This window comes from Cyprinus carpio, chromosome B11 (genome assembly GCF_018340385.1).
Source record: "Cyprinus carpio isolate SPL01 chromosome B11, ASM1834038v1, whole genome shotgun sequence".
Classification (NCBI taxonomy): domain Eukaryota; kingdom Metazoa; phylum Chordata; class Actinopteri; order Cypriniformes; family Cyprinidae; genus Cyprinus; species Cyprinus carpio.
In genome coordinates this window covers 10,220,568-10,493,082 of record NC_056607.1, presented here as the reverse complement: position 1 = coordinate 10,493,082, position 272,515 = coordinate 10,220,568, and the positions used below count along the sequence as shown (strand labels likewise).

The window sequence follows — 272,515 nt, the reverse complement described above, 5'->3', positions numbered from 1 at the left end:
GTTTTTAATAGCACAATAACATCTGATTTAAAGTGGAGAACTCAAGTATGTATGTAAACATGTAATTTACCATAGTTTAAAGTGCTGGAAAATCTTGAAAATGCACCTTGAAAGTGCTTGAATTTTACTTTGGAAAAGGTGTAAGAACCCTGCATTCTTTTCATCACATCTGACCCAGTTCCATAAGTTCATGAACATTATGTGTGAAACACTTTTTATTTACAATTTATGATGAACAGAGGCCAGACTCCTGCTGTGGCTGATGGGAATCAGAATTTATGCAGACTAGAGGCTGTTGGTGTCAAAATCTATGAGGCAGCCATGTACTTATTAGAAATCCAGTGTGACACTCACATGGAGAGCTGCTGTAACCCATTATATCTTCTAGATAGACACCATCATGCTGAATTTTGCTCAGTTTCTGTCTCTCTATATTTGATCGTACACCTCCCATAAACGGGACTGTGCTGTAAGCAAGGTCGCAAGGTCATAGCATTTGCTGGCATGTTATTGAAATTTTATGTCTAAGGAAGGATCTGCTCCTACACCAGTATGTAGTTTTGTTCACAGAGACCAATGACCATATGAGTAGATATCAAGATGTGTACATGACATACAACATTCAGTTAAAACTGAAATGAACGGCTTCACAAATTTGTAGCTTATTGGAAAAATCAAATCAATGTTTTGTATTCAGTACAACATAGGCTCTATCGACAACATACATTAGCTGATAATCAATTCAGTTCAATTCAAGTTTATATGTATAGCACTTTTCACGATACAAATCTTTGCAAAGCAGCTTTACAGAAAATTATGTTTCTACAATATACACTGAACAAAATTATAAACGCAACACTTTTGTTTTTGCCCCCATTTTTCATGAGCTGATCTCAAAGATCTAAGACTTTTTCTATGTACACAAAAGGCCTATTTCTCTCAAATATTGTTCACAAATCTGTCTAAATCTGTGTTAGTGAGCACTTCTCCTTTCCAGAGAGAGTGCGTTTATAATTTTGTTCAGTGTATTTAGTTGTAGATTGTCAGTGGTGACTATGTCAAATTGATGTACTTATGGCAGAAATATATGATAAAATTCAGTTAATGACGTAATCAAACATACGATGAACACTATTAACAGCAATGTTTATATGTTGCAATCAAACTTGTAGCAAAATTTGGTAGTTTATATTGTTTCAGTGTTGGCATCATCTGTGGTCCTCTGAGGGGTTGGCATCATCTCTTCACAGGTGTTCGGTCATCTCAGGTCTTTGTAAGGGCTAGATCCAGACAGAAGCTTGATTAGAAACAGAGAAACAAATATAGACATAATTAGCCTAGCTGCTGTTTCAACCAAGCAAAAATGATTTGTTCAACACAAGCTAAGGAGTAATAATGTGGATTTGATCAGATATAACTGCAGTACAAGATTATGAGATGCATTATTTGAATGCTTGGCCAAAGAGATGTGTCTTTAATCTAGATTTAAACAGAGTGTGTGTCTGATCCCCGAACGTTATCAGGAAGGCTATTTCAGAGTTTGGTAATAGTTCCAAAAACAGAAAATAATTTAATCTTGTCCCTTGTTTAAAACAAAGCAAACAACACAGTTACAGTAAGAGCAAACTGTGTATGCTCTTTTGTGACAGCCATGCCACAAGGATACGCTTTCTTTGTATATTTACGCTTTGATTTGAAAGAAAACAGTGCATCCTGTGTTGCGGCTGACACAGAAGAGCATACACTGATGTGGAGTGACACAGAGGAGACAAATTGTTGAATAAAGTCGTTATTTTTGTTTTATTCACGTGCAAAAAGTATTGTCGTTGCTTCATAACATATGGTTGAACCACTGATGGCAGATGGACTATTCTGACGATGTCTTTCATACTTATTGACCTTGACAGTGTATTTTACTTGGCAGTCTATGGGACAGTCACAAGCCTCTCGGTTTTCATCCAAAATATCTTAAATTGTGTTCCGAAGATGAATTAAGCTTTTATGGGTTTGGAACGACATGGGGGTAAGTGATTAATGACAAAATTTAAATTTTGGGCTGGAGTATCCCTTTAATTAACAGCAAATCATCTTGCTAATGTTCATCTGTAAAGCAGCTCAACAGAAGACAATAGTGTCAATTTTCAGCGCAGTTTAGTAACTGTGTCAGTGTTGCAAAGTTCAGTTATGAAGCCTGTTCATTTCCAGTACATATTAGGTACAAATATGCACCTTTTATAAGTAAGTAGACCCTGAGAAAAAGAGACAGTTGTCCTTTTAGGTGGAACAAGCTCTTACTGTATACAGAAGCTTTTGTAAAAGTGTGTATCTCTCTGTCAGCAACATAATGCTTCTATTGATGGAACAAATGCTGACTTCAGCCACCACCTCTCCCAATTACACACAATAACATCAGAAATTACACTCCATTTGAAATATGGCCCAATATTTTAGGCTTGTAAAGCCATTAGCCAGCAGTGCAGAAAGCCATTTTATACTTAGCTACAGTTATCCACACCCATACAGAGACAGAGTGCTTGTTTAAATCAATGATGGAGTCTTCTCACCCATCTAGAGATTGTCAAAGAACTATTAAAAATGAAATGGTGATCATTATTTTTGAGGTATATGGTCTGCTTCTTAGAACTGAATGTTCAATCCAATATTGAGTTCCACACAGTGCTGAGGCTGTCTGATGCTGGAAACTTTAGCTGGCTGTGAGACAGAAAGTTTCTCACGTAAAAGTTTTTATTTGATGAGAGATCTGGAGAGGCACCGAGTGAAAGCAAAGGGCTAGAGAAAGAGAGGGTGAACACAAAAGGTCATTAAAACAACACACATAGAAGCCAGTAACAGAAATGTGAAATTCACAACTGTAATGTATAACTCAGACAACCTTTGGTAATAATTACTCACCAGGGTTTTATGAAAATATACCAAAATAACCCAACACAACACTCACTCTTGACTCCAAGCCTCGACCCCACTCACCACAGCGAGAGCCCAATGCACTTTAGAGGACGTTTTGTTGTTGTTCTGGTATTTGCTTTTGAGAAAACAAATTGTGATATGTAATTTTTCTGACACTGCATAAATTTCATTTATGTTGATAAATTTGCATTTCCAGAAGCCAGCAAGCTTAAGGCTGGAATACACTAAGTAACTTTTAAAATCTGAAGAGATTTTAAAACGTAAGGCAGTATTTTGCACTAGAAATGCTTTAGACAGGATCGCTTGTATCTTGTTCTGTGCCTGGTTATGTGGTGTGATGCTGAAATTATCAGCAAAATAAAGTTTGGAGTCTGTACATTAACTGATTCCAGCTGACAATAATACAAGAAAACACATGCTGGTTTCAGAAATGTTACATAAATAGAAACTAATTAGCAAATTAGTTTGGCTGTTTTTTAGACTTCAAGGTAACTATTGAATTATGAACCTTCATTTTGCTTGTGCATCCAACACAACACAGGAAAATAGTTTTAGTATTGATTTTGTGTGTGTGTGTGTGTGTGTGTAAATATGTTTCTGTATTAATATATATATATATATATATATATATATATATATATATATATATATATATATATATATACTGTATATTACTGTGCCGTATCAAGTCCATTTTTCCAAAAAAATGAAATGGGGTAAAAAGGTATACATTTTGGTCTTAGATTTTATTAAAATGATTAATATGTGATTGTTCTTGGAGAAATTGTTCCTGGAGAAAGTTATCCATTAGCATTCTCATTCATTGCACTAGCAGTTGCTTAGCTGCTTAATCAAGTATTATATAGTGAAATATTTGTTACTTACATGTAGCTTGCAAACATTTCTCAGAATATATGTCATTGAGGTTTTATTGAATCATGCTACACCTTGACTTTTGGATCACATTCATATTGTATAGCTGCCCATGTTGCTTAATCATTGTGGTCACTTCAGTGAACTGACTTAACCTCAAAGGAACTTTGCTACAATTCATGACCATGTCTCTCAAATCTTGCCACGTTTTGATTTTTAAACAGATAAATCTGCATATGACATCCATGGTAGACTCAGATCCATGAAATTTATTTTTGCAATACACTGTCCTCTCTGGATGATCGGAGTGTTTGCTTGTAATTGGATTTTGGATGGAAGCTGTCCTCTAGGCATGAGAAATGTAGGTCGACTACAAGAGTCTCACCCTGTTGAGGAGAGGATTTGAACCGTTCCTGTTTACACCATTGAGATTGGAAGGTTAATCAGAGACAACACTGCAGTTCCTATAAAGATTTTTATGAAAACTGACTGACTATTGCTACTTACATAAACATATCTCTAAACACTTCAGTTGCACCATAACGGCATTGTTATACCCAGAGGATGATTTTTTTTTTTTTTTTTTTTTTTTTACACAGATGCTCAAAGCTTTTAATGGAGTTCTCAGTTACGCGTCATTTAAGTATCAGCTTTGTCTCAGATGATCCTTCTAAAATCCCTTATGTAAAAACAAAAATAGACAAAACTGTTAACATACAGTAATCCTATTGAGCTATAACAGTAAAGCATAACTTGTGTCGTTTGATCTTGAAAGAATCTGAAGAGAAATGTTTGATTTCTGACTTTTGATGACATTTTTTTTCCTTGCCGTTGTCTATGATAAAGTATTTTTTGATTAATTTTTTTTTTCAGTACTGAAAATTGTTTTCTCATGGCTTTAGTTATAGTTAATGATAATAACACTGTTTGAAAGCATGCAAAAATAGTTTTTACTGAATCAGATCTCTTGTTGATTACCAGAAATAGCAGCTGACGTACAATTCACCACAATGTCTATTTTGAGAACTACTAAATCGGTCTGGGTCCATGTTCAGGGACAACAGAAAATTCCAAATGTTCCATATGTGATTTGTACCCGGCAGTGGACAGAAGGAACTGCAGCTGCGCTTTTTAGAGTGTTTCCGTGGAGATGGCACTGAGGATCAGTACAGTAGAAGCATTTCTGATTACGTAAATGTGTCTCACCAAACCAGCCTCCACTCTCTGCTATCACTATGTTTGTTTCTACCCTAGCATGGCCTTATTGTCGTGATCCTGTTGCCTAGGTAACAGATTTTTTGACAATGAGGATGTGTAGGTTGCCAGAGGCAAAGCCAGAATTTCGGTTTATAGATTAACAGGTCTGCGTTTGCTTTACACATGCATTTGTAGCTTTTTCTGACTGACTTTTATTTAAAAATGGAATTATTCACAACTGTTTTACAAACTATCACTCTCTTTCTTAAGCTACCTACATTTTGCTGCCGTAAGAGCATAAAACTGGAGTAGTGTTTGCGAAGCACCTCCAAACCACATCAAATGGCCTTGCTTGTGCTTCTTTGAAGGCTGTAGATGTAGTGAATAATGGATTAGGTTCAGCATGAAGAGAAAAATATGTGTGTATACTTGAACAATCTGAACTCCAGGCAAAAGTGTACCATTTTTTATTTTTTTTGCCTGAAATGTTTATATTATATAAGATTTGTTGGGTCATGAAGCTTACATTTTTTTTTTTTTTTTTTTTTCAGGAAAAGAACAAATACATAAAGGGTAGATAGAGGCACTATAAGGAGGCGTGATGCTCTCGTTGGATTTTTTTGCCTTGTCTGACTGTGTGCTGTTGTGTGTGTGTGTGTGTGTGTGTGTGTGTGTGTGTGTCTGAATGGTGCGGTCAGAGTGATATAATAGGCACTGGCAAACAGTAAGTCTAGTCTGAGCACTTGAGAAAGTGAGAAATCTCTCAGAATTTGATCCAGCAAAGTCCAAACAGGATGATGGATGAATATGCAAAATGCGTACAAGGATACAGGTTTTCTGTGATATTCCAGAAGTACAAGATCAGCAGAAACGTTTTCAGTGAGTTTTTATATAGAATGTTCTGAGATTATTTCTCAACCACAGATTCCAAACTGATTGCAAGTGGTTTGCTATTGGAGGTTGGTATTAAAATAGTACAGCATTATAGCCAAAAACTATAGTTTTATATAAGTAAAATCTAGGCTTTTGTTTTCAGTTATTTATTAACTTAAAGGGTCATGAACTGAGAAACCAAAATTACCTTGATATTTTGACATATAAGAGGTCATTGTACTATAAAAACATCCTGTAAGTTTCAGAACTTAAAACCTTCTTGTTAGTCTAAAAACAGCTTGTATTGAAGCCAATCTGCCAAAACGACAGTTTGTGGATTGTGCCACTCTATGACGTTATAGTTTGGATAAGCACCACCTCCGCAAAAGAAGATCAATGCCTGCTTCTACATCACTGCATGTTTAGCTCCGCCCACTGATTTGCACATGTAGTGTAAATAACGAGAGGCGAATGCAGTTCTATGTAGAAACCAAACGACAAAGATGGCTCAGAAGACAAGACGCTGTGCAGTGCCAAGTTGTGGAAAAACACAGTCTTTGCTTTGCTTTCCTTCTGATCCCAATGTTAGAAAGAGTAGATGTACTTTATTTTTAATTATGTTCCAGACAGCGTCAGTAAGAACTTGGTCCTTTGTTCAGTGTGTTTAACCGTGGATTTGTTTACAAACAATGAAAAATTAAATGTGGGAATTTCAGAAAAATTTAAACTAAAAGACGATGATGCTGTTCTGACTATATTAGATGTACCACAAGTGTGAGTAACTGTTTTTATTATGTGGTCACTATTGCTTTGTCTGTTATTACAGATCGTTTGATATATACTGAGTATTTATGTGTTTTTATGTTTTTATTTATGTGACCTAAATCACAGCAGTGTCCATCCATGAGGAATGTAGGCTGTCAAACATACACAACTATTAGCCAATCATAGCAATGTTTGTGTGTGTGTGTGGGTGAGTGTGAGTGTTAGCCACAATGAGAATATTGTATAGGCTCACCCCTTCATTTATGTGTCTTTATGATCTGCATTGTGTTGGATTTATTGATTTTTATTGGACAAATTTTAAAAAATGCTCTCAATTTTAGTATTTCCCATTAATTTCTTATGGGTGCCCATTTTTGTCCACGAAGGACAAAAATTAAGGGGTTTTAATTTTTTCAACCACTTAAAGGGGTCATATGATGCGATTTAAATTTTTCCTTTCTCTTTGGAGTGTTACAAGTTCTTGGTGCATAAAGAATATCTGTAAAGTTGTAAAGTCTCAAATCCAAAGGGATATTCTTTATAAAAGTTGAGACTCATCCACACCCCCCTGAAATGGCTCGTTCTAACACGCCCCCACATATCTACGTCACTATGTAGGAAAATTTGCATAATGCCGCTCAGATGTTGATGCAAAGAAAGAAGGCGTTATTCTGTCTGTTGCCGCAGCTGCCATGTTGTGGAGTCGCTGTGTGTTTCGTTGAAGTGAAACTTTTTTTTGGCCTTCCAAAAGAGGACATAACTAGAAATCAGTGGTTAAGTTGTATTTCAACACTGTTCCAGAACAGTTCAACCCAAATATTCAGATGTGTGCTGTGCATTTTATGGAGGATGAGGACTGTTTCCTGAACCAGTAGCCTACAATGCGTCTGTAGCACAACGGCTGTTTATATAAAGTTGGGCAGTTCAAACTTTGCCAGGACAGTCTGGCACTTCTGACTCACAGCCTGTAGGTACGGTTTTCATATTTAAATAATTTACCAATGTTTTGAGCAGTGTAGAGTAATGCTTGTTGTTTCTTAGATCACAAATGCAGACATGGTAAAAAGACAGTATAAGTCATTATAATCAGTAATTATGTCCCCCCTGGATGCAACAAATGCCTCCTTTGTAATGGGGTTTATTTGGTTTGCCTCATCTAGTGATGTCCGGATCGCGAATTAATCTTTCTGTTTAACCGGATCTTCTTAGTGAACCGGTCGAACCAGTTCACCAAATCGAACTGAATCGTTTGAAATGGTTTGCATCTCCAGTATGCACTAATCTACAAATTACTTAAGTTATTCGGTTTATAAACATGCCTTACACTCCCTCTGACGTGAAATAAACCAATATCCAGAGTTATTCAGTTACTCCTAACAGTACATTGACTGAACTGCTCAAAGGGAACTGATGATGGGATGTGCACGAGCAGAGCTGGACTGAGTCTTGTGCTGCTGGCCTGGGAGACGGCATAGTATGTTAAGGGGCGTAACATTTCCGTCACACTCTTGAGGCATTCAGCCAATCACAACGCACTGGATAGCTGGCCAATCAGAGCACACCTCGCTTTTCAGACCGATAAGCCTTGTAAAAATCAACGCATTTCAGAAAGCCGGGGCATAGAGGAGAAACCATAATGTACATTATATGGAAAATAATATATATTTTTTTAACCTTAAATGGCATAAACACATTGTATTACACCAAATACACCAAATAATGTTATTTTTAGCAGCATCATATGACCCCTTTAACTTTGTTGAATCGAGTAAATTTTTTTTTTGTGTGTGTTCAGGGGGCAAACTTAGGAAAAGTTGCCAAGTCTCGTACCACTCAGATTAAGAAAACTATTTAAAAAAAAAAAGAGAGATTTTGCCCAAATTTGTCCTGAAGGATGCTTAAGGTTTAAAGTGATTTTTTTAAGGTGCTTTTTTTTAGGACAGCCAATGGTCACTGCTTTCTCTTTATGAAAAGAAGCAGTATTACTTTGAAAGGTCTCCATTTGTGTTGCAGTGGAGCAATAAGTCATATATTTAAATTTGGAACGGCATGAGTAAATGATGAAAGAGTGATTATTGTAGGGTGTACTACCCTTTTAAGTAACCACCAAGCAACTGTGTTTTTCAGAGGCAAGTATGACTATGTGATTAATGTTTTAGAATTTAAAATACCTTTCTTTAAACAACATTATAAACTTTATACAACAATGTTTTAAATCTGTACCTTTTTTGGCATGTAAACTTAATTCTACCTTTCACATCAAAATAATTTATTGTGGCCTAGTATGCATTTTAAGGAATAGTTCATCCAAAAATGAAAATTCTGTCATTATTTACTCACTCTATCATTTCAAATCTGTGTGACTGACTTTCTCATGTGGAACGTAAAAGAAGATATTTTGAGAAATGTCTGTTTTTTTTGTCGTTGTTTTTTGGTTTTTGGTCATACAATGTTGTTTGGTTCCCAATGTTTTTCAGAATATCTTGTTTTGTGTTCCACATTAGAAATAACGTTTAAGTAATACATGTTTGGAAAGAAGTGTTTTTTTAATTTATTTAGTTTTTTTTTTTTTTTTTTTTTGGCATATCCCTTTAAGGACCAGTGTAGAGGTTTCCATCCTTGTGAGGCGACTGAAAATAGCCTGTTTTTCTGAGGAACATCCCTTTGGTTCACTGCCTGTAAGTTTATTTCCATTTAATTGAGTTTGAAATACCATAAGTATATGTCTCCTGCAAGACTGCAAGTTGAAGACTGACCCTGTGTGTTTTCCAGTGAATAATAATCATGGCTGAGGATGTTATGTTATTTGGATCGAATGATAGTGATTATACAGCCAATGCTTCCCAGTAAGGCCTGTGAATTATTAATCCCTCCCCTGGCCCTGTTGAAGAGGGACCCTTCCTTCCCCTATGGTTCACTCAGCAGAGGGGGCGATATAATTGTGGCTTTCTGTCCAGCAGTGCGTTTTAATTAAAGATCACACATCGATCTGCGTCTCCTGTACCTGGGGATCCCCACCCTCTCTTCCTGTTTTGTGAGAGGCCTGCAGAAGAAGAGGTCTTCCTCAAAGGCTGATGGTAGTGCCTTGTTAGAGGTGGAAATGCCCTTGGGTCAGTGGATGTTTTGGAGGACTGTTTGAAGATAATAGTTTGAATTGGCATTGAAAACTGTGTCTTTGAGATCTTTGAGACCATAATACGGAGTAGCGATAAAAAATAGTATTGCACCAAAATAATAATCATTTCACAAATTTCAGTAACTGACTAATTTTTGTCATCACAGTAATAAAATGTAAAAATGTATAAATAAATTGTAAAATGTATTCAAATAGATAATATTTCAAAATAATAATAATAAAATAAATCTGTATCAAATAAATAAAGCCTTTGTAAGCATAAGAGACTTTCAATAACATTTTAAATCAACTTTTGAACAGTAGAGTATATATGGACATGGTCAAAGCATTTATTACACCAAAGCTTGAAGTTTGGTGTTGATTCAACCCTAAAACACAACAAATATATATAATATAAGTGCAAAGTATATTGTTATATAATCAGTTTCATTGGCAAAATGAGTAATCAGAGAAAGATCATCAAAATGACGGGAGAGTGATGATGCACTCTTTCTCAGCTTTCCGATTATCAACACTCCATCCATCACTCCTCCATCCAAACCACTCCTGCTTCCTCGAGCATGGAGGACCCCATACGCATCGGCAGTTGCTGTGCCGATGGATGTGTGATGTAGTTCCCATGGTGATTTGTTGTGGAGATGAATGTGCTGGTCTTTCATCACTGTCATCTTCACAGGTTGTAAGAGCCCCGAACTCTTGAGTTCATGCAGTAGACACTTCATTAAACAGAAATCAGCTTAAGAACTGTGTTGAACTGAAGGGACATTCTTCAGAACACAGCCTATTTTCAGGCAGCTATCGTAAAACTTGTATTGTGAAAGTGTTACTGCTGCTTTCTAGCGCATTGATGTATGATGCTAGATGGTAGCTAAAAAAAAAAAAAAAAAAAAAAAAAAAAACAAACAAACAAACAAAAAAAAAAAACTGAAATTAAATAAAGATTTAACAAACCCTCATGTTATTCCAAACCTGTAAGACTTTCGTTCATCTTCAAAACAAAAATTAAGATATTTTTGATGGAATCTGAGAGCTCTTTGACCCTCCATTGACAGCAAGGACATTACCACGAACAAGGCACAGAAACGTAGCAAGGACATTGGTAAAATACCCCATGTGACATCAAGGGTTCAACTGTAATCTTACGAAACGGGATGCGCTGCGACTTGTTTACGGAGGTAAATTTCCAATTTTGGATGAGCTGCTGTATCCCTTTAACAGCTCACTGAAAGTGGCTGATTATTGGTGAATAACTGATTTAGTAACTCATTGTAAATAAGTGTCTATTCTTCACACAAGTTATCTTATGTCTTTATTACACTTAATGCATTTAACTCATTTTTAGACTTGACAGCGACGGTTCTCATTCGCTTTCATTAAATGGAAAGGAACAGGCAGGATATTCACCTAAAATTTGTGTTCCACAAAGTCATACTTTAAAAATCATCAGTTCTCACCCTCATGTCGTTGACTTACTTTGAAGAATGCTGGGTCCTAACAACATCAGACCACATTGACTTTCATTGTATGGACAAAAAACACAAGAACATTTTTTGAAATATCTTCTTTTGTGTTCCACAGAAGAATGAGAGTCAAACAGGAATGGCATTAGTATAGTAGTGAACAAATTTTGCAATATGTTTACACATTAGGCATTTTTCACTTCTTATATTGCCTTCCAAACAAATGCACAACTCTTCAGTTTCTCAAAATAACAAAGCACGTCTTGACATCTGTTAAATGAGTGTATTTCATTTATTTCTCATTGCTGCATTCTAAACAGCCACACTGATCCTTTCTCCTGTCCTGTGTGAGATGATTTTCACTTCCCCCACTGCTGTATTTTTCCATTGCCTCTCCATAACTATGGCAACCCTGATGAGTCAGATATCTGGGACTATAGTAAAAAAATAAAAACAAACAGATATCAAAAGCTGACTTTTGGCATCATAAAGATATAGACCATCTCTTGCCATTTCATCATCTTAGCATTTTCCCAGTCAATGGACAGTGAGAGAGAAAGAAAAAAGAGAGAGGTTAAAAACGCCGTACAGACGAGCAACCCACGGGTAGACGTCAACGGCATCTCACCACCTACCAGCTGCTTGTAATGCAGACAGTGTGTGTGGGAGAAGAGGGAAGCGTACATGCTTGGAAGTCTGTAGTGTACTATTCCTTCCTCTGTTTCTACACACCACTAATCTATCCAAGTTCATCTACATGTTGCTCTCGGTTGGTCATTACTCAGCATGAAAGAAAAAAGCATGACTCAGGATGGCTGGTCATGCGTGTATGCTGTGATTTAGACGCTGCTCCTCAGCATGGGATGCTGGTGTCTGCAGCAGGCTGGTTAATTAGTAGTGATATGCCAAACGGCATATTTTCAAGATCGTAGTAGTTCTTAGTCTAATTGTTTTTAAAGGGAAAGTTCAGTCAAAAATTACATAAATTGCGACCATAGTTTGCTAACAGTGTGTTTGGTAAGCACACCTCTGAATCAATGCATTTTGCACATTGCACAGGTTTTTGTGTTTATGAACAGCTGGATAGAGTGCAACTCCACATATACAAATTTTCAATAATAAACAGTGAGTTATTGCAGCATTTGGAATTTAAATATAATGCAACACATGCATCTATGTGGTAACTATTGCAGCAGTGTTCTATGTGAGAAAATATGGAAAGATGATTTAATCATATTTTAGCAGACTATGTTTTATATCAGCTCCATGTGCATCTTTAATAGGATAGACTTTTTAAGCACAGGATAGACATATTTTTAGTAAGTTGGGATTTCTTCTTCTTCTTCTTCTTCTTATTATTATTATTATTTAGTTTTGCAAATTATGAATTAGTATTATAGAATCTGATTTTGGAACTTACAAAAAAACGGTTTCTTTTTGTGTATCCATACTTAATGTTATCATTATTGTTTTGTGGTCCTGCTTGGTTTGTTGCTTGGTCAGGGCAGCTTATGACAACTGTATATCACTATGAGATGACTGTAAAGTGGGAAATACTTTTGTGCAACCCAAGCAAAAATCTTTCAAGTTCCTGGAAAATGTAAGCCTTTGCCTTTTCCCCCCTCTCTATTTCAAACATCTTATCTGAATAAAGTGAACCTTATGGTAGCAGGCAGTGCTTTTAAGAGAGTCTTTAGAACAATTTTAGGAACCACATTACCAATATATTGGAGCTAAATTCAGGTACACTGGGACAATTTTTTGAATTGAGATATTATTATTGTTATTATTATTATTATTAATGTTAATCTTTGATTATTTAACCTTTATAGTCTTTATAGGCTCAGCATGTTCCATATATAATGAAAAAATCTTTGTGGTAATCTAATCAAAATTTCATCAGTTCCTTTAATTGCCTGTCACACCTTTTTGTACATTTACAAAAGTGTTTTTAAGTATTGTTTTTTCCAAATTCTTTAATGTCACTGGATGTGATGTATGTGCCCTGTCTTCATCTACGTAAGAAGAAGTTTATTATTGTCATCCCATGAGAAGGCACAGTCTCATAATGAATTATTCATGACACTGCATGACCTTTGACAGGTGCTTCAGGCAGTGATTTGGTACCGTACTGGAGGAAGGGTTGCAGTTGTTCATCTTGATGATGCAAAAATGTGAAGATGTTGCATTGTTTCTGTAGCAGTGGCCATAGAATGACAGGCTTTCGATTGATACAAGACACTTTTGAAATGTGAGTTTCCAGATTCATTAAAAGGTGGACTTGCCATTTTTTTTGAAGCAAGACATGGTCTGACATTGGTGTTCAGAACAAATATACACTACCATTCAGGGACTGTAGATTTCTGAAAAAAAGTGAAATGTTATTACAATTTTTTTTTTAATTCTATTTTAATATATTTTAAAATGTAATTATTCCTGCGATGACTGTGCTGAATTTTCAGCATCATTAAGCCAGTGTTCAGTATCACATGATCCTTCAGAAATCATTCTAATATATTGATTTTCTGCTCAAGAAACATTTCAACGTTTCATATATATACACACACACAAAAGTAGTTTTAGTACATTAGCCCATCTCTGCTTTGTTGAAGAACATCATTTGGAGCAGTGAGGCTGGAGGCCTGCAGGTCTTAACATTTAATGTTTGACGCACATCTGAGGTCCCAGTGGTCGTGGGAGGTGAGGAAATCTAATGATGCTACACCTGAAGGAACTGGCAATATTTCCCCTCGTGATTTACAATCCCAACCAGGCACCCTGAAGACAAGAGGGCAGCATTTGTTCAGACACCAACATCCATAGACCTGATGGAGGTCTACCTCTTCTAACACATTAATTTTTTTTGTTTCTTCTGAGAAGAATCAGTCAAGAATCTCTTTATAGCAAAAGCAGCAATAAAACAAACACAACCATTCTTTTGGTTTTATTTCAGATTTTTCTTATCATTGTGTGATTAAATGGGTCTGCGTCCCTCCTGTAATCCAGCTGCAGTGAATGAGTTATGTCTGCAGGCTAATCATTCGCTCCAGCCTTGTACGTAGCGTGTATGAGTAAAAACCACATTAATCTTGTGTAGTTATGCTCTTACATAACCCCAAGCAGCTTTCCGCATTGTCATAAGGCTTATTATTTTCCTGACAGTATCAGTGGATGAAATTAGATTGTTTCTCACAGTAAAATTGTACAAGGCCTGCAGAATTGAACCTCAGTATCTTGGTAATGTTTTTTTATGCTAAAATACCTGCACTCATTTTTTTTGACTCATGTTGCATCAGTCGTTTTTGATTTACACTGACAGCTCGTGATGTGGAAGCTGCGTCATGCAAAAGCAGATGTTTTAATTAACCAGTTACATTGTAGAAATGTGCTATTCATCACCAACTATTAGTTTATTCTGCAGACAAATTCTCACTTTCCACTGTCTAATGTGTACTGTAATAGTGACATAAAAAATTACATTTAGTAGACATTTTTATACAAAGTGACTTACAAATGACGAATTATATAAGGTATATTATGTAAAAATTATATATATTGTATGAAAATTCTGTCATAATTTATTCACTGTCATGACATCCAGTGTTGTTTTGGATCCTATTGACATAATTACTTTAACGGCATGAATGAAAATGGTTCTTCAAAATATCAGTTCTTTTGTGTTTCAGAAGACATGACATGATGAAAGAATATATCTTTTTGGCAGAACAGTTTTTATAATTATGTAGAGGTATGTATATGTGTTGAGGCCTTATTCATATTAAAACAATTAAATCTAGCATTGGTACCAATCCTACATGCATAAGTATTTTAGAAACACTTTGGGTCATTCACTTTCTTTTTCTTAACTTAGTCGGTTGAATGCAGAGGTTTGGTATCTACAGATGTCTGTAGAACATTAAAATTTCATGGCCTGCCTCTGCATGTTGGTATAGTTTCTCTCTACACTGCCAATTTAAAACATGGTCATGCACTGCAACAGCCCCGCAGAGATTGCTTGAAGTCTGCACCCATGGTAAAATGATGCAAATATAGCTCTACCTGCTTTTTTAATGCTACCTTATTATCTACCCAGGCTGAATCGTGTAAGAAGCATCTTGGCTCTGAATGATTAATGTAATGCATCTACAGTGGCTGTCTCTCGGCTGATCTTACTACATATAATCACCCATTTTAATACCGGCTCTGGTGAGCTGTGACTGTAAGAGTGTTGTCTTGTTTTCCTGTGCAAGGTAAAAGGAATGATTTTCTGTAAAGCAGACATATACCTTTCATTGGCATTGCAGAGGTATTGGAGTGTAAAATTCTTTAGTCAGAAATGGTAGGTCATCCTTCAATGTCACAGAGGTTTTGTAGGTATCCCGTTTGAATTTATGAACATATCAAAGTTTCACATTTGCACACTAACTGCAGTTTAAAAGCAGCTGGGTGGTTAGAGGGAAAACAACAGCGTGTTTGTACTATTCGTTGAGAAAATCATAAATTCAGGTTTTTGAGGCTGTTATGTGATATTCAGTTAAGCAATAGTAATGATACTCAGCTTGGCCGCATTTATTTGATCAGAAACACAGTAAAAACACTCAAATTACGAAATTTATTATGATTTAAAATAACTCTAATTTATTCCTGTGATGGTAAAACTACATTTTCATCATCATTACTCCAGCCTTCTGTGTCACTGGATTTACTCAAAAATTGATTGGATTGTAAAAAGTGGTCTCTATTTAACAGCTTTAAGGAGGAGACTGAAAAACACTAGGGCTTTGTGACATCAACCAAGTATTTCAGGTGGAGCAAGTTATTACATTTTGATGAAAGATTACATACATTCCATGAAAGAAGACATACACGCACAGAGTGTGTAGTAAGAAAGTAAAGATACATTTTGAAACCATGTTGACTGTAATCACAGTGATGAATAGAGCAATTAAAAGTGCACTGGAGATATCTGGGATGCTGCGTTTAAGAAGGAAACTGATGTGAATCTTTCAGAGAAAAGATTTTTAGTAACAGCTGAACGATTTTCTAGCCAAAGCTGCAGTCGACATCTCTGCAAAGTGCAGAATGATAGTGGCAGTGAAAAATAGAGAGAGGACCAGATGATAGATGATGCAGTTCTTAAGTGTGTGAGCTAACTTCTCACCTTTGATCTAAACTGCATTGCATTATGAATGATGTAGCGCTGAGTTTATGGCTGACTTAACCGAACATAACTTCAGACCTGAAACCATGCCAGTGCAAAGCAAATGGTGGCCAGTAAACAGCCTGAAACCTGCATGCTGCAGAACAGTCAAAGACAGTTATTGAATCCAGTAAATACTAACTGCAGAGAAAATTAGTTCAGCACTTTATAACTCAGAAGTGTGATATGAGATACACAGAGTTGTGAGATAAAGAATTTGCATTGACCTTTTTTTTCATTGGCAGAAAAAAAAAAACAATTGCAAGATGTAAATCCCGAATTCAGAGAAGTAAACTCAAAAAATCAGTGAGATTTTGCGAGATGTAAACTCAAAATTGCTGCTTCTGGGTCAGAATTCTGAGGAAAGGTCCCAACTCTGCCTATTTTCTTGAATTCTGAAATTTTGAATTTCTGTTTTAAAAAGTTGCAGTTACCTTTTTTTTATTTATTCCATGACAGAATTGGGCTTCCATACATAAGCCACTAAGCTGATTTTGAAAAATGTAGTTTTGCACTGTTAACTAGCTACAGTAATACTTAGCCCCAATGCTACAGTAGCACTGCTGGTTTATTTAAGATTACAGAGAATACATAACTATGTGTGACAAATTTGGGAATAACACGTTGGCTTTAGTAAGTTTCTACGCTCTTAAATAAAAAAGGTTATTTATTGGCATCTGTGGTTCCATGAAGAACCATTAATATCCATAGAACCTTTTCATTGCACAGAATATATATATAAATTAAAAATAAATGTAAAAAAAAACATCCGACCTGATATTAATCAAGATGCTTAGAGCTCGTAAACCTCTTTTGAACTGAACAAATACAACTCCATTCATGTCCTACATGACTACATGCATCCCTGTCCTGATCTTCTCTTCTGTAACTCTTTTTTGATACGGCTCTTAGAGCTTAGAGCTTGATACATCCATGTTGTTTTCACCTCTCTTGGATAAAGGCAATTGAACCAGGGATTTCTCCAGGGACTTTAAATGGAAAGTGAAATGGAAAGTCCCAGAGTGCCGCTCCCTCTGGTCTCAGGTACTGTTATCAGGCATACATCATTTCCTTTCAAGGCTAAGTGTTTCTGTGCTCCTCCACAGCTTCTCCACAAGTGAGTGTGCTAAAATGCCTGGGAGATTGGCTCACACTCTTTGCTTATATTAGAGCAATTTATCAAAGGATTGCATGGAAAATTTCAAAGCATTGTCCATGCATTTTCATACTTGGGCTAAGTTATTTGGTAACCATTATATTACAAGTAATATTATAGTATTACAAGGCAAAATGTATGAAATTAACAATATATTCATTCTTTCCGCATGAAGAGATTTTGTAGAGGATACAGCAGCACATTTATTGGAGCCTGTATAGTACATTGATTATGGCCTAGTGAGTTAAAACCATTAATTAGTCAGATTTAATTTAACAAACTAGCAAAATAACTATAATTTCCACAAAATACCATCCTATAAAATATTCCATAGCAATACATTAGGGGTCATAATATCATATACGTAGACTTGTGAATGGGGTCTTTTGATCTGGGTCAGTAAGCAATCGCCAGCAACAACCATAAGGGTTGTTATCAAGCAACCTTGTTACAAAAACCACAAACTTATTTAGACTTTGGAGTGACAGACTGTGCTTTAATTAAATTTAAAAGGCTTTTAGATAAAGCTGATGTTTTCCCTGGTGTCAAGAAACTTTTAAGATCTGGTTTTTGGATCAAAGCCACTAATGTCAAGTATTTAGCTCTAAAAGCTGATTTATAGAGCCCCTAAATGTTGCATTTTACAGATAATTATTTACTACCAATAAGAGTCTACTTTAAAAAATTATATGAATTTAACTATCTTATAGCGCTATTTAGTCCTGCCTGCCTCATTTATGCAGAATTTATATCCTTTACCATAATCTCTCCAATGAAACCAAAAACTTTCTTTCAAGACTGTATGAGAGTTTTAATAGAACAATATCAGTCGTTTGACATCAGGCATGGAAATGAATTTGGGAAGTTCAAAGGACTTAACATATCCTCCACAGGCCCAATCTGTAGAATGCATGCATGACATTGAATAAACGAGTTATCAGATGCAATCTGAAGCACTAGCTGCTTCCTATACCTGCGTTTTCCACTAGGAACCCAGCAAATAAATGTGCAGTCAACGGCACAGTCGGCTTAAATGAATTCTCATGCCATTCCTTCTTTAATAAATGTTTCTCGCCGAATGCTCACTAAACTAAAAACATATTCCTCACCTACCCCCTTTCGACTCGGTTGTTGGCATGAAGTTGAATTGGAATCTGAGTGAAAATACAGCACGCTAAACATATTTCTGTGCTTTCATTTCAAAATGTCAGCTTAGTTCTGACTCCGTTAAACTGCTTTGTAAGATGCAGTATGTGGGTGTTGATGCTGCTCAATCCAAGGTGGGACCGCCGTGCTGCTTCCAGATGATAGCATTTAAGGATGTGTCAGGAAGTGCTGAAGCAGCTTGTTCTATCTCTCTGTCACTGGAGTGCCTGCAGCTCTCGGTAATCACCTGATTCTCAAATATTCATAGCTCGTCTTCCACTAGGAGAAATTGGGATCACGGATTTCTTAACTCAGTGGGGAAAAGAGGGGTTGATGGATTTGTTTTATGACTTCATAAAGGAGCTAAGGAGCAAAATGACTGGAGTGTGAGGGGATTGCTTTGCAGTAAGGCCTCTACTCTCCTTCTGTTTTCTATCTCTCCCTCTGTTCACATCTAGGTACAGACTGAATGCTCCTCCTTGGCCTTTTAGGGAAGAAGAATGACAAGGTATTCAAGAATTGGCTTCTTTTCAGTTAATGAGTGTGGATTTGAATTTAATTGACCACATGCAACCGGATGTTCAATAGCAGAAAAACACTTTATGAATAGCAGTTTAAAATAATCAAACATACAGTAATTACAAGACAGGGAAATTTCATTAGCCTAAAACAAAAGCATTAATTTTGAAAATGAATTTGTAATATTTTATTATTAAATATGTACACTTATTTTAATTAAATTTCAAACACTGTTTATTAATATAATTTAGTTTTTCTTTTGGAGCTGGCCCAACTTATGTATGGAAGCTTGTTTCCACCACTTTTTTTCCCCACAATTGCGAGTTTGCATCTTGCAATTCTGACTTTTGTTTTGTTGAAATTATGAGTTATAAAGTCAGAATTGCATGATATAAAGTTGCAATTGTGTGTTATAGATAGTTATTATAGTTATAATGTGTTATAATAGACAGATTTGCAAGATATAAGCTCACAGTTCTGAGAAATAAAATCAGAAAGTCAGTCCTTTTTTACCTCAGAGCTGGACTTTATATTGTTTGTGAATTGTTTATATCTCACAATTTTGACTTTATAACTCACAGCTGCATGTCTAAATCATGCAATTCTGACTTTAAAACTCACAACTGCGAGAAAAAAATTGTGAGATAAAGTTGCAATTATTATTTATTCAGCAGCGGAAACAGGCTTCAGTGTATATTCTGAGAGATATTCTTTTTTCCCCCATTTTATTTCAACTTCCAACTGAAATAACAATTTCACATCGGGTTTGCCACCTCCAAGGGTTGAATTGGAATTTCAAAGACATTCTCAATTAAATTCTGAATGGTGTAGAACCCTTGCCACCTCTGCAGGCTCCCTCTGAGGTTGGCAGTTCTGCCCGCACTGTGCTCTTCCTGATCCTACTGAGGATACAAACCATTGAAAGCACAGACCTCTGGGAGTGCAGAGTATTAATTGGACCTTTTGCTGCCATCCCTACAGCTGTCGTGTTTTCACAAGCTCACACTTCCCTAGATAACAGAGTAGCCACTGATGTAAGAGGAAAGTCTAAAGGGAACAGGAAGAGAAAGAGGGACATATGCAGGAATGTGAAAGGAGGAGTAAATGAACTGCAATAAAGATGGTCATTAGTAGCTGGGCCATATTTATGCTGATTGGGCTGAACTGAAAGCCTGCCGACAGCCATTTTCACCTCCAGCCTTATTGAAAACTGGATGATTACAGTGGTTTTGTAAAGAAAATGTGAGTGCTGGCCTGTGAAAAACTCACTGCCATGATGCTCTTATATTCTGTAATTACAAGGGATGTGCAAGAGTAGTCGATTAAACAGAACTGCTGCTGCTAGTAGACATTGGAAATACTAGCAGACGAGTCAAAATTTAGTCATTTAGTTACATTTTAAAAATAATTATTTAGAAAAGTGTATTTACAAATTCATTTCATCTCAGACCTTGCATGCATGCGTTTTCTTCATGTTACTCGCTGCAGGCTCAGAGAGATGTCCTTCAGGGAAGACATGCAAGGTGAAGGAGTGTATTTACCCATTTAAATAGGGGAAAATTATGAATGAAAGGGAACTGACTTGTTATCTCTGTATAAATATTGTTTATTAGCAAGTGTTTATTACTTTATTAGCTTTGTTTACAAGGTCAACCATGGAACTCGCTGTATTTCTGCTTGTCCAAAAGCAAAACCTGCTGTCAGAGTTAATTTTCATTTTCATTCAGTGCCTCTATATACATTTCTGTATATAGAGGCTGTATATAAAAGTTCATTTTCAAAATGAATGCTTTTTGTTTTATATTGTTATATATTGTTATATTGACTATATTGACTATATTATTATACAGACTATATTGTAATTGTTATATTGACTATTTCATTGAGGAATTTATCATTCACATAGTTTCATTTGTAAATGAAAACACAACACGCTCATTCATCATTTATATGACAATTATGCCAATAAAGTTTTGACTTTATGATTGTATTTATGCCCATGTGTGATGATAAATGAGCATGTTGTGTTTTCATTTACAAATTAAACTACGTGAATGATTAATTCCTCAACGAAACACTATAGTATTTATAATAATGGTCTATTAATTAGCCGAAATAAAATGAAATATATGTTAAATTTAAACTGCATTCCAGCAAAAAATTCCAGTGAGCATAATCAAAGCTTTATTGGGCTGTCAAGCATTTACAGTAGGCTAATATTTACAAAAGTATTTAGAACATTAAGTAAAGAGATTGAAATGAAAGGAAAAGATGAATATAAACCAATATAAAAATATGACCAATAACAGGATAATAATAATAACAACAACAATATACAAATATTACAGGAAAAAGACAATCAGTTAATGGACTTACAAGACTGTAGGAAGGATAAAATATTTTTCTTGTAGGCCTATTTTATATTATGCACTTTATGTAACATTCATTCATGATAAACTTCATTTGAATGCTGACGATCGCATATAATACAGTCCGATAGCCAAGGCCTATGGTTAATATAATAATTTAATAATGAAATATTTTCTATAATAAATGATATAATAATTTCTTAATTCAAAATAAAATATTAATGAATAAATCTCTGATAATCCTGGTTGCTATGGTCACGCAAGTTTGTTTACACATTAAACTCGTGGCCACAAGAAAAATATGTCTTTCTCTCAACATAAGAAGTCGTGGCCACGAGAAATGGATGTCGTTCCCTCAACATAACATCTCAAGGCCATGACATAAGGATGTCGTTACCTCGACAAAATGATCTCATGGCCACAACATAACATCATGTTCCTACAAGTTAATATGACGTTCCCTCAAATTAATATCTCGTGGCCACGACATATTATCACGTTCCCACGAGTTATTATGTCATGGTCAAGATTAAAACTAAGTGAACCGACCATGTCACCTTATGGGCACCGTACTGTTGGGTTGCTGGAATCTTGTCGTGTCACATGCAGTCTATGGTCGCTTGTAGTTAGGACACAGTGTTATGCAGATTTGAGCTGTTTTGTTGAACTCTAGCTTCACAGGGTTCGGAGCTCTTCATCACTCAAGTGCAATGCCATATCGAGAAAACTCATGCATATAAAGCTGTATATGTGACGACAACATTCAAAAGTATCGATTTTCAAATCGTGCAGGATGTTAAAATTGTTTTGAAGTCATAACATAATATTCTGCAAGTAACTGCATGAAAATTTGCATTTATTAATCAAAACTCTGTACCTGTGAGTTTTCTGAGTTTTACTGCCTCTAGTGTTCATTTCAGCTGGAAACTGCAGTGATTCGTACATATTGGTAAGTTTTTTTTTCAGTTTTGCAGAAATGTATATAGAGGCATGTATTTTCAATTAGCCTACGTTTGCTTTTTTTGCAGTCAGTGTGTAGCCTAAATTTTAACCATTTGATATATATATATATATATATATATATATATATATATATATATATATATATATATATATATATATATATATATATATATATATATATATATATATATATATATATATATATAGAGAGAGAGAGAGAGAGAGAGAGAGAGAATATATGCTATATATATATATATATATATATATATATATATATATATATATATATATATAAAGAACAATTTGGACATCTGAAACTATCTGACTATTCAGTTCATAGTTTAAGTACTTCAGCTGGATCACACATACACAAAATATTTCTGACTGCCTTCTGAGAGTTTCTTACTTCTAGATTATTCTACTAGTTAATTACAAAATCTCCATTTAAATGTCAATAAAATTAGTTGAAGCGCACATCTCTAGTCATTACTATGACATTGCTATGCTGTTGCTGGTAGGTATAGAGTGTTATGGGTGGTTCTTAGCAGTCATACTCGGTACTAAATGTTCCTTCTGAATAGTAAAAGACATTGACAAAAAAGTCTTTGTTACCTGTATAATTTGTCATGTGACTTATTAAAATGCTCATTGTATCTGAAAGTAAAATGTGCACAGTTTAAAAGCAGTGCTCTAACAAATCCAGGGGTAGCATAAAAATGAGCAAACATATTGCTAGCATAATCTACTCTGCTCAAAGCCCATTGAAACCTGCGAGACAGAGGCAAATTCTGTAATACAATCTGAATTACTGAATTGCGCTTTGCATGTGGATAAGCAACAAATATAAAAAAGAAATGGTTCTGATAGATCTCTTTGCAGCGTTCTCTCAACAGGCTTAAAGTGGAGCCCCAGGGGAGCTGAAATCTCATTTAGACATCTATCCTTTGGCCTTAAAATCTTTTTCAAATAATGTTAGTTAATGTTAATGTTAATTAGCTGTGAACAATAATGAGCGATCAAATGTCTACAGCGGGGCTGCTTGTATCTAAAATAAGTGTAGTGCTATTCAGAAGCCTTACAGCCTACAATCAGTGAGGAGATTAAAAGTGTTCTTGAGTTTAAACTGAAATCTGTCATCTCATTCATGCGTTGCACTAATGTGGATTGCTTGTTTTCAGAGATCTGGTGCATTAACTGCTGTGCTTTGAATAACGTCATTTTGGGAAAGAGATCTTCATACAGACATAGCACTGCTGTCACTAGAGACTCTAGCTTTTAGGAGAAAAATAAGATCCATAAAGAAGATGGAATATTTTGTTAAAAATGGTAATAATTCTTTAAAATGCATTGTGCTAACAATTGCCATGAGTTTGATTCCTAGGAAATTCATGACAATGTAAAAGTGTATGTAAATTAAAATATCTTGGAAACATTCAGAAAGAACGAAAGATACAAATTCATATCTTTCTAAAGGGGAACCAGATTGTCCAGCTAATAAACAGTGTAATTTTCAGTGTAATGAATGCAGCTGTACTTTTATTAGCTAATCTCATCAGTGCCTCATCCTACGCAATCATATGCACAAAATATATAAAAAAAAGAAAACACACACACACACACACACACAAAAACCTTTACGTCATCTGGCTGATAAATTGGTCTCGTCTGTAACGGAAGGCCAGGTCTGGTACTGAACCCATGACGTTATTCCCCTGGGGCCGAATGGCATCGATGACAAACGCACAGTTTTTCTGGACCCCTGCCTGAGCGACAGAAGGCAGATAAGTGGCTGTTTGGTTATGCAAATGCTGATCTGCTGCCCAAGAAGATGTCACTGGTTTTGACTATACTTCATAATGTAAGAGTGCAAAGAGTGACGTCATGTGATAGTAATTGTGGCCCAAAATGCTCACAGGAATTTTGGTGAGCAATGGTCATCCATTACTTATGCTTTTTAATTTTTTGATGAACAGTCTTTAACTGTTTCATTGTTATATGATTCATAGGTATGAGAAAAAAGGAAGTAACATGAAAGTGAATAAATTATGATAAAGTTATTTTTATTTAGCAAACTAGCCCTGTAACATGTAACATGATGGATGCAAAGACAAACACTGCCCCGTTACTTAATGCTGTTGCTGAATGATGCCTATGATATTTGAGTATGTTCAGGATGCTGAATGTTAGGTTATAGATAGCACTGTTTAGATCTCTGTCAATGTGTCACAGACAGATTCTGTCTTTTTTTCTACCACAAGATGTTTAGATGTTAAATGCCACCCAAACGCTAATGGCAAAGCCCTGACTGAACATCTGCAGTGATTTCTACATGGTTTCACACTTACACCTTCACTTTTACGCAGACTTGTGAACTTATTGTGCATGTTTTACAGAGTGTGTGAATGAATTCAAACATTTACCTAGAAAAAAAAAGAAGAAGAAGAAAAAACGAGCTCTGATTCTCCTAGAAATACTTATCTAACTACTATTTAACTTAGTTTGTTCCTCAAGTGATCTTCCAATGAATAATGGATATCCTGCTTGGCCCTGTGCTGCAGTGATTCACTGAACCCTGTAGGATATTGCTGTTCTTGTCCATGCTGTTTTTGTTGAGATTTGATTTGCTTTTTTAAAGGGTGGTTGTAGGAAAATTATTTCTCGATTTTGACAGTGATGTACCTTGAGACAGACATCTTAAATTAAGTTGTCAAAGTGACATGAAATGTTAATGCTGTGAAGGAAGTCACATATCTGTCTGAGGCATCAGCAGCACTGAATGTAGAACGTAGAATGTAGAATGTAGAATGTAGAATGCAGAACACTTTTTGACTTTGGGGGAAAGTTACTAAAATACAGATACTTGGAAGACCACGTAAAATCAGAGCGGGGTCACTGTGTGCTGAGAGGCACATAGTGCGTAAAAGTCACAGACTCTCTGCTAATTCCAAAAACCGTGTGGCAAAAACTTAATGGAATAGGTTTCCATCGCTGAGCATCTGCATGCAACCCTCACATCAAGTACAACACAAAGATTTGGATGTAGTTGTGTAAAGCATGCCACCACTGGACTCTGGAGCAGTGGAAGCCTCTTCCGTGGAGTGACAAACCATGCTTCTCTGTTTGGCAGTCACATGGGCAGGTCTGGATTTGGTGGATGCCAGGAGAACGTTTTAACTTGCTTGACTGCATTGTGCCAAGGTGAAGGAGGGATAATGGTATCGGGCTGTTTTTCAGGGGTTTGACTAAAAATCTTAATGCTTCAGCATACCAAGGCATTTTTGACAATGCTATGCTTCCAACTTTGTGAGAACAGTTTGGGGAAGGCCCTTTCAAGACATGGTTGGATGAGTCTGGTATGGAAGAACTTGCCTGGCCCCCACAGAGCCCTGACTTAAGCTGTATCCAACATATTTAGGACAAACTGGAACAGAGATAATGACCTTATTGTCCAATATCAGAGTCTGAGCTCACAAATGCTCTACTGGATGAATGGGCAAAAAATTCCCACAGAAACACAATAAAATTTTGTGGAAAGCCTTCTAAGAAGAGTGGAAGCTGTTATAGCTGCAAAGGGAGAACTAACTCCATATTAATGTCTAGAATGCAATATCATTGAAGTTCCTGTTAATGGTCAGGTGTGCCAATACTTTTGTCCATATAATGCATGTATAATATTACTATGTATATATACAATATTACTATATAAATAAATACACATTTAATGTTTCGGATTTTGTATGTGGTTGATCTTGTATGCAATAAATCAAATCTATAGATACCAATTTTTTTCCAGGCTATTCAAGGAATGCGTTTTTTGTTAGAAATTTCTGAGGCTTTATTTAGCTGTCTATATCAGAGTGGGGGTATTCCTGTGGGGTTCATTACGGTGCTGTGATTTTCTAGCAGTTGCAGGGTATCTCTGGAGAGTTGCGTTGGCAGGCTGCGGGTAAAAAAGTGCCTTTTTGCTCACATTTCCCCCACTCTTTTAATGAGGCTAAGATCTCTGACATAAATCTGTCCTTTATAAGTGGCCCTTAATTTTCAGAATGTATCTGTTCGTTACTTTGTATCAGTTTTATTATGATGATTCAGTCAATGCTGGTGTGAGGAGCCATACTCAGCAAATGATCCAACAAGATTAAAAATTAAACCCTACCCAATTAAAATTAAATTCTACTCTAACTGTACCACCTGCAGTCAGAGATGGTGACGCTGTGGATATGTTATATCATTAAGACTTTCAGTAACCGTTCTTCTGTTCTCACCACCGATGGAAAACAGCAACATGTTGGTGAACAGAAAGCATATATTTTTTCCCTGTGTCATTCTACTTTATTACACAGAACTTAATTCCTGAATGTGTTTGTTTTGTTTTCTTGGTATGTATTGTGACGCGTGTCCTGAGCCCTCATCAGCGTCACCCTGGAAACCAACGAGAAACACCTGCACCTACTCAGCACGGGCTGGCCGGCCACAGCTGAGGCTCATCAAGAGACAGCTACAAAAGCCGCCGCGTCACACACACTGGTGAGACATGTCTCCAGAAGACTCCCTGATAACGGATGCTTTCTTCAAGAGAGCAGTGTGTGACTGGCCAGCCCCAGTGTGTGAGCACAGCATGGACACCCAGCACTCAAGAGCATGGAGTACAGATGGTGGATCACCGAGCACCAGCGCACCTCACCTGGACACATTGGCACAAGTGTCACCTTCAATAAATTCACCTTTTATTGAATTCCCCTTGTCGTGTGATTCTTCACTCTGTTACACTGGTGGAGAATGCAGGCATAATTTGGGAAGAATCACCAACAAGCCAACCCCCCAGCATTGAGTTTGCCCTGGTTTACGACCGCCCCTTACCATTGTTGATTTTCCCCCTTTCTTTTTTTTGTTTCTTGCAGGTGGCTGCTCCTCCCCAGCCATGGAGGATTTGTTAAAACATCTCACAGAGGTGAGCATCCGCCAACGACAGATCATGGAACATATGGCCGCCCGCCAGGGAGAATCGGAGCAGGAGATCGCCACGCTTCTGCCGCCGCCCAACGAGTTCCACTGCCAGATCCCCTCGTTCAGGCTACGCAGCTGCTGCCAAAGATGACTGTACACGACGATGCAGAAAATTACTTGCAAATGTTCGAGGCCATCGTGACCCGGGAAGGCTAGCCGCGGGAGGATTGGGCACGCATGCTGGCACCACTCTTGACAGGAGAAGTGCAACGTGCCTTTTTTCCAATGTCACCGGGTTTGAGCGATTCCTATGTTGAGCTGTGGAAAGAGATTCTGGCCTGGATGGGGCTTTCACCCATTTGCGCGGCTCAGTTGTTCCATGACTGGGAATATAAGGCCCGGCTGCCAGCCCGTGCCCAAGCAGCCGAACTCACCCGTCTAGCACATCATTGGCTTCTCGCCGGGGGTCCCACATCTGTCCAGGTGGCGGAGTGAGTAATAATAGATCACCTGCTACGAGCCCTCCCTCGTCCACTTCGGCTGGCAGCAGGCATGTGGAACCCACACACCGTCAGCGATCTTGTGGAGGCCATCGAGTTGGCTGAGGCGGCCCAACACCGCGAGGCTGGGGAGCGAGCACCGCCTTTTCCCCTGAAGGATGAACCATACCCACGGAACCACCCCGCTCGCCAAGTCAGGCATGGCTGGCAGGCTGTATTGTCCACCATGAGCCACCGGCAGGGGCGCCGTGGGTGAAAGTAAAAATTAATGGACGACACTTGCAAGCCCTGCTGGATTCAGGCAGCACCATCAGCCTGGTGCAGCCCACTGTGTTGCCCCCGCGAGTGGAGTCCCGGGCTCCACCATGTCACCATCACGGCCGCCCCAGGCACCTGGCCCATCGAAGTGAGAGTCGTAAGGGACCTCCCTGTCCCTGTGCTGCTCGGGAGAGACTGGCCGGGGTTTGACCAGCTGCTCGCCGCCACCACTCAGCCTGCCAGCCCGGCCGGGAACCGCCGAAACCGGAAGTCGTCCAGAGAGCCTCGGCAGCTCCCTGCCTGCCTAGCCTCAGACACCGCCAGATATGGTGAGTCCCCGTCCCAAAGTACTAACCTTTACTTTGATGTGTTTCAACAGGTGTCGGGAGGGGTGGGGGGTGTTTGCCAAGGAACAATACGGGGACGATTGGTTAAAACATTGCTGGTCACAAGTCAGAGTGATCGAGGGGAAGGAAAACCAGCCGCCACCTCATCCAGTTCCTCACTTCGTCGTCCAAAATGGCCTGCCTTACTGTGTCGCGCAGCGAAGGGGGGAGGGGAAACTACTTGTGCCCCAGTGGCTGGCCACCTGGGGGTGCAAAACACCATCCAGTGGATCCGCGACCATTTCCACTGGCCAGGCCTGGATGCTGACATGAAGCGGTTTTGTCAAGCTTGTCCCACCTGCCAACGGACGTCACAACGGACACCTCCCCCTAGCCCGCTGATTCCTCTGCCTATCATCGAGGTGCCCTTCGAGCGTATAGGGATGGATTTGGTCGGGCCACTGCTGAAGTCTGCCCGGGCCACAAACACATTTTGGTGATAATGGACTATGCCACCCACTACCCGGAGGCTGTTCCCCTTCAAAAGACCACATCCAAAGCCATTGCCCAGGAGCTCTTTCTCCTCTGTAGTCGGGTGGGCATCCCCACGTAGATATTGACCGACCGGGGCACCCCGTTCATGTCCCGGCTAATGGCTGACCTCTGTCTTCTCCTGAAGGTAAAACAGCTTAAGACCACAGTTTACCACCCCCAGACCGATGTGTTAATCGAGCGATTCAATCAGACACTGAAGCAGATGCTCTGTCGTGTGGCCGCAGACGACAAATGTGACTAGGACCAGATATTACCATACATCCTTTTTGCCATCAGAGAAGTCTCCCAAGCCTCTACTGAGCTCTTGTTTGGACGGCAGCCGTGGGACCTGTTAAATATTGCAAAAGAGGCATGGGACAACAGCCGGCCGCCCATCGGTCCACCATCGAACACGTTCGGGAGATGAGGGAACGGATTGACAGGGTCATGCCATTAGTCTGGGAACACCTCACGAAAGCCCAGCAGGCCCAGCACCGCCATTTCAGCTGGGGGATCATGTGATGGTCCTAGTCCCAACAGCTGCCTATAAATTCCTCGCTACTTGGCAAGGGCCGTATACGGTGATGGAACGAGTAGGGCCTGTCACATACCGAGTCCGGCAGCCCGGAAGGAGGAGAGAGGACCAGCTATATCATGTCAACCTCCTAAAGCGATGGGTTGGGACTAGGGCCCAACTGTCCGCTCTGGCCACCACCACACCCGTGGTGGTAGACGTCAATCCCCTTCTGTCAGCTGCCCAGAAAAAGGAGCTCCAACACTTGGTCGGCCAATTCTCCGTGTTCTTCCCCCTCCCTGGGCGGACCCACATGCTCCAACATGACGTCCGCACACCACCAGGAACGATCGTCAGGCAACGGCCCTACCGAGTTCCGGAGGCTCTGCGACACGCCATCGAGGAAGAGATACAGGAGATGTTGAAGTTAGGGCTGACAGAACCATCATGCAGCCCATGGTCCAGCACCATCGTCATGGTCCCAAAGCCTGACAGCACCCTCCGCTTTTGTAATGACTTTCGACGCCTCAACGAAGTCTCCGAGTTTGATGGCTACCCGATGCCGTGGGTGGATGAGCTACTAGATCGCCTGGGGAGAGCCTGGTTCATCTCCACCCTAGACCTCACCAAGGGGTACTGGCAAGTGCCATTGACAGAGGAGGCCAAGCCAAAAACTGCGTTCTCCACCCCCAATGGCCACTGGCAGTACCGGGTTCTCCCCTTCGGCCTCCACGGGGCCCCTGCCACTTTCCAACGAATGATGGATATCCTGTTGAGGCCCCACCAATCCTATGCGGCCGCCTACTTGGATGATGTCATTGTGCACTCGGAGAGCTGGGAGGACCACTTGGAGCGATTGCAGAGGGAGCTAGTGGAGCTATGCCAGGCTGGACTGACCGCCAACCCCCGGAAATGTCATCTGGCCCTCTTTGAGGCTAAGTACTTGGGCTACCAGGTGGGACGTGGCCTTATCAAACCTCAGGAGAAGAAAGTGGCAGCGATCCTCTCGGCGCTGCGGCCCACCTCCAAAACCCAGGTATGAGCCTTTTTGGGGTTGGCGGGGTACTTCATCCCTAACTTCTCCTCCTTAGCAGCTTCCCTGACAGACCTGACCAGGAAGGGGCAGCCGGAGAAAACTCCCTGGGGACCCGCCGAGGACGAAGCATTCCGGCGGGTGAAGTGTGACGCGTGTCCCGAGCCCTCATCAGCATCGCCCTAGAAACCAACGAGAAAAACCTGCACACACTCAGCACGGGCTGAGGCTCATCAAGAGACAGTTACAAAAGCTGCCGCGTCACACACACTGGTGAGACATGTCTCCAGAAGACTCCCTGAGCAGTGTGTGACCGGCCAGCCCCAGCGTGTAAGCACAGCACGGACACCCAGCATTCGAGAGCACAGAGTACAGACGGTGGAGCACTGAGCACCAGCGCACCTCACCTTGACACATTGGCACAAGTGTCACCTTCAATAAATTCACCCTCTGGGGGCCATTAATGAATTCCCCTTGTCGTGTGATTCTTCACCCCATTACAGTATGGATTACTTGGATTGTTACTGACATCTGGTGAAAATTTCAAAACAACAGCGTCTTTAGAAATATATTTACTGTGAAAAATGATGACATGTTCAATACTTATTTTACCCGCTGTGTATATAAAGATAGACAGGTGCATCTAAAAAAAGTGAATATTGTGAAGTTGTTTTTTTTATGTAACATTTCAAAAAGTGAAACTTTCATATACTCTAGATTCATTACACATAAAGTAAAACATTTCAAAAGATTTTTGTTTTAATTTTGATTAGAGTTTACAGCTCATGAAAGTCAAAAATCCAGAATCTCAAATATAAGAATATTTCCTAAGATTAAAAAAATAATAAATAAAGGATTTGCAAAAAAGTTCAAGTTCTTTAAAGTCTGTTCATTTATGCACTCAACATTTGGTCGGGGCTCCTTAAGCACAAATTTCAGTATCAGTGAAGTGTGGCGTGGAAGCGATCAGCCTGTGGCACTATTGAAGCACAGGTTTCTTTAATAGCGGCCTTCAGCTCGTCTGTATTGTTGGATCGACTGTTTCTCATCATTCTCTTGAAAATATCCCATAGATTCCATATGGGGTTCAGGTCAGGCATGTTGGCTGGCCAATCAAGCACAGTAATATCATGGTCAGCAAAACTTTTGGAACTGTGGGCAGATACTAAGTTCTGCTGGAAAAGGAAATCAGCATCTCCATAAAACTTGTCAGCAGATGAAAGTATAAAGTGCTCCAAAATCTCCTGGTAGACGGCTGCATTGACTTGATAGACTAGACTTGATATAACACAATGGACCAACACCAGCAGACGTCACGGCACCTCAAATCATCACTGACTTTGGAAACTTCACACTGGACTTCAAGCAGCTTGGATTCTGTGTCTCTCCAGTCTTCCTCCAGACTACAGACCTTGATTTCAAAATTAAATGCAAAATTTACTTTTATTAGAAAAAAGGACTTTGGACCACTGAACAAGAGTCCAGCTCTTTTTCTACTTAGCCCAGGTAAGATGCTTCTGACGTTGTTTCTGTTTCAGAAGTGGCTTGGTAGCCCTTTTCCTGAAGACGTCTGAGCGTGGTGACTCTTGATGCACTGACTCCAGCTTCAGTCCACTCCTTGTGAAGCTCTCCCAAGTGTTTGAATCGGCTTGGTTTAGCTGTATTCTCAAGCTTCATCCCTGTTGCTTGTTCACCTTTTCCTACCCAATTTCTTCCTTCCAGTCAACTTTGCTTTTAATATGCTTTCATACAGCACTCTGTGAACAGCCACCCCTTTCAGTAATGACCTTCTATGACTTACCCTCTTTGTGGAGGGTATCAATGATCGTCTTCTTTATTATTAGTCTTCATCATTATTGTGGTTTCAAAGAACTAGAGATACCCGGAATTTATACTGTAGGGATGGTAATTTAATGAAACGTAAATATTCTAATATTTTGAGATACTGGATTTTTCTCTATCTATCTATCTATCTATCTATCTATCTATCTATCTATCTATCTATCTATCTATCTATCTATCTATCTATCTATCTATCTATCTATCTATCTATCTATCTATCTATCTCTTCTCATCAAAACATGTGATTTGAGTGTGTGCTGAGTCACTTATCAAAGTTTAGGGGTTTGTTTAGATACAGTATGTGAGCAATAGTAATAGTGATACTAATATTGGCAAGCACTGCTAATAATTATAACATTTATTGAACTTCCACACCAATGTTAGTAATTTCCACTGCAATGCAGGAGAATAAAAGCATGTCTTAATTTTATATGCAGGAGATTTAAACAGCTGAGATGATCCTGAGAACACCTGCAGTATATACAGTGACAGATTTAAATGATTTGTGTGAGGGATTGTGCTACGTGGTGCAAGGTTGTCAGGATTGAACCTTCTGAACTTTATCATTTTTATGACCAAGACAAATAAGCAAATCTGCAGAAATTATATCAGCATCACTGGGAAACTTGAGAAAGCCTGCCCACAGAGAACTTCTGCAAATCTGCTGCAATGTACTGTTTATCTATTCTCACTGGTCTTTACTCTGTATTTTACCATTTCAAAGAAATAAAAGTAGCATGTGCAATTTTGAAATCCGAGCAGATAGCTATCTTTTTGACATGTTGTGTCACTTGTCTGAAAGAATGAAGTGGATTTACTCTTGGTGTTGTATGGTTCTGAGTTTTGAGTTTTTATATTCAGGCTTTGTAAACATAGTGTGCTATGTAACATGAACAGCTTTCAGGCATAGTTTTCACAAGATCATATCAATGTCAGCCATTTTGACTTTGATGTTTTGGTGTTGCTCACTGGAAATCAAACTGTTGACATATTTCAAAGTTACTTTTTGCACATATTGAATACAATTCTAAGAAGCTTGATCCACACTTAGCTGGTCATCTTGTTCTTTTGTGCCGTCTGAAATCTCTAAATAAAAAATAGGCCTTAAACATAATCAATTATAACCTGATTATTACAATTGAATAAATAGGATACCAAACAAGATGGAAATGAAAAGTGATAGCCATTGCTAGAATTGACTGTTTGCTAACAGGAGTACTGTAAGTCAATTTTTATATATTATACACAGGTATATAGGTCATAACTGATATTATAATGCAGATTTCTGTAATTTCATTTTTAATACAATTGCATGTTTTAGAGTAAAACAAATGTATAGATTTTATAGAAATTTACATTCATTTTTCCCACTAAATCAAATCAAAGTTAATACTCACTGATGTTTGTGCTGTTTTCCTAAAATTGTGTCCCTCTTCATAGATAATGGATAGTGTTTTAGGGATTTTTTTATTTTAATTTGTTAGTTAAAATGATAACACAAAAGGTTCGGATGGAAAAAAGCGATATTGAGAAAGTTTAATTTAGTTTATTTTAGTCTTGCTCCTGCTCTCTTTCTCTGCACACACACACACAGACACACACATACAGTAAAGACATGCACAGAAACTGTCCCACAATTTACTTTTTCTGCAATATAGTTGACAGTATATATGACAACATTCTTGAAACAAATAAATGTACAGTTTCACTATTAGAAACGCTACTGCTGGACACTGTTGAGAGACACACAGGCTCCGTTAATTCACATACACTTAATCTCTCTCTAATGACTGCATTAGTTTGCACATCAATGGCTCAAGCCTCCTTTATAAGTTCTAAAAACAACGTTTTGGAATTAGCAACAAAGACATGGGGTGAGATGTGTAAGAAATAATTCCTACACACAAGAGCATTTTAAGGACAAAAACCAGACAAATATCTTGAAATAAAACATCTGAACAATGTCTTGAGGGATAAGCATGGTATAAACGGAATAATTGACTCCGTACTGTTGAATTATTGAAAAATAATGTACACCTGAGGTGTAACAGCCACTCTGTTTCACATTGTAGCCCTATTACCACTTCAGGTTGGCATTATGTTTCAATAATTCAATGGCCCGTTGTCAAATGTTCCTGCATAGAGTCTAACTCAGGTCACATCCATCAGTGAACTGTTGATCTGTACCTCTAAACATCTTTCTGTGGAAAATCTCTCTAATTATAGCCTGTCAGAAAAGAGGCAGAGAATGAGACCTTTAAAAGGTGACTCTGACATAAAGGCTCTTTTCTGACGAGGCCTAATCAGGTATAATCTGAGAAAATGGCTTTGGATGATATTAATGGTCAATCTGTGCTGTTTGTTGCAGGACATAATCATTTTACCCATTTTCCTAACACCTATGAAGGTGAAGTGTGTAATTTTTTTCTGATGTTTAAATGCTTTCTTCTGTCACAGTTTATTATGAAAAGAGAACTGTAAGTAAGTTATTAGAAGGTTGATTTCCTGCATAATGTAAACACTTCAACAAGATTGGTTCAACCAGTGACATGAGTTTGAACTCTATGTTTGTCCAACCAACTGAATACATTTTTTATTCATTTGTGTTTTAGGATGCTAGTGGTGCAAAATAGGCCACTTCAGCTTTAAGATGCAATAAAGACGTTGTTTTGATTCAGTTATTTTCAGGTTAACCGTTTTGTCTTCCTACACAGTGTCCATGTACAAACTACACCTTCTGAAAAGACTGTACAATGAAAGTGTTAAAGGAAAATGTGTGAAGACAATGCATCTCTTGGAATTTAATTATATTTCCAGATCAGATCTCTCAGAGACAAAGAAAATTAAGATTTGCCCACACTAAGGTAAGAGTTTAGCACAATAGACTGACCCAGAAGTCATATGTAGAGGCAGTTCAGATGATAGAGGGAGAATATTTTCTGATATAGGATTTCTAAAATGGGAGGATTGCAAGACATTTGGACTGATTTTAAATGCTTTAGAATGCTCGTAGTCACCTCTCAGCTCTCATTTGTTCTGTTTTGTAGTGCAGCATTCAAAGATAGTAGTTTAAAAGCTTCACTCTAGAGACAATTTAGGGAGGTGTTAAGTTCCTTTCACATGACTTGCGTCAGAGCTTCAACACACATGAGCACAGCAAATAGTGCCACGGAGGGCCAATTTAGCATGTGTTGAGACTGGCTTACTGTAATGCATTTTTTTTTTCTTTAAATGTTATGAAATGCTTTAGATATTGTGTCTTACACAACTCTTAACCTGCAAGCTTTAACTCTAAAGAGAAAAGTGGTTACCTGCAGTAGTTATCTTAAGGAGATATTTTCAACTGATTTAGTTTTGTTGGTGTAACCTATTTAGGTTGATTCGTGATATGTGAGTTGAATGATACTAACATTTAATATTCCAGTAACTTCTTTTACGAATTTTTATTAACAAAATTAACTGAAAACAAAAATGTTACACAGTCAAAAACTGTATTGCTTCCATCTTACACTTTAAGAAAAGTCATTACAAATAAGGCATAATGTACTGTGTTAATATGAAGGAATTTTCCGCATTGATTTTTCACAGGTGGTTTACCCATATTTTACATTACATATTGCATTGTGTTGCGTTTTACTGTAGGGTTCAAGGAAATGTTTGTAAACTCAGTGGATGATGTCCTGGTGGAAAATCACCAGTGCCTTATCCGTTTTTCTAAGGAAGGTCTTAAACTATATAAGAAACAACTTGTGGCTCAGTGATTTTAAATTCTTTTTTACCTTGAATAAAAAACAATAAATTTATATGTTATCACACCATTTTAAGATCAGCATTTTATTTTCAATGTGAGAACGCTGATGCAAATCATGTGAAAGGGCTTTTAGACTTATTTTAGAAAACTGTGGATGCCACGATAAAGCAGTAATTTTCATTTGTGCAGGCTGTATGATTGGAAAGCTTAAATTGTACTTCATTTATTGGCCTGACAGATATTTTTTTAGCTTTATCCAACTGCTTTTCAGCAGGCTCTGGATAATTTCACTCTCTTGCAGTCATAAAGTTATTTGGTAGATTGCTTATGTGTCAAGTTCAGAGGAGGCATCGCAACACGTTGTCACAGTAAACTAAAAAGATGAAACACACAAAGAGTGTGTTTTCTCCCATAATCTTGATCCATAGTGGAGAATGATTCCATGCAGCAATCTCCACATTGTGCGTGTCAGTACAGAGAAATCAGTACATACGTGAAATATAGCTTAGGAGATGCACACATGGGATGGCAGAGCAGCTCCACGAGGCAGCATTTGCAGCTGTGCTTTCAAATAGCATGGACTCACTAATGGCAATTTTTTAAAGCACCTTAACTTCAGCCTATAGTGATTTTAGGTTGATTTCAATATATGTTAAAACTCAAGATGATTGCAACACTAAGTCAACATGCACTTTTAAAAATAAAGTTTCTTTAGGCATACAACATCCATGGAACATTTTCACTGAAAAAAAAACAAAAACAAAAAGTTTAAGAAATTGTTCTTCACAAAGGTTTTTTTGGAAACCCAAAATGCTTCTTCATCATTGTGAAAACCTCTTTTGGAACTCTTTTCAGTTAAAGTCTTTTTTTTTTCTTTATGTGAAACAAGATACTCAAAAAAATGGGATTTGTTTAATGTTGACTTCAAGGACAGAGATTCATTGTTGCCTCAAATTTTGGAAGCATTCTGGAATAAAATGCCTCAAACATGACGGAAACCTCCCCAATATTGCTCTTCCTTTGTAAATAAAAAAAAAATAGGTCAGCATTACAAACCACTTAAGTTTGTGAATAGGAAAAATCATTAATGTGGAAACATTTTTTTTAGAGGGGGCTAAGTTATTATGTTTTGATTAAGGAAGACAAGCCATTTTTTCTTTATACCACACACTCATGAATTATTCATATTAAAATAAAAAGAAAATGAACAGTGTCAGTTTTGATTTCTTGTTGATTTTATGTAGCAATTCAAAGGAGGCATCACAGTGATTAGTAAATCCTTGCTACACACTCAGCTGAGAGATCTGTTATGGTAAGAAGGAGATCCAACCAGATCAACATCAACTTGCAAACCCCAGGGTTCTTTCATAAACCCCATCACAAATCCTGTTTCTTACTTAAGTCTTCTAGTACGAGCCTCTGACATATTGGGTTGCTATATATGATGTGGCCCTAAATAAAAAAAATCATTACTGGTTGTGTTATAAATTGTGAGTGTCAGGGGACATCTTATGTGGATTTGTAGAACAGTGGGTCACAACTCAGTCTAGGTCTTCAGAATTTATGAATGCTCAGCACAGCATACTGTAAATGCTCATTCTGATGCCATAATGCATCATTTGAGTTGACTTTACTGCAACACGTCCTTTAAAAAGCATTCCACGATTGTATCACTATGTAAATGTGTTTTAAAAAATTTGGTGAATGCGCTTTGATCTTTCAGTAAATTTCATAGATGAGTACAACCATCTCAGAATATTTTGAAGATGTAAAGCATCACTTTTTTTTGTCTAACCCATACCCCCCCCCCCCCTCCATTTCAGCAGTCATGAAATCCATGCTGTGCATATTTGCCTGTGATAATCTGTAACCATAGTAACACAGGCTTGTGTAATGTGGTGATGTTAACAGTGCATGAGCACTACCCTATATTCAAAAACAGCGAGTGTAGCCTTAGTATAGTTTTGTATTTTTAACATGGGGGAGAGACAAGGAATAAAACAATAAGATAAACAAAGCTTCTGGCCTTTTGAGTTTTAAATGTAGTTTTTGACTGGCAATTTTCATATATCATATACCAATAAAAAGGAGGACCACCTTAGTGGAGGTAATACTGGTGGTATGGATAGATACTTAAATATAGATAAGCACCTAAAACATAATGCTTTTAATGTTTGAACAGCTCTAAAGACAATATTTTCAAATCCATCAAGGTGTAAATATTAAATTAATGGAATTAAATGGGTTGTTTTGTTGTTTTAACATTAAAAGCATAGTTCACCCAAAAAAGGAAAATTTGCTGAAAATGTCATCCAGGTCATCCGAGATGTAGATGAGTTTGTTTCTTCATCAGAACAGATTTGGAAAAATTTAGCATTACATCACTTGCTCACCAATGGATCCCCTACAGTGAATGGGTGCCGTCAGAATGTTTATTACAAACACACTTTGCACAAAACACTAATCGATGGGCTGGAGTCGTGTGGATTATTGTGATGTTTTTATCAGCTGCTTGGACTCTCATTCTGACAGCACTCATTCACTGCAGATCCATTGGTGAGCAAGTCATGTAATGCAAAATTTGACTAAATCTGTTCTGATGAAGAAACATCCAACCAAGAACTTCCATCCAAATTTCCATCTTGATTGACATGAGTAAACTGTCAAAGAATTTTCATTCCTGGGTGAACTATTCCTTTTAATTAGATTAATTAAATGTGATGATCATCGTGATGAAAATTCTGGCAAATTCTGTGTCAACCAATCATCAGTGGATTTATTTTTATTTGTATTCATAAAATGTTTTTACATTTTACATGCTGTCAGTATGTTTAGAAATGTTAAGAAATGTTTTAAACAGTTATAGACCAATAATTCTGGTCTGTTTCACTGGTCCGTTTTGATTATCAAAGTCATTTCTGTTTTGTGCTGAAAAAACAATTGTGTAGAATCAATTTTGACTAGTTTCTAGTAAATTTCACAAACAATTACAAAGAAAAGGCAAAGTATACCTACTAAAATAGTATTTTCTTGTATTTATCTAATAAATAATATTTGCTTTAATTTGCATCTTCTAAAAATCTTTTTTCTTTTTCTTTTTTTTTTTACAGTGATATGAACCTGATGGTGGGTGCTTGCTTGAGTTTAACAGTACTGTAACACTAAAATGTGTCAAATGAATAAGAGGATGTGCAGATTAGTGTGGTCTCTGGTGGATTTTGGTGTGAGCTCTGACAGTTTTAGAGGCTGGTGGCAGAGGACGTCCCCTGCAGAATGGCAATTTATGCAAGCTGTTTATTTGTCACCACTACTTGGTTCTTGAAGTGTTGCTGCCTGCTATCATGGGGAAGGCTCTCAAAATACAATACATTTGAAAGATAAGAGCTCCTCCAAAATGTCCATACCACTTCTGGATAGTACAAACATTCAGATTTATTTCAAGAGATCCTCTTCTGTTCATGCCTTACAATAGCTCAGCTTTTAGTACATAATCAGCACTCAAAATAAGTCTTCTTTAGTCATAAGAGACTAGTTTTTGTATTTTATTTTTTTTTATGGCGTAGATAAGAATCAATCATACAAGGATTCATTCAAGATGGCCTTCACATGCTGGAATCATATTTCTTGGTTTCATCATATTTTCTATGTGAGATGAATTCTGGTGAACACGAGTATCCATTCAAGCAGATATGCTACACTTACGCTTCAACTAATTCTTTTAGACATTAAGACCCTTGGGGCAAACTGTTATCGCAAGTAAGAACGTAGCTTCTGCTCAGTTGTTTCAGTGAGGATGAAGAGGTGTGAAATGGTCTTTGTAAGATAGTCATTCAAAATGTATCCTTCTAAACAATTCAAACACAATTCTACAAAACTTCCAGTAAAATAAGAGAAAATTAGGAGAACAGTTTCTTTCAATCATAAAGTGACTCTATAGTACACCTTTTTGGGTATATATTATTTTAATAATTATATGAGAATCTTCATCCAATAATGACTGGCTAAATAGGGTAAACATCATGTAAAGATTAACAGCCATCATCAGGGAATTACATGCATTCATTCATAAAGAAACCAGTCAGACAAGCAATTTGTGTGCTTAAAAGACTGTCTTTGCATGCAGTTACTTTGTAAATTTGTTTCAGTTTGAAAGTGCCAGACCTTAATCACACTTTGACTTTCTCCTTATGATGATGTGTAAAAGTCTTTCCTGTGATGCATGATCAGCTGTTGACAGTGAATTCCTGTTTTCCCCAAATTAGACACTTGTATAGACCAGTTTTACGATTAGACTGTTTTATTGTACTTCACCCTTCTTTTCTTTGACTTTGCAATCAATGTACTTAACCAGCCATGTATTCATCATTAGTTGAATGAACATTTATGGAGAAATGTTAATCAATATTAATTATTCCTTAGTTATTTTAATGGTGCATTGGACAGATAATGTTAATGATAACCATTATTATTTTGCTCTTATTATTTAGTGAGATTGAGAGATCATCATGTGTATTGATAATGGAATAAAACAGTTTGGTGTTTTCTATTTACTATTCCTCAATATCCCTTAATCATAATTTCTCTTTATAATGATGCACAAGCTGATCATCTTCCAGGCTGCCTTTCATATGCTGCAAATATAATATTTTCCTACACAAACTATTCATTTTTATCCATTTGAACATTGAAAATATAGAAAGGATTGTTTTTCTTTCATCTTATCTCATAAAGTGACTATAAACATTTTCTCTCTTTCTCTTTTTGCCCACTTTTGGAAAAGTGTGATTTGCCTCATTAACTAATGAAAAGAAACGAGTATCGTTCTTTACATATATTTTTTATAATTATGAGCAGCAACAGAACAAGTTAAAATAACACGTTGTGTTCTTAATATTTGCTCTTATGACATTAGATGGCCACACCCCTACAAACGCCTGTCACATTAGCGCGCATTACTTCTCTCACGCGCGCAGCTCTCACCCTCTCTCTTTCTCTCTCGCTCGCGCGCTCATCTCCATCATCCTCTCGCTACTGAGAAAAAACCCGCCAGCGCGAAACAGATGGGAAGGCACCCGCGGAATTTGCGACCGTTACCGAGCAGAGAATAGCCGTCAAACTTAACGGACAGCGAAAAGAAGTTCAGTTTGTCCAGAAGACTTCTGGACTGAGAACTCGAGGACATTTCACGTCTGCTTACGACTGGAAAAGTAAGTTTTGCCTTAATGACACCGTGTTGAACAGAACTTAAGTCTGCGGAGTGGATTAGTACGCAAAATCCGTCGAAGAAAAGCTTTTTGTAGGCTATATTCGACAAATAATAACTTTGAAAAGCAGATCGATGCTGACCGTTACTCAGTACTGGTTTGGTCACACTTTACATGAGTGCTGAATGAATGTTGCAGCAGTGCAGTGTGATTACATAAGTACTGAATAATATCAAAATAGATTTAAAATAGACACTAAACTTAAGAAATCTGTTAATCTTTATTTATATATTTATTAGATGTGACGCGCTGCATGAAAGACGCACTGCTGCTGAAGGCTTTATAATGTGATGCGTCTAAACCTGTTTTTATACAAAATGGTATTCTTGTAATCTTTAACATGAAAAAAAATCTATATGATAATTAATATAGTATAACCTATTTATATTAAATAACAATGGTAGTGAAAAAAAAGTCATGTAATATAACATCTTTTAGTAGCTTAATCTGAGGTTCTGTAGCCTGTTCGACGTTTTGATGTGATTAATATACACGAAGTTGCTCATTATAACAGTCTTACAAATTATGCAAAATAGTAATTGGTAAACGATGAGCTACTTGTTGAAAGGATAGCCATCATTAGGGAATGATAGACACATGCATTCATTCATAATAAAGACACTAGCCCCAAACAATCTGCGCTTAAGAGCTTGTTTTATTTTCGTTTGTTTTGAGAGGGAAGACGTTAAACCCATTTCATCTTTATGAAGATGAATTTGTAGCTTTTAACAAACAAATACATAAAGCAATATTGTGTTCATGCAAATATATTTTATAGTGTTAGACCCATTTTTACTTAACCAGCTCACCACAGTTTATTCAGTAGTTTCCTGAATGAATGAATGATAAACATAAATGGTCCGTTATTCGTCAATGACAATTATTCAGTCTTTTAATGATGACTTTATTTAGTTCCCACATAATGTAAACATTAGCCATTATTATGTTATTTCTATTATTAATTAGAGTATTTTTGAGATTGTTATGCTAATAGAAAACAGGATAAAATAGTATTTGCATATTCATTTTTTGTTATTGTCATTCTCACTTTGCATAATGTGATATGCAAGAGTCTATTAGCGTCATATAATCATTGTTTATATTAGCCATTCACCAGAAGTCCTCAGGTGCTCCTTTGGGATGTACCATCAGTCTTTTCTGCTTATTAATTAAACAAGTTAGGACTGGGTTATAACTTGCTTTCTTGAAGTTTGTAGTACTTAAATTAAAGGGTCACTCCACCCCAAAATGAAAATTTTGTCATTGCAGTGGTTCAACCGTAATGTTATGACGCGTCGAGAATACAATTCGTCTCCTCTGTGTCTCTCCGCATCACCGTAGCCCCATTTTGGAGAATATCCGCTGGACGCAAGCAGCATACGCTCTTCTGTGTCAGCTGCGCTGCACGGATGCACTGTTTTCATTCAAATGAAAGCGTAAATACACATAGAAAACGTATCCTTGTGTCGCGGCTGACACAGAATAGTATACGCAGTTTGCGTTCAGTGGATATTCTCCAAAATGGCGCTACGGTGATGCGGAGAGACAGAGGAGATAAATTTTTGAGTTAAGTTGTTCTTTTTGTTTTCTTCGCGTACAAAAAGTATTCTCTTCACTTCATAACATTACAGTTGAACCCCTGATGGCAGATGGACTATTCTGACAATGTCTTTCATACTTTTCTGGACCTTGACAGTGTAATTTACTTGGCAGTCAATGGGACAGTCACAAGCCTGCCAGTTTTCTTTCAAAATATCTTAAATTGTGTCCCGAAGACGAACAAAGCTTTTACGGGTTTGGAACGACATGGGGTAAGTGATTAATGACAAAATTTTCATTTTGGGGTGGAATAACCCTTTAAGTGCTTCTTGTGGGCTGTGCAGATATTGTTGCTGTCCGTGGTGCTGAAACATGGCTGGCATCATAAAAGCAGCATTCTTATAATATAGTACTACTCCAGTGATAAACACCAGAGTTCCTTCATACTGTTGGACCATGAGCTGAGAACTGAAGTCCATAATGTGAACAACTGTCCATACTGCCTCTGGATAGTTGCACCAACGTTTTGCAGGCATCCTCTTGTGTCCATGCATAACATGATCTGTTCTGCTGGCAGCACATATCAAGCTAATCAGAAATTACATTGTTAGTTTCAGGAGAGTAAGCATGATTATAATAAAAAAGAGACTCATACATGGTTGGTTTAGCTCTTAAGAGCATATGGGGCATATCTTTGTGTCTCAGGTGGTCTTTTGCAAGCAGATGTGGAAAATTCTTGTCCCCTTTCAGGGCCCGACATTAACGTTTGTCCACTTGTCCGGGACAAGTGAATGTTTTGAATGGGCAAGTGAAAGAGAAATTTACTTGCCCAATCGGACAAGTAACTTGAAAATGTCAATACCCAAAACACTAATAACTGCCTTTATTTGTGATATTGCCTTTGTTATAGGGGTGTGTGATATATATAGTTTGCGATAATATCGTAATTGTTGTTTTAACAATGTGTGATTTGTCATTATCGAGTATATTGCAAAAAAACAAAAAACAAAACAAAAACAACAACAAAAAAAACACACACACCTACAGAGTGCACACATACATTTGGCCTACATAAAGAAGTTTAGTAGGTTAGATTAGTGCATGTGTGTGTTCTTTCACTGCATGATTCAGTATTTAAACACATGAAGAATGATCAGAAAATTCAAGATATGGGGCAGAAAATGTATATATTTATACAGTTTCATATAACATTAGTTAAATGTCACACAAAGATCGAGAGCCGTTTTTTTTTTTTTGCTCCAAAAATCTGCATGATTACGAATGTGATTTAATACAACAGTTCAATGAACAAGAAGTTAATATTAAGAGACTTATGTTTTAGACACCATATTGCCTGTTTTTTGTTCTATTTTGCCAACAGAAATAATTCCAAACACAGCCACAGCACTATTTTGCGTCTCTGAGCAACATGACTGTGTTTCGTTCCTGAATGAATCAACCGTTTAAATGATTTGGTTCAATCGCAGTGACTCACTTATTAACAGTGACTTGATGCCACCTACTGGCGGTTTTAATTTAACATTTAAAGTATTATATTTAAACAATTTTCAGTTCATTCGACGTTTTATTTATGAAAGCTGGCATTGCATTTCTTGCTTACCAAAGGATCAAATGGGTGCCACCAGAATGAGAAAACAAACAGCTGATAAAAACCACAATAATCCTCATGTAATCCACATGACTCCAGTCCATCAAATAATGAAGTGAATGTACTGTAATGTAATAGATCTTAAAATATATTTTGCACAAACCGTTTCTCTATTCACAATATTGCTTTCACCAGTAAAAAAAATAATCTTGTGTGAATCAGGAGATAAATATGCACAGATCAAACACCTTTCATTAACAATTTTAAACAAAAATGTTCATGGATTTTGATGTGAGTGGACAACAGGGAATGGACTTTTTCACTGGAGGAAATGTTATCATGGATTATGGAACTTTTTTTTTTTTATTAGCCAGAAGCGATGGTTTAAAGTTAAAATGCCTCAATGATGGATCTGTTTCATACAAACATGCAGCTTTACACTTCACAAGATGTTGGTGTACTGGAGTGGAAATTTGTAGTAGATTTTCATTTTTTATTTCTTTAAATCCACTGGTCATCATGAAGTGAGGTCCCATATCTTTTTCTTGCAGATTCCTGCCTTTTTATGAGGTTTTCTACTAGAAAAAAAGTCTTCCACTATTATTTTCCCCAGAAGAGATGGATTATAACTTTTAACATATGATATAAATATTATCACAGTTTTGAAGGAAATTGAACTGTAATTTGAATTATGGAACTGTAAATGCTGGGAAGTCATAAAATCAGTATTTAAAGATTTAGTATGACTAGCGTGTTGTGAACACTGCCTTCAAGTAAATTAAATGCTGCCATTTTTATTAATAGGAATGATATTGATATTGAACAAGTGAGTAGGATCAGGAAATTCTGCAAGATTCACCTCACCTGCTATGCCACAGCTTCTGAGTGAGTTTTGTGGTCTGACTGACTGTATTCCAGTAAGTAGATCTAGACAAATGTTGTAATAAAGTGGACAGCAACCATCAACTAGACCAATGAATGTTTGCAGGGATTAGTGCTGGGAATCATTTATTTATTGTTTATGTTGCACAAGAAGGTTCTTCAGTTATGATTGTACCTAAAAATGACTCCATTCAGTTGGAAACTTGGCTGATTCATTGAAATGCTGATGCTTTATAAAAAGCAGTAACACTCAAAAACTTTGCTTAATGAATCAGGTCTCTGAATAAGGTCTGAGATTAGCTGCGTTTACATGGACCCTACTAATTTGATCGTAATAGGCATCCATCATTCCAATTCATTCCGATGGAAGCAAAAAATGTCCATGTAAACCTATTGCTTTTTCATCTCTAAGGAATTCAAATGTAGAATACCATGCATATTCTCCATTGCTTTATTTTTAACACTACAAATGCAGCACAGAACTTGCATCTGTATTACCACAAAAAGGTTCCTTTATACATGCTGTCTTTTGCTGTTCAGAGAAATGTACATATAAAATTCAAATGCAGAAATAATACTTTGAAATTATGAGCATAGAAATAAACTATAATTGACAATTAAATACCGACAATGAAAATTGCAAAAGGCTGCTCTGTTGCTGCATTACTACAGGGCTGTTCACACAGAATGTGTTCTGCTGTCCACCTGCAATATTTTTGAATAATAAAAAACATTTAAACATGCTATATGGATGTCTTGTGCCATAAGCAGCATTTTCAGGTTAAAAGAAGTTTGGATTGTCATTGTTCTGTTCAATTCTGCTACACAGCGCCTAACTGTTTAGGACTTGAACTCTGAATGGTGTTGAGAACAGTGTTGTGAACAGCTTCTGAGGTGGGCCAGAGCTGGCGTACTTTAGTACAGCTTTTATGTAGCATTGATCCTTTACATAAAATATTAAAAGTCACTAAGAAGCCTTAAAATGAACTTTATATTTAACCGTAAATTTTAATGCTGTAGTCAAATCAGAAAAAAAGAAAAGACAGTCTTGATGCCATCAGCTTCAAACTGTCACTTAGGATCCTATCATATACCCGGCACAATGCAACGCTAGGTACAACGCAAGTGTTTTGCAAGTTTCAGCTAGGGCTGGGTGATATACCTAACGATATAATCATGCGCATCTAGTCAGTAAATCTGGTTCTGTGATTACCGCTAAATCGCCATCACCTGCAGACAGAGCCGTAGATCACTGACAAGCTACGCAATATCGCGTTCATTATCCCAGATGAATCGCCTTCGATAATGAAATCAGGGAACCAGATTTACTGACTAGATGCGCATGATCATATCGTTAGATATATCGCCCAGCCCTAGTTTCAGCCTGACACAGTTATCATTTTCACGTCCAACACCACGTTTAAATAGCAAATGCACTTGTGCCCATCTGTTCACCCATGGGCGTGCTGGTCTGAAAACAAGGTGTGTTCAGGTGCATTGTTCGCTAGCGCAACTGACTTTTAAAAGGAATGGAAGATGGGACTGTGATTGGTTTATTGCACGTTACACTCAAAACACACCCATGACTCATTAAGAGAATAGGTACAACCCTTTTGGACCATGTGCCTGGTGTGCTGACCATTTTTTCTACTAGCAAACTAGCAAAAGTGGATTGGGACATGCCCTGAGTGCACCTGTGCCATGTGCTTCAGACCTTGCACTTAGATGATTAAAATAGAGCTCTTAATCTATGAGTTCATACAATAAAACCAATATTTGTTTTAGCATCTTCTGTCAGGAACCATCGTGCTCATTTGTATATTTCTTTGTAGGTCATTAGTGATGGAGATCTCAGTCAATAAGTAACTGACCCCCTATGTTTGCATTCCTTTGACCTTTCCTTAGTGATAACAACAAGGGTGTGCCTCTCTCTCTTTGTGTATCTAAGAGTATATTGATCTGGTGAAGGTACTAAAAAAGTCACATAAGCTGAAAATGCCACACCATCAGCAAAACTGGAGGAAGCAGCCATATTTTGTCTCATTAAATGATTGTGTTTAAAGTAATTTGTGTTGGCCAGGAGTATGTTAGCTTTAGCACAATCCAGAGATCCTTACCTAACTGGTATTTAGTGAATTTCTTCTTCACAGTAAGCAGTGATTGATCAGCATAATATGTTAATGGTGTTGGGAATAAAGTGGTGTTGTGGTTAAAGCTACACTGACTCGCATGCATAAAACTCAATGAAACAAAGTGCACCATCCTTGGTTGTGTGGCGACTAATAGAGCTTAGATGCTTCCGTTTTCTTGATCTTTATGATGTAAGGAGCCATCATCACTGGCAGCTCTGTGTCTCTTGGGGAGAAATTGTAAAAGGTCAGAGATTTTACTTTAGCATAGTCATTGTGACAAATTATTCTACATTATAGATTTTATTAAGAGAATGATCTTGTTCAGCTCTGCACCACCTACCAGGAGATTTAAGATTTAAGATTTAAGATTTGATACTACTGAAAATGTCCCAGCTGGAACATGTTTTTTAGGCTGCAGGCTTTTTGCTGCTTCTGGGGGCAGAATGATGTGTCCAAAAATGGCCCATCACCACAAGTGTGTCAATCATCTTTTGGCAAACCATTCCTTTATCCAATAGTAAAAAGAACAAAAAAGACATCTAGGTGCTCAGTTACATTGACTGAAGGGAATGGGTTCTTTTATTTTCATGTAAAACATAGCATACAATGATGCCAAGACTTTCTCAGAGACAAAAGAATAGTAAAATGTAGCTGAAGCTCAGCTCTCTACTGAAAGGGTTACTTGTGGCATGAGGCAACTTCAAAGCTCCACTCCAGCTGATAGCGCCCATAAATAGCAAATTTGAAGGGGAATTTTAAATCAAAAATTGATTAATATTTCACCTCCGCATTGATTCATGCTGCCACTGAAGACATTTTCATCTCTCTGAATCGTTGAGGAATTATGATGACTTTATTCCCATGATCCATTACATCATCTGAGCATCACATCTTTTCTCACATGCTTTTTAAACTTTTTTATTGTGCAGTGTAACATTTAATTATCTTAACACATCCATCATTTTCAATTTAAGTCAGAGAACTACAGCGAAAGAAATGCATAATAAGACAAGTTATAATGGCTATGTTTTTGATATGCAAACAGTTATTTTTATAAAACAGAAAGTCTGTTTAATCCACTTATATTTTGGATGCTCCCCTCATGCCATCTCAAGGGCACACTTTTTTTTAATTCTGCAGTATTTTTGACAATAGATTTATACTGCACTCAAGGTGTCTTGCATGCTCTTTCTCGGTTTCTACCCCATTAGAAATATTCTTTGATTGACAGCGAGCAACACATTAAAATGTCCATGTAAGTTATTGCCTGTCCTCATTCGGTTTTTGTTAAGTTGGCTGTCAACAAATGTGGTGATTTAATTATATTTGCAGAGGAACACCATGTAACAGCACTGGATGATCCACTGGAGAGTGTCACACTTTCAGGTGAAGGACGGGGTAAAATCTATTTTCATTAAAATTGCCAGGACTTGAGTATTTGGCCTGTGTTTGCATGGATGTCTATGTAGAGATCAATAAAGAGCAATCTCCTCGAGCTCTGACAGGTAGCGTATTTGTACACGGTTGATGGAGTTACAGCCCACCCTTGTGTGTAAAAGCTGAATGTATTGCCTGATATTCACTCTTCGAACTATTTAAGAAGGCCCTCTGCTCTTGACAAGTCAAAGGCAATTTCATGTTCCTCTTCAGTAAAAATGCACCAGAAAATGATTGTGCCACATCTGTGTGAATATGTAGCATGCATAAGATAAGTGCAAAATATTAATAGATATGAAAAAGCCTCCTTTTCAAAACCACAAGGTTGTCTAAACAGACTGCCCAAAAAGACTGTTTGTAGGCTGATATGCAATAGTTGCTTTTAATTATATTTAATAAAATTAAATTTCAAAGCATGCAATCGTGGAGGAAACACTATGTTGAGGGATCTTTAGATGAATGTCTCTCTGTAGCAAGCTGTCACAACACTAGAGGATACACAATCGTAACTTCCAAAACAGCAGTTTATTGACCACCACAGCTAAACAGATGAAACTAACCCCAGGTAGGCTGGTTAACTTGAGATTGTCAGGAGGATTATCTGCCTTGAGAGCTCTTGGGGGGCCGGTTGAGCAGGAGATCTCCACGGTGGAGCAGAAGACAACCACAGCCGAGCAGATAAAACTAACACCAGGCAGACTGGTCCGAAAGATAGGCTGGCTTGAGAACATCTGGATGAGTGGCTGGCTAGAGAACATTTGGCAGGGCCGCATGAGAGACAGGCGTCCGGAGTCCCGGCTGAAGGATGGGCATCTGGTGTACTGGCTGAGAAACGGGTGTTTGATGAGGGGAATTTTATCGGCCTCTATGGCCGTATCGAGGGAACATAGATTGGCCTCCATTGCCATGCTTGAGTATACAGGAAGTTCGGGGACAACCTTTGTGGCTACATCAGGGCAAACAGAAAACTTGGGAACAACCTCCTTGGTCGCATCTAGACAGACAAACAAGCATGCATGAGAAGCACACAGAGGTACACATGAGAGACGCGCTGAATGAAAACACATTCACTCTCTGACAGCAGATGGCGCTAATCTGCAGAAAATGCAGCCCTTACCCTGGAAACGCCATAAATAAAGCAGCTGCTATTTTCTAAAACCTATTTAAATAATTTTAAATAGCCATTCAGGTTTGTGTATTCACTATGGTATTCATCACAGAGCCAAATACTTAAATATTTAGACTTAATAGGCTATTTATTTTCAAACTTTTTTTTTTCTACATTTTAATCTGGACTACAACATTCCCTAGATATTGTTTGAAAGTGTTTTGATTCTTTATTGTTCATTCAAACTTTACATTAGGGCTTCATTAGTTAACATAAACTGCCAATGAAAAATTCTTCTGAATATTCATTAATCTTAAGTATTCAAATATTTAATAACACATTGTTAAAATCGAAAGTTGCAACTGTGTTGTTTAATGAGCTAACATGAACTAAGACTTGTATTTTTTAACAAAGATTAATAACTTCTGTAGCAAATGTAGCTATTGCTCATTGTGAATGTTAATGCATTAACTAAGATTAACTAACTTATTGTACAGTGGTACCTATTGGTCTTTATAGTTCTTTTGCACTTTAATCTTTGTAAAACTTTTAACTTTTAACTATATATTTTTCTGTTGCTTTATTGTATTTAAATGTTCAGTTATTTTTGTTATAAGAAAAGGGTTATTTAACCTGTTATACTGTATTATGACCACTTTTTTAAAACTAAATTTCATCACTGTGATTATACTGTACACCGTGATAAAAGCATTATCAATTAATCGCAACAGGAAAATTTCATACCAGCATATCCCTAATCACTGCAGATGAACTAAGTTCAGCAAGCCGACGCGTAAACTGCTGCAGATGAAACTAAAATTTAGAAGCAGATGCTCAACACACAATTATCTTCATTAAAGGGGTCATATGATGCGATTTCAATTTTTCCATTCTCTTTGGAGTGTTACAAGCTTTTGGTGCGTGAAGAAGATATGTAAAGTTGCAAAGACTAAAGTCTCAAACCCAAAGAGATATTCTTCATCAAAGTTAAGACTCTGCCACGCCCCCCTAAAACAGCTCATTCAAACACACCCCCATATGTCTGCGTCACTATGTGGAAATATTTCCAATATTTCCGCTCAAATGTTCATGCAAAGAAAGAAGGTGTGGTTTCAGTAACACAGTTAGTGTTGAAGCAGCCATGTCAGGGAGATGCTGTGTGTATATAGGCGAAAGCAAAAGTACTTTATTTGGCCTTCCGAAAGTAGATGCATTTAGGAATCTTTAAGATTACTTACAACAGAACAGCAACACATTTTAGGGACGACCGTTTCGTGAACCTAGTAGAGGAGGTAATTCAGAATTTGCTGTGACAATCTGGCGCTTCTGAATCAGCTACTGTAAGTATGTTTTGGTATAAGTTTAAGTATTTGCTATTGACTGTTCAAATGCAGAGTTTTGCGCATCATGTATGTGTGTGTGTGTGTGAGTGAGAGAGAGAGAGAGAGAGAGACAGACCGGGTCACACAGTGGAGTCAGCTGTCTTAACCATCCGTGGCTTGTGTACTGCAAACACATACAAGCTTCATCACTGTGTCTGTCACGGGACTGATGGTAAAACTAAGGACATTATTAACGGTCTTTACATTTTTTTTGAAAGATGAAACTCGCGATTATGGAAAAGAGGCGTTACATTTCTGATGAGTGCTTGCAGTGTTTGGCCAATCACAATGCACTGGGTCAGTTGGCCAATCAGAGCAGACTGTGCTTGTCAGAAGGAGGGACTTTGTAGAAAACGATGCGTTTGAGAGAGGCGGGGCATAGAGGACCTACAATAATGTACAGTAATCAAAAAATAATGTGTTTTTTGAACATTAAAGCATGTCAACATGTTCTGTTACACCAAATACACAAAATAATGATCTTAAAAAAAGCACCATATGACCCCTTTAAAAGATAATTCTGTGCTGATGCTGCACTCTTTCCTGTTGCAGTCTTTGATTTAAACATTACTCAAGGTCTACACACTAGAGTACAGACCTTGAGTAACTTTGATATAAGAAATAGGTCTTTGCACCTACAAAAGCTGGGAGAGTGCGGTGAGTGTTGAGATTGAAGTCTTTGATCTTGAAATGAGCTGATAATAAATAAAATGCATGAACTTATTTGTTGCTTTCGTTGACATGAATAAATTTAAATATAGCGCGGGAATTGAAGATCGTATTTATTTATATTAGTTTTGCATTGACACATTTATGTGGCCAAATGTAAATGTAAACATTTTAACAAATCAGATAGATATCCGATCTGCGAAAATGCATAAAGTGACAAGGTATAAACAGGCCCTAATTGTGAGTGTGAAGTGGAGGCGGCACGGCAGTGTTTTTCCTAGAGTGGCAGTTGAACTTATGCTGGCCCTGGAGCCGACACTGGAGTTGACTCAGAGGCTGGAGCAGAGTGATGAAAGGTTGAGCGGCTATTTGATGGAGTACCAAGGCTGGGATGGGCTTCTGAGCTGACTTCTGGGCTGGAGCAAAATCTGATAGGGCATTGACAAGAACAGAATGTAAGACTGGAGCAGACATATGGACTGGCAGGGAACTAAGTGACTTATTCAAAAAATGCTGACTTAGAATTGCTGGTCTTGATATCCTGCCTTGCAGACAAACCTGATGGAAAAATCCTCCACCTCACTGATTTCCTCAACTGTAAGGGAAGAGCCACAAATCCACAACACCTAGTCTAAATATTGTCTCTGGGTGAGGGTAGGATTGTCTGGTGGTATCAGTTGTGCTAGGTGATGATCTAATCCAATCCAAAACAAGTGAATGAGAGATTGGTCATTCCAGGTTACCAAATGACAATACTGGATAAATTCCTCAACACACATCTCCATACTGAATCCATTTTGATTGATGGAGCACAGTATATCTTCTACAGATTCTGTCTCAGCAGATCGGCTATCTATACTTGAAGTAAAAATATATCTTGTTAAGTGGTCTGGTCTTCTGTCATGACAGTAGAGGATACACAATGGTAACTTCCAAAGCAGTGGTTTATTGACTGCAGCAGGTGAGTAGTATAATTCACAGAATTGCTAATAACTTAAATAAAAGTCCTTTTCTCATGCAGGTGTTGGCTGGAACAACAGGTAACAATGAAGACAGAAGATTACTTGAAGACAACAATCCACAGGTAAGTATTCAGGTAAGTTCACACAGTTTAGTGCACAATGAGACCAGGCAATGAGGGTATAAGGTGAGTGCCTATATGTGTGTATAGATGAGGTGATGATCAACGGCAGGTGTGATGATGGCTGACTAAGTGCAGGTGGGAACCAAGAGAGATGCTGGGAGATGTAAGTGGTGACTGGACTGTTGACTGGAGATTGGCTATTATTATTTATCAATTCTGTATTTTTATACCAGCTGATTAGTTCAGAGAGGGATGAGACAAATTATGTAGTGAGAAGGAGCCGTTTCATTGATTTACAGAGATGTAGTCGACTTTGTCAGGCAGAACATATTCAACAGATGAATTGAGTGTGCGTGGGATATGTCGTCAAATACTTCCAAGCGTATTTGAAAGCTCTAATTCAGAAGGCTTTCATTCACGTGGTTCGCTGTGCTTCCATTTACCCACACAAAGACCTCATCTCCATGTTCCCATCCATGTAAATGTTCTATTTTAACTGCCTGATCTTAGATAAAAAGCGAGACATTTCCTTTTTTTTCTCCTAATTCTGAGCGATGAGTGTTAGAACAGGCGGCTTCTAAATTTAGCCTTGTATAACATCATGCTCCCAAACCATGTGTGTTTTCTTTTTTTCGCTCACTGATTTACTGGAACTGTAGAGGGAAATGCCATTGAGGGACTTTGTAACCAAGGCAACAAACAATAGCGGTGCAGAATGGTCAGATTAGTGTGTGAGGAGTGAAGGGCTTAATCTTGAGATTTTTTTCTGTATTTTACTTGGGTTTGATCCATGTTGTGAAATGATTGCCATACCTCACCTGCAGTGGAGCTATTTTACAACAAAACATCTTTCTGTAGCTGTAAACACAAAACTGAAATACAAGAATGACACTGCCTTGAACCAACACATTAGGGCTGTTCACACTGGGTTTTCTTTTTTTGTGAACATGCAGAAGATGGAAATCTTTGATTGTTGTGATGCTTCACACTGTTTGAAAGATGTGTTTAAGTGTCCATGGACCATTGTTTTCTACACTGGATTTTCTGACATTACTGAATCTACAGCACCAGAGAAAAAGTACTCTGAGCTTGTAGTCTGAAAAAACAAAAACAAAAAAAAAAAAAATGGTATGTCTTTCAAATTAAGTTGTCCTCTAAAGGAAAAGTAGTCAAACAGATTCACAAACTCACAAGTTATCAGTCTTTATCAGTGTGATGATTCCCAGACTGATTAAACTCAGTGATTAAACTCAGAAACAGTCATAACTCACTGAATTTGACTCACCAAAATGCAGGTCATCATTGTTTTCAACGTTTTCTTAAAGGGGTCATATGATGCAAGTTCAAGTTTCCCTTTCTCTTTGGAGTGTTACAAGCTGTTTGTGCATAGATAAGATCCCTCAAGTTGCAAAGACTAACATCTCAAACCCAAAGAGATATTCTTTATAAAAGTTAAGACTCATCCACGCCTTCCTTAAACACCTCGCTTAAACACACCACCACATGTCTACGTCACTGTGTGGGAAGATTTGCATAACACCGCCCAAATGTTCACACAAAGAAAGAAGGCGTAACTTTGATTCTCGCTGTAGTATTGTTGCTGCCACCGCCACAGCATCCATGTCGTGTAGATGCCGTGTTTCACTGTGAAAGCTAAACTACTTTGTTTGGCTTTCCAAAAGAGAAATCAGTGGTTAGGTTGTATTTACAACACTGTTCCAGAACAGTTCAACTCAAATATTCAGATATGTGCAGCCATTTTATGGAGGAATGTTTCCTGAACCTGGGAAGGCTGTGCACAAAGGCTGTTTCTATAAAGTGGGACAATTCCAACTTTGCAAGGACAGTCTGGGCTTCTGACTCACAGCCTGTAAGTAGGTTTTCATATTTAAAGAATTTGCCACTGACGATTTAAACGCGAGTTTTGAGCAGTGTAGAATAGCGTTTGTTGTTTCTCTGAATACAAATGCAGACATGGTTTTATGTTTACCCTGCACAATACACAACGCAACAAAGAAAGTATAAGTCATTATAATCCGTAATTATGTCCCCACTGGATGCAACAAATGCCTCGTTTGTAATGGGTTTTATTGGTTTTGTCTTGTCGCACCGGGACACAGCATCACAATATGGTGAGGGGCATAACATTTTTGTCATGCGCTTGAGGTATTCGGCCAATCACAATGCACTGGATAGCTGGCCAATTAATGGACACCTCGCTTTTCAGAATGATGAGCTTTGTAAAAATCAACGTGTTTCAGAAAGGTGGGGCATAAAGGAGCAATAGTAATGTACAGTATGTGAAAAAATATGTTTTTTTAACCTTAACCCACATAAACACATTGCATTACACCAAACACACAAAGTAATGTTCTTTTAAGCAACGTCATATGACCTCTTTAAGATTTCTTAAATTTCTAAAGAAATTTTGTGTGAACTTAAGGTTCAATATCAGTCTGACTGGTGGTTCTTATGACAATGTGTAGTTAAAGAAACTCATTTGCAACAGAGTTTTATTTTAATAGAATGTGTCCTGTGTGACTAGCTCTTTAGGCTGTTAATAATGTGTAGTAGATAATTAGGTATGTTGTAACCAAAAGAAAATGTTACTGCTTTGAGGTTGTTTTTTCAAAGCTCGAGAGATTTAATGAAGTTTTATGAAATTTATGTTTCATTTAGCTATCAACATCAAATGATACAGCTGTTGACATGCAACTAAACAGCAATGTTTAAGCTCAAATAAATTTTTTTTGTTTTGTTTTTTTGTCTTTGGTATAATTTGTGTGACACTGTTGAGATCTCTTTTGAGAGACATGAGATTCCTGTGGTCTTTTTTTCTGGTGATAAATGAGAAGGCAAAAGTCTCAATTTGATATCTATTTATTCCTATTCCTGATTTAGAGAAACAACTGCAATATTAAAAGGGTGTCATTTGTGACTTTCTTTCCTCTTGGAAATGTTTGCGATGTGTTCTGGACGGGGTGTTTGGATAAGTGTTGGACAGGTTTGGCAGACTTCTTGCAGTGTGAGTCTAATAAGCTAACCAACCATTTCAAAGGAGGCTTTTTTCAATAGCAACAGCAAAAGCAAAAAATAAATGCTGTCAGATTGCACACAGTGAGCTGCGTCAGATGGAGTGCAGTCAAACAAATGAACACACACACACACACACACACACACAATCTCTGCTGGTATTAGCGTGACACGATTAATGGGGGCGTTAGTCCTCTATTAACCAAGCTGTTTCTCACCTTCATCACTCAGCACTCCTCATCCTCCCACTTTGCTGACCTCTGTCATCCATTCAGTGACTCATCTCTCTCTCTCTCTCTCTCTGCAGAGCTGTTCTCTCCAATCACACTATGTACTGACATAAAAACACTGACTAGTCACTGTACAGTTCAGACCAACACTACAGCAATGCACCTCCATTTATATTTAGGCCGCGGGAAAGAAAAAAGCTCTTACATGCAATTGACTGGGAGAGATAATCGAGCGAGGAGGGCTCTTTCACCCATGTGGGTGTGAGGATGCTGGAATTCATCCTTTGTAAAGCCTGGTGGGGCTGTTTTGAGCAGTGAAACGGCTTTCAGCTCTATTAACATATGCGGCAGAGGGCATTTTTGTTGGCTCACAATGCTGGTCTGAAAGCTTAGAAGAGCAGCAGTTGTTCTTTCGTCTTTCACTCTGGCTATGACTGCCTTAAACTGTCTTGCTATTAAATACGGCACCTTATAATGCAATAAAGTGGACAGAAGCTTCAGTGCATGCGCATTTTCACATTACACAATGTCTTAGTTAGGGGAAAAGCATACAAAATGTAATGTATGTGAATCCAATTCATGAGTTTTTGTCCTAACTAGACACAAGGAGTGGCAGGACATTTTGCAGATTGCTTTTGATTTCTTTGGCATTTTCCTGGGTAGCAGTGAAATCTCATTGCGTCATGTCGTGCATCAGTTTAAATTCAGTTTAAACTGAGAAATTGCTTGCCATTGGAAACTCTGGGTCAGGACACAGTGTGTGTATCTATCTATCTATCTATATATATATATATATATATATATATATATATATATATATATATATATATGTGTGTGTGTGTGTGTGTGTGTGTGTGTGTGTGTGTGTGTGTGTGTGTATATATATATATATATATATATATACAGAGTGCAAGTTCAACTATTTGTAACTGTTTTTTAATAATGTTACATATGTTTTTTCACCACTTTACATTACATTTGCATCTTCACTGCTGTTCTGGACATTTTATAATAAATATTGTAACCCATTCTTTTATGTTATATAAATATAAGTTAATTGTATGACTTTGATTTTGCAGAATAGCAGTATTTGTTTATGGTAATAAAAATTACAGTTTCATTTTCATGTGTTGCTTAATTTGTTTCCTCTGAAGGCTTGATTGAATAGGTGTGAGTGAGAGAGAGAGAGAGAGAGAGAGAGAGAGAGAGAGAGAGAGAGAGAGAGAGAGAGAGAGGAAGGCCCTGCTGTTCTCGGGTAAGAGCTGGCAGTCACCCTTATGTGCGTCCAGGACAGATTTTTGCAGACAGGATGTGTGAGACATGCTTCAGTTCCCAGAGCACTTTGTATGTACGCGTGAGTGTGCATCCATTTAAACACACCAAATCAGAGCAGTACACTTCTTTTGTTTGTGTGTCAGGGTTATCATTGTTATATAAATAAAATTTAAACTATAAAAAAAAAAAAACATTTTCATTACTTGAAATAAATTGAACATGAACTGAAATCACATACAAGATTTAAAACAGTAACACTTTAGAACTGAGAACACATTCACTTTTAACTAGGGCTGTGCGATATTGAATCTAAATGCGATATGCAATACCTTGTTAAATAATGCAATGTTTGATATGCGATACGATATTGACTTAAGTATGTAAAATCAATTAAGATTATATTTTTAAATATTTAAAAATTTAAATTATATAACCAGTTGTTTCACATTCTTTTTTGGAAAAGAAAGCAGCACTACAGCTTCTGAAAGTGACAAGAAGTGTTTTAGCAATGACATAAAAAGTAATGTCACAAATCTGAAAATGCAATTTTAACATCAATGTGAACAAACAATTAAAAACAAATGCCACTTATTTTGTGTAAATGTAACATTGCTTTCTGTTTATTATTTAAAGTACACTTTAAGTAGGCCTACTTCTTCATATACCACATCAAAAACTATAGCCTAAGAAAGTTCAAACATGATTAAAGTCAAGAGAACATTCAGTTAAAAAAATAAAATAAATAATAATAATAATAATAAAGAAAAGAAAAATGAACAAATACACAAATTAGGAGCATTGATAAAATAAACAGTAGGTACAGAAATGTAATAATTAAGTATAAAATAACACTGCATAATATTTGCTGTATAAATTAAATTTATATTATTCTTTGTTAAAGCTGTGTTTTGTTGTTTGATTAACATTAGTAACATGTTCAGCAGCAGATATTTATAGGCTGTTGTCCCTTTAAGACCGACTGCACAGATACAGTATAATGATACACATCCGATTTCTTTCTCAGCTGTTCATACATTTAAAACATAACTGATTGTCGAGATGGTTATTTTGACAATTCTGTGTGTATGTGTCTGTTCAAACATATGAAGATGTGAAAGACGAACCAACTCTGTGTTCGTGGGGTCGGAAAAGTGTCTCTGTGTGCATGCGCTTTGCACATGTGCGGCGGCTGTGAGCACAGAAAATGGAAGAGATCACACGCTGTCCGAGATGCGGCTTGTCCTCAGGTGTGAGTCAGACAGCAAGACGAGATGGCAAAGAGTTGTTTTCTGCAACTTATTGCACTTAATAACTCTTTTTTTAACATCACGCAATTTTCTGCTAAATGCGTCCACCTAAAACTTTGACCTTTTGCAATGTTTTGATTTAAGTAGCCTATTATTAAAATGATTCAGATATCGCATGCCGTTGCGATATGCATATTGCGATATTTATATTTCGATAATTTCAATATATCTTGCAGCCCTACTTTTAACTAAACGTTTTCCCTCAATAAACTCCCAATTTGCTGCTTATTCATAGTAAGTAATGTAGTCATTGTAGTAGATATGTTTAGGTATGGGTTAGAAAACTGGAAATAAAATTTAAAAAAAAAAACTTATTTGAAATATCATTAACATTAACTGAAATTATATAATATATAAAAATTTTAACTTGCCAATATAAATTACTAAAATAACTATAACTAATTAATCTACTAGACTTATAAAAATTACAACACAAAAAAATGAAAATGAAAACTATAAAAATAAAAAAGTTATGTTTGTGCAATCTGTTGCACATTTTAACATATTTGACTATACCGACACACATATTCATCTATAGTTATTTCTGCTACCACAAAAGTTCTCATCTGTACATCAAAGCAATTTTATTGTCTATTTGCTTATGTTAACATCACTTTAAGCTCTGTTATATCTGGAGGTGAAAAAGATTTTAGCAACAGCATGTCTAGATGGCAGCGAAGACTAACAAAATTATTGGCTTGCCAGTACAAAGTGATAACACCACGGAAATAATCAGACCACGAGAATACATTAAGGCCCAAGTAACTCTTGCAAATTTCAGTCTTTGGCTCTCTTTCCGAGTCATAATGTGTTTGTGGGTTGCTTCCAATCTAATTACAGCGTGTTCCAGCACTCTGTGATGTTCAAAGATGAACACTCAGAGGCATGGACAGAGCGAGACTCAAGTCCAAAGCTGATGGATGCAGAAATTAGTCATATTAAGACACTAAATAGCTTGAGAAGGGAACTCAGAAGATGAACATATAAACCAATAAAACATGTTTTGTACTGAAAGTCATTCTATAGCCTCATAGGGTTCAAAATGACATCTGTTGCGAGCATGCGGTTATGTCTATAAAATAAACATGCTAATATGCCTCAGTTGGCAGTATTTGTTGCAATTTCTGCATGCCTGTCTGCAGCGGGTAACTTGGAGATATTTGCAGATTATTTAATAATCTAATTTTCCATACTATGCCATATGTAGATGATTTGTATTGTCCATTGCTCAGTATTCTCTGTTTTATTGGCAAATAATATTTTTGCTATTTTTTGCCCCGTAGTCTCTCCTCGCCTTTTTTCTCAGCAAAGCTCACATAATTTTTTCCTCCATTATGTAAGTCACAGTGTTTCTGACAAATTTAGCTTGAAATGACATCTTGCTTTGTAAATCAAAGACATTTTCTCAAATTATTTGGTGATTTTTGGAGTCTTATTTTTTAGATGAGTGTAAGAGACATTACGTTTATAACCTTAATTTTCTGTTCATAAGACCAAGTGTCACATAATGCGTTGCCTCAGAGATTAGTATTCTATATATTTATGAACAACAATATTTTTTTCTACACCTAAAAAGCTTGAATGAATCCTTTTATGCTTGCCAGGCATAATTTGCCTTAGACTGGAACTTTCTCTTTTTCAAAAATTTAATTTACTGCATTTTATTAGATTACTTAATTCATTTACTTTGCTGTTTTAGAAGTAAACTTTTTATATAATATATTTTTGCTATCTAGCAAAGATTAACTTTTTTTCTTTTAAAACTGGTTTGCTCTGAGACAAAATGTGTTTTTAAACAAAATGAAATATACATTACAGTTCTTGATTATGTCAGCAAATTTTGCAGTCTTCAAAGTGCTCAGACAATGTTTTGTAGAAGTTAGGCCTAGAGATATAAATATTAAATACTGTGGGGCCATTTTTGTCTGTTCAAGCTTAAAATCTGTCAGTTAAACTGCTTACTAATGAGTTCTACTTTGCAAAACTAACATATCTTGTTTCCTGTTTGATTAAACATCAAAGACCCATGCAGCATCTACCAAGCACAAGAAATCTGTGAGCAGATCCTGTAAAGTAATATTTCCATTTAGAATTCTTAGTCCTGGAACACGCTCTGCATTAAGATGGTGATAGCTTTCCCTTGTGACTGGACTCCAAAGACCTAAACAGCATCGGCCATGCACAGCAATTGCATTATGACTGTCTTCATCGATACATAATACTGATGCTAAGTAAGTCTTAATGAGCATTTCATCTCAACCCACTGCACTCTTCTGAGAAGAGATGGATTTCCACAACATGAAGAGAAATAGGAATGAAAGCTACAAGGCAGCGCTTTCAAGATTAAAATAGGGGAAAATAGCAGATGGCTCCTTCATCTCTTTTTGAAAGTAAAAGTCAACAAACTGTTAATTAAGAGCACTGTCAGTTATTATATGAGCTGACTTTTATGAGTGGAGGGCTGTAAATGTGGCATGGATTGCAAAATCTTACTCTGCAAATTTTCTAATTTGTAAACCAAAAAGTGCATCCCATTATACCGTAATGGCAATACCTCAATCATCAAAGCAGTAAAACCTCAACTAGTGCAGCAACTTTATGCTGTGGCATAGAGATCGACCAATATGGGTTTTTCTATAGCCGATGCCGATGTTTAGAGGTCAGGGTCAGCCGATGGCCGATATGTGCTGCCGATTTTTAGGGCCGATATCTTGAAGTTTTCCCCTTCATTTGTATGCTAAAATGTCACACTAATAATAAGTGGATGCACAACATTTCTAAACTTATCATCATTTATTGAGCACTGACCAAAGTTAAGTGCTCAAGTTAACCAAACAAATCAATAAACTGTATATATATATATATATATATTAATAAAAGTTAATCATTTACATAAAAGTTTTAGAGCATTTATCAAGCAGAACTTTTCAAGTTTGTTGGAACTTAAATATACATTTAAATAAAATAAATACAATTTTAGAAATAAAAATCAATTAAACTGAAAAATATGAAAAAATAAATATATAAAAAATAAATAATAGTAGTGCTGCAAACACATTAGCAACCAGCAACATTTGTGTTTGGTATAAATGACACAGAACATCTAAAGTGCATTCTAATTTCAAACTTACATCGCAGTCTGTTCATTATTAAAATAAAGTACAGTCAACCAAACATATAAAAGGTTACACTGGTAAGTTTAAATAGACCGTAGTATACCGGTCCACTCTGCTGTTATGCCAAGGACATTTTTGCTCATGTGAAGAGGATGATCTTTTCCGTCTAGTTTACATTAAAAAAAATATTTATATATATTATAGTTTAACATTCAGATTTATTGCAAATATGGAAACATTTGTATATGTGAAGAACGAGACGTGAGCAATAACTTCCAAATACATCTAGCCAAACCCGCGCTCGCTCATCCTCGTCTGCACGCATGCATGCACTATCACGATCTAATGCACTGTAAATGCCGGATTTTTTTAAAACAAATAGGCCTACCGGAATGCAAAAATTCAAAATCGAACATTTTGCAGAACAGGATCAAATAAAGTACTGGTCATAATACTCGCATAAAATATTTAATGTGAAAAAAGTGGTTCACTGACTGCGCAGCACAGCCACATGCGCCACAGTTACGTTTGGGATTTTATTTTTAATACTATAGTGTCATTTGAAAACATTGCAATTGCGTTTTAAAATACAACAACGAGCACCACGAAACCATTTATAGAGGCGCATTCAGCGGTCTCCTTGACGGGAAACAGTCAACTAAGTAAAATGATCTCAAACGTACGGCGCGCTCTCTTCATTTTATCAAATGATCATAATCACATCTATTCATTTTACATTCCTGCTACTAGCATTTTATTCAGACTAAAACCCCTTTAATTCAGGTGAGAAAGTTTTTTTTTCTGAGTGGCTTTTGCACATAATAATAATACTGCTGCAGACGCATTTTGCAGCATTAAGGTTATTAATTGATCGTTAATTTAAATGACGATCGATCGTGGAAATGATCAAATATTGACATCCCTAAATGCAAATGAGTTGGATAGAAACCTGGCTATCGTCTGCATCAAACCATGCTTCCGAACAAATGTCATTCACCGTTCTGGACTGCTCCAGGACAACTGTCTCTCCGAGCACGGTGCTGTCTGTGAGCGGGGCGGAGTAACGTTAGCCCCCAATCACGCTGCAGTGTTTGTGAGAGCTGCCACCTTCTCCACCCCATTTACAAAGTGAAATTCTCTGACTACCTTTATCTCCCAGGACTGTTGTTGAATCTTCCAAAAGTTTTGGCTTGGGGTCCTTCACATGCGGCAGCAGCACTTTCCACCACACCAATAACACGGGGCTGCCCGCCGACGTGCCTGAATTTAAATCGGTGCTACTAAACACGGATATCGGCCGATGCCGATATATTAAAAAATGACAAATATATATCGGTCGACCTCTACTGTGCCATATTTTCACCAATGCTGTCAAAAGTCTGAATTTCTTGTCATAAAAATACCCTTTACCAGTAAATCACTTCAATACATAGTGTCTTTTCATTGACAGGAAGTTATTGCGAAGATCTCATAATAGCAAGCGGGCACCATCCATTATATTTTATTAGCCATCCATGACTCTAAATGGGAAATAATACATATGAGTAGATGCAACTAATATAAACAGTTTCTTCTTCACACAATAGTCTATTTGCTCCCACAGTCCTTTAGTACACTCTCCATTGTGCAGTCTATCAAACTGATGCCTTCAAGCTGTGAAAAAGGACTATTACTCCCCAGGCACTGTGGATTTGCCTTTTTGTGTGGTTTGAAACTTTATCTATCTCGTTTTGTAGTGCAGAATGCATTAGTGTTAAAACAGTGATTGCTGGGAGTTGTTTTTTGTCACCTCTATGGCGTCAACATCTGTTAGCACCATGAAGAGCTGACATTGAAGAGGAGCCTTTTAGCTCAAATATTGCTCCCTGGGTCTTACTGTCTTTTTATTTCCAGAGGAGTAAAACAAATCAGGGTTTATTGTACTAAAAAGATGATGACTACACATGTGGATAATATAAGAACAGATGAGTCTAATATAGTCAATGTAAGGTAAAGGCATTATGTATTCCAACCTGGAGCAATAAATAAACTCTGCAGAGGTGCCTTTGCTGAGAGCATATAAGATAACAAGCAATATTGCTTTCATTCACTATGTAGTCTTTGGACACTTGTTGTAAGAACATTTCTTAATGAAAATGATATTTCTGTAATGATCCGTTTCAGTCAAAAAGGCCCTTGATGCTTGATAGGCTGAGAAGTATTCTTGTTGCATATTGAGCGGGGCAAATGAGAGTGCAGTTACCCCTGAATAATGTAGAATATCCATTGATTAGTCATTTTATTGATTTCCTTTTATAATGGCACAAATGGGGACTTTAATTCCAAGTGGAAACTCAGCAGGAAATGAACACAATTAATCGTATTATACGCTATTAAACTAAACATCTTAGCTGGTTACAGAAGTGGAGTGAATAGAATGGCACAGAATGTGAGAAGATATTCCAGAACAGAATAAAACTGAAGTGAACTTCTGTGCATTTGTTCATGTAGTTGTAATGCAGATGGCACAGTCTTTGCCAGCTGACACTAAGACACGTCTGCTATATTTAGAATGTGAGAGACAGACTGTACAACTACAATATAGGGGACGGCAATGGGGGAAAGAAGCACTGTGTACTGTAGTGCTCCCAACAGGCCTGCATGCACCTGTCATAAATAAACATATTTTTAGGAGCATGGCAGGACAGCTGCATGCAGGACATGATCTAGAAAATGAGTACTTCTTTAGTGCATTAGGTAATTCTAGCAATAATATACATTCTAAGGGTTTATCGTGAAAATGATACATTCTAGTGATCAGATGAATTCGAAAACACACTCACACTCCATCCAGTTGCATGCCAAGCCCACTAGAATTTGTAGCCTGTAATTTGTCTCTTCTCTCCTGACTACTGCAGTCAGCATTCCGAACGGACCTTCAATTACAGTGCGGCCTGCATTCATACTGACTTTCATTATTATTATCTGCCGTGTGAGCTTAAAATATTTCTCGTAAAGTCAATTTTATGCAAGCCAATTAAAACGTGTGTAGCTGAAGCAGCATACGAGGCGTAGACATCTAATGAGATTAGAGAGTGCACATGGTTGTTTGGGGGGGATTGGGGAGGGGTGCGTGCTCATAAACTCTTCGTTCTGTAATAAAGAGACATATTTATGGCAGCGATTTTGGAAAGTGTCCTCTAGAGTCACTGAAAATGTGCACACGTCACTCCTCGCTGTCTTGAAGATTCATTTGGCCATCCTGCAGTGGAATTGCCATCGATGTTATGCGTAGAAAAAGATTTGAGTAAATGCATAACTCTGTCAAATGAGAGTGTAAAGTCTGACAGAAGTTGATGATGCATCGATGCACGTAAAAATGATCCCTTGCTAGTTTCATTGCTGTTCAGTGTATTTATTATTTCAGTGGTGGTGAGAGAGCAGTCTGCTGTTGTCATGGAAATACTGGAAAGTGTGTTAGGATTTTGGGCTTGTCATCACCCTGTTTATGCTTGTTGCCAGATCTTCTGGTAAGCATAAATGAATCTGTCTGATGTTGTTTCAGAATATACATGCAGTGTGTTTAAAATTCTAAATCAGTCACATGGTCACTTCACACACAATTTGTGCTGCTTTAGACCTTCACAACTCTTTCTTAGTTGTGAATAAAAAAAGATTGTGAACTGCTTGTAATTATCAGGATGTCTTACATACAGTAATAATAAAAATAATCATGGAATCATGATTAGGAATGATTTTCACAACCTCAGTTTATCAGAGAGTAAAGTAGTCTGTGCCACATGATCCTTATGTAATTCCATACTGATTTACTGCTCAAACAATGTTAAAAACAAGTATTATGCTCAATATTTTTGTGAAAACTGTGATTGAAAAATGAAAGTATTAATATTGTATTAATTTCTTTGGGAAAAAAAAGAAAAAAAGTAGTGTTTATTAGCAGTAGGGATTTTTAGGCTGCACAGAGGAGCTCTGCATGCTGATTTTAATATGGATATGCATGTACAGTATATGCATTTACACAATTCCCTGTACTCTCAGCCATATGTACTGGAGCTGCATTTATAATTGGTTTTTATCATTTATAATGTACCTCAGCTGCCCTGTAGTAAGTCTGCATCAATAACTCTCGCTGGTACAGCTGCTGTGACTTCAAAAAAGAAAGCACTGAGCTTCAATCAGAGGTTGCTGCAATCTGCTGTCCCCATGCATTACAGCATACAGTGGAACAGTCTCTAACCCTGAATGTTATAATTGGAGAAAGTCCTGTCAGAGCTTAGAGCTTTTAGATCTTAGGACACCTTATGTTCTTTAGCAAGTCAAAGGAGAAAACCCAATTTAGTGAACAAATTGGTGTATTGAGGACTCTCTATGTAGCGATGACAGTGATGATTAGATTCTTTCTGTAGTCGACTCACAATAAAAGTAGGGCAAAACTGCTGCTGCTATACCATAGCATTCTATGGTCTTCTCAATCATCCACAGAACAAGATTAATGCAGAAAGAAAGTTTTTTCTTTGTCTGATAAAAAGCTGCAACGGCAGAGTGTAAAACCCTGCCAACCACAAAGGTGTTGTATATGCTCTATGAGGAATGAATTGCATTTTTCATTCTTAACCAAAATGATCAATAATAATGGAGTAAACCACTGCAAAACAGACTGCCAGAGGACAGAGAAAGACAGAGAGAAGAAGAAAAAGCCATGTGGAGGACAAGAATAACAATGAGGAATCGGAGGAGCCTTGGTTCAACAAGTCACAGGGAATAACTCAGAGGAGCAGGCGTTCTGGAGCTGGAAAGAACTGTCAGAGAGTGGCGCTAGACAGAAATAATTGATAGAGCATTCATCTTTTTCACACTGCTCATTATCTTGTGTTGTTTCTCCATTGGTCCAACAACGCGATGAGGCTTGGAGCATTTTGTAGAAGCAGCGACTCTATTTGTGCCTGGCCTCATAAAAACACTCCAAACAGCCCAAGCAGGATAAAGTGAAGCCCAAATGACTGTGGATGGACAGCAGATGCTTCTTTATCAGTCCTCACATTTTTAGTCACATTTGAAAGTAAGAAAAGCGCCAGGGGGAGCTTTCTAGAGATGAGATCTGAGAGTCACGTTGACTGAAGACTAAAACAGAGGACAACTAAGCTGGATAAAGTCTTCAGCGACATGTCTGTTGTCTTCAAGGGCCATCTAGAGGCCTGGCACAAACACTATGCATTCTTCAGTTAATCCCACCCAGTCTAAACAGGCCATATTTGCACCCAAGAAATTATTTATTTTATTTATTTATAGTATGTTGTCTATTAATGTCAAATACTTTCATTTAATCAGAGCAGTTGTGGCTGTGACCTTAAAAACAAACTATTTTAGCTTATTACAATGCATTTTAAGATAGATTAGAAATCTGTAGAAAATGTGAGTGGAGCAAAAGCACTCCATTATGTGAGGGTGGTTGCCAGATTTTTTTTTCTGGCCCCAAAAAAGCCTACTCTCAAATCTCTATGCCAGGGATTCCCAAATGTTTTTTCAGCCAAAACATTAGACGTAAAATGTTTACTTGAAGTACCCCCTGAGATTTTAAGTTATTATTTCAATAATTTAACAACACATTTGGATGTTCATGGTTCTCTGATGTTGGTTAATGATCACATGACATTTAAAGTATACATGGCAAGTAAACAGATAAAATATATGATTTTTTTTTCTGCAAAGTAAAATACTGCAAGTATTGAGGGTTTTTATTTTATTATTAATTTAACTCTAAATCTAAATATAACGATATAACTACTAATGTAAATTATAACTATCATGTAAAATATAAATAATATTTGATGAATTTTATACCTAATAATTATTTTACTTACACAGCGATTTCAAGTTACAGTACTAATATTTATGTCTTTGATTCTTCACTTTAAAACATACAAGTAATCAAGCTCCAATTATGGCAGTATACTGGTGAAATGCTGGAAACTTCTATCCACAGATCCACAGAAATGTTGGAAATAATGTGAATGTGTAGATAAAGATTTTTATCATCCATAAGCGTAAAGCATAGTCTGATTGCTTTACAAAATAATAGCACAACAGTTTTTATCTGCATGACTTTAGATATTATTCATATCTGTAATGTGTGCATAATAAATTAAACCAAATAAATTTGAATACTTAGTGTTTTACACAGATCCTCAGTTCTAATTATAAGTGATCTGCTTATAATTGGCCAGTTGCTGTGTGAGATTATACAGCTCTCTGTTGTTACATTACATCATTGTGATCACTATTTTATGCTATTTTAAGCTTAAATCATATCACTGTTTTGCGGTTTGTGGTGTTGAGAGTATTTTCAAATTAAGTGTTTTTTTAACTATTTGATATTAACAGAACATTCTAAAACACTTTTTTTTTTTGAGACAATGAACTTATATCTGGCAGCTACAGGTCACTAAAGTGTCAGCAGAGGCATTAAACTCACAGCTAGGAAAGAAAACAGGAATATTATGCAATATATCAGATGTTAGTAGATTACAAGAAACATTTTAAAGATCTAGGGGATTTTTGCCCAAATTCCCAGTTAATTTCGACCCAGCACAGTGAGCACTATGATGTCAAAGCGTCTCTGGATCAGATGTCTAAACCCACCTGCTGTAAGCCAATCTGTGGGCCATCAGAAGCTCAGTGATGTCAGTCTCTGCCTATCTGTGGCCTAAACTGATGTCATGTATTTACAAACTATAGGCAGATGGGACTGATGGAGGGAGGCACAGATTTTGCCAGCTCTGAAAAACTGGAGAAGATGGTGTAATTATGAGAGTGAAGTTTCAGCTGGTCGGGTAGCACAATAGGATACGTGAGATGCTCAGTTATTAGCTGCAAACCACACTTCCTGAGAGACGTAGATGCTGATGTCTGAATAATGAATACTATTGTCTTTTCTTTCTGTCTGTTGTCATTTTGTCAAGTCTCCCGACTCACTGTCTCCCTGATGTGCGTAGCAAGACTATCTCTCTTATTTCTCTCTCTCCTCCCTTCTCTTATTCCCTACATGAGATTATTATCGCTCTCTTTCTCCTAGTATCTATTTTTTTGTGTGTGAGTGTGTGTTTCTCTACGGTCTGCAGAAAGGTTGAAACAGAGTCTAATGTACCAGCCACTGAGTTTAATTAGCATTCACAGTGCCCTTGGGAAAGCAAAGGAACATTCATTTCTTTTTTTCTTAGAAGTTTCCTATTTCGAATTAAGTTCTGGATCGCCTGATTTCTTTCAAGAGGCAGTAATGAGGAGCTAGAGATGATGTTGCAGAATGCAGTTCTACCCCACTGTATTCTCCTCCTGATCACTCTCTCTGTCGCTCATGCAGTCCATTTGTCTTACTTCCTCTTGCTCTCTTCACATCTCCAAAAACCTCATGAGTTTTCAGCCAATTAAGTTCTTTGCTTGTTGCACAGAGGAACGCTTCATGAGAAGAGAGGAATGCTCTGTGGATCCTGATGCATTTGAAGAAGAACTGGTCTTGCAATTATACAAACTGTGTTATGAATTACTTTACTGTAATTGCATCATTGGAGAGATGAAACCAAGGCAGCAATTTGAATACAAATTGTTTTTTGTTTTGGATACATCACCTTTTAAATGTGCAATATAGCATTTATTATATACCGTTTTACATCACTTTTTATACATTAGCATTGAGTAGACCTGCAAGATGCTTTAAAGAAATATGAAAACTCTTAAACCCAGGAGGATTAGCTTGAGGGTATAAAGATAAATGAGAAAAACTACTCCATAAATTAGTCATCTAAACGTGCAGTATTTATTTTCATTGACCATAAACACTGAAGTTGGAACTTCAACCTTAAGTACAGGAAAATCTACATTACCCTCCACTAATATTGGCACTCTTGGTAAAAAAAAAAAAAAAAAAAAAAAAAAAAAATGAGCAAACGGGGCTGTGAAAATAAATCTGCATTATTTATTTTTGATATTTCATTCAAAAAATTCACAAAATTCTAACCTTTCATTGAAGTAAAACTGAAAGTTGGGGGGGAATTCACATTATGAAATACATGTTTTCTCCAATGCATGTTGGCCACAATTATTGGCACCCTAGATGTTTTTACAAGTAAAATATCTCTGAAGTATATTCCCATTTATATTCCCATTTTTTAGCACACCAGGGTGACCAGGGGTATTAAATTGTCCAGCCATGACTTCCTGTTCCACAGGATTATAAATATGAGGAACACAAAGGCAAAATTCGCTTATTTGTCCATCACAAAGACTAAAACCAAAGAATATAGATCTGATGTGCAGAACCAGAGCTTCACAAAATAGAAATTGGCTGTAAGAAAAGAGCTAAAGCATTGAAAATCCTCATTTCCACCATCAGGGCAATAATTAAGAAGTTCCAGTCAACTAAAGATGTTGCTAATCTTCCTGGAAAAGGACGTGTGTCTCTATCATCTTAATGCACAGTGAGGAGGAGAGTTTGAGCAGCCAAAGACTATTCAAGGATCACAGCTGGAGAATTGCAGAGATTAGTCGAGTCTTGGGGTCAGAAAGCGTGTTGTTCAGAAGTGTTTCAAGAGAAATTCTTGTTGCTCATCCAAAAACAAACTCCAGCATATTCAGTTGTCAGACACGACTGGATCTTCAAATGGGACTGGTTTCTATGGTCAGATGGACTATAAAAAGAGCTTTTTGGCAGCAAACCTACCAGATGGGTTAGGTGCAAACAACTACAAAAACTATAATGTTTTTTTTTTTTTTTTTTTTTTTTTTTTTTTAATGTTGTGGCCCTGTTTTTCTGCCAGAGGTCCTGGACATCTTGTTCAGATACATGGCATCATGGATTTTAGCAAATACAAGCAGATAAAAAATCTAAACCTGACTGGCTCTGTTAGAAATCTTATAAAGGGCTGCGGTTGGATCTTCTATCAGGACAGTGTTCCAAAACAAACATCAAAATCAACACAAAAATGGGTCACTAAGTACAAAATGAAGTTTTTGCCATGGTCGCCCCAGTTTCCTGAACTGAACCCTATAAAAATATGAGTGGGGGGAATTGAAGAGGAGAAGCACCAACAAGAATCTGGAGAGATTCTGTATGTGATTCTCTTATCAGGTGTTCTCCAAACGCATCAAGGATTGTAAGAGAAAACTCAGTGCTGTTATCTTGGGGAAAGGACATTGCAATAATTGTGGATTATTGTGACGTTTTATCAGCTGTTTGGACTCTCACTTTGACGGTGCCCATTCACTACAGAGGATCCATCTCTGAGCAAGTGATGTAATGCTACATTTCTCAAAATCTTTTGCAATTAAGAAACAAAACTCATCTGCATCTTGGATGTCCTAAAGGGAGAGTTAATGTTAAGTACATTTTAAATTCAGATTATTGATTACCTTATCTGCGTTGTGCCATAGACCTGGAGGCCAGATTCCTAGATGATAATGCTTTATATACGTTCTGTGCTTATGCCAAATGGCCCATTATGCTGTGTTAGTAATATCAATGCATATGGATGCAGAGAGAGTGTGCTATGAATGCACAGCTTTACAAGGGGAATTTTACATTGCCAAACTGGAAAATTTCTAACAGTCAGCAAATAAAATAAAGTGAATCTACATATGATCAATATTAACATGTTAACAATTATTAATGCATTTATGCAATTGTCTTGAATTATTTATGCTATATTATATTGCATTGAATTTATTGTGCCATTTATACATTTCTTTTGTTTGGAAATTATGATGAAAGGCACTTTTTATGGATCATTGACACAAATGGCTGAACCCAGTTATTATTTAAATAGCTTTCATCATATAACAGCAATTTCATCAGAATTTCTCCTTTTGAGTTCCATGCATGATGGTAATTTGTACAGGTTTGGAACTGCATGAAAGAGTGAAGGATGACAGTTTTTTTTTTTTTTGGGGGGGGGTAAACTATGCCTTTAAGGAGCTCAAAGCAATTTACACAGCAAACAGAAGTGTAATTAATCACAGAGCAGAAAGCTTCATCACTTACATAACAAATTTCTTTCCATTATATGTAGGTTTACAAAAATGAACAAAGAGGGAAGGAACAAGATAAAGAGGAGCACAGCGAGAGAGGAGAAATGAGGAACAAGCAAAATGACAGAGGGAGAGAAATTAAGGGCACGATCTGTGCGTTTTAGAAACCAGGATGTACAGTAAATCAGAGTGTGTCCCTGTTCTGCTTGTCCATGTGCTCATTATGTCTTTTTTCCTTTTTTTGTGCTACGGTATATACTCTGTAGACCCTGTAGTGCTCACACATTACCGTAGTCTTATGATGAAATTAATTAAGTCAGCTGTACAAGTCGTTTCTTAGTGTGGGGCAATGTGTATTCTAGCCTAGTCTCAAATTGCACACCCACGACTACCCATAATCCATTCACTGACCATCTGATATATTACTGCATATTGTACACAAATCTAGCAAGAGCTGGCTAGAATTGCCTGGTTAAATCTCATTGGCTGGCATTACGCAACTTCCAAGAGTATGAGCACACAGGTTCTTGTTCTGTCCAGAAACATAGTCATAATTGATCCAAACAGCTGCTGACTACCATCACAATGAAATCCATTCACCGTTTTAGCTTAAGCCAGTGTTAATCTAATGAAATCAAGGGACATTTCTAGTCAGCAAATGTCCTAAATTGATTTATTCCTGATTTCATCTGCACATACACTAGTTTTTTGATAAAAAAAAAAAAAAGAAATATCTTCCAATTAAACTGCCTATAAACTTTCAGCAAAAAAAAAAAAAAAAAAAAGTGAGAGTCTGGTGTCTAATTTAATTTACCCTGCCTGGAAGAAGGAAAGCACAGTGATTTAGGCTGTAAGTGTTGTAAAAAGTGCACAAAGGCTTTTAATTTGTCTTTATCACCCCATTTCCTTTGCCCATAATCATTCATCTGCTCCTTTTTCCTGTCTGATTCACAGCAGCAGTGTTTTCAGGTAGGATAATATTTTTTTTCTCTCTTAACAGCTAACCCTAACAGTTAACTAAAAAAAGTAATCTGAAATACAATACAATGAATGTATATATATATATATATATATATATATATATATATATATATATATACACACACACACATACATTACTTTTCAGCTAGTTGCCTTCTCAACATTTTTCATTTAATTTACTTTGATTTGATAAACTAAATAACTAGAACTGAAATAAAGATAATAAAAACTTTTTACATGACGTTTAAATGACCAACCCCCCCAAAAAAAAAAACAACTAAGAACTGACTAAAACTTTAAAATTAAGATACAAAAATAAAAAATTAAGTATTCTAGAAAGCACCCAGAACACAGTAAAAAAAAAAATTAAATTAAATAATTACATAAAAAAAATCCACTCAACAACTCAAATTTTTCTAGTGACATGTTACAGCTAAATATTTTAGTTGGCATAGTTGAATTTCTGTGAATTGAATTTTATCAATTGTGGCAACAGTTTGTAAACATTGGCTCAATCAGAAATAACATGTTAAGCCACTAGAAAAATTTCGTTTACCATGTTGTTGGTACAATTACATGTTTTAAATTTCCCATTATTTCTCACTGTCTGAAAAAAGAAAGAAAATTAAAAAATTAAAAACAGAAATACGTTAAACATTGACTATACATTGACAAACAGTATTATGCTTTATTGTTTATTTCATGTTATGTAAATATATCCAGCTTTAAACTGCTTAAAGTTTCTGACACAAAAAAAAAGAAAAAGAAAAAAATGGATGAATAATGAATGAATAAGCCTCAAAAGAAGCAGACACTACCTGTGGTCTAAGCAACACTGTATTCAGTGGTTACATTGTGCATATATTGCATCAAATTCATATTTCAGAAATCAGTCTAACAGTGTTTTACACATATATGACATGAGCAAAATAAGCCTATAGGCTAAAAGCAAATAATTATAGGGTAACTGGGAAAACAAGATCATGAAACCAATGAATGCTTGAACTCACAATTCTGCATAATGCCACATAACTTTATAACGTGTCCTAACACAAAACCTTTAAATACTTTCAGTGCTTAACACTAGTGGATCACATTACAGTTTTTGATCCACGGATTGGATAATTTTTCGGATCAGCAAGAAAAGAAAAATATTTTAATTTAACTTGCTTTCCATTTATTACTTAAAGCGAAGTACTTCTTTGATACCATAGCAAATACTACTAGATTAACTAAGAAAGTTTAAACATGATTAAAGAGACAAGAGAACAGACAATAAAAATAAGAACAAATACACACATTACAAGCATAGATAGATACAACAGAATGTGTTACAAATAAAATAAGGTTGGTAGTATTCAAATGTAATAATTAGGGAAAATAACACTGCAGAGTGTTTACTGTATAAGTTAAATATAGATTTTTATTTGTTTGATGATCATTAATGATAGCAGCAGTATTTATAGGCCGCTGTCCCTTTAAAGGGATACTCCACCCCAAAATTAAAATTTTGTCATTAATCACTTACACCCATGACGTTCCAAACCGTAAAAGCTCTGTTCGTCTGCGGAACACAATTCAGTCTCAAGCCTCCAGGTTTTCATCCAAAATATCCTAAATTGTGTTCCGAAGACGAACGGAGCATTTACGGGTTTGGAACGACATGGGGGTAAGTGATTAATGACAAAATTTTCATTTTGGGGTGGAGTATCCCTTTAAGACCTGATGCATGGATCTGATATAATGATACACATCACATCCGATTTCTTTCTCAGCTGTTTTCATTCACTTGAGACATAACTGACTGCGTTTACCTGAATGATTGTAGAGATAGGTATTTTGTCATAATTTTATGTGTATGTGTCTGTTCAGAGGATTCAGAAGAGGATTCAGTTCGGTGTTCGCGCCATCTGAAATGCGTGTGTGTGCTTTACCCCTTCTTATTTGTTAATTGAGCCATTATGTTTTTGTCCATTTCCTCAATTTTTCAAAATGAAAAATTTTTACAGTGTAGGAAGCCAGTTAAAATCACTTAGAAAACCAAAGCAACCACCTAAAACACCCTAGCATTGTAATGCCAAGTTTTGCATGTGTAGCACCGTAAATTGCATAAAATATTGTTTTACTGGTAATAAGATTGGTAGAGAGACAAATCCCTTAGCAGTGCTCAACGTTTGGGGCCACCAAATATGTTTTGTTTGTGAATGTCAAAGAGGGGTTTTCATGCACAGTTGTTATTTCCCTTCGGAATTAAACATGTCACGGAATGTGATATTACTGCTAGTCAGGATGCATATTAATCCAGAATGACTGGTGTAGGTGAACAATACATATTCACACAATGTGCAATGATTTTTGACTGCGGACAACTGGATTTAAATTGATCTGTAACCTCTCTCAATATTTCTGTTTCTCTCAAGGGCAGGGTGGGCAATGCCATTCGGCTGTTTAAAACCTGGCGAGAAGAAGGACTACAACAGTCCAACAGAAATCACAGACAAATATGATCTGGGCCAGATTGTTAAATCGTGAGTAAAATGAGTTTTTTGCAATCCGTTTCCTTTATTTTTGCATGCAAGTTGCAGAAGTTGTTCTCGAAGGTACTTTTTTTTTAAGGGACAATATGCAGTCAGCCAGCAATTATCACAAAATATATCCAGAATGGCTCTTGTATCACCCCAAAGGGGTTCATTTCGTGATGATAATCAACTGACTGTGCATTATCCCTCTAATTATACTGCTACTTACCAAATAAATATATAAATAGATATGAAAAATAATTTGAGTTCATTTGATTATGTGAGTCTGTGTAGTGTTATGGGAGACTAGTACACTGTAGGAAAGTTAGAGAAAATGTGACTGATTAATTAGAGTATTCTAGTTGTGTGTGAAGACTTAATACAGTAATTCACAGAAAGTTCATTTTTGTGTGTACTATTCCTTAATTTTACTCTAAATTCTTATGTAATTAGTGCAATAACATCACTTTCTTCTCAAGGGAGGAGTTCTGTGAGATCTTCAGGGCAAAGGATAAGAACACCCTGAAAATGTACACCTGCAAAAAATTCCTGAAGAAAGATGGAAGAAAGGTGCGGAAGGCTGCCAAAAACGAGATTCTCATTCTAAAGATGTGAGTTACATATAGTTTTCGTTTTCAAAACCCTTAACAATCATTTTATAGAATGGGACTTCCGTCTGCTGTCCTCAGATCTGCTCTTTTGATTTCATTTGGTTTAAGGAGAATCATATTTATTTATTTTATGAATAATGCTTCTTAAAGCTCTATTAAATACTGTTGTTCCTCTAAGATGATTTGTGTACTGCAGAAGCTCGAGTTAGTTTGTTGTCACATTCTTGACTCCAAAAAAGTGATTTTTCCTTTCTTAAATCAATTGGAGTGATGAATGCTAGACAAATTGTGATAGATGCAATTTATTAATAATTTATTTTCACTGCATAAGGTCTGAAACTTGCCCAATGCAAATATGTGAGTGCAGACATCTAGCTGTATTACATTAGTTTGATTTGAATAGCATATTTAGTTTAACTGCACTGAAATTTTAGGTTTTGTAAGAGCATTAAAAATCAAATGTTTCAGTTTCAAAACAACAACAACAACAAAAACATGTAAAAAAAAAAAAAAAAAAAAAACAACAACATTTAGTAAAAAGTGAAACAACAGTGAGTTTTAACAAAAAGCTTCTTGGCTTTTGAAGCTTTGTGTACCCTATGCTAATTATTGACATTTTCAGTCATCTCAAATGTGTGGAAAGTACATGAAACAACTAATGATGCAACACATTTTGTTAAATATACCAAACATGTCAAAGCCTTAAGATATTAGATATAAATGCTTTGCACAGTGTAAGATTATATATGATTATTCTGCGTCTAAAAGGCTGATCTTCTGAGTCGCTGATGTCACTTTGATCCTGCAGTGCTGCGTTTGCGTCCCGCTCACAAATCACAACAGCTCATGAATAACACATAAAAGAAATGCCACTTTTAGAATGAGCTGTTTTTTTATGGGCTCACCTTTAGTTCCCCTCTCTATTGCTGGCATAAGAGCACATTAGAGTCTTCAAAGCATAATCAGTGTATTAATTTCTTAATTTAAAAGTTGGCTGACATAACCACCTTTACAAAATTCTGAAACACTTCTTTATAGTGTCTGTGTTACATAATTAATTAAATTATACTATTATATGTGCTGGAATTAAAATGTAATATGCTTTAAGGGAAGTTTCTTGCAAACTTTGTTACATCTGCTATTCAGTTAATCGCACTTTATTTAAATAAGGCTTTTTCATATTACATATTGTTAAAAAGTTACTTTAAGAATAATGTGTTACAAACACTCCAGTGATTAGCCAATGGCAGCAGTGGCAAGAAAAAAACAGATTTAGTAGATGAAGAAGAAACCATGGGAAGCTGCATCCTCAGGCTGGAATATACTTGAAAGCAATTACATAAAGCATATATTCATAAAATTAATAATTACATAAAGCATATAGTGTTCCTGTAGCTCAAGTGGTAGAGCATTGCGTTAACAAGCGCAAGGTTGGGGGTTTGATTCCCTGGGAACACATGATAGGTAAAAATTGATAGCCTGAATGCACTGTAAGTCGCTTTGGATAAAAGTGTCTGCTAAATGCATAAATTTAATATATACATAAATGTTGATTTGAACTGATGTGATTCAGCCACAGAGAATTAATGATAATACTGACATTTGTTGTTTAATTAAATATGATTATAGAGGAATCCATGTGAAATGCAAATAGTAGGGATGCAGGCATGTGTGTCTGGCGTTGGTTGACTCTGCAGTGGCAGATGGGGCATGAGTGTGGGGTTGATGGCAGGCCGGGATATATCTGGGCACAGAGCTACATGTGTATCAACCTCCTGTGTGCCACAAACTGTCTCCTAACTGACTGTCCATTTCTCCTCCCCAGGGTGAAACACCCCAACATCCTCCAGCTGGTCGATGTCTATGAGACTCGGAAAGAATACTACCTGTTCCTTGAGCTGTAAGTCCTAAAATCCATTTCAGAGTTTTTTTTTTTTTTTTTTTAGGACTGTAATGATTTATGTGCTTGGTACAAATACCAGTGGATTAATATTACTAAATATTTTACTTAACTATTTAAAAAGTTATATATTAATGCAAACTATTAATTATAAGTCAGAAGGCATGTGGTCTTAAGTATTTTCAAATTAAATAAACATCCCCTCAAAAAAAAAAGAATTAAAATTACAAATAAGAAGCGATGGGACAAAGAATTTCTGAAGTTATTTAGTATGCAACTTTAAAAGAATTATTAACCATGTAAAGATTGACATGAAATAATCCCATTTTTAAAAATGTGTTTTTTAAACTTTAGACAAAATATAAAAAAAACTATCTTAAAAAATCTGCATGTGTTTTTGCATGGAGTATCATATTTGAAACTCAAGGAGGAAAAACAAATTTTTTCAGAGGAAACTAAGCAAAAAAAAAATATGCAATTTGGAGCAGATGCTGACCAAAAAGTAAGATGAAATTCTTATAGCTTGTAATGTAACCCACTGAGATCTTTATTAGTGATGTTTCATTCATGAACGATACGTTCAATTTGAACTAATCTTTAATATGACTCGGGAATGGCGAGTCGTCTCAGTGAGGGATTTGTTCACTTCTTGTTGACCGTGCATGTGCAACATCCTATTGATTCTACAAGAAACAAAAATGATTAGTTCACCTCTGAGTTCATTTGTTCATCCCGTGACAGCCCCATAGGTGTTATGCAGTCTGTAGAGAAATGATTAGTTCACTTCTCAAGTCTTCTGGTCTAAGTCATTTGTTCTTTTGTCATGTGACATGATAACAGTATTGGATACAGAAATGAGTTAATAATTCCCTACCTTCCTTACAAACATATGTACAGTTATGTGATGCGTTTCTTGTCTCAAATTGTAGCTTTTTTATTTCTCACAATTTATACATTTGTGAATTTTTCTCATGATGGTTAACATAATGTAAATCATGTTGATACTGACTTCAAGAGGCTGAAGCTGCTGCTACTGTTGCCTGAGACATAACAGAAATAAACCCTGCGCTCAGACTGTCCTAGCACGATTATACCGCCTCGTCCTTTTCACATTCCTACCTGTCTGTTTGGATTTGCATTCATTATTTTAATGCCTCGTCCCTGCTGTACGCTGTATGTGTGGCATGGATTGGATGATTTGCGTCTGCTACACCTGCGTGATCAAGTAAAGCTGTTGAAGGTTCCAACATTTAAAGCAGGGTGTGAATAATTCATAATTGCACAGAAAAAGCAGCTCAGCATGTTGTGTTTTTTTGCAGAGCCACAGGTCGGGAGGTATTTGACTGGATTTTGGATCAAGGCTATTATTCTGAGAGGGACACCAGCAATGTTATCAGACAGGTGATGGAGGCAGTTGCTTACCTGCACAGCCTGAAGATTGTTCATAGGAACCTGAAGGTACACCACACATCGCCCTCTGGTGGTCATCTAGTTCATAATTAATTAACCTTATTATCCAGAAACTTCCACACAAGACACAATTCTGTTTAGGTTTTCGAATCTAAATTTTAGGACCGCACTTTTTTTTTGTGTAATGATATCAGATCTGTTTGTTTATTGTTGTTAAAAATAATCCAAATTAATAACTGTTTTTTTTTTATCTCCAATCTCAAAAATCCTTTTTTTTTTTTTTGCATGAATGATATACTTTCTTAGTAAATTCTTCAGTAAATTTTCTTGTTTAGCATCAAACATTCAGAAAAGTTGTTTGCTTCTCAAGTAAAATAGTTTTAAGTTAAATTTAGTTCATTTTTATTTGCTTATTGGCAAATTGTGCTTTATTGATTTAAGCATAAATCTACTAAAATTTACTGAGGTTTATGTCTAAAATACAGAAAGGAAATAATTTGCCAATGGTGAAAGAAAAAGATTTTACTGGAAAACAAGGGGAAAAATACTTAAAAGTATCAAGATCATGTATCAGGACTTTTAGCTGTTAAAATAGTCAAACACGTGGGGCCTCATTTATAAAATGCTGCATAAAAACTATCCTAAATTTGATTTTATGATCATTTCTCAAATATGTGCACATGTGATTCATAGAATGAACATACGCACAGAAAATGCACATCCGCCTCTCTTTCAGATGTGAAATCTATGAATCACAAATGATCTTGAACTTGCACGCAAAAGAATGGTTTTAGCTCTCTGTTAACGATTCCTAATTAATGTCATTAACATATAAAAGATCACCGGTCATCATCCAAATCCTTTAATTTAGAACAGTGAGCTGCTAGAACAGCTTACATTTTTAAAAACCTGCAGTACTCCGACAAGAAAAAGTGTGTATGTCTGCTCGGACCCTGACGTGACGCTAAGCACTTTTTCACGTCAAAGGCATTTTTTACAAATATGAGCGTTGGCATGGATTTAAACGCACACACACTCAAAGATCAAATCTTAGGGAAGCATCAAAATTTTGGTGAGAATGATTCTGATTTTATTACATTAGATGTAAACAACAACTGATAATGGATAATCATCAGTAACAAGGTCGCACCAGAAGAGGCTCACATACTGTAGCCTCTCTGTATGTGAAACAATCTAATGGAGAAATCAAAATATATGAACGCAACTGCACACAGAAGAAACATAAAAATGTAACTTAGTTTTTATGTTTGTAACATATAGCCTAATTAAACAACACAACCAAGAGAGTGAAGTTTTCTCTGAAAACTTGCAAATTTGACAATGATTTTCTAAAAGAATCAAACGAGTAGATAATATGCATTTTAGTACAATATTCTCAATGTTGACTGTTTTTGCTCGATTTGGTTAATGACAATAGTTCCAAACAAAGGTCACAGTAGAACAGTCGCACATCTCTGAGCAACACAGCGGTGTTTTGTTACTGAATGGTTACCGAATGATTCAGCATTTTTGAATTACTCATTTGAGTCAATGATTCAGTGGTCCATACATAAAGACAGACACTTGCTTCATTCTTGAATGAATCAGTTGTCTGAACGAATTGTTTGAATGAATGTCTCAATGACTCACTCATTAACACTGCTGCCACCTACTGGCAGTTTTCTTTCATATTTAAAAGTAGGCTACAGTAGCTTATCTATGCATTTTTTCCAACATTTTGTATTTGTATATTTAAAAAAAAAAAAAAAAAAATACCTAGAAAAAATGTAAATACATTTTAGTATGCAGTAACTTAACCCTCAAAGACCGAGACAGCTGCACACATCTAAAGATAACTGTTGTTTTTTAATGTTTAATAACTTTTGAACTGCTAATCATATATGAATGCTTTAAAGAGTGATGTAAAGCATATCCTATTTCTCTCATTTGGATATTCAGAGGCACCGTAGTGTACGTGATTACGTCATCACATTTTGACAACATTGATTCGGCAGAAGAAACCAATGCATTTCATTCCTCTGAGCCAAACAGAAACGATCGTTGACGCTAAGTACCACCCCCGTGCCCAGATTGGTTCAAACTGTCCCATATTCATGCGTGCATGAATACAAACACAAAATAACACATTTGCATTGAAAACTCTCTGGAAAAACACAGAAAAACACGACAGAGTACATTGACATAAAACAAATCAAAACCAAGGATGAAACAGTGGTACATATCTGATAAAGCACTGGAATTTATGTCTTCGGGTTGCTAGGCGATGTCCCAGTAAAATCAATTCTGATGCAGATTACAGCCAGCGGATCGATCATTTATATTATGTATATTATGTATATTAAGAAAATAATTCTTATATAGTTCATAAAGATAGTTTGCATTATTTTTTCTGTTGCACTCTGAATATTTCTCACTCATTTTGTGTGTAGTTTGTGAATAGTTTGTATTGTTGCAGAAGACAATCTTTGCAATTGTTTGTATTACATGCTGCACAGTTTGTGTTTATTGTTCATACTCAGATTGAAAATATATTTCTCTGAAGAAAAAACAAAAATTTTTGTTTTGATTTGTTATTATATAACACTCTTTCCATTTTCTTTACTCCTTAAATGGTTTTGGACACATCTCTATTGTTAGTAAACGAAATAGGCCTGTTTTTCACTTAAAAGCGCTGATAACAATATTGTAATAAATGGCTATAACTTGCTTGGGGAATGTTATATGTAAACAACATTTTATTTGGAAGTGTAAAACACCTAGATACAACTTTCTAAAGAAAAATATCCAAACGTAAGGAGTTTCTGTTTGAGTACACAGTATAAAACACCCAATTGTTGCTTGTGTTTTTCTTAAAATTCTGTATTTTCTTTCATTCTTAAAGAAAACAAAAGAAAAAAAAATACCCAAAAAAAAAACTATTCCATTAATTTAATTAACAAAAAAAAAAAAAAAAAAACTAATTTCCCAACAACAAAATTGTGGCCAGTGAAAATGCTGAGTGGTTAGTAAACCACTAGCCACAGTGGCTGGTGAGCAAAAAAGGTAATGTCAAGCCCTGCTAATAATGTATTGTTCAGTAAATAGTGTTCCTAAATTTTGCTCTAGAATGTTACTTGTTTTACATCAGCTGTCTTGACACACAAACATAGTCTGTTTGGAGAAAAGGAATTTCACAAAGCATCATGTCATCTTGTCATTCTCATCCCCTCTAGCTTGAGAATCTGGTGTACTACAACAGACTGAAACATTCGAAAATAGTCATCAGTGACTTCCATCTGGCAAAACTGGAGAATGGACTCATCAAGGAGCCCTGTGGAACCCCAGAGTATCTGGGTAAGAAGCTCTTCAAAACAGGCAAAACCTCTTTAAACACTCATGGGGCCAGTTGCAACAGATGGTCTTTATTGATGAACAACATTTTTTTTTCTGTTTACACGGGCATGCATTTGTTAAAATAAGAATAGCAAAATATGGTAATCAGCGTCATTGTTTTTTTGTTTTTTTTTTTAATGCAGTGTCCTTGGTCTTTTTTTTTTTTTTCTTTTTTCAACCAGCCCCAGAGGTTGTTGGGAGACAGAGATATGGCCGAGCTGTGGACTGCTGGGCCCTTGGTGTGATCATGTACATACTGTGAGTGTATTCTCCCATAAATCAAAACCAGGAGCTCATAATACCTTCATTTACAGACAGCATTTAACTTGTCTTCCACAACCAGACTTTTGATTATCAGCTGAAGTGTGGTCCACATTGTACCTTATTCTGGCCAAAAACCACCCACGCTGACTAGAATGTGCTCTGAGGAGTAAATGCGCAACCGATGATACCTTATTAATAGATCAGAGTCATCTAATTCACACAGCGTTTCTGCAGGCTCCACAAAATCTGTACAATTATAAAAAATGCCAATATTATGCTAATTTTATGTGCAAAATGCATGTCAGGGAGCTGTGTGGGCATGAGAGTACCATTACCCAGATCCTTCTCAAGCTTTGTAATGATTTCCCTCATCTCATACACAGGCTCTCCGGAAATCCTCCATTCTATGATGAGACAGATGATGATGACTATGAAAACCATGACAAGAACCTCTTCCGGAAGATTCTTGCCGGAGACTATGAGTTTGACTCACCATACTGGGATGAAATTTCAGACTCCGGTACTGTTAGTGAAGAATACTGATAAAATCTCACACGCTTAGTAGATCACAAACTTGTCTTATGTAAACCTTGATTTTAAAGACATGATGTGACGGTTTAGTTGTGTTTGCATCTGCCATTTTTTCAATCCGCAGCTAAAAACTTAGTGTCACGTCTTATGGAGGTGGACCAGGATCAGAGACTGACTGCACAAGAAGCCATCAACCATGAATGGTACTTATAGTATTAATATACATGACAATAACTGGTAACACTTTATCTTAAGGTGTCTGTTACACAGGTTACATGTACTTACTATTATAATAACAATTAATTTTGCATAATTACGTGCAAGTAACCCTAAACCAAACCTACCCTAATCATATATTAAGTACATGTAGTTAATTAATATTACTAAGTACTTAAATTATATAATTACACCGTAACAATGACACCTTAAAATAAAGTGTAACCCAATTACTCAATATATTGGCATTCCTAACTAGTGAGAGAAAAATATGTGAATGAAATACACCACTGTTCAAAAGTTTGGGTAACATACAATTTTTGATTATTTTTCAAAGTAGTCTCTTACTATATGCTTACCATGCTGCATTAATTTAATTACTGTCAAAACAGTAATATTGTGTAGTATATTACAATTTAAAATAAATGTGTTCTGTTTTAATAGATTTTCAAATGTTTAATTTCCTGTGATACAAAGCTGAATTCAGCATCATTACTGATGATCCTTCAGAAATCATTCTAATATGCAGATTTGCTGCCCAAGATTATTATCAGCATTATGCTTAATATTTTTTTTCACGATTCTTTGATGACTATAAAGTTTTTGTAACAATGTAATTGTCACTTGACCAACTTAATGCCTGAATCATTACTGAACATAAGTGTTTCTTTAAAAAAAGAAAACATTTTTGACCCCAAACCTTTGAACATTACTGTATCTAAAAGCAAGTGTTCAGTCCATATAATATGTTTTTTGTACCATTAAAGGATATCTGGAAATGCTGCATCAGACAAGAACATCAAGGAAAACGTGTGTGCACAAATCGAGAAGAACTTTGCTAAAGCTAAGTGGAAGGTAATTTCTAGATGAAGTTCACACTTTTGTGTTGAGGAGTTGAGTTTGGCCAAATTAAATTTGGATTACTACCTTCCTGTAGAAAGCGGTACGGGTCACGACCATGATGAAGCGTCTCAGGGCACCAGAGCATCAGACGGCAACACCAGCAGCAGCACCTGATGCGCCCAACCCTGCAGCAGGGGCTCAGGAAAATGCTCAAGCTCCATCTGAGGCCTCCACAGCCCCATCGAGTACCGCTGAAAGCAACTCGACGAGCACAGAAGCCCCTGCCGTGGAAGCAGCGGCACCAGCTGAGTCTGTTCTTCACACCCCAGCTCCGGAACAGCCCGATCCTACACCGCGGTGCAACGGAGAGGCTTTAGCCCCCCTGCCATCAGACACAGGGGAGGAACAGAGCGGTTAATCTTGCTACCTCTCTCCCACCTGCATTTAGATCCCACACATTTGTACATAAGCAGCAAGCATGCTAATACTGATCCCGCAGCACATAGCATTAATCTCAACACGCTCTATCATGAGCCGACTTCTAAAAAATTTCCCAGCAAGCATCTGTTTTCTATTGAATCACAAAGCTGTGTGACGTGTATCGAAGGCTCTGGCCACTTTAACTTTGCGCAAAAGAAGAAAAAAGCTATTTTCTGCTTACATTAAGCCAAGATTGGAATCTTTCGCACTGATCTGCATACATGTTTTAGGATAGATGATTAAAGCAGGCCTCATTTTATAAAAGTACTTTTTTATTTTATTGCATTGCGGTTTGTTAACATCCATCTTGAGCAGGAGCACCGATACACAGCTTCGTGTGCGATGTATAGTTTCTGTAAATAGCTTACTAACCTCTGTAGATTAGACGTAGCCAAGAACAGCATGCTTTTTCAAATCTGCTGTTTATGACACCAGATAACTGCTACATTCAGCTTTAGCTTTACATGGACATTTCATGTCTTGATCGAACACGCGCTCATGAAATGTTGTCATCAGTTTAAGAGGATTTATATGAAAAATACTTCGGCAGCAACTAAGGTGGCTAAATGCATTTCATAATGGCATTTTAATGGTTGAGACATGTGGCCCAATAAATGGAGCAGAGTAGGTAAACATAAGAAATACCTCAAATCTGCTTGGTAGCTAGCCACATGAGCAGTGGAAAATAATGTTCTTATAATGTATTATACTCATTTACATACATTGTACATGTATTGAGTAATAATATACTTGTCCATTTTAAAAGTACATATAGCCACACACAGTGATCTTTGTTTTCAATAGAATTTCATCTGAGGCATAGATGAACATTACCACTACTTTGAGACCCTTCAATATATTAATCCTTACATTTATCTTTTCATTGCATCTCCCTTTACTAATCTATAATGAATTTAAATATATTCCGATATATTTAATTTATTAGACTCAAACATAAATTTATAAAACATAAATCATATATTTATCTTTTTTAAATTCCAAATATGTAATAAGGATCATATATTGACTTATTCCTTGTCAAGTAAGTCACTTTTATTTATTTAGAGCTTAATACGATACAGATTGTTTCAAAGCATTCTATTACTTAATCTTTTAAGAAACGCATGTTCAGATTACAAAAAAAAAAAAAAAAAATTAAATAAAAAAAATATAATTGACTAATCCATGTGCTGCAGGGATGAATTTTTGCACTTCAGGATTTATGAGTAAAATCGAATATTTTAAGATTTTATTTCAGTTAAGAATTTAAGATTTTCTGTCTCTTAAAAGGCAATTGCTAACAAGTGGCTAAACCACCATCAAGCTAAACAGGAAAATGTATTTATACTCTAATTTTTCTAGACTATTCTGACTCAAATTTGCCAACTCAAAGATGGAGACAGAGAAAAGTTGTGTGACCGTGGTTTTTATTCTGGTGATTGTATTTAGGTTTTAAAATTCATAAATGTTTTGTTCAGGATTATCTTGAACAAAATGTGTAAGAATCATAAACTTACTGGTCACAAAGCTTATTTCTGCAATAACTAAAATCCTATTGGCTGTTCATCAAGGGAATCAGGGTGATGCTAACTTGGGTTACAAAAATACATCCTCCCTGCAGCGCTCTACATTGGTTTGATATATTCCTGCCTAAAGCAAATAGTCTTAAACGTTAATGATCCTAATTAAGTCTAGCCCCATTAACCAAACCCTAACCTTAACGATTTAAGATTTTAGCCGATAGCTTTTTTTTTGTCTTTACTTATTTTATAGAAAGGTCTGCTGTCAGCAACAGACACCTCATCTTTCACACAGATCTTTCTCATTAAATGTTCACGCTTCACTAATGTGTGGAGTTTACTGTCTGTTACTCATGATGACAGTACTGATTCATTTCTTAGTTGATGCGTTCTACAGTACATCATTATGTGCTGTGATGATTTTTACATGAATAGGTTGATGTTTTGTTTTCAGCATACAAACATTTCAGTTTTAGCACAGAGAAATGGCAGGTGATGTAGGATTAAAAGAACTTAACGAAAGCAAAATGAAACGGTCGACCTCTTAATATGAGCAATAGTCTACAACTGCGATACTGTGATGCTACTCTCAATGTCAGTGTCCATGTGAACACTCAAGTTCTGATTGGCGTGTCCTCCGTTGAAGTTGACAACGAAGGGTGAGAAGCTCAGGATTACACAGGACAGATGACGAAAGTTCACCTATTGTACAATTATTTCATACAGGTGAACAAAAACTAAAGTTTCCCCTCCAGTGGCCAACGATTTGTAATTGTTGTTCAGTGATGACATGCTGTAAATTTCTAAACATCACAGGAGTCAGTGGAGGTTAGACTGAGGAAGGCCTTGATATGCCATTATGCTGTCAATGGTCTATTGATTTGAAGGTGATGCACATCATGGGCTGGCACAGGTTTCTACAGAAGTCAGCTTTGATATACTTTGGATCTCACACTTGTCACTGTCATTTTGTATCTTTCACTTCTTTTATCTTCTAAAATATTTCCTTTCTAAAATCTGTCCCATACCTTTATTTGTTCTATCTACTCAGAGACTTTGAGATGTTGTTTTTTGTCTTTGATTTTGTATAAAAATACTGAAAGCTCACACCGTTAAGACCTAAAATAAAAAGAGTGGTAAGTAATGTTTCATGTGGGTCTTGAAGAGTAAAAAAAAGATTTTTATAGCATCCATGTATACTGAAACCGCAGCTAGATACTGTGTTAAACAATTCAAAGCAATTTTTTTTTACAGTGCTTCACTATTGCCTTTGGTGTTCGATGTCTGTTGATTTCCTCATTCTCTCTGATGTTCTTCTCAGTGTGGTTGACTGTGAACCTGTGAATACACTGAGGACTGGCCTCTCTTCACTTTAACCTCTGTACTCTTCAACTGACTTTCATGCTTTCAAAATAAACACATCCTGAATGATCATCTATTAGTAGTCATATTTTTATATGCTGCATGTTACATGCTCCATGGAGCCAACAACTACTCTTACTTTTAATGTGAGACATTGAGAATTACATATGTTGTCAAAAATCTGAAAGAAGACCATATCTTATTTTAAAAAGTAGACCTTTACATTAACAATCTTGGAATAGCATCTGCACAGGGGTCTTAGAGTAGTTATTTTGCATGGAGGAATGTTGTGTCAGACTCATCCTTAACTGAAGTTATTTGCTGACACTGTTCTTCTCAACATCAATGTCTATTAATATTTGCCATGTCTGTATATGAGGATATGATATATTAGAGGGGAAAAAAGTGAAAGGAAGTGAAGAAATACTGGTGACTTGGATTTTGTAAATGGCATTGGGAGAATGAGAATGTGAAGTTACAGTGAATGGCAGAATATTAATTAATTCCATATATTACATTCACCAGTGCAAGTCTGGGCCTTATATATATATATGAACTATTTTATATACTGAAAAAAAAAACATTAAAATAAAAACAACTATATTAATAAGTACATGGTAACTAAATAGGTAAAATGTTTTTTGAAGTAAAAATGAGCCCTATTTTCCATTTAACAAAATATTATCTGGCACTGTATACTTCTTAATAAGGTATAACAGTTAATGAGTTAATGCAACAGTTAAAAGATTGATAGATAGATATGTGTAGATAGATAGATAGATATAGGCACATTGGCCTACATGGTCATACTGTTTATGTACTTGTTATTAAAAAAAAAACAATAATAATAAAAACTTTTTGACACTATTCAGAGGATGGACATAATGAACAGAACCAAGCAAAAATACATACACAAAAGAAAAAGGAAAAAAAGGTAAAAACACATAAGGCTGAAGTTTGAGAGTTTGCCACTGGTATGGACAAAATAATAAAATCCATATGCATATTCAAGTGCCTTGAGAGTATTGGTTATACACAACAGGTTTTTAAGGAACAGACACAAATTTAAGTTGCCATTTATCACCCACTTCACAATCACTCAGTTCTCACTCAAAATGTTAATAAATAATGAGTTTTAGATTAATATTCTCTCTGCTTTTATTCTAAAAATACACACTTGACAAAAAAAAATACATAGAACCCTATAATAGCAGAGGCCAACTCCTTTGCAGTGCATCAGAAAGCAAACATCCTAGAGGCTTAGTAAAGCTTGCCCTCTGCTGGTTCACATAATTTAGTACATCACATATAATTACATAATTTAGCAAATATTCAAAGATTATCAACCAGCCAATAAGGAAATGGCTTCTCTCTCTTCTGGTAATAAGACGTGAGAACATTGTACTGTGTCCTCTGCCCAATGCATCACTTAACCTCAAAGTCTGAGAATGAATCCACGTTTATCATCAGAATCTAAACCACTTTAAAGGATATTTCTAATGACATCAGAGTGAGTCTGTACTGGCCTACTAAAGTCCTGTCCAGACCACAGACTTTACAAATGTGACGTCCTGTACTTGATTTACCCTACATTCTGAATGTTATAATGGCACTGCCAGGAAACGCTTCCTCTGAGTCGCTGATCTCACAACCTGATAATACCAGCAAACATCTCTCCTAATGTCCTTAAAGACTGATCAGGTTACTTAAAAAGTGTTATTCCATGCTTTCATTTCTTTCCAGAGTGCTACACTTCTAAAAACATCTGCTTGGGCAAAACAAAATCGATAAACGTTATTCTGAAGCTTTCATGTCAGACTGATAAAGAGGTTTTGAAACAGTGAACAAAAGACTTTGTAAGCATGAATAGAGGCCTTTCCATAATAATAACAGCCTATGATGGCATGTTGAAAGGATGGCACCCCTTCGCCCTCTGAGATGGGTCGGGAGATAAGCATGTGGGTTTCTGAGCCATTCTATCCTCAGTGTGTTCAGCTATTCACTCCGATAATCATCCATCACCTCGGTGGGTGAGAACAGCCAGTCACTGCGACGACTGTGCCCACCACTGGCACTGAGACACCAGACAGGGAATGATGGGAGCTATCAGATAAGACAGAGACAGAGGTTTCTCTGTTATGGGACACAAATGGGACAAAAGAGGCTAGTGATGATGAGATCCTCTTTTGCCTGTATGCGATGCCCGTGATGATGCCTGCTGTGCCCGGAGAACAACAACAATGCAGTGACAGGCAGAAGTGCTGTATGTCCTCTCTGGGAATGATGTTTAGTAACTGCAGGCACAAGTAAAGCCACTGAGAAAACTACACCAATGCACTGACATTTCAAAACACAAATTTTAACAGTTAAAGGGATAGTTCACCCAAAAATGAAAATTCTGTCATTAATTCTCTCATGTTTTTCCATCTTGGGAACACAAATTAAGATACTTTTGATGAAATCCGAGAGCTTTCTGACTCCCCATAGAGAGCAATGTAACTGAAATGTTCCCAGACCCAGAAAGATAGTAAGGACATTGTTAAAATAGTCCATGTGACATCAGTGGTTCAATGTTACAAATCTACAAGAATATTTTTTGTGCGCAAAGAAAACTTTATTCAACAGTTCTTCTCTTCTGTGTCACTGTCCACCACCATTATCAAGAGTACCACGTCGTGGGCCAACAGAGGTCAAAAACAAAGTTTTATGGACAGATAAGACTAAATGTCCTTGCACACAAAATTTTTCATATTCATCATCCTTTTCTATCAAAATGTTTGCTACTGGATGCAAATGCAGAAAATTGAAACTGATCTGTTTTTTTTATTATTATTATTAATTTTATTTATGATGGACGGAAGTTTCTGAGGCAGTGTGTAAATGTGATTGACACAACGTGAGGTCGTATTAATTTTTTAACGTGCAGAAATTTTGGACTCAAATTGATGGGAAAGCAAAAGTGTGGAGGCAAAAAGGAACAGCATATGATCCATAGCTTACAAAATCATCTGTAAAGCATGGTGGAGGTGGTGTCATGGCATGGGCATGCATGCTCTCTCATCTTTATTGATGACTTAACAAATGATGGTGACAGCAGAATGTTCAATTTTGCAATCAGAATCAGAATAGCATACTTTCATACTTATCTGCGCTATTTCTCTTCAGAAGTTATTAGCATTCACTGATAAAATGCACTCGTTTTAACTAGTGTTGCGAATATATTTTAATAATTTCAAACAAGCATTCATCAACGCAGACGTCTATTGTAGTTGCTGTCTCATTGGACTCTTTTTTTAAATGTAAAATATTGGGGCAGTGTCCTAACCTTGTAGACAAACCAATTGCTGCATAAAAAAAAAAAAAAAACCAAGGCAGCGCAAGTGCGAGCTGAGCATGCATGTGCGCGCAGTAGTTAGAAAAATACTCTGCTGATGATGGCATTAGCGCCAGTAGACCAAAGTATTGGGGTATTTGTTTTTTAATTACATAAAAAGAGAAATTAATAGGCTATGCAATTTTTTTTCTCAACACTTTATCACATTGTATATTTATTACTATTATTATTAGCTATACAACAATTGACAAGTGAAACATACACTACTCAATGAACGAGGCTAAATATACAAAGCAAATTCTTAAAGAAAATCCTTAAAGGTACATTCTCTGAAAACAAGTCCTAATATCTTATGCAGTGTTATTTCTCATATGAATTTATCTTGTTTCAGGGATTTTTAGATATTTTACTGGAAACAAAATATACTTGGTAGGAACAGGCAACCATAAACTGCTGGTCTTTCTGCCCTAAGAACATGAGAGACTTACTCCAGGGCAATTGTTCCAGTAATATACTGATTGCATGGATAAAATTATCTTATTAATGCACTTAATAAATGATGATTTAATGATAAGCGTATAAACATGAAAAATGGAACAGTAAGCATTTATGCAAAAATTATAATCACATCAGCAAAAAAAAAAAAAAAAAAAAAAAAAAAAAAAAGTATAGCCAATAAGAACACTAAGTGTCAATGACGATCTACAAGCTTCAGTTTGTGTAAACCCATAAGAAACACTGCAGAAATCTCACATTGCACTAGCTGTGAGGATGCTTGTATAAATTAACAGATGAGGTTATAGTAAGGTATAATATCATAACAGGGACATGCAGACATTTTGAGGGGCAGGGGCTCCAGTGGAAAAAATGGCACCTCTCATATTTATAAAAAAAAACAAAAAAAAAAAAAATTCTAAACAAAACAAAAGTATATTAGGGGTGTGCAATATTGACAAAAATATATATCTCAATATTTTCTGGGATTTTATCAATATTTTGCTGAGTGTGTTATTGTGTTGATATCTTAAGGGCTAGCCTACCGTGGACAGCTGACTCCTAAAGTTTTTGATATTCTTCATATTCTGTGTGGTGATCAGTTCACAGCAGTGACAGAAATGAATCTTTTCCAATAAGTTTAAATAGATTTTTACCATTTATGGGCATTTTTACCTTTACAACGGCATTTTTTCTAAAAGTGTGCATCATCTTTTCAGTCAAATTTAATCAGTCAATTAGAATAATAAGTCATTTGGGCAGTTACCAAGCAAATTAAATCAGTATTGACAAAATTAATCTGCAATAAAAAATAAAAACACAGAAGCTGCATTAGAAGGGGCATTTACATGCATTTACATACTGTTTTGATATTTTACACAAAAAACTTTGAATACTGATATTTAAAATTATTAAAAAAAATGAAAAGATACTTTAAATGTAAAATCAAAACTGTCAGTAGATGGCAGCAAGTCACTGTTAATAAGTGAGTCATTGCGATTGAACCCAACCATTTAAATGGTTGATTCATTCAGGAACAAAACAGTGTCATGTTGCTCAGAGACTCAAATTGGAATTATATTTGTTGGCCAAATAGAGCAAAAACAGTCATTATTGTGTCTAAAATGTAAGTGTCTTAATATTAAATTCTTGTTTATTGAACTGCTGTATAAAATCAATATCACATTTGTAATTTTATTGCTTTTTGGTGCAAAATAAACCATCAGTCTTCACGTGATACTGATAAACAATACGAAATGTTATAAATCTATACATTTCTGCCCCTTATCTTGAATTTTGTAATCATCCTAAATGCATTTTAAAGCTGCAGTCTGTAACTTTTTGGTTAAAAATGATCCAAAATCAATATTTGAGCAATTACATAATGAGCCAGTGTTCAAAACTATTGCCTTACTTTTACCCGATTCACAACGGTTAGCTTATAATAATGTTTTCTAATTTGAGTGGTGCGGGTTTTCGTGGGAAATTCGAGCGTGCTGCTATGTTATTATGTCATGTCTGTGAATATAAAGAAGTTGTCCTGGCTACTAGGCTATGGCATGTGAGGATCCTGAAATACACGTAAAGTTTATAGCCTTTTCTCATAGCAGCTACAATAATTAAATGTATCATTTTGATGGCGAATTGTAATCCAGAAAGGATTATGTGTTTATGAAACACATGTGAATGAAATTAAATTATATTCCAGTTTTAAATGTGCTTCTGATTACAGATAGCCTAGGATTACACAATGCTGATGTTATTAACAGTAATAATTTGAGAATAAATTATAACAATAATAATAATTTGCAAGGTTTGAGGTGATATGAGCTAACCGATCTTTAGATTGACACCATTGGTAGCGTGATTTATTGTAATGCTTTTTTTCCTCACTTGATCAGAACAAACATGGCAGACTTGTTACTTACTTGTTCAGATGACAATATCTGGTGAAAATTCTTGTTTGAGTCATATATTCCAAGGCATAGGCTAGAATCTGTGATTGCGAAGTACAGTAAATATCCACACCGGTGCAGTGACTGACTGCCACACATACTCCTCAAAACATTAAATGCCGGCGCACAACCCACACAAGGAAGATAATTCTGCAGAGAGCTGCAAGTGCAGGTTTTCAAACAGAGATGGCGACAAAGAGGCAAACTTTACGGACTGCAGCTTTAATAAACTGAATCATGCAGTGAAAGAACGCACACTACTGGTCTAACCTACTAACTTACATGGTAACTCTCTCATAAGTCATGAATGTTAGCAAGACAACTATAATTGCCTTTTGGAAAATTAGCTGTAAATTCGAGGCACAGATAGCTTAGTCCAGTGGTTCCTTCCCAACCCTGGTCCTGGAGGCACCCCAACACTGCACATTTTGCATGTGTCCTTTCTCTGACACACCAATTCCAGGTCTTGGGAGTCTCTACTGATGAGCTGATGACCTGAATCAGGTGTGTTTGATGCCTCCAGGACCAGGGTTGTTCATCACCACACTCACCTCCACACCAAGACAAACACAACTGGAAAGGGAGGGAGGGCTTCACTTCTTCGGCTCTCTGCCTGTCAGTGGTGTGCATGTGCCAATCAATGTGTGCTGTGCTGCAGAGACGCCGAGGAGAGAATGTCTCAACATTTATATTTCTAACCTTAAATTTTTATACATTAAATCATTTGTTTGACAAAAAAAAAACACACAAAAAAAAAACACACACACGCACATATACACTGTACATACCAGTATATTGATTTATATATATATATATATATATATATATATATATATATATATATATATATATATATATATATAAACACTCCCTAGAAAAAGGGCAGATGCTCAAGCCCTCTTTGATGTCCATGTGTGCACGTGCCTGATATCATATATCACTGTTACAGCGCAATCTGGACCTTGTCAGTTCCTGGTCATTACATATATGCCTAACATTTTTTTTTTTTTTTTGCATTGAAGAAAAAAAGTCATACAGGTTTGAAATGACCTAAGGGTTAGTAAATAACAGAGTTTTATTTATTTATTTATTTGGCTAAAGTTGCTTGATAAATCTGAATTTCAATAGAAATACCACCAGTGTCAGCATGCAAAAGCTATGATAGTGCTTTATGAAAGCTTTGCTTTCTCAAACATAACAGTAAATCCATCCTCAGTCCTGTCAGCCCAGGATTCTTCCACCCAAAAAAAAAAAAAAAAATGCTGACATCAAAGTATCAGCTGATGAAGACAAAAATGAACAGCAGAATTACTATAAAATATAAAGCTTTAATTTATTAGTTAGCAACGGCAAGAGGGGAAAGAAAATCATTTACACAATTATCACAGTAACATCACCTGTGCATTTAGTCTCAAACTGATGACAAAATAAAAACAAACATTTCTAAAGACACATCTTAAAAATACCAAAAATTGTACAACTATTTTCTCTCACTGTAAGACACTGCTTCATAGTGGATTTGGGACCATGTGGTGCTTTTGTAGGAACAGAAATAATACCATCAACTGTTGAGGAAACAGTTAGTCAACGTTTTAAGGTGAATAGTTGCCCTCTGTTTTGCCTGTATAAGCTGCGCAGAAAAAGACCATCAGCCTTCTGTCCAACACCGACCTGACCATAAAAATATATGAACAGAAAGAACTGTAACATAGCTATCTTTAATTTCGTAATTACAATACCACTACATAAATCATGCACACAATGAAAAGCCAGCTTCCCAAGACCTCGAGTAGTTTAAAACTGTGATAAAATGCTCTATACAGTGTGAACACATTTTGAAAATGAATGTAAGTTTTATCATATATCAGGATGTGTCTTTTATAATATTGTAGCCTTCACCAGTTTATTTAAATTCATATTTAGGCTATGTGCCATAATTTGCTGAATCTCACAAAACAGTACCAAATCATATTTCACCCCAAAATGAAAAGGAATATAATTATATATAATTGTTTCTTAAAAACAAATCCCATGTCACCAGATTTGCATTGCGACATTTCCCTCTTCAAATATAATTATCATTAAAAAAATTGAATTCTCACCATAATGAGAAAATTAGTTTTAGAATATTAAAACATAGGGGGGGAATTTGCTTATATGAAAATAATGATTTAAAAGAATGGCTTAATTTATTTTTTTTAATGGGTGAAATATGACCTGGATGTGCATTCATGACATTATCATGGTGCGAGTTGGTTTGTGCTTTTAGTCTTTTCAAAAGTGGCATAAAAAAAAAACAATAAAAGCTTACTAAGAGCTCTCAGCAGCTGTTTTAAATTAGTCAAAACAGTCACAAAAAAATTGTGCCATGAAACTTGATTACCTTACAAACATTTGTGCAATGAAACAGATGCGTTGTGCATACAGAGTGACATTAGGAAGACAATATGAGCTGGTGTATCATTGTAACCAATGAGGGACCAGAATGCACTTAGGGGTGGGACTAGTGGTGAGGTGCATTATGATGTCAGCGTCTCCTGGCCCGCCTTTTCCGAATGTCTTTCCGTGTGAAGAGTCCAAGGGGGAAGAATCATCCCCGTTCGCTCTTTCCATACCCATCTCAAGTTCATCATAGAAAGTTCATAGTCTATGAGTTTATGTCAATATATACGAGTCGTCAATGCCCGGAAGATGGAAATTGGAGATTTGTTTTGTTTGTAGTTGTGACAATAAAAATAATATAACAATAATATTTGCCCGTTAGGTACTTATACACAAAGAGCATTCATTTTTCTATTTAAGTACAAAGAAATCCACAGAATGGTACTATATACAACCTACAATAAATACTGTGTATGATATCATCTTTATGTGTTAAAAGGGAATTCCGTTTGTTGCTTGCAAAGTTCGGTTTCATTTGATGGAAGTTTTTCAAATTTTTTATTTTTTTTTTACAGGTTTTCCTCTTTTAGAAGTCTTTCCTATAAGGCCGGTGGGTGGAAAGCCCCTCATGTCTCTTCCTCGTCCCCATGATGTCTGCGATTCCGTGGTTTCTTCTGTTCCTTCAGCTCTTTGAGGTCTTTGGCCTTTGTCAGCGGGTCTCCATATTGCCAATAGTCCTGGCAGTACTGGTTTATGAGGCCCATCTCAGGCTGACTGAGGATGGTCAGAAGGTCTTTATATTGTCCGCCGCTTGGGGTCCAGGGGCTGGATTGGAGTGAAGATGTCACCGGGCGGCCCGATTCCACCAGGATGTTGTTGACGGCCTGGTTGGTCAAGACCACCAGCTGAAGTTTCACCAAGGTGTGCTTAAAGTTCTTCTCTGTGGCTGTGCAGACGTAGATGCCAGAGTCGGAGGACTGGAGGGAACGTAGTAGCAAGCCTTGATCTGTCTTCAACACGCGCTCGTCGGAACGGACCTGAAGAAACACACACAAAAACAGCCATGAGTTATAAAGCAACAAACTTTGGAGGTGTCATTCGGACTGCTTATTGATCTATTACTGTTGCATATAGAAATTATGTTTGACCGATACCAATAAGCAATACTTATTTTTATGATATTGCTAATAACTAGATGCATTTTCCATGCAGGTTTACAGATAATGTATATATATATATATATATATATATATATATATATATATATATATATATATATATATATATATATATATATATTTATATATATATATATATATATATATATATATATATATATATATATATATATATATATATATATATATATATATATATAATGTAATTACACTATATTACAAACATATTTGTAAATTATATCAATTATAAATTGAATTATAGAATTATAAATATAAAATGTTAATTAATTAAAAAATTAAAATCCACTTTTTCACATGATCTTTTTCATACTATCATCATTCATATTATTGGCATCCAGTATGTCTAAAAAGGATGATACTGAATCTATACCATTTGCATATACAGTATATGTAAATGTGTGTCCTCACCTCTCTCCTTCTGTCGCTGTTGTCTCGGTGGAGGTGCCATTTGATAGCGGCATGGGGCGATCTGGCCTGGCACTCCAAAAACGTGCTGCTGCCCTCCACCCCGTACTGCACCGTCTCTAGAGTGTTCTTATTGGCTGGACAACAATAACAACATGTCATTTCTCATTGACATCAGCACAGCATTGAAGAGCTGGGCATGAACTATTAGAGCAGAGCCAATAGAATGTGAGAGTGGTGTAAATAAACTCAACACTACAACAGTTCAGATCAGAGCAGAATGGTGTTTTCTGTTAACAGCTCATTGAGGTTGTATAAAGAAAGCACAACTGTACTTTACATATACACTTAATTTATATATAAAATTTTACAAAGTAAATGAAAATGTATAAAACTGAATTCATGAACTGATGATGCTGATAAATGTGTCATGCCATGAAAACAACTGTTAGCTGTGACTTGCCAATGATTTATCAATGAATTAGTTGTGCATTAGACAGACACATTTATATTAGAATAAAAAACAGGCAGAACTAAATCTTTTTATTGATATTATACATAATAAATGTATATATTTACAAATATTAATTGTAGTAAAGTCAGACTAGTAGCTTACTGTTGGAATTGTATCCTCTGCACTGCCGAATGGGATTCCCGTATTTCACATCCTGTCGCCGACTGCGTCTGAAAGTAAGCCAATATGACAAAATAAGAAATTTATTTACTAACTGACTACACATACATTTCAACACACTAAAGATATGACGGTCAGCCAGGATGAACGCTGGCAGTCTGAACCAGAGGAAAGTTCAGATCAATCTGTCTCTCTGGAATTTCAGCTTTCTGCAATTTTAGGGAAAGTCCCATCCTGTTTCACAATAAGAATACTCGCCCTTCACTAAATAAGATCCATACGGACACCTGTTTTTTCTCAAACACTTTGGGATAACTTAAAATGTATGTGTTTAGCAGACGCTTTTAAATCAAAACTGTAGTTTCCCCTGAAACTGCCCAATATGACTAATGCATCTGACAGCATGAAAGCAAAACATCTTCAGTTGCAACATCTAATGAACAAAATTTCCAGAAATTAGGAGGCTGTGACTGTAAGTGAGGATCGAATCCTCATGAAGGCACATGACTGGAATATGATCTTTGATGCGTAAGAGTTTTGGAATTATTTTTGTTTGGTGAGGTTTTGGGTCTTATTAAAGTGTATTTCATTATTTCCTATCAATGTTAATAAAAAGAGCCAAAGAAAGAAATAGGCCAGATTACTGAGAAATTACGGAGAATAGAGATACAGATTCAAATCTGTGTCTAATGGACTAACAACAGTGGCATTTTAAAAACAAATGTTTTCACTATGTTACTGTACATACCTAAATGTGATGTATATGAAGATGCTGACTAACACTGTGTGTAAATGTCATTTGGTTTGAAGTGCTTTGGCATATTAACCTCTTCTGTGAGGCTGAGTACCGAGAGCAGGAATTGCCGTCCCAAGCACAATAAGGGTCCCGGGCCAAACAGCAGTCTGCACAGGCCTCGCCATAGACGTCACACCTGTGCAGGGCCAAATGAGTCACCCCAACCGGAGACGCCACATATAGTTGTTGCTGCAACAAAACATATTGTTATGCAGAGTGACAGTCTTCTTTTCTGCCTTTAGATATATAATTTGATCCTAAAACATCAAGGTACATAATTTTCTATTTTCCAATCTCTTTGGAAAGAAGAAAACCACACGTGACTGTGCAGGCCTGTGTAGGTTTTGAACTGCAAATTTAAGCCTGTTATGATAATGGAGCATTTAGACACTTGACATTTCTGTTTTTAGGATCAGCTGTTATAAATCAGCTTTTCTGGGAGGACTAGGGTTTAAATTACAGCCTAGTAATGATGTCATGCCACATCTGCCAACAATCCCAATCATGATGAAATAAATAAAACACAAATGAAATTTAACATTTTATCTCCATGCATCTGTAAAATTGTTATCCCCATATGAAAGCGGCTTATAGATTACAGAGATGGATAACAGCTGCACGTCTAGCTTAAGTGGGTTTATTGTTGTCCTCTTCATGGGTTTGGGTATTTCCAGCCCGATCTAACGGCAATTCATTAATATTTTTCGAGGTGGCTAATTCGTACGAATTTGTACGACCTCACTCGTACAAATTCATATGATTTGTGTCAAAAATTCAAATTGCCGTGAGATAGCTTTCACTGTGTGTGTGAACCATGTTATCAGGTTTAGTGTACAGCAAATTCTTACCCGTTTTGAAGAAATCTTCATAGTTGTGATAGGAGTAGGGACCTGAGAGTGAAAGATTTTGCATGACTTAATTAAAAAGTGTGCAAAGGTTTGGTGCCAGTAAGATTTGTTTTGAAAAATAAATTATGACTTTAATTTAGCAAAGATGCATTGAATTTATTGAAAGTAACAGTAAAGACTGTTATATAAATAAAATATACTTTCTATTTTCTATTAATGAAAATGACATTTTCCACAAAAATATTAAACTGTTTTCAACACTGATAATAGTAATAAAAAATGTTCTGTGAGCAGCAAATCGGCACATTAGAATGATTTCTGAAGGATCATGTGACACTGAAGACTGAAATAAAGATGCTGAAAATTTAGCTTTACCATCTCAAGAATAAATTACATTTTAAAATGTATTAAAATAGAAAACTGCTATTGTAAATAGTAATAATATTTAACAATATTGCTGTTTTTACTGTATTTTTTATTAAATAAATGCAGCCTTGATGAGCTTAAGCGATCAATCAGGATCAAGTATTCCAAAGAACTGTGTAATACTAATAAGTTAGTGTACAGGAGAACCAGGGCGCAGATCTCACCTGAAATACCTCCACTTCCTCTAGCACCAGTTCCTCTGTCTGCAGGTCATCTCTGGGCAGGACAATCACCTTCTGCACTGAACCTCTGTCTGTAGGCCAAAAGAAAGACAGTCAGATTAAACTGCCTCTTTCTAAGTGCACTTCCATCTTACAACAAGTCCTAAAACATTCAAACCACCATGATATTCCTCTGACAACTTTGTATCTATTCCATTTTCCAAGCTTTTTGTCTTTGCATCTTATGCCCTGATAAAATCATGATTATTATCTTTCACTGAGTACAGAAACACTCGAGGTACTCTTTCTTTCCATCCCATCTACCGTGTAGACCCTTCACATTTTCCACACATCATCCCTTCCTAGAAAAATCCCTCTTTTGTCTTTTGTTTTCACTGCTTTTCACGGCACACTCATCTTTCAGCTCGGCTGTACCCCGTCAGGCTCCGTCTCTACTTCAAAGCGGAGGTATTTCAGTGGCTGTGTCCTAGCGAAACGCTTGTTTGATTTAAGCGTGCCATTGCATTCCTCCGTGCACGTCACCGGAGATTTATTGCAACCGGAGCAATACATCTAACCTGAGCTTTGAATGCAGGCGAGCGACGGCAGCTGAAAGCCAGGGATGCTCCTGTGAGAGCTTGTAGGTGCAATGGGCCGCGCAGAGTTGATTTAAAAGCCCATTAGACTCTCAGACTCACAAAGCAAGAAAAGCAGACATAAAGAGATAACCTACAGCATGACGAGACCAAAGAATGATGTCATTCTGACTCTTTAAGGTTAAAAGAAAGTTTGAAAGGAGTTGAGAGTTAGGCGGATCAGCTGTTGTAGGCTGATGGATTCTTATAAAGTGACCCTGCAGCTTAAAGGTGCTGCATTCACAGCTTTTATATCAAGAACAGAAAAATGGAAACACAAAACCTTTTTTCTGTGCGTTTAACATCCATCTAAGTAGAGTCAGATGCTTTCACCTCCTCTGATAAATGTACAGTGCACTGAGGGAATGAAACTGACTTTTTTTATTTCCCTTTATCTTGCAGCAGTTTCAGTGTCTTGACAAAGGTTTAAAGAAAAGGCAAGATGACAGTTACTGAACCTACCACCCCCCCACCCCCATTTTTCGGTCCCACTTTATATTAGGTGGCCTCAACTGTAAATACATAATAAAATAAGTACAATGTACTTATCGTTCATATTGTATTGCAAAACACTATTGCTGCTATTGAGGTGGGATACGGGTAAGGTTAGGGACAGGTTTGGTGTTATGGATAGGTTTAAGGGTGGTTAAGGTGTAATGGATGGTTCAATATTGAAACTATAAAAATAATTACAGAAATTAATTACAGATGTAATTACATGCTGTTTTTTTTTTAAATACAAGTACAATGCAAAAACATGTATGTAAACACAATAAATGCATTGTATCATATTGATTATTCTAAATGTGAGTACATAGTAGTTAAGGCCACCTAATGTAAAGTATGGCCTGTTTTTCATTTTAGTACAATAAATAAATAAATAAATAAATAAATAAAAGGCATTAGAAAGCAACACCACTATATCGTATGGGGAAATTTAATGCTGTTAAACATTTTAAAATTATACTAGTTATCACCTTAACTCTGGTAGCCCTAAAAATACTAAAGCTAAAATGAAAAATAACAATAAAGGAAGAGAGAGCACATTACTCCTGTTCTCACTTCCTTGCATTGGTTACCAGTTAAATACAGAGTCGATTTTAAGATTTTGCTGCTTGTTTATGAAGCTCTGCATGGGCAAGCACTTCAGTACATTGCTGATCTCCTTAAAACATATTCTGTGTCAAGATCTCTCTGCTCTTGTAACCAGTTGCTTCTTTCTGTTTCCCTGTCCCGTTTAAAGATTAAGGGTGACCGAGCTTTTGCAGTTGCGGCACCTAAACAGTGGAATGCACTTCCAGTTGAAGTGAGATCCTCTCCCATGCTGGACACTTTTAAATCTAGATTGAAGACTTGGAATTGACGATTGAATTTATTCTCTTTAGTCTATGTTGTTGCCTGAGAATATTGGGGTTCTAAAGTTGTTTATGGTTTATCTTGCATGCTTTTATTTGAATCTTATGAGTTTTTTTATTTATTTGTTTTTGCTTTTGATATTGTTTAATTATTTGTAGAAATTGTACAGCACTTTGGTACAACGCTTGTTGTTTTTAAATGTGCTTTATAAATAAATGTGAAATTGAACTTGAAATAAATATAACCATATATTTTTAAATACAGTAACATTTTATTAAATTAAAATGAAAACTCAACTAAACTGAAAAAAAAAAAAAAAACTGTATTTTTTTTTTTTTTTTTTTGCATATAACATGATAAGCTGATATGAAAAATGTGTAAAAATCAGGCTATTTTCCAAACTCACCGGTACCCAGGAAGAGCACTTCATAGTTGCCATCAGCTGCAGTCACCTGGTCCACAGTGATAGTGGTGAACTCATAGTCCACGTTGGTCCTGACCACCAGGGGGCGCCTGTGCACCGGATACACAGCATTGTACATGGTGGGATGGTTCCGCATGAAGTTGATGACCTCGTCAGGGTAGTCTTTCGTTGACTTCATGTTAGGGGTGAAAGTCCCACCAGGACACTAGCAAAAATGAGTAAAGGGGACCAACCTTAGCCAATGAGATCTCTGAACTCTCCTAAAATAAAGCCTAACTTCCAAATGGGTAGATCTAAAGGCTAAATCCCACTTATAATTTGTACTTTCAGCTTGATTTGAAGCTCGGTAAAGTTCAACCTTGTTTTTTTTAACCTTCAACAGTGGGTTTAGATTAATATTTCTATATCAGTATGCCAAAAATTCATCTTATTATTGGTAGTATGGTTCATAAGAGGGTGAAACTCACTGTTCCTGGACGAGGGTAGGGGATTTTTCCAGTGTAGGCCACCCACTGATAATTGGGTCCTTCTTTGTGGGCAAAAGGTCCATTGAACACCATCCGAATGTCTGCCATGGAGTAGACGCAGACCGCTGAGCCTTTAAATACAGAGCTGGGGGAAAAATATGACAGTTTTTGTTATAAAGCTCATATATAGAACTATTAATACATAAAGTATTTAAAAGTGTACATGGAAAAAAGCAGATGCAAATGCAGTGGACAACTGCCCATGCTAAACAAGACTACCAGTGTTTAGTACAGCTTCCAGCTGGAGCAAGACCTTGTCTAGTATATTCAAACTCACCCAGACACGGAGAAGACCCCATAGATGACGGGATTTTTAGTGTCCTGCGTGGGCTGTATGTACACATCCCCTAAAAGACACAAACACAGAGGAGCATTGCAGTGAAAAAGCTAGAGAACACTTTGCTAATATTTGCAGTGCATAAATCAAGAGCATTTAATGAATCTTGGGCCAAACTTCCTGTGACTCAGAGTTTCTCACTGCATTTCACTCACCATCTCTCTTCTTTTTTTTTTTTTTATAAAACACACACATTGCTTTTAACATTTAGAAAATAGAGATAGCAGTTAGGTAAATAAGATACTGGACAGTAAATAATGTGAAGGAGACCGTTTTCAGAGAAAAGACATTGCATGTTATCACTATTATGAAACTTGCTGAGCTGGCTTGCATAAACACTTATGTGTGCATATGAGTGTTTGTGTGTGTAAGGGAATAAGGGAGTCTGTTTAAGGACCGCTGAAGTGCTCCTCAGGGAGAACTCATAGGATAATAAGAATGAGGATAGCAAAGCATATGGTTCCTATTGCCTCACACACACATCCTGCCAACCATTAAATCTGAGTATAGCTATATGTATAGTGCCGGTGAAGCATCATGTGTATATGGATCAAAGACATGGGCTTATAAGACAACCGAAAATTCATTCATAACTCATTCATAGTGATAGAAACGTATGATCTTATGAATTTAAAATGCAGAAGACAATTGTGGAGTAGTTAATGCACATGTTCCAGACACAACGAGGAGTTCATGTTGAAGATGCAGGTTCAAATTCAGTCTGAAACATGTCCCATCCCCTTATTTTTCTTATGCTTTCAACTATTAACACTTTAAGGACTCTCTTTTGCCCGTGCCAATGCATTTGGCAACCTGAGGCAAATTTCCTCTACCTTTCTCCTTCGAAACAGGAGAACTGCAGTTAATGGCATATATGTAAGGATCTTCAACAAGGATGAACACACTTTTAAAATGACACAGCATTTTTCATTTGACCATTTGCGATGAATTAGCCAAATTCTTAACATCTTCCAACTGTTCGAATTCCCGTAAATGCAAAGCCAGAGACAGTCACATGAGCACAGCAGATGTACAAAATCTACACAATTATTCTCAATAATACTGAACAAAAAAGTTTCATTAAAAACATAAAACAGCATTTATTAATGATGCTGTAAATTTAGCTTTGCATCACAGGAATAAATTACATTTTAAAATATATTAAAGTAGAAAACAGTTATTTTAAATTGCAATAATATTTCACAATAATACATTTTTTACTGTATCATTCTATCAAATAAATGACTTCTTATTGACCCCAAACTTTGAAATCGTGGTGTATATATGAGATCTAATTTCCAAAGAATGTAAATGTGTAATTCCTTTCCTTTGAAAGCCACATTTCTAGCATTTGTAAAACTGCAATTTTTCCATCTCAATAATATACAAATTATGACCTATGCCCTCAATGTCAAATGCAGAAACATAAATTCATGCATTCTTGACCTCAAGGTTAGATTATTGTAATGCTTTATTGGGTGGTTGTTCTGCACGCTTAATAAACAAACTAAAGCTGATCCAAAATGCGGCAGCTAGAGTTCTTACTAGAACCAGGAAGTATGACCATATTAGCCCGGTTCTGTCAACTCTGCACTGGCTCCCTATTAAACATCATATAGATTTTAAAATCTAGTTATAAAGCCCTGAATGGTTTAGCACCTCAGTATTTGAACAAGCTCTTATTGCAATATACTCCTCCACATCCACAGCATTCTCAAAACTCTGGCAATTTGATAATACATAGAATTTCAAAATCAACTGCGGGTGGCAGATCCTTTTCCTATTTAGCGCCACAACTCTGGAGTAACCTGCCTAACATTGTTCAGGAGGCAGACACACCCTGTCAGTTTAAATCTAGATTAAAGACCCATCTCTTTAACCTGGCTTACACATAACACACTAACATTTCTAATTTTCAAATCCGTTAACGGATTTTTAGGCTGCATTAATTAGGAAAACCGGAACTACTGTCATTTTGCATTATTGACACACTATTTTCTTATTTAATACTGTAAAGTGCTTTGACAAAATCTGTATTGTTAAAAGTGCTATATAAATAAAGGTGACTTGACTAGACTTGACTAATTATGATCACTCTGAATACTACTGACACAGTGTACTTAAACTCCATCTGTATTATAATAAAAGCTTAATCCTGTTCATTACTAGACCGCCACAACTCACAATGAACTACAGCTTTATTGCCTTATTAAAAATGCCTGGATATCCCTCCTTTAAAACACACACCTATATCCTCACCTCTCCATAAGCCTGTGTAAACATTCTCCCCACTAAAAAGAGCCAAACGTGTTTATAAGTGTTGAGCGACTGTACTCGGGAGCCCAAAACTGCTCTTTTAATATGAGCAACAGCAATAAATTCCAGCATGATCATAGTCCACCGTTTCCCTACATCACTGGGGCCTATTAGTCTGGAAATGACTGTAAGTGCGAGAGAGACCCTAAGTAGACCCGGCATTCCTGTCGGTCCACCTGATCCGTCCACAGGGCATGGCCTTCTCTCTGGACGTCATCCGAACTACCTTCAAGTCTCTCCACAGCTCATGGCACATCTCCCACACCTTCAGCCTTCTGAAAAGAGCCTTTTGTTCAAAAAAAGAGGGTGGATTTTTGTACCACGGCTTCGAATAAGCCATTTTCCATCTCAGCATATGGATGTGGGGGGGAATCTTGTGCCATATGGCAGGGAGGGCGAGGTCATCACCTGGCCCGGTGTAAATGCAGACCTGGAGGCCCCCGTTAGGGGATCCAGGATGTTGTGGGTGGACGGAGGGTTTGCATGTGGTTTTGTAGTAGGGTGTGGGCGACATTGGACAGGGCCACTGAAACCTGACTAACGAGGAGAGGATCTTTCTCGTTCACACACAGCTAAAGTGATCCTTGACTGGCCTCCGGCCAAAGCAAACCACTTTAAGAGCCGAGATGGGGCCTTTCAGCTGAAGTATTTATCTGTTGTAGATGAACAGAGTGAGACAGAAATGGAGACTTACTGAGCTCGTCGAAATGCGTTTCAATTCCATCAGCTCCTGGGACCGAGCAGATAAGACGGGCTTTCAAGAAGGTGCTCCACTTGTTGACCAAGCAGCAGTGACCGCCATCATCATTCTGTAAACACACACACGTTGAGACCCATCGGTTTGAGTCGAAATCAAAGAGAGGCAGAATAGCTGCATTTCATTCATGGCAAGCCCCTTCGCAGCGGGAGAGAGAGGAACAAACAGTCAGGAAAAGTTAGCTGTGAGAAGACAAGATTGCAAATAGTGGCTTGTCTAATTCACAAAACACACCCATCTGGTCTGATGGCCGGCCAAATTTCAGGGAGAGCTGATTTATCATCTGATTTCAATTACAACCTACTCGTTTGGAAGTATGAAGGGAAGTTTCACCCTTTACCTTTAAGGGTGAATTTACCTGTAAAGGGATACAGTAGTTCACCCAAAATGAAAATGCCTTATCATTTACTCATCCTTAAATTTGTTTTAACCCTGTATAAGTTTATTTCTTCTGTTGAACAAACAAGAAGAAAAAAAAAAAAAAAAAGGAAAAAAAAAAATTTGTTGGTCCCCATTGACTTCCATAGTATTATTTCCATACTATGGAAATCAATGGGGACCATCAACTGTTTGGTTATCTATATTCTTCAAAATGTTGTCTTATGTGTTCAACAGAAAAAAGAAACTCATACAAGTTTGGAATAACCTGACAGTGAGTAAATGATGGTAGAATTTTCATTTTTGGGTAAACTATCCCTTTAAGGCAAGTTGAAGGTTTACATAACGTTTTCTTACAATGATTTGTAATTATAATTTTTTTTTTCAGGCATTCATATTCTTAAGTTTTGTCTTTAAGAAATGTTTTTGGGAATAGAATAATTTTTAAGTTACAAAATAATAAGAAAAAAGCAGTCAGGAAGAATGATATTCTTAAGAATGTTTTGTGAATCCGGCCCTGAATCAGTCCTATTTGTGAACGAATCATTCAGACTGGTTTTGTGGGATCAACTAATTCACAGAAAAGATCAAAAGAACAATTAATTCACAAACTGGATTCGAACTTGACATTCCCAGTCCTCACTAACATTAATTCAAAATCACCCTTTGTGGTCCCCAGAAGAAAGCAAGTCATACTTTTTGGGGAATGACATGAGTAAATGAAGAAATTTCCATTTTTGGGTGAACTACCTCTTTAACAGATGCAGCTAAATGAGTTATATACAACAAACTGTATACATGATATGAATGATCATACCCCGGGCTCTCACTGCGTGTTTCATCTTTGATCGCATGAGTCATTGTTATTAATAGAAGCTAAAGATCTTTGTGAGAGAGGGTGGATGGTGACCAGATGGGTTCAGATGTGAGATGCAGAATGGCTGGTTCTCCGGAGGGTGATCCATAAAGTCCTGAGCACAAGGGTGTGTTTGCATGATAGGTCACCACATGACCCTGACTCATAAACAAAGACATGGGGGGGCTGCACGACAGAGACCACGCACTCATATAAACACACCCGTAAACACAAAACAGAAAGCGGATAAACACAAAAACCCAGCCACCCACACAAACACACATGCAATGTCATATACCACCATGTGGTTCCACATATGAAACAGCTCAATGAACACATGCATGTTACAAAAAATACACAAGCACAAACCCATTCACAAAGACACACAAAACATTTGCACTGTATATATGCTAACATTCAAAAGATTTTTTTATTCTGTGAGAATGCACTGAATCCATCAAAAGTGACAGTAAAAATTATGTTATATAATGTTATAATATCTGTTTTGACTTTTCTACTCATCAAAGAAACCCTGAAAAAATGTATCATGGCTTTCACAAAAATATTAAGCATCACAATATTCAGTACTGATAATGGCTGCTGAAAATTCAGCTTTGCCATCACATGAATAAATTACATTTGAATATATATTTAAATAGAAACCAATGACTTTACATTGCAATAATATTGGACAATGTATTTACTTTTTTTTACTGTATTTTTCTGAAAAAATATTACTGACTCCAAACTTTTGAATGGTGGTTCCTGCCATCGACTATGGTTGTTTTATTAAGCTATTTACAATTACCTTAATCCTAGCCAAGATATTGAGTTAAAATGACTGCTTCAAATGATTTATTATGTAGCTCATTTACAGTCATATGGACTATATTATGATGCTTTTTTGCCATTTTTGGAAACTTGACATTGTAAAACAAATTTGAAAACATCTTTAAAACATAAACTAGCCATTATCCAAACTCTGTACATACTGCATTTTAGCTTAAAAAAATAAATAAAATAAAATAAAAAATAAAAGTTATTTGATACATTTATGTGGGATTTGTATGGTTTAATGTTTGTAAGGAACTTTTCAGAATTTATCCCTCCAAGTACAGCTAAACACGAACACACCCACAAGCTTACATTAAGCCCAAGAAGATGCACCACAAACCCCTGAGTTTACCCCTGTGGCTCAAGCCTGCCGTTCCATGTTTGTTTTCATTGCCCTGCTCAATTTGCAGTTGTGGTCTGGCGCTATTTTCATTGAGAAATTGTGGTTAAGCTTCGCATTCGGGACAAATCGCTGTGGTGCTAGTGAATAAGACATCTTTTCCACTGCATGCTCTGGTGAAGAAACTGTGTCATACGCAGAAAGGCTGACCTGACAGGTCAAAAGGTCACAGGTTCAGGGGTCACATGGATAGAGAGATGTATTGTAAGCAGGGAGGTCAAATATGTGTGGATTTCAGCACGTCAGCGGCAAGCAAACAGTAATGGCACAGTCAAGTATCTACAATCCATGGCTCGCTCGCTTTCGGCTGTAGCTGGAATCCCTTTCAGAAATGCTGAACAGTACGGAATGTCTCAAACTTTGGCTCATATTTATCACATCATATTTTAGGTCAGAGATTTTAGCTCACCAGGCAGATTCGGCCGATGCGTGACTGTGATTTGGGGCTCTGGCCCATCCCAGAAGACTTCTCACGGAAGAAAAAGTAGAGTTTGTCATCGTTTTTTTCGTTGCTGTCAGGGATAAGGTGCACATGGACAAATGAGGGGTCTAAAAAAAAAGAGGGAGAGAAATTTCATTTTGCACAAATAAAAATCTATCAGCCTGAGGAATTACCTGAAATAATTAGGACTATTTAAGTGATCTGCATAAAGGTGAAAATGGAAAATTAAAAATGGAGAAAAAAAGAAACAAAATCCCATATGCATAGAACTGAAATGAGATACACTGCCCATCTTTTTGATCATTACGGCAAAGTGTCACCTAATTTACCTGAATTCTAAAATAATATAAATATATAAAACCTAAACTAAACAAAAAATTAATTAAATAAATTAAATTAAATTAATCACTCATATTCACTTGTTTACCATTTAGCCATCTTGAGTTGTATTGGTCAGTGCGCATGACTGCATTTTTCCCCAAAGTTCGGAAAATAGCAGAGTCTGTTCCCATGAAATCAATATACACCCCTGCATACAGTTCTCCATCTAAGAGTAACAGAAAAAGAAAGATACAAAGAGAAAGTCAGAATACAAGTATCTGTGAATGTGAAAGAAATAAACATTTAATATATAAGCTTTTATTTTTCAAAATGAATCATCAGCCACACCCATGATGATGGATTATTGCCAGGAGATTAATAAAGGCACAGAAAAAGAACATTTAACTGATCAAATGTTCAACTTCCAGTGAAATTACAGAGACGATCAGTCAAGAGAATCATTTGTTTTTTGTAAGTATATATAATTTTTTTACTTATTTACATAATCTGATGAATCATTTTTGATTAAAAATTCATATTATTATTTTCAACAATAATACGTTAATTATGTATATGTTAAGAATTTGACACTAACACTGCACAACGATATAAAGCTTGGCTTGGTGGCAACTGCCAACTTACATTACACACTGCACAAGATTGATGCCCACTGGGTCTCATATGCACTGGTCATTATGCATGTGCATGTGAGGGGTTATTATTGCCTCTGGAGGAATTTGGTCCCTGTTAAGTAGTGTGGAGGTCAAGTGTGTGTGTGTGTGTGTGTGTGTGAGTTTGCAGAACCCAGTTGCAGGCCATTTGAGCAGGTGTCTCAGCGTGTAGTTGGCAGAGGCCACGGCTGTTAAGGAGGGGCCGCAGAACCATGGCCAGGTGGAGCACTGTCATGAGCAGCTCTCATGATTAATTCCCTCTCGGAGGAATCCAGGACACAGGGCCTGCCCGTTTTTGCCCACACTTGCTTCTGTGTAAAGCGGGAGATACGAGTACAATCGGAGGGGTTTGTGGAGGTAACATGCTGGATGTAGAATGAGTTTGTTGACAGTCTATTTGCTCTGCCCGGCAGCATTTTTTCCGATGGCATATCAAAACTGTTGATTCTTAGGGGAAGTCTATGTGCCAACCTGTCAGAACGCCTTGTAAATTCAACCAAACAACTCTAACATATGAGGTGGTAGTTAAATACAACCAGACAGGCAAGCACTAAAGTGTTCTTTCGAATAGCATGCCAAATTGTTTGCAAAAGCTTCCTTGTCATGTTTGTTTGTGGCTTTTAAGGCTTTTAAGGTCACACTTTGTATAAGTCTGTGATAAATTGTTTTACTGGCTTAGCTAAGTGGTTTTGCTAGTTGTGGGCTTTGCTAAGCTATGCTGATTAGATGGTTCAGCCGGTTGTTTTCCTAGTCAAGGGTTTTGCTGAATTACCTGCTGTGTAAGCCCTGCTAAATTGGAGCTTGTGTTGTTCTTTGGACTCGGCTGATGACGTGCTAGTTTGGGGATTGTTTAGTCAGGAAAAAGCTACAACAGATTTACAACAAATTAGTCACAAAATACTGTAGATTTATAAATCCTAACAAATGTATGGTTTTAAAATGGTCTAGAGGTAACATTCTTTGACATACAAATACACAGACCCAAATGCTTTGCTAACGTGTTGTTTTTCAGGTTGCTAGCTAAACACATTTTAAAGAATAAGACTGTTTACACTTCTGCAAATCTAAGAATGCAACACATACTTGCAATGATGAGTAAAATCAAGCTTATGTAGCCAGCGGAACCTACATGTGTTCCTGTTTAGGGCTGCATAATTTTGGGGGAAAAAGAATGAATTGGGAAAACAGAATGACTAATAATAGCAATAATAATAATGATAATGATAATCATTATTAAATGTTAACAGAATAGTAAATATTGCTATTTTAATACTGTAAAATATTAAATAAAAATGTAATTTTAAGAATTTCATTTTACAGTATATAGCCATAAAACTACAATATTAATATTTATGGCTGTCTGAATTTTTTCATTTTCAAGTGTTAAACCATCAAGCTTTTATTTTGGCAGAGTTGACAGTTTCTCTATGAAAATGGAACATAGTTAACCTCTAAATGTAAAAAAGACTTTTTTGCCTCAAACACTATTCTGAAACAACCCATTACCAATGATCTATAAACCGTTGTGTTTGCTAGTGCATGACTACTCGCAGTGAGAAGCATCATTAGAAAGCTTGTTAGAAAACTCTGTGCGCTTGGTAGGTTCGCATCTTTCAATATAAAAGGCTTTTATTGGCGCCTGAGTTCTTCATTATAAGTTACTCAGAAATCATGGTTTGGACTTTTCCAATACACACAACCAATAATGCAGTGATTTCTCCATTTAAGTCAAGAAATTTACCATCTCCTGAGAAAATGCCAAGTTGTTTCTAAGGCGTGCAGGAAAAGCCAGTCGCTTTTTTGGGCAATAGCTGTGCAATAAGTCTTCTGTGCAATAAGTTGCTTTGAGTAGACACTAAAGAGAATGCTCATAAGGATAAAAAGCTGTTTTTTAGTTGTAATAGACTGCACAATATGGCTGTTCACCGAAGTAGAAAATATGTTTTCACAGTTTTGAATGGAATCGCTGAAAGGACTTACTAATCAAAGCAGAGACGCTGTTCAGTTTTGGATCATATGGGCACTTTCCCTTCCCAGAATCCTCCTTGCCGGGCTCCAGATGGAAGACGTATTCCTGAAAGGGAAATTGAAAGCAAAGATTAGCTCTCTCTGTCTTACATTTAATAATTCTGTAGAAACGCTTTGCATATGTCCTCAAATCCCTATAAAACATGACACAGATTTAGTTAACAAGGTTAGGCGTGTGACGGCAAAGACTATGATGCACAGGTGGAAAGAGAAAAGCAATAGCGCAAAATTAAATAATCTTAAAGACAGATCTCTGAATACAATGTGCAGATAGAAAGTTTCACCATCCTAACTTTTCTGGTCGTCCGTAGCCTGCTAACACCTGTCTAATCCTGCATCGTGAGTGTAGCGGAATGGCTTACTGACACCGGCCCATCCCAGAATCCCTCAGGCTTGATGTAGAAACACTGACTGACAGGTATTTGGATATGCGATTTAGGAACTGCCACGAGCATGTGCTGACATGCCCCGAAGACTCGCCATGAACCAGATCCATAGCTTTGTATCCCCAAATTTTCCTTTACAGTCACAGGAGGAGACGGAAGAGTGCAGGAGATTTCTAATCTTATCTATCAACATTCATTTAAAGGAGAGCGGAACATATTCAGAGTCAAAGTGTTTAGAGTTGTCCAGCATTAACAGATTCCCTTTTACACATTAATAAAATCAACAATGACCCTGGGAATTGCCTTAAATTAGAAACGTACAATTTGCAACAGACACTGTATATTATTCTGTTTGACACATTTGATATGGAGCACTGGGTGGAAATTATAGTGTGCTACAAAAACTGCTCATTTTGTGAGATTTTTTTTTTTTTTTAAGTTGAAGTTTTCAAGTTTGGGCTTGCCATTAATTCATGCCAAATTTTGTTGTACTTGTTTATGTTGTTTATTTTTCTTCCCCCTCACTATGATGTTGTATTTATACATATAAAAATGAATGTATTAAATAAATCTAAATTAATAAATATGAATTTGTATGAATCATTTTCATTAGTAAGGGAATTGATTAGATTTGTTTCCTTTTTTTACAACAGACATTTTATTAATTTATTTTTATTAAATAAATTGATTTTTGTGAATGCTGATTCCAAACCATCAGTTCTTATCCTGCTGGGTCTATCTTTTGCTCTGTGAATAATCCGATCCTCCTGTCCAACCTCTCATCACTGGGCATCACAGGGATTCCACTTCGCTGGTTTGAATCCTGTCTTGCAGGTAGGTCTTTCAGGGTGGCCTAGGGAGGGGAGCTATCCAAAACATCAACTAGTCCCTAGGGGTTCCTCAGGGATCAGTTCTTGGTCCCCTCCTCTTCTCCATTTACACTACATCACTTGAACCCATCATACAGGCACATGGTCTCTCCTACTATTGCTATACTGATAACACAAAGCTCTTTCATTTCAACCAGATGATCCAACGGTAGCTGCACGGATCTCAGGCTGCCTGGCAGACATCTCGGCATGGCTGAAACAACATCACCTACAGCTCAACCTGGCAAAGACTAAGCTTCTTACCTTCCCTGCCCCTCCAACTCTATAGCATGATTTCACCATCATGCTAGGTTAATCAACAATTATCCCATCACGTTCGGTCAAAAATCTTGGTGTAATCTTTGATGACCACTCTTACGAATCTACATCACCTCCAGAAGTCTACAAGTGAGATCTATAAGTGAGCAACACCTCGTGGTACCATCACAGAAAGGCACAAAAACCTTGAAAAACAAGTTCCTGGCTGCTGGAATGGTCTTACCATCACCATCCAGAGTGCTGAATCCCTGACAATTACCAAGAAACATCTTAAAACTAATCACCATCACCTCGGTGTGACGCGGGACAAGACACGTCTCCTAACAGTCAACTAACAGGGAAAAAATGAATAAAAAAAACAACTTTGCTTTCTCTTTTCTTAATCCCCCTGTCTATCTTGTACTAATCTGAACAATGCCTGTAACTTCGTATTACGACCACTTCCTGTGTTTATTTGCCTCTTTATGATGAATCGCGTGTTGCATTCCTCAATTGTATGTTGCTTTGAATAAAAGCATCAGCTAAATGAATAAATGTAAATGTAAAATATATATATATATATATATATATATATATATATATATATATATAAAGTAAATAAATCTATATTGTAATTTTAACTAGCAAGATGTTTTAGAATTGGTGCCCCATGAACTGAAATCTAACAATAAAACACACTTAAACTGGGTTTAAGTGATGCTAATAAACCATAGTCTCACATTTTAACTTAAAAAGGCCCATTTCTGCAGTGGTAGTGCGGTTAGGTCATTTAGTCAACAAAAGTGTAGTGTGAGACTTAAGTCTTTACATTCTGGTGCTTAAACCTACAGTATTGTACTTGGAGGGAGCTGAGGTCATGAGAAGGTTAAGCGCTTCTTCCTATGATGTGAAATGTAGGACGGCTGAAGTATTTGAGTAATGTTTAGCTGTGTAGGTCTATTATTTCCTCTGCTTCTTTGTGTTTGGTAGAGCCGACTTGTGTTTGCTCTGGATCAGCTGCCTGAAAGTTTAGCATTGAGGGCATGAACGTTGAGGTGGGTGATCAAAATAAAACCAAGATAGTTATGTATTGCAAGTTAGTTATTTAAACTGCAATAGTACCAAAAAAAAAATACCTTTTTCAGATAATGTAATGTTCCATTTCAAAATCTTGCTAATTAACAATTAACTAAGCTCAGAAGGTAGTTTTGCAGGTTGAACTACAAAGAGAGAAACATTCAACAAGCTAAGACATTACAGAAGAACAGAACTTAAAAATAGATCAGCCAACAGAGGTTAACCATGAAGACATAATAAAACTAAAAGAAAGTTAAAGGATTAGTTCACTTTCAAATTAAAATTTCCTGATAATTTATTCACCCCCATGTCGTCCAAGATGTTTATGTTTTTCTTTCTTCAGTCAAAAAGAAATTCAGATTTTTGATGAAAACATTCCAGCATGTAGTAGACGCCATGGACTCCAAACAGTTGAAGGTCAAAATTACAGTTTCAATGCAGCTTCAAAAGGCTATAAATATATATGTATATGCTTTATAAACACTTTTCTCTCACGACTGTCAAAACCGGAAGCCGCTCCGGTGGATGATGTAGCAAGTCGGGTTTGCGTAATTAGTGACGAGCGCAGAGAGAGAACAAAACAAAACGCTGTTCACGAATTAGAACCACAAAATGAGGATTTATTAAGGAAAATGTCGGAGGATTTCGATATAAGCCAAGAGGAGACTGGTTTTCCTTGTTTCCTTTTCTCCTATATTTCCCAGAGGCGCATGCGCGACCCATACGTGCTACGTCATGTTTTGACAGTCAGCAGAAGTGAGAGAAAAGTGTTTATAAAGCATATACATTTTTTTTATTAAATGACCAATTATTTCGCTAGGTAAGACCCTTATTCATCATCTGGTATCGTTTATAGCCATTTGAAGCTGCACTGAAACTGTAATTTTGATCTTCAACGTTTGGAGTCCACTGAAGTTCACTAAATGGAGAAAAATCCTGAAATGTTTTCATCAAAAACCTTAATTTCTTTTCAACTGAAGAAGGAAATACATAAACATGTTGGATGACATGGGGGTGAGTAAATTATCAGGAAATTTTAATTTGAAAGTGAATTAATCCTTTAAGACTTTAACACACAAAAAACATGACGTGAGACACAGAACAAAACTTTAAGAGAAAACATGTTAGAAAGACAAGACAAAGAACATCCAGACATCAGCCACAGATGAGTTGGAGCAAGAAAGACACAGAGGAACGAAGAGCATGCAGGTTATGCATCTTTAGACACAAGGAGAGCCAACAGGCTCACTGCAGATGTCCAGATCCGTGTCCCACCTGTAGTCCTGTCTCATCAAACACTGTTTCAGGTTCAGCTGCACGACTAGCTCTTCCTCTGGTCTGGGGCATCTGGAGATGCATAGCGGTCTAAAACAGAACATAGTCACATGATCCATGATGTTACTCACTTACCAAGCACAGTTGCCCCTTTCAAAAAATAAGCACAGGTTCAGCTAGGCACTGAGGTGACCTTTAACACTCAGAGAAAACAATATTTATTACATATACGTGTATGTATGTGTATCTATGAATGCTTTTGCAAGTGAAATAGCAGCTCTGTTCCAAAACCTAATAAGCTTAAAAAAAAAAGAAGGAAAGAAAAATTAAAAGCATCACTGCAAGTATCCATCACAGTAAAAAAAAAAAAATCCCAGATTGCACTGCACAGAGCTTAATGCATGATGGAAAAAATACATACATAAACACACACAAAAACATTTTATATATATATTATACACATTTCACCTGTGTGTGCAATCATTTCACGACAATTTTTAGCTTGTTTTTAATGTTTTGATAATTTTAACATTTATGTGAAATATTTAATACTTTAACATCTATATTTAATACTGTTTATATTTAATACATTTACACACATTTAAATTAGTACAGTATATAAAAATAAATAAAAAATTATATCTAAAATACAAATATAAATAAGTTATATTTATACATCTTATTAATATGACAATTGCTTAGATTTGTCTCCTTGTATTCTACCATTCTATCGTTTATATTTAATACTTTTATTATAATATACTTTTATTATAAATGAAGTATTTTACACAGTATTTATGTGGATATTTTTTTATTTAATGCTTTCTTATTGTATTGTCTTTGTTCATTATCACTTCAGTAAGAATGTTACTTTGGTAGTAAAGGAAGTTGACTCCTGCAACATAAACCAGCAGGTGGTTTAAGTTGGTCTAGCTGGTCTCCAAATCTCTAAAACCCCTCTAAAACTGGCAAAACAGACCTGGTTTACTGCACTGTTTTTTATAGCATGGACATCAAATTGCTCACTAGGTTGCATGTGTGTGTTAGTGTGTGAAAGATATCAGGCTCTACAGATATCTTGAAGTGTAAAGCAAAACTCGTCTGGGATTGTGGTGTCATGTGTTCATACAGATGCTTATCGTAGCAGAAGCTGTCGGGTGGTTTGACCATGATGAGTTGCACAGCCGGCTCTCGGAAAAACCTCAAAAATCAACATTGAGAGTCAGCACGTCTGCTGCGGCCACATGTGTTTCTTTCAACATACTGTCTTGGGTAGAGTCTGAATGCAAAGACTGAGCTAGCACGCCAAAGACCTGCTGCAGTCGGCCACATCTGGATGTCTTTGGATTAATGTGCGTCTGCATGTGTTAGACGTGATGTGTGTCGTGCTCATTGGGACAGACTTTGAGATGTTTGCCTGACTGGAGGACTTTGTGGATGCAGTCTGTGACCCAGGTTTCCTGTCTAGAAAGAGCTGGGTGTTAAGGGGTATGATATCCCCTCTCAGCTCTTACAGAAACATTCACACAGGGAGGGCATAAAAAGGATTTGTGCCAGTCCTGGGAAATGTTGAGGAAATTCATTATTATGGTGAGCTACAGACCACCAGCCCCATACTGAGATGCTATAATGGGAGCTCCCATAGCATAAAACCCTACATAATACAGATCTGAGACTTGAAACTAGAAAAATATAGGAATAATTCTGTAATTATTAACTCACTCCCATGTTATTCTAAACCCATATGACAGCATTTAATGCTGCCCCCCCCACCATAACATAACATAACATAACATAACATAACATAACATAACATAACATAACATAACATAACATAACATAACATAACATAACACAATATAATAATAACCATTATTATTATTATTATTATTATTATTATTATTATTATTATTACTACATTAATATAAAAACTGTATTATATTTTAAGCATATAAATAAGTATTATTTTAAGTATTATTAAGTATAAGATTTTTTATATAAATATTTTCTATTTTTACTATAAATTAATTGGTTAAATTTTTAGTTTGTTGCATTTTGAAAATGCTGCCTTGGAAACTTGCTGAAATAAAATAAGGTTTATTATTATTATTATTATTATTATTTTTTTTTTCAGTTATTATTTATTTTATTTCAAGTTACAAAAATGGATTTAACCTGAAAATGGTTTATGGTTTTAGCTGTAGTTAGCTAAAGGTTTTGAAATACAAAGTTTCATTAACAATGACAGAAAAATGACATTTTAATTTCAGGTTGAAATATTCCATTAAGAAATGCAAAAAAAAAAAAAAAAAAAAATGTAGAATTAGCTTAGGTGTGATTTTATAAGTGTGTGTGTGTGTGTGCTTATAAAAAAAAAATAAAAAAAAATATTGTATTCCCAACTTCTATTAATTCCACATTAAACATCCCTGGGCCGTCATTAGAGAACAGTGAGATGAAAGTGCTAGCTGCACAAGCGGGGGTCCTAAAAAGGCAAAGAGGGTCCACAGTGTGATGCCTGGCTAGAGTGAAGAAACTCAAGCTCTTCAATTAAAGAGTAAGACTAAACAGGAGAGAGAGTTATAGCGCGCTGGGGAAGGCAGCTGTAAAGGGGGGACGCCAGCCAACACCTGGAGGGTTTTTAACGGGGGAGGAGGTGACACAGGGGGACGGTGAGTGAGGGATCACACTTGATGAACTGTAAGAGTCGGTAATGAATAGAGTTGGTAATGGATAGATTTGATGAGAAATCTGGAAAATTAATATCTATAAATACAGTAAGAACACCTGTGCCTCACAGGTATCCAGGTGTACCCGCTATGTTTAAGATACACCTCTCATGCCCTGTTACCCCACTCTTACCATAGGCTTGCGTCCTCTGTTGACATAAGTGCACACTGGGTTGTAGGCGCCCGTCCCGCACACATACAAGTGTGTCCTGTTCCACGGCTCGATCAGACGGATGAAATTACCGCACTCGCCCTGAGAGAGGAAACAATCACAGTAATTATTTTCACACATGTACAGTATGTGACAGACTGATCAAAAAAGCCCTTAGACCAGACATAAAAAAAAAATGTAAAATTGTGTGAAACATTTCAGCTTTTTAAATAATTTCAAACTTAAACTTTGTTGCTCCACTTTCACTGTAGCTGACCTCAAAGAGAAAGTGCCAGTAGGCAATGACAGTTTATGATAATACTCATCATGACGCAGTTGCTCTATTAATTTTGTTTTGATACACAGACCCTTTAAAAATTCGGGGTTGGTAAGATTTAAAAAAAAAAAAAAAAATTGCAAGAAGTCACTTATGCTCACCAAGGCTACATTTATTTGGTCAAAACTACAGTAAAAATATTGTGAATTATTATTACAATAAAACATATATTATATTTTATATATTAAAATGCAATGTATTAATTTATTTAGCAGCCATTACTCTGCACGTCACATGATCCTTCAGAAATCATTCTAATATGCTGCTCAAGAAACATTTCTTATTATTATCATTGTTGAAAACAGCCGTGCTGCTTAATATTTTTGTGGAAATTGTGAAACATTTTTCTCAGGATTTCTTTGATGAATAGAAAAGTATCAAAGAACAACATTTATTTGAAATGGAAATTGTTTGTAACATTATAAATGTATTTATTGTCACTTTTGATCATTTTAATGCATCCTTGTTGAATATAAGTATCAGTATCTTGTCCCAAAATTTTGGATTCATCAACAAACATGCATTCATAGACTATCCCAATTAAAAATGTATAACTTCCTGTTTTAATAGGAAATCACAAGAAAATAAGCATCCAATTATTTCCTAAGTTTTTAAACTCTGTACTGGCATGTATTTCAGCAATTTTACATTCAATAGTTCAAAAGAGTCAAATCAGAAATGTACCCATAAAAAACTACATGAGGATTCATTTCACAGCAAGTGCATTCAACATTATTAATAATTCATGAGCTGTGGTTAAAACCCATCACATCCCACAACCAAACTGACACTAAGTAACCATACCAGAGCACAACAAAATAACCCAAATGAAATGCACCCCACAGATGTGCAGAAAATCAGGTGATGCACAGTTTCTTTACCAGACCACTAAACCGCATGTCTGATTTCATACTGTATGTCCGCAAATCTAGGAATTTGACCGGTTCGAGTTCATCTCATCCTGGATCTAGCATCTGTTTTTCTTCTCTGAATATCTATGAGTGCATATGTTTTTGTGTGTGGTTTCTGACCAGGAAGGTTGAGGTTTGTAACACATACATCTGGCCTCAGCACTACTCCTAAACCTGAATATCTCACTTTCACTTCATTTATATCAGCATATATTTTTTTTGTTGAGCTTGAGGGCTGTAGACCTGTCCCTGACCAAACAACTTTATACATGCTGTGTATTTTTAATGACATTTACAGTTTAAAATCCAAACCACAAACAGATGTCACATACTGTAGATGTACTGTAGTGTTTCATAAGTGAGTGCTGGCTGGAGTTATCGAGATGAGTTGAGATGTCTAAAAGATTTCTTGTGAGCAAATGTTAACTGTAAACTGAAAAATGGGATGTGTATATTGTTATAACACTGTCTGAAATAATTATTGGAGGAATTAGATAACATTTAGCTCCAGTTTTCTAATTTGATGCGCTGACCGATTTTCAGGAATGCTGTTTTCAGGTTTTCATGGCCTTCCAGATCATAGTATGTGAGCGGAGTAGAAGCAAAGACGGCACTCACGTTTGTGTCTTTGCCACTTAAAACACACTCCGTCTTCCTCTGTGGGGAAACAGGCCAGTGTATCTGAAAGAGAACGTATGAGAGAGAAAGGTCAATCCCATTTGTCACAACAATGACACACTATCTCAGAAACGATCCCCTTTAACTCAACAACCTTTCACTGTAATGAGCAGAACTAGCCAGGGAATGTTCACCCTGAATTTTTATAAGGCCCCAGGGTTCCCAATATATCCAGGCTTTAGTTTTATAGAATTTAATAGGCAGTTTCCTGCATTGCTGTGAGCTAATCAGTAAAAGTAACAGATAGAGGAATACAGTAATTTAGGTTATGGCTTGTGCATGTCCAGGAACTGAACCCAAAACAGAGTGAACATCTTTCTTTAAATTAAAAATAAAATAAAAAGCAAAAACAGTAATATATATATATATATATATATATATATATATATATATATATATATATATATATATATATATATATATATATATATATATATATATATATCATAAAAATATACAAAATTTAATAAATAAATAAAACAAATATTTTTATAAATGATAAATTCATAAACCATAAACAATTTAAAAAACAAAACAAAATAACTAAATCTATGCACCTATCTATCCATCTATGTTGGTGGGAGGCAGATGCAGTGATTTGTGTTGGTTCTTACTATGAGGGGTTCTCGGTTGATGTCGTGGAGGTCCAGGGACAGTATGTAGTCTTTGCTGCCCACATACATGCGGTCGTGATCCTCATCCATGCGCAGGATGCGATAGTCTGATGTATTCAACAGGAAAGAGAAGTGATGGGCTGTACCTGTAGACCTCAGATCTGCAGAATGAGAGAGAAAATTCAGGTCAATCAGTGAAAACAGACAAGATAGTTATTGCTACGACACTGTTTGTTTTAGAAAGATTTACACAGAGAGAAGTAGCGCTCCACTCCCAGTTTCATTCCATTTCCATAATTGCTTAAATACATATCATAAAAACATGGCAACTTGACAATAACAAAATAGTTTTGGCCACAGTTCACAACAAAGAATACTCAATCTATTTCACCTTAATGAGGTAATAGACCATTTGTTATTACAGGCACAAAACATGGCAACCGAATCTGTAATTATGTCTTCTTCAGATTTTCCAATCTTATCTTAGAGACACACAAACATAGTGAGATCTGAGAAGGAGAGAGAGAGAGAAAAATACAAGAAGAAAAAGAATCAATAAATTAAACAAAAGATATATATATATACTGGGATTGCTACTACAGAAGCCCTGCCTTCCATTTAAAGAATATGTAAGAAATTATATAGAAAATATACTATATTAAAATTTTTGTGTAAATATGATCAAATTCATGGAGGGCGTAAAACAGTTAACAGACAGCCGTTAACCTGGTGTTAAACACAGGTCACAGAGGACAAAGAACACACACGTCTCTTCAGTGTGTCTGTCAATCAACAAGTCCGGAATCACCCAGTAGAGATAACGATTAAAAATAAATTCTAATTTTAGTAATTTATCAAAACAAATCCAATGAAGAATTACCGGTTTATCTGCCTGACACAGGCCCTGAATTCACAAGCACAATACTCTCTGATTAATCACATTACCATTGCTCTGTTTGCTTAGTTTGATTTAATATATCCACGAGCAAAGGTTGTGTTTTGAGGTCAGGGCTTTGATTGACAGCTGTCACAATGGTGTGTGTGTTTGTGTGTGTGAGCCTCCGTCTGTGAGATTATTTGTGTTTCAGCTCAAGGCGGAACAATGAATCCATCATGTAAGCTATGTGTGGATAGACATGAACAGAAATAAAGAAAGAGAGCAAGAAAGAGAGAAGATAAAAAATAAAGTGTGAAAGAAAGTAAAAATTAAAAAAGGAACAAGAAAAGAGTGAAAGAAAAAGTCTGAGCCTAATATCAAGCAAAACAGAATTAAAAGAAAGAATGAAAAACAAAGAAATCAAAAGAGCAAGAAAAAAAGAATAATAATAAAAAAGAGAAAGAGTGAAAAAGAGAAAGCAAGAAAAGCAGATTCAACATAGTAGTTCCAGCTCCTTTCAGCACGTCTGTCAGCATCTCCTAAACATCTGTTTGTTTTAGCAGCCCTTCTGACTGACCATCTGCTGGCTCAGACCTCACTCACACCAGTGTGTGTTTCCACTTAAGACACAGGTGAAGCTTTCACACACGAGACCATGAGCTCAGTCTCACACTACATCATCATGATGCTGGGATGGGAGTGGTGGATTAGCAAAGCAGTAGCACACTTCTTCTCAAACAAACGGAGCGACATTAAATGTTAATACCTATATGGAAGGTTAGGGGTCTGTTCAAATCTTTGCCCATACAAGCAGCTTTAATAAATCAGAAGCAAGACAGCACAGCTATTTTGTCCACCACATAACACTTCGACAGGATATTCACCACGTGTATTCAATGATTTTTGTCGAGCCATGAAGCAAATCTAGTTGCTGGAGCCCTCAAAGAAAACACTAGTGTTTAAAGTCTGGAATGTTCTACTGGGAGGGGAAATGTACATTTACTATTATAGGAATTCAAATATGCATTGTGTCTGTAAATGCACAAAGCTCGCTTCTGCTCTAAGGCTTGGCAATTGGTCGGACCTGACGAAACCAGAGTAAATACCAAGCGGAGACTGTGCATGCCAAAAACTAAATGCTACTTTTATCTCGCTTTTCTCTTGTTCTCTACCTTGACTTTAAAACCCCAAACTCTCTCATTCCATCCCTTTCTCTCTTGCAAGACAGAGGGCCACCTGTGGAAACAAGACCAACTGTCTAAAGATCCCTGTACTCCAATACCAACAGCTCAACGTCTATCTTGGATCCATCCGGACACATGAGCCAACAGCTTCCTTTAGACAATATCAGGCAAGAGTCTACCTAGAGGCAATAAAAGACAGAGCCAAGATGCAATGCTAACAATATGATACTCTGACAATTGGACCATTTACATAGTTTACACAAATACAGTGTTGAAAAAAAGTGCATCTGTAATGAGATTATTTTTTGTATTAATAGTTTTCAAATCTAAATGAGATATATTTCTATTTAACAATTCCTTTAACTTCAATGACCATCTTGGGTGTTTATTAGACAGCATACCAGGAAGACCCTATGAAATCAGCTTTTGGTTTTGGACATAGCCTACAGTAGGTTTTGGAAATGAGCTACTACCATAGTGTCTGATTTGGATTAAGATGAAGACAGGTCAGACAGACTAATAAAACAGTTGTGGTGCTGAAATATTGCAAAAATAACCACAAAACTGGTCTTAATTGGATCTACAAGGCCAACGTCTACCAAAACCACAGCATTCTTTGATAGATCAGTTTTCAACCTTTAGGTGAAAGACCTGTGAAAATCCAGTCAAGTGGAGCCAGATAAGCCCTTGAGGAACAGCATTACCTTGCGTAGTCTAAGTTGGTGACTACTGGGGGGTCTGTTTTACACACACACACTGGAGACTTGAGAATGGCCCCTCTCTGCTTCGCCTCTGTAGCATGAAATGGCTTGCTGGAGGAAAACTAGAACTTGGTGTTGCTAACGAGTAAGTAACCTGACCCGTACTTGCACTTTTTAGCCTTTTTTACAATTCCCACTCTCACGGATACATGCCCACTCTCTTCTTCACATGAGCAGTGTAGCAGGAAGAGACAGAGGGATATCCTTTCCCAAATACTGCTGTTATGTTCTGCCCCTTCTGTTCTTCTACCTTCTCACATGCTCGGAGTTTCTCCAATCAACTGAAAACCTTCTCACTTCCTTCACGCCATATGCTCTGGTAAACCCTAAGGTAGGTAATGCGACCTGGTGGGAGTTTTGATGTGGGTATGTGAGATCAGCTCTAATCCATGCTTGCTATACATGATGGTACTGAGATTTGCAGCACTGACCTCTTTCTTCCTGACTGGCTTTTCCAGTTGTTGGCCAAAAACAATTGCAGAGCATGCATGCTGGCTCAACTCTGATCCAAAACCCACAAAGATACATGTTCCCATAGCATTACAATCATAAGCTGCTGGATAAAGTCACTTCCCATAGCGTTAGTTGCAGTTGGTATGATTCAGTCAGCGGCCCCTATGCAGTGGTTACTGTATTGAACAAAGGGCTACCAATACTATCCCGCCAGTACATCTGGATTAGTAAGTGTGCTTGACATTAAAAAGTGAAAAACTACATAAAATATTGTTGTAACAACGGCTAAACTTCATTCTCCATCAAAGAAAACTGCTTTTCTAACACACTTTCCACAGCTGAGAGACATCCAGAGTTCACATATTCAAAGATTAAAATCTTTTTTTGTATTAGAAAGACAAAACAGCTGGTGAATAACATTAGCTTGTAAATGATTCATTTCTTTATATGTTGGTCAGCTGTTCACTTTGTACCGTTAAGTATGCTTGATTTTGGCTGCAAGAGCAGATATTACGAAAGGTCTCATCGTTTTTTGTTGACGCCGGGGAACACTTATCTTTGAAATAAACTTTACACAAAATGTCTTCATGTATTATTCGTAACATTTTTTCCATAAGAGTATTTGGGAATTCTCTCGTCCTACATAAACCAACATTGCGTAGTTTGAATGTTTTGATATACGCCTATTTACACATACACAGCATCATTTACTCCAGAATATGATCTGTATTTGGAGACACAAATGGCAAAAGTAAAAATTAATTTTGATTTCATTTTAATTTTCCTTCATGTCAAAAATTTTATTTTAAAGTGGAAACATTTGTTCTAATAATAATTATCATTCAACAACATCACTATTCCGGAGTCCAGATTGCTAGTACTGCTATTGTCTTTATACAGCAAGAACTGACAATCCATCCTGTGGCAGATTTCTCCAGTTTCAAATTTGGTTAAATAAAAGAGCTGCTGCCAAACGCAAGTTCCTGTGTGAAATCCAGTCTGGCCTTGAAGAGAGGAGGAAGAGAGAGATGAGGGTGGTTTGGGATTAGCATGACACCATGTATGCAGGCGGTCCGCGGACAAAGCCAGAACCTACATCATTGCTCTTCACAGCGAAAGTATATGCCATATGACTGTGTACTGCTCACTCGCTCGCACGCACAAGCAGAAGTGACATACTCTAGACTCATGAAGTGATAATTACAGTTTAAGAGGTGCAGGTGACACACAGAAAGCACTTCCATATAAATAGCAGTTTCCACCTATACACATCTTCCAGGACATGATACCCCTAACTGAACTATAACCAACCTTAAAGTCTGTATAAAAATGATTAAAGTGGTATTTGGGTGAGATTGCCCTATGCAAGTGTAAAAATACCAGAAATGTAGCCAAGACTAAAAGCTATATTAGTAAAAGATGAATCAAGAAGTCTGGCAATAATGTCACTGTTTTTTTTTTTATAAGACTGGCTCGTACATTGAGTAGACAGCTGTGTTTAAGAGTCTTGCTAAGCAGCCATTAAAATTCACAAGTTTTAACACATTTAATTTTTTTTAATAATGTCTTTGCTTTGCCCAAAATGTCACTTTGCACTGAAATTTATGGTGTGAACTTGTGCTTTCTTTGCTACAGCTTGACAACCACCAAACACCTGCTATTTATACTGTATGTCTACTTAAATCGTGTAACATGAGCCTGATTAGTAAATTATGAGCATAAAAGAAGGGAGATGAAGGTCAAATAAAGGAATATTTGAGAAAGGCAATATAGTAAGGCTATTTAAAGTTAAGGGTAGCAGTTCCCAACTTCCCACCAAAAAGAAAATCTACCAGGAAAAAGGGAAAAAAAAAGTTGGTAAAGCATTTTTACTCAGAAATTGCTAGTACAGAAATGGCAATTAACACATTCAATTAAATGTGACATTCTGACGTTAAATTACTGAAACAGTATTTTCTGATAAAATATACTCTAAGAATTAAAAAAATAATAATAATAAAAAAAATTAAAACAATAATAACAACAACAATTTGTAATCATTCTCACCCTTACATCTTTCCAAACCTGTATACAGTAAGTTTATTTCTTCTGCCGAACACAAAACAAATAATTTTTTGTATGCTGATAACCAAACAGTTTTAGTTCCTATTTTGTTCAGGGAACCAAAACTCTCTGCTTATTAATATTTGCATTCCACAGAAGAAAGAAAGTCAGTCGTACAGATTTGGAATGATATGAGTAATTAACTGATGGGTGAATTTCCTTTTTTTTTCCCATCAGGCCATTCCTTTAAGGCCTTTAAAGTTTGTATACTACAGTATATCATTATGTGACCCTCATCGATGCCTGTCCATGTAGAACAGCTTGCCTTGTGTCTGCGTGTGGTACAGTTGGCAGAGCAGCACACACACTCTCATACACACACACACACACACACACACACAGATGGCAGCAGTCCAACCCACTGCATGCCGCAGTGCACTTGTGTTATTGTTCTGACAACTCACACATGCTGATTTCCTGTAAGACACAGATAAGAGCTCACAGAGAGCAGAGAGACAGAAAGCTGTATTTATCCCTAATATATTCCAGCCGGATGTTGCACCTGATTCATATATAAAATTCTGGAAGCCTGGCTGTATATGAGGTAAGGGGCGTCTTTATCAGCTCCAAGTACAGTTTCATTAATCCTGACACTATGACTCATGCCGTTAAAAGGCACCATCTTTTTGTGTCATAAATTAATAAACACTTGTTTCTCAGCCTCTCTCTCTCTCTCTCTCTCTCTCTCTCTCTCTCTCTCTCTCTCTCACACACACACACACACACACATACACAGACAGAGTTTTTCTTGGCCTCCAGGATCAAAAGATGATACAACGGTGAAGGAATGCTTCTAAAACTACTGGAAAGTAGGTCTAGCATACTCTTGTTGTTTAGATTGGACCTGTTTTAATCGCAGCTGAGAGCAACAGAAAGGCCATTATAGAACACAACAAGTGTGGAGTGGAATAAAACAGAACTGTTTAAAGAAAGAATGTGATAAAGTTGCTGAAAGTTCTAGTTTAAACAGATTTCTCCCTATATATTCTGGCACAAAGAATTAAATATTTGTAAAAAAGAAAAGGATAAGACAAGGATAGGTTGCTTAAAATGCATTAAAAAAATAAAAATATGTCCTTTTTACTTTTTTTAATAAAATAAAATAAAATTCAGCCACAGTCATAAGGTTATATGGCCAAATAGCCATGCACCCCAGTTTACATCTGCGTGACCTTATAAATCTGCAGCATTTAGGAGGTGTGCAATTCTTTTGCACTTTAAAATGCACATATGTTTTGAGGTGTTTTCAGGTATACTCTGTTTCTTCGCTGGTGATTTCATCTGTAATGAGCACATCTAATAAACTACATCTGCTAATGTCTTTCGACCCACAGACTGAACCCACAGCTGTTGTATGCGTCACATCAGATCTGTTTCAGGATCATTTAAAAATGTTTGCGCTCATCAACATGCATCACCACCTCCGACCCAAACTCCCATCATGCAGCCTGCATTTTTCTATTCTCAAAGATATAATTTTAACCCTGTGATTGTGGGCATCCGTGTGTGTACAAGACTGAGCAACAAACAATAAAAACAATTTAAACGTTTTAAAAGATCAGAAATATAGTCTTTGCAAATATGCAAATGCGTAAATAAATATATTTAAAAATAAACTATTTTTAGCTAGTTTCCAAGGCAACATTTCTAATTTTCATTCAGTTTAAATAAATAAATTTAGTTTAGTTGATTTAATCCAAAATAACAAAAACTTAAATAAAAAATAGACATGAAAAAAATTTCAAAAAACAGTTAAATTACTAAAACTTTAAATAAAAAATTAAAAAAAAAAAATATATATATATATATTAACGAATTATAATAGTTTCTAAATTACACTAAAAAAACATTGATAATACCGGTTTAATTCCGTAAACATCTTTAACCAACTTTTCTTCAAAATGTTGCAGATTATTTGACCTGAACGAGAAAACTGGGTATGGAGAATAATTTATGAAGCGGTCTAAAACCTACTATACCACCCCTTGTGGCAATAGCAAGAACAAAACTCATAATACAAAACATAACAAATACATAACACAAAAACACATGAAATTGAGCTGGCATGGCTAGAAGAATTTGTAAATAGCCATATCAAAAACATAAGCATAATAACCCAAATTTGAACCACTTCCTCCTCCTGTTTGATATTAAAGATGAAGTGAAAGACAGGTGAAATCAATGAAAGTGTCACTTGTGTTTAAAACCACACATCTGATGGAAAATCCATTTCCTACAAGAAAAGCCTGAATGTCAATAAACCAAAGGTAGTTTCAGTGCACAGTATCTGTTATGAAGCCTGAATTGTGAAGGAGAGAGACAGCTTGCTTTGAATTAGACACATCTGTGAAAACATAGCTCTCTATCACCACAGACATGTTTTATTAACAAGCGTTCTCTCAACAGCGATCAATCCGGGTCGTCTGCCTCTCACACGCGTTGCCCTCATGTGCCCTGACCTCAGGAGGGTGGGACGCCTCGGCTGTCCAGGGATCAAGTGTATGTTAGAAAGAGACCTTTTCCTGATTGACACAATATTGCCCAAAATAGACTGAACGGATCACGGGATATTTGAAATGTGGACGACGTACAGTATGATATTGTCTGAGAAGGCTGAATCAGAAAGAAACTGAACAGCTGTTGAACTCTCCTGTCTTTCTCAATCTTAAAGAAATACTCATTCCCGCCAATGTAAATACATCAGGCTCACAGCGCCAGGGCTTAAGTCGTGAGGCGGCAGAAGCAAAGACTGCTTGAGTTCCAGATTAATCCAGGATTAGCCCCGGGGTCAGAGTCACTGACCTCGACCTGAGCAGAATCAGGAAGCAGGGATTGCAGAAACAAAGTGGCATTACTGAAAGGAATCCCAATGAGGATTCCAAACGAAAAATGAAAACGAAAAAGGAAAAGTACACTATATTGTTCAAAGCCAGTAAGATTTAGAGGTCAGCAAGGGTCAGTAAGATTTTTTATCTTTTTAAAGAATACATGAATTCAGCAAGGTTGCATTAAATTGATAAAAAAATGACATTTAATGTATAATGTTAAAAAACATTTCTTTAAAATACGTGCAGGTCTGCTGAAATTTCATCAAAGAATCCTGAAAAAATAACGACATTACAAATATTAAAATATGCAAAAAAAAAAAAAAAAAAATTATAAATATTTTTTGAACAGCATCAGCATATTAGTATAATTTCTGAAGGATCATGTGACACTGAAGACTGGAGTAATGATGCTAAAAAATCAGCTTTACCATCACAGGAATAAAATTACATTTTAAAATATATTCAAATAGATATGTATTTTTGATAAAAAAAAAAAAAAAACATTATTATGCATTATTTCAAATTCAGCAGCTGTTTTAAATTGGTGCCTAATAATTAAGCAAATAATACTCTTAACTGATGACAATTTGAGATTCAGGCTGCAAATGGACTTACTCTGAAACAAATCATGATGAACATAGTAGTTTTATTGCCTTTTTTGGTCTTCTGAGACTACAGGCCACCCTTATTTCGTTTACACACTGCCAAAACCCATATATGCTTTCATCGTATCAGTAAGATGATGTTTGACTTGGCCTGGACCAGAAGGAAGTTCAAATTCAGCAAAAATGTTCCACTTCACTGACGCTTGTTATTATTAAAGAACAGCATTTTGAAGACGGCGCTGGAAGGGTTGAGCCCAATGAGCTCTCAAAACAAAAACGTGAGGAAAGGGTTTGATTTCATTTGACGTACTTTTTCCATTCAGGTGTCCAACGTGACATACTAATATAATTTTGAATGTGACATAAGAGTCCAGGGAAGTTTTGCACATATGAGAATAACAGATGTCTGGATCATAGTCCCGTACTAAAACAGCCTCCCAAAAAGGCCGCCAGAAGCAGAATTGCTATATCATCCTTGAAACGAAAACAATGCCCTCCTTAAATAAACACAAGCACTAAAAATGACCTGGGGAAATGGGAACGGAGGAGAAGCGCTTCGTCAGCAACACAGACGGATTTTCAAAGCACTGAACAACTGAGACTAGCAGGTTTTCCCCAAGAGTTCCTGTCTGTATCCTGTGACATGTCGACGGCTAATTTACAGTCACGGACATCCAGGAAGGTGATCTCTGGTGACCCTGGAGGTGATGGGAAATGGTCTACGTACACCCTGGTGAGAGCGTCAGAAAGCAGGGCTATCACAACAACGGTTTGGCAAAGGTGGCAGTGGAATTGTTCCTACGTTTCTTCTGAGGCAGACGGAAAGGAATGCCAAATGTGACACAAGCCATTGTGAATGATCTCTATCCTTCGGTTTACCGCCTGCTGTGGGGTCTCTATAGCGCTGCCTCAGTGACTGTCACTCCAACCTATGGAACCTGAAGAGTCTGTATGACTGTCGCTTTTGTAAATGGAAAAGATTACATATAGAAGTGAGTCTTTTCACCCTGTGTATCCTATAAGACCTATAAGAGCCAATGCATGAGAGAAAGCCAGCATTGGTGTTAAATTTGGCAGACGCTTTGGATGTGATCTAGGCTGCATATGTTCCATTTCCCAGGCCAGACAGGAAGGAAGCGGGATTAGGATTGAGTCAACACGTTCATCTATTTCGCCCAGTAGCTCTTCCTCTCCGTTTACGCAAGCACTCATCTGAGAGGGAGGCGATTAGCTGCAGACAAACAGCATCAAGGTTTGGTGCACCACACGTTCACCCGGCACCCCACAGGCATTCTCCCGTGGGAATAAAATGGCAGATGGTTAACCCTTTCAGGACAGGTTCTGTCACCACGGGAGGAACCTTATTCTGAGGAAGAGTGGGATGCACAGGTGTCACAGAGGTGTCCCTGCTGATGAGCCTTGTAAAATGACCAGCTCAAATACTCTAAGAATTGCCTGTGTTAACTTGCTTCAAGAAAGTGCAAGACTGATGCAAGATCTGTCTAATGAGGGTGGGAAAAATTATATGAACGTATGCTATAGGTCTCTTTTACAGTCATACTTTTATACTTACATGTAGTTCACCTAAAAATGAACATTTTTTAATCACCCTCATGTCCTTAATGTTTATTTTTCACAACAAAAATAACATACAATATTTCTTTCAGTACAATAAAAAGTGAATAGATGTGGCCATCTAAAAAAGAATTCTCTACATTCAGTCATTTCTATAAAATAAAAATAAAATGAATTAACAAATGAATTAAAGAACATCATAAAGCAAAAAAGTCTTGTAAAATAAAATGAGAAAAAAAAACAATTAAAATAAAAAAATAAAGTAAAAAACAAAATGATGATAAAACAAACAAATTAATTAAAATGAATGAATGAATGAATGAATAAATATATAAAAATAAATTAATAAATAAAATAGATTTAAATAAAACAAATAAATTAATTCAAATAATTCAAAATTAATTACAACAAAACAAAACAAAAAATAACAAGTGAATGCAAACAAGGCAATGCTTCATTTATCTGTTTGGGAAATATAGGAGTGATGTGTCATTTTACCAAGTAACACACATGAACTGAGTTCGAGCTGCCTGGGAAAGATCTGTTACCCTGAATGCACTGCATTTGCATACTCTCATTCACATTCCATTTTAATAACTTAGTTCCTTCAGTTTCATGTCTTTAACAGTCATTCTTATAACTAAATGTAATGCACTTATGGCTAATTTACAAACGTTTATAGATTCTGACACCTTGCCAGGATTCTGTCCACTTTGAAAAGTGAACTGGACTGGAGAAACTGGAAGGAAGGAAGCAGGGCAAGATAAAGCAGATAGTAAGTAAAGGAGACTGAGATCTGGTGTTAAAGGGTTTCACTGAGCTGATTTAGTGACTCCCTGTTTGCTGGTAATCGGTCAAGAGAGAGCGAGAGCAACATGACCGTGACATTGGCAAAAAATTTAAAAAAATAAAAAATGCCAAGATACATCCCAGAACTGAGTGCAAACAGCAAAAAGTGCATGAATTCTGAACATAAAACATATTTCCAAACAGAAAAGGGTTCAAGTGGTTGTCACTCTCACTCAAGAGAAGACGGCTGAAACCCTTCCAACTCCAAAACCCAATTATAATCAGCAAGCCTGTATTAAACACTCTTTTTGAGGGAGAGCAGAGCAGAGCCTGAAAGAAACGACGAAAAGAGAACCATTTAAATTACAGGTATGGAAAAATTCAGCCCTATGAATAGTTTACAGTACTGCAGGCGAATGAGGTAACCATGCAATCAGACCTGGCTTGGAAGGTAACTGTCAGATGATTTACAACCCAAATCTTGCCAATTTCAGGACACAATGTTGAACAAATACTTCTTCGCATAAGAAATGATGTGTTGCTATAGGGTCCACCCTCAGGAAGAGAGCTTGCTGGCTCATCTAGAGTTTGAAGATTAGTAGGAAAGAGAGTGCATGACATCTTGAAACGTTCTTCTGGTTACCATCATTTCATAATGTACACCATGTAGGGTGGAATGAGTAATGAGCAATTTAACGTTTATAAACTAAAATAAAACAATATTTGAAACTCATAAAAAGTCGTTGAGTGAACATAATGTCAGTTAACAGCTGTACAGTGTATCGATCCAGCTGATACATTCACAAGAACATGAACACTCATTTGTCTTTGTTTAAATAACAGCCAAACTGCATTTGCAGAAAGTCATTACAGAGCACTACAATTCACTTTCCTGTTGTTTTAAATCCAGCTGGGTGGCTGAAGAGTCATTCCAGGTTTTTAAAAGCCGGTTTGATCAATGATGATGATGACCAATGATGGAACAAGTCCATGACATTTTTTGATTTATCGATACAATTCCCCAGAGCTTAAACTGGACTTGTTGAACTTGTTTTATGTTCTCACCCAGAAACTCTTTGATATTGATTTACCACGGTGCTAGTGCTACACCATAAATTAAGGGGCCTATGTTTTTGTTGTTGTTGTTGATCAATATAAGACCTTAAGCAGTAGGTAGGTACTGCAAGTCTATTAGTGCACCACAACCAGCTGTGGTGGAAGTTAGGAAACGTTTCACAACGCAGCATACTTTTTCAGCTAAAAAATACCCACATGAATTTCAATGCTGGTTTATGCTGGTCCAGCATGTGGACCATTGCCAAAAATGTTAGTTAACCACCACAGTCTTTCTGGTTAATCTGGTTAACCAAGGTTAATACCGTGGGAACAAAGGTTTGTCCTAACAGACAGAGTCTTTTGATAAATTCCTGCAACGACACACTCCATGCGCGTCTCTCGTTGTGCTTTAGATACACAAAGCATCCCGATTAGCTTCCAGCAGGAGGGAGGTCATAGGGTTATCATAGCAATGCATTCATACATCCAGTAGAAAGGGAGGGTCACAGGCTGTCCAACCTTGTCCAGTGATAGCACACCCACACTTAAACCTCATCATCTTGCACCACTGTCTGCTGGAGATAAACAGGCTCCATCTTCTTACTTAAGCTCCAGATAACACTGCATCAGCCAGAATGCACTGTGCTGCTATCAATACAAGTGCCAAACAAAGCCAGAGAAAAATGAGAGGACTACAATGAGACCATGATGTTTAAATTGTATTATGATGCCCTTGGTGGCCCCCCCAACCTGACCAAATTCATCTCTGACACAGTTTGCTGTTGGCATAATGGACTCTCGCATGAGCTGTCTGATACAAAAGAGGATTTGCCAGTTGCTATTGATTTTCTAAAGAGAAATGCAATGCAAAAAGCAATACTCTTGATTTCCACAGCCCAGTAAACATGAGTGGATTGCCGTTCTTTGCTGAGGATTGCATTTTAACAGCAACACAAACATAGCCACTTTCAGTATATTAATATTTGAAAATGTGACATTTGAATCAGAAATATTGAAGCTGAAATGCATTAAAAAAATGCATAAACCACACACACATACACACAAAATGAAATGCATAAAACATACATGCTCTTATTTGTGAGGTAGCATTTTTGTAATCATATGAGAGCAATATAATCCTTAAACTAAAACCTAAAGACATGTTGCTTGGACTAAAAATCATTCAGGCATAAAACCTGATCTCTGCATGTACGCCTCTCACATATTTTTATATCTAGGTTTTCCAGGAAAGTTTGGATAGGTAAAGTACATGCTCCAAATACACTAAAAATCCAAGGCCCACACTATGTTTTTTATGAGGATTCCAGGCCTTCTCATGAAGTTTAACCACAATTGCAGCAGCTCGTTGGATGAACCTCACAAAATATGTCCAGGTTGTTTAAAATAATGTCACAATGCAAAAGTTTTACAAAAAATGTAAAAGACCACTAAGCACATGAAATTACACAGAGGAAATTTTTATGAAAAATCTGATTTTAAAATATTAAAACTGATCAAAATAAATAAATAAATACTACCATTATATGTATTTATTTATTTATGCACTTACGGTAATAATAATTAATTTAATTATAAATGAAAAGAAATGCAGTGAAATGCAGAGAAAAAAATGAAGCAATGTCATAGTGAAAATGACATAGTTTCTTATGTCTGGAGAATGAAATTTGACCTAAAAATGTTCTTGATCAGTTCATGCACACGCCCATCCCATACAAGAAAAAAAACTTTATTCTACACTAGATTTCAGTGTCTTACATGATAGTCTTTTTTACGCTTCAGTGAGATCTGGATATCTAACAAGCCCCATTCCTCCCACAGAAGTGCACTTACAGGTCTGTTCTCAGGAGAGGGAAGCTGAAAAGAGAGAGCTCTCATCCATCATCAGAGGTTTTCCCGGATTAACCAGGCCTCATAACTTCCCAGTGCCGAACAGTGGTGTAAACCTTCCCTCCCTGCCTTTTATCATTCGAATCCCAACCATCCATTCTCCGTATCAGTCATTAGGAGTAGCCTTGGGTTGACCTCACACTTCTAATTAATAACAAAAGAATAAGTCAACACCACCTTCTTAAAGTGCATGCACAGACAAGCAGTTTCATGCAGATCTAATCTATTACTCAAGGTGCAAAGGGAATAGAATGCTAGTTACTGTATGAAAAACAGGACAGAAAGAAACATGTAGGAGGACAGGGTGTCCGCATAAAAAAAATACAGTTCCCTGGACTCATTACAGTAACACAAAACTGGAAGCTCACAATACAAGCTCAAATGAACATGACAGCAATTCAGCATTCATTTTTAAAGATTACCTCTGCAGTATAAAGATTATTATTAGTATATAGCCAATAAATAGGCTATGCACCTCTATTCAGAATTGTGTGATTGGTAAGATGTTTTATTGACTGTTTCAAAAGTTTCTTACGCTCACAATGGCTGCATTTATTTGATCAAAATCACAGCAACCATATTGAGTAATATTATTACAATTTTAAATAGCTCCTTTTTTACTTAATAGCCTATATTTTAAAATGTAATTTATTCCTGCAAATTTTCAGCATGATTATTTCAGTCTTCAGTGTTACATGATAATTCAGAAATCAATTTAATATGCTGGTTTGCTGCTCAATAAAATGTGAACTTTTCACATTCGCTTGTCACTTTTGATTAAAAGAAATACATTTTATCAGCAAAATTACCATAAATATCACCCTAATATTAGCCAAATCAGACCAAAAAATTTTATAAATTATATTCTTTAATTTAATAAAGTTCCTCCAGTCCCACTATTTATTTATTTATTTATTTAAACTCATTATTTAAACTAACTTTTTTCAAAAAAAATTTTAAACTAACTTCTAATCAACTGAATTCAACCTTCCGCCTCCAGGGACATCCAAGCACAGTTGGGGCTGTCAGATATCCGGCCCAGAATATCTCCCCCAACTCATAAACTTCCAGCCCCTGAGGCTCAGGTCTCACACATTTGGGATGAAAGATAAACAGTGAGGGGAAAGAGTGACAGTCCAATAAATTAACACCCATCTAAGAAGCTCGTTTATCTTTACCATCTCTCCCCTACCAGCCATCTCAACCCTCACAAAGCCTTCAACCTGTCAGAGCTCATTCCAGTTATGTATGATTGACAGATGAAACACCCAATCACACTTGACTGGCAGGCAGGATATCCTAAACCATGACCTTATGGTTGACCTCTCACCTCTAGCAGTCAGGTTGCTAGACAGCCGTAAGATGAAGACATGAGATACTGCTGTATTTCCCCCCACACAAATTCTGAGTTAGCGTCTTGGTTAACAGATTAACATGTGAATTTTTCCACCAAGCTAGCCATCTCCAGGGTCTTAGCTTCATCCTTTAAGCAGCAAAGACTTAAGCCAACTTTACACCAAGGTGATCGTCTTAAAAGGAAACCATCATCAACAAGTCATTATGTGGTATAATAAAAACAATGAATCAGAGGCTTTGTAATAAAAGCGAACAATGCTATATAATGAAGTACCTATGGCTAAGAATCTCCAAAGCCCATTGAGTTCCAGTGGAGGGGAAAATAAGCGTTGTTCCTAAATCTTGGAGGCAAAGATCTCTCTATCTGGGTCTCTGGTCACGGTTGAGCAAGATCAAGTGAAGAAGAACCTCCCTTTTTCTCACACTCCTTTGTGGCTCCAAGTTTTTGCGAATTAAGCATAAAATAAGCGTAACCGGCTCCATTGAGAATCCCCCTTGTCCAGCGAATGAGATTAATGAAATTCCCACATAGTGCCAAAGCGAACAAATACCTAGCGTCACTGAGTAAGCCATTAATATGGCTTGTTATTGTTGGCTTCATTTTTGCCACAAAACAGCAAAACCCTCAAAAAAAGCTCATAAATATCCATCACAACAGTAATATTGAGAGGCCACATCAAGGTAATTTCTCTGATTACTGTCAAACTGATTACTGTTAGACTAAAATTGAGTACGTTTTTAATAATGGCCATCTATGCAACTGAAAACTAACCAAATTTGACTTGAAATTAGAAAGTTGTGGAATAATGTTTTGTGTGCAAAACCCCAAATCTCCCAAGTAATTTTCTATCGCAAGATCAGCAAAGCTACCTGCAGCGTTGGCATATAAACTGTCTTACTCTTTTAATGTAACTTCTTGGTTACATCCAAAATTTGAATACGTTTCTAATAATGGGCATCTACTGCAACTGAAAGCTAACCAAATTTGACTTGAAATTCACAGTCTGTGGAGTAACTTTTTGTGCATAAAACCCCAAATATCCTAAGTAATTTCCTATTGCAATATCAGTAAATCTACCTTCAGCCTTGGCATGTAGCTTAATCTATCTTACTCTTTTCATGTTAACATCTTGGCTACATCCTTCAGTCAAGATAGCAGAGCTCAAAGTGGAAGCCTCTCTTTATCTGGGTAATATGCTAATCTGATTTGGGAAAGAGCCAATGATGTTTTCCTACTTGTTTGTTGTGTTTCGCTAGACTTTTCTTCTGCAGCTTATCAAGAGATAACAGCAAGCTAAAACAGAGTAAAAGAAAGAGACTGCCGAGGAGCCACCCCATGATTTTCAGCAGAAAACATTTTAATTGCTTTAGCAATTAAGCAAGACGCGTCAAAAACCGAGCATGCCTAAAAATTCCCACAGCAAGACGTTAATCTGCCTCCTCGGGCAAAACTGTTCCTCAATGGAGCGAGCAGACAGCGAGAGGAGGTTGTGTTTAGCTTTCTAAGAGAGAAGAGAGATGCAAGAAATTAAGAGAAATTAGGAGATAACAGAGAAGTTTTGTGTTCATTTTCATCAAAAAGACAAAAACATGTATAAATATGTTTAATCCCACTGTGTTTGTATATTCAAGCATAAGAATTTAAGACCATAATGTTTAATTGAATCTATTCGGACAATCAAGAAAACAAAAACAAAAAAAAAACAGGATTACGTACAGAGTTTATAAAGGTTATTCAGCTACTCAATAAGAGCTCACATATGCAAACTGTAATGTTTCTGCATATAAATGTACAGTATAAACTAGAAAAGAATTACCTAAAAGGAAGACATCCATCAAATAACTAATGAAGATAACCCAGTTGCTGTCGTGCACTGGTGCTCTTTGCATGTGTCCTAAGTCTGAGAATGAACACACACACACACATACACGATCTAGGTGGTACATTAGAGTGAGGGGAATGGTATCAGTCTCCAGCATCTTGTTCGGCAGATTACAGCACAAAGCATTTCATTAAAGGGATTAAGTAGTAATTCAATCCTCCATGGATTCACAGCAAGCCCAGGCTTATGGATCGTAAAAAGAGCCTTTTGGTTGAAGATCCCTGAAGCGTGTTTTCCTTTAGCCTTCATACAGTATGAAACACATAGGCCTATGTAAGACAATTTGGACATATTACCTTTACTTAATAAATGCCCATGTCTTAATATGCTTAATTAGTCTGAAAATTCAATAACTTTCTCAGACTTTTCTTTCCAGTTTAATGTTACTTAGGCTTCAATGGCTTCCGTAACTGATTAACATAAAACAGCATTTAATAGCCATTTTACTTCAATCAAAATATTTCAAAGGGAAATGCAAGTTCAATTGATTTTATTGATTTGATCCGGAATTGATAAGATCACAAAAAGCTCATCACCAGGGAAGAGAGAAATAATTAGCAATAGCAGCCAAAAAGAAGCCTAATTTCAGTCATTTTTTGCTTAAAAAAAAAATCAATAATGATAACAATAATATTCAGAGTTTAGTACAATCAAATGCTCTGTAGGATGAGATGCAATTAAAACCTAATAGCTACTAAGAAGTAATTTTAAAAAAAATTACAATGTTTCATTCTGAAATATCAAAGCAATCCATTGTACTTTGCATTATGTTAAGATAACACTCACATCCTTCAGATTATGTGAGACACTGTCTCACTTAATATCTATATCCTTTTCATTCGTAATGGCTTCTTCTCATGAGCCACTCCACCGCACTACATCTTATTTTCATCTGTTATATTTGCAGTGAAAATGAAGCTCATCTATTCAGAGACTTCACACTGGCTATGTGAGAAAACGGTCTTGTTCAAACCAAAATAATAAATGTGTGAACTCTAAATCAAGTTGGACTCCACCTGGGAACAGATCTCTCACAGAAATGAACTCTAGTCCAAAACCAACCGTCCATTTCTGCATAGAGCCGAGCCATTATAAGCACAACTGGAAATAATACAATCACCTACAGAGAGACGTAGCGAGAGAAACAAATTGAAGTCTATGTTGAGAACTGTATGAGCCTGAGATGACAAGTTTTAAACACATCATATTTTCCAGCAGTTTCCGTGACCGCCGATTTGACAGTCATTCGTGATGTGATGACCATTAATAGTACTGGACTTGCGTGCCCTCTAAACCATGGCTTGTCAAAACTAAGAAGCGAATCATAGAAGAGGTCATCCATCTAGCTGCACTTGAAGTTTCCAGCAATTAATTCTGTCACATAGAGTAAAGAGCGGTGAAGACCTTGGCTACAGTGGAGCAGCCACAAGATCAGTGCATTTTCCCGCATACTAATGAAATGCCATAAATCAAAACAGATGAAGGCTGTTAAAGTCAACTCACTGTTCTTTTACATCATTGGCTGATGCCAGAACTGTAACTTGTTTGTTTTTTCCAAACCTGAACTGGGACCACTTTGGCAATGCAAGCTGGCACAAAACCTTGAGAGGGAGTGACGCTGGTCTGTCACCGCTGGTCAAATGTGTCCTGATACAGAGCAGCTTTGGGCTTCAGGTAAGAGATTTAGAGAGAATACGCTGGTGGAAATTTGGCTGGAGGGCATGTTGTACTTTGATTAACATAATCATAGTGACACCACGACTTGATCAAGCAAAACATGTCCAACCTCCACCATAATCGCTTTGACCAGTATTTAAAACAGATACTCAAACTTTTCAACTAAATTATAACTAAATAATTGTTTCTTATAAATCAGCTCTGGCAACGACATGCGCTATTTGGTGGGTGTCTCGCTACCATTACGCCACTCTGGAAAAAGACAGATAGACCAAAGTAACTTATCAAAATGAAATTGAAAAATAATGGCATAAATAATAATAGCAATGACAATAATACTACTACTACTAATACTAATAATACAAAATAAATTTTCAATAATTGTACTATTACTTATTTATACATTAATTTACTGTTTGTTCATTTTTCATGTATTATTTATACACATTATTATTAATATTATTGTGGTTATTATTATTATTACTGAATAAAATTTAATATTATTATTACTGTACCATAACTGATACTATTGGTACTTTATGAACTTTGGCCTTAACAGATAAAGGGATGTAAACACAAACACACATGAGAGTAAATCTTGCTTGGCCTTTTAAAGAGATCCTCTGACATTTATTTTCCCCGGAGTGTCATTAGAACCTGCTGAATCCCTGCTCATCATTGTTATCTCTACACTGCTAATTTGTTCCAATCAATTAATGTTGCTCAATTCTGCGTCACTGGGACGAGCGCTGCTCTTTTTGCCTCATGGTGCATGATGAACATTATGAACACCACAGTATTGAATTATCACTAACACTGCATTTTAACAAGATGCAACATGATAAAGCTTCAAGCAACAAATCTTCTATGTCAAACTTTTTATTACTTGATGCTTGGAGTTCATCATATTAAACCAAGTTACATTATTTTTATTGGGTGAGTTGGTTTGCGATGGTTGTAAAAACACATTTCAGTGAGTCACAAATATGATGCAATATGAAAATAACTTTCCAAAAAATGGTTTCTGAAAGCACTGGGATTTTTAAATAGTCCACCATCATCGCCGCAGCTGTTCTACTAGCTAATTGATGGAGTTATTAGTCATTTCTTACAGAAAATAAACCAGGAGAAGTGGGTGATGACAATCATAATCCCGTGGCAGTGGTCACACGCTTATGCGTTCACACAAATGCAATCCCTCCGAGTCAGGATATGTTCTTGATGGCAGCGAGAGTAAAAATGATGGCTTCCACACACATCTGGAGCGCAGCCTGATTATACACTTGCTTCACGACACCCAAGAGTCACCAGCACACATTTACTCAATAGCCAAAACATAGACTGTTACTCAACGCTCATATTAACATGTGTGAGCATGGAAGATAAATCCTAAACATGTCCAAACAGGACCAGCGAGGCAGTAAGATCGCTGAGGCATCAACCTTAGGTTCTGGGGGGCGGGGGGGAATCTGATTCCTACTGTATCCCCATCCTGGACAACCACACAAACACCATAACAAATTCAACTCCGCTCTCCTTCCGTGCACACCATCTCCTTTGCGATCTCTTTCTACTCTTGTCTTTGTGTGTGCAAGACTACTGCTGTCTTTTCCTCACTTGTACTCATCCCACGTTTGTGTTTTCCAGAGAAAGGAAATGCAAATGTGCCGTTTCCCCACTTCTCTGGGAAACGCCACAGGGCGCCTGGATAGAGAAATTAAACAAAGTCCCCGTGATGCATGGCGGCAAAGTGGCAATAAAGTATTCATTAACAACCATTCAGACGGTAGAGGCAACAAGTGGTCAAGTTAAGAAGTTAAACAGGGACTTTATGCAGTAAAACCTCCCCTGGGCTTATATATTTACAAAACAAAAGAGCTCTTTTGACGGGTCTCGCAGAGCAGTGCACCTTGCTCGGAGGGAAACGGGCTCGAGTGAATGGGACTCGGGATAAAGTGCAATTACCTACTGAGTGGCGTCGCTTTGATGTCAGAGGAGTGGGTAAACACAAACACAACCAGAGGAAAGGCCTATCATGTTGCATTTTGAGGGACTCTGGTCTCAGCCAATAGCAACACACTTTATGTTCTAAAGGAGTTCCCACGTTTGGAGGTGAAATGACAAAGACGTCAAAACAATGAAGAAAGAGAAAGCTGGAAATCTTTCTCTACTTTTGGTTATATATACATCTGGAGTGGAAGCAACCATTTTCATAATTAAAATCAATACAAAGGCAATACACTGACAAAGTCTAGCCATTTATATTAAATTAAATTATTATTAAATATATAATTTATTTAGATTTAATTTATGTAAATAAAATAAAATAAAATAAAATAAAATAAAATAAAATAAAATAAAATAAAATAAAATAAAATAAAATAAAATAAAATAAAATAATCTCTAGATATTGGGCACTCAAAAAATCCACATTATTTGACTACTAATAAAAACTGATTTGTAAAATGACTTTTGATATTACCCAAATATTTCTCATAGATCTTGATGCTAGTTCAATGTTCTATGTTGTCTTGATTCAAAATGCCTTAGAAACAACCTTAATCAGCATTTGACTTCCATAATGTGACATACAGTATAAAACACTATGTTTAGTGAGAAATAATATAACTAAATTTAAATGAATATGATTATTTATTGTTTTTTTTAAAAAATACTTAAAAAAAGAAATCAACTACAAATAAATCAAAATACAGTGACCCATACTCAGAAAAATGTCAAAAAAAAAAAAAAAACAAAAAAAAGTGACGTGACATTCAGCCAAGTATGGTGACCCATACTCAGAATTAGTGCTATGCATTTAAACCATCCGCAGTGCACACACACAGAGAAGTGAACACAACACACACACTGTGAACACACACACCCGGAGCAGTGGGCAGCCATTTTATGCTGCGGCGCCCGGGGAGCAGTTGGGGGTTCGATGCCTTGCTCAAGGGCACCTAAGTCGTCTAGGAAATTTAAAAAATACTTAAGATCAGGGATCATTTACTAGGAAATTACAAGACATAAGACCTATTCAGAGGTTATGGGCACTGAATGCTATTCAGATTTTTTTGATCAATTAATTTCAAATCATTAATGTCAAAGTTTATTTTTAACATAAATTCAGCTGCCCTCCTATATTTCTATAAGATTATAAGTTAGATGCTAATGTGTGTGTATATGTGTGTGAGTGTGTGTGAAGTGTGTTGCTCTGTGGCACAGTGTGCAAGGCACTCATTGATGGAAAATAAAAGGTCCAGTGCCAGTCACAAGCCCACCCCCAGATCTCCCAGAATGTGAATGAACTGCTGTGAATGGAACGATGAACCCACACAAATGCCCTCTCACCACTCACGCCCGCCCGCCTGCTCGCCCTTCTTATGGATGAATGTGGGGGCGAGACGAAACAACAAAAACATCAACAACAAAAAACAAGGGATGTGTGAAGCTCCACCCCTTTTTCATTCCATCTCTCTGCACTCCTTGGACTGCAATACGCCCTCAACTCCTGGCCAATTCCACGATCCACAGGGATCTTAAAAACGTTGATCTTCTTACAAAGGCATGCCTCCACCCATTTCTCACCCGGAAGAGGGGTGGATCGTGGGTGGAGGGTCAGCGGTGGAGAGGGAGGGCCTGGCATGGCTTCAATGAGAGCAGATGAGAGCTCATCTTCTTCCATGACAATTGCCACCCACTCGAAAAGCATGCAGTGTCGGGTGACTGAAGAACGCGAATCAGCATCTCAATGAAGGCATCAAAGGCTCCTGATGCAGGGGCGGACTCTGAGATCAACACTTCACAAATTTTGTGTCCTCTTCATTATTGGTTGAAATGGTGGAGGACTGATAAAGGATAAGATTAAAGAAAGCAGGAGGGTTAGAAAACATCCTTTTTTTTTTGGAAAATGTGAGCAAAAATCACAAGTTTTAAGAGTTGGACAGTGACATTTATTAAATTACCTGCTTTCTATAGAACTGATTAAATTTTACTATTGGTTTGACCAAATTATTTCACTTACAGGATCACTGAAGACCATTCTAGTTCCCATTGACTCACTACTTTAAGAATAACTTGCAACCAGTTTCTTCATTTTATATGGTTCAATCCAGTGAGAGATGAGAATGACTTAATTTTAGAAGTGAATCCAGATCATCTCTAGAATCTAAATCTTAATCTGAAAGTATTTGAGATTGGCAGATCTAGTGAATGACTGACAGTGTGCTGATTAATGACGCCAAGCTCATTAAACAGAGCACGCTCTTGACCCCATCCCACAGAGGGGTCAGAGCTTCTCCAAAACTTCACAGGAGGATGTTCTGGGAAAATTTACCAAACTCTGAATGATACTGAACAGTAGACACTATAACAGCACATGCTGTGCCTTGCAATATGCATAAAAATCCATCTGTACACTAAAATGACTTGTAAACCACATTAATTAATAAAAATATTTAAAAGTTCTCTACAACTTATATTGTCAAGGTCTAATCATTATAAACACAGTGGTGTTGTTTACATTGGTTAATCACAATTTAACACTTTATTCTGGCCAATGAGAGCACAGTTGTCTAACTCACTGACATTGGTCAAATGCTGGCTAAGACTGGATATGAGAGACAATCCCTCAGTCAAGATCTAATTAAGGCTTGCTAAAATCACCTCTCACCTCCCACAGTGCAGTCTCATCTTATTTTCCACTCACCATGCAACAAACATGTGTCAGTAATAATCACACACTCTTAATCCCACTAGACCATCATTCTATCTGACACTTTAATCTGAGAATGGTAGCATTAGATCTAAATATACCCCATTTAAATCTATGGCTGAATTCAGAGCCACAGGCACTGAACATAAAGACAAGCCTGAGTCAGTTTTCTAGGTCATTGAGTTCACACTTCCAATATATGTTTTCTGTATCTCCTATTTGAAAACATCCATAGTTGAATCTACAAAACATCTCAGGTCATTTTTTCACCCGAAAATCAAGCCATATATGTATATAATACAAATACACATATAGTAAACACATTAAAATATTTAGGTCGAGAAAAAAAAATAAAAAACAACTGCATTTTAATATATTTATAGTAAATTCAATAAAATCAATAAATTTTCATAATTTTTCAGATAAATGCAGTACAATAAATACTACGATTACCTATAAATAACTGAAATAAATATAACTATTTTTCTCATTGCAGTATGGAGAACTGGGGTGCTTAATTGTATTTGCAAAACCTTAATTCTTAATTTTAAAGATTTGGTTTCTTTTTGACAGATGTTATGAAACACACAGATATTCCCAGGGTAATATCATGATTACAATGAATAAAATAATCCACTCAGTTACTAGGATAATAAAACATGAATGTGATTTCCTGTGTCACTCTCCAGTGTGGCAAATACAACAGATGGAATGAAATAAAGAAGTGTGGAGTGGCATCTCTGAGTGTTCCTGCTGAGGAAAGATCCCAGTTTTAATCACAGCTGAGCTCTGACAGACGGCGAAACCCAAAACCCCCAGGAGCGCACAGGTGAGAGTCCAGAAGGGAGGCCATGGTAAACCTAACATCACTCTTCCTGTGAGAGCTAAAAGTGTGCACTGCTGCCGCCCCACGAATTCAGAGTATTCGGCCTCACTAAGATTCCCCCGTGTCAACGCATCAGACGAGAGAAGGGAATGGGGAAACAGAAAAAGAAAGTAACGAACATAAGGAGAGAACCAAGACAGAATGCGAGAGAAAAATACATACAGTAAGAGCTAATGTACAGTCAGATGGTCATTATCGCCAAATAAACAAGACTTGTAGTTGTATCATGCTGGGATAATGACCAGTTGACTGTAATCCTTTTTATTTCATGGCTACTAACCAAATAAACAAAACTGACTGAAATATCAAATACTAATCAAATATGAAATATTGGTTTAAGTTTAAAGTATTTTATAATTTAAGAACAAAACAAGACATTTAAACTAGCATAGCTTTGTAGGAATCTGGTTGCCTGGGACAATTTAAAAAATGTTTTACGTCAGAATGCCATGACTGACCAATCAAAATCAAGTACTGCAAAGAGCCGTGTTTGATAGTGAACATATAGTCATCTAACATTTCTGACCTCTCAAATGAATAAACACTTCATCAAGTGATAATCCACATGGAGTTGTCCATGTGTGTGTATCTACAAAAGACACTTCATCTTCACCAGGTGTCCATATAAACATCGATCTCCAGCATCTGCAGACAGACCAGCAGTAAATCCTGTGGAACACACAAACAGACCCACACACAATCCATGTCCCAAAATGAGAAATGAGGGCCACCCATGTGACTTCTGATATGCAGATGCACATTTAAACCTCCAGTGTTGGACACATCTGACTGGATGACGTGACTAGAAACATCTATCTCTCACAGTAATAGCTCACTAACCTTTGGTCCCTTTGTGCTTTTCCCTCACGTGCTTTGGATTACCCTCTGTTACACTTTTTAAATAGAATGGAAACAGATTGTGGCCAGATTTTTTTCCAAGTTATTGGAGTTGCTTTCACAGGCTGTTTGGTTTGAAGTCGCTCGTGCTTGAATCATAAAAGAAAAGTCCATCCAAAATGAAAATTCTATTATCATTTACTCACCCCATGATATTCTAAACCCATATGAATTATAGAACTATATAAATGTTATTATTGTTTTTATGCCTTTGGCTGAGAGGTTCATCATACCACAGCACTCAGAAGCTTCTCCCTCTATCCACACACTCATGCTGAACCTGCTGACCTGAAACTGGTGCGAAAGGGCGCGATAATCCGCTGACCTCACTCTAGGCGCACGCAGTGCATGCTCTGGTTTATGAGGGTTTTTTTTTTTAGGTCCAGCTGCTGCTTATGTCCTGATGAGATGCAAACAGGCTGCATTACAATGCAGCTGCACGGATTAGAGCAGAGGTTTGTGGGAATGCTGAGCACAAAAGACATCATCATATCACTTCAGATTACTGAACAATGCTGGCCTGTGATACACAGATACACTGATAAGGCAGTTGAATGTGGGTTAATGGTGTCAAACGACCACTTTTTTTTGTCATTTTCACAGTTTTAGAGTGGTTCTGTGCAGAATCTAATCTGTGTATGAAGCAGCTCAAAGCAATTGTTTAGGTTAATTTACAGCAGATAGTAGGTTTGAGTAGGGCTGAGCGTTATATTGTATGTATATATAGCGTTATACTATATATATATATATATATATATATATATATATATATATATATATATATATTATATATATATATATATTTATGACAGTAAAGTACTTTAAAGCCATTTTTGCTACTGATCTTAATGCACATATGCACAAATTGCAAGACAAGGGTGAATTAACACACTTTTTAGGAAACTTACCATCCTTAAAATTAAGTGCATGAACAACAAAGCAATTATATATCAGCCAGACAGTTCTGAAGCAAAATCAGCCATCTGACAAAAAAAATCATTGATTAGATAAACTTGAAGTGCTCGAGCCCTTTGCGTGATTGGAAGGACTCTTCCAGCAAGTCCACACAACTTACCCAAAGCAGCTATTTCAATACAGGTGACCTGGCCCATTTTGTGCATGGAGGGCAGGAACACCCTCACAGGGTTAACGGTCTCACAGTCTCGAATGCCAAAGAGCCCTCAAAGTGAATTGGAGCCTCCAGTGTCGCAAGAGAGTGTTTTCCTGAAATCCGAACAGCCCTGAGGAAATGACTTAGATGGAAAGAAAGAAAAAGGAGCTAGAGAATAAGAAAGAGGGACTCTTCCAAATGGCTCTTTTCCCCTTATCATCCATCTGTCTATTCATCCTTATCAGATCTCCTCTTGAGATCCTCATGTGGTCGCAATGCCAGGTTTGAATGATCATTACCCACTCTAACACAATACATCCAGTGTTCCTCCTATAAAAGCGGATACTTAAGAGGCCTGGAGAACAAATCACTCTCGACTGACTTCATTTTAAATGACCTGATTTTACATGACAGCACAGAACTGTTTATAGAGACTGAATGACATCAGAGACATTATAAGAGGGAGATCATGGTCCACTCAAACAAAAATGAAATGAAGTATCATCTTTTAATTAAAAGAAAACAGAAAAATACTCTAGAATCTGCATGTGCATTAGCTGGAAAAAGACCTAAAACATAATTTTATGTAGGCTACTTAGATATACAGTATGGGTCTACTGCCAACCCATTACCATTTCCACTTGCTCATAACCTGTACATTTGCGGTTGTGCTCTCATCGCATAAGTGCTGGCAGACACATGCGTAATGGCCCTAGCACATTAATTATAGTGTATTATGACTGTATTTGTTATTGCTCTATTGGGTGTAATAGTCAATGAGACGTATAATGTTCACAACCACTCTGGCCAAAACCGACACCTTAAAACCAACAGTAGTTATTTTACAAAATTTAAAATGATATCTGTGGGCAACTATGAATGCCACAAGTTTGGCACATAGAGGTTAACCACATAAGTAAAAATAAGCTGAGACTGGTGTGAGGCTCCCTGGTTTTATCCACTTTCCAAGGTTCGATTCACTTAAAAATGGTTACTTCTCAAACTAACTTCTAAATGTGTCACCTTGCATGTACTGTATAAAGTATGGGTATTTTGTGAATATAGTAAACTATGCCACTCACAGACGAAAATTCTGCTGAATATTTTAGAACAATTTGCTTCATGACAAAGTGAAATTCAAGGACCAAGTCATACATCTAATATCAGATTCGATATCAAGTACAAATAAACCAGGTTTTCAAAACAAAGCAATCTAAAGTATACATTCTTTCAAAAGTATTGGTACCTTTGTCACAATATCAAGCAACTCCATTAAATGTAAAGGTTCTCAGATCAGTGTAGAAAAAATATCCTCTATTCAAATAAAACAGGACGCAAAAACAATGATCAAATGACTCTCCTGTATCTGTAAATAGGTAGCTCCACGTCTAATTTGCTTAAAATTGGCTGCTTTAAAATGAATCAGTATGATGCATAGCATAAGCAGATCCAAGGAGGGTCACAATAATATTCCCCTGAGCCAAACCGGAACAGGCAGCATATTTTACGTTCATGTCATTAAAATCTTTGAAGTCAACTTTGAGCTTGCATCACAACAGCAACAAGCTCAAGGCCTATGAATTCTCCTCCAAGCACAAAAACTTTCAGGTGCGTCATCCGTTTACACTTATCCAAAGCCATGTTAACTTACTCTAATCAGTGCAGGACACTTTTAGAAAAGCAGCAATCCTGACATCAGTTCAGCATGAGGGGGACAAGTTAAGCCAACTCTAGTCTAAATACCCAGTGGGGTGTGTGTGTCCGTATGTGTGTGTGTAGTCAAAGGGGGTCAGAACCCCCTGGAGGGAGGCTGGCGACACAGACTCCTACGGCTCTAAATCAATTGTGCATGCTGGGTCACCTTTCAACGGTGGGGACGAGTGGTAGAATTAAAATCACACATTCAAACAGCATTGATTTGCATTAAATGAGCTGTGATTGTGATCGATAACCCCCTGTTGGCTCAAATGCATACAATATGACATCTGGGTGCAGTCAAAGGTTTGATTGATCATCAGTGAATCAGTGTCATTCCCTTTACCAAGACAATCCATTTCTACACCAGACCAAACAAGATTGGGTTTCTACTAAAACTGATATGGAAAAGGTACCACATCTGCCACTGGTTTAAAAACCACTCACCGTTGGCATCATGGGAGATTTTCCCGGAGGGAAACGACCTTGATGAAGTTCATCACAAAAGGGAAGGAAGTTGCAAAGCTCAAAGAACAATCAAGATGTTTTTGATTTACTCTCCAAGTGGGGTGGAACTGCTTTACTAGAAAAGTGAGCTGCTTTTGTGCGAGTGGGGGTCGCAACTCCTGACCTTGAAGGTGGGTTGACAGAGAAAATCGATTTGAGGCATCTAAGACAGTCGTACGTTTTAGTTTTATGAGCCTCAACTTGTTCAATTTGGCTTGGTATACTTCTTTCATGGAGTTCCTGATAATAATAGCACTGTAAAAGAGAAAACTGATAACATATCTAAGAGTGGTTTACGTATTGACACAGCTAACTTAAACACAGAAGGGTTGGTTTTTAGATCTTCAAAGCTTTGAGAACTAGGCTATTCAAGGAAAGTTTTAGAGAAACGCTTCAGTGATCATATAACGCACATGGACCGAACTCAAATAAGAATGGAGGTTTATAAGTCTTAAAATGGGTGTGGGTTTGACAATAATTAGCAAATTCCTGTGCGTGCTGTGAGGCGTTTTGGGCCTGAAAACAGTAGGCCTGCAGTTTGGTGTGGACGGCAGGTGCTGTCTTATGATGAGGTTTGCAGTCACTCTCCAAAACCAATTAAAAGCGCTAAATGGGAGTTTGGCTCGAGAGCTCTGCAACTGCAGAATCCAAATACTGCTGCGCCCTGCTTGACAGGGCAAGCCAGTAAGCAACCATTCAGCTTTTTTCCTAGAAGAACAAACAAAATGGCAAATTCATGACCTTTTCAACCATAACCACATTACATCCTGCTGGTCCCAATATATTAAACGAACAATTTGACATCATGGAGCTAATCAAAGAATGTGGGTAATGTAAAGGGATGGGGTTCTAGCACTGCACCGCTTCATGATGTAAAGCGATTCCCAAGAAAGCAATATTTGAAATCCTTCAAAAACAACTGGATCTACAAACACACTCAGTGGAGTGTTAAATCCATCTTGATTAAAGCAGAAAAAAGCCTTGAATAATGAACTGTGCCGCCCGGCTTTTATAATTAAGTCTACCAGTGCATTCTGGTCTGGCGTTTGGCAAACAGGGGAATTGCTTGGTCCCTTCTCTCAAACAGCTAATCGCAGGATGGATCTCCGGCTGTGTAGACCTGGGGGATATTGATGAGCGTAGCGGATCTTGACAATTTAACTTTATGCTTTTTAAACCTCCAGGTGCAGCCTGGCCAATTGAACTCTTAAAAATATATTTTTTAATGGTGGTTTTTACAGCACATTAGGTTCAGCAAGAACCATTTTTCATTGTATAAGCTTCACTCTATGGACCATTTGGTTAAAAAGTAAAAGGATTCCAAAAAGGTGGTTACTGCAGCGATGCCATAGAAGAACCATTTTAGACTCAATGAACAGTTCTTTAAAGAACCCTTTTTCACTGTAAAGAACCTTTTGCAGAATGAAAAGCTTTCATGGATGTTAAAGGTTCATCATGGAACTAAAGATGCTAGTAAAAAAAAATTATTTTTAAGAGTGTACATTACTTGTTCTTCAGATCAGAATGGAACTGATTGGCTCAATCTTGTTCTTTCATTTAATGAGACTGTAAATTCCTTTGTATGAATAAGCATGAATCTGTGAGAGCGTTCAAGCCCTGTGCTAAAACAGTAGACTCATCTGCCATTATTTCATCACTTACATCTCACATCTCCTGTTTTGCATCTGCTATCAATTATTTCAGAAATGTGCTTAAAAACACACTACTGAAATAATTGAAAAGGCATGTTTGGTTTTCTGTAAATTTCTCTGAACTGTGTTTAAGTTTTGAAACGATTGTTTCTTCAACTCTTGTTTGTGTTTTTAATTACTCCACACCGAATGAAAGTGGACGCAGCTGGATGAGACAAATCTAAGAAGTTTGATGGGAAAGCCATTAGAAACGCACGGACGGTTTTCACTCATTCGGCGTGTGGTTAGACCGGAGAATACGTCTACGCAGTGAATTTCCTGTCGAACCTAGAACATTTATCCACTCATCAAATTCAGTCATGAAAACCAGAAGGTAGCACGTGAGAAAAGTATATTCCAGAAAGTTCACACGGTTCCCCAAAACCACAGGCCACACAAATGGAAAGAAAACCAGGAGCACATCAAGAGAAAGCCAATCAGAAATGTTCTCTTACCTTTGAAGGACAAGAAGACCCGAGGTGCATTCTGAGGTTCGCTGTCCGAACCCAGTATCAGGACTGACAGAGCCAGGAGAACCTGGGCAGACCATCGACTGTCCAACAGCATGGTGCATCCGTTGAAGTCAGAAAGACACAACTGCAGAGGTCACTGGGAAGAAAAAACACATATTGTAAATAATATGGTCACTTACTGCTTTCCAAAGTTAAAAAGTTTGTTTCTTTGGGTTACTCATTACGGGGTGAATTTGACATTTGGCACACTTATGCATGCCGTATTTCAGTGCAAAAACTGTAAGCACTACGTTGTATCCAAATTAAGTTACTCTCATTTTTCAAAACATAAACACGCCTCCTTTCTATGTGAATTAGGTCCATTATTGTTTGCGGCTTATTCACAAAACTCACTGCTTCTCACCTTAAGCTACAATGGCACACTATTTTTAAAGAAATATTTGTGTACATTTTTTTATTGCAATACCATCAAATGAAGACCAATAGATTGAGAAGGAAAATATTCAATGAAAAGGGAAAATTCATATGAATTCCAGATACTTTAAGGTTACAAATGTTTTACCTCTGGGCTCCCTGCTTTAATAAGGGAAGCTAAGGGGCCCTCCGCAGTAAACATTTCACCAAAAAAATATGGGTTTGGTTACATTTGTTTGAAACATACAGCAAAAAGATATTCCCCATGAGAGTATGTTGACAAACCCCACTGCTGCACATAGTCCATCTCTTTCAGATGGACAGGAACAAGGCTGCCACCCATAGAGGGGCTGCACTCATGTTGATCAGTGGTGGCGTGACACATAATCCTAAAAACGTGAATCGGTGCAGATATATCTCAACCAATTATACCGTTCCTAAGGCCACATGATCACAGCTGTATGGACAATATATTTTCATTTTATTTTCAAGGAGGAGCAAACATCTCAAAAAACAGACAAGTAGTGCTAGTGGAAGACGATCAGTCCAAAAAAATGCTGCCTGGTCGCAGAGCGTTTATGAGTGGAAGCAGCTGTTTAAACCTCAGCTATTTGCAGGCAATTTGTTAACTGTCCGGCTGTTTATCTAAATTCTCTGCCTCTTTACCTCACACAAGCCAGTGAAATTAAACAACAGTTATATGAACACAAGTGTACACAGACACAGTCCGAGGCAAGCAATTATGGATACAGTACAGTCTAACAAAAACACTGAAAGAATGGATCAATACATAATCCCCAAAATTTAGTTTTTTAGGGCATTTTTTATGAGACAGTCAAAATATTATGTGAAAAATTATGGGATAGCAAGAAACATTCAGGCTGTTGCATTCAAATCTAATTATTTTATTAATGTTTAAAACTTTACTCCCACTTAAGGGGAACTTTATCAACTTTTAAAGACTTTTAACTGTAATAAAATAATTCCTCAGCTACTACATTAACACATATTAACTGTTAGTGAATAAATTCCAAAATGATGAAATTAAAATAATAGCTTCACATTAAATTAAGCAAATGAATAAAACAAAATGAATAGAATGTGCTCTTCAGTGACTCATAACTCAACAAAATCGAATTTGGCTTGTAAATTTACTGGAAGTGCAAGTTGTCAACATTCATAAAGTCTTCTAACTGATCAACAGGTTGACTGGTCTCACTTATTTTTTATGCAGTTCTTTCTACAAGTTCTTATCCTATTTGGCACTACAGTATCAATCTGTACAGCCCATATCTACATGTGTTGTGTTTGTTTATTGTTAGTTTGTGAAATTGTTGCTTGTAAAGATATGCACTGTGGCCCCTGGAGACATTGTATATTGTTTCTTTTTCCTGCCACCCAGCAGAGCAATGAAAATAAATTACTTTGACTCTCTTAACTGCCTATTGTGCTGTTATATATACAGGAGTGCTCGGATAGCTCAGTGTATGGTTAACTTGTGACAGAAAAACCACTGGGAAACAGCAAGAAAGGAGTTGTGGGAAGTAAAGCAGCTAGGTCTCGCAGTGGAGAGTAGAAATAAGTTATAATACAAATAATTATAAGGTTATTTAGTGTGCATACTGGAATATTATGAGCTGTTGTGGGTAATGCAAGTTAAGAGAATAAGTTAGGATTAATCTAATCAACAATAACATGAAATGTTAAGCAGTTTTTGAGTCCTGTGGTGTGACTTTACTGCTATACTTATTCCATACATGCAGTGTTTTGGACCATATTACACTCAAGTACTATGTGGAATATCTGTACTTTTAAAAATCACTTTGACATTATTTAACCACTAACTTGTGAAGGCAAAAAATACGCTTTTCATCATACCTATATGCACATTTTAAACTAAAATTGTGATATGTTGCCAAAAACCCATATACAGCCAACAACAATTACACCCATAAATTACATTTTAAAAATGGAGAGAAAAATATTTCTGCCAACACTGAATGTTATATAGGGAAATAATTATAATAGGAGCTTGAAGGATCCATTGCACAGCCAACTGAGTTGGAAAAAAAATGGCATTTAAAAATCTTTCAAATATTAACGTTTTTTGGCTTATAACAACAATATTAATAATACAATGAGTATTAAAATAATACTAAAATAGTGTTAATAAATTGAAAGGCGTGCAATTCAGTGTTTACCTTCTTACTCTAACTGTCCAGAAGGAACTTTGAGCTCAACTCAAAGAGTGAATCCAGTAAATGTCTGTGAGTTCTGGTTTATGTTCGTATGCCCAGGTCCCGCAGGTATAGTGAGGTACAGTCTTTATCTCTCTGAACACCTGAGCGCGGTGCACTGCTTCTCCTCTATTAAAGTGTTCATCTGATACAGGTTTTGTAAAATCCCGTTTGATATCGAGCTAAGAAGCCTTAAAGAAGCGTAAAGCCACCTGACAACTCCGTGAACTGCTTCAGCGCCCTGGCTGTCCGTCTGAATATCTCCAAACACGAGCGCACTTCTGCCCGCCCTCCTTCGATCGTCTCAAATGCTGTCCAAACAGCTTGGCAGGTGGATGCATTGTCCCTCATTTGCATACGACACGCCCATTGGGTGGGGAGTTTACCTTGGAGCTCCGCCCCCTTCAGTACGAGCTGCTGTGATCATCTTCAACGCAGTGTAGTGTATGCCAAGCGGACCTCTGGGGAACACTGTGAATGCGATTACCTTCATGTTTCATTAGGTGGAGTAAACTCAGTAAAAATTCATTAGAGCTTACATATGTGCAATTACTGTGAGGAACGCAATATTTGTGCAGTTTTTTTTTTTTGTAACAATATAGTGTAATTGTGTAGGCTAGGTGTAGCTTATATATCTAGTTCATAACCCACTTAGATGAGAAAAAATGTGGTATTTTGCATATTTGCTGTTGAATAACACAATAAAACCACACTAGTAAACATTTAAACAAGAGTTAACTAAAGGCTGAATTGTGTCCTAAAGACAGGAATATATTTGTAATATAATAATAAGCCTGGGGCAAGTTATCATCGTTTGTGTGTGTGTGTGCGCATGTGTACATGTCTGTATTATTTAGATATTTATTTTATCACAATATTTTCTGGCCATGTTTCATTTATTTATTGTTTCATTTTGTTTGTTTTCACCTTTTCTTCAAAATGTTGTGAAAAATATTAGGCCATTTGATTTGTTTGTATTTATTTATTTATTTATTTATTGTTTGTTTGTTTGTGAAAATTTATCCTATAACTTACCCAAAAATATCTTCTTCTTTTTTTTTCTTGGCAAATAGTGGTGGAAATATTCAATAGCCTTTTGAAGTCAAGACATTAAGGTATGTGTCAATACAGAACTTTCAAAAATAAAACCCAGAGAAATAGCCTATTCTCCGGCATAAAGAATGTAACAGCTAGCAGCCAGTCTCTCTCTATATAAATATATTTATTGTAATACATTGTGTTTCTATTCAACTATCTATAGATATGTACATTTTATTTGTTTACAGGTCAGAACATGAGAGCATTGTGCAATTGAGATTTTTAACTCCAGCAATATCCCTTCAAGGACTGCAACTGAACTTTGAAAAGTCCAATTTTGTTGACACTGGAATAATCGCATCCAGTTCTGCTGCTTTTTTCAAACATATATTTGCTTTGAAACGCAAAATAAGCAATGCAATTACAGTTAGAGAGCCTCAGGTTTAATTTATCCACGACCGTTTGCACACCACACACACATTCAGGTCCCTTCAGCTCAGCCTGTAAGCAGAAACACATTCTTGTATTAGGGAGTAAATGCTTCGCGTGTTAATACATGACAGAGGATTTTAGATAAAAGGCATACCGATGCTTGAAAAAGTACCTGCGCACGATTTACAGACAATATTAGCATGCAACTTGTTTTCTTTCTCATAGTCTTTTAAAGACAGGAATGAGTTTCAATCTCCTTGATGCAGTGACATAACTTAACGACATTCATCTGTTCAAAATAACTGTGTGTGTGTGTGTGTGTGTGTGTGTGTGTGTGTGTGTGTGTGTGTGTCTCCCTCAGTTAAGGTGATAGCAACATGGTGCCACTATATAGCATTCAGACTGCTTGATATAGAGAGTGCTGAACCCACGTGGAATGCTTGGGAAAACCTCTGGGAGAAATCAGGATATGTATCTTTTCTATCCTTTTTTCTTCTGCTTAAGCATGCAATTACAATTTAAAATAACTTTTCTATTTGAATATATTTAAAATGTCCTTTTTAACAGTCATTACTTTTCAGTGTCACATGACCCTTCACTCTAATAGGCTGCTTGAAAACATTTCTTATTATTATCAATGTTGAAAACAGTTGGGCTGCTTAATATTTTTGTGGAAGCTATGATATATTTTCACTGGATTCGTTGATTAATATAAGTTCAAAAGAAAACAATTTTTTTGTTACAAAAAAATAGAAAATATATACATACAGACATACACTACCAGGCAAAGTTTTTGAATGGTACGATTTCTAAAGTTTTTTAAAGAATTCTGTTCTGCTCACCAAGCCTGCATTTATTTGATCCAAAATACATTTTACTATTTAAAATAACTGCTTTCTATTTGAATATATTTTAAAATGTTATTTATTCCTGAGATCAAAGCTATATATTAGTGTAACATTTTCTACATATAAGATGGCTACAAACTCAACAGACAAGTAGTACATTTTCCATAGTTCTGCAAACTCTTTAAATAGAACCACTTCCTTCTTGCTCAGCAGAATCTATAGGATGGTCAGAAAAAAAGTGGGACATCAACATGATTGAAGTGTTCTGTAGCAGTCAGTTTACAGACATCTTTGTCTCTCACATCATGAAGTTATTTGAAAACCTTCGACTAATGAAAAGTCATTCGCTATTGTCAAAAAAGATTGAAAAAGTTAATTCCAGGCTCCGCGTTGCTGCACTTCTGTCACTCACATTCTTTATTAGCCTCCTATTTAATCTACATTCGCCGCAAAATTCCCATTATAGTCACAATGCAGCCTGACGGTGAGACTGGGCTCGGGCTGAAGAGGTTGAATGGACAGAATCGGAGAATGAAGGGGAATCTGTCCTTTTCAGCACCACCGAAGCATTCACCCCTCCCTCCTGTCTCGCGCCGACCTGCAATAAAACTGTTTTCAAAGACGACTTGGCAGAGGTCAAATGGAAGATGTCTGTAAATGAAAGCAGCCTGACTTTGTCTCCCTCCAGGCGAACTCTGACAACTTCGACAACTTATCTTTTCAGCGTGGGGTAGAGAGGGGCTTCTGGAGGAGGCAGGTCTTCACAACTGTCTCAGAAGCCTTCACCCTTTCCTTTATGTGAAGATAAAAGGCATTTCAGATGTCAAGACTGGATGTGGAGTCTGAGTGAGCCCGTGAACTTGTTTCTACCATGCTATTGTCTTTTATCCGTTTTGCTGTATTGACATCAAATCTGCCCTCGAGGGGTCGACCCCTAATTCGGCTGCAGAAATATTAGTTGAAAGTTTCAGTGGGATGTCATGACGAGCTCACAGAAATAATAGGCCTGCGTTCCTGTGGTGCAGTAAAGCCCTGAGGCTTCAGGTGTTATTGTACCTGTGTGTATCTGTGAACTGTGAGTGATAATGAAGGGTGCAGGCACTTTAGTCACAAGTGTTCACACTGTGATTACCTCAGGGGTCAATAACCCGACACCTTTCCCACAGCGGACATGTGTGTAGGAAACTGTGGGCCCTTTAGCTCTGTGCTTTTGTGTTAATAGGATATCTATGTAAGTGTAGCTGAAAAATGTCCCCATAGGACATCTGGCAAAACCTTGATTTTGTGGATGTTTTTTAAACTAAACATTCGTTCATTAATACTGTAAATAATTATTCTACATTTACTTTACAATATTCTAAATTTAAAAATGAATTAATAATTATTTTAAATTAGGAATTATTTAAAAGAATTAGCTTTATTAAATATTTTTAAGAAATATTCAAAAAGTATTCTAAAATAACCAAGAAAATAGTCCATATGACTCATGATACAATATCATTTAAAAGTTTGGGGTCGGTAAGATATATATTTTTGAAAAAGAAAAATCTCTTAAGAGGCTGTATCGCTTCAGAAGATTTATAAAAGACTAAAAAATAGCACAGAAGTTGTATGGACACCTTTTGTGGTGAGTTTTGTTAACACTTTAGTTTAGAGATCAATTCTCACTATTGACTAGTTGTTTATTAGAATCCCTATTATTAACATATTGGCTGTTTATTAGTACTTATAAAGCACATATTCTGCATGACCATATTCTACATCTCTAATCCTACCCAATACCTAAACTTAACAACTACCTTACTGAAAAAAATTAAAAGGCAAATTAGGAGTTTATTGAGGCTAAATTCATAGTTAGTGGTTTGTCATTAGCTGACATTGGACCTTAAAATAAAGTGTGACCTGAGTTTTTTGTTATATTTGGTGCTCAGCTCAAAGATCCTCAGCTGACTGCTGGCACTGAAACATTTATACGGAAATCTTTGAAGAAACGTACCTTTGGGGCAAACAGCCTCATTTTCTCCTCTCACTCTGAAGACGTCCTCCAGTGCTCTTTCAAAAACAGACAAAAGATCACTATTTCTGTCCAGCCTGATACAACCTCATGCCCCCTTCACCAACGTACTGTAAAAAGCAGTGTTTGTTCCTTGCACCATTTGGTCTGGCCCGTCTCGTCTCTAATGGTCCTGATTAGACTCCTGTACTGGTTTCCCTCAGGTGCATGGAGATTTGGAAACCATCCTGTGCTCTTTCTCAATTTGTGGAGGTTAAAGTGTCTCAGTACCTAAGAGGTTCTGTTGAATAGGCCTCTATTTGTACCCAATCAAAGAAGACGTGTCACATCAGCCATCTGAATCACTCAGGAGGCATTAGCGCTATTAGCGTTTGGAAATAAACACCGCTCTCAGGGGTTTTCTCTAGGGAATCTAAAAGCTTCAGATTTCAAAGGTTTGCAAACTTGAAAATGAACATACAAAGACTGTTCAAAATTAGCCTGATTATTTTACATCTTCAACATTTTCATAATCTTTTTTCCATATCTTAGTTCTAATTCTGCATTCTGTTTGCTACCTTAATTCAAATTCAATTTAAACCCAGGAATTTAAAAGCTTTTTCCAACTCAATTCTGAATGCCACAGCACCCTGTGGGAACTGGGGGTTTGAGCCTCAAAATTCTGTATGGAGCAGAATCAAAGCAAACTACAGTGTAAGTATTCTTCAGTGATGGACACACACTCTAGAACTTTTCCATACGTACAGCACACACACAACACACCCTCAAACATAACGACAGATTAAATGGTTGAATTAATGAGAGAACATGTAGTAATCTCACAGCCTCAATAGGTACCTTATGCTGTGACAAGATATGACATAAAAAAAAGCTTCCTGACAAGCCAGCGGTAGAGCTGATGTCCCGTCTCTCTCATTAGCATATATATGAGAAAAGTTCTCTCCTCTGCCTCTCACCTTGAGCATTCACAGGTCTTCATCTCCGCTCAAACACTCTGCTCCAAATAACTCAAAGCAGAGTTTATACACCTTTCCCAAAGTTCAGATTTTTCTTGTCTCATTTTCTTTCTGCAGCTGTGAAAACAGGTTTTATATGAGAGTCGTGGACAGTCAAACTCTTTGTCAACTTTCAAAATAAGAAGTGAAGTTTTATTGAGGCCGTTCTGCTTTGGCAGAATGAAATATTATGAGTCACCATCACCGAAGTCCTTTATACAGGGCAAGGACATAAAATGTGTTGGACCTTCAAGAAAGAGGAGAAAGAATGTTTCAGCTGTTTGTCATTTGTATATAATGTACTTAAAGGGTTAGTTCACCCAAAAATTACAATTCTGTCATTAATTACTCACCCTCATGTCGTTCCAAACCCTTAAGACCTCTGTTCATCTTCAGAACACAAATAAAGATATTTTAGATGAAATCCGAGAGCTCTCTGACCCTCTCATAGACAGCAAGAGTCCTTACACGATCAAGGTCCAGAAACGTACCAAGGACATCGGTAAAATAATCCATGTGACTTCAGTGGTTCAATCGTAATTTTACGAAGGTACGAGAATACTTTTTGTGTGTGAAAGAAAACAAAAATAATGACTTTATTCAACAATTTGTCTCCTCCGCGTCACCCTAGCGCCATTTTGGAGCGTATCCACTGAACGTAAACAACGTATGTAAACAGTGGATGCGCTCCCAAATGGCGCCAGGGTCATGAATAGTTGAATAAAGTCATTATTATTGTTTTCTTTTTCACATTTTGCATTAAAACTCTCTGTCGGATTTTTCTCTAAAACGTTGACCTGGTGTCCTCAGGTTTTCATTCAGAGTATCCTATAAGTATCTCTTTTCACCAAAATCAGTCAAAATTACTAACAATTCAGCACACTAATACATATATTTTAATCAAGGACACAAAGAATCATGTGAGGATCAACCAGGTTTTGGCCGCCAGCCCAAAAGATTAAACACAATACCATCTGTATTTAATAACTGAAGAATACATTTTAAGAGCTTGTACTTTGACTGACAATTGTACCAAATAATTGGAAACCGAAGAAGGGTCTCCCTCTCCCTTTCCTTCACTAGTTTCCTTACACTTTTTACCCATTATATTTGGAAGGAAGAGGTTGAATCCGCTGTCCAAAGACCAGCACAAACAGACCACGCTCTCGAGAGCGCTGGAATAGAGCCATCTCCGAGTGTGTGTGTGCCATTTCGCTCACTCACAGATTCAAATGTAAAACTACACTTTCATCCTCCACCACACAGAATCAATGTTTAAAAATACCTTTATTAAATACACCTTAACTGAATAAAACCACAAACCAGAGCTCTCTGCTGCATTGCTAATTCAACAGTTCTCTGTAATGTTTTTGAGACCAGTCCAGACCTCATCCTGGCTTGTTCTGTGGGAACAAACACACTTGGGCTGGGGTGAGTTGGGGGGTGCGAAAAAACCAAACCCATCCGACCAAGTTCAAACACTGATTTAATTCAGTGCAAATGGAACAACCTTGACAAACAGAGGCAAATGCATGCGTAAATCATAGGAAGGTTATGTTATGATTCATTTATGCGTCAGGGTTTGGGTTCGGTCCAAGGGAGGTACAGGTTTGGTTTGCGGGCACATGCTCTGCCCACAGGACTAAAAAAAATATTCTGTCGTCTCACTGTTGACCATAAAAATGACTGTTTAAAGTGCAAAAGAATGATGAAGTGAGTGAAGGGCAGAAGTATAATGAAATGCTAGTAATTTTGACCAATAGGGGTGAATGGAGATGCTGATGGGATGGTCTGAATGAAAACCAGAGGGAACTGGGTGAAGGTTTAAAAAGTGAAAAATCAGCCACATATATATCAGTAAAACCTGTTTTTAAAGCAAAAAACATCTTTATAATATATTATTTATAAAAATATTTATAAAATTGATTGGGTGAGTGATGTTCATAACTAAATATTAATATTAATACATCTCTCTCTCTCTCTCTCTCTCTCTCTCTCTCTTTCATCATTTTATCAGGATGTCAAGATTGAATGCATAAGTTTGAATGTATAAATGTTATACAACTTTGTTAAGTAACCATGAATGCAACTCAATGTAAAACAAACTGAGCATTTTTGTAAATTTGGCCCAGGATACACAAAGTAATTCCTATCAAAACACTTTCAGGCTTCAGTTCAAGTGTTTAAATCATTTAAGCCATCTGGGAAAGGGTGCCCAGGTTTAGCTTGTTTTTCTGAACTGGAGAGGCCAAAATGACTCAAGTTCAGCATTCTCTGCACATCGCTATGGAAAGTTAGCTATTTTATTTATTATTTTATATGAATAATTCGTTTTACTGTATTTTTGGTCAAATAAATGCAGCCTTGGTGAGCATGAGATATATATATATATATTTTTAATTGGTCGTCGGTGTATATATTTATAAATTAATATATAAATATTATAGAACTTAATGCTGGATCAGTCCTCCTGAAGTAACCTGAGGTCATGCTTAAAGCCACGACAGATGAATGAACACTTGAGGGGTTTGAACTTAAAACAATGAAATCCTTTAATCATCAAAATCTTTAATGAGCAGGCTACACTCATTAAAGAAAATTCAGAAAATGTAGATTTAAGGTGACAAGGCTATGCTGGATGAATTCATGGAAAGAGTGAGGTAAGTAGCTGTGTACATACTATTTTCTTTATGACTGTTGCCATTATAAGCATCATTAAACACTCCTCCCAAACTCCCATTAGGAGAATGATTCGTCTCCGTTTTTAATCAAAGTTGTGACAATCTCACCAGAGAGATCTTAAAATGGGTGGAGGATGCTGTATCGTGCGGTGACATGTTAAACAATGTACTTCATCTCTAGTATCTCCATCTTCTAAAGAGTAAACAAACAGAGATAAACCAAAACTGAAATGTTATGCCATGAGGGTCAAGTCAAATCATACTTGATTCTGATAAAGCTTCCAATTATAGAGTCAGCAGTCATCGTATAGGCAAGAATAAAATTATATGAAACTAATTATATAAAATAAAATGAATTATTTAAAAAATAATAAAATAAAATAAAAGCCCACATTATACTCAAAGAGGAAGAGGAATACTGTATATTGTGCAGCAACCTTGGTGGGCACAGCATGTGCCTACTTCCTAAGGATACAGCGTGTGTGGCAAGACCCGATTGCGAGGAAAGGCTCATGCTATTACAGAGTTTATGCTTTTTTATAGTTCATCTCAGTGGCATTTCAGCTGTTGGCCTTCCTCCCTTCCTGCTACCAGAACACCAACATCAAAGGCAAAGCGACATGTTCTTGTATGTGTATGCCAGTGCTAATGCTAACGCAAGTAATAAAACCATGCCAATCTCAATTAAGAATAATGAATGGCACTTTTTCAATGCTCCAAAACACCCAGCATAACTGCCATTGTAAAAATCATATAAATACTTCATCATGAAGAACCACAAACAATGAAGAAGGCAGACAACATTGCATGTGTTTATAGAACACAAAAAGATGTTTCTATAGAAAACTTAGACTGATGGACGGCATAAACAGCTTGTTAAACTGCATAGTTAAGCATGCACAATTAGAAGAGTCTGAACGAAGAAATGAAAACAATGATATCAGTGTTTGAGGTTTCGAAATGGTCTTATCTGCGCTTGATCGAGTACAAAACAGCTCTTTTTGTGAATTTGTGAAGGCCATCTAAACGCTATGACATCATGCTTGTTCACACTAAAAAAATGCTGGGTTATTTTTTAACCCTAATGCTAAGTTTAGCCTGGTGGGTCATTTTATTGGGTATTTTTTAATAGTTTTACCAATGTGCTGGGTTATTTTTTTTAACCCAAATGCTGGGTTCAGCTTGTTGGGTCATTTTATTGGGTTATTTTTAATATTTTATAGCAGCCCTTCACCGGCTCAGATTTTGGCGACACACCAGCACACAAATTAGCACTATTTCAGTAAAAAGCGATTACAGAGAATGGTTGAAATGCTACTTTTAAATGTTACATTTTTATGTTTAAAATGCTTGTTTTAAATGTGTTTAAATGTATGTAATATTGTAAACTATGCTGTATTCACCCCCAAAAAAATCAGTTTGTCTTGTAGTTTGTCCATGTGTTCTTGCTTAATAATAAATGTTCAGCTTTTGATTTTTGCTGTTGCTTTTAGTAATTCTGTGTATGATTTTTAATTTCCAATAAAACGAACCAGCATGTTGGGTAAAAACATTTAACCCAACCTGCTCAGTCAAAATAACCCAGCATGAGTTCTGTCCAAAATTTACCCAGCGCTGGGTTTCCAAATAACCCAAGTTGGGTTGTTTTTAACCCAGCATTTTTTAGAGTGTGTCAATGCAAAAATGAGGATAATTAGAAAATGGACAAAATGGAAATGATACAAGCAAGGCAATTGTCTTAAACCTGGATTTGATGTTGATGTGAGAGAATAGATTTGAGTGGATCTCTGTTGTTTTTTTTCTTTCTTATGACACCACCTTCCACACCCAGAACAATGGTGGAACACCCTGGAATACAAAGACTTGGACTATGCTGAGAAGAAAAACCCAAACTCCTGCAAACAATAAAATCTCCATAACAGAGCTGTTTCACATAAAACACTACTTAAGCATTAAGGCAAGCCACAGCGGAGGAAAAAAGAAAAAAAAACACAAAACAGAGAAGCACAGCATCATGCATAATGTTAAATGCCATCATTACTGTCTTGGATTGCAGTCCTCAAAGCAATCTTCAAACCTCAAAAAGCCACCAGTATGTTTCATTTATGCATTTGGCAGCTACTTTTATTCTAATCTAGGTTCACTGGCAAAACTTGCCTTACTCTACACTTTTGCACAACTCACTGCAATTTGCAGCTGAAATGAACACCAGTGCAGCAAACCCCTTCAACTTTCATTCCATTTTACACAAATAATGATTAAAGGGGCAGATTATTTATTAATAAAGACTTATTTTCGCACAGTCTCTTGCAAAAATTTTTTTTTTTTTTTTTAAGTTACACAATAGTTACTTTCCCTGGTAATTAGTTACTTTTATAATGATTTAACTCGGGTACTAACTCAGTTACTTTTTGTGAGAAGTACATTAATTAGTAACTATAACTACTGTAATTACTTTTTTAAAGTAACATGCCCAACACTGCTCATTTCACTTTAAAAGTGTTGCAAAACGTGCAAGAAGCAACAGAATATCAATTCCCTCAATCAACTTATACAACCTCTGGCTCAAATCATTTTGAAATTGGAAATCTTTATTTAAAGACATTACTGAGATCATATATGTGGATGAAGAGCATTGTGGGAGAATTCAGACCTACAGTACAAGGGCTCATATAGGTCTGCAAGAAAATAACCTTCAGATTCATCTCATAAATGTGACAGAATTGCCTTACCCAGCTATGAATGTTAGTCATAAATATCATTGTTACTTTTAATGATATTTAATGAAGCTGTCAGCAATACTGGGGTTTATACGTATCTGATGCTTTAGCCAAAGAATGGAGAAAGAAACCAACCTACATTATTCCTTCACTTTAATGAGATGCCAATGTCCCTGGCAAGTCAGTTCACTCAGCAGCCATCTTGGCAATGTCCCCAGGCAGCTATTTTCTAGTCATATAAGTACAGCTCCTATCTACTTGAATGAAAAAAGACTGAAATATCCAAGACTGTTGTCTATGATTACATTTTAACAACATGTTAAACCACAAATATAATCCGACAACTGGCATCCTGAAATTTGCTTCTTTAGCTCAAATCAGGAACCAGTAGGGCTCTTTTATCTAAAAAGCAGCTAATTCCTACAGCTGCCATATTGAGCACTGCAAGTCCACCTTATAGTGTCTGTACTAAAGTACTGGAATATTGATAAAGTAATAATAAAAGTATATACATTTAAGTATAGGGAAAATCATTACAATACAATAAAAGAAATACAAAAAAAAAAAAATTTCTTTTCTTTTTTTATTTTTTTAAACAGAGCAATAGATAAGCAACCAAATAAATAAGACTGATATATACTACTATCCGACAGTTTGGGGTCAGTAAGATTTTTTCCCAAAAAATATCAAGCAACGCAACTTTTTTTCTACATTGATAATAATCAGAAATGATTCTTGAGCGGCAAATGAGCATATAATGATTTCTGAAGGATCGTGTAGAAAACTGTGCTAAAAATTCAGCTTTACTATCACAGGAGAATGAATTACGTTTTAGAATGCTTTCAAAGAGAAAACAATTATTTTGAAATTGGTGAAATTGGCAAACTAATGCAGCCTTGGTGAGCATAAGGGACTTCTTTCATAAATGTAAAAAAAAAAAAAAAACTTCACCAACTTCAAGAATTTGAATGGTTGTGGGCTTTTTTACTAATTTAATCAAATTATGATCATTAAATTATATTATGTTCAACAATACAATGATGTATTTACAAAAAAATAAAAAAAAAAAAATAATAAAATAGTTTTATTTCTGAAATAAAAATGTATTTTAATACTTTATACTTTATAAGTATTTTCACCTTCATATTAATCTTGCTTACATCATTAAATGTTATTATACACAGTTCACTTCAGTACAGTTTTAAACAAAAAAGAAAAATAAAAGTTTTTTTTTAATTTATCTAATGTTTTTTTTACATGGTACTCTGCCTTCCGCTCATTGTGATGATTGTAGTTCATTGTTTTGAACTTAACAAAAGCTAAATGAAGGTGCATTATGGCGGCAGCTCTTTGGTCTAGTCTGAATGGAAACCTCAGGGCTCTGGCAGTCAGGAGCCAGGAGGATTAGGCATGTTGGAAATGCTTTTGTTACCAAGGCACTGCGGCTGTTGACTTAGGTGCTTCTGCCTGGTTGCCTCGGGTTGGTTGCATCAGATCAGTAAATGTCAGCGACAGCTCCGTTATTGTTGGCACTAATATGGTTGATGGCGCTAATAGATGATGAATGCATGTTGACGCACATCGGCATTGTAATGAGAGTGTGCAGCACTTTTTTTTTGTCTCCAAATTAACTGTACTTTCCATCCCTCTCCGCCCACAGGACGTAAACAGGGGTCCCTAAGTTGGCAGGTGGGATGTGATGATGTCAAAATGTGCTTTCACACATACATTTATTTCATGGTTCCAATACTCAGAGCAACTTGGAAACACCATTCAAGCAGGAAACATGAACTATTATAAAGTGGCTTCCTGAAACCACCCGCTTCCTCTAAAAGTGCCTGGTCAGATCCACATTCACGCAACTTCCCTGCTTTGTCACTTCCTATGATGTTGGGCTGCACCCCATGCTGGTAATGACATAATATAATTTCACACCCATTTTGCAAGCTATTATATAGATCTTGGGAATTATTCATAAAACAAATGTACAATTTGTTCTTAAATGCAATGGAATGGTGCCTTTTCCACTTGGAAAAATTGAAAAATAAAATAAGTGTAATCAACATTTAAATATCCATGAAATAAAGATACCTTAAAATGACAAGAAATTGTATTGTGCCATCTCAGGCTATGTAATTTAATTATTTTTTTACTATTTTTCTACCTCGTGTTTTGGTATTTTTGTCAACCCTGTTACCGACACAAGCGTTGCTAGATACTATAGTTTAAATAGAACTATGTGAAAGTTTCCACATATATGGATACATATACAGTTTTATGAAATTGATGACAGAAGCAGGATTGACAGAGTAACAGGGATGACAGGACACACATTCTTCAGCATGCTGCACATATTTATTAACATTATGTAAAGTTTTACCATTTTAAATTGCATTATATTGTTTTGCACTTACTTAGTTGTATGACAATAGTAAGTAGTCAGCTTTTCAGTTAAACTCAGTTCATTGTTGATTTAGCACATTACATCTCTAAGAGATCTAATGTCTTAAGGGTATTGTAATTAGATAATAAATCCATCTGTTTGTCTGTGTCCCCTCACAGAACTTAAAATATACTGATCTGGTTCAATTATTAGGCAAGGAAGATAATCAGATCTTGGTCTTTCTGTGATCATTTGAAACCAGACCCAGATCTTGATGCTTAAATTCGGTTTTTACTTTCTTGAACATCGCAAGATTGGGATGAGGGTCTGCAGTTACCTTGCTGCTCTTGTTTGTAATTGAATTTACATGGATGCATTACTGACAATGAGGTATGGAAAAAAGATCTTTTACTGAGACTGATCATCCTTTCCTGGTCATTGACAACAACAACATGTCAAGACCTGTTACTCTAAAAAAGTAACAGGCTGAATTTACATGGATGCATTATTGGCAATGAGTTATGGAAAAAAAGATATTTTACTGAGACTGATCATCCTTTCCTGGTCATTGACAACAACAACATGTCAAGACCTGTTACTCTAAAAAAGTAACAGGTTGACAGTAACAAGTTTGATGATTTCAAAATTTTTTACTAATTGCTAGCTAATAGTCCAGTTCACAAAAGTACATGTTGTAAACTTTGAAAGGGTGTTACTTGTAGACATTGATTATATTAAATGTAATAAATAATTGTTTAAATTTACATTTTAAAAATGGTAAGAGTATTGACACTGCATGATGTCCCCCACTCAGTCAAGCCTCATAAATCATAACAAATAGAACACTATAGAGGAGTGAGCGAATCCTGGTTGAAAGATGATGTAACCTCATAGAAGTGATGTCACCTGAACATACATTATTTTAGGGTTTTTTGATGAGGGTAACAGGGATGACATGAAATCAAGGAACACCAATAAAATGATTTATATTTTATAGAAAAAAATGTATACTTATATAAAAAAAAAAAACATTGCTTAACAATGAGACTGTATAGAACAATATGCAAATGTGATTTTTATTTAATGTTGCCTTCATTTTGCAAATTAAAAGTCCTGCTGAAAAAAACCTAGTGAGGGACAGGCCAAAAACCTTACCCTTATCAGCATAAATGCTATTTAAATTATTTCAAATAATATTTAATTGACATTTTTAATATAAAATTGATTAAAGAATACACAGTATTTTTATGTTTTTAAATCTCAAATTTAGTTGTTATTATATTGATTCTGTTTGCTTATTTCTTAGGGACGCAAAAGGCACCAATTTCGTGGAATGACCCATGATCTAAACTTTGCTGAAAAAAAGCTTTGATCATTAAACAACTAAACATTTAAATATCATCTTATAAAGTCATTATTGGGAGATATAGAGTGATAACAGTCTGTTATACTGTTATTAAGATCTCATTGATTGGCATTATCAGGCTTACTCTTTGACCTTAAAAATATCAGTAACTGATTCAAATTGCACATTTTCCTCAGTTTGGGCCTCTAAGTACTGGAGTTTTTCCTCTTTGAGTATGAATGCCATACTCTACTACTGTATATTAAGCTATATGAGCCATGAAAGCCTGATGTATTAATAAACTTGCTTCAGGGTTTAAAGGGATAATGATAATTATGCATATGTCTATAAATAAGGGTCCAGGTCTCCAAATCAGAAACTCCTCAGCCTCTTCAAAAATATTCAAGAGAAAAAAAGAAAAGAAAAGAAAAAAAGAAAAGAAAAATGTTTTTCCAACATCAAGGTGAAAACTGCCAAAATTTAATTACCTCAAAACCAGCTCGGGGCAGGAAGGATATCTGAAAACACAGGAAAGTTGTTGAAGTAAGACAGAGTTTTAGTCAGAATATTTAAAGAGAATGATTGCAAGTTCTGCCAGAGTGCTGGAGGGAGTGGAAAGGTGCATGTCTGGGCCCTTCAGTGTTTTAGTATCTGAGTATAAAAATATGTGCATTGTTAAATCTGTTTCTATAAAAAGTGGCCTAAATACAGTATTATTGATGTCATGTGAGTGGCGTTTGGCTAACAGGGCACATATCTGCACAGAGAGACAGTTAAAGCAGCAGAGACAGAATTAGAAAGCACTGTGGATGTTTTTAATTTTCACTTTTCCCTCACAGACATACTATCCACTGGTGCTGCTGCCAGAAAATTAGCCAGCATGATTCCCCTCAAAACCCAAGACACACAAACCTCAGTGTATTGCCTTCAGGATGTTAAGAACCAGGTCAAGACTTGCTCACACTAATCAGCCATCACTTTTCTTGGGCACTGTTTAGGTGTTAGATCATGGTACTGGCAACAGCTTGTCAAAGCCAGTGAGAAGCAAATATGAAGCCACATAAAAAAAAATAAAAAAATAAAAACATAAGAGTGGAGTTTCTAAAGCCAGTGATCCCCTGCTCCAACTTTATTATTTTGTACCTTTATCGATATAACAAATACCAAAAAAAAAAAATTGCTAAATGTTGTCTGTCAGATACTAAACATTTGGCAGAGGTTTTTGCACTGTGATTTATGATTTAAAATGTATGTGAACCTACTCTTTAGTTTGCTCACAAGCTGCTAAATCTGAATAGGTATGATTCACTGTAAAGGCAATGCATTGTTTCTCATTTTTAATGTTTTTTCAAAGAAGTCCTTTATGCTCACCAGCTGTTTTAGAAAATGCATTCTGGGGGTAGCAAACATTTATAAAAATATAAAAAACTATCAAACAAAATCTGAAAACAATTAGTTCACATGATCAAAGACACAATAACTAAAGAATTATTGGAATGTTAGAAGAAAATACCACATCATTGAAAATGGGGGAAATAAATAGGTGCTGATCATTTTTGGCCCACATGGCTGTGTTTGAGGTTAAAACTTCCTTCAATAAAATATGTTTTGAACTAATTATAGCCTAAACCATTCCAGACACTTCCTTTCCAACCAATTAATGGCTATGAAAACCAGTAATGTAAGAGCTTTAATGCAACAAAAGATAATACCATCTCAAGAGTATTTTTTGGACAAAAATGTACATGTAAAGTGAAAGAAAAACAGATATCAAAATCCACCAACATATTTGTTTAGGACTGTTTTCATTATAAAGGGTGCTTGATCTGTGCATATTTCTCTCCTGATTTCTCTCCTGATCTCTCGCTAAAAGCGATATTATGAAATATTGTGGTTTGAAGTTTTTAATAACCATCTTAATTATGACAAACATGCAGCTTTTCACTTCACAAGGTGCTAACTGATGGACTGGAGTTACTTGTAGATTATTGTGATGTTTTTATCAGCCATTTGGACAGCACCCATTCACTACAGAAGATCCAATGGTGAGCAAGTGATGTAATGCTAAATTTCCCCAAATCTGTTCTCATGAAGAAGCAAACTCATCTCAGATGTCCTGAGGCTGACTAAATTTTCAGCAAATTATAATTTTTGCTTGAACTATTACTTTAAAAAATATATATATACACATTTGTTTCTGTTATTTCTTGAGAATTGCATGTCTCATCATTTGTTATGCTTCTTAAGTCAATTTAACTGGTTTTAATCAAAAAAACTCATGGATAAAATTCCCTGCTGTGACATCAAAGCATTGTGAAGTGGTAAGTGCCCTTCTGACTATGAGTGAAGACAAACAGATCTGTTTTGCTGGTGTTAAACAAAGAGCCAGCAGATAGTATCTTAGCAGACAAGATGTCATGCATAGAGGATGAGGGTGATTCCCTGTCGTGGTCTGGGAGGTATTTGGGAGTATTCGCGTGAGTGTGTGTATTCGCGTGAGTGCTGAGGGTCGTTTCCGTCACTAATGCTCATGTCGTGCATACCTCGCTCCTGTCCCCAAAAGATCATGATATAATTCACACGCCAAGCACCAGCCTGTCCCACCCAGCTCTTTTGTGTGTCCTACAGTATAATCTCCATCCCAATGATCTGCTCCTTAAAATGTTCTGCCCAATAACCCAAACCTGGATCTTGTCACGATAATACCTACCTACTTTGAGGCATATGGGTGTCTGCAAAGGCCTAGTGGCTTATCACAGCCACTGTTTGCCTGCAAGGAACTTTTGGGAAATGCAATTCACCTGGTCTCCACCCTTGGCTTACAACCTCACTCTCTCCAATTTGTAATAATTGGCCACTTCCTTTTAACTTGTGCTTATCTCATTGTATTGTTAGAAGAATACTGATTGTATCCCCCAATTGTCAGTGTTTGTCATTAAGAGCTTGACGACCTAGGGCTGTGTTATAGAAGAGATTTATACTGTTGGTGTTTCCAGTATTTTCATTGCCCTGAAGGGAAACAACAAAGAGCTTCTTTCATCTTGACTTGCTGGAAGGAAGGCTGCCCACCTCAGTTTGTTTACTGACACATACATGCGGGAAGTGATTTCCTGTAGCTTTACCTTTAATAACCAGTTTAATACACTGTCTACAATGTGAAAGAGTGTTACTAAGTTTCTCAACTTAGTAAATTCACTCTTTCACACTGTAGACAGCAGGTGTATTAAACATATGAGAGTAAGTAAATAGTAAGTACATTTTAATTACTTACTACTGTATTTACTATTGAGCTTTTTTTCAGTTGAACACAAAAGAAGATATTTTGAAGAATTTGGGTAACAGTTGCTGGTCCCTGTTGACTGTCATAGTATTTTTCCATACTATAAAATGAGTGGGGACCAACAACTCAAGTCATTCTGAAGTACTGAATTCAGCATGTTATATAAGCCTATGGGTAATTCTGCGTAAAATCAACCACATTTCAGAAATGTCCCCAGCTCAAATTTTTGATTTTGTTTTATTTTTTCTGAAGAAAGATAAACATGTATAGTGATGAAAACCAAAATGTACCAATTGCCCACATTTGGTTTTTAAACACTGAAAATGTGTGCAATTCAACAATTTACTCTTGGAGCCATATTAAGATCCCATTATTTCTGGAACTGAACCATACAGGGCATTAAAAATGAAGATGCCAAAAGAAAAGATTGTTAAGACCCAAAATCTAAAAAAGCATTAAGATAATAGTTCTTGAGTTAAAGGGACAAAGGAATGACAAAGGAATTATTGAATAAATTCGTTATTTTTGTTTTCTTTGCTTACAAAAGTGTTCCCGTCGCGTCATATAACCCAGATTGCACATCTGATGGCAGATGGAGTATTCTGACGACGACTTTCATACCTTTTATGGACCTTGACACTGTTATTTACTTGGCAGTCTATGGGACAGTCTCAAGCCTCCAGGATTTCATCCAAAATATCTTAAATTGTGTTCCGAAGACGAACGGAGCATTTACGGGTTTGGAACGACATGGGGGTAAGTGATTAATGACAAAATGGGATGGAGTATTCCTTTAAGGCCTGTTCACACCAAGGACGATAACTTTAAAGATAACGATAAAGATATAGTTCTAAAAATCGTTCTCAGTTTTAAAGAATAGCAGAGTCCACACCACAGCTATAACGATAAAGGCACAGAGAAACGATATCATTGGAATCACTTTGAAATTTTTTTTTTTTTTTTTTTTTTTTTTTTACAGCTGATGAATGATAAAAACATGACACCCAATCAGAATCCATCCTCCTGTCATGAACTCAAGAATTTAAAGCGGCAGACGAGTGCACACTTATAATAAACAGACAAAATCATTTGCTGGTGTGGATGCTAATAAAAAGTTCTGGCATGAAACTCTAGATTGCACAATCCAATAGATCTAACTCAATATGACATAAGACTTCATTATCACATGGCACAGCTGATTGATTCTTTCCTGTATCGGTAGCCAATGAGCTCACTGCTCAACATTCAAATACTTGGCTAGTGTTTGCTGTAGCAGTAGCAGCGCACTTCAGAAACCCTCCACCTTCCCCAGCTCCGCCTGTATATATCTGCTACGGGGTGGTCATGCATGCTGTGGGGGTTATTCATATGTGTTATATGTGTAGCAGCAGTATTTCTTGTTGTGGGTTTAGTGGCAGTAGCAAGCCTCGGTATTTGCTCTACGCAGCAGTAGAATCGTAGCAGATCTATTCCACCAAGACCAAATACATTACTATTGTGATGTATATTACCATGCCAATCCCTCCGAGAGTTGTCATGACAGAAATATAGTTACCTTTATAGTTATCTTTATAGTTATGGTTCTTGGTGTGAACTGGGCTTTACAGGTATACAAACTTGGAGAGAAAAAAACATGCTTTTTCCCATTTTTGATTGGTCACCATTAGCATATAATGCAACAAAGTCAAAAAATTTTAGTAATAGACATACCAGTCTCTGTGTAAAAATAACATAACAATGCTGGCATCTTTCTGAAGTCAAAAAAGCGCATTTTTAAAGCATCCTAAGAGCTCTCTGACACTCCCATAGACAGCAAGGATACTTACACGATCAATGTCCAGAAATGTAGAAATGACATCGGTAAAATAATCCATGTGACATCAGTGGTTCAACTGTAATTTTACGAAACTACAAGAATACTTTTTGTGTGCAAAGAAAACTTAAATAACGACTTTATTCAACAATTTGTCTCCTCCACATCAACCTGGCACCATTTTGGAGAGTATCCACTGAACATAAACAACATATACTGTTCTTTTTTAGCTGCGTCACATGGATACGTTATCTACATTGTTTACGGTTTGATCAGAACGTAAACAACGTATCTGCGTGACGCAGCTGAGACAGAATAGCATACATTGTTATCTTTACGATGTCCTTGCTACGTTTCTGGACCTTGAATGCATTTGTGTTCCGAAGATAAACATAAATTTAAATAAAATACATAAATAAAATACATTTTTGGGTGAACTATCCCTTTAATAAAAAAAATAAAAAAATTGAGCCAGGGTCCTCTGGTTGAATTGAGATGAATTGATCCACACACACACACACACACACACACACACACACACACACACACACACACACACACACACACACACACACACACAATTAATTGTACAAGATTCTATGAACTATGAGCCATACTCCAAAACCAGGACTTTTTGAATGCTCTGTTTTCATTTAAACTTTCATGGTGACTTTTTCATATTTCATATTCTGGAAAGAATATGTTTTATTGTTGCCACATGTTGAAAACGTAATTATTCCATCAGAAAAATCACAAAGCCCTGTGGTCACTGTAAATCACGGGGAGGGATTTTAAAATTGCTTTAACACATTTTGATTGCCTTTTTAATGTAGAAACATCAAAGAATTCAAGGCAAACTGTATGTCAACTCTGAAAATGCATATCTTGAAGTTTGGAAGGTGCAGCTTGTTCCTGCCTGCGGAGAAACCCTGTCAAGATTATTACACTTGTGTTTGTGCAACGCACAGAACTGTCCATGTCAAGGTCAGGGTGGCCTGTCTAATCAAGCCATGTTTCAGTTAACGATCAGTGCCAAGCTGTCAGTGCTTGAGATGGCATAGGGGTTGAGATGGCATGGTGCCCTAAAGCAGGAGTGCGGCTTTCTTGAAAACATGTTTGTACGGGTTCATTCTAAGGTCCTCAACCCGATGGCACTCTCTGTCTATCAATAACAGTGTGAGTTTCTCATAATAGGATGACACACAATCTTGCACATGTACTAAACACAGAGAGATCCAGGATTCAGACAGAATCACAGATACAGTAGGTAGAGCTTTCTAAAATAACCCTGGAACCCTTTCTTTTACTTCAACTCTCCATTTACCCACTTACAAAACAAATCAATAAACTTTATCCACGAACATTTTAGCAAAAGTAAATTAGTATTCTGTTTACTGCCATTTATTAGTTTAGTTTTTTTTTACATTTAGTCATAATTGAATGTTGAATGCTGTAATTATGTCTATATGAACCCAGCAGTTAGAACAGCTTGTTCCATCCTAACTTTGGTATTACAAGGAAATAATTTCATTGAGCTCTTCATTGCTAGTGGAGCACATTACATTTTAATTACATGTCAAAGACCTTTAAGCTGTTAGTCTGAAATACGTCTTGAAGGAATAGTTCAGAGAAAAAAATGCATTTCACTGAAATTGTACTCACTCTCAGGCCATCCAAGATGTAGATTTCTTTATCAGAACAGATTTGGAGAACTTTAAGCATTGTAAACAATACTTGATCTGTGGATATTTCTCTTCTGATTCAACTTTTTCACTGGAGGAAGCAAAATTATAGAAAGATGAATTGTATTTTAGCTGGAAGCAATGGTTTGAAGCTAAAATGCTATGATGGATTTGTTTCATACCAACACACAGCTTTTCACGTCACAAGATGATGGAGTATTGTGGTGTTGTTGATTATTTGTGGATTATTGTGATGTTTTTATCAGCATTTTCTGACGGCACCCATTCACTCCAGATCCATCGGTGAGCAAGTGATACAATTCTAAATTTTTCCAAATCTGTCCCAATGAAGAAAAAATTCATCTACATCTTGGATGGTCTGGGGGTGAGTACATTTTCAGCCTTTTTTTTTATTTTTTTGAGAGAGAACTATTCCTTTAAAATCTCAATGCATGGGAAGATTGTCACTGATAACTGATTATGTTACAAGAAAGAAAGAAAGAAAGCCCCCCTTTTTGTCTGTTAAAAGATGACATGCCATAGCAATAAGAATACACATAAACATACACTGAATGAATTTAAGAAGAGTTTCCTGCTGTTATGTGCTGTTGTTATTTACATGAGAAACATCCACAGGAGCCCGAGGCATTCACAGAGAATCATTTGAGGCAGATGTCCTGTGATCAGTCCTCGCTTAACAAAGCCTTTAATTGGCATTTGTCCCACTCACATGAAGACCTGTTAATGTTTCTCTTGGCGTGACACAACTTTGGTTGCTTTGAATGTGTCATTGCCTGAGGCAGCCACCAAACTAAAGTCTGACCCACTGACCTGATAACAGGGAACAACAATAGTAGTTTTCTATCTGTTTCTGTTTCTTTAATACAAGATGCATTTCTCATGTAAATCTTCATTAGAAGGTACAGCAGGCAGAAAGTAATGAACCTTACTGTAAAGTGTTACCTAAAAAAAGATTAATTACTAACTAAAATAAATAAAATAAAATAAATAATATACTTAAATAAATTATATCCATTATTTAAAAAGTCAATATTTAATCATGTTTAAGAAAAGACTCTGTTAATGTGTTCAAAAATAAAATGCTTGCTGATGCCATTTAGTTTATTTATTTGCTTCAGATGCAAACTTGTACAACTTATTAAAATGCCTGTTTGGCATAAGTTGAAAATCAGAAAGAATATTTTTGGAGATGGATTTGGAAAACTCTTTGGAGTTTTTTCCAGACCTGTGTGGAGTACCAAGGCATAATGCATAAATTGAAAAAGCAAGACTCTTCTTCCTTTCTGACTTTTGCTTTCTATCTTTGCCGTCTGTCTTTCCCTCAAGAGGATTCCAGCAAAAGGAATAGTTGATAAAACAGGGAAAAAAAGAGAGAGAAGGCGACTGCTGCTTGTCTTGAAATCCTGCCAAGTAATGAATTAGTAATGGAGAAGTCTTGTTGGTTGGCTTTGAGTATGTTTGTGCGTGCAGGTATGTGAATTTTTCTTTCTCTTCCAGCAGGTGCATACTGTAAGCCATATTTATTATAGAATAGGCTGCCAAATATTCCTTTCTACAGTTAATATTCAATGCCTGAAGGAATATAAGATCATTTCAGTGAACTGAACACAAGAATCAAATCCCATAAAATCGCCACAAGATTATTTTAAAAGACGTCTCTTATGCTTGTAGGCTGCATTTATTTGATCTAAAACACTTAGTAATATTGTGAAATACTAACCATTTTCTATTTGGATATATTTTAAAATGTTATTTATTCCTGTTATGCAAAGCCAATTTTTTAAGCATTACTCCAGTCTTCAATGTCACATGGTCCTTAAGAAATGAGTCTAATATGTTAATTTGCTGTTTAAGAGACATATCTAATTATATTCAATATTGAAAACAGTTATCCTCTCAGTTAACCTCAGTGAAGACTTCCAAATTGCTCTGGACATAAGAATCAAACCCCAGTCAGACACCAGAAGCACTGTCTGTCTGTGTAAATGGACTTGGGCCAAGCAAGACACATTCGTCCTTTGAGAGCTGTATTTGTGGCCTGATAGGGTTTCAAACGGGAGTATTTACACCACTTGCTTAGTTTGTAGCGGCCACTCATACTAGACAGCTGTACGCAACACTCATCTGCCAAATCCAGTTGAAATGACCATGAACAAAAGTTCATAGATATCTGCTGACACTCAGTATTTTCAGTGCCAATGACTAGCTAAAAGAGGGCCTGAGCATTCAAATGGCAATGTGAGGCATAGTCATGCATAGACACGATTCATCACATCTGTCAAATTGGGTCGCGTAGTGTCCCGAAGGACCTTGGGTTGTCTGCATTCAGGCCAGGCTGGTAACCTGAAGCCCAAAGTGTATTATAGATCACTACTTTAAATACCTCTCTCTTTACCCAGAACCCAGAGGAGCATCAGGTGATAGCTAATGAACTATTAAATGCACATTAGCATAGGCAGCATTCTTAACTGAGGGTACCCGCAGTACATTCAAGCTCTATCAATGCAGACAACCCTGGGTACATATAGGAAAATATAAATATAAATATAGGAAGCTCTGCAGTCTGCAAAAAGTAATATTAAGACAATTTTAAATAACTGTTTTCTATTTAAATATATTTTAAAATGTATTTATTTCTGTGACACAAAGCAAAATTTTTAGCATTATTACTCCAGTCTATTACTTCAGATGAGCCAATGGCAGTCAAAGAATCACGAGTTGACATCTTTAGGTTTCAGCGCCATAGAGAAACATCTGAAGATCCGAAGCTTTCATCGGTTTAATGGTGTTTATGCTACAAAAATGGAAAAACGATGTGTCTGTAGTACTTGTAACACTGATTCCAGGTACCCTGAAAGGATGGGCAATATAATTTATTTTATTATATTTCCTAACCCCCCCGCCCCCAAAAAAAAGCATTCAACCCCAATCCCAATGAAGACAAAAAGTTCATTTTCTGGTTGTCATACTCTCATTAAGTTACAATTTTCATATGCTCAAGCAGAACGTTAATGTCATTTTGCATTTCAGCAAGGTATCTCTGGCTAAAACCAGCTAACATTAAAGTTAGTGAGTCCATGCTATTACAAATCTAAATAGCGAACTGTTCTCACATAATGTACAGTGTAGGTCAAAAACACATAAACGAAGATCTACATTTCAGTACCTCTCCATATTAAACGGGTTAAATGTACAATAATTTAATCGTACTCTGCGGTATATGAACGGTGTTGATCCGAGTTACCCACCATATTTATTTTAAAATCTTTTATATATCCCTCCATGGAATATTTAATTCCCACTTGAATGGTGGCCCTTCTGTGTCCAAAATTTTGCGAAAACATTGTGGGACAAAGTTTTCACACTGACAGCTCCATTGGCCAACAACATGTTTATTAGATCCTGTACCCACTAAATTACTGAAAGAGTTGTTACCTGTAGCAGAAAAACCGCTTCTCAATATTATTAACTCGTCGTTATCTTTAGGTCACATCCCAAAAACCATTCAAGCTGGCGGTTATTAAGCCTCTTATTAAGAAAACCACAACTAGATCCTAGTGAACTGGCAAATTACAGACCCATTTCAAATCTTCCATTTATGTCTAAAATTTTTGAAAAAGTTGTGTCTGCTCAATTGTGTTCCTACCTGCAAAAAAATGATCTCTATGAAGAATTTCAGTCGGGTTTCAGGCCCCATCATAGCACAGAAACTGCACTTGTTAAAATTACAAATGACTTGCTTCTTGCTTCAGATCAAGGCTGCATCTCATTACTACTTTTACTTGATCTTAGTGCTGCGTTCGACACCATAGATCACAACATACTCATAGATAGATTACAAAACTATACAGGTATCCAAGGGCAGGCTTTAAGATGGTTTAGATCCTACCTGTCCGATCGCTACCACTTTGTTTATTTAAATGGGGGGGTCATCTCAATTATCACCAGTAAAATATGGAGTGCCACAAGGATCTGTCCTAGGTCCTCTGCTATTTTCAATATACATGTTGCCCCTTGGTAATATCATTAGAAAATACGGGATTAGTTTCCACTGTTATGCTGATGATACTCATCTATATATCTCAACAAGACCAGGTGAAACTTCAAAATTATCTAAGCTAACAGAGTGTGTTAAAAAATGTAAAAAGATTGGATGACCAATAATTTTCTCCTATTAAATTCAGATAAGACAGAGATATTACCTATTGGACCAGAAAACATTACACAGAATCTCGTAGATTACAATTTGCAATTAGACGGATGTACTGTTACTTCCTCTACTGTCAAAAAATCTGGGTGTTATATTAGACAGTAACTTGTCTTTTGAAAATCATATTTCCCATGTTACAAAAACAGCATTCTTCCATCTTAGAAACATTGCCAAGCTACGAAACATGTTACCTGTTTCTGATGCAGAAAAGCTAGTTTCATGCATTCATGACCTCTAGACTGGACTATTGTAATGGACTGCTAGGTGGTTGTCCTGCATCCTCAATAAACAAGCTACAGGTAGTCCAAAATGCAGCAGCTAGACTCCTTACCAGGTCAAGAAAATATGATCATATTACCCCAATACTACAGTCTCTGCACTGGCTACCTATTACGTCCCGTATCAGTTACAAAATATTATTACTTACTTATAAGGCCCTTAATGATTTAGCTCCTGCGTACCTAACTAGCCTTATACCACGCTACAACCCATCACGCTCCTAAGGTCACAAAACACTGGACTTTTGATAGTACCTAGGATAGCAAAGTCCACTAAAGGAGGTAGAGCTTTTTTCGCATTTGGCTCCCAAACTCTGGAATAGCCTTCCTGATAATGTTCGGGGCTCAGACACACTCTCTCCGTTTAAATCTAGATTAAAAACACACCTCTTTGGCCAAGCATTCAAATAATGCATCTCATAATTTTGGACTGCAGTTATATCTGATCAAATGTGCATTATTATTCTTTAACTTGGGTTAAACTAATTAATTTTACTTGGCTGGAACAGCAGCTACGCTAATTATGTCTCTATTTGTTTCTCTGCTTTGCCACGGGATTTACATCCCGTGGTAACTAGGATTTACACAAGCTCCAGTCTGGATCCAGAACACCTGAGAAGAGATGATGCCAACCCCTCAGAGGACCTCAGATGATGCTAACCCAGAGACAACATACAGAACTACCACATTTTTGCTATAAGTTTGATTGCATAATTGCTGTTAATAGTGTTAATCGTCTGTTTGTTTACGTCTTTTATTGATTTTTCTGAACATTTCTGCCATATGCACATGAACTGACAGTCACCACTGATGAGCTACTACTAAATATTGTAGAAACTTAATTTTCTGTAAAGTTGCTTTGCAATGATTTGTATCGTAAAAAGCGCTATACAAATAAACTTGAATTGAATTGAATTGAATTTGTTTGTCCGAGGGAGCAACAGTAACTAATGGAGGCGGGACTTACCGATAGGTCAATTTCACTGGCAGAACAGTATGCGATTCCAAACATACCCAATGTCTGGTGAAGAAGGAGTGTACTCCATCTCTCTTCCTGATTTTTGGCCCTTTCAGTTTCCACAAAATGAGACAAGAACTTTAAACAAGAGAGAACAAGTTCACGTTTAAGGCGTCCAAACTGTGACAGGTAAAAACAGCCCTTGACACCTCAGTGTTGGAACTGAACGAGCACAGCATTGACTTTTCCAAACTTCAAAGGCCCTTAATGGCTTTTAATGCACAGCCTCTTCCGCTAAAGAGCGTGCTATTTTTTCCCTCATAACCATCATTTTTCACAACTTGTCATCCCGCTCCCCCTCATGTGCTCTGTTGAGACGTCTAAATACTACTGGAGTGTGTGTGTGTGTGTGTGTGCACTTGTACATGTGTATCAGCGGCTGACGTGGACTTCTACAACACAAACACCCACAGACACGTTTGAAGAGGTGAAGTCACTGCATTTATGCTCATATAGTATGTTCAACATACAGTTTAGAATAAGTACTTGTTATTTTACATTTATAGTACATTTACGGTATAGTATAAAACAGGAATCAAGTTCAAAAACAAAAATAATGAAAAAAATCTTACCTAAAGTTGTTGTCACATGTTAATTTTCCAATTTATACACAGATTATGTCATTAAAAGTAAGTCTGGATGTCCCTTTTCCTAAATGTTTGATTTGCTTACTTGTCACGTTTGGTGCTAAACACGTGTTGACCTCTAGACTAGCTGCTAACAACATGCTATAGCATGGGGCACTTTCAGGACACACACCCTGCGTGCTTTCCCATGCCCTGGTCCCACGCTAAGCATGACAGACACACTGCTCTGTCTATGAGTGGCTTACTTCATTCTGAGGACAGCTGTGGACAGCAGCCCACTCCGTCACACATGACGTTACATTGAGAGCATTAGCTCCACAGCTAACAACTGGAAACAAACCATCAGGCCCATGGAAGCAGATTTACACTTTCACCTGTTTAACAATCATTTTCACATGTTAATCAGTCAATCAAGACTACTGACTGCTTCTGGAACAGTTTTGTGATGAATAGTTCATTTGCATCAAGTAAATATGGATCAAAATGCGCCATATCGAAATCAATGATGCCAGACCCTTTTGGATCTCAGAACGACAATAAAATAAAATAAAATAAAATAAAAAAATAAAATAAAATAAAATAATATAAAATGACAAAATAAAATGACATAAAATAAAATGACATAAAATAACATAAAATAAAATAAAATAAAATAAAATAAAATAAAATAAAATAAAATAAAATAAAATAATATTTTTCAATATAAAATTATATATATATTTACTTGAGGCTTTTTGGCTTATATAGACTGATACAGTGAAAATTACTAAAAGAAATAATATTTGTTATCAATAACTACATGAATTATTATTATTTAATATTATTATTTTAGTACCATTTGTATACTATTATAGTATGCATTAAAATTTGGTTTACTTTTGTATTTGTTTTTGCTTTTATTAAATATTTATATTTAGTTTTAATTGCAATGTTCCACAAAATAAAAAAAAAAATATGTTGGATTTTATTTTAGTTCGTTGCCAAGGCCACAGTTCTAAATTTTATATACTTGTTTTTTTACCCTTTTTATCTAATAATTTTATTTTATTTCAGATTTTTAATAGTTTAAAATAACAATACTATACAACATGCACTAAATAAATCAAATTAATTGCAATGAATCGAGAATGTTTGCTATATTTTTAATCATAATATATGTGATGTGTCAGATGGAAGATTTTGCCTCCCATCTCAATGTTTTCTCATCATCTCGTACTATTAGAACAATAAATATTATATGTACAACATATTGCGTTAAGTTTTCTATTGCATTGCTTTTTAAATAAGCATTTGCACTTATTCAACACTTAAATGGACAGCAAACAAAATATGAGTTAAATTGGAATTTTTAACATCATCAAACAGCAATAAATGCTTCCATTTGCACCTGAGTTTGCTCATCTCGCTGTGACATGCTGTATTGAGCCCCTCCTCCCTAACATCTTACATAATCTTTCTGAGCTACCTTTATCTAAAGCCCTAAATTGGGTCTCATTCTATTACTCAAGCTCAACTTGTTTCGGTGAAAAGCGTACCGATGGGATGGTGTTTATGTGTTTAGTCTTTGAAGCTCCATCAAACCCTGATCTCCAAACCCCCTCAGACCAAACAAGTCAAGCAGACCTTATTAGCCGAGCGTCAGACTGGCTATGGTCATGGCGTCAAACCACCAGAGAGGATATGACCTCTGACCCCAGCTTGTGCTTTTAATTAATGAAAGCCACTTAACAATGGCCTTGAGCTGTCTACACAAGCAGTGGCTGTATTTTACTCTCACAAGTCCAATCCATCACTCTCCCACCTGGTAGTAAATTATTAAGGACTAATGTCCAATGCATAGATCGATTACGATAATGTAAGCTTTTTAGTAACCGATAGCCTCTAATACACTATTCTCAAGTCTAAAGTCATTTAGTTAAGTAACTTACACATTCACTGACCCCAAAAAGAGAGGAGGGTGTTGACAGCCTGCGAGTAATGCCTGTGAGGGGTCACGTGTGTAAAAGCAATCATTTTTGACATAATGCCCTCACTAAACCGATTTATAACGGAGAGGGCAAATATTTCTGAGACACATACACTCTTCCCTCTGGCTTCTTTCAGACCAGCTCCCTGTAATTACACAACTTCCACTCAATGACAATCCAGCCCCTCACACTTTAAAGTCCCAGACCCTTCACATATCCACACGGTGGCTTCCAGTCAAAGCGGAGGTCCAGCTGGTGAGAACACAAACATGTAAATCCTGCTAAAAAAAGAGAGGCTGAATTTCTCAGAGTGCCTCATTTGTGGGAATTTGATCAGAGCTTTTAACTTTTAAACATAAGCTGCATTGTAAACTTCACCTAAAGCGCCTGTAAATGATTTTATTCACAAACAGAGCATACGATTTGCATTCTTGAAGTAAAATTCCCATCAAATTTTTATCCACAGAGTAATATATTTTAAATATTTTTATATAAAGCTGACCTACTATTTGTTCCAAAGTTATTCATCATTATTATTATGGTTTACTTCAATTTTAAATCATATTCCAGGTGCAAAACTATATTACCCATGAATCCCGATGAGAAAGATCCACTAAACAAGAAATCATGGCAAACAAATCTAGACAAAAAAGCCCAAAGAAGCCTGTTTAAAAGTTTAAGGTAAGTACAATTTCTTAATGTTTATGAAAGAAGTCTCTTATACTCACCAAGGCAGCATTTATTTGATTAAAAATATAGAATTTTTAAATATTATTACAATTAAAAAAACTGTTGAATATATTTAAAAATGTAATTTATTTCTTCTGATAAAAAAAGATGAATGTTAAGCATCATTACTCCAGTCTTCAGTGTCACATGATCCTTCAAAAATCATTCTAATATGACGATCTAGGTGCTCAAGAAACATTTCTTATTAATATTTACATACTTTATGTAAATCTTGATACATGTTTTTTTTACATGATTCTTTGAATAGAAAGTTCAAAAAGAACAGAATATATTTGAGCTAGGACTATTGTATGATATTGTGAATGTCTTTACTGTCAGTTTTATTAATTTAGTGTGTCCTTGTGCAATACAGGTACGATTTTTTTAAGTAAAAAAATAAATAAATAAAAAAAAAATTCATACTTATTTACCCCAAAATTTTGTACTAGTTTTGCCTCAAAAATGTCATAATCTTGTGATTAATCTTGGAGTTGTTGATTTAGTTTATGCCTTTGATGCCTTTGTTTAATAATTTAAAAATTCCTATGGAGAAAATTAATGGGTATAAAAAATAAAAAATAAAAACAGAATCAAAGCCACTGAAAAAATGGGCGGTCACTGCTGTCAGGGATTGTTTGTGTGATTGACACACACTATGAGACAATCAGATAATATTCTCATTTCCTGTAGTATCTGCAATCACAAAGAGACTCTGAATGGAATAAATGGAAAATCAATTAAATAGATTATTAAAATAATTAGGATTAAAAAAAACATACATCCTTTCCATACAGCCTGTGGAAAACTAAGAAAAGTTTTGTGAAATATTGCATATTCTCATAGTCTGTGTGAGCTGGGATCTTTAAGTGGTGCATTCGAGTGCAGGCTCTGGTGAAGGGGTTTTAACAGGTAACAGATGTGTTCTGGCTCGGTTTCCTCCAGTACCGTGTGTTTATTTGACTGTGTGCATGGTGTGTCAGAACCCCTGGGTCTCCGGCAAACTCCCAGTCCTAATAAATTTTCATTCATTAAAGTTACACTGACATTACCCCAAATAGTCAGACTAGCTTGTACTTCCATTAGTATACAGTATTTAGAAATGTGCAGCATACACATTTACACATACACAGACACACACATCTCACAATACTGTGCAGTACTCCACATTGGCTGCTATAAAACCTGACTTGCAATAACATTTAAGGTAGAAAGAAATTAGGAGAGGTCACACCATAAAACCACTCCCAAAAATTACCCTTTATACCATAAAAAAATGATCATAACAATACCTTATTCTCTGAAAATCATGAGCTAGAGAACAGAACACATAATTGAAGGTGTAATCATTTCAATACACCAATGCTCAGTATATTGTTACATATGTAAATATGATTCTCAACACAGAAATAATAGATACTGTCTATATAAATAGCTAGATCTTGTCCAGATCTTTGCTGGGAAGGATATTTAAGTATTGGAGCTTTGATTGAATACACCTGATCTATGAAAACTCTCAGAATTAAAGCTCCAAAATGAGGTTTTTACAGCAATGCCATATAAGAACCATTTTGGGTTCCTCAAAGAACCTTTTATTGAAAAGTACAAGGAAAGCTTTATCAGATCAGATCATGCTTACCTTATCAAATACTGTATGAGGAATACAAATAGCAAAAAACACAAAAAAATCCCCATGTTACAATCCCACTTAAGATATGTTCAGTTCATATAACAAGGGCAAAATAAGTGTGAAGGGAGAACTGTTATTGCCAAAGCTCTAAGTGGATATTAGAGAAGATGAATCAAAGAGAGAGATTGAGTTTTTGACCATACAAGAATCCTAGAAATTCCTTTAAAGAACTTAAATCCTGCACAGAGACATTGTTTTCTTTTGAGTATTGCAACAGTATATTGCTTTATATCACCATTCTGAGAATTGAAAAATATTAGAGTTTGCCCTAGAAAACTGTTTATCACAGCAATAAATTAAAGAGAGAGACAAAAGGGGAAAGGCAATATTTAGGGAACCTTTCCTTGTAGAAAATACACTAAAGCTAAAATGTTTCCTATAGCAGTAAGGGCAGAGAACATGCTACTTCCAGTGGGGTTAATTTGAGCTTTGGATATCAAACCTGGCACAAAAAGTCAGAATATGCACAATTACTAATGGGATTTGAGAGCTAGGTTTGAAAACTAACCAGAGGATTTCCAGTCAATTGTGGCTGAAAGGGATAGTTCACCCAAAAATAAAACATTTGTCATTAATTAATCAGCCTCACGTCGTTCCAAACCCGTACAACTTTTATTTCTTCTTCGGAACACAAATTAAGAGTTTTTTGATGAAATCTGAGAGCTTGACTGACACAGAAGAGCAAAATTTGTTGAATAAAGTGGATATATTAGTTTATTTTTTGTTTTGTGCACAAAAATCCTTATCGTAGTTTCATAACATTATGGTTGAACCACTGATGTCACATGGACTACTTTAACAATGTCCTTACTACCTTTCTGGGCCTTGAACACGGTTGCATTGCTGTCTGTGCGAGGTCAGAAAGCTCTCGGATTCAAAAATATCTTAATTTTTAAGGATTTGAAACAAGCAATTAATTAATGAATTTTTGTTTTTGGGTGAACTATCCCTTTAAATTATGGTCTGTTTCTCAAATGAGGCACTAAGTATACCATGCATGTGTCATATGGACTAATTTTGTGATATATTTAAGCCAATTTTTATCCTTGTTGGACCTTGAAAGCCACTGGCAACTATGTGCTTGAATGCTAAGAACATAATTCAAAACATCTCCTTTGGCTTTCTACAGTAGAAATAAAGTCATAAAGTTGAGTAAATGATGACAGGATTTTCATTGTGTTTAATTCCATGTGGTGTGTGACATATTACCCAAATGTTCCTAAACACAGTTAAAGAGTTAGTTTCAGTTTGTTGAAAGTTTCACTGTCTCTGGGCGTGTGTGTTATTCAGAAGACAGGAACACCATCCCAGTGTCTCGGTTCATTGCTGCTGCTACAAATATATTTTGATTCCACCAAAAATATCTCCCTCCTCTTGCTATTTAAAACAGAGAGGCTTCCAAAACTCTCAGAAACATTTAAGAGGGGGTTTTGAAAGTGTCTTCCCTCCACCTGTGCCTGGCTTCCACCAAAACAAAGAATCATATAAAGATGTATTTATTATGCATTAGACCAAACATTTGTAAACACAAAAACTCCCATATCAGAATTAATGTGCAAACGCTCAATGGTGCATTGGCAGGAGAGTTGGAACAACAATTTACAAAGAGAGATAAGGAGCGAAAGAGGGCCTGGCAAAATGAAATAATGGCACAGGAATGAGTGAGAAGAAGAAACAATGCATTGTAGAGAATAGATCAGTATTTGTTTCTTCCATTACTGCAAAGGCCAATTCCCTATTTCAAGATTAACTAATTGTTTTACTGGAGTAATTTGATATGGCTGGTAAAATAGTGCATTGCAATTAACCTTACCCTTTAAATCTGTCCAATAGAGGAACATTAGTGCTTATACGGCCCAAGCGAATGAAAACCAGCTGGAAGGAAACAGGCTCACAGTCCAACAACAAAGCTTGAATCTGATTAGGATACAAGGACGAATGACAGAATTAAGCCTGAGGCATATAAATGAACGCTCAGCTCTTTTGGAAAGCATGACGCTTCATCTGAGTAGAGAGGAGGAAGGCACATTGTTTGATTTAGTGGAGCTCCTGTCCGAAACAGCGGCCAACAAAGACTCAGCTAAACTCCTCTAAGAGTCGTTTTGAATGGGAGCCAGGTCGGGATGAGGGTTTTGTGGAGCAGAAAAATTAAACAAGGGTGGCATGAAAGGTTTGGAGATGAATGCATGGAACAGGAGAACTGAGATTTATTATGAGGCTAAACCGCAAAGACAGGATGATCCTCTATTCAGTGTGGTGAAGATATTTAGATCCATAGAGATGAACATATACTCACACATGTATGCATACTTACACTAACGGAAAAAAAATAAAATTAAATAAAAAAAAAACAGTTTTCAATGTTGATAATAATAAAAACTGTCTCTTGAGAGGCATTCTAAATCAGTAAATTAGAATGATTTCTAAAGGATCATGTGACACTGAAGACTGGAGTAATGGTGCTGAAAATTCAACGTTGCCATTACAAGAATAAAATACATTTTAAAAATATATTCAAATAGAATATATAAATTGATATATGAATTCTATTTGGTGTATTATTAATAAGCATAAATGGACTTCGGCGTGCGTATGATATGCAATGGGTAGGATTAGAGGTGTGGGGTAGATTATATATATGCAAAATGCGTATCATATGCACGCCAACAAAGTGTGTATCATATGCATGAAGAACTGTGCATTATATGCACGTCAGAGTCCGTTTCTGCGTATAAATAGCACTCAAAATAAAATAAAAAAATTGTGCTATTGATACTTGCTATTTTGATCAAATGAATCCAACATCAGAAACTTCTTTCAAAAACACTAGATTACATAAATTGTTAAAGATCACATAAAATGAAAAGCAAACAGATTTGATTGAATCAAATCAAGCATAGAACTAATCACAACGGGGACATTTGCACAGCATGTGATGCTATTACAACATGCTGACAACAAAATCTATCAGACTGAAAAATATTTGGATTAGTATCTTTTCAGATTCACCAGATTGTTTTTTTGAAAACTCAGGCCCCAGTTTCATAATAAAATGCATGACAAAAATACAGAGATAGCTATCAATCAGGAGGTGACTTACCTGTGCAGCTGCAGCTACTAAAGATGAAAGTCTGTGATATGAACATTGTATGTTCTGCAGAGAGTAAGTCCTTTACCTCACAACCTTGGTCATGCTAAACAAGAAAATTTAACTAAATTCTACCACTTTGTACACTGTAATAACAATGATTTTTGAATGAAGAATACTGAAATATTTGTAACAAAAAATACTATAGTCATCCTGCTACTTCAAAATTCCATGTTTAATATTTAATGTTATTTGTCATTTCCTTGTAATTATTTAGTAGCAATTTCTGAGTTCATATGGTTTTAGTGTTTTCCAGTGTCAAACCTCACTCATCTCTACTCATGTTTTTGTGTCTAGGAATTATGAAAACCAACGGCATCCAATATGGTACCACTTGGTTTAACAGCCATTAGTTAATAGTTAGCTGTCACTCACTCCTCACAGATCTCCCACGAAGCTAAAACACCCCCTTCGGAGTTCCGTGATCAACGGGGGATATGCTCATTCCCTGTGCTTTTCCCTCCACGCTCCTGATCACCAACCAAAACAACAGGCCTCTGCGGTGGATCTATGCACGAATATTTTGGAACGCTCTGTATATGATATGCAGAGTCCCAGATGGCTTGTGGTTGTGCAACTGCTTTTGGTTTGCGTGTACTTATGTGTTTTTATAAGCATGCATGTGTATTATGGGGTTATTGAGCAAGGGTCCTTGGGGTGGGTTTTAGAACCCAAATACAATAGCGGGAAAATAAATCTGAGCCATTTAAGGAAACTGCTTCGTTTCAGCAGCACGACTCTATCCAAAATCACAAATACGATAAGCTTTAATTAATGCCCAGTAAGTGACCCCTCTGATTATGTGGTTGTTTAATATAGGCTTATCTTGTTTTAGCTGTAATGTAGATAGGTGGGATTATTCAGTCGCTGATAAAAATGACAGTCATGTGAAGGGTCTCTGATGTAGTGCCATTGCATGTCAGTCACTGCTCAATACAAATTCATTTGTAGTGGGTTAGAATTTAAGATCAAGCCGTCTGTTGCATCATCTTGTGTGGCCGAAACCAAAGCCAAGACATCCAACCATCAAGCCAAGACATCTGGCAAGAAGTCGTTTTCACTTTTAATATTAGACTCATAACAATGGGAACAGCTGTACGTCAGAAGTCTCTGTGGATCTGTGCCTTTTTCCTTTCTTCACATAAATACGGTGATCCTTTAATTAGGGATACTTTTTAGTACTTGATATCTTGAAAAAGAAACTTTTTTCCAATTTTCTTTATAAACCAAATGGAAATGTTTTGTAGGGAAGAAACTCATTCGAACCATCAGCAAAGTGGCCTGATCATTCTTCATATTTTGGCTAAACTAAAAAATCCAGGAGTTCTTTAGAAATGAACCATATAAATAAATTAATAAATAATTAAACAAATAGCAGTTTTGAGTCTAAAGGGCTAAAAGTTACCTGAATTTAAAAATAGCCAATATACATAACAAAACTCATAAATATATCAAGATAACCTTAAGCACTATACCTGCAGTGGTTAAATTAAAGTCATCCCGATTTAAATTGATATTGCATGGAGATCTGAGATTATTTCCAATTTATGTCAACTCAATCTTTCTTCCTTTAATCTGAATGCATTTAATTTTATTTTGCTTTCTATGAAAACCATCTGCATCTGGCTCATAATATTACAGCACTGTCTGGTAGTCATAGACAATGACAGCCTGGAACTAGTTGTACAGCAATGTTATTAAAACATGCCATAACAGTTTTCATCATCACCTATACAGATCATAAAACAGAACAAAACACTCAAAGCTTTAATAAGGGATTCACAGGAAATTATCTGAAAAAGTAAAGAAATAATCTTAGTCACCAAGGTGTACACATTTGATCTTTTTGACCCAATACAGATTAAGCTTGATTGACCAGGAATGATTTCTATTCCTTATTAAGTGAAACATTTGCCAAATGAGTTCATATTGCTAAAAAGCGTTTCCTCTTGGAATCATCAAAGTTCCACAGAATTCCTCAGAATTGGAACACCTGCGATTCAAGTTCATATCCACCAGACTATGATTAAATATATATTTGACAGTTTGATAATTTGTGTTCAGCTCTCTTTAAAACTATTAGCATGGTACAGTATATGCAGAAAAAAAGATGAACAAGGAATCTGGGCTTGCTTATGAATGTTCTTGCCAGTCGTGTTAAATTAAATTAATATTTTAGACAATACTTTAGTATAGGGACCAATTCTTACTATTACCTAGTTGCTTATTAAAATATTGCCTCTTTATTAGTGCTTATAAAGGACATTTAATACCTTATTCTGCATGACCATATTCTACATCTCTTATCCTACCAAATACTTAAACTTAACAACTAACTATTAATAAGCAGCAAATTAGGTGTTTATTAAGACAAAAGTCGTAGTTAATATTTTGTTAATAGCAAGAACTGGACCTTAAAATAAAGTTTGACCATATTTTATATATTAATAATAAATACATGACACAAGCAGTTTTGGATCTGAGATGAAGTGATTTTGACCCCCTAAACATTGAAAAGGTGATCTACAAACTTTCATTACAGATTTTGAGTCCAAGAACAGTCACTTTTGGAATGGATTCAGGCTTTCAAACTGTTCCATTTAACATCTAAAGGTATATTGGATCCACTGCAGCCAATTAGACTGCATGGTTGGAACAAACTGCACACAAACAATTAGCAAAGCTGTAGACTATACGTTGTGTGTGTGTTTGTGTGCGTTTCTCAGCAGGTCTATAGGGGCCCGTGAGAGTACTTAACCTTACGTTATGTTTAGGTCTCTGCTTCGCGTGTGTGAGCGGTTCTCTCCAGGGTCATGCGTGTTTACGGATTGGCCGTTTTCCTAATTACCAGCATGTCTGAGGTATTGTCTCCCCCCTCCCTTGAGATGAATCGCATTAGTCAGCGATATCCCTCAACCCTAATTTATCTTAATCTCACCCTTAATTTCTCCCTTTGGGCTCTACCCGCTTTTTCTTTTGTGCACCTTATCTTGCCATCTTCAAAACCAAAGAAAATCCGCAAAGAAACAATGTGTCGGGAAAGGAGTGCAGGTTACCATTTGTCTTCGCTTCGCTTTCTCTCAGGCACGGTACTCCGCTGTCTCTTGTTTTCGCATGAGAAAGCAAAAGCCTTCTGGGAAGAGCCTTTGTAGTGGTTAAGAGGAGTATAGGGGTATTTGAGTAAGATGGGATGATTGCTCGTCGGCTGTGTCTACGGATGTCATGCAACTTTGGTTCGGTGCTTAAGACAAGAAAGTATGAACAAAAAGTGGTCAAGAAGGTATTATCAATATTATTACTGTTCATATGTCAAATCAGCCTTATGATTTTACTTGGCAGATGATTTAAAAAAGAAAATAAATAAATAAATAAATAATCTATTTACATATAAACTACTGTAGTTACATCTATTTAACAATATGCCCCATTTTACAAACAAATGATTATTATGGGTCAGTTCTTTTTAGTGAATCAAAAACATACAGAGCATCTCCCTGCGTCTCAATGTTCATACTATCCATCCTAAATAGTATGTAGAATGAGTGTGTACTAAAGCATAGTATGTTGAAAAGAGTATGACCATCCAAGTCCCTGGATGGTCTACTATTTCAGGTAAATTTTTGAAGTGTGGATCAATGCACACTCTAATGGCTAAAATTGCCCACAATCCATTGCGCTTTGGCGAAGGATTCAGTCCAGAACTACAAACACGAATACAATGTGTTAGAAAAACTACAAACGTGGCGGATGCACGATCGACGGTTAGGTAGAGAGGTTTACAAAAAGGGGTTTGAGTTACTAATAATCAACATTTAACCTGGTAAAAAAATATTTATTTATTGTTATCTGTGTTATACTTCATCTGCAACAGCAATGTGAACTTTTATAAACATCCATTTGGTTGTTAACTTTTAAATGCATCATTATGCAGAAAATATATGAACAGAGTTCAACTTCTCCACATGAAAAGACCCGCAGCTGACAGATCAACGAGCTACTTATTTTCTCTCCAGTACCGTAGGAAGTTAAATTAAATGAAATGTGGAGGATGTTGACTGTGACAAGATGATTGACAGGCCAGTTTACAGTGACAGGGTGTGTGTAACATGCGACAGAGCGGTCCTTTAAAGACGCAATTGTGTGACATGAAAGAATGTCCCAAAGCTTGCCTACTCTTCTACTACACACTTAAAAGTGTGTAATTTTTCTTCACCAAAAGAGTACATACTTTAAGGGCATAGTATAAGTAGGCACACTGAGACGCAGCACAAATATTTTTTTGATTCACATACTAATGATTCTTATGAACTGGTTCTTTTTGTGAATCAAATACATAGAGAACATCTAGTGTATTTTGATTCACAAACAAAATATTCTTATAAGTCATTTCTTTTTCGTGAATCAAAAGCATACAGTGCATCTATAATTGTTTGATTCACATACAAATGATTCTTATGAACTGGTTATTTTCTCTAAATCAAATACACAGAGAATATCTAGTGCATTTTGATTCACAAACAAATGACGTAAGTTGCATAGTTCTTTTAGTGAATCAAAAGCAACTAGTATAGCCAAATTTACAAAACAAATGACTCCTATGAGATGGTTCTGTTAATGAGTATAGTTCCAAAAGTGAGTTTAGCGACTTGAATTAGTCTAAGTACAAATAATGGCATTTGCAAATTACTTACATATCTAATCAAAATGTATATTATAAATGAAATATCCCCAAAAAATAACTGCATTCTAATAAAATGTAATTGAAATATAGGTGAATTGAGAGCTTTTATCAAATAAAATAAAATCGAAATGTCTTTTTTTTATCTCTATGAACATGTCTTGTTTGTGTTTGACATTGTAAAGCTAATCGATGTAAGTTATGGTCACTGGTCCATGTGAATTAGCTCCAGAGAGTCTGGCGTGTGTCAAACCCTGATTAGTGTGGATTCCAGCCCACCTGATTCAGGTACAGAACAAGTAGATTAATGGTCATTTAGCTAAAGACCTTCACCTTATCAGCAGTGTGGGAAAGTGAGGAGAGACGGATAGGATCCTCCTACAGATTTCAACAAGTTCTGTGTTTAACAGTCTAGAGATTTATCTGAATGAAAGCAGACACACTTACTTTACACTTAATACAAACTGCCATTTTTGGAACAAATACAGTGTTGGAAATGTATTTAGTTAACTCAAATATAACCATTCTGTCATAATTTACTCACTCTCATGTCATTCAATGTCGTTGTATATCTGAATTTTTATTTTTTTTTTTTTTTTTTTTTTTAAAGAAGTCTCTGATGCTCACGAAGGCTGCATTCATTTGATTCATCAAACAGTAAAATTGTGAAAACATTCCTACTCCAGTCTTCAGTGTCACATGATCCTTCAGAAGTCGTTTTAGTTTAATTTGCTGATTATTTTAAATTGGAATAATATTTCACAATATTACTGTTTTTACTGTGTATTTGAACAAATAAATGTAGCATTGGTGGACTTCTTTTAAAAACACTAAATAAATCCTAATTATTAAAATAAATGACTCGTAGTATATTTAAAAAAAAAATAAATGTCTCAGTGTTTGTCCACCATATAAAATTCAACAGGATTCAATGTTATTTCTGACACAAATGACTTTCACTGTATGCTCAAAAACAGTTGCATAGAAATACAGAAATGCATGCAGACTTGGAACAACATGAACTAAATAAATGATTGTAGGCTTGTCATTTTGGGCTGAATTACCCCTTTACATTACACATAAAATGTCTGAGTGTCAATACATTCCCAAAAATAAATTATGCAACGATATAATGCTCAAAATGATGACTAAAAAAGCTAAGTAAAACTGATGTGTATTCATTAAATGCATACACAGCCTTCCCATAACAAAGCAGCACATGATATGTGAGGCACCACACATACCAAGACAAATCCTAGAAATGCTACACATGCCTAACTGATACAAAGGCTTAAATGGCCCATTTTTGAACATAAACAGGATTGCCCTCCGCTCTCGGCTCATCATTACTGCACATATGAGGTCATCTATGTTTAGATTCACTGCATGTATGAGCCTATCCCACTGAAGCAACACAAAGAAATCATATCACACAATAGGGCACTGTCAAACCTCACCCTATCTAATCACTTGGCCCTCTGCTTGAAGCAACAACACTTATAGGACGCTGGTCTATTTAGGGGATAGCACTCGGGGTCCCACCATTGCTCTTTTGTACAATGGCAGGCAGAGAAGATAACCCTGACCTGATAAATCTGTGAAGTGATTGAATCCAGAGAAAAACCCATGTCTGAATAGATGTTGTTCCTAGAGGGAGGGATGGAATATGCGGCCAGTTTCCCATTATTATTGAAGCTGTCCAGAAAACAACACCATTAAGCATTTGTCTGTGGTTAATTAATGTTTTAAACGGCATACGGATAATCTTTTATCAGTGTCCGGCCAATCTTTCACCAAGACACAATTCTTAACTTAAACTGCTCCACAGAATTTAAACATCAATGGAAATATCTGGCAGTTTTATGAGGTAATGCTCTCGCAATAGTAAAATCCCTTTCATACCAATTTGAACTGTCATGCTGGTAAATGTAGCTGTGTTCTCGCCCCCTACTCAATGTCAGACCCGCTGAAGCAGAGCGTCATGATGAAGTCGGCGAAGACCCAAGTTTGGTTTCCAGTTTAAATGACGTTATAAAGAAACAACGCAACGTGCCAGAAAAAGATCAGTGACCAGCTTTGGAAAAATGGGATACTTAGATCAGATTCTGATTTTAATCGTCCAGTGTTGTAATGCCATCTGGCTCTGGGACCAGGATGTAACAGAGATTCAGAAAGATCAGAGGTCACCCTGCAGCCTTTCAATCTCTATGACCGTGCAGTTAAGAAGAAAGAAAACAGCGTACTCTGTCTCTTCTTCATAATCAAATCAGTCTGTTTTGGTGCAACATGTGTATTGGTTTGTTAAGCTATATTTTGTGGTCAAAATTTGTCCCAGAAGCAGAAAATATGTGTTTGTGGATATCTTTAAAAGGTAAAAATAATTCACAAAAATAAAGTTTTACATTTTTTTATTATTATTATTATTATAATGAAAAAGCATTTTTTTTCTGTATTACTGTTCATAATGGTGAAACAAGTAATACTTCTCTATTTCTACTTTTCTAAGTCAATGTTATTTGCCATGTAAAACCCATTTTTATTTCACATTTATGACATTTACAGGTTAAATCAGATCTGATTGTATGTAATGAGAATAGATTGGATTGTGAGAAGTGGTTGTTACACACTAGAATGAACTGAATCATAGTTCAAGCTAAAGCTACTGTTACTGGCTATTGTTTATAATTATCTAACAATATTTCTGGCCTACAACTGTTTCTAACTAATTTTGAAACATTGACAATAAGCACAAGTCTAATTTTCAGTTGACTGTGAAAATAAATAAATAAATAGATTTTAGCATTTCCTAAACAATAACATTATTTTTATTATTGTTGTTGTTTTTGTTGTTATTATTATTATTAGATTTTAGCATTTCCAAAAGTTAAATTTCTAGCAATCCAAATATAGCCTAATGCTTTTCAGCTGACGAAGAGAAAATAAAATGCTAAAATGCTTTACATAAAAACTAACAATACAACGCCATTTATTTTAGATAAGTAAAGCAATATTGTAAAATCTTGCTTTTAAAAGTAACAATACTGTTGGATTGTAATTATCATTATACAAAACCAAAAGAAGTCTATACATAAAAATGCAATCTCATGTTAATTTGTACAGTTAATTTGTATAATCGGCTTATGTGCCATAAATGGTTATGTTTAATGATGGTGTTAAGGGTGGATTTTCATGCTTTTTCTAAACATTATATCATGCATATTTATACGAAATCACCACCATGTAAACAAGTTATGTTTGCCAGTGAGATTGGCTTGGTACACACTCATTTAAATATAGCTACAGTAGGTAAATGTTTGTGTGTGTTGGACGAATAGTGATTTTGAATAGGTGTCTGGCATAAGGTTCCTGCAGTGGTGGGATGCCCACGAGGACATGGATAAGGGTGGATCCTCGTCGGCTTGCTTATATTCAAGGCATGCCCAGAATGCCATGCTGGGAGCGTGGTATAGGATCTCCTTTCTGGTTCACCCATCTGACCCCAGCCTGTCATTGCCCTAGAATCACGAGCTTCAGCATTTTGACACTGTAATAGAGGAATCAGAGGACACCCAGAATGTAAGAGAAAGAGAGAGAATGACAGAAATAGAGTGAGAGGTCAACAGAATACAACTGTGCTCATGTCACTGGATTGAGTGCGCGAGTGTCCGTATGTGTGTGTGTGTTGGATAAGCGGCGTTCTGTCTGTAACAGGATAGAGTTGCACTACAACTTGTTGTGTGATGCTAAATAAATGCTGGCATGTGTGCCCAGAAACATGACGCTTTGGCTGAAAAGGGTCAGTCACAAGTCTCTCTGCATTAATGACAACCCGTGGATCTCAAACAACCTTCATATTCTTCAACTGTCCCATTAACAACATTACGTGACAGAGCAAAGCTCTGCTAACAAGGACATCAGTGAGATAATAAAGGTGTTTAAACTCTCTCACTTCTCTATGGCTCTGCTCCAAATCCTAGTGAGCTGCCATGCTATCGACAGTCTACATGATCAGCACTTAAAGCAGCATCTGCACTGAAAATATACCTTGCATGTGACTGAACTGAAACACTCTTCATGGGCAACAACTCCCTCAAAAGGTAAGTGCTTTTTTTATTTTTATTTTTTTGTCATAATAACGATTTGTAATTTTTATAACAGATGTAACTACCCTAGTAAAAAAAGTAATATATTTAAAATACATTTATTTCATACTAAGTATAGTTATCTATTAACAAATCCATTAACACATTTACTGATATATCGCTTGAGACTAGCTAACATAAAAATTATAATTAAACTTTATTTGGAGTACTACTTGTGCACAATGCACATTTCTTTATATTAAGCCTAACATTTGTTTTAATGTCAGTACTGATGAAGACTGTATGCTTTTTGAATAATATCGGTCTTTAAATGTAAGATATTTAAAGTGCACCTGAAGTATAATTGCAATTATTTCACTTTATCACAGTTGAGTCTAATTAAAGTACAATTGCAGGGGAATTTTTATTAAGTACATAAATATGTAAAAGTATTTGTAGAATAAATATGCCAAGATATATTTTAGTATTTCTTTTTCACTAAATTCACTAGTCTGTGCCTGTGATACCCTAGTCCAAAAAGAAGAAAAAAAAATGATATACTGTACTTACATTTTTATTTTAAACAACTCTTTGAATATATTTTAAAATGTCATTTATTCCTCCGATGGCAAAGCTGAATTTTCATCATTACTCCAGTCTTCGGTGTCACATGATTTTTCAGAAATCAATTTAATATGCTGATTTGCTGATCTAGAAACATTTCTTATTATTATCAGTGGTGAAAACTGAGAATTTAAGGATACTTTAATTAATAGAAAGTTCAAAAGAACAGAATATGTGTGTGTGTGTGTGTGTGTGTGTGTGTGTGTGTGTGTGTGTGTAGTGTGTAGTGTGTGTGTGTGTGTTGCTACTGTTATATATATATATATATATATATATATATATATATATATATATATATATATTAAAATTACATATTTCATATTTAAACATATTTTCAGAACTGTATAATATGTACATATAATTTAATGATATTACAATTTCATAATATTTGGCCATTCATTATAGATTACTGTGCCATTATTCAGCCAGATACATATTATCCAAATCCATTTCCCCATTCAGGCAGCTCTGTTATTCCAAATGGATATATCGACCCACCATTGGCCCATTAGCCCAGTAACACAAGGTCACAGAGATGCGCAATCATCCATGTGTTTTCTGCTCTAGCTTTGCCAGATCTCCCTCGTGTCATTAGGCCAAGTTCATTAGCTCCTGTGTTGTCTGTGATCAATAGCTCCTCTGTACTGAATCCCCCATGCCGTTCTGCAGGCGCTGTTATTGACTAGAACAAAGTGAATATATTATACAAACACAACTATGATCAATGAGCCGCAGGAGGATACAAGCACTTTCAGAGCAGATCAAACCCTCCGCTGGACTTAATTAGTGAGAAATTTCGATAAGCTCTCGGAATGACATCCAGCACTGATAAGAAACATCGCTGAAGCTCTGTGATGATGGACAAATTCATTAAATTCATTCACTACTACACAAGAGCTTGTCTCGAATGAGTCAATATCAAAGACAGATCAAACACTGGATTGACTGTGGCCAATTAAATATACATGATGAATAAGTGGTGGAAACATAAATGCTAAATTAAAGTATAGTAATATAAGACTATGTCATATCAAAAAGGCAGATGAAGGTGATGATGGAGATGAAGACAACTACAACAATGAAAGCAACGATTAAGAAGATAAAGACAATGAAAAAGAAGACAACAAAGAACATGATAACAAAGAAGTAGATGTTGATGGAGAACAATGATAAGCATATCATAAGTTTTAAAGGCTTTTATTGGCAAAAAAAATATGAGTAAATATTTACAGTGTTGACCCTTGTTTTTCATAACCTCTGCAATTTTCATAACCTCTGCTCTGGCCTGCTGGATAATAGGTTCTGGGCCAAATCCTGACTGATGGCGATCCATTCTTGCCTTATTAGTTCTTGGAGTTGATCACAATTTGTGAGCTTCTGCTTGTCCACTCGCCTTCTGAGGACTGACCACAGGTTCTCTATGGGATTGAGATCCGGGGAGTTGCTTGCCCGTGGATCCAAAATTTCAATGTAATGATCTTCCAGCCACTTCTTTATCACTCTTGCTTTGTGACATGGTGCTCCATCATGCTGGAAAATGCACAGATCATCACCAAATTGCTCATTGATCGTTGGAAGAAATCGCTCTTGCAGGACGTTTTGATACCATTCTTTATTCATGGTAGTATTTTTGGGCAGAATTATGAGAGAGCCCACTCCCCTGGTTGAAAAGCAACCCCACACATGGATGGTCTCAGGATGCTTCACTGTTGGCACAACACAGGACTCATGGTAGCGTTCACCTTTTCTTCTCTGAACAATTGATTTTCCAGATGTCCCAAACAGTCGGAAGGGAGATTCATCAGAGAAAATATCTTTGCATCCTTGTACTTCCTGCAGAATTTCAGTCTGTCCTTGATGTTTTTTTGGAGAGAAGTGGCTTCTTTGCTGCCCTTCTTGGGTGAACGTGATTTCACCAAGTACAACATGTTCCTGGATCAACATCTATATTTTTGGTCAGTTATGTTGATCCAGGATCAACAAAAGATGTTGATCCAGGAACATGTCTTACTTGGCAAAATCACGGCGACCCCTTCTTGACACCAGGCTGTTGTTCAAAAGTCTTGGCCTCACTGTGATGCAGATGCTCTCACACCAACCTGCTGCCATTCCTGAGCAAGCTCTGCCCTGCTGGTGACATGATTCTGTAGCTGACTCCTCAGGAGAAGACAGTCCTGGCACTTGCTGGAAACTCTGGGACGTCCTGAAGACGTCTTCACTGCAGTCGAACCTCTCTCCTTGAAGTTCTTGATGATCCGGTAAATGGTTCTTTCAAGTGCAATATTCTTTGTAGAAATTTCCTTGCAGGTGAGGCAATTTTGATGCACTTTGATGATGGCTGCACGTGTTTCTTTGGGAGTAACATTGCTAACAAGAACACAATGATTGGAAGCGCTTCTTCCCTCCTTTTAAAGTGAAAGTGAAAGTGACGTGACATGCAGCCAAGTATGGTGAACCATACTCAGAATTCATGCTCTGCATTTAACCCATACAAAGTGCACAAACAAAGCAGTGAACACACACACCATGAACACACACCCGGAGCAGTGGGCAGCCATTTATGCTGAGGCACCCGGGGAGCGGTTGGGGGTTCATTGCCTTGCTCAAGGGCACCTCAGTCATGGTATTGCCAGGCCGAGACTCGAACCCACAACCTTAGGGTTAGGAGTCAAACTCTCTAACCACTAGGCCACGACTTCCCCTTTATAGCAATCAGTCTGCTATTACAGTCTAATTAGTATGATAGTGATTAACATGACTAGTACTTATTCACACTTTCACATGTGTTGCTGATATGATTAGTCAATTAATGTTAGCTGGTCATTTTGTGTCAGGATCAAAAAACAGTGAAATTACTTTTTTTGTGAAAAGTACATTTTTTGGCCAATGAAGCTTTTAACAGTTATTTAAAATGCATCTGATCACTCAACAATGTGCAGCCTTCACAACTACAACAGAACAGAACATTTCCCTCCATATGTTCTGCGACACCTCTGAAAAAGCGTATGGGGCAGTGGTATATTTCGCAGTTTAATCCGACAGTGACATTCACATTTCCTTCATAATGGCCAGATCGACGGTTGCTCCAAAGAGGAATTAGTCTACGCTTCGTCTGGAGCTTTGTGCCACCTTAGCTGGAGCTCAGCTAGCCAAACTGGTGAGGAATGAGTTGACTTTCTCCATCAGTCAGACAGTCCTATGGACAGACTCCTTGACTGTGCTGGAGTGGATTCAGTCAGACGCCTGTCGATATAAGGTGTTTGATTCTGCATCCAGTAAACCTATGACTAGTAGAGAGGCAGAAGCTGTCCTGCTAAGATCATGCCAATTCCAGAGCTTTCCCAAAGAAGTTGCTGGCCTCAATGCACAGAAACCAGTTCCTGCACACAGCCGATTAGTCAGTCTTGCTCCAGAATGGGATCCACTGATCAACATGACAAGAGTTGGAGGCTGATTAAGGAGGATAGCAAACTCAGACCCAGAACAAATCGACCCCATTGTGCTGGACCCAAGACACACAGTAATGAAGCTCCTTATCAAAGAATTTGATGAGCGTCTGTTACGCTCAGGAGCAGAAACAGTCTACGCTGAAATATGGAGACCATCATGTCATTGATGGTAAAGCTTACATCAGACCAGTTGCCTGCCTGACAGAGTTTAGAAGGTAATACCAAAGACATTTCGAGAATTCCCTCCATTACCCATTTGCTGCTCAAATGTGGGGGCGGTTGTTGTGAATTCTTCCCCTTTAAGTTTAAAACTTGCGATCTGCGTGATGTTTCAGTGATGAATTGTGCAATTAATGTAGTGCAGTGTTCACAGCGTGTACGGTCTTAGCGTAACTGCCTATTCACTAAGTTACTTCAGCGCGGTAGTCACATTGCGTGCTCTCACTCAGGTGCAGCGTTTATGTGCAAGAGAAAGTGTGTGACAAAGTAAGTTACTTCGATGTATATTGTTAATTACCTAGATTGTTACAGTGTACCACAATTGTGTTAACTTTGACAGTGTTTATGGTGTTATTGAGGTTTAGCGAGCTTTCTGAATGTAATTTGATCCTGTTTAAAAAGCAGCTTAGCCTCGCTGTGTGCATTGTTCATGTTTACAACTTTATTACATTTAAGTGTAACATTTTCAGGGTGATAATACCTTTCAACGATTATTATTACTACTGTATGTATTAATGATACAGTCTCATTTCTATATATAACTTATATTTAATTGTTTTTGTAATCTTCATTGCACTATGCAGATTGTTATTCTCACAGAGATATTGCTGATATATTTCTCAATTTATATTCCATGTATTAGTGCACTTTACAAATATATATATTAATATTGTAATAAATTGTAACACTTTAAATTGTAATATATAATTTATAAAATTATAAATGTATAAATTATAATGCAGTCGTGGTGAGCATAAGACAATTTATTACAAAATAAAAATTAAAAAATTAAAAAACTTCAACTTCAAACTATAGAATTACTATTACTGGCAAAGGGTATTAAAAATTAACCGATAATGCGGACTAAAACCAATACTTATATGATTGTTTCATTGAGTTTCATTGAATCACATTAGGTCTTATAAATCTGAGAACTTTTGACCATAGACAGCAAGGGAATGACCACGGTCAAGGCACAGTAACGTAGTAAGAACATTGTTAAAATATCAGTGGTTCAACCGTGATTTTATGAATGATTTCTTCTCTTCTGCATCAGTCCATGCGTGTTTTGCACGAGAGTAACGGAAGAGAAGAAATTGTTGATATTTTTGTTTTCTCTGTGCACTAAAACTATTCTCATAGTTTCGTAACATTACAGTTGAACCACTGACGTCACATGGACTATTTTAACAATGTCCTTACTACCTTTCTGTGTCTTTAACGTTGCATTGCTCAGTTGCAAAAACTCATAGATTTTACATAAAATATTTTAATTTGTGTTTTGAAGATGGACAAAGGTCTTACGGGTTTGAAAAAACATGTGGGTGAGTAATTAATGGCAGAATTTAATTTTTAGGTGAACTATCCCTTAAGTTTTTAAGTTGCACCATCCAAAGAAATTTTGCACGCTCTAAGTCTAGTATGACCGCAGCTTAATACTGCAGTCTGTTCCAGTATCACAGAGGAAACACTGTCTTAATAGATTTTGTGGTTGTAATCATACTTGGTGGAAGGATGAGAAATATGTATTCTGGCCTAAACAACCAAAACCACCTGCTACCATACTGTGAAGTTTGGCCTGCTTCTAAATCACTTCATAAACACATGCATTAGATACAGAACAATGCAGAAACGAGGTGGTCTCTCATAAGAAGCTGTCACTGGCATGTAAGCAAGTGTGTATGTGTGTGTTTCTTTCCAGGGCCACACATCAAACACAGCTGTACAGTCACAGCAGATGATCCTGAGACTGCAACTGTTCCTGCATCTGTCTGCACCTCTGCTATGTGTGTGTGTGTGTGTGTGTGTGTGTGTGTGTGTGTGTGTGTGTGTGTGTGTGTGTGTGTGTGTGTGTGTGTGTGTGTGTGTGTGTGTGTGTGTGTGTGTGTGTGTGTGTGTGTGTGTGTGCGAGCAATTCTCAAAAGTCAACATAGAAACAACTAACTTACATATATCAATTCACAAACACTAAACACATGTAAATCCTTGTAATAACTTACTGTTGTCTGTGTGTTATGCCTACTTTAATCATGACACAATTGTGTTCTTCACGTTGAGCTCAGCTTTTCCATGTCTCTGAAAAGATAGATAGATAGATAGATAGATAGATAGATAGATAGATAGATAGATAGATAGATAGATAGATAGATAGATAGATAGATAGATAGATAGATAGATAGATAGATAGATAGATAGATAGATAGATAGATAGATAGATGATATTTCATGACCTGGTAACATTTAAATACAATATTACCCTACTTTTATGCTAAACAGTTAAAAATCTTATATACTTTCCCATCATCAGTGAAGTATGAACTTTTAGCATACATAAGACAGAATGGAAAATTAGCATGTGCAAACTTTTAGCCAACATGGCTTTAAAAAAAGGTACAATTACAACTAAGAAAAAAAAGAAAAACAAAGGGAACAAAAGAAAAAGTGAGTATAGAGTCTGGAAAATATGTATCCATCATTGCTGAGGGAATTTCATGGTCTTAACAGATCCACTCCCAAACGCTTTGAGAACTTATTTAGCGTAACAGTGACTCTGCTAATCACACAGAGAGAATCCATCATGCTAAAGATGACATTTTACAAAGAAACGCCTCATACAAGTTTAGAATGACATGTTAAAGTATCAGAGGAAGAACCAGTGAAATATGGGAACAATTAATTTTTCCTATCACGTGCTGCTTCAAGCTGTCTATTCCAGCCAAACCAAATCATTATATAGGAAAACTGTGGTTTTAAATTAGCCTTTTATGACTGGAGAAAATAGAGAGATTTTCAGTAGCACTGAGTCAGAGGATACATAATCCCTTTCTCCCCACCATTGAAAAATCACAGAACCCACATGATTGCTAACAAAATATTTGGTTAACTCGAGGAGAAGAGCTTTGTAATGGAATGGAGAGATAGGCTCTTGTTTTCAATCATATCCTTAATTAAGGCTTTGTTTCTCCCTTGACAGCTGTAATTATTGATGGTTTCCATAGCAATGAACTTGTGAGACAATGCGGGGCAACATTTATCATACTTAAGCTATCATGCTAATTGTTCATCTTTGTGTTAGCTTAAACCCAGTTGACATTAACCGAATGAAATAATGCATGACTTTAATTCTGTTCTCCTAGAGACTGACCAGGCCTGGTTATAGTACAATTGTTTCCATTTTAGGCTTTTTTCCATCAATGCTACCTAGCCAAAACCAGTTTAAGTTTGATTCTTGGTGGCTACTGTACCTCAGGCAAGTTTATTTATTTAAGCAAGGATGGTAAAGTTTTCTGGAGATGTGTTATGGTTAGATCATAGTATGACTGGAGTAACATGTAAATGAGACCTTAACCATGGTATTGCCACATTATACTTGTTTTGCAAGGGAAAGTTTGCAAAAAACATATCCTTACAGAGTAATTAGCATTGAGGGACTGAACTAGTCCCAAACTGGTCATTATCTTCTTAAACCATCATAAGCCTGGGCTCATGTCTTGGACTGCCACCAAGGTCACACCAGGTCAGCAAACTATATGAGTATACTTAACTGTATAATATTTGAGAACAAGGTAGGTCCTATAAAATCAGTTTTATTTTTTTCCCAAATTATTATTATTATTTATATATTTTTTTATTTGTTACGGGATTCAATTCCTTTTTAACTTTTTTGGATTCTGGTTTAAATGCAAGTAAATAGAAAGCATGTCTAATTAATTTAAATTGTTAAACTTGCACATTGTAAAAAAAAAAATGTATTTAAAAAAATTAGGGCCATTTTATTTTTTCAGAATTTTCCTATATTTTCTGATTTAATTTTTCTGGATTGCATTTTACTGGTTTAGTTCAATTTTAAACCATTGAAAACCATGGCATTCATTCACACAGAGATACACAGAACATACAGACTTCATATTCAAATAGCAGCCTTTTTGGAATTTAATATTCACAAACACTAGTCCATATCACAATATAATTAACTGTATAGTTCCACATGTTAATTACACATCCAAAAATAATTTTACACTCCCAAATTCTGTGACAGTCCATATTAAACATTAAATTCGATTTTTATTACTTGAGAGTACAGGATTCCATCTACGTTTTATGTATCGGTGAAATCACAGTGCACTAACAAGTTTGAGAGATATTATAACCAAGCCAGGTTTGAATGGGGCCCACTTTAATGACCAAATCAACTCAGGTTACAAATGAGAAGGGGCCTCCTGGGCCCCAGTGCTCGCCACCTCATGCTCTCCTCAACAATGCACTGTTAAAAACCCCACCGTGGCCTGACGACCACTCTTCTTTCCCACGGTGAAGAGTGCCTGGCCCCGTGCCCCCGTCCCCACCATATAAAACAGCCAAGCTTGAGAGGAGGCCAGCTCTGAAGAAAGATGAGGCGCCATGCCACAAAGTATATCATAAATTATGGGCTCCCCAACACACACACAAAGTTACAAACTATAGGAAGTGTGCCCTCTTGTCACTGTCATGTGACTGCCATGCTTTTACAGGCTGTGGTTGAATTCTTGTCATAATTAATGGCTCAGTTAAGGGTGGGAACATTTTGTCTTAATTAGGAGACAGGAGAGCGTTGTTGCTGGTTTATTAAACTTATTAATGGTGATATATAGCTGTGTCTAAGCTCAGATGGATTATTAGGGTGCCTACACCCTAGAGTTTGTGCTGTGTCAGAGAACACTGCGAATTCATTGATTTCATTAGGGATGGTGTGCTGCAAAGATATAAAGAGAAAACACAAGAGTTTGCAAATCTGATACTCTGCCCATTCTCTAAAAACCAATCATCAATCAAAGGTAAATGTAGATTTAAAAATATGGAAAAGTATAATATATAAAATAAGCATCCTTAATAGAATAGAATAGAATAGAATAGAATAGAATAGAATAGAATAGAAAATTATAAATGGAATAATTCATTTAAAAATTATATTACTAAGAAATTCTTGCATTTATTATATTTACTGTTGTATAGTCACACGGATATAACATATCAGACTATCAAATTGAACTGACGCAACAAATAATTGTTTATTAGCCGTGCAATGTATAGTCATTGTTAGCATGCACTGGTGTGTATCGTATATGCCCTTTTGTGAGAGTACTGAGGAAATGCATTACTCAACTGTCGGCCAACACAAACTTTAGCTTTATAGCAAGCTGGGACTTATACTGTGCCCTTCGTCTATAAAAACCACACAAGCATGGCAAATGTTTTCAGAAAACCGAATCAGGTTACACACCTCCAATTTAATGTTGTCTGTCTTTAACCAATTACATATGTTTAAATGCCCATGCAGTTTCACACACAAAAAAAATCTAAATACACTAATTTTGACTGTAATTGAAGACCATTAGTGATACTACAACAACAAATGACTTCAGATAAAGCTGAATCTTGCCAAATGTTTTCAACCACAAATGCAATTCAATAGCCTTCTAATTACTCAACTTACTGTTTCAGCAAATTCTCTCTTTATGAGTTAAACAAATTAGTGCTGGGTTATTTTGCTTCGTGAACAATATAGATGTAAATTTGGCTTTTTTAAAACTAGTTAAAGCTGAATCATAGAACAACTCAGAAGGTACAGATGTTATAGATGAAGGGTAGTAGGTTCAAAGATGACTTGTTTAACCTGCCTTAACTAAACTCTCCTGTTCTAGTGGTTGTTTACTTATAACTAAAGGTTGATTTGCTTGATTTTGTATGTATATTTCTCATTCCTGCAGCCTGTATATCCTACAGCAATCTTGGTTCTGTCAATGTTGACTCAGTGAATGTGGGAAATCAGTCAATAGTGTGGTACACTGGGAATTTTCAGTGTCAAGCATCAGGAAAACGTCTCATTGACAGACGCCAGCTCTCTGTGCTAAACCACATCACTCGACATCATTGCAAATGATTGTTGCTTTGTCAGCGGCCATAGCTTGGACTTTTTTCAGCAGGTTAAGCGATCTTTAAACCAAACCTGCTTGCAGAATGTCAGAGGTAAAAGGGTGGAGGTCTTCGAAAGGGTTGTGCCCCTTTCCCTTGCTTATTTCCTGTCTCCTGTTCTTTCTTGGCCTTTCATGCCTCCTACGTTAACTCCCTTTGCAGGCTGACAGGGAACAGGTCTCATTTGAGACCAATACCATTGACATAGAATGGCATTGATCCATCATCATCCTTTCACTCATACTCTATCCTCACATTCTGTTCTTCCTGTTTCCATCTGCCTGTCTCTCCCATCATGGTGACTTGGAGACCTACAGATGAATGGAGATTATGTTTGAGCCATCAGAACCATAGCTTTGTACAAATGGACTGTCAAGGTCATGAGAGCTCCAATGCTTACTGCAGGCGTGAATAAAAGAGATAAATCAGAGGCTCAATTAATATACAAGAAAATATTTTAGATTTTTGAATAGAAACATACTTTATACACTTAAGCTAACATAGAGCTTAAGTTACCTTCACATGTCTGTGTGGTTTAATGCATGTTTTAGCAATCTTAAGCTTCAAACTCTTGTCCAACCATGCTAGTAATCGACTTCAATTAGAAAACTGGTCATAGAAAAAGAGTTTATGCTAATATTTGTGATAACGACACTTGCAGTAACACTAAGAATGCAACACTTTCTTTTAGGAATTGTGGTCTGACATATCATGTTGTTATAGGGAGATAGTTCACCCAAAAATGAAAATTCTGTCATTAATTAATCACCCTTCAGAACACAAATTAAGATTTTTTTTATGAAATCAGAGAGCTTTCTGACCCCACAGATACACAACTGACATGTTAAAGGCCCAGAAAGGTTGTAAGGACATCGTTAAAATAGTCCATGTTACATCATGAACGACTGATGGCACATGGACTATTTTAACAATGTCTTTACTACTGTACCTTTCTGGGCCTTGAACGTGTCAGTTGCTTTGCTGTCTATGCAGGGGCAGAAAGCCCTCAGGTTTCATCATAAATATCTTAATTTGTGTTACAAAGATGAACAAAGGTCTTGCGGGTTTAGAACAACATGGGGGAGTAATTAATGACAGAAATTTTTTTGAGGGGGGGGGGTTGAACTATCCCTTTAAAGGGGTCATATGATGCTGCTAAAAAGAATATTATTTGGTGTATTTGGTGTAATGAAATGTGTTTATGTGGTTTAAGTTTAAAAAACACATTATTTTCCACATACTGTACATTATTGTTTCTCCTCTATGCCCTGCCTATGAAACGTGTCGATTTTCACAAGGCTCATCTCTCTGAAGAGCGAGGTGTGCTGTGATTGGCCAGCTATCCAGCGCGTTGTGATTGGCCGAGTGCCTCAAGGGTGAGATGGAAATGTTACGCCTCTTAAGATATTGTGATGCCATGTCCGGCCGGAACGACGAGATCAAAACATAAAACCCATTATAAACGTGATATAAACATGATTTCTAGTCGTGTTTTCTTTTGGAAGGCAAAAACAAAGTAGTTTCGCTTTCTCAACGAAACAGCGTCACACACCGTGGCCTTGAGTGAGCAGAGGCCGGAGGCCTAGAGTGAGCCGTGGTCTAGAGTGAGCCGCAGCTTGCTTGAGTGAGCAGAGGCGGGCGGCTTGAGAACAGTGCATCAGGCGGATTCTACAAAGGAGCGTACCTTGGTCTTGCAGCAACCCCATGTGACGGCCCCGGGCTGGATGCCACTTTGTCCATGGCGAAAGCCGATTCGGCAATCCACAGTGCAAAGTTGATGTATTGCCTCAGTGACCAGCACGGATCAGCCCCAGGCATGACGAAGTGGATATCGTCCTCTTTTGGAAGGCCAAACGAAGTAGTTTCGCTTTCACAGTGAAACACACAGCGTCTATACGACATGGCGGTGGCAACAACAATACTACAATGAGAATAAAAGGTACGCCTTATTTCTTTGTGTGAACATCTGGGCGGCGTTATGTAAATCTTCCCACATAGTGATCTAGAGATGTGGGGGCGTGTTAGAACGAGCCGTTTCAGGGGAGCGTGGACGAGTCTCAACTTTTATAAAGAATATCTCTTTGGATTTGAGACTTTTGTCTTTGCAACTTCACAGATCTTCTTTATTCACCAAGAGCTTGTAACACTCCAAAGAGAAAGGAAAATTTTAAATCACATCATATGACCCCTTTAACTACAATTCAAATCTACACTAAAACTATTAAAAGTTGTTTTCAGTAACTGAACTAATTAGCATTTGGGGAAGCAATCCACAAAACTGTTTAAGCATACAGTACCTTGTTTCGAGTTATCCAACACAAGAACCTTTAGTATTGCTCTCATTTAAATAATTCTACAATTTCCTCTTTCTTTCTTTTTTTTTCAGTATCTTTACTCTTCAGTTGGAATCTACTTCCTGTGACAAGAGCTGGATTTGGTTGATTTTTATCATGGAAGACCAAGGATGTTGTGTCAACTTTTATACAAAGACACACTCTTTTCCACCCTCATTTTCTCCCCCTTTACTCCCTATCCTCCTATGTGTTTCTCTTTTGTAGCTCTTGTTCTCTGTCTCCTGTTCTCTCACTGGACACTTAGTGGAAAGATAGGATGCAGAATGTGAAAGCAGGTATTTGTTAGGGGGTCAAGGGGATGGGTTGACCGGGTGTTGAGACAGGTGGGTCTGGTGTAGGGAATCATTTGACCCATGGGAAAAAAGTAAACACATTGAGATTGATGTTAATTCAATATTCACTTATTTCATCATATTAATTCCATAGTAGTCTCAGCTTTATAAGCTGTATAGTCAAAGTCATGTATAATCTAAGTCCAGCTCTGAAAAAAAGTTGATGAATGCACTCTCCTTGTAAACTGTTAACTAAAAAAAAAAAGATAAAGACACTATTAAATACAAACAAACTGATACATAAGCAAATGCACCTCACAAGAATAAAAAAAAGTCAGATAACGAAGAGAACAAACTGTTTGTTGGAAAATTCTACACATAATGGGGGTGGGGGGGTTGAGAGACAGAAACTGTGACAATCAGCCCAGCTTCATTTCTCCTCTTCCCACAGGACACTAGTCACTCAGTCAAGCAGAAAACAAGCTCATCATCTGATGAAGACTGATAAAGAGATCATCACTCTGTCCACCTGCTCTCATCCCACAAATAGAGGTCCATCAGTTCTGATGCTGTCTCAGTCCGGTCTTTAACATTTAAAATCTTTCAAATGTATCATCTTTAGAATCATCAAACATTTTTAATATTAATATTTAGAATCTTTAGCATTAGACTCAAAAATTTAGTATTTAGAAATTTTAGGATTAGAATCTTTCAAAATTTTTTTTACAATCTAAAGCATCCATAATATTTCAAATCTTTAGCATTATATATTTTTTTAATCTTAATATTTTTTTGATTTTTAGCATTTAGCAAATCTATAACATTCACACAATTTTAGAACCTTCAGCATTAGAATATTTACATTTAAAATATTTGGCACTGGAATCTTTTGAACATTTAATATTTCAAATCTAAAGCGTTTATAATGTAATCTTTAGAATCTGAAACATTAAAATCCTTTTTAACCTAAACATTTAGAATATATAGCATTCATAATCTTTAGAAGCTTTAGCATTAATATCTACATTTGGAACATTTGGCATTAGAATTGTTTGAAAGTTTAATATTTTGAATCTATAGCATTTATAAACGATCCCATCTTTAGCATTAGAATCTGTTGAATCTTTAACTTTTCAAATATATAGCATTCAGAATCTTTAACATTAGAATCTATAGCATTCATAAATGTAGTATTATCTTAACATAATCTTAACATTTAGAATATTTAGCACTGGAATCTTTTGAATCTTTAACATACAGAGTCTATAGCATTCAGAAATTGTTTTATATAATAATCTTTATAATTGAAAACTTATTCAGAACTTAGAATCTTTGGCAGTATACAGAAAGCATGCACCATGTCTTCCTTTAATTAGTCTTCACCACCCGCAGAAAACCTTCAGATGCTCATTTCATCCAAAGCCCCTGACTCTTCAGGTCAGCTTTGTACCGTCTATAGTCCGCACCAACAGGCGCTCCACTGCAAGAATCTCTCCGGCATTACAGTCTAGTCAGGCTCCCACTGTTTCCTTAGCCTCCAAAGGCCAAACCCTGAAACAAACTCCCAGAAAACAACAACCTCTGCTCTCTTTAAATTCATGACACATGCTTGCATGGGCCCGTGATGAAAGGATGTAGCATCTATAGATCTCCTCTCTCTGTAGTTTGGCTGTGATTTTTTTTTATTTTTATTTCTTTCTTTTGATAGCAGGACAGAAAGAAAATCTGAAAAGGCGAGTTTCTCTTAGGGGTGTGCAAGAGATCAGAGGTGTGCTCTTAAGAGTCGAAAACCCTGAAGTGCATTCATGCTGCAAGAGACATCCGACTTTTCTACAGAATGAGGATCTTGGGTAATAAGATCAAAACACTTTGTCCAGTGTGATGTGGAGAGTTTGAGAGGTTAGCTATCTGGTTGCCCAAAATAAAGTGACTGACAAAATTTTCAAGCAGCACAGAACCTCTTCTTCTCACTTTCTTTAAATCTTTATTCATCAGTGAAGCATCTTCACTTATGTCACTGAGACATGGCTTTCTTCTAAAGCCTAGTGCACTGCCCTTCAGCTACACTCAGATGGAACCTCCTTTACTACATTTAAATAATGTACATAGGTAAAACTCTGTTCAGTACCATATGATTGTTAATTAGATGGACCCCAGATGGCTACTAAATAGTATCTTTAAAATATTTAATATTAAGACTCTTTAGCATATTTTTTAACATTCAGAGATTGTCCTAAAGATTCTAAATATTATAAATGCTAAAGAGTTTAAAGATTCTGAACACAAAAGATTCTCTGTTAATGATTCTAAATAATTATGACAGTATGTTAAAGATTCATATACACATATAAATGCAGAAGATTATAAATGCTAAACATTCTAAATGTGAAATGTCTTTGGAATTTTAACTTATAATCTTTAGCATTCAAATATTTATAATTTCTATTATTCAAGGCCCGGTTCCCCAAAACGTTCTTATTGCTAAGTAGTTCTTAACCTATTCCTTAACCTCTCTCTTAACGTTATGGCACGATTCCCGACACGTTCCTACGCTAAGTATATCTTCTGTAAGTCACACTTTCGTAAGGTTGGTCTGGACCATTCGTAAGCTCTCTCTTAGTGTTGTTTGAGCTCAAGACGCTAGTTGTCGCCACTGTGCAGCAGTCTTTAGAAATCAGCGCAGCACAGTGCAAGTCAAATGGTATGTTGACAATGTTGTGGCTCAACAATAATTTTATGTTATGGACATTTTAAGACTAATAATAAAATATGTTCGCAATGGATACAGGCCTATTTATGAAGTTGACTTTATTTGGTATCAGAACTTATGTGGTGGTAATTAGCCTAGGCTATTTCGTAATGTCATTAAAGCGTTTAAATTGGCAATCACTTTTAATAACTCAAATCTGGCAAAAAATTTGGCTCTAAATGGCTAAGATCTATAAATGGGTAAGCATGGTGGTGTCCAGTAAGCGACCAACTATGGCAGCGATCCAATGTGTCCTTGTATTGAATCAAAGACGGCGCCGGCCACAGAGCCTTTTAGTCAATGTCAATTTTTTTATTCAGCAAAACTTCAAGTTCCTCTGACGAGAAGCTTGGTGCCCTTTTTTTTACATTGCTTTCCCACCATATTCTGTATCTAACTCTCTCTCTCTGTTTATTGTAGATAGGTTGCTTTTTTATTGAAAACATTAACCAATGGCAATCAATACCGCATTAAACAGAAGTAACTGCAGCTGCTTGCCAATCAATTCTGATAGTAAAGTACCTTACCATTAATATAAAAGTGTATTACATAATTTTTAGAAGTCGATAAACCCATGTCAAGAAGCGGCACAAGTGGCACAACGGGATAAGGAAGGTGGATGATTAGCGAGGGATACCTGGTTCGTCTACCCGTCACAACATATTGTGTGAACATATTACTGAAAATTTGATAATTTAAATATTAGTCTATATTTTACGGATAACTTAAACTTTGTTAAAATAAATGTTACTGGAATAATTTGAGGAATGTTTCATTTGCATAGAACGTGTTGTCTTTCTTAACGCTGTAATGCACCTTCGCGTGAAGTGGAAAATCGATTCCTGAGCAATCGATGCCAACTAATTCAGCACCTTCACTTGGGACAGCGCCTTTGTAACTTCGAACATAAGAGGCAGTGTGTTAAGAAGCTTCCTAAGGGACACTTCGGGGAACACACTTAGGAACATAAACAACTTTGGTAAGATATATCTTTCGAGTCTTCTTAGCGCGTTAAGAGTGAGCGTTATCAGGGAAGCAGGCCCAGAATCTTTAATATAAGCCTTGTTCAGACTGTCAGTCCAAATCCTATTTTGAATCTTAAACATTCGGAATCATCTGAATCTTTAGCATTCAGAATCTTAGGATTCTGTAAAATTCAGATTCTTTAGAATCCTAAGCTTTCAGAATCTTATAGAATCTTTGAAATAAAATCTTTAGCATTCAGAATCTTTAGAATCTTTAACATAAGCCTTGTTCAGATTGTCCGATTTTTGTGCATATAGAATCATTTGGAATTATCTAAATATTTAGCATTCAGAATCTTTAACACAGAATCTTAAACATTTGGAATCATCTGAATCTTTAGCATTCCAAATCTTTAGAATCTATAAAATTCAGTTTTTTTAGAATCCTTAGCATTCAGAATCTTTACAATCTTTAACAAAATCTTTAGAAACCTTGACATTCCTATTTGATCACGTTGCAGTGCATTGCGGGATTGCTTTGTCCTTGAATGATACACACAATGCTGTTTTTGATCATAACGAGGGTAATCTTATTAGACAGCATAACTTTGCCACCAGTGTTTGGGAATAGCATTTATGGGGAACATGACTATTGTCCAACAAGGCTGTCTAGATAGGCAACTCACTAGGGGTTGGAACAAAGCCTGTATATTTGAGGCTAAACTCAAACTGAAGGAACTGCCCCACAGCTGCCCCTCAGAGGTACTTAAAACATGACCACAAGCACAACCACAGCCAGCCTGCTAGTACAAGGCACTATACTCAAAACCAAGCAAGACAAGCGGACATGGAAAACAGTGACGTGAGGTATCTGGCGCCAACCACAAGTCTTAATTCAGAAGATGATGTTGCTTCATTTGGCAGAAGTAGAGAAGGAATGAGAGAACGAGAAAATTGAGAAATTATTGCTTAAGATTACTGGCAGATGAAGATCCTCAAATACTTGGAAAGAAAGTGTCCTGCAGTCTAAATTTATACACAAAGTGTGTTCATCAAAAGCCCTGACTCCATCTGTTGACCTCGGTCAGTGTGAAGGAATGCTCAGAGCATTTAATAAGGGGTATTTGCTGTAGAGGATCTTCTTTCAGCATTTCCCAGCTACAGTATACATGGAGACACAAGGAAAGGTGTTTGAGGCATCCACCCTTGAGTACACACACGTGCCGGGCCACACCAGTCCTGCACTGCTGCATCTGGAACCCACATGTGAAGTAGGGCGTGTCAGACACAACCACAGAAACCCGTTTCTGAGCACTCTGGGAAAGTTTAGGTTAAACACGTCTGTGGTGCTTGACACATAACACATGCCTTGTGGAGTTATGATTATCTGGGAGGAGTCATTAGGATTAAATGTACTATTTTAAAAATCACTTGGGAAAAGACTAGAATGATAGACCTGTCATATAAGCACTAGTTCTTCGAATTTAGGGCCAGATTTACTAACAGCTTGCGCCAGCGCAAACCATCTTTTGCTGTTACTGTCAGGATTTACTAAAGACGCGCAGTGAAGAATAAGCACTTAAAAGGCATGGACACTGTTATTTTTGTGCCTGACTTTATTGAATATGCATTTGTAGGAGTTTCCCTTTCACATGCAAAATTTATGGAAGGAGAGTATTAAAATGAATCATGCAATGCAATTTACTAACGTTAAATTACTGGTATTTGCGCCATTATTTAACGCTAAAAAAGCATGTCTTAAAGCAGGCGATAATTTGTGCTGCTCTTGGTAGATTGCGCTGGTCATTATGGAAATTAGATTTTGCTTCTGTGTTCTTTAATTTGCATGTTGTCAGTAAATCACACACAGAAATTTCCATACCCATTGGCGGTGTTTTGGAATTGTGCTCTAATGCTAATTTGCCCTGTTTAGTAAATCTGGCCTCTAAAAATAATCTCTAAAAAGACTTTTTTTGATTCAAGTCAACATAAATTGGCATTCAAAATCCATGAAAAAGTATATTCAATGAGAAAAAAAAAATTTATTTTATCCAACAGGATAAAATTCAATTGTAAAAAGTGTCTGTTTCAAATCAGAATGAATGATGCAGTCAAATTTGCAGTGGATTGTGGAAAACGGCCCCAACTCCATTTCTGTCCTTGTGTTTTTTCTTTTTTCTCAGGAAAGAAGCAGGAGACAACAAAACTTTGCAATCATTATAAAAATAATCTCAGTATTGCATTGGTTTCTAGGAAATCTTTACTTTTATTCAACAATTATGCATTAAACTGCTAAAAAGACTGAAAAAAAGAGATTTATTTTATTTTAAATGAATGCTGTCCCCTTAATACAGTAAAAGCCTCGTCTGTTTTGGAAGGTGCGCACGCAGTCAGTGGAGGCTCGCGGAGCGGATCAGGGCGAAAGTATAAATCCTGCTTAATGATCTCTTTGTGACCTTCTAAAGAATTTCATGAGTGGTTCACACACCAAACATCTTTCATATACAGTACGTCTGGCTGAGCACATGACCCCTGAGAGGAAGCTCACAGTGATAGATGACCTGTGTGAATTGTGTGGTGACACCACCCAAAAAACTGATAATGGCCTTACTTCTCCAACAAGCTGTAAAGGCTTAAACGCCTCGCAACAGTATTTTACTATGACATAAGTCCCTTTGTGTGCGAGCCACAGTGAGGTAACCAGATCATTTCACAGCACCTTCGGGATGCAGCTGCTCCTGCCAACCCTGGAATTACAATTCTCTCTTTTTTTTCTGTCGTTCTCTCTTCTTTGTCTAAGGATGTCCCGCAGCATCAGAGATTTCTGACATGTTCCTGGAACATTTGGGTTTTTCTAATCAGCGATGAACATGTGAATGAACCACCTTGGCAAACAGTTGAGAGGAGATTAAATTAAATTTATATTTTTAGTGCTGTCAAATTATTTATCGCAATTAATCACATCCAAAATAAAAGTTTTTGTTTACATAATATATGTGTGTGTGTACTGTGTATATTTATTATGTATATATAAATGCACACACATACAGTATATATTTAGAAAATTATTTGCATGTATATATTTATGTAAACAACTTATATTTTATGTAAATATTTTTAATATATAAACAACATTTTTCTTAAATATATACATGCATGTGTGTGTATTTATATATACATAACAAATATAAACAGTATATTATGTAAGCAAAAACTTTTATTTTATTTGGTACAAGCTCATTCTATAAAGAAAAGTGCAGTACTGTAAATGTGAATAATGTGAATTATCATTCCCTTTAGATATGACAAATTTATACTATGAACTTTACAGATTTAATCACAGACACACAGTTTACCATCGACTTTGATTGCAAAAAGTCTTGACAGCTGATATGGTATCTTGACTATTTTTCTCAGGAAACAACAAAAATCTTAATTTGCTCTCTATTAAATCTTACTATCTCATTGGTTTCTGAGTCAGTATGTTTTGTGTTTTTTTCTTTTAAATTAATACTTTTATGCAGCAGTAAGTATGCATTAAACTGATCAAAAAGTGACAGTTAAGACTTCTACTTTGCTATAAAAAAAAAATAAAAAAAAGATTTCTATTTCAAATAAATGCTGTTCTTTTGAACTTTTTATTCATAAAATAATCCTGAGAAATCATGGTTTCCACAGAAAATATGAAGCTGCACAATGTTTCTTATTCAGCATAATGGAAACATTTTGAATCAAATCTTTAATCAAGCTGAAAATTTAGCTTTACCATCAAAGGAATAATTTACATTTTTTAAATTATTAAAAGAGATAACAGTTTTAAATTGTAATATTATTTCATATATTATTTATTATTTGTGTTTGAAAAATGCTGCCTTGGGGAGAAAAACTTTTCAAAACATTAAAAAAAACTTACTAACACTAAACTTTTGTACAGTAATGTATAGTCGATATACTGTATGTTCTGAGCTGCTTTTAAGTTAAGAGGACTTGTATAAGTCCTTGTATAATAAATACTTATATACATTTAGTCTGCGAACAGTGAGTACTTTCAACAAAAAGGACCTCTAAATAGGCGGAGACAAATGCACAGAAATCTGGAGAATTTTGCAGGAGGTCTGTAGTATGACAGAAGACTTTTAGATTACTGTCAGAGGGACACATGGAACAACTTACCACTGACCTCAGCAGCCAAAACCTGTGAGCACACGCACAGTAAACACTGGAAGCTAACTGACACATTTGGAGGTAAAATCTTTAACAAATCAACAGAATATAGAGCATTTTGTTTCTACAGGACATTTCCAGACATCTCTGATATTATATGTGAGCTGTACTGTCACCGAGGACAGTATATTTACAGTAGCGCTCAAATTTACCGCCTCTCTCACATTTTTCTGTGCATGTGTCAGCACAACCATGGGATCTCTTTACAAGCTCAATTGACTCATGTCTGGCACAAATTGTTCAGAAAAGGAGATATCTGATACTTTTGCTTTTCCCAAGTCTTAATAAAGGAAAATTGCAGTACTCTTGAAGGAAAAGGTCCTTTAAAGTCTTTACTTTAAAAACACCAATTTAAAGATTGTCATGTCATATCAAATATTACACAGATGTAGGTTTGTGGTCTTAGAGTAAGACTGGAAGTGGAATCCTTGTAAAAAGGGAGGCCAGTTGTACACAAGTCATGAAACCTGAACTCTTGAGGTGAGTCACGACTGGCCGAAGTTCTACTGCACTTGACCCTTCAAAGACTGTAAGACACACTGAACAAACAGTGGGAAGACACAGAGCTTTATTATTTACAGTCTCTTACACACACACATATACGCAGTTTAAACAATATTCAATACTGAAAAATAGCCAAAAATCGAGTCGTTTCGTTATTATAAAAATAATATCTGAAGCAAATTTGATTGGTTTTTGCCACCACAATGCTAGGGTGTTCAAAGAGTATTTAGCATGTGGCTTTGTGGTTGTTAAGGTGTTCTAAATGGTTGCTAAGGGTCATTTGAACACAATATTTACTATTGAAAAATGGTCAAAAGCTAATTAGTTAAAATTATAAATAAAATAAAATAAAATAAAATAAAATCTGAGAAATATTTTTGGGGTGTTGCTAAGGTGTTCTTATAAACTCACCCTAAAGTTATATACAGTATAGGGCCCTATGAAATCCATTTATTTTTTTCCCAAATTCCATTTTATTTTATTTTTCCAAAATAATTTTTTTCTGTTTTCAATTTTCTAGACTCTGTTTTAATGGTTAAATTAAATTAATCAAAAGTGTTTTTCATTATTTTTCTGGATATCTAATTAATTGATTGTATCAAAATAATAATAATAATAATAATAATAATAATAATAATAATAATAATAATAATAATAATAATAATAATAATAATAATAATAATAAATCTGAAGTACTGTGTTGTGTATTTACATCTCTGCACTAAATACATTCTGGTAAATAATTTTTCTGGTAAATATTCCCATAAATATTTTATTTTATTTTATTATTATTTATTTTATTTTTTTTGCTTTAATAATAATTTTATTAGTGGTAGTAATACAGTCGTCACATTAAATAATATATTTCTGTCACAGTTTCTTCAAATTAAACCAAACTTTTTTTTTCTTTTTTTTTTTTTTTTGACAGGTTGCTGTGAGGACCTTGTAGTTTCAGTGTATGATATATGAGAATAGGTTTTCTCAAAAGAACGGTGAAATACTCTGAAGTGACTCTGTGTAGTAAATGAATGCAATTACATAAAAAGTAACTGTAATTAAATTACAGAATTTTTTTTAAGTAAACCCTTACTTTACTTTTTCAAGGGAAAAGAAATTAAATTGCAGTAATTAATTACCCAGTACATTTCACCCAATGCTGGTGTCTATGATACTTCAATCTAAGTTTATGGGATTTTTCACAGTTTTTATTATCCACCAGTTCACTGAATATTATAACTCTGATCACTTTAAAAGATCACTTAGAGATGTAATAGCACATCTCTCTTTTAAAAGACACAATTTGAAGTAGGATGATGTTAGGGTTTGTTCAAACCACCAGCACTAAGTATGAGCAGTTGTGATAGTTCTCTATAGAATGCTTCCATATGGTGCTTGCATACTTATCATACTAACATACACATAATGTGGGTGGGCTTTCAAAACCCCTGGAGATTTTTAGATGTGTGAACGTGAATACGATGTGGTGAGAACATGAATTTGTGCCTAACGCATAAAGAGAGAGAACGGAAGACAGAAAGAGTCAGTCACTGACACGGTCAGGATATGAACATCAATGAGTAAAAGCCGATCATGTTACAGAGTTTGATTTATGAACAGGCAGCTGCAGTAAAGTATGAGACCACAGACAAAGAGTAATGTACACACAGACGCTAAACAGTAACACTACTCACAAACTAATTATCTGATGTGTTCTGTTCTGTATCTGTATCTTTACACTGTAAATCAACGCAGGCCGGCATGTGACTCAAAACACAGGGATGTCTGAGGCTGGAAATAGACTCATCTTTGGTTTTAAAGGGATCTAATGTGTCTCATACAAACATAGATTGCAATGAATACGGTATGTCCTGTGTCTGGAGTTCAAAGAACTTCATTATTAACCATGACTCCTTTCTTGCATACTTCACTACATCATCTAATTTGTAGATGAATAGATGTTTACTAAATCATCTTACATGCACTCAACCACATCACATCCTGTTGGCAAAATTCTGTGGGTGGAAGGAAACATCAAGGTGATGGGAATATGTTTTTCAAGGGAAAATTACACCAATAAATAAATAAATACTGCATGCGCACATTAAGTAATTAATAAATAAATTTAATAAATGTAAAATTAACTTAATAAAGAAATGTTATATACAAACACACACACACACACACACACACACTTATAATGGCTTTGAATAAAAGAAAATAATATAAAATAATAATTATAATTATATATATATATATATATATATATATATATATATATATATATATATATATTAGTATGTGTGAATACAGTGTATATTTATTATCTATATATAAAAACAAACAAATACAATCTTGTTTACATAATATATTAAATAAAACAGTGTATATTTATTATGTATATATAAATACAAACACATGCATGTATATATTTAAGAAAAATATGTTATGCTTATATATTAAATATATTTATGTATAATATAAAATATAAGAATATAAATACATAAATGTACACGTAAATAATTTCAAAATATATACTGTATGTGTGTGTTTTATATATACATAAAAATACACAGGACACATACATATATAATGTAAACAAAAACTTTTATTTTGGATGCGATTAATCGTTTGACAGCACTAATACACACACACACACACACACACAAACACTGAAAGACACGCAAATGCATACAACCTACATAAGGCAAGCTGATAAACTACATAAGCTAATGTTTCAAAGGGAATAAACACAATTCTCTGCATCTCATGTGTACATGCAGTATCTGCAAGCTTTTAATGTGAGAGGTACAGAGCTCTGTAAATCTTTCCATCATGTGTATCTGTATCAGTCCACTGGCTCCATTCCAACTGGACTGAGAACAGCGAGCTCTAGTCCTGGCAAAATCTCTTTTGTCTGAAACTACTTAACTAGATTTACTAAGCTGCTCATTGCGAGCTGTTTTACAAGAGCTAAATAAAGTCAAAGAAGCGTGTCGTGAGATATGTAATGTGTTACAGTGACTGATCATGTCACTATAAAGGCCTGTGCAAAAATGCACTAAAGACTTTGATTAATCTACACATAAACCCCAGTCTCATGTTCACAAGATCCTTCTAATGACACACATCACACATTCCACAACCCATACAAACGGCAAAGGGTAAGCAACTGCACTACTTAACATTATAAATACCCCCCTCGGCCCCCAGGGGGGCACTTACTCTCACTTCTGCTCGGCTCTGGTTTCACACAACACCACTGAGAGCTCCACAGTTCTGGGTCTATTGTTGCCTGAGCTTCCCCGATGCCTGCGTCTCAAACAGGCCTCAATGGACTTCCTCATCCATCTGTGACGGCCTTAACTGAAAGCCAGGCTGGCGTTGTGAGTGTAGGCAGTGCTGGGAGACTGGTGTTGACCTCTGGGTAATTTACGGCAAGCAGTGATGGGAGAATGTGTGGCTGTTTGCTGCTAACCGCAGACGAAACCAGAAGGGTTTTGTGGGAATATAAAGCATGCTGGACATCACAGTGGCAAAATCATTCATAAAATATTACTATCTCTGTAACTGATACAAGAAAAGTCAGCGAGTGACAACGCATATAGTTATAGTGAATAGTGATAATTTTGACATTTTTAAGTACATCTCAAAAAAATGTTGAGTAAATCTTAAAATTTCAAAAGAATTACAATTATAAAAATGGTAGTTGAACTGCATCTATCTATCTATCTATCTATCTATCTATCTATCTATCTATCTATCTATCTACATTTACATTTAGCCATTTAGCAGACGCTTTCTATCTATCTATCTATCTATCTATCTATCTATCTATCTATCTATCTATCTATCTATCTACAGTATCTATCTATCTATCTATCTATCTATCTATCTATCTATCTACAGTATCTATCTATCTATCTATCTATCTATCTATCTATCTATCTATCTATCTATCTATCTACAGTATCTATCTATCTATCTATTTATCTATCTATCTAAGTAATATGTGTCTTGTTTTAAAGGTATTTAGGTCATTTTACTGTATAAAAACTGAATAGAAGTCATTTTGCAGTTGAAAAAAGTAAGATAAAAACAATAAAAAGGTAAAAGAAAAAATTCTGTGCAATTAATAATGGATGAATATTCTTGTATCCCAAGATACTAGTCTACAATTTAAAATTATCTCAACACAAACTAAAAACAATTATCATAAACTTTTTCAAAGTCAAAATGATCAGAGCTTTGATATTCACATTCATTTTATAGTCTATACTGTACTCTTGTATATATGAACAAATAATTTTTCCATCATTTTTCATCATTTTCTTCTCAGGACAAATAGAAAAACATCCCAGATTGAGTTGATGCTTTATTGAGTCTCTTAAGCTATTTAAGAGCAACCTGAGTGCTACAATTTTTATGTGCCGTTTTGTTTAAATTATGAAACTGTTAGCTTAGCAATTGTTAATGTCAAACTCTATGAAGATCAGTTCAGGGCTTGAAAACTGAAAAAAAAAAAGTCAATCGGTTCACTCCGAGCAGAATCAATATTTTAACGTTTCTGTTCCTGCGTTCCTCTGATAATATTACCGTTCCGAAACCGGTTTGGGTGGAAGAAATACCTGTTAATAATGTTTTTTTTTTAAAAAAACAATTTTCTTTGCCTATAATTTGCCTAATAATAATAATAAAGCATTTTCAGCGTTTTCTTTACTCAAAAAGGAAAGGACAAAAGAGAGGTCTGGTAACGTTAGCCAATAACCCGCTGCGCTTAGTCACAGCCAATAGGCCTACAGCATCATCTTTTCTAGATTTTGGTCAAATGAAGGCTACTAAACAAAACAAAAAAAAGACATTAAAGTATTTTTAAAATAAAAAAAACACTTGTATAAGATTGCGTTTTGACAGTGAAAAAAAAAACATAAGTTGCGGCTCACGTCACATTTTATTAGCCCTTTCCGAAAAAATGAAGGCTAAAATGCCTGTAGGCTAAAGCAAATTTTTACAAACATTATAAAAACAGTTATTAGTTTCTCTCCAAAACAAAACAAATCCTCTAAAGTATAGGCTATAAAAATGTCAATCCAAAAACAAATTAATTTAAGGTGAGCTGATGCCCCTCTCATTCGGCACAAATCCAAATGTTTCCATATTCCTGACGTAGGCTATCTGGACGCAAAAATATTATTTATTATATAGTGTTTGTACTTTAATCGACATAAAACATCATCCTTCACATCGGCTAAATCAGCACAGTGAGAAGCGGTCACGCTGAATGCAACAAATTTTGTACAATGGAGCAGTGTAACTTTTTTATTTGTTTCTTTAACTGTATTTTATTTTGCTAATGAACATGCTTCAATATATCAAAATTATGTTATGTGTGTACGTAAGGCGTCGGCGCGATGGTCATACCAACACTGGTTGGTTATACAGAAGCAAGACATTCAAAGCTGTTACTATAATTAAAACTGTAAAGTTTTTGCAAAATAAAGAAAACTACTCTCTGCTGTTTCGTTTTCCTTTCCGAAAACTTTGGAACGTGTCACAATGAACTGTAATTTTGTGTCTGATCTGTTGAATTCATCTTACACTATCCTCAGATAAACTCTAAGGGCGGTGATGATGAGTTCACAGCTGAGCGGACATTTCACTCGTTGGCTTCAGCGTCACATTTGTAAAGGCCGTACTACTGGAATTCGTGATTGGTTTACAGCAAATTTCAAATATTAAATGGAACAATAAAATAACATTGTTAACCGGTTAATGGCCATTTCAAATTTCGATTCTGTTCGGAACTATAAAATTTGATTTAGTTTCTGTTTCTGGTTCTGTTCCTGTCAAAATTTTGTTTGTTTTTTTCCGGTTTTCATTTTCGTTCCTTGAACTGGTTCAGAGCCCTGGATCAGTTGTGAGTTGCTGAACAAAGAGTACTCCACTTTATGAGGTTCCACATCGTCATTTCACCTTTTGTCTTCATGAGTCCCTGTAGAGCTTATTTTGGAGAACCGCTAATTCAAGGGACTGGGGGACAGCTGAGAATAACTGCTGTTCTAACACTATTATCACAGTGCAGACAGAAGCTGCTCCACCACAGAAACACCTCCCTCTCTCCTCATTGTGCTTTAAGTGCCGGGGAGTCTTGGCACCTGTCTGACAGCGATGAAAGACAAATGAAAGAGAGAAACTACAAATAAAGGACAAACTCAGGGAGGTCAAAGCTGGATAGAGAACTTCTGCAACACTGGCTTTGCTAATGATGCTTCAGTTAACTGCATTTACGTCACTCTGTACATATGAAAGACACACAGTGAGTTAGAAAGTATAGACGCATATGGCTGTAAAAAATATAAAAATGGGAGCAACCCAGCACTAAATATGACATTTGGCTTTATGTGCTTTAAGTTCACTTTAAGTAGAAGTTTTTGTTTAAAGTCTAAAAATGTTAAAAATAATAGTTCAAGTGTTGAATGGCTTGTCAATGGTTAAATATTACTAATATTAATATTATTAAATATACAGTCTTTATGTTGTTTCCACATTAATTGTGAAATTAAAATATAAAAGTATATTTAAAAACTTTAATGTTAGGTGGGATTAATTATGATTAAACGTGATTAATTTCAGGAAAAAAAATGTGTAATTAATGATTTTTTTTTTTAAATCGAATGACAGCACAAATATATATATGTGTATATATATATATATATATATATATATATATATATATATATATATATATATATATATACACACACACACACACCTATATATATATATATATATATATATACTGTACATACATATATAAAGCATTTATAATAATTTATAACACATTGAATTATATATATACATATATATAGACAAATTTAATAATATAAAAAAGTTGTTCAGTAATAATTAATAATAATAACAACAATGTTTAATAATAAATTGCCTAATTATACGGCAAAATAACTGCTTATTGTGATTTTAGAATATTAGTATTACATTTAATTATTTAATTATTTGTTATTATTTATTATATTATGGGTGTCTTTTTTGTATTACTGCTTCCTCTGTTTTATTAAATGTTTTTACATTTTCTGGAAAGAAAGAAACCAAGAAAGAAAGAAAGGAAGAAAGCAAGAAAGAAAGAAAGAAGAGTGTATCCTTTCGCCAATGTTATGAGATTTAAAAATTTTCTTATAACTGATAAACCAGAGTATACATCACAAGAAAATCTAGGTTTCTACTAAGCTCAAAAAGGCAGCTTCTACACGTTGCTTGATTTAGCCCCTCTATCCACCATATAGGCAGGCATAAACAGACCTGATATTTTCATAACCCAGCGTCCGTGAGGTAAGGGGCTATAAGCAACAGACACTAACATAGAGATACAAGTTCTCGACAGCTGCCGCCGATGTGACATCTTTCCTGGACCTTAATCTTGTAACAGCAGGACGGTTCCCAAAATAGAGCCAGCAGCCTTCCAACACCAGCTTTCAAAAAGATGAAGAGCGCCAACTCGTGAATGTTCAAGGCTTTTTGTTTATATTAAGCAAATCCTGAGCTGGCAGCTCCAGTGTTGTAATTGTAGTTCTACGTCATTTGCTTTTAGCGCCAGATGGTCAGTCAAGGTATTAGACTGTCCACACGATCAATCAGATGACCAGCGGTCACTATATAAATGGTGTGTGGTAATGCCAGACTTTTTTTTAACAAAGCAACAAATTCTTTGCTGACTGAATATCAACCTTTGTCATCACATCAATTAGTCATTAAGACAGCAAATTGCTATAAATTTTCCTTGTACACAGTCAAAAGCAAAGTAACAAAAGCACTTATCGTTTGTTCAAATCCCTTTTTAAAAAGTTTTAAACTTTGGTGTGTTTGCCCTATATAGACTTGAATGATGCCTCAAATTATCCGGCAAATTTACTAAGCCATCACATTTACCGTTACAGACAATGAAATCCCAGTGAATGAGGGACTTGAGCCAAATTTGTAGAGACTTAAAAATGGGCTCTTTTTGACTTGGACCAGCAAGAAGTGCTATAGAAAAAAAGTGCTAAATATTACAAAGGCGGTGTGTCCGTAGCTGTAAGAATCGAACGCAGGGATGATGCCCATCCACAGCAGAAACAGGTGCTCATGCCAGTATTCTGCTGGGGCACCGCGGCTCTGCCAGTCTGCCCAGCGGGCAAGGTGCAAACACATTTACCACTCCCCTGGGCAACATTAGCCCTGCTAGAGGGAGACATGTCAAAGCCTGTGGTGACAGTTAACCTTGGCAGAGACAGGGCATTCTGCCAGCCGGCACACAGCAGAGCTGCAGACAGACACAAGAGGACTTAATGAGGTCTGTCTCAAAGCCAGCAGGGGAACAGAGTCAGGTGTCTGCCATACTGGAAACACACTGCATTTACTAGACTCCAAAATGCAAAATAATACATCCATGGCATCAGGAATATCACCCAGGTAAGATAGAAACTATTACTGAAGTTCATAAGTGAATGCATTATGTATTGTATTTATTCAAACTACATAATGCATAAATCTCACAGCACAACTGACAGACAATGTGAACGCAACAGTTAATACCCAATTTAAGTGGCTAAAATTGTGAGAGACTAAAACTTTTTAATTTTTTTTTTTTTTAGTATTATTTATATACTATTTCTAGCATTTTTAAAATATTTTAAATTAGCTATTATTTGGGTTGGCAAAGTATCTTTTAGTGTTATTTTAGGGTTTTTTTTTTACACTTTTGTAGTATTTTTTAGCCTAATACTTCAAATTAGCATTTATTTTTATATTTTTCATTTTATTTTAATTTCAGTTTAAGTAATTTTGTTATGTGTTTTTATAATTTATATTAGCTTGTGCTTTTTTAACTATTTAGCCTTAATTAATTTTTATGTGTTCAGTTTATTTTCCAGGCATTTCTTTTTTTTTTTTTTTTTTTTTTACCTTTTTTTTTACTAATAAACCATTAACTATGACTTTCACCTCAATAAACTCCTAATTCACTGCTTCTTAATAGTTAGTAGGGTAGTTGTTAAGTTTAAGCATTGGGTAGAATTAGGGATGCAGAATATGGTCATGCTGAATATGTGCTTCATAAGTACTAATAAACAGCCAATATGTTAATAATAGGCATGCTAATAAGCAACTAGTTAATAGTTAATAATAGTTCTCACGAACTGGTCCCTATACTGAAGTGTTACCAGTTTTTCATCATATTTTTATTTTTTCTTTTATTTCAGCTTTATTTCATTTAACAAATAACATTATTTAACAATACCAAAACTGGTATTCCCATTCGTTTACTCACTAAGCTTTGCAAAATGTTAAAAAAATTCATGAAAAATACAAAGGTACTTAATAGGGACTTTCGCACTAGGAACATTTTAGATTTCCTAGAACTACTGGCGGAAGTTCCCGCTTTTTGGTGTGTTCATACTGCAGGTACTAGGGACGTATTTCGTTTTAGAAACTCTAGTTATAGTTATAAGGAATGCTGTTATACAGCGATAACAGCATTTACCTGTTGTCTGCAGCGTTTTGTTCTTTTCTCAGCCTTGATGATATGTAACACAGCAAGCTGTCATAGGAGATTAAGTCGGATTTTCAAACTCTTTTAATCGCGTAAATTGTGCGTTTACATTCCATCTCTGTTGTCACCCAAAACACAACAAAACACAACAAAAAGAGCTCCAATAAAGGCGTTCTTCATTCACTAGTTGTTGACATTTGTAAATGACTGTGTACGTCGCTGTAGGCTGCTTCAGAGTTCCTGCTGCCGGTGCGAATGTGAAAACGGCCCAAGGGATAAAGGAGTTCTCAAGGAACCACCATGCCGGCTAGTTCCCAGAACTAAGTTCCTAGAACTACGTGGTGCGAAAGCCCCTAATGTCACACATGCTGTACTTGGTCATTCTATTAAGCATTATTAAGGTTGTAGCTGAACTGGCAGCAATATTACAAATACAAATAGTGACTTTAGGTCATCGCACCACTTTCAATGTTTTATGTAAGTTGGTGTCAGATTGCTGCAGTCACTGCTAATAGCTAATAGTTAAAAAGGTTATTTCCTGCTAATAGTTAAACGCCGGCTCCTGCATCAGCAGCACCACATGCATGCATCGTGGTACTCTCATGAACAGGCTTTGAAGCCTAACACAGAAGAGAAGAAATTGTTGAATAAAGTGGTTATTTTTGGTTTCTTAGTGCACAAAAAGTCTTCCCATAGCTTCATAAAATTTCGGTTGAACAACTAATGTCACATGGACTATTTTAATGATGTCCTTACTACCTTTCTGGGCCTTGAACGTGGTAGTTGTATTGCTGTCTATGTCTACAGGTTTGGATCGACATGAAGGTGAGTAATTAATGACAGAAATTTCATTTTTGGGTGAACTATCTCTTTAAGTTGAAACCTTGTGAAGCATATAATCACTTAACATCTAATCTCATTGTTGGTCTGTTTTGAAAACTTTGTGTTCTTGTGAAGAATGTTGCCCTGAAGCCCCACCACACAGTAGTACAGAACAACAGTGCTGATCAGATTTCCTTTTCTCTGTCAGTGTAAATGACATGCTCACAATGATGCTGAAACAGTTATTCACTGCTGAACCAGGAATATGACACCAGTAGTCTTTGAATACCTACTTCAAAGATCTAACTTTCTACACCCTGTATAAGATATCAGAATCCTTTTTATGTTGGGTATGGAGGTGTTTCAATTTTGCTAATCAACTTCCATCTAAAGATTTAACTTGGTTTTCTCATTAGGAAACATTTTTCCATTATCTTTTGCAATCCCTCGCAAATGTAGTTGGGCCACACTCAGTGAAGTCAGTGAGTCGAAAAAAGAGACTTAATGTGTCAAAATAGCACTTAGCACACACTGATGACAGATATAAAGGTGATGATCCCTCATTTTTTTGGCAATTTTGTAAGGTGGTAAGGTGGTGATATTTCTCTACTGTCAGCTCAGGAAGTTGCTATTATCTCCCAACTAGTGATAGTTAATGGAGGAAAAAGAGGGATGTGCTCTCATCTGCGCAAAGCGAGAGGACTGTGTACTTTAGATGGGTGATAGTGATAATAGCGATTAATCGCTTGAAAGCACTAATTTATTTTTATTTCAGTTTTAGTAAATTTAGTGCTTCAATTCAAACTTATTTTCTAGGCAGTTTTCATATAATATTTATATTTTCTTTTATTTCAGCTTTACCGTATTTCAAATAACAAATAACATTATTTAACAATACCAACACTGGTATTTCTCCCATTCGTTTTCTCATTAAGCATTCCAAAAACAACTATCACTTTAGGCCTATACTTTTTGGAGTGAATGCAACAGAATAAAAAATGATTTCAGTCTTCTTAATAATAAAAACTTTATTTTACATATCTTTTAAAGCAAACTTCTCAAGACATTTATACCAAAAAACAAGAATGTAAAAGAACATAAAAAGAAGCATTAAATATGCATAATTAAAATAGCATATTAAAATCAAATAAAAACTTTTCTCTAACACTTTATTTTGATAGTACAGTTTAGGGATCCTTCTAACCATAAGTAACTTTACAACTACACTTCTTGAACTTATCTACCAACCTTAACCCTTAACTGACAGTCTACTAATACTCTAATGAGTCTTAAAATGCATTAAAATATTATGCAAATGTAAAAGTCTATACATATTATAGTATATATGATATATCACTGTATATATGATATATCACTGATTGCGTTAGTCAATCAGGTCACATTAATTACAACTAATTTCTAACCAAAGGGCTCTGGCGATCAACACATCAGAGATTCAATCGCAAGTTAAAATATTTAATCACATCAATCTGTCTACTTTCAGCCCAGAATTGCTTCCTATTGAGTGAAACCTGGATTCTTTAAAAACCCATCACAATCTGCACTGCATCTACACCACGCTTTAGTAGAGAACTCGATGACAGACATATATATCAGCAGCGTGTATTAGCTATTAATAAAGCTCACACATGTGTGCAGTTGCCAGGTTTCATTTAGCGCAGTGTTCCATTCCACTTAATCCGTACGGTAATGATATCATATTCACATCAGCACAATACCCCATTGAGTGCCGTGCCAAGCCATCCACATCTGTTCTCTGTTTTCACCTGTGGAGGCATATCTGAGCACAGCCCAGCCAAGCCCAGGCCCCATATGTTGAAAATGACTCAAGGGACGAGTGCTGATTTTGGACAGGCTTCCCTATCTTCGTATTGTCTTAATCAACGAGGACACTGGAGGTGTAGCCCTTTTATGCATGCTGTTGTAGTGTCATGTGACCTCTGAGTGGATTAGAGGGATGATGGCTGGCTCAGATTTATAGCAACACTCACAGACACAGCAGAGTAAATGGTTATGGGACCGATAGAGTCTGTTACTGATGAAGTGAGTGGTGAAGAGGATGAGAAAGAGAGAAAATTCTGAAAAAAGAGAAACAGTTAAAAGAAAAATATACATATTCAGAGCTTGAACCTTTAAAATCCTAGAAAAAATATATAAAAGAACTGATAATATAATATAATATAATATAATATAATATAATATAATATAATATAATATAATATAATATAATATAATATAAACAGCTGAAAGATGCAGAACAAAGAGAAACTGTTAAAAAGAAAAAAATATATTCAGAGCTAGAGTTTTTTAAATAAAATAAAAACTATATGAAAAGAACTGTATATTATATTATATTATATTATATTATATAAATGGATAAAGGATGCTAAATAAAGAGAAACCGTCAAAAGAAAAAGACAAAAGTATTAATAGCTAAAACCTTCAATGACCTAAAAAAAATATAAATTAATGATAATATAATAAATGTCATTTTTAATTATAATAATATATAATTATTTTCATAATTACATATAAATATAATTCATAAGTGCTCAATACCTTGAAAATAAAGGCTAGAGCTATTATAATATGAGTCTTGAACCCTAACAATGAGACAACACAAAATATTTTTAAACTTATTTCAGCTTGCACATATAAGGTCCCCTGGTACAAAAATGAACTGAGCAAAAAATGACTGCAAGTTTAAGATTACACATATGAAACACGAACAAAAAGTGAAGACAAGAAATCAGATTTCAAACAACAATAGGTGGAGAGGATAGGGGGGTTGAGGGGAGCAAAGAAACAGCAAGAGTACAGAGACCCCAGGGACGTCCCGTGTGCATATCTCAAACTAAACCCTGAATGAAATCAGCCTCAGTTGCCACAAATTAATTTGGGACTTTGGGAATAAACCACTATGGGCCTACAGAAGAAAAATGAACAACCAAGTTTTTCTTTACTTACACAATATTAGTTTTATACTAATATAGAAAGCTGTTGAAAACAAGTGCTGGATAAGTCTATCAAAAATTCCTTTGTTGTAATAGAGTATGTTTTGGCAGAGGTTTCCATTGACCAGAGCCAATACAGAGAGCTGGCCGCCACACCACCCCAAAAAGAATACAGAAGTCAACAGCACTGGCCAAGGTACAGGGCCATAAACATTTACTCTTGGAGCTGATCCTGAGACCTCTTTATGATCATCTGATATCTTCATGCCAGAACAACACCATTTCTGACATTATGGAATTAAAGAGTTCTATAAATAAAGTTGCGTTTTTATTGATGCTTTTCATTATTGTCAATTCTGCATGAAAGACCCAAAATCCTAAACAAATGCACTTTTTAATGTATGCTCATTCAAATAAATAAATTTGATAACAGTGCTGGGTATATTACTTACGTATTGATGATTACAAACTACATGACAAAAATTGTAACATAATCTGGATTACACATATTAGGTACAGTAATGTAATCAGACTACTTTTTGATTACTTTTAGATTGCTTTTGACCTAACTCGTTTATCACATACAGTCATGGACAAAAATATCGGCACCCTTGGTAAATATGATTAAAGAAGGCTGTGAAAATTAATCTGTATTGTTAATCCTTTTGATCTTTTATTTTAAAAAAAAATTAATAAAAATCGAACCTTTCATTGGATAATAAGAATTTAAAATGGGGGGAAATATCATTATGAAATTAATGTTTTTCTCAAATACACGTTGAGTAAAATATCTCAGAAGTATATTCCCATTCATATTCACAATTTTGAGCACTCCAGGGTGATTATGAACATGAAATTATCCATCCAAGGCTTCCCGTTTCACAGAAATCTAAATTTGAGGGAAAACAAAGCCCAAATTCCCTTAATCATCCATCACAATGAGAAAAACCAAAGAATATATTTCTGATGTGCAGCAAAAGATATCTGAGCTTCACAAATTAGTGAAGTGGCTTTAAGAAAAGAGCAATTCCCATTTCCATCATCAGGGCAATAATTAAGAATTTCCAATGTTATAAATCTGCGTGGAAGAGGCTGTGTGTCTATATCGTCCTAATGCACAGTGAGAAGGAGAGTTTAAGTGGCTAAAGACTCTCCAAGGACCCCAACTGGAGAATTGCAGAAAAAAAGTTGAGTCTCAGGGTCAGAAAACCTTAAAAACAGCACCTACATCACCACATGTTGTTTGGGAGGGTTTCAAGAAAAATTCTCCTAGCTCATCCAAAAACAAACTCCAGCATATTCAGTTATCAGACACGATTGGAACTTCAAATGGGACTGGCTTCTATGGTCAGATGAAACTAAAAAATGAGCTTTTTAGCAGCAAACACTCAAGATGGATTTGGTGAACACAGGGATAAAAAGTACCCCATGTGTACAATGAAATATACTGCTGTATTTTTGTTGTTGTGGGCCTATATTTCTGCTGGAGGTCCTGGACATCTTGTTTAGATACATGGCATCATGGATTCTATCAAATACCAACAGATAAAAAAATCACTAAGTGACTGACTCTTATAATGGGTCATGTTTGGATATTCCAACCGTACAATAATCCAAACTCAAACCTCAAAAACAACACAAAAATGGGTCACTGAGCACAAAACCAAGCTTCTGCTATGGACATTCCAGTCCTCTGACCTGAACCCTATAGAAAATGAGTGTGGTGAACTGAAGAGGAGAAGCACCAACATGGAGCTGGGAATCTAAAGGGTCTGAAGTGATTCTGGATGAAGGAATGATCTCTGATCTCTTGTCAGGTGTTCTCTAACCTCATCAGGCATTATAGGAGAACATTTAGAGCTATTAGACTGGCAAATGGAGGTTTCAAAAAGTATTGAATAAAAGGGTGCCGTTAATTGTGGCCAATGTGTATTAGAGAAAAACATTTATTTCATAATGATATTTCCCCCCATTTTAAATTCTTATTATCCAATGAAAAGTTAGACTTTTGTGAATTTTTAGAATAAAAGATCAAAAGGGTTAACAATGAAGATTAATTTTCACAGCCTTCTTTGATCATATTTACCAAGGGTGCCGATATTTTTGGCCATGACTGTGTGTGTGTATATATATATATATATATATATATATATATATATATATATATATATATATATATATATATATATATATATATATATATATATATATCGGAGTTGGGGTGAATCAATAAATTATGAATAATTTACTGTCATCGTGTGAATAATTTGATATGTAATTATGTAATTCATAAAAAGGTAACTGTAATCTGAGCATTTTAAAGTGTAATATAGCTTAATTACAAGCACTTTATTTTTGGAATTTGATCATGTAATCCACATGTTGTCAATATACCTTCACATACAGTTAAGAAAAATAAAACAGAACCTCTTACACAACCAATTTTAACGGCTATTAAAGCCACTACAAATTCAGATCTGAAAAGCTGAGTAATAACAAAGGGTTCAATGCTGAAACGACTAGGTCAGAATGCAGGGTGTTCCCAAATGTTTGTCAGAGACTAAAGGAAGCTGCATTCCTCTTTCAGAATTGATTCATATAAAGACAAAGCACATTCCATGACAACTGCAAATAACAGATGCAATTATTTCTTGCCTGATCCGGATGCAACACTCCACAAAGTATGTTTTGGAAAACAGAAACACTTTCCCCTCACCTTAAAGGAAGTTCAATAAATTAACTGCCACTTTAGGTGTGGTTGAGAATAATTATATCAGGAAAATTTATTAGCAATGTTTCAAGGGAAATAAATAGAAAGGAATGTTTATAACTAACAAGAACAAGAGTTTCCCCTCAGGCAACTTCCCATCTGTAGCACTGCTCAAAAGCATCGGATAAGAGAGTGTGTTTATTAATCCTTTCCATTATACAAAATGTCAGTCACTCAAAACAAAAGATACATGATACAAACACACAGTATCCTCTGCATAAGAGTGGTTTCTATGGTGTTATACAAATATTGTCATATGAACTCAACACTGAACTGTACTGTTTGATAAAATTTGTACTATTTGATCGGATCGACTGCAGAATTTATTTGCATTGGATCCACAAATTACATACCTTCTGACAGATGTAATTCTGGATGTAAACTACAAGTACATTGTTTCCAGCATATCAACAATACATCAAATTCAATCAGCTAAGCAAATTATTCATTGATTAGATATATTCTGATTCTAAAACTCTAAGGACATCTAAGTATTTCCCACTTATGTATACCATGAAATGCACATTGTCGTGGGAAAAACTACCAAACTTTAAATGGCCAAGGTCTATGTGCTGGGAACTCTAGATTTAGACAAATGACAGCTCAATGAGTCCAACTGTGATAAAACCAGAAGATGGGACGTTGCGTGAAAAACCAGAATAGACTCTATCCTGTCCAGATTACTACAACAGGCCATCCATCAGGGCTGAGAGACTTGTCTGAATGCATGGCCACTTCAAGAATGCAGCTACTGAAGAACCAGTTAGTGTGGAGACAGAGGGACCGGGGTGAGGGGTCGACAGGGGGCATGAGAGGGTGAAGAGGGGGGACAGGACACGAACAATGGGGGGAAAAGGAGGTCTTAAGAGTGAAGGACAAGGATGAGGAGAGACAATGGAGGAGAGGAGGGATATTTGGGCTACCGAGGTTGCGGCTATCATAGTGACATTCCACAGTGACACCCACAAGGGTGAGCGGAGGTCTCAGGACTGGCCTAACATTGCAAATTTTTCGGTTTGAACAACCTGATGCAGGAATTTTCATTTGCATCTTTGTCAATGCCCGTGTTAGCATTCTTTGAACATTTTCAACAAAAGCGACAAGCTATTTCTATTCCGTTAGAGAAGTCAGATTATCACAAAGAGTAAAAGATTTTTACACATACTTGAAAGCTAGTTTATTTACTCATTTATTGCAACCATCCAAAAATAAATAACTCAAACCTAAATATTAATATATTTAAATAAAAAAACAATTATATTAATTTTCTTTTCACATCTTGACTGCATTATAAGAGTAAATATCACAATTTTATTCTGTCAAATGTCATGCTGATTGTTTAATCCAAGGACTGAGTTAGAGTACATACTCCAACATTTAGTAGTGGTGCTTAAATGAGTGATAAAGTCATTTCCTCTCCTTTTTCCAGTACATGATCAATAAAAAAGAACAACCAAAGTCAAAAATAAAGACCATGGCACTAAAAGTTGCACCCAAGGGCATGGTGTTGGTGATGGCAATGCTTTCTTCTGATCCAAACATTAGGAACGAGTGGCTAAACTTAATGAATTTAATAACATTTTACTGCGGATTCATTTACAAACAAGACACAATTCGATACATGATTTTCAGAAAGATTCGAATTAAAAGATGATGCTGTGCCGACTATATTGGATCCGACAGTCTTGTCGCAAAACAAGTGTGAGTAACTGTTTAAATTACGTGATCAATGATGCTTTGTCTGTTATTACAGATAGTTTGATATATACTGAGTATAAAGCATTTTTAACCTAAATCACAGCAGAGTCCATCTATGAAGGATGTAGGCTGTCCATCATACACAACTATTAGCCAATCACTGCAGTGGGGTTTAATTCAGTCTACAATCTGCCATGTCTATTCAAACAGAGTGTTCAGATGAAGGGGGTCAAAACCGGCCAGGAAATAGATGATTTATTAGCTCTAAATTATGATGTTTTTTGATGTAAACATTTCAAGTAGACCGAAGAGAAAAGTACTAAATAATTTTTTTTTTTAAAAGGCAGTTCATGACCCCTTTAATAGAATTGCTTTGTTCCCGCGTTGCAGTTTCTGTGAATAGACACGCACACCACAAACATGAATCTCACTTTTACTGCCTTTACACGCCCAGTATTACATTGGGATGACTACAGCCACATTTCCCTGGATGCATCAATCATCACAATTTCATATCAAAAATATCAAAGCTGTATCTTATGGAAAGCTTCAGGGAAACATTTAAATGATTCCTGAACTATTTTTAACAAGACACAGACACTTTCTGCAGCTTTAATTGCTATGCTTTCCTTTTTAAATGAGTTTTATTTTCCACTTAGTCAAATTCTTTGCTAATTATATAGCCAACAAAGTGATCTTTCATCCAGCACTCTTTGACAGAAATGACAGCATAAAGGTGTAATTTGGAAAAAGCTCAACTTCTGTCAGAGAGAATTGGCTGGGTGGAAACCTGCACTATCTGCTGAAACTAATGAACGCCCCATTAAACACTCTCAGAATTTGACATGGAAACCAGGAATATTGACACAAGAACAAAAAGTGCATCATGCACTTTTAACTCTGATAACAACGAAAATGGCTATATGCATTCGACACGTATAGCTTTCGCTCCCTCTTATTCTCTTCTCTGTCAAAACAGTGTGTCATGTTGAACAGTAAATGTTGAACAGCAGTCAGCTGGCTGCAGTGCAGGGCAAATGTATATTTTCTTTCTTCACTGTGGTCCCAAGAACCAGGGACGCTGCAGTGACTGCTGCATCTGTTACCAATCCAGATAATTAACCATTATTTCAATTTGCAAAAAGCGCTTTTATGCCACACGGCTGCAGAAAAGCAGCAGAAGCAAAACAACGCAGAGGTGTTTTCTGAAAAAGCAGAAAGCTGTGCTGGGTAATGTTTGATCAACAGAGCGCAGCACTTTTGGGGGAAGGTTTGCCAACTGTAACAACAGCCGAACGAGCGCTTGATCACCATTTTATTGTTTAACTGGCACTAAACAAACAACTTGTGTTTCAGTGTTGATAATTATGGCAGAATGCCTAGAGAACGTCATACAGAACTTTAATACAGATAATGAGTTTTCAAGTATTTATTATCTAGAAACTAGGATTTAGTTGATTATTTAGAAAATATGCTCAGTTGCAACTGATAAAGTTGATTTTATATATATATATAAATATATATTTCTCTTCCACAAATATGTCATGATATATAGTGCAGTCCTCTGAATCTTTGAAGTATCTTATTTAACCTTGAGACAAAACAATTAAAAAACATATTTTACCCAAAAAGAAATAAGCATATGGCCACAACTTGTCTGTTTCACCAAAAATGCAGCTATTGTCATTTTGTAGTGACCACAACATGACATAAAGAGCTTCAAATTCTTCGGATGCTTCCAACAACCGATAAATCACCAAAACAAAGACTTAAGAATTCCAGAACAGAACCACAGGCTGTTTCTATTGTACTTATTTTCAAAACCTCAGCAAACATGGGGGTCTTCTATTCACAAATACGGTATCTAAAACCCTTCCCTATGACCCAGTATCAGTTTAGAGAGAAGAGAGAGTGCAGGAGAGGTTTCACTGATCAATGCAGTCAACTGATGGAGAGAAGATGACTATGCAGGATTGAAGGTATAAACTGAAAAGAAATGGTCCTGCTTTGCTGCTAAATGGATAAATGATTTTGTCATTGACAAACTCAAACTCAAAAAACTAATGAATACATGCTTAAATGATGGTTCCCCCATCTTTATGATTCACTTACTTGAAGAGGTGACAAACAAGTTCAAATTGCTTTGTTTCCGATTTTAAATAATGTAGACATCCTGTTCAAATAATTACAACTGCTCACCCTACATCTTCAGCGTATAAGAAAATACATAATTCCAACAAGGCCTTAGAAAATGAGCTACAAGAGAATCTGCCCTCACCACTGCTTTTCTGATAAATACTCAATCTATATGTAAATATAAGGTACTTTTGAAATATCTGGAAGGAATGAAAATGTATTTCCTTTTCCCATTTGATCAGTGCCCCCAGAGCCAAACCTATGACTTTTAATGAAAAGTGTTGGGCAGATAGAAAGAGTGAAGCAGCGATAGAAAGGCATGAACACACACGCTACAGAATGAGTGGAAACGGCTACAGGTAGCTAAACGACCTTGAGAAAGTTATCAATTCTAAACCCAAATGGGTTTGTTGTATGTGAAAGCCTCAGGAGCTTTCCAATAAAAATTGGAACAAAAAATTAAATGCTTGGTGAACATTGTCGCATTCAAAGGTAAGAAATGTTGAAAGGTACGTAAATAACTGCATCACAAGCAGACTGACTCCAAATATCTAAAGTCCTTCAAGATATTTCATACTCATGACTTGCAAGTCTTAAATCTATAAGAAAAGCTGCACAATCTGAATGAAAATCTGAATTTAGGTTCCAAAAATTCATTTGTTCTCACATTCACACCATGTTGTAAGTTGGGCCTCAGCTGGAAGGCAAGTTTTCCCATTGCTTTTGCTTCAAACCAGATGTTTATAATGGCATTCACAGCATCAAGATGAACACTGACACGCTATCAAGTCCCAAATCAACTCCTTGCTCCAGACCTAACAAGTTATTTACTGATGCCTGTCAGGGATGAAAATCAAAGCCTGTAATCCTAAAACTATATTGTTACAATGCTGCAATTTATGTTTCTTTTTTGAAACAGCAATGAGTAGATTTGGTCGGTTAGGCTTCTAATGAGATGTTCCCTGATCTCAGATGGGACAGTCCTGGACTGTCCATTTTTTGGTGCTTTAACAGCTGGTCTGAAGGCCCAAATGTTGCAGGTTCAAACCATAGGTTCAATAACCAAAGATTTTATAATTATATTGCATTAACACAATAAACAGGAAAAATGTGATTTTTATGCCTGCAGCATTCTTGGCCTGGCCACTGATGTGACACCATCCATTTCTGCTGAAAAGTACACAATGTCACTGCCTTAATGTTCTTAATACAAAGTTTGAAGTTCATTGCAAAACAACAGTGCAAAAGCCCATGCTTTCATGCCATTCCAATAAGTGTATTTTACTAGGTTAAACAGTTTACTCTGGACTCATGGAAAAGTCTGAGAAATAAAACAAAGCCCCACAAACAAACCAGACTAAGAATACACAAATAGCTTTGCCATTTTCACAAAAACATGTAATCAGCTCGGAACTTGGTGGTGTAATATTGCTACTGCCATGTAATGAAAACAATTACCCAATAGCTCGTTTGGGATATTTAAACAATGAAGGAACAGCCTTCATTCTTATACAATTAATGTTTAAACAAATGTAAAGTTTTAAGATACTCATAAGCCTTTCTTAGATTAATTTATCAATTCATCTCTTTGACGAAGAGTTAGAATTTTAATCATTGTAAACCAAAATCACCTGTTTTTAACTGTGAACAACACGCTAACGATAATCCCAGTTTACTTGGTGGCCATCTTGGAAACACCCCTAGCCATTACTGGAATTCCAACTGCTGGAATAGGGAAATATTGAAGATTACATGTCATTAACATCAATTAGCAATATGTGTCTTAACAATTTATCACAAATGTTGATTATTTATCTCAAATATCATGATTTAAAGGGACAGTAAATTCTGTCATTAATTACTCAGCCTCATGTCGTTCCAAACCCGCAAAACTTTTGTTCTTTTTTGGAACACAAGTTAAGATATTTTTGATGAAATCCGAGCGCTGTCAGACACTCCATAGACAGTATTTTGTCATTTTTGTCAACTGATTGAACTAGTTCCACATTAATCCTTAAATGTGCATGCAATTAACTTAGAATATGTTCAAGAATTATGTTGAATTAGCTAATTTTAATTACTAACAAACTCTGATTACATTTTTTATTTTCTCTCTCAGTTAAGTTTTTTTTTTTTTTTTTATAAAGAAATAAAAGATATAATGGAATATTAATAGTTGCATAATGCTCCGAATGTGAGCGAAGCATCAGAGAAAGCATCACAGGACTCTCTCTCAGCTCCTGTCGGATGAACGTATCACAGCTCCATTTGGAGTGCTCTGAAGAGGAACATCGTGTCCGTGTTAACAGCCGACGAGAGATATGGGGGCTTTTCTCCCCGAGCAGATAAACGAGAGGATGAGAGACAATTTGCAGGGACTCTGAGCACTTCAAGTTCTGGCAGCAGAGGTGAGAGCTTTCAGCTCTGCCGCGCCGCTCAAGCAAAAAGAGTGAGAAATCACAGCACCGAATAAAAAGGTGTGATTCATTCACTCATTACGTTGTGTGGAGGTTAAAGTGAAATAATTTTTCTCAAATAGATGGAGAGAGGGATGAGCATGCGAAGATAAAATAACACTCAGAATAAATCCACATTTTTTTTGAAGAAAATGTGAGTGGTTCTTGTCTAGGAAAATAAGTGTGTGTTAAGACTGTTAAGGCTCTCTGTGTAATTCATGTGCTCCTGCACTTTACCAAACTCTCAGATAAGACTTTTGAAAAGACCTGCAGCACTGATGCTACTAATTGCACAGGCCACGTTCTCTCTCCATAGTTCCCTTCCAGGGGAAATGCTCCATAATCTGACACCCTGAGAGGGCAGCGCTGTCTTATTATCACAGGCTGCAGGCATGGTGACAAGCCTGGGGCGTGAGAGCACCTCTCCCATTTATTCCTATCACCGTCAGCTTCCTGTCAGAGTTCTGCTCTAGTGCTGATAAACTCCACTTAAATGTTTAAGTGTGTGTGTGATTAAGTGAGTATATGTGTTGCTTGCTGTACACGAGTCAGAACTTCCTACAAAAATAATTACTAATATTTTAACGGTTGTGAGGCTGACTGCACAGCCAATCAGTGATTAATATCTGCCAATATTAAAATCAGTCAATCAGTGTTTTTGGTATGTCGAAGTTGCAGTTTGGCAGAAGATCACAAATTAATTAAATGGCTATGTTTAGAATACAGTAGTCATATTGCATATTGTGTGGTATACAGCTTTCACATGACCTCATTACACTGTAAACTCACCAAAAAAGGTACAAAATCTGTCATTGAGGCAGTACACTTTCTAAAGGTACTAAACTGCATTATTTAGGAACTTAAATGTACTATTTATGAACAAATATGCAGACTTTAGGAATAAATATGGTACAAAGGCATACCTTTTAATTTTTCTTTTTTTCTTTTTTTTGGAGAGTGTATGATTAATTCAGCATTATTATTGGAAAAAAAAATTTCCTTTAATCCAGTCTTGTGCAAAAACGTTTGTAAATCTGATAAAGAATAAAACAGACCAAATAAAATTAAAAGGATATTAAAACTAGACTAGAAAAAAATAGACAAAAAAAAATAGAATACTAGCATAAAATTAAAAATATATCATAACTATAGTACTAAGATAAAAAATAAATAAATACAAGAATAACATGTAAAATATATTAAAACAAGAATTCTATGAAATATATTACAACTAAAATACGATCAAACTAAAAATACTTGAATACTACTAAGAATATAAGTAAATAAGTAAATAATAAATAATAATAAAACTAGAACACTAATAAAAGTAGAATAGTATTACAATAAAAGTAAAATATTAAAACTAAAGTTCAACAAGAAAATAGTAGTTAAAATAGTTAAAAAATCTAGTTAAAATGACTAGAATAGAATTTATAAAAACAATATTAACAAATTAGAATACTAGAATACTAGAATAAAAAAAAAAGAGTGAATTGCATTGTGGGATCCTGGGCAGTGTTGCTAATATGTATGTTGCACATTTCAATAAATGTAGTGTGATATCTTGTTATTAATAGAATTAGCATACTCTACACATTGTCCATAATGTATATTGCAGAAATAGTAAGAGTATTTCAATAATGACTGAATAAACAAACATCTGCTGCAGCAAATCTGGCATGAACTCAATTCAAAATCATGCAACTCAAACATTAATGCTAAAAAAAAATTAGTATTATTTTTTTTAAAAAGTTGTCAGTGACATCAATATGAGTTGATAACAACCTCTGATTCATAACAACCTATGTGAATCTGTTTCTGACTAAAGGCCAAACACATGACCCTGTATAAATTCATACAGGACTGAGTCTGTAATTGTACCACTTACTACAACACGCAGAGTCCACACACACACACACACACACACACACACACACACACACACACACACACACACACACACACACACACACACACACACACACACACACACCTCATCAACAAACACCTGGACTCATCTGCAGCTTTACTACCTCACCACCACAACAGAAATCCCACCAGCTGTTCATTAGTACTCAACTAAATGGGATTAATTAGTGTGGGTTTTATTTTAATGTTCCTTGTTGCTCTCCAGGGGGTTGGTAAAAGTCCAGATGAATGCAAAAACATGCTTAACTTTAAAGTAAGTCTGCTTTACCTGTTTAAGGTAAAGAGCATTTACCCTGTCTCTCTCCTCTGCTATTCATCGCAGAGGTCAAAACCATAAAAATGTGTTATATCAACATAAAGGAAACCTATTTCAGCCATAATTTGCTCTCAAGACATATTGTGTAAGTCTCCCAAGATGTTTCTTCACCAAAACATTCAATATTGTCCAAATCTAGTACTTCATTTTAAACAACCTCAGGGGGTTGTGATGTAGAACCTGGTCCAAAGTAGGTTTTTGTATTAGACGTTTATAAGTTTTGACATAATGAATGGATAAAATTTCTTGTTTGGTGTCAGGAGGCCACAGCGCTGCAGCCAGATACTTGAGAAAGACGCTAACGCCTCCGGACCAAAAACAACCCCTCAAAACCCCTTCTTGATTTATAAGACTTAATGCATGAAATTCAAATGTTCCTTCAAATGTTTTATTGTGTTGAATGAAACGCAGGAATTGATTTGGCTTGGGTCATGTGAAAGCCTGTTGTTTTATATTCCTACACTAAAGTCTGGCATGATACAGTAAGGCGGTTTTAAATAAGACCAGCTGTAATTTTGATTTGAGCTACAAATGTCAATGTGACACGTGAACATTACATGCACAGCTCATTGCTCACACTGATGGCTGGCCAAACAGTGTTTGGGATTTGTCCAGAGAAAGGGGTCAAAGTTTTGCTGGGTTGAAACTACTGGTAGATGCCATAGAATATATATTCTTATATACAATTCTTATATATAATTTTAAGACCTGCCAAGGACCAGATAATTTTTTATTATGTCCTTATACAGTCCAGACCTCATCCTGACTGAAATGCTGTAGTGAGAGTTGTGCATAAACAAATGACCACGAACCTCAATAAACTGGAGCAACGTTGTAAAGAAGACTGATTTTTTTTCCAGAACGATGTAAGAGACTGATAAAGTCATACAGAATATGATTACTTCTAGTAATTTATGCTAAAAGTAGATCTACAGGCAATTGAACCATAGGGTGTCCTGACAAATTTAGAACAAAGAACATAGGGTGTCCTAATTTTTTTCACATGACTGTATATATTTGACTCTAAAATATTTAAGAGTTCATGGTCAGCTCAATGACTGTGAGGTGCCCAGATCCTGTGGCTATAAAAACCAGCCCAAAATCATCAGCCCTCCTCCATCATGTGTGACTTTTGGAAATGATGTTTTTGTGCTCTTTAGGTTTTCACCAAATGTTGTGCTGTGCATTACAGCCAAACATCTCCACGTTGGTCTCATCTGTTCAAAAGACATTGTTCTAGAAGACTCATGGTTTGTTCAGATGCAACTTTGCAAACCTAATCCGTGCTGCCATGCTTTTTTAGATAGAAGAAGCTTTCCTCTGGCAAGCCTTCCAAAAATGCCATATTTGTTCCATATTTTTCTAATTGTACTGTCATGAACTTTTTCATTTAACATATTAACTGAGGTCTGAGTCTGTGGTGAAGTTCTTGGGTTGTTTGCCATTTCTCTGAGTGGTACACGTCTGATCTTGGAGTGAATTTGCTGGGATGTGCACTCCTGGGGGGATTGATGTCTGATATGAATTTCTTCCACTAGTGAATTAACTTCCTCACTGTAGAATGATGGACTTCACATTGCTTGGAAATAGCAATTTTACTCTTCCCAGATTGATGGCAGTGACAATTACTTCTCTAAGATCATTGCTGATGGCTTAACTCCTTGGCATTGTGTTAACACACAAGGCTCCAGACCTGCAAACCGCCAAAACTTCTGCTTTTATAGAGGTGCCGCTCACACTTGCTGATGATCAGTTAATCTTGATTAGCAGTGCCTGACTGCTACTTACCGTCTTAATTCCTATGTTAGGGTGTCCTAACTTTGTCACACATGGCTTTTCCATTTTGGCTTTATTTTTGTTAAATGACACGGTGCAATATGTCATGTGTTGTTGTTCATTTGAGGTTTTATTTTCCAAATTTTAAAACATGCCAAGGACAAGATAATGTTTTATTATATCCTGATACGCCTACACAAAACCATGGAATTCAATAGGGTGTCCTAACTTTTTCACATGACTGTGTGTGTGTGCGTATAAGTAATTAATTTCAGTCAATCTCTTATCTGATTGAGTAGCCTGTATTTTCAATTCAAAATGCGAAAAGTGGCAAAAAGTCTTTGAACTACTACTTTTGGTCGTTTAACATTTCGTAAAACAGCTGTCAGTTGTAAAATTGCTTTACTGTTTACATTTTACCTCACACTCTTTCACTGTTGAACACTGAAGAGTATGCTATTAATATTCAAATATTCGGGGTACAATATTTTCTAGCTAGCAAAATATTGTTCAGGATTCAAAATTATTGAAATATTCTTTTTATGAAGTTTTTGTAGCTGTTCTGATATTGTGTGTTTAACTGGTGAACCTAACAAATTGTGTAGGAAACCTGACAGTGCAAGTTTCAAGTTGATGGAACATATCTTCAGTACAGTATTCCATTCCAATAAACTTTAAACTCTGAAAAGTTTCAAAACTGACACGCACCTGGTTTAAAACAAACTCAAACATAAATGCAGCTCTATGGCTCTTTGTTGCCACCATGTGGTCTCTTGACACACTGCAAGAACCCATGGCGACCCAAAAATAAACTACTGTGTAGGCTAACAGTTTTTTTTTTTTTTTTTTTTTTTTGGAGTAAATTTTATGGTCTGTTCTAGCCAATATTAAATAAATAAATATGTATAATATTGTTTCATTCTTATAATTTTTTTTGTTATTATTATTATTATTATTAAAGCTTGAACAATCAACACATTTACATTTATCAGACTGACTTACAATGCATTCAGGCTACACATTTTTTTTTTTTTAAAAGTATGTGCATTCCCTGGGAATTGAACCCACAACCTTTTGCGCTTCTAATGCAGTACTCTACCACTGAGCCACAGGAACTCACAAAAACAATTGTTACCAAGGGATTACACACAAATCCATAAAATAAAAACCAATAGATAAATTAAACATAATTAACAAACGTAAACAGATGCACACATACACATCATATAAATAGATGTAAAAAGGTTATAAATAAAAGTGTCATCCAGTGATCTGCTTCAGTTTGCAGACAGTTGTAGATTTGAATAAAAACTATTCAAATGGAATAATTTGAATAAAACCACCTATTTGAATAAAACCATCTCCTAGCCATATATGGATATTTTCAAGTGTGTTTTGTGGACAAGCCGCAAAGAAAAGAGGGGTGGAGTGAGCAATAGCTCGTTATCATTTAAAGAGACATGCAATGAAACGGGTGGCTGTGAACAGAGCTGTTTTTGACAAGGTAAAAAGGGTATTATTTTACAGGACCTTTGAAAAATTTTCACCAATGTATGTTGCAGACATTGCATTATCCCCTAAAGAATTAAACCAACTTAAATATATATATATATACATGTTTTAAGTTAATTTTGTTGTAATATGTACATGACAAAAATATGACAAGTATTGATTTTTACTTCTTTTCATTACTCAATTGCCATACTTCCATTTGTGTTAAGTTTTAGTAATTTTACAATTCTAAAAATGTGAGGGAAAAGTGAAGTGAGTAAAGAATGAGTATGCATTTTTTTTGCATTACATTTTGACTGCAATAAATAGTAAACATGACAATGCACAGACTGAGTCACCCTAAAAAACAATTTATTGAGCGATCACAGAACAAAATAGTGCAAGAGACACAAATAAGAGCACTCTGCAAAACAAACAAAAAAGTTTTACATTTGCTTATATACAAAGTCAGCAACAGATCCATTAATTTTTCATGTGTGGATAATCACATGAAGGAGAGAAGACACCATCCTGTATAGTGTTTGAAGGCGGCACAGAGATAATCACACGAGGAAACAAGCTTTGGCCACAGACCTGCTTCGTTTAGATGAGCAGAACCAACAACACACATCATGTCTGAATTAATGAATGAAGAAATACACAGAGGAAGAGAGAAATGTGAACAGTGGAGATGTGACCTCCATTCTTGTATTACAAGGCTGCAGTAATGTCTCAGCAATGTCAAGACAATCACGAATTATAATATTATAACAAGGCCATTAATATGTCCTGTAAAAATGAATAACAATCTGGGATTTGTGGGCACCCATTTGAGATAGTTGATTTGAAAATAGAGGGGGGAAAAAAGCTAGAGAAAAGAAAAAAAACTGTATGTATCATTTATTTAAGAACTTTATAAACAAGTTAAACAACATTCAATCTTGATAAATTACATAAAATTTGATGTAGATGATAAGTGCCTATAACTTTTGTAAAAGCACCCCATACCACCCAAAAAAAAAAAAAAAATGATGGAAGAAAAAAAAAACAGCTTATTTGGAAATTATTTGTGTGTGTGTGTGTGTGTGTCAACTAGTATTTGCATGAACAATATTTGTATTTAATGCTTAACAGTCTGTAATCTATGCACCTATCGTGTTTTTTATGGCAGAACAACTAACAACTAATGCTTCTCAAAAACTGTAATTTTCTCATATACTTTTGATTTTTACACACATATACAGTCAAAAGCCTTTGTTCTCAGGGTTAAGTCTTTGATTTTTTTTTTGGCAGATTCACCAATTACAGTGCACAAAGATCAACACAAATATGAAGAAATCTTTAGAACCGCTTCATAAAACAACATAAGCATATGTTAGATTGAATTATTCAAACTTAAGATCTCTCTCATCATGGTGCACAACTCTCTGAACGCTTGCTGTAGCTCATGACACCGCTGAGGTAGATTAGAGACGTGAGAACAATCTGAAAACTAGAGCAGAAATTCTATTCATCTCAGTCTTCAAGCAATGGGAGTTGTGGGAAAACTACTGACTCATGCAGCTAATGGTGAGTCAGTTATAATACGTCATAAAGAACAGATGTCGGCAATGTTGTTTTAGATGTTAAACTAATCTTTAGAAGGCAGGAAGAAGAACTTTGCAGCATTTAGGGGCTTGGTCAAAAAAAGGACGTCAAAACAGCTAGCTGGAAAAAGTTGGATTTAATTTTTGTTCATTCACAAAGGGCTAGACCCTCCACTTCCAGTGTGCAAATCATGCTCATGAACCAACTAAATGCACAGTATTCACTGTAGCAGTTAGATAATTATGTAATTATTGTGGTCCTATCATATGCATAACCAATAAATGTGTAATTAACTTACCAATACAATAATCAGTGTTAATGGCACCTACAGTAAGTTTAAACTAGCCCACCATATCCATTTTGGGCTTTAAAAATGTGAGTATCTGCAAAAGGCACTTAACTTTTATGCTCACTAATTAATGTAAATGCCAAGTCCACACTGACAAACAGAGAATCCCATTAGAGGACAGTTTTCAGAATTGAGATGTTTTATGCTCAAGGCTACAGTATGTGAAGCATGCCCAAGAGCTGTGGGTCATAAATACTAATAAACTGGGCTTTGTTATTGTAATGAGATTCAAATAGGAAAATATTTAGACAGAGCCATAAAGATGATCTAAAACATGAGGAGAAGCATTATAAAATCATCTAGACTCATGAATATTAAATAAAGGACCATCAGCTGGTATAATGTCCAGATTTGCTGAAAGGCAGATATTGGTAAACGTCTAGTCATCCAGCTAGTCAACCATCTACAAAGCAAATATAAATTATCATTATTTCACAAACAGTTGTTGGGGGAGGGGGGGGGGTATCATAGAGTTAACATGAAGTAAAGGAAAAACATGGAGTAAAAAAAATGTACACTACTGTTCAAAAGTTTGGGGTCAGTAAGATTTCTTAAAAGTTTTATGCTCACCAAAACCATATTAATTTGATCATAAATACAGTTATATTGTTAAATATTACTACAATTTAAAATAACTTTTCTATTTGAATACATTTTTAAATGTAATTTATTTCTGTGAGGCGAAGCTGAATTTTTAGCATCAGTATCCAAGCTTCAGTGTCACATGATCCTTCAGAAATTATTTTAATATGCTGATTTACTGCTCAAGAGACATTTCTTATTTTTATTAAAGTTGCTTAATATTTTTGTAGAAACCGTGTTACATTCTTTGAAGAACAGAAAGTTCAATTAGAGAGCATTTATTTGTCTTTACTGTCACTTTTGATCAATTTAATGCATCCTTGCGCAATAAAAAAAAAAAAAAAAACTTTGTCCTAAAACTTTTGAAAAGTAGTGTACATTTAAAATATTTTGAAGCCCTAAATGTACAATACTAGCTACTCAAATGTTCATTCTAAACACTCTTTGTGGTAAAAATGCTTTACAGCAAAAATAATACAAAAACAGTAAACCAAGCAGAACAGAAGAAAACCCCAAACAATACCACAAACTTATTTCACAGGATAAGAAGGCAAACTCCGAAACGGATTTAAACCATATCAAGGTTTACCCTAAAAGAGGTTTAGCTTATAATAAAAATTAAAAAATCCATTCAACTGACAGCAACCATGAGTTGAGTGGAGTCTGAGGCCCACCGGTGAAGATGCTTTACTGACAGTTTACTGTGTGCAATAGAGAGTGAATGAGACGAGCAGCTACTGGACAGACAGATGCGGCTGAGAGGGACTGCGTCACTGCTCACAGGAAGGGCCGGCCGGACTGAAGAGCGCTGGGCTGAGCTGGGAGCTGGAACAAGGGCAGGACTGAGTTATTGGCAGGACGGGGTCTGCTTTCAACTTCTCCGAGATTTTGAATGCTGGATCAACCACTGCAGTGTGATATCTGAGGAAGGAATTATGTTTGTATAATATCTTTTGATTCACTTCCAAATTTCTCTGAAGTACACATATGCTGATTTCTCTGACTCTGTAGTGCTTTCAAAACAATGGGCTGTTTGACAGCAATTCAAAAGTACAAAATATTGCATGCAAAAAAAATATTATATAATAAAGCAGATGTCACACCCTGCAATTATTGCTGGTTTCGTGCACGTTTACTCAAATTTCATCAAATCAGATCAACAGAGTATTGCATGGATGACATTTTTTGAAGGCCAACCCAGAAGTCATCACACCGGTTCCCTTAATAGACCCTTTGGATTATTGCATAAAATAAGCTCTGTGACCTATAAAAGTTTGATTCTTCCACATTTTGTTCAAAATCATCTTCAGTGTTATGAAATGCGAAGCCGAAATACAATCAGAAGTAAAAGGTTAGTTAGGCTATAAACAAACTACACCAGATGTCACCTCCTTTAAGCTTCCAAGAACTCTTTCAATCTTCATTTAAAAAGTAGACTTTAGAAAATTTGAGTTAGAATAGTTTGTATGGTAGGTATAAACACAACATATTTTTATATTTCACAAGGACAATTGTCAGGCCGTTGGCGCCCTCTGCAGGCATTTGATATAATACGTAATGTACATAAGTTATTATTTTAATCAATTTAAACTGATTTGTTCAATAAAACCATATGATAACTTGCTTTTGATACTTTATTTGAAGTTAGTGACAGTCCTAAGGTTAATTCACTTTCTTATATGCAGTCATTTAACGACAGAAGCATTGTGAAACTTTTGATCTAACATTTGAATGACTGCTAAGTGATGTTTGTAATATAAACTAAATCTGTCATTATTGACAGGTAAACAAGTAAATGTCTCACAAAAAATGTTTTACGCCATTACAGTTATATTCTTGCACAGACTAGCTTGAAGTATTTGTCATTGTTTGGGAACAGCTGCTTCACATTACAGCATATTGGCTTTTCTCTGTTAATTTGATGCTTGTAAAGCTAATAAAAAAACGGAGAGTAATGCAGTGTAATGAATGCAAATGTACAGCTTCTCAGATTAGAGGAAATCAAGATGAAATCACAACCACAACTGTACCAACTCTCAAACGCTGTCCGTGAATGAGTCACAGTGAGGTGATTCATGAGTCATTTGATTCAGTATTAGCCAATTTAGTAAATATTCTTGAACTCCAGCAGGCCTTCTTATTTTTGCATTTATGAATGCACATAATGTTCTCATACTTTTTCAAGCATCAACTTTTCAAGTCTTCCAAATTAAGATAATACCCAATAAAATATGCTTTGATCATCAATAACATAATTTGCTTGTAACACTCAAAACCATAAAACTAGATGTAATGTTTACCGCCACATTGCTAGGGTCTATGCTATGCAATTGCTAGGATGTTTTAATTGACCAAACATCACAGTTTTATATTTGGATGTGTATAAAATGCAGTAACTCTCACCTATATTGTCTTTCTCTTTGCATGAAATGGAGTAGCAGCAGATCTCTCTGTCTTGAATTGCAGACAGGTTCCTGTGGAAACAAAAGGAAACAAAATGGCAAAAATCATTTGCCATTTTTTGAGAGTAGCCTCACATGAACTCTTTCTAAAGATCTGGGTGTGGTCTTACATCTTTTCGATTATTTGCTTCTCGTCTAGTGCACTGGGGAGGTCTCTTTTGTTGCCTAGGACAAGTACCTGTTGAGGATAAAGAACGAATAGTCTTAAACCTCTTTATGTTTAAACTGCATGTTTCACACTTTTGCTTCCAAGATTTCTGTTATTGGGTGTTGGTTCTACATTAGACTGCGTTAAAGCTGTCTTTTTAAAATGTTCGCTTTAGCAAATAGTGGACGCCCATCACTCCCTACAGACAGATAATCAATGAGCGATCTGTTTCCTCTCTGCTGATTTCTCTGCTGAAGAAAAGACCTATAATGCCCCCAGAGAGGACATCTCGGACCACAGGAGCTGACGGCAGAGATGCTTAGTCATGCTCGGTTAATACAACACAGCAGTGGGGAAGGATCTGGAAAAGGTGTGGTGCGATGGCTAGGCTTGATTTTCTACTGTTTTGGAAAATTCAGCAGTAATAAAACAGCACAAGGTATTAATAAATATGACAGTCCTCTATTAACAGCACAAGGGGAAATGATCAGCTACAGTAAATACAATAAATTCTTCTTACAGGAATGCCTTGCAGCTGTGGTTTGTCTAACAAGTTGTGTAGCTCGTTTCTCGAGGCTTCGACCTTTTCACGATCCGCAGAGTCAACCATATACCTAAAAAAAAACACCAACAGAGTCCTTAATGCAGGCGTTGATAATGTAAACACTGAAACTTCAGGTTAGGGATGATTTACAGTCAGCCAGTCGTAAATAAACCCTGAAAGGAAGATCAGAATCTCAACTTGAAGGGGTTGATTGTATAATTTTATTACACAGCTACTTATCAAAGAAGTAAATACATGGAGCAGAAACATGGATTTGATTAAACTATTCTGTTTTCTTGTATAATAGTTTATATCTTGAGCTAAGAAATATAATAAGCAACAAAATGGACACTGTCTGAAACCATGTCTATTTATTTATTGTACACTACCATTAAAAAACAAACAAACAAGAATTTCATCATTTTATTCAGCAAGGATGGATTAAATTAAACAAAAGTGACAGTAAAAGCATTTATATTGTTTCAAAAATAGCTGGCTTTTTTTTACTTTTTATTCAAAGAATCATGAAAAAATGTATCACAGTTTCCAAAAAATATTAAGCAGCAAAAACTTTTTTCAACATTGAGGATAATAAATGTTTCTTGAGCAGCAAATCAGCATATCAGAATGATTTCTGAAGGATTGTATGACACTGAAGACTGGAGTAATGATGCTGAAAATTCAGCTTTGCATTACAGGAATAAATACATTACAATTTTAAAATTAATTCAAAAAGAAAAAATGTTTATTTAAATTGTAATAATATTATACAATATTACTATTTTGATCAACTAAATGCAGCATTGATTACCAAAAAAAATCTTACCAACCCCAAACTTTTGAACAGTAGTAAATATTAACTGATTATTATTAATCTACAATCTTAGTTACCTTATTCTATGGACTTACTAGCAAATAATATTAAGCAATACAAGCAATTATAAATTCTCTCTATTATCTAGCATCTAGATGCACTTTAATGGTCATTATGCAAAAATATCTAACCGCTCAACAGCACTGACTGATCAGAATCAAGTATTCCAGAGAGCAATGAAATAAAGCAAGCAAGTCTCTGTGAGATGCTATACTCACACGATGGCATTGACGCCCCGGCAGTATCGCTCCCACATGCTCCTGAACCGCGGCTGCCCGCCTATATCCCAAATCTATGCAAAAACAGGACAAGTGGACATGATGGAAGGCACTGGCAATCAAACATTGTACTTGTGATGCATATAATTTGCATTAAAGAGTCTACATATCTGGATCCTAGAAAACCATGATTGAGGCAGAGGTATGATCCGTGTAGATGAGACGTACTTTTATTGTTACATTGCCTTTGGTGACTTTCCTCATGTTGAAGCCGACTGTAGGGATCATGTCTTCATTGAACTGACCGGACTAGCGGAAAAGAAACATGCAGATCATTTCAATCACATAAATAAAATGTGAAGGGTTGCAAAAGTTAATAAAAAGACAATCTTACAGTCTCATGTTGCACAAAATAACAGCACACAAGAGGAAGTCAATGTTAAAATGCCGCTTTTGAATACAAACAACTCACAGGGAGTTTTAATAATAATAATAATAATAATAACAATGTGATTTTTTGGTAAAACAAGCCAGAAAGTTTCATACTTCATAATTTAGTAAATTGTGCAACAGATTAAAATATAATTGATTCTTTATACCATGTGGATTTTAAAAAATGTCAAATAAATGAATCGTTTTTAGATAAAACCAAGCTCTTCCTTTTAAAAATATGATTATAACTAAGCCAAGTCATTGAGTGAGATCTCCTCTGCTGCAAAACCCTCATGTTGAGGATACAAATCCAAGAGCTTAGCTAATTGCATGGCTATATTACAAAACACATAAGAATTTCAACTATGTAACTGCGTGTTGATCTGCATTTGAAAAGCTCCAAAGAATTTGATCAAGAAGATTGCTCCTGCAATTCTTGTGGTACTTCTCGATTTCTTATGGTCTGTGGTTTACTAATCATAATAAAACATACATTATACATGCATATAGTACGTGTGCAAAATTAATTGATTTACATTTATGAGTGGAAAAATACTGAGTGACAGTTCTTCTTAAGCTAGTTACAACTAAAAAGCGGCCCATAAATGAAACTAGAAAAACACCTGCAAGATGTTTCACTTTTCCCCTTTGAATTCAATTTCAAACCCTGATGTAGAGTTTTTTTGTTAGAAACTCTGGGTTTGTTAATCCTTTGTGCTGCATTGCAGAAGCATCTATGAGAGGCGGAAGGGCAACTCTCATGATTCAAGAACCCTCATTGGGACGGTCACATGCACTTGGGCACTTTATAATAATAATAATAATAATAATAATAATAAGAGATCCAGGCTGCTGTACTCAAAGACCTTTTGAAACATGGGTCCCACTGAGGTTTATTTTAAGGTTAATCTGTGGATTCCATTATTGTGACAAGCATACAACTGAGAAACTTTAGATACTAAAAATGCCAAACCACAATGAACCAGCACTGACCTGTCCAAAATACTTCATGGAGATTTTAAAAAATGACTCTCATAAATGACATCTGCTCTGAGTCAGATTATCATGTGATCATAGCTGAAAACAATCTATGATGGCGATCAAAAAACATATCTGGCACTTACATAAACATTAGAAAATTCTGTGTTTGATGATCATCATATTATATTACATTATACAGGATTTATTAAACTGATTCGACTTCAAAACTAAAACACACCAGGGGCATCTCATCCACCCTAAAACTCATTAAAGTCCTCAAACCTGGAGATAATAGCAATTCATATTTCATATATGAGCTAAAACGTCAAGCAATTCGAGGGAAGCATCACGCCTAAATTCATAAGAGCACATTGCTCACACAAACAGGTTTTAAAGCATCTGTTCTCCACCCCGGCAGGCAATGACATGACAAGTGTTCAAACTGTGAGGAATTGAAGCAGACTTACAGCAATCACGTTGACAAAAGTGGTTTTTCCAGAGTACTGCAGTCCCACCAGCGTTAGCTCCATCTCCTCTTTCCAGAAGAGCGACCTGAACCAGTCCAGGAGCCGGTGGATGAGGGCCAACATCTCTGCGCTGCTGGAGGAGCTAGATCTGTTCCTGCTGGAGGACTCGAGGAGAAAGAGGAAGCGGCCGAGGCAAAGGTCAGGTGACAACAGATGACGCGCAATAAACGCGCCGCGCCGTAAATAATCGTAACTAATAAAAGTCCGCCAGCACTTGCGACACGTTGCTGTAAAATAGCTAAGAAAGCACTGCAAAAAGAGAGCATAGAAGCAGTCACCAGCCTTTCAAGATCAGATGGAAAGAGGATAGTGTGGGGACAACAAAGGCACTGTGGAAAATAAGGGAGGAAACAGAAGAGACTTTTATGACCAGATTAAGAATAGGTCATAATAAATTAAATAGAACTCTACATATTATGGGAAAACATCCAGCTGGGTTTTGTGACCAGTGCCAAATACCTGAGACTGTAGAACATGTGCTTATTAATTGTTCAAAATATGAATTACAGAGGATGGATATGATAAATGATAGGAGGAAATAGGACTAACAGGACGTGGAGTAAAGAATATAATGGACTGCAGTAGGAGTGAACAAGGAATTAAATATTTGATTTGCTTTCTGACTAAAACGGGACTCTTGACAAGAATATGATGACTAAAGTATATGGGAAATAACTAGAACCAGAAGATGGCAGTAATGCAACGTTAAGGATGCTAGCTGCCGTTAAAACAGACAGATACATACAAACATATATATATATATATATATATATATATATATATATATATATATACTATATATATATATATATATATATATATATATATGCGAACAAATAAATAAGGCACATTTTGAGTTGGATTGTTTGCCTAGAACTTCATACTACAAAATCTACAAAAATATGTTTGTCACACACACACACACACACACACACACAGACCTGGGTAGTAACTGATTACATGTGATCTGGATTATGTATTTAGATCAAATTACATTTTAAAATATGTGTAATCAGACTACAGTTGCTTTTCATTGATCACATGATTACATATTACTCACACAATAGCAATCATTTTTCATAGTTCATTGATTCTCCCTAATTACTCTTTTTCATCTTTTAAAAGTTCCTTTCTAAAATAGCTGTTTATTCAGTCATATATAATGTATATAAGTTGATATATAATGTATGATAATTTCTAAAATGGGATGGGGCAAAAGGCAACCAAAAAATACTTTTTGTGACAAAGGTCAGGATGCATGTTATGATGTGGCTTTTTTGAGGTGCACTCTTGTCATAAATTAATCTGTTGCTGTTCTTATAGAATTTGTAACAAAAAACAGTGGTAAAATATCTATTTAGGTATCTTAGACCTTTTCAACTATATATATAGTTTGTGATGATTAGATAAAGATTTATTTGTTATAGTGAAGTAAACTCACTCTGAGGGGACAGGTGACGGTTAAGAGGTTAACAGTCACATGGCATGCAGGTAAACAAATAAAATATTTTATTTTTTTAGTAAATGTTTTATTTTTATTTATTGTTTTGTTGTTATTAAACGCTTTATTTAGGTTTTACCTTTATGATTTAGTTAATTATTAGCTTTTGATTAAACTCACAAGCCCCTTGCAGTTCATTTACAAACCTTGATTTATTATAATTTTTAATGCACTTCAAGATGTTAATCAGAATGAATGGAATATACAGTACTGTATGTTCTTATACTCATATTTTTATATCAGTATGATACAAGATTGTCCTATTTAAATCAATGTGATAAACGACCTAGTTCAAAAGGAATCTAAAAGTCTGATTACATTAGTTTCATACAAACAATATTATAATATTACTTAAAATTACAGTAAGAAGTAAATGGGCATGAAAAAATTTGGAGCATACAAATATGAAGTAAAAAAAGTAGATTGTTTTAAATATAGCAAAATATAGTAAATGTTGAAAATATAAAGCAAAATATAGTAAAATATAGAAAATGCACGACTATGTACTAGCAGGCCGGTCCAAGGTAAAGATCATAGACACTGTAAATAAATATAGCAAAGAAAGAAAGAAAGAAGGCATGTAGCCTAAATACACAAAAAGTAAATACACAAAGCGTCTTTTGGACAATAAACATTTTGCGCTTAATTATAATTTGTATAAACACATTTAACATTCGTTGCAGTTCCACGATAGTCCACGCGAGAGCGCTAAAAGCTTTAAAATAGATGAGACCTTGTACTTGTTGCTGCATCAGTCTATCATTCAGTCACATATTGTTTTTTGTCAAACTTACTGTAATGTTATTTTTTAACATTGTCTGTGATTTGTTTTTTTACATTACAGTTGTTTTTGTTTGTTTGTTTTTAGAAAGGAAGCATATTGTTTGCTTTATGACAGCCAACAGTACTATGGCCACTTTATTTCACTTCATTCATTAATTTATTCATGAGCTCCATACATCAGTTAAGACACAAAAACCTTTTTTATTTAAATTTTATCACCCTGCTATGGTAGAGTACCTAGTTAATAACCTAGTTAATTTTACAACCAAATAGACTAGTGATAATACTTAATATCTCTGAAAAAAAAATCAATTTATTGTTTAATTATATTAACTAATTATATTTATAGATATTAATCATTTTCATACAACATATAATACTGTTGTCTCGTAATTGTAGTGAATTTATTGCATTGTGCTGACTGTGCTGGAGGCGTGGCATGTGGCTGGCCATGCTTCGGTGCAGTGAGTGCGGCCTACCGTGTGGCTCTGCATGTGAGCAGCCAGCACTGGATCGAGCACACAGCCAGACACGCGGGGAGTCTTAACCTAATTCAACAGCTAGCGAGCATTAGAAGAGAACGTGATTCATCTTCTGAGAAATGTAACGCAGTTGCAAAGACTGTGAAAATAATCAATTATGTTCTCTGCTTTGGGTTCTAAGTCTATTTTTTTTGAAAAAGTGCGCCACAGAACCTTATCAAAAAGGCACAAACTTTAGTTAGGAGGTGTGAGGCTGGAATATTTGTAACCTGACTCTTATCATTGTGTTTGTCTAAAGTATTTGCATAGACAGCAAGTTTATGGGTTATGTAAGTGTTACATAAGGACGAACTGTGATGGGAAAAACAGGGAGGTTTTTTTTTTTTTTTTCTCAGCTAAACATATTCAAGCTCTCAAACACAGACTCAGACATATTTTCCACAGGAAAAAAACTTATTAATACTTTTTCTTTAATGTATGTCAACAATACTTTTTAAGACAAAATATATACATCAAGCAACCTTCTCTTAGGTCCCAAAATAAAAAGTAAGTACCTCTTCCTATACAAAACTAATATATTGTTTTAAACATTACATTCACTTTCTTTTGCTTCTATGTAGAATCCAGAATTAAAAATGTAGGTATCCGCCATCATGTTTACCGCTTTAAACAGGTAAAGGCAACAGCATGAACCAAATCTGTCCTAATTTGACCAGAAATGAACACAGAACATGATGCAGATCGAGTCTAGGTCCAAAGCTATGTACACAATCTCATGGCATACAGCTCTCGGCTGTCTAAAACTTGTGAACGTATGTGTGGGTCACGTATCAAAAATACAGATGTACAAGTAGTATAAACAAAATAATTACACAATGCAGTTACCTCACAACAACTTCACCTACGTGCACGAATGTATGACAAACTCAAAAGCTATAGTGGAGCTGTGATTACATCACTACCATATTTACACAAGCGTCACGTCTCGGGAGACGATGGCGTCCTTGTTTATGCAGGGAAACTCAGGCCCTTGAGACTCAGATCAATCCAAAGCAAGGACGTTTTTCTGGTAGCATTCTAGTCTAAATGGACGGTTCTTATTGGTTAAAGCAGTCACAGAAGCAGAAGAGAGTGGAGCTTCCTGAGCAAGCATCCACGGCACAGAGAAATGTCCAAATAAGCAGCATCTACAGGGGTGATGTTTTATTACAAAAATGACTTTTTCGTTTACATTCAACAAATGAAAAGGTGCTTGTGCAAAGTCTTTGTTGTTGGGGGACCATCTGCACGTCACATTCTGGGTTTTTTTTCTTTTTGTATTGTTCTCGACTTAAACATTCGGCGTAAGTGCAAAGAGCCGCCGTTTACCAACCCCAGGTCCTTTTTCTCCAAGGACAGAGCTCACTTCTTCACAGTGCTGTGCACGAGGCCTCCTTTACCCGTCTGTGTCCACTTGGACCGTTCCATCTCTGGGTGTTTGTCTGCTGGTTGTGGAGGGAGTTGATAAGTGAGTGTGAGAGTCTATGTGTGTCTCTGCATTTGGAGGGAGGCCGTCGTACGTCTGAGAGGAATCAGAACAGCTGTTTGCCGTACTTGAGGGCGCGTCTTTGAACTTTGCCTTCGCGCCCTCTTCAACCGAACCCTCTTGGGGAGCTTATTCAGCAGGGAAGTCCACTCTCAAGACCAAGACATTCAGAGAGCGGGCTAGCGCGGACCCCAGAATGAGTCCTCAGTCTTTGGTTTCCAGGTTTAATGGGGGAACTTGTTTCAGGGCCTGCAGGAGTGCAGGAGAGTCCATGGAGTTCAGAGTGGTGACGGGGGAGCCCACTCTTGAGGACATGACCAAGGATGAGGGGAGTTTCTCGGGGGACATGCCCGCCGGGGAGCCACCGAGGCCTTGGTACAACACGGGCATGGCTCCGGGGTACCAACACTTCTCCAGCATGGGCAAGTATGCGGCAGCTGCTCCATGCGGAAAGAGGTAGAAGGGCATGCAAAGGGACTGGTGTGGAGAGAAGCTCATGTAGGGGCTGTGGCCCCCCACTATGTCTAGCCCCGACATAGATTCATCTTCTGAAGAGTCGGACCTTTGCCGCTTGGCCTGTGGCTCATCCAGCTCCTCTTTAATGTTGCCGCTGTGCTTGAGATCTCTAGCATCTTTGCTGTAGTAGACTGACCGCTGGGCTTCCAGTTCACGCTTCTCGAGCTCACCCCCGTAGCCACTGTCGGTATCCGTATCACTCCCACTTTGCTCACTGCTGTGGGGATAAGTCCTTTGAATGACGGGCACGCAGTTTTTGGCGTGACCCTCTGCTGCTTTCGGCTGTGGGCTTGCCGGCTTCTCCCTGATTTCTGGAGCTTTGGGAGTGGGCTCGTCTAGACGAGGACTTGGTGGGCTTTGAATGAACTCAGACGCCACTTTTTGAAGGTGGTTGATTATGTGAGTGGGCGTCAGGTCACGCACGGTCTCCTGATTGGCCAGGAACTGAAGAACCTCCTTGGCACACAAGTGGAACCCGGAACGGAACATCTCCTCGCTGTTTTCTGAATGCCCATTGCCCTGTTCACCTGCAATAAAACCATAAGGGTTAAGAACCATGCCAGCATTTTCATTCACAACAGTCGTGTAGGCCAGATCATGCACTGCGTTGCGCAAGCGTGTCTCAATTTCATTATTTTGTAATGCACTTGAAAACAAAAGAATTGGGAGGGGAGGTGAAAAGTTCAGCAGGGCTGCTTCCTACAACACAGTCACACTTTTAGTGTGCCGCTCCTTTTGCATGATCGAAAACTTACCGATTTGCATTCCATTCTGCAAGGAAATGATCTTCTGTTGCTGCTGCTCCAGCAGGTTGTTAAGAGCTTTCACATGCTTGAGTGTGAGCTCCAACACAACAGCCTTCTCCAAGTGTCCCAGAGTCTAAAACAGGAAGAACCCAGATAAGCATGTTGATCTTTCTTATGTAACACTCTCCGCAGCGGCTCAGAGAGGACAAACCTGCGCAGAAAAGGAACGGAGACACTCCTCTCCGCTCACCAGTGCATGCACGTGTGCGTGCAAGTAATATTCAGATATTTCACATGACAATCTAACATGCTTTGTTGAATGTGAATAATTAATTAAAGCCAGATTCACTATATGGAGTGCCGAAAGTTTACAGGTTGTATATATTAAAAATGTATATCAAGCACATTACAGGAGGTGACTAATCCAAAAGCAGGACAAAAATGATTTATTCATGATCAACAAGCAGGTGGCGCTTTATACTACAACAAAGTGAGGTGAGCCGATCCACTCCCATATTACTTACAGTGAGTTTAAGGTGTTCAGGCAGCAAATCCTTCAACTGGGCGATGCACTCGTTTATTCTGTCTCTCCTTTTCTTCTCGATCAATCGGTGAGGCAATTTGTATGTATCCTGGGGGTTAGTTATTAAAATTTGATATTAATTTCCATGCGGAAAAAAAACATCAATAACATACCAAAACTACAGAAATTTAAAGTGTGCATTATAAATCTTGTTTAAAACACTAAAATATACTTCTATCAAACAAAAGTGGCAAGTAAAAGTGTGCGCAATCATGTTTTTGCGTAATTGCGCATTTCGTACCTTGCTGTCCTCGCTGCGCTTCATTCCCCGCCGTGGTTTATACACATACATGGGAAAGTCCATTCTATAAAATATAATAAAATACAACCAATAAGAGATCTAGCCCACCGGAAAGCTTTCAAAGACATAAATACGCAACAACTGAAGACTGACTTACCCTTGCATGTCAGAGATATCCATCGAAGCGTGTTTGGCCATACATGGAGGAGGCTGAGCACTGGTAATCCTTTCCATTTTACCCTACTAATATATCTTACTGATGTAAGAATAGGGTAGATTTAATAAAAAATAAAAAAGTAATAAATATATATATATATATATATATATACGTATATATATATAAATAAAAAGCAGATCCGTTACTCTCTCATAAAAGTCCACATGTATTTTCCTCGAATAAAATAGTTTTGGTTCCAGATATGTTGTCTCAAAACTAGGACGCAGAAGTGATGTTGTGAGGTTGAGGTGCAGTAGGCATTTGTCGGCTCCGGTGCTGGTTAAATGAGTGTATGTGGGTGGATTTGAAGTACGTGTTAAATAAACCCTGTGACTGCAGACACGTCTCGAGCTCCAGTCACATGAGCCTCACGTGTGTGACGGCGCTTTCAGAGCTCAACCCATTTACAGCAGACCGCCCGCCTTCCCCTGTCCCGTGTCCCACCATGCTGCTGCCGCTGCAGCTCTCTCTCTCTCTCTCTCTCTCTCTCTCTCTCTCTCTCTCCTCTCTCTCTCCGTCTCTCACTCTCTCTCTCTCCTCTCTCTCTCTCTCTCTCCGCGCACAATAGCAGCTCGTCTCAGGAACGTGTGTTATGAGCCCCTTATCCTGGATTGACTTGAAAGCATATGTGATGTTATAGATATAGACAAAACGTAGTATTTTGTCAAAAACAGCACAAAAATATGTATTTGCTGTCGTAATTATGATGTTATTTCCGACTTATTTACCTTCGTTATTATGACAAAACAACACAATTGAAAGAAGTATGTGTGTGTGAAATATAAATACATGTACGTATAATTATAATGATGTAGAAATTATTACTCAAAATTAAACACGCACTTTAACATATTTTAGTTTTCGACCTTACACTCGAATCCAGCAAATTTCCCTGACCAATGTGAGCTGTGTTTGCATAAAGGATTATGTTGCTTTACAAACACACGAGCGCGGGTCTGAATGTGTGCGTGCAGAGGATAGAAGGTTCTAGAAAGAAACGGATGTCCAGAGCACCTGTTGCTCCATCGATATAGCCTAATGCAAGTATTCATTAATAAAAAAAATCCCCCTGACATGATGCTGGCACACTGGCGAGCACGGCGCCGTTGTCATGGTTACACAATAGTAACAGATGCGCCGTTACTTCGCACCGGGACCACTTGGCACTCCACGTGCAGCCGCTCATGGCTGTCTCGTGCAGCGGCTCAGTTTGTTGTGGCCGGTTGTACTCGGCGGCGGTCACGTTGAACTCCTCATGGCGGCGCAGGGAGAGGGCGGAGGACCGGCTGAATCACCGGGACTGACATCACCCGTTTATTTTAGTACCGAGGAGAAACGTGCCAATGGCGGCAGCGGTGCTTTCACGCGCTGTTTAACTGTAAATAACGCAGAATGACTGTCATAAATAAAACGAGGCATATTTTCTTTTTGTTGTTGTTGTTGTTCTAAAGAGTCTAGAAATGCTGCCACGTATAAAGAATCAGGTAGCATCTACTTTGCTTGGTCCACTTTACAATATTACATACTGCTAAAATTAATTACCTTATCAAAAAGAAAACCAGTATGATGCATACGATGCAAATATAATCAGCACAAAATTAGTGATTTTGGTTTTTGTATTCTCTCACTAAAATAACATTTTATTTAATAAATGAATGCATTAATTAATAAATAAAATAATTAGTTAATTCATTTGAATGTTTAAATTGAGTTATTTATAAGAATAGCCTACAATTTATTAAAATTATCAACATGAATATAGGCTATGCAAGGAAAATGTGACCCCCTGAATTCTGCACTGCTAGCAGCCGCTTTAAGGTTTTGAGGTCTGCTCATAAAATATAGATAATAATTTAAATTCTAATAGAACTGGTGGAAAGAAGTGGGAGTTTTTTTTATTTTTTTTTGCTAAGTGCAGCAAAAGGATGACAAAGCATCCTTCAGCACAGGCGGAGGACCCAGCCAGTGCATGAGACACCTCCCTCAGTCACTTAATACAGAATGCATTGCCTATTTTGGTTGCACATGAAAAGGAAAGACAAAAGCAGATTGGTGATTGTCCTTGAGGCTTTGGGTGTAATCTAGGCTTACTGTGGTCACACTTTAGTGTGAATACTGAGAAATACTGTATAAACCTCTGCTTAATATGCAGATAGTACTTGGAACTGACAGTCATAGTCTGAGAAGAAAAACACATAATGGAACGGCCCATTATGACCCTGAAAATCTAATGCAATAAACTACAAATGTTTTAAGTGGTTAATTTCACAGTTGGACCATATTTTAGTCACTTTTATTACATAAGTGGAACAAGAATTTTAATAGGTCACGTGATAAAGGATTGGTTTGGTTGGTTTAGTCTTAAACAGCCTGCTGTCCCAATGCCAGTTCAGTTTCACACTGTTTTCTGTGTTTTTTCCTGGGAAGTTTTCTTCGTTTTAGGAAAGTCCCCTCATTTGACTGCAAATCTGTTAACCTAATATTAAATTTAGGTGTGTTATTATTGCTTTAAGAAAAGGAATGCTGTAAAGACGTCATCAGGGGATAATGCATTTCAGGAACACTTTACATAAATGTTCATCATTTGCATTTTATACATACAAGCAGTTAAAAAAAAACAGCAGTATTAAAACTGTTTTTGCTCGAAGCACATATAAAGTTCAGATTGCTCAGTGTGAATGTACAGTAAATGCTCTTTCTCATTAACCCTCATACTAAGGAGCAAGAAGGCAAGACAAATATATATATATATATATATATATATATAGAAATATATATATATTCATGTTCATACTTTTTTTTTTTTTTAATGTTTGAATTTTGTTGAAAACAAATGTTTAAAAGTTTGTTAAATGCAGCTTTTAAAAAATCATGTTCATACTTTTTTTTTTTTTCTCCAAAATGTGATTTTTAGTGAATTGTATTTTATTCATTCAGTTGTATCCAATTAGGGACAGTTTGACACAGAGCAATAATCATACCCAGAATTTGGGTCTAATTGCATCTTTAATTGTTCTTTATAAATGAGCCTGGTTAGAACATTTAAACAAAATGTTACAAACATACAGTACCACTCGCAAAGTACTCTCACTCTCTTTAAGTGCAGAAATGACTAATAGATTATTGTGCTCATACCTTCCCCAGTTAAATGAGAAGCGTGCACAATGTCCTGAGGCTCACTATTGAAACAGCTCTAATATTAACTTTATAATAAGCTTACTTAAAGCACAGAGAGAAAGTGGCACTCACAGACCCACCTTGGACATATTAAACTTCAAGAATTTCATATTTCTTACTAAACCAATGGTTCCCAGTCATATTTTCCTCCTTCTGCCTTTGCAACGGTTTATTTTATTTCACAAATGTCATTTAACTTCTGGAAGGTTTCAGTCTGATGTTGTACTTTACACAGGGGGATTTTAGAGCAAATCTTCTGACGACGTTGCCAAGTATCAATAATTATGCATTAAAGGTGCGTCTGACACTTCAGTCACACTTCTGATCTTTTTTACAGACAACAGCGAAGTTATACCACAGTGTTTTACCTTGAAATCGATTTGGGACTCCCCAGTCTGACCTCTGTTACTATACAAAGCTGCTCTGTCTACGACTCACAAGCACATAAATACAGGCTTCACCAGTGCGTGGAAAACAGCTTTTTTGCAGATCGACATGAAAGGTCACAGAAAGTGCATTTCCTTAGAGAAGCATGGGTTGCCGACTCTTATTAAGCTTGAATTCTTAATAAGCTCAACTTCCTTTGCATTGATCGGGTGAATACAATGTCAAGTCATGAGAAAGCTGTAAAAAATTATGCAGTCATCAGTCTACACATATAAACACACATATGTTTTCGTACCACTAAAATTAACACATTGTTTGTGGGTACTTACTATTATGCAGGATACCAGCTAATGAACAAAATAAAATAAATATTGCAAAACAAGAAGCAGAATTATGGATATTTCATGCTGATGTCCCCTTTTTCACTGTCAAAAGACATCCATTTAAACCACAAAAAGAGACACACAAAAACTACATTTCAGTTCTGGTCCTTTGAACAAGAATTACATATTTTATTAAATATCACTAAAGTAATTTACAGTCTCATAGAATTATATATATTTGTGTATATATATATATATTTACCTATTAAATCAGTAGTAGGCTTATTTCTCAGTAACAGTACTGTTAATTATTAGGATGCTATGAAACCATATCTCTCTATATAAAAGCAAAGACCTGCAGACATATATACATGTATTACAAGAAAAATTAAATAAAGAAAGAAAAAAACTGATAGTATTAAGAAACTGACTTGTTTTGCTCAGCTAAAAGATGAAACCGTATCGAAAATGTGACTGACTACAGACGAAAACGTGACAAAGATTGCTTTTGTCAGCAAATATTCATCCTGCGCTTCACCTTCTGAGTAGCAGGAGTATACAACAGGCACAGTAAACATGACTCTATAATGACAAGGATACAAGTTCAATTATTTTAGTGCATTAATTTTAAGACAAAAAAATCTTAACTGCCTAAACAGTTCATCTATTATTACTCTGTATATGACTTCTAAGGTCATAAATATGACAGCACAAACAAAAAGCCATAAACCATAATATGGAGCTCCTAAATACCAAACAGAACCTGATACTATTTATGAGAATTAAAGAACTCTAAATTGGCAGCATAAGCATAATCTCCTTTAAGCGTTTTTTTATTTTTTATATTGTTGATATAAATAAATGAACTTAAATACGAGAAAGGCATTTTTTCCCCATATACATATCACATCTGATGTCAAACTTCACTTTGCAAACAGTATTCCTACAATACCTGGTCTCTAATGTATTTCATTATAACCGAAGCAAAAGAACAAAAGAAAAAAAAATTACTGCACCGTCCCTTTAAGACATAATATACAGATGTTGCATATTAAAGTATTAATATTGCACAAAATACAAAAATAAGACATCAAATACTGCCTGCCATGGGTGAATACAAAAGAATGTGTGTCCAAGCAGCATCTACAGGCTGCAGCACATGTTTGTAAGTCGTGCAGTGTCTAGTATAGCTCGTTGTCACTCTGTGGAAGGCGAGTGATGCAAATTCATTTCCTCTTAACACGCAGAAACATTTGGCACTCAAATGGATGTGAGGAACGGGGCGAAAGTCTTCAATACTTTCCTGGTGGCCTACAGCCATTTATTTTGGGTGTACACAGCAGGCTGTGGTGATGATGTGTCTGTGATGTCTTGACACGCACACGCTCATACACACGCACACGGAAAGGCTGCAGGAGACAGCTGTAGGACACTTGGCCGGTGGAACAGGGGTTCAGGCAGGCTGCTGGGGGTTCATGTTCATGTGTTGGGGGTGTCCCAATAGCCCGATCCTCTGTTTCTGTTTCCTCTGCTCTGTCATCTGTCAAAACAAACACAACAAGAAGCTTTATTTATTTATTTATTTTAAATAAATATTTCTTGTCTCCTATTTGCCTCTCCTACACACCAGGCATGCATATCTGTTTATGTGATTTTTTTATATATATATATATATAAATGTAGATATTTATGTGATATTTACAATTATATATTCTTATATAATAATACTATGTAAGGGAGGCAGTGTCTCTTTAAAATATTGGATGAGAAAAAAAATTGTTGTACAAAAATAAAACAACACCACTATTACAATACAACATTAAAAAGTGTGTAAATAACTCGTTTTTCTAAAACAACTTTGTCCAACAGTGACACCAGCAGGTAAAGTAAATCTCTCTCACCTCCCCTGAGCCCACTGAGTTTTAACAGACCCCCTTAAATGTGGGGGGTAATTGAGAATGAATGGGGGAAAGTCACGTGAGAGGAGGCAATGCCTCCAACGCGATATGACTGGATATGATCAGCTGTGATTGGTCAATGTGATAAATCCCGCCTTTTGTGTTCTTGCGCCTTCCGTGTTGGTGAATCAGTCTAAATGAACAATATAATGGCCTTAATAGGAAGAGTAATTTAAAATAGCAAGTAAACATCTCACACACTTTAGATAGAAACACTTTGTAACTTCAAAATAAGACTTAAAATGGCATGAAAGCATGATCTGTGGGAGTTTTTAGTGAGTAATCAGCTTGGCAAATCTCCACATCTGTGACCAATATTTACCGAACTTTGATGACTTATGATCTGAAAAATGTAACAATAGTTAAAAGTTAACTATTAAAAAGAATAGCTGAACAGAAGTTAACAAATAATATATATTGTTTCAATTGTTATTGCCTCAAGTTATTATTTTGGAATGAATGTAAAATGCTTAAAAACACTAACTTGATGAGATTCATACTTGGCTTTAATAAACAGAATATTGATTACATGGTTAATGTAAAAATATTAAATATTTTTTTTTTCTGATAGTGTAAGTAATGTTTATTTAACCAAGACAATGTGACTGGGACATGCATTTACATTGGATTCCAAAAAAAGTGTGTGTGTGTGTGTGTGTGTGTGATACCATATGCTCTTTTTTCAGAGTGAGTGTATAGATATATACAAACACACACACACACACCCACACACACACACACACACACACATATATATATATATATATATATATATATATATATATATATATATATAGATATAGATATAGATATAGACAGACACACATTTGTATAGTAAATCTAAATAAGTAAAAATATATGTAAAAGTTAAATATGTAAAAGTAACTCTGCTTCCTTATACAAAAAACACACATATATCTGAAGTTTTAGTCCATTTTAAATCTTCCTCATCTCCTGTTTGTCTCTCCCACAGATCAGACATGTCATGCAGTGATGCATTGTGTGTGTCCGTTCATGTTGCCTTGGTTATGACCTCATAACACATTATTGTAGGTGTGTGTGCTGCCTTATAAAAAGCTTCTGGGAAAATAAAATGGAGCAATTGGAGCAATGTCATGCAGTGTTGTGTAACTGAACTACACTAACATACATTAACACACACTCATGCTCACGTACACAGTTCCACAGAAATACAGACCGTCTGTACCGAAATCCCCTACTCTGACTCAACAGCTGCAAAAGCGGGCCAAAAAACACTCACGCATGTGTATATTAAAGTTGATGTCCACAGGAAGTACCTCATACAACTAAACAACCACACAGCCATTTAAATGTAAGTGGCACTGCTCGCTCCTCCATTTAAGGAGCCGTCAACTGCATTTTTTCTCATCTTGATCTGTAATCCAAGCAAAATAATAATAAACATCTGAGACACAATGCTTTAGAGCTAAAATGCCTAGATTTAAGCTCAGTCCAAAAACACCCATTCATAAAAGAAATCTAAAATTATTTGATGAAAATTAAATGATGATCTGAAATGGGTCACACTAGGGAACTCTGGGAGGGACGTCACAAGATTACACTAGTGCTTTGAGTGAAACAGATCACAGGATGAAATAATAATCTTGAAAATTGACAATTAAAACTAAGTTTGTATAGATAGATATATAGAGAGATAGATAGATATTACATTAACTGTCCTTTTATACATAGGCAAAATATATATTTTATCATTTTTATGTAAATTATGCTAAGCATTTAAGCATATGTGTGCAGATTAAAAGGTTTTGGAATACAATACATCAATTTCTTCTTTTTTAAATCATGAGCATATTAATTTTCTAAGACTATTATAGTAGAGATTTCCTATGGATGTATTTGGGTCTTATCATTTTTAAACAATTCTCATATAAATGGTGCTTCTGGTGCCTGAAAGTCTTTTTGTAATTTTGTCTATTGCAGTTACTTGATTTTTTATAACTAATTCTTATCTTACACTCACCCCACCCAAAATAAATCACAGACAGAATGAAAGAAAAAAAAAAAAGACAAACAAACCTGTTATAATATTTTAACAAGATCACAGACTTAAAACACAGCCCAAGATTATCATCAAATATCAACAAATGGGAAAACAAATCATCCATTTTCAAATATTTGCGTATCATTCTCTCTTCCAAGTTTAAAAAAAGGGAGAAGCAAAACTGGTACTGACACGTGTAACCACC

At 36.3% G+C, this 272,515-nt stretch overlaps 5 protein-coding genes across 19 annotated transcripts in view; 1 reads left to right on the top strand and 4 right to left on the bottom strand.

Annotated features, from left to right (window-relative positions):
• Nucleotides 1-41,246: 41,246 nt before the first annotated feature.
• LOC109098571 (caM kinase-like vesicle-associated protein) lies at nucleotides 41,247-88,478 on the top strand. Of its 2 annotated transcripts, XM_042733876.1 has the most exons (12): nucleotides 41,247-41,497; nucleotides 53,334-53,396; nucleotides 75,776-75,883; nucleotides 76,354-76,485; nucleotides 78,311-78,385; nucleotides 79,705-79,843; nucleotides 83,029-83,149; nucleotides 83,371-83,446; nucleotides 83,836-83,972; nucleotides 84,108-84,186; nucleotides 84,967-85,054; nucleotides 85,137-88,478. In XM_042733876.1, the coding sequence occupies exons 2-12, from the start codon at nucleotides 53,359-53,361 to the stop codon at nucleotides 85,458-85,460; spliced, it is 1,317 nt and encodes a 438-aa protein (XP_042589810.1). In that variant the 5' UTR covers nucleotides 41,247-41,497; nucleotides 53,334-53,358; the 3' UTR covers nucleotides 85,461-88,478. The 2 variants fall into 2 exon arrangements, with proteins under 2 accessions (XP_042589810.1, XP_042589811.1); XM_042733877.1 differs by lacking the exon at nucleotides 53,334-53,396 and having other exon boundaries at nucleotides 41,249-41,497.
• A 7,018-nt stretch (nucleotides 88,479-95,496) lies between these two features.
• On the bottom strand, nucleotides 95,497-156,614 carry LOC109098322 (semaphorin-3F-like). 2 transcript variants are annotated; one of them, XM_042733874.1, is made up of 19 exons: nucleotides 156,251-156,614; nucleotides 153,618-153,771; nucleotides 122,607-122,767; nucleotides 121,933-121,995; nucleotides 120,049-120,168; nucleotides 117,187-117,276; nucleotides 113,274-113,367; nucleotides 110,729-110,848; nucleotides 110,269-110,408; nucleotides 107,329-107,443; nucleotides 104,259-104,328; nucleotides 103,922-104,066; nucleotides 103,437-103,659; nucleotides 101,043-101,131; nucleotides 100,453-100,494; nucleotides 99,636-99,793; nucleotides 98,791-98,858; nucleotides 98,178-98,311; nucleotides 95,497-97,607 (listed from the first exon to the last, which is right to left on the bottom strand). In XM_042733874.1, the coding sequence occupies exons 2-19, from the start codon at nucleotides 153,727-153,729 to the stop codon at nucleotides 97,197-97,199; spliced, it is 2,355 nt and encodes a 784-aa protein (XP_042589808.1). In that variant the 5' UTR covers nucleotides 153,730-153,771; nucleotides 156,251-156,614; the 3' UTR covers nucleotides 95,497-97,196. The 2 variants fall into 2 exon arrangements, with proteins under 2 accessions (XP_042589808.1, XP_042589809.1); XM_042733875.1 differs by lacking the exon at nucleotides 117,187-117,276.
• A 95,789-nt stretch (nucleotides 156,615-252,403) lies between these two features.
• On the bottom strand, nucleotides 252,404-258,006 carry LOC109078343 (ADP-ribosylation factor-like protein 8B). The gene is made up of 7 exons (XM_042733873.1): nucleotides 257,789-258,006; nucleotides 256,137-256,217; nucleotides 255,909-255,982; nucleotides 254,793-254,886; nucleotides 254,235-254,302; nucleotides 254,066-254,136; nucleotides 252,404-252,583 (listed from the first exon to the last, which is right to left on the bottom strand). The coding sequence occupies exons 1-7, from the start codon at nucleotides 257,909-257,911 to the stop codon at nucleotides 252,534-252,536; spliced, it is 561 nt and encodes a 186-aa protein (XP_042589807.1). The 5' UTR covers nucleotides 257,912-258,006; the 3' UTR covers nucleotides 252,404-252,533.
• A 3,061-nt stretch (nucleotides 258,007-261,067) lies between these two features.
• Nucleotides 261,068-264,777, bottom strand: LOC109095141 (class E basic helix-loop-helix protein 40-like). The gene is made up of 5 exons (XM_042733872.1): nucleotides 264,383-264,777; nucleotides 264,226-264,289; nucleotides 263,926-264,033; nucleotides 263,411-263,534; nucleotides 261,068-263,182 (listed from the first exon to the last, which is right to left on the bottom strand). Exons 1-5 carry the CDS (start codon nucleotides 264,457-264,459, stop codon nucleotides 262,344-262,346), a joined length of 1,212 nt encoding a protein of 403 aa, XP_042589806.1. The 5' UTR covers nucleotides 264,460-264,777; the 3' UTR covers nucleotides 261,068-262,343.
• Nucleotides 264,778-268,141: 3,364 nt separating this feature from the next.
• The window catches only part of itpr1b (inositol 1,4,5-trisphosphate receptor, type 1b), a 127,454-nt gene continuing 123,080 nt past the window's right edge, over nucleotides 268,142-272,515 (bottom strand). For all 13 annotated transcript variants that reach the window (XM_042733861.1, XM_042733863.1, XM_042733867.1 and 10 more), the window contains one exon: nucleotides 268,142-269,869. In XM_042733861.1, the coding sequence (XP_042589795.1) occupies nucleotides 269,783-269,869 (87 nt within the window). In that variant the 3' untranslated portion in view covers nucleotides 268,142-269,782. The remainder of the gene's footprint in view (nucleotides 269,870-272,515) is intronic.

Excerpts from the sequence above, each read along its gene's own strand:
- LOC109078343 (XM_042733873.1), bottom strand. The coding sequence starts at position 257,911 with ATGTTGGCCCTCATCCACCGGCTCCTGGACTGGTTCAGGTCGCTCTTC. Across the intron at positions 254,887-255,908 it reads CGGGGCGTCAATGCCATCGT|GTATATGGTTGACTCTGCGG; the intron begins GTGAGTATAGCA and ends GTTTTTTTTTAG. Across the intron at positions 254,137-254,234 it reads AAGCAAATAATCGAAAAGAT|GAACCTGTCTGCAATTCAAG; the intron begins GTAAGACCACAC and ends TTGTTTCCACAG.
- LOC109095141 (XM_042733872.1), bottom strand. The coding sequence starts at position 264,459 with ATGGAAAGGATTACCAGTGCTCAGCCTCCTCCATGTATGGCCAAACAC. Across the intron at positions 264,290-264,382 it reads GATATCTCTGACATGCAAGG|AATGGACTTTCCCATGTATG; the intron begins GTAAGTCAGTCT and ends TATATTTTATAG. Across the intron at positions 263,535-263,925 it reads CTGAACACCTTAAACTCACT|ACTCTGGGACACTTGGAGAA; the intron begins GTAAGTAATATG and ends TTCCTGTTTTAG.
- LOC109098322 (XM_042733874.1), bottom strand. The coding sequence starts at position 153,729 with ATGCTGTTGGACAGTCGATGGTCTGCCCAGGTTCTCCTGGCTCTGTCA. Across the intron at positions 99,794-100,452 it reads TGAAGATTTCTTCAAAACGG|CAACAACTATATGTGGCGTC; the intron begins GTAAGAATTTGC and ends GTTTTGTTGCAG. Across the intron at positions 97,608-98,177 it reads ACAGCGACAGAAGGAGAGAG|GTCCGTTCCGACGAGCGCGT; the intron begins GTGAGGACACAC and ends GTGTTTCTTCAG.
- LOC109098571 (XM_042733876.1), top strand. The coding sequence starts at position 53,359 with ATGAAGACAGAAGATTACTTGAAGACAACAATCCACAG. Across the intron at positions 53,397-75,775 it reads TTGAAGACAACAATCCACAG|GGCAGGGTGGGCAATGCCAT; the intron begins GTAAGTATTCAG and ends GTTTCTCTCAAG. Across the intron at positions 83,447-83,835 it reads GGTGTGATCATGTACATACT|GCTCTCCGGAAATCCTCCAT; the intron begins GTGAGTGTATTC and ends TCTCATACACAG.